This window comes from Tiliqua scincoides, chromosome 1 (genome assembly GCF_035046505.1).
Source record: "Tiliqua scincoides isolate rTilSci1 chromosome 1, rTilSci1.hap2, whole genome shotgun sequence".
NCBI lineage: Eukaryota > Metazoa > Chordata > Lepidosauria > Squamata > Scincidae > Tiliqua > Tiliqua scincoides.
In genome coordinates this window covers 2,024,562-2,312,919 of record NC_089821.1, presented here as the reverse complement: position 1 = coordinate 2,312,919, position 288,358 = coordinate 2,024,562, and the positions used below count along the sequence as shown (strand labels likewise).

Below are 288,358 nucleotides of genomic sequence, written 5' to 3'. Positions count from 1 at the left end.
TGTTTATTGAAACATTTGCACTTTGGTGCAAAGTTGAAATGAAAATTCAGAACAGAAAAAGGCCCAGTTTGGTTCAGGAAAAGTAATGTGGGAAAAGAATGTTGCGGAACATGGAATGGTGGAAGTGCAAGTAGGCTCCAGGGGGACAACTTGGGTGATGGTGACAGTGCAGTGAAAAGTGCAGAAGGACCTATGCAGACCAATGGGGGTTCACCAGCCCCAACACTAACTACAGCCAGCCTGCCACATGCACAGCCTTGTGCAACCTTTGGCAATGGCACTGACTGACTGTTTAATGGTGTGTGGCCTTGATGATTCAGTGGAGCTTTTCAATTATTTTAAAATTTATTTTTCTTTTGGAAAAACAATAAGGGGAAGAACATACTATTACTTGGTTGAATGTATATGGTGTGCTTTAAAAAAGAAAAAGGAAGGCAGGCATGATGGAGGGGCAAGAGATGCAGCTGGCTCGGACCGAAATCCTGTGCTTACTTATGTAGGAATGGGCCTCATTAAACACAACTTCTGTGTTTACTTTAATTTAATTTACTTCTGAATAGACAAGCACAGGATTGTGCTGACAGTGTTTGACTGGCTAAGGACCCAATCCTATCCAATTTTCCAGTGCCGGTGCAGCTGTGCCAATGGGGCATGCGCTGCATCCTGTGGTGGGGAGGCGGTCACAGGGGTCTCCGCAAGGTGGGGGAACATTTGTTCCCTTATCTCAGGGCTGCACTGCAGTTGCACCGGTGCTGGGAAATTGGATAAAACTGGATTGGGCCCTCAGTCTATCTGCCATTTGCAGGTAACGTGGGTGGAAACAGGAATAGCCCTGGGTGGGAAAAATGCACTACCTGCCCATCTTCATGGTCAGTTTCTGTGTGTCCTGATTTGTATTCAAATTTGTGACCTTAGAAACAACACATCCTGTATCTTCAGGTACTGGGGAAATGCTGGGCATGTCACCAGATAGCACTGCAGGACTCTGCGCGGCAAGTCAAGTGCAGGATCACTGAGCAACATTCTTCTCTTGGTGACAGTGAACAGTGAACTGGCAAGGAGGGGGCCTCATTTGCCTGTCTGAGGGTCATGTGTCTCCAGAACCAGCCCGTTTTGCTGCTTTCCCCTCCTGAAAGCCACAGAGTGAGAAAGAAGCAGAACTGAGAGTTTCTCACCCTTGGAGGAAACAGTTTGCCCTGCGAACTGGGCAGGGTCAGCCCAGGACCTCCTGACACCTGAGGCTGCCTGCCAAACGCTGCCCCCCTTACCTGATGAAGTGCCACCCTCTCTGCCTCCTGTTCTCCAGTGTCCTAGCTCAGCACTCTCCTTCCCCCCTCCACATTTTCTCTTCCATTTCCAATCCAGGGAGTGAGAGGAGGAGGTGCTGTGGAGGCAAGTAGGTGGACAGAGATGGGTGCCCCTCCACTAATCTGCTGCCTAAGTGTCGTATACTTCGCGTACACTCCCAGGGTTTTGGGTGCTCAGAGTTCTTGGTTCTTGAACCCTAGAGCCTCAAGGACCCCTGTTGGGTAGAACTGCCACCACCCTGTATGTGCCAGTGTCTCAGTCCAGGGACACTGAGACCCTCTTGGCTTAACTGTATCCCTTGTAGGCACTGAGCACTTTCTTTACTTAAAGTCTCAGTCCTCAAGTTACTAGTTCACAATGAGGATTTGGTAGCTTGCTGAACGGCTAGGCAGGATTCTGAACCTTTGTCTCCAACAGAAAATGAACCAACAGGGTAAAAGGATTTTTACTTGATTAAGTACATAGGGTTACAAAAAGTTACAAAAGGCAGCAAATGCTAGAGGCATGAAAACTTCTAGGAAATATCTCAGCATTAAAATAATAAAGCTAACTGGCTATCTCTATTATTTCCTAACTCTCACCTGGTCAGCTTCTTTTGTAGATCTTCAGCCCCAGTTATCTATGGGGCCACATGGTCCTGGCGGCGCAGGATGTGCACCCACCACCTTTTCCACCAAGAGACAAAGACCCAAGACAGCCAAGACCCCCCCTTTGGGCTTTGTTCTTATACTTCTCATGCTACAGGATGAGGTGACTCTGTACTTATTTGAACTGACCAATCAGAACTCTTGGGGACAGAATCTTCTCGAAGTGGGGCTGGATGCTAGTCCTCTTAGGTCTTCCCCTCCCCATGGGGATTCATGGCGCCTCTCTGTCTGCTGAGGTGCTACATCATCACCTTCCATTGAGTTGTAAATTCCTTGCAGCTAGGATTCAAGCCACTTCTATGTTACTGGGTTACTTTGGTTCAGGCTTTGCAATGCTACTAGGCCTAAACTGCACATATTCATGACACTGAAGCAATTATCTCAGTTGGCCTGATGAATGGGCCGGCCCTGTGACTGAGCAAAGGGGCACTTTTGCAAGTGGGACTCTTGCATGGGGAGAGCAGCTGTCACTCTTCATTCCTTCACAGCATTTTTTCTAGTTGCTGTTTGCTGGCGTTTCTCCTGCATCTTTTTGGGTTGTGAGTCTTCATTCCTTTTACTATGCAAACCACTTTATGAACATTTTAAAAGTAACAAGTAAGTAGCAATAGGGAACAAGCACCAGGATGGTTCAGTGGTTTGGAGTTGGACTTAGACCTGAAAGATCCAGTTTAAAACCCTATTCAGCAGTTATGCTTCCTGGGTGACCTTGGCTCAGCTGTAAACTCTCAGCCTCACCTACTTCACAGGGTTGATGTGAGGGCAAAAGGAGGGAAGGAAGGAAGGATGTACACCTTCCTGAGCTACTTGGAGGAAGAGCAGCATAAAAATGTGGAAAGTACTATAATAGTAATAAATATTTTCCCAAATGCACTTCACATTGCAATTGAAATTATATAAACTCTCCTTCTCTGAACTTCACCTTGCAACTGAGATCTTCAGAACTGCTTTTGTCAAGACACTTTGACCTTTTAGCAGTCAAGTAGCCATGAGCTGCACACTTTAAATGACTGCATAGAGAGCCAAGTCATTGGCTCAGCTAGCCCAGCATAGACCACAGTGACTGACAGTGCCTCTCTGGGTTTCGGGTGGGAATCTTTCTAAGCCTGGCTTGGAGCTGGCAGGGAATGAGCATTCCACAGCCCCTTCCCTGTGCATGAGTCATGGAGTTAGTGTCATGGAGTCAGAATAAATGAATCACTGGCATGGTCCTAGGTCTGAGATTAGGGTTGCATCATTTTCCTCTTGGGCCATATCTGATTTTGGAAGTTGGATCTGCTGGTTCACGTACTTCTCATCCCTGTGATCTAGAATAGCTGCTGGCATTTCTTCTGGCCTTGAACCCTCATTGACACACGTGAGAATCCATACGAACAGGGCAGTTTCTCTCTTCTCAGGAATAGTTCCAATGGTGTCTAGAATAAGGGCACATGAAACTCCTGTCTGGGCACAGCCGAAATTATAGGATGCCTACTTTGTGGGGCTGCAGTGGAATGACACCCAGCTGGGGAAAGTAAGGCACAAAATGACCAGTCTGATCTGCCGTGGGACCTCTCTGCAATGCTGCTGAATTCAAACAGACTCAGAGAAGCACCCCAAGACAATTACTCTCCTAGCAGCATGTCTCTCAGCAACCTCTTTTAGGATTAGTTCAGGCATCCCAGAAGCCTCTGGAGAAGCACCCAAAAATGGGGAGAAAATATGAAAAAAAAATCAGGGATTCTCGCCACTTGTGTGCTTAACTTTCTTCTGTAGGAATAGATGGGGCTTCATTGTGCTTAGTATTGGCTGAAACATGTTTTTGCTCCAGTCCCTCTCTTGCTGCCATTGCTTGACAGTCAAACAGTGTGTGGCGACTGAAGAGTCTGGCTTTGCCATTTCATTTACTTCTTGCTGTGCTGATTGGATCCGCTCATGTCCATAAAAGGATAAGGCGTAGGCAAGATGCAAAAGACAAAAGCAAAGGGATCATTATATAACAGTGGTAATGTTGGCTTTTGTTCACTAATGATATGCTGTAGCCCTTGACAATGGGAGAACAACAAATGTGTGTATTGACAAGTTCAATCTGTGTTGCTGTGTTGCAGTCACACCCCGGCAGCCTGCACTGGGAAGTATGTTTAGCATGCCTGAGTGGGGAAATCCCAGCCTTCTTCCCCTTGTTCACTGGAAAGTCCTATTTCAAAACACACAACATTGGAGAAATAGGACTGTCGGGGCTAGAAGGGGAAGGGATTTCAGAGAGCAAATCATGAAAAAGGGACTTTCTGATGCCGCTTCAACTCCTAAGTGTTGTTGGTCTTATAGTGGGTTCCAAAAGTATTTTAATAGGACCATTCAGATACCAAAAACTTCACATTGATGAATGCCTCAGTGGAAAATTCTTGACATGCCCTTACTTGAATAAATCTCAGAGGACCTCCAGAACATCTGGATTTAAAAGTTGGTGGCTGCAACAGCAAGAACAATATGACAGAGATAGGAAGTCCTGCCTAAAATGAGTAGGTTGGGTTTTAATAAACTAATTTATTATAATTTACTATTAAAACTTTAAAATGCAAATTTTAATAAACTAATCAGAGCAATTTGTATTCAGAAATAAGCCCCACTGAGTTTGCTGGGACAAAGTTTCTAGGACATGCATTGAGTGTTGCAATCTAAAGCTTTATGCACCCATGAAAATTTGCCTTGCATTGAATTAGTGGGGAGGGGATTTTGGGTGGGGGTGGGGATCTGTCCCTATGTAATCTCCACAGCAATATCAGCTCCTTTCTCCCTGCATCAGGTCTGTTGGGAAAGACATGCACAGGTGGATTCCCTTGTTTCAAATTGTATGCTGAGCAGGCGCATATTTCTCCTTTGGGGGCACAATCACAACAACTTCTAATGATAACCACAACTGGTAACTAGAGAAAATTTTGCTCAGTTGAATGACTATCCACACCAGTGAACCTACCTCACAGGGTTGTTGGAAGGACCAAAGTTTCAGACTTCCAGAAGGACAGCGAAGGTAAGACTTGTGACACTGTAAAGATCAACACATGTATTGCCACACAGGCTTTCATGGACTAGTTGGAAGCTCATTGGGAACTAATTGGAAATATAATTGAGAATGTTTCATAACTGCAAATGCAGTTATGGCACTGAGTCCTTTTAAATGGGCCTTTCCTCCTAACCACCGAATCTTTCCTATAGTGTTCATTCCGCCATAAGTTGTCTTCTCTGGAAGAGTAACTGTCCTTGTCAGAATCCCTCTACAGGGCACCAAGGGGTTCATGAACCGCTGCCTGCCACTGTGAGCAAATGAAGAGGGAGGAGAATGGCCTTCCTTACCGGGAGCCTTGGGCCGTGGCAGGTGTTGAGATAAGCCTCAGTCAGCTTGATGACTGGCAAGTGGTCTTCAGCACAAGCAGGCGCTGCCACGTCAGCCAGCATAGTCCTACCTGAGATGCTCCCTGCCTCAGCTGCTGCCCCCTGAAGGATTAATCAGCCACTATTGCAGGCCACTTTCACTGAAGTTTGGCACATGCGAGCACCAGCTCACCTGGTGAGACCTCTGGTTGGTATATTTTGCCCCTGCTATGTTCGGATCCATTCCAGGCCTGCCCCCTTAACTAGAAAAGTGCAACTTTCTTGTGACTTCCAAAGTCATTCTCCAACTTTTGCTCCTATCGCTCACTCTTTCCAGTCACTTCCCCAGGCTCCTCATAAGAACATAAGAACATAAGAACAGCCCCACTGGATCAGGCCATAGGCCCATCTAGTCCAGCTTCCTGTATCTTACAGTGGCCCACCAAATGCCCCAGGGAGCACACCAGATAACAAGAGACCTACAAGGCCTCCTGGGAATTGTAGTTTAAGAACATAAGAACAGCCCCACTGGATCAGGCCATAGGCCCATCTAGTCCAGCTTCCAGTATCTCACAGCGGCCCACCAAATGCTCCAAGGAGCACACCAGATAACAAGAGACCTCATCCTGGTGCCCTCCCTTGCATCTGGCATTCTGACATCACCCATTTCTAAAATCAGGAGGTTGCGCATACACATCATGGCTTGTACCCCGTAATGGATTTTTCCTCCAGAAACTTGTCCAATCCCCTTTTAAAGGCATCCAGGCTAGACGCCATCACCACATCCTGTGGCAAGGAGTTCCACAGACCAACCACACGCTGAGTAAAGAAATATTTTCTTTTGTCTGTTCTAACTCTCCCAACACTCAATTTTAGTGGATGTCCCCTGGTTCTGGTGTTATGTGAGAGTGTAAAGAGCATCTCCCTATCCACTCTGTCCATCCCCTGCATAATTTTGTATGTCTCAATCATGTCCCCCCTCAGGCGTCTCTTTTCTAGGCTGAAGAGGCCCAAACGCCGTAGCCTTTCCTCCTAAGGAAGGTGCCCCAGCCCCGTAATCATCTTAGTCGCTCTCTTTTGCATTTCCACTTTTCCATTTGCACTATGTCTTTTTTGAGATGCGGCGACCAGAACTGGACACAATACTCCAGTGTGACCATCATATCATATCATATCATATCATAAAAACCTCGTATCATTGTTCCTGGTTTTTAATTTTATTGTTATTATTTTTATAGGTTTTTAGTTGTGTGATATGCTTCATGTTTTGTTAATTGCACACCACTTGGAGCTTTGGAAAAGTGACTTATAAGTCTTTTCAACAAACAAAATGAATATACCTAAAATAGGTTTGCACCAGAATTTTACCAACAAAAACTGGGAGGGTGGCAAAGGCTGGGGAGAGGGACTTCTACCCTTTTCTCGTGTACTGTTTTCTGCCTGCCTAAAGTTGCTGCTTCTCTCATCAGCCTTCAGCTCTGGCCCCATTTCTGCTTCCCAGCAGCAGCTACTCATGGGGTGCAACTCTAGTGAGTCCTCTGATCGGGGTGGGGGGGGATGATGGCTGCTGCTGGCATGGAGAACCAGAAAGCTCCATTGCACAGGTGAAACGCTGCACACAGCACTCTGAACAGCACAGTGCTCAGCTCTGTCTGCATACGTATAGCTGGAGGTGGGAGAAAATTGTTCCTTTTTTGTTGTTGTTGCAGATTTTGGTGTTTTCCAAAGGTAGAAGTGCAGAAAGTGGTATTAGGTGTTTTTATTCTAAATTTACATTATAATGATAAATTGTAATTGTTTTAAAAGTGTACTAGGTAAATGGTATGGGGCTAAAGTGTCAGTAGATGCAGCCAGTTATTACCCAGACACCCTCCTTCGTTAAATAATAAATGAAAACTGAATAATTTTTGGGGGCAGATTTTGGGTTTTGTTTTTGTTACCAAAAAGAGAAGTGCAGGAAGTGGTGTGATGTGTTTTTATTTCGTTACCGCTGTTTCCCCCCACCTATATGTACAGCCCACTGGAGAGACAGTTAAGCAGAACTGCCTTCATTTTGAGACATGGCGGTCTGGGTGGGTGCAGAGGCACACGTGTGCCAGTGATTGTTTTGGCCAGATGAGCCCATGCACTCCAACAATCCACCCTGTCATGCATTTGCGTAGGTCCCTTTTTAGAGGAGGCTTCCTACTCTGAGCTCACAGCAGGAGTCTGAGGGGATTTCCCTGCTTCCTGGGAAAGTGGATTTTTTCCTCGACTTGGTTCCTGTTTGACTTTCCATGCCAGGAATACATTTTCGCTCATTTGAGGAGCTGTGACTGTAAATCACTCGTTTTCCAGCTTCCTGGGTGAATGGTGGAACCCCTTGCCTCCTCTCAGAGCCTCCACTCCCCAGGAAAACAAGGATTTGACAGGGTGCTTCTTTACTGTGACAGGATCAATCAGCACTAAATGCTCATTAACATTTAAAAAATTCCACTGAATTTCCCCAAAACTTCCAAAAGCAAAAGTCCCTGCACTCTTCCTGAGAAGAACTCATGACCAGGAACCCTCCTTTGATCCGGCCAGCACTCATTTCTGCTTCCCATCCTGCTCACGTCACAGCTTTCTGAATCTTCCATGACCTGGGCTGTTTTCTTGGAATGCTGCTGCTGTCGGCAGGGGTGGCACCTGGGAGAGCTAAACTTGGCTCCTGGTTCCCAGTTCCTGGACTCAGTGGCAGTTTCTGGTGTCAAACTGCAAGAAAGTCATCCCCTGACAAATGCTGGCCTTGCTGCCAAAGAGCCGGCAGTTTGAAGACACCACCTCAGTCCAAAGACACCAGCTCAGCCCCTTCTTTCCAGGGCTTAGTGCACAGCAGGGAGAACTGATCCTCAACCTTGTAAGACCCACCATGCAAACCAGATTTGTGAAGCCTTTACCAATGGCCCAGAACAGCTGTTTTCTACCACTGTAAATGGAAGGAGGTGTGTATTTCAGCAGCCCCACTTTGAAAGCCAATCCCAAAGGGGTGCATTTTTCTAGACAAATTTGTTTCAATGCTTTCAAATAATGCCAGGCAGAAATGTATAAGGCAAATGTATTCGGCACAAATAAGGCTCTCAGGATGCTTGTGGTTTACATATCCAGGTTTCTGATCTTGCCTGAATGCCATTTTGAGACAAAGAGACTTCACGAAAGAGACAAACATTACTTTGAACCTGATAAATGTCAGATATTTTAGGGGCACCGTTTTCCACTTAGTATTGTTCACACAGCGTTCATGAAACTATAGCCAAATTCCAGGCATATCTCAATGTCATTTCCTAAGTACTGTATCAGGGCATTTCTCAGAATTGATGCTTGAATTAAATGAAGTCTTGCAAGAGATGATTAATAAATAATAATAATAAAACTTTATTTTTATCCCGCCCTTCTCCCTAACGGGACCCAGGGGATTAGTCATTGGCAGTGATGTGCAGTGGGTGGGGAGGCAGGTGAGGCAGAGCCCCCCCACTGGAGTCCTTCAAAAAGCGCCTCACATGGCAGCGGCACTTTTCAAAGGACTCCAGGGGGAGGCTCTGCCTCACCTGCCTCCTCACCTACCACACATCCCTGGTCCTTGGAACTGAATTTGAATAATTGATTGCTTTCGCATTATGTGTGGTCAAACATGTGCACATATATGTGCATGAGCATGTTGTAAAGCAAGTTTCTAGCCCCTGTAGATGTAGCTAGACATTTCATTGAAATGACGCAGGCAAAGTCTGCGAAAGAGGTTCAGTGCAAATGTTAGGAGGGTCAAACCAGAGGCATCGTGGTGCATAATTTGAAGATCCCAGGTCCTAGAAGTCTAGGCCAGGCTGGGGGAAACCTGTCCATCAGCTATCAGTGGGCCCACCAGAGGCTGTGTCGCTGAACACTCTGTATTGGTGGCCGAGGAAATGCCTAGTGTGCTATTGGGGTGTGGGTGGGGATGTCCTAGAAGCTCCATGTAGGGTTTTGCCTCCCACAACCTGGCATCTGGGCATGAGAATTGGGTGGGTGGCCTTAAGTGGGCAGAAACTGATCAGTGTGGCTCACATCTGCAGGGAGATAGTGGCAGCAGATGGGCACCCCAAACTGAAGACCCTGTCGCCCCCCCCTCCCACAATCAGCTGCTATTGGAATGTACATCACCTTGCCTAGAGGATGAGTACATCACCTTGCCTTGCCCCTGTGTGTTGTCCAGCTGTTCTCTGAATGGATGTTTGTCTCTCCTTCCCTCCGTCTCTGCTCCTGCGTTTTTTTTACTCATGCAGCCCTTCTTTGTCTCTTGCTGCCACACTAGTTCTTGCAATCAATCAGTTCAAACGCCCTATTTTGCAGAATATCAGAACCACATTCAAAATACACTGAATTCACTGTGGGTGAACTGAGTTCATTTGTTTTTATTTATGTTATTTTAACATTTTTATTCAACCAGAAAGGCTTTACATTGAAAACATGGCAGCACACACCATCAAAATGATGCATAACACCTCAGGCTCATAAAACAGCACAATAATATTCTAAACAACAATACGGACACTCAATTTAACCATTAAAAGACACAGCAGGGGAAAATCAAATATCTCAGAGGACATCACGACTTGAGCCAGCAAAGCCAAAGGCAGACTGGAACAGCAGCTTCTTCAGATGATGGCCAAACAGCACCAAAGCCACTTCCATGTGTGTTACAACACTGCTCGTCAACTTGCGAAGAGCCTGACCGACCTGGAGGAGCCCATCCATTCATAGGCAGAGTCCAGCAGTAAGCCCCTGCATCCACGTAGAGACCCAGAAAATGCTCCAGTCGGGGTCCTGAGTCACCAGAAGAGATTGTGAGGAGCTCCAGAAGGGTTTCTCCAAACTGGAAGAATATATTAACTTATTATTATTAACTTTATTTTTACCCCGCCTTTCTCCCCAGAGGGACCCAAGGCGGCTTACAACAAAGGTTAAAAACATAATTTAAAAAACAAGATAGAACATATTTGCAACACGTCTTAAAAACAGTAGTCAGATAAAAGTGTAAAAGAGCACAGAGCAGCAGTTTATAAAAGGCTCCAGGCCTGTAACCAGGTGTTAAAAGGTATTTAAAAGACGTTACAAATGATGTTGGAAAGGCCAGGAACTCAAAAGTCTTGTCTAAACAGAAGAGTCTTCAGACCTTGCTGGAAAGTTCCAAGAGAGGGAGCAGTTCGTAAGTCAAGGGGAGGGAATTCCATAGCGTTGGTGCCACTACTGAGTTGGCCCTATTTCTTGCCACCACCCCATGTACTTCCCTGGGTGGTGGCACTTGTAAAAAGTCCTTCTCTGATGACCTAAGAGGACGAGCCGGATTGTATGGGAGTAGCCAGTCTCTAAGATATCCTGGCCCAGAGCAGTACAGGGTTTTAAAGGTCAAAACCAGCACCTTGAATTGGACCCGGAAACGAATGAGCAGCCAGTGCAGCTGCTGGAGAAGCTGTCCAACAGAGTCAAACCACCTACCTCCAGTAACTACACGGGCCGCCGCATTCTGCACTAATTGCAGTTTCCAAACCGTCTTCAAGGGCAGCCCCACATAGAGCGCATTACAATAGTCTAACCTCGATGTCACCGTGGCACGGATCACTGTGGCCAGGTCTGCACAATCCAAGTACGGCTGCAGCTGGCGCACCAGCCAAAGCTGAGCAAAGGTCCCCCTAGCCACAGCCGTCACCTGGGAATCCAGGAGCAGCTGTGAGTCCAGGTGGACCCCCAAGCTGCGGACCTACTCCTTCAGGGGGAGTGCAACCCCATTCAGTGCAAGCTAATACTCCAGCACCTGCATCGAGGATTTCCGAACCAGGAGAGCCTCTGTCTTATCCGGATTTAATTTCAGCTTAGCCCTCATCCAGATCCTCACTGCCTCCAGACAGCGCTCCAGGCCCTCAACTGCCACCCTGGAGTCTGGAGGAAAGGAGAGATAGAGCTGGGTGTCATCAGCATATTGATGGCACCCCACTCCAAATCCCCGGATGACCTCTCCCAGTGGTCGCCCATAGGCAGCTTCAAGGTAAATAAGTGTAAAGTAATGCACATTGGGGCAAAAAAATCAAAACTTCACAAACAGGCTAATGCAGTGGTTCTCACACATTTAGCACCGGGACCCACTTTTTAGAATGAGAATCTGTCAGGACCTACCGGAAGTGATGTCATGACCGGAAGTGACATCATCAAGTAGGAACATTTTTAGCAATCTTAGGCTACAGTTCTACCTACACTTACCCAGGAGTAAGTTCCATTTACTATCATTGTTAAAAGCATATACATAGCAGTCTGTTAAAAGTACAGATCTGTAACATTTCCCCAAATGCAGTCACATCCCATGGTAGAATCAAGTTTAATATATTAAGAATAAAATATTGAAATGAATGGGGACCCACCTGAAATTGGCTTGCAACCCACCTAGTGGGTCCCGACCCACAGTTTGAGACACACTGGGCTAATGGGTTCTGATCTGTCTATGACAGATCAGGAGAGAGATCTTGGGGTGGTGGTGGGCAGCTCAATGAAAGTGTCGACCCAATGTGTGGCGGCAGTGAAGAAGGCCAATTCTATGCTTGGGATCATTAGGAAGGGTATTGAGAACAAAACGGCTAATATTCTTATGCCGTTGTACAAATCGATGATAAGGCCACACCTGGAGTATTGCGTCCAGTTCTGGTTGCCACATCTCAAAAAGGATGTAATGGAAACGGAAAAGGTACAAACGAGAGCAACCAAAATGGTTACAGGACTGGGGCACCCCCTTATGAGGAAAGGCTACAGTGTTTTGGACTCTTTCGTCTAGAAAAGAAGTGCCTAAGGAGGGATATGACTGAGGCATGCAAAATTATGCATGGGAAGGATAGAGTGGACACAGAGATTCTCTTTACACTCTCATACAACACCAGAACCAGGGCACATCCACTAAAATTGAGTGTTGGGAGAGTTAGGATAGACGAAAGAAAATATTTCTTTACCTAGTGCTTAGCTGGTCTGTGGAACTTGCCACAGGATGTGGTGATGGCATCTGGCCTAGATGCCTTTAAGAGGGAATTGGACAAATTTCTAGAGGAAAAGTCCATCACAGGTTACAAGCCATGGTATGTAATGTGCAACCTCCTGATTTTAGGTGGGTTACCTCAGAATGCCAGATGCAAAGGAGGGCACTATGGTGCAGGTCTCTTGTGGTCTTGTGGCTCCTGAAGCATCTGATAGACTACTGTGAGAGACAGGAAGCTGGACTAGCTGGGCCTATGACCTGATCCAGCGGGGCTCTTCTTATGTTCTTATATGGAGTCAGTGGGTACCTCAGACCGCTTAGAAGGGATGGCAGGCGGCACCACAGAACCACAGGTCTCTGGGGGTGGGGCACATGAGATCTCACACACCAACACACACTCCTTTCACTTATACCCCCACTTGCACACACACCCAGTCCTTCCAGCCATCTGCACTTTCCTTCCATCCACCCTGCCAGCCCCTGCCATCCGCCTTGCTGCAGCTCTCACCCCTTTGCCCTTCATGAAATCCAAACAATTCACGATGCCAGGTCAACCCAGAGCACCTTGACACGATCCACAGAGCACCTTGTGTCACAGGGTGGATGGTGCCGTGGTTCAGGGGTTGGACTTAGACCTGGAAGATCCAGATTCCAATCTTCACTCAACCACAGGTCCACCTGGGTGATCTTGAGCCTGCCATTGTCTCTCAGCCTCACTTACCTAACAGGGTTGTTGTGAGGGGAAAAGGAAGGAACGACCATGTATCCTACCGAGTTCCTTGGAATGCAAAAAATATGTGGGAATAATATGTGAAAAATAAATAAGTACTAAAGCACTTATAATTCAACTTGGTGCAGTTTATGCATTAAGTCACATGTATAAACACACATATGCATCATAGTATTAAGGAATTAACATGGAGACATTCTGGAAAACACACAGTCATACCTCCGCCTTGCAGCTTGTGCTGATTCATTACAGCACTCTTTGTTCTGGTGTGATTGACAGCCATTCCAGCCTATGGGAACAGAACATTCTGGGTCATATGGCACCTGTTTCCTGCCCATTAGATTACTGTAATGTGTATCCTATAGTGCTGTTTCATGCAGTGCTCAACTTTTGAGAATATGTCGCCTGCAGTATCGCTGTATTTGTCAGTTCTACCAATGAGAAACTCTGAGGACAGGAGTCTCTAGTCCAGAGGACAAGCAAAATGTGTTGCAGAAACTTGAAACCAGTAGCATAACTAGAGAGGGGGCAAAGCACTAAGTTTTGCAAATGCCTGAATGTGTTGTGCAAAGGCCCCCTCTCTCTTGGAGCTATTCCCTGCGGCGAGAGTAAGAAGCATTTGCTTCTGTTTTGCTCTCGCTGCAAGGAATAGCTCTGAAAGGGAGTGGGACGAACCCCTTGCATGGCACGTTCAGGCACCTACAAAACTTTGTTCTTTGCACCCCCTGTAGCTATGCTACTGCTTGAAACCCATGTAAGCCCCACATGAAAGGACATGAGCCAATCCAAAAACACAAAAAAATAAACACCAAAAAATCCATGGAAAGCGGATCAGTCCAACTCTCACATAGCTATGACCTGTCTTTTGTCGTTTTCTCCCCATCCCACATCTTTTTGGCCTCAGTCTTGTGAATACTTATATGAGAATAAGTTCCAATAAAAGATTATGGGACACATTTCTGGTAAACATGCGCATAACTGCAACATCTCTTTCCCTCCACCCCCAGCCAAACACAACCACCCTGACATCACCCTTTCCCTTCATGTGGGCTGCTGGGTAACTACTCTGCTGTGTCATCCTCACCTTCCTCACCAGGTGTGGTGCATACAAGATCTGTGCTGCATCCTTTGCCATGGGGCAATAGGAAGCACATGTTGCACCACAGTGCAATGTGGGCAGGCCTAATGGCCAGCCAACCAGTGCGCAAGAGAGTGGCCATGATGCCATGCATGCTGCCCTTCTCTTGCTTTCCTGCCTAGTGAGGACCAATCAGTTGTTCTGCGCTTTTCTTCCAGGCTAGGAAGAAGGACAGGAGGAATCACAGAAATTTTTCTCTGCCTTACCTGGAGATGCTGGGAATAGAAACTTTGGCAAGCAAATCATGCACTTTGCAACCAAACCACAGTCCTTTCCCTAATGGACAGCAAGTGACAGGGAAACAACCAGTGGCATAGCTAGAGAGGGTGCAAAGCACTAAGTTTTGCAGGGAGCCTCACCACAGCATGCAAAGGGCCCCTCCCCCTTGAAGCCAAGTGTATGCCTCTGTTTTGCTCCCCCCACCTGGAACAGCTCCAAAGGAGAAGGGCCATTTGCTGGGATGCTCCCTGAAAAACGTAGTGCTTTGCACCCCCTCTAGCTACATCACTGGAAGTAACCTGTACTGTACTCAACTCTGAAAGGTGAAGAGAGAGGTAGAGAAAGTGGGGCAGTGCATGACAGAGCAGGGGTGGGTTGTAGGGGGGGAGAAGCAGGTAGGTGAATGGGAGATTCAGAGGGCCTGACACAGATTGACATGCTTGGCTAAATCAACCCCTCGGAAAATGTCCAGCAGGCATTTCCTCATCTTAGACTGCAACCCTATACACACTTTCCTGGGAGTAACCCCCATTTAACACAATGGGACTTACTTCTGAGTAGACATGCCCAGATCCTCAGCCTGTCTAGACCTGACTGTCAGAACAGGCTTAAAATGGTGGTTGCAGCAGTGCTATGAGCCCCCCATGCAGGATGGGTTGGGCCCCACTTTTGGTTCTGACTCAGTTTTTAAAATAGTGTGGAATTTGGATCTTTAAAAGAAGACTGAGGGTTGAACAGCCCAGCATGTAACACCCTCTTTTTCCACCAGGAAGTTTCAAGGCATGACCTTTGATCGTGCTAACAGAAAGAAGGAAAGCTTGGGAATAACCCTGACTCAGAATGACCAAGTCTAGAATCATTTCCCTGCTGCCCAGATCCCATGCAAAGCAGCAGGAACTGACACCTCCTCTCAGGTCCACATTCCTCATGGTGATCCCAGTGACAGGTTCAAGGGCATTGCTTAACCCGTTCCTGCCCAGCCCACAGGTGTATGCATTTGATCCCTGTTGCATATATGCAATGTTGGGCAGAAATGGCTTAAAGCTGTTAAAGCCTATCACGGAACTGGCTGTACAAACCTTTGGCCCCACACTGTAAGTAGGTAAGGGGTTTGGGTGATGTTTTCACCAGAGAAAAGCCTCTCTGGTTGGTGTTGTCTTTTACAGACTGTGTGGACACAATGCGACTGAGCCAGAGCAAGAGGTTGAAGAGTTAACTCTGCTTAATCCTCTGTGTAATGGTTCTGGTACAGCAAACTGAGAAGGTCTTACAAAACCCCTTAAAGTCAAATTATTATTTAATGGCCAGATTAGGGAGGACATGACATGGAGCTCTCTGGAGTGCCAGGAGGAGAATTTGAGGCAAGAAGAGAAAGCAACTCTCTTTCCTCTCAAGCCTGAGGCCCTATTGTGGGGAAAAGGGGGGGGGATTTACAAGGATCTATTCTAAATCCAGCCTCCCACAGCCTCACACTTACAGCATGCTTACCAAAATCCTGATTAACAAGGATGAAAGACCCTAGGGAGTCTCAAAGATTCACCATCATGGAAATAAACTTTAAAAACACACACTCCAGCTACTAGAAAACTAAGGGTAGGACAAGAAACCATGGGAAAAATGCTTAGAGAACATACATTGTCCTGTAAAAGCCCAAGCCTATATTCACAAAGATGATGGGTTTCTTGTTCCCATTTACAGTATATCCCTTGGCCACATAACCCCCTGCCATCTACCAGGTACACTGGTGTCAGGATGGTACCATCCAAAGGTTTTTAAGCACCCATATGCTTTATGGAGCTCTGGACCATGTAATTAGGCTCTCAATTACAAACTGGGGCTCAACAGACTTGACTGAAAGAAACCCATAGAGTTTGTAATCATCATGATAGATACAGCAATGATACAGATTTTCTATATCCTATTCACATCTCACGGTACTTGCATGTCATTGTTAAAAAAACCCCATACAGGAGCATCATGTTTGGGCTCTAAAGATTTGAAGGTCAAACACTGTCCTGGGTGCATCTCATGAGATGTAGGACATGAGGAAGAGGGACAAAGAGGTCTTGCTTATCTTGAAGGACTGTATGTAGGAAAACTATCAAGCATCCAGGCTTAGAGCCCGGTAACTAGAACTATAGTGTGAAACAACAATCAGAGATTTCTACTATTTAATTTTGGCTTCCTCCATTGTAATCAATGGGGCCTCAGTATATATGAAGATGTAGATAAATAATTTTCCAGAGCACAGTGTAGAGTGAGGCAAACTTAACCATCTGAAAATGTTTCCTAAACTGGTGTGGTTCTTTGGGCATCTTGGGAAGAGAAAGAACAATAAGATGACGTGCACCATCTCCCATCCAACCCCTGGACCATTAGTGCAGGGCATTTGCCAATTTCTTCCATGAAAATATGTTGGAGAATGACTTTGGTGGTGCTGGAGCTGCTTCCACTTGACACCACAGAGGAGGAAATAGCTGGAGATTCTTCTGCAGATGAACAATTTCAGCCATCCCATGCACATTTCGTTTTTTTAATAAATACATCTTGTAAGTACCAAAAAATATTCACAAAATGTACAATATATACACACATTATATACATATTGCAAAGCACTGAGCTTGCAATACACAGTCTGTTATTGTGACCCTTCCTGTGGGTGGACAAAGTGGTCAATCTTTGGGCTGCAGTATCTCTAACTGCCACGCTGCACAAAGAACACCTGAGCTCAGTCTCTGGGATGCACCATCATCAGCCCGATAGAAACACATGGAATGTCTTCCAGAAGGACACAAATAGCTTGGTGAATCTGGCCAGCCCTTTAGGCAGGGCACACACTGAACCCGTAGATGGAGCCGGTCATTCTTATTCTGCTCATTTATTTGGACAAGCAACTCTGGCACAAATGTGCACAGATTTCTTCAGGTGACTGACAACCAAAATGCATGCTCGGACAGCACAGCAAACCATAGCATCGGTGGTTATAACATGTGCTGTGCTGTGTAGAGTAGTCCTGTAATTATTCACAGTCTGATCACATGTTCTCTGCAATCTTCTTCTTTAACAAGGCCTTCCTCCAATAAAACAATCATCATACAGAAGCTAGATAAGGGAAAGAAAAAAAGTCAAGTTAAAAGAAAGTTCTACAAAGAACATCATATGTAAAGGAATGCTGAATATTTTTGTGCTATTTTTGTGCTAGTGGTCAATAATGGCACCTAGCTTCATATGCGTTCACATGAGAACTTCAATGCCGGATGCTCAGTTTCTAAAAAGGGAGCATGAGGGAGTCCTATCATTAGCCCTGGGAGTCCTTACCCCCAATTTAAGATGTTTTAGGGCTGGTAGCAACCAGTCAGGGAAAGGTACGCTACCCATGCTCAAAGGCACTCTTAGTATGTCTGACCCTTGGCACTGAAAATGACCTCATGGAATGCAGTTTCTAAACAACTCAAAAATCCTATGAGACTCATCTACAGGTATTTTTACCTCTTGCTAATCTAAGGATTTAAGGTATAAGTAGGACCAGCAGGAGAAAGGCAGTTGCAATTCTTTTAACTAGTCTTTTTTTAAAATTATGTTTATCTACATGTATTTGTACAATTTGTTAGAAAATATTAGAAAACCTACAGAGTGTCAAACGTTCGGCCAAGCCAATAACTTCTTTGAAAGAAATGCAAGAGTTTGTGTGACCCCCTCTGGCCCTCCAAAGGGAGGCAGCGGACAGGACTGGGGGGGGCAGCAGTTTGTGGTGGGTGGCACCGGGGCCAAGACTGCCACTGCTAAAGGACACACATCTGCAAAGGAGGCTAGAAATCAGCCCTTCATTACAATGAGTAAGGAACCAACCACTTACTTCATCCTCCGTAAAGTCGGATTCCGATTCGCAGCTCTCCTCATCCTCACTTTCTGGAAGCATCTGCAAGTCCAACATTGTGAACTGCCTCAGCTGCTCCTGTATAATGGAGTTGCTCCTCCCCCAGGTGAGGTGATAGGGAGAGTAGCCCTGGTAGGTGACTTTGTTGACATCCGCTCCATGTCTCAACAGCAGGGACACCAGCTCTGGATTCTGCAGATCTACAGCCAAATGCAAGGCAGTCCTGCCATTGCATGGCTCCTGTTTAACGAAAAACAAGAAAAAGAGTGCATTTAGTCAGGATATATTTAACATTTGCCAGTACTTTCTCAAAACATGTAATCAGCTCAGCTTATTTCCAACTCCAGATACCCACCTGAGCATTGACGTCTGCTCCTAATCTCAGGAGGCATTCAACTATGGCCAGATACCCTTGAATGGCTGCCAAATGGAGACAGGTATGGCCTGTGAAACAAACACAAAGGGGGCAAATTCACAACAATGCACATCTCCATTTGAATACCACAAATCATATTCTCTGTGGCTGCCCCACCCACAATAATGGGGACTCTTTTGGAGGAAGTGGGGCAATAACTTCAGCAGTTATAAATGTAGCTTTCTGAATGCTGTTTTCCAAGGAGGAAGCTTTAAATGCAACTGCGGGCAAGGAAAACTAGCTTTTTCTTGGATGACTCTTATAGTATGTGTGACCATCGAGCCTGTGCCTGGCCTGGCCTTACCGTTGTAGTTAGATGACTGAAGAAGAGACTGGAGATGGCGCTGCTGGCAGTACTGTGTGAGGACCCCGACACCTCGGAGAGACCCCTGCTCACAAGAAATGTGCAGTGGGGTGTTTCCTCGGAAGTCTCTGATCTCTGGGTCGCATCCGGCTTTCAGCAGCATCTCGGCAATTTCCGGCTGATCTGTGATCACCGCTAAGTGGAGTGGAGTCTACAGATTGAAAGTGAGAAAAGTACTGTAGCACAACTGAAAAGCAAGGAAATCCCCTAGATACACATCAGACCGCAAAGTCCTCCAGTTACTGGAAGGTCCCGATTCTGAGCACACTTCCTCATGAATAAAAACCTGCCACTTTTTAGACAGGCCCTTTGTGAGAAAATGTGTGTTTAGGATCAACTGTTCTAACACACCCCTTACAAAAATGACAAGCCAATGGTTTTGCTTTGTACTTCATTATAAGACTTTGTTAGCCGCCTTGGGCATTAGCTCTGGCATGGGAAAGGCGGGATGTAGATTTCTTAAATAAGTGAAATAAAATAAATAAAAGACACCCAAGTGCAACCATTTGGGAACCGGGGGCCTGGCTGTGGCCGAGATCTGTGGTGGTCTTGGGCAATGGCCAATCTCACATCCTTTGGAGCCAGCCATGGAGTCACTCTTGAGTATGGCACTGTGGAATTTTAATGCCCACCAGACTGAGCCACTCAGGTTTTCCTGGGCATCAAACCCAAACGTTTCCAGCAGCCAAAGAGGTCCCTGGCAAAGTGGCAGAAGTGGGGTGAGTGCCCCAGGGACAACTGGCTGGAGTGTGGTCCCTTTAGAGACAGCTCTCAGGGGTCATGCTGGAGAGTGGTGCCCGGGGCCTGCCCAGAGCAGGTGAGGTGGTCAAGGTGGGAAGAGCAGTACCTGGCGGAGGCCGTTCTGGGCGTCCAGGAAGGCCGGGTCGCGTCCCGCCTGGCGGATGATCTCCAGGCTCAGGGCCTTCTCTTCGTGAATGATGGCCAGGTGGAGGAACCTGCAGAGACACGAGTGGGGGAAGCCCGTGAGGCTGACGATCCGCAACTCAGCCCGTGGGCGCCGCCCGGGAGGAGGCCGGCCAGGCGATGTCGACAGGCCGGGCTTTCCTGGGCCGCGCTGCCCTCGGGGCTTTCCAGCTGCCGCCGCCGCCGCTGCGCTGAGCGTTCCTGGCAGCGCGCCCGGGACTTTCCAGCTGCGCCGCGCCCCGCCCGCCCGCCCGCGGCAGGAACAGCCTGTGCCGGCCTCCTTCCGCGGGCGGGCGCCGGGCCAGCGCCGGGCAGGGAAAGCCCCGCGCCTGATGCAACCCGCCGCCGGCCAGCAGCGCTGCAGAAGGGGCGCGTGGGGGAGTCCCCAGCACGGCTCCCAGCCGAGGCCACCATCCCAGGCACTTTCCTGGGAGCAAGCCCCACTGAACATCATGGGGTTTACTTCCGAGCAGACGTGCATAGGATGGGGCTCTCCAGCTCCAATCCAGTCCACACTTTCCTGGGAGCAAGCCCCACTGAACAGCATGGGACTGACTTCCCAGCAGACATGCATGGCTCTCAGGCTACAATCCAATCCACACTTTCCTGGGAGTAAGCCCCATTGACTCTAGTGGGACTTAGTTCTGAGTAGACCTGCCTAGCAGTGGGACTTCCTTTCTGCAGAGCCGGGCTTCTCCCCAGGCCAGGCCAGGCCCGCTGCCTGCACGCGTCGCTGCCCCTCCGCGCACGTCCGAGCCCGGGGGGCAGCAGCCCGCCCTCCCCCCACCCGCTTGGGAATGTCCCTGAAGGGGCGGAAGCGGGAACGTGGAAGGTCGCGGTGCAAGGCGGGCGAGGATCCGTCTCCTCGACGGCTCGGCCCGTCGGACGCTGCCGATCTGGCTACAATCCTACGCGCGCTTTCCTGGGAGCAAGCCCGGCTGACTAGCACGGGGCTTGCCTCCGAGCAGACCCGCAGGGCTCGGGCTCCGGAACTGCCACCTGCCCCGCGGGCTGCCAGGGAGGGGACCCGCTCCTGGCGCACTTACGTGTCTCCGTCCTCGGACAGCTGCAGCTTCCAGGCGGGCTCGGGGCCGCCCTGCGTGCGCGCGCCGGCGGGGGCGTCCAGGCGGATGTCCTGCAGCTCGCGCACCAGCCTCTGGTAGTCCTCCTCCTTCAGCGAGTCCAGGCCGCTGTCGTGGCGCTCGTCGGGGCCCAGGCTCAGCTGCCGCTCGCTCTTCAGCGGCGGGCAGGCCGCGGGGCCGTCTGCGGGGCGGGCGGGGAGCATCGTGCGGGGCTGGGGCGCAGGACACGGATCCGGGGCTGCTGCTGCCGTCGAGCTGGGCGGGCTGTGGAGTCCGGCGGGGGCGCGGCGCGCTCGGCTATACGGCCCGGCCCGGGGATTTCTGCGCGGGGCGGGGCCTGCAGCTGGGAATTTCCCAGCCAGAGGAGGGCAGGGCGAGCCTGGTCCTGTCCCAGCGCAGCAGCCGCAGCAGGAAGCCCCGCCCCTCCCAAGGGGGCCTCCCCACTCGAGTCCTGGGGAAAGCGCCTCCGCCGCGGGAGGGGCGCAAGCACGCGTTGCGCGTGGACTCCAGTGGGGAGGCAGAGCCTCCCCTGCCCCTCCCTGGCTGGCTGGCTGGCTGGAAACTTTCCACCTCTTCCCCAGAAGGGAAAGTCCTTTGGCATCAGAATGCCCACGAGTGACTCAGGCAGTGCCCCCCCCGCCCCGTCCCCACTCCTGCAGGGACTTCCTTGCTGCCTTGCTAGAAGTTCTCACTCCCCCCCCCCCGCAGCCCTTCTCGGGATTTCCCTGCCTCTTCCCCACTCAAATAACCCCAGGCTGTTCCTGGGCCTCTCCAAAGGAAGGAGAACAAGGATCAAACCCGCACCCCCTCCCAGCTGCCCTGATGTGCACTCTCAACTCAAGACCTGCGGAGGGGAAGTCTGCAATACTTGCAAGGGTGCCAAGGAAGCAGTGGGAGATAGGAAAGATGGCCCCCCCCCCAAACAGAGAGTGCTGGGGGGGAATATCAGCACCTCTCAGAATGAGGCTGCAGCATCCTGGTGGCACATGCTTCAGATTGCCAGGTTTTTCCCCCAGGAGTTCCCCTCCACCTCTGGTCTTCAGCAGGAAAAATACTTCCCTTGAATGCCAGGCTGCTGTTCAAAGTGCAAGAGCCCTGCGTGGACCCTTGCACCAAAGTGCAAGGCTGACCCCAACAGCCCTCCTGCACAGACCTCCTGCATGGTGTGAGGCCAATGCTTCCAGGGCTCCCAATCCTATTCAGCTTTCCAGCGCTGATGTCGCTGTAACACAGCCCCAAAGTTCACAGAATCATAGAGTTGTTAGGGAACTACAAAGTCATCTAGTCCAGCCCCCTGCCTGTAGCAAGAAATTCTCCTACAGCAGTGGTTCCCAACCTGGGTTACATGTACCCCCTGGGGTACTTATCAGGACCTGTGGGGTACTTGAAAAAGGATTGAATAATGGCAGGAAAAGGCAGGTCTGTATTAGAATGTCTTTCGGAGCTGGCATTAGAATGCCTTGCAGGGCTAATTTGTGGGATACAGTTTATGGAAATAGGCTGCCAAGGAGTATGCAAGTGAGAAAACCTTGGAACCATGGTCCTAGAGCATCTCCAGCAAGTGCTTGTTGCCCCACCTTGAGGAGGCCTCTGTATCCATCCCACACCATAGGATGCAGTGCATGCCCCATTGGCACACTGGAATGTTGGATAGGGCCCTAAGTGTCCAAATCCACCAAAGTCAGTATTTCATTGGTGGGCCAGTGTGAGATACAGGAAGCTGAACTAGGTGGGCTTTTGGCCTGATCCAGTGGGGCTCTTATGTTCTTATGTAATGAATACAATGCAGTCACGAGGACCTCTTGGTTTATTCCAGCATTTCTCAAACTGTGGGCTGGGACCCAGTGGCAGGCTTGCTATTCAGTGAAAGGGGCAAATGCCCTGGACACAGAACCTCGCGCCTCTAGGACCACATGGAATCCTCACTGAGGCCTACTGACATGGTTGGAAACTGTGCCTCCGGTTTGCCGGAAGCATAGTTTAAAAGCCCCTTCAGTAGGCTGCAGTAGGCTACCCCGGTGCGTTCTGGAGGTTCTTCACTGCATGAGGTGGATCTCCTTCTTCTTGTTGGCAACCTTCAGTCTCGAAAGACTATGGTATCGCGCTCTGAAAGGTGGTTCTGGAACAGCGTCTAGTGTGGCTGAAAAGGCCAATCCGGGAGTGACAATCCCTTCCACACCGGGAGCAAGTGCAGTCTGTCCCTGGTCTGTCTCCCTGGCTGTGGGCCTTCCTTCTTTGCCTCTTAGCCTCAGACTGTTGGCCAAGTGTCTCTTCAAACTGGGAAAGGCCATGCTGCACAGCCTGCCTCCAAGCGGGCCGCTCAGAGGCCAGGGTTTCCCACCTGTTGAGGTCCACTCCTAAGGCCTTCAGATCCCTCTTGCAGATGTCCTTGTATCGCAGCTGTGGTCTGCCTGTAGGGCGCTTTCCTTGCACGAGTTCTCCATAGAGGAGATCCTTTGGGATCCGGCCATCATCCATTCTCACGACATGACCGAGCCAACGCAGGCGTCTCTGTTTCAGCAGTGCATACGTGCTAGGGATTCCAGCACGTTCCAGGACTGTGTTGTTAGGAACTTTGTCCTGCCAGGTGATGCCAAGGATGCGTTGGAGGCAGCGCATGTGAAAAGCCTTCAGTTTCCTTAAGGCAGTGCTATTCAAACTGGGGTGTCACGACGCCCCAGCCTGAGGGCCCTGGTCTCTGCCCCCTTAAGGGGCCAGGGTAGCGCAGAGGCGGGGGAGGCAGCGGTACGATCCCCAGGATTGTGCCGCTCAGGGGGCTGCAGGGGCTTGGGTGCACTTACCCAAGCCTCCTGCAGCCTCCCTGGGGTGCGGGAGCCCGGTGCGACTTCTGGCAGGGGTTCCTGCAGCAGGGAAAGTGGATGCGGAGCGGGGCTGCCTTCCCACTGTGCTCCCCCCCACCCCTGCAAAGACTTACTGGCTCTCAAACTCTCCCAGAGAGTTTGAGAACCACTGCCTTAAGGAGTTGAAATCAATAGCTAAGAGCCCAACCCTATGCAGGTCTACATAGAAGCAAGTCCCATTATAGTCAATGGGCTTACTCCCAGGTAAGTGTGGATAGGATTGCAGCCTAAGCGAAGAACTAAGTGAAATGGATCACTTTTATCTTCTGTTTGCTGTGTATGTTTTGCCTGACCTGTTTGGGAGGCAGAGTCCTGGTGTCTTGAGGTCCAGCACAGCTACAATGCAGCCCTGAGGTTAGGGAACAAACATTCCCTTACCTTGAGGAAACCTCTGTGACTGCCTCTCCACCGCAGGACACATTGCACACTCCACTGGCAAAACTGCATCAGCACTGGAAACGTGGATAGGATTGGGCCCTTAGCCTCTTGCTAGGATGTTGTTGCTCACAGCCATCAAGGTGTGTAGTGCTTTCCATAGTAACAACAGGAAGGTCTGATCCCCGCCCTGAGGAGCTTACATTTGGGTGCCTGTTTTGTTTTCTGTGCTGGAAATGCCCATTTGATGCATCCTGGGGTGCCTTCTGTCTTTGAAAACAAACCAACCAGCCTGACAGGTCATGAACTGAGGCTTCCTGGCTTTTCAGTACTAAGTACAGTACCTAGTGCCAAAAGAATACAGTTTTAGTGGTCAGACAGGTAAAATACTAGCTGGTTGTTAACTTTCAGGGTGAATGCCTTTCTTGTCTTCCCAGGGGTCATCATGGCTCTCAGGGCCCAATCCCGTCCAATTTTCCAGAACTGATGCAGCCACAATGCAGTCCCAAGGTAAGGGAACAAACGTTCCTTACGTTGAGGAAGCCTCTGTAACCACCCTCCACTACAGGATGCAGTGCATGTCCCACTTGCATCAGTGCTGGAAAATTGGACTGGATAGGGCCCTCAATCTCAGCTACACCCTCCAGCATCACCAGGTGGGAGAGTGGAAAGCTGTAATCTGACCAAGGTATTGCCCCAAAGGGTGGAGGTTTTTTCCTCATTTATGATCCCCGCATTTACTTTCTTTAGATTGTGTTTTTCTCTCCTCCTCTGAAAACAAAGTGTAATTGCAGGCACATCGTGTTTTGTACTGGACCTGTGACCTTGCAGCCTGGCTGCTAGAAGCTTCCAGGCACTGCTGAAGGTGCAAGTCTGTTCAGCTGATAAAACCAGGTCTGCTTTCAAATCAGGGCAGTCTGTAGCGACACCTAGTGGAATTTCGTAGAGTATATAATAATATACAGTAAAATGGTTTCCACCCCCCTCCTGAAATCAGCCTGTAAGGCAAATGAAAAACTGACATGTGGAAAAATATTCTTCTGCAGTCTATCCTGTAATAACAACATTCACACACAGCACTTGTCATATTGCTTGTGAAAATAGACTTTGAATTTATGTGGCATTTTCCCCAATCACTCAGATACCATCACATATTTATTTATTGAAATGATATCACCCACCTTCTAAGGTGCTCTAGGCAATGAACACATAGTTTTCCCCCTTTTATCCTCACAACAACCCTGTGAGGTAGGCTAGGCCCAACTCACCCTGTGAGATTCAAGACTGATTCAGGAATTCAACCCTGAGGCTAGTCCAATATGCTAGCTACTACAATCGTACTGGCTCTCTGTATCGTTTTCTCAGTACTCCCGACAACTTTGTAACACAGGGTCTGTATTGTGCACACTTGAGGCAGGTCCTGAGGGTGCAGCAGTACCAGAAATTGACTTCCATTGGAGGAAAGATAATTGGAGACTCAGGGCCCAATCCTATCCAATTTTCCAATACCGGTGCTGCTGTGCCAATGGGGTATGCACTGCTTCCTGTGCAGGGGAGGCAGTCGCAGAGGCCTCTTCAAGGTATGGGAACATTTGTTCCCTTACCTCGGGGCTACATTGTGGCTGCACCGGGGCTGGAAAGTTGGATAGGATTGGACCTTCAGGGTGTCAGGTTAGTCTTTGTAAAACTTGGTTTTGTCAAGTGGAACTAAATAGCACTGCACTCCTGTGAGCCAACAATAGATCTATCTCATCCCCCAGGGCCCTCCCTGCACCCTAAAGGTGTCTCCAACCAGCTCTCCCCCCCCTTCCATTTAGCCTCTTTTCACAGTTGCAAACTGCAGTTCTGTGCTCTTAAAAACATAAGAAGAGCCCTGCTGGATCAGGCCAAAGGCCCATCAAGTCCAGCTTCCTGTATCTCACAGTGGCCCACCAAATGCCCCAGGGAGCACACAAGACAACAGACACAACCTGCATCCTGGTGCCCTTCCCTGCATCTGGCAATCAGAGGCAATCTGCCTCTAAAACCAAGAGCTTGCACATACCTACTAGGACTTGTAACCCATAATGAACTTTTCCTCCAGAAATTTGTCCAATCCCCTCTTAAAGGCATCCAGGCAAGATGCCATCACTACTTCCTGTGGCAGAGTTCCACAAACTAATTACACGCTGGGTAAAGAAATATTTTCTTCTGTCTGTCCTAACTCTCCTAACACAACTTTTGTGGATATTCCCACGAAAGCCCCACGAGCTCTTAGTCACGCATCAGCCCTTCTTATCATGTGAGTAGGATGTGCCACCAGCCTGGATGACTTTCCACCTTCCAGCCACTGGCTCACATTCAGGAACATGAGCAAGTCTTCCTCCTGCTCCTCTTCCTTGGCCATTAAGAAATATTTCTCTGCTCTTGTCAGATCCCAGGAACTGCCTGAGGGCAAAAGCATCGCAAGAGGCCAGCCATAATCAGATTCCCAAACTCATAACAGTGTTATATAGGTAAGTTCGATCAATCAATACATAGGCAGCATTTGTAAGGCACTCTCTGAGGGCACAAAGCACCTCACATGTAGTCTCTGGATGCAATCTTTGCAACAGCTCCGTCAAGTTTCATCATCATCATCCCTGTATGGCCTCTGAGGAATGGAGGCCAAGTGGGAGAGGCTGACCCGAGGTCACCTCAGGAACCAAGATCCAGGCCTGAGAAGTCCAGATTTGCTGCTCAGGCTCTCAGACTCTCCTTAGTGACTCAGAATCCTAAATAAATCACTGTGCTGCTTGTTCTGTTGGTGCTCTAATGATTGTGTAGTTGTATGATTGTGTTTTGGCCTTCGTGCCATGGGCAATTTTTATTGGACAGTTAATGAATGTCAGAAGAAGGAGGGGCATTTTCCCCCTTCCACCTCTGTTCTTGTAAAAGTGTGAATTCTCTCCCCCCTTTCCTTCTTCAATGTTAACTAATGTTAAAGAAATAAAATTAATTATCCCCATACTATATGTGGGAGAGAACTGAGGTTATGAGAGAGTGTGGGATTTCCTGATGGTGTACAGTGAATTTGTGGCTACAGACAATTTGGAAACATGCATCTTCTAGCTCAGTGGTTCTCACTCCTTTAGCACTGGGACCCACTTTTTAGAATGAGAATCTGTCAGGACTCATCAGAAGTGATGTCATGACCGGAAGTGACATCATCAAGCAAATTCTTAACAATCCTAGGCTGCAATCCTACCCATATTTACCCAGGAGTAAGTCCCATTTACTATCATTGTTAAAAGCATCTTCCTAGTAGCCTGTTAAAAGTACAGATCTGTGACACTTCCTCAAATGCAGTCACACACCTTGGTGGCATTAAGTCTAATATATTAAAAATAAAATATTGAAATGAATGGGGACCCACCTGAAATTGGCTCATGACCAACCTAGTGGGTCCCAACCCACAGTTTGACAAACACTGCTCTAGCTCATAGCTCATGCCCTTAATCACAGCACCACGCACAACCCCAGATATAACTAGTCACAAAGTGTAGCATTTCTGAAAAATACCTGTGTGATGATGATACTGAACTCCTGGACTGGTTTGGCTGCTTCCATTTTTAAAAGTACTAGCGTTCATCTGGACAGCCTGGGAAGCTTGCTAAACGATTGATATATGCCAGCATTTAATTTCTGTATCCTGTCTATCACTGTGGATGTGGTACAGTCTACCTTTGCTCTTTAGGATTCTCAGTTGAAATGGTACAGTAATCTTCCAGAGATGCAGTTCTCTGCCTCTGGTGCATGCTGATGATCTTCATGACTTGTCCATCTATGACTGTTCCAGGCATGATGGAGATTTGATCTGATTTTGGAGGTCTTCAATTTTTTAAAGAAAGGGTCAGATCTTTTGGGACCTCTGTTGTCTTTGACTTCTCTGTGATGCCTGTGGAAGAGACACTTGGCTTGGCGGGAGTTGCTTCAGATCAGGTCATAGCTTAGAGGACACCATGAGGTCAGGGCCCCTTTGGCCACTTCAGTATACCTTGAATCATGGGACCTGTTAGCTGTAAACTTTGGTAACTTATACCCACAGCAAGCTGAGAAGAAGTGCACCAGCCAACATAAATCTTTTGTTTCTGTGTCACTTAAAACAAAGCTTCTTGATTGTAACATGCTCTTTGCATTAAAAGTCTGAGCTGCTGCTTTGCAGATTGCACTGGTGTTTTTTGCAAGAGGCTGCCCACCTAGATTGCTGATTTATAGACATTCTTATAGACAATTCTGTCTTATAGACAATGTCTTATAGACATTCTGCGCATGAACTGGAGGTTGTCCATGACTTTGTGTACCTTGGCTCAACGATCTCCGACACTCTTTCTCTCGATACCAAACTAAAGAAGCGCATCGGTAAAGCAGCTACCACGTTTTCCAGACTCACAAAGAGAGTCTGGTCCAACAAGAAGCTGATGGAACATACCACGATCCAGGTCTACAGAGCTTGCATCCCGAGCACACTTCTGTACTGCAGCGAGTCATGGACTCTTCGCTCACAACAGGAGAGGAAACTGAACGCTTTCCACATGCGCTGCCTCCGACGCATCCTCGGCATCACCTGGCAGGACAAAGTTCCAAACAACACAGTCCTGGAACGTGCTGGAATCCCTAGCATGTATGCACTGCTGAAACAGAGACGCCTGCGTTGGCTCGGTCATGTTGTGAGAATGGATGATGGCCGGATCCCAAAGGATCTCCTCTATGGAGAACTTGTGCAAGGAAAGCGCCCTACAGGTAGACCACAGCTGTGATACAAGGACATCTGCAAGAGGAATCTGAAGGCCTTAGGAGTGGACCTCAACAGGTGGGAAACTCTGGCCACTGAGCAGCCCGCTTGGAGGCAGGCTGTGCAGCATGGCCTTTCCCAGTTTGAAGAGACACTTGGCCAACAGACTGAGGCTAAGAGGCAAAGAAGGAAGGCCCATAGCCAGGGAGACAGAGCAGGGACAGACTGCACTTGCTCCCAGTGTGGAAGGGATTGTCACTCCCGAATCAGCCTTTTCAGCCACACTAGATGCTGTTCCCGAACCACCATTCAGACCGCGATACCAGAGTCTTTCGAGACTGAAGGTTGCCAACAACAAGACATTCTTAGAAAAGGGCCTTACATTCACATTGGTCCTGGGAAAACTGGAATTTGCTCCCTGACCCCCTGACTCGGGCACTTTGTTTTCAGGCACTAGTCAAGCACTCGTGGTCACAGCACCTTGTGAGTCCTTGTTAACAGATTCAAATTGTTGACTGGACTGAAACGGAATGTTTTACTCCTGTTCAAATGCACCCAGGACTTTGAAAGCAGTAGAAAGTAGAGAAAGCCCCTTGCAAGATGCTTTTGTATCTGCAGCGTAGCTACAGGGGGCAGCGTAGTAAGTCTTGCAGGTGCCGCAACACACCATGTAAGTGGCTCCTCCCACTTGCCATTGGAGCCATTCTGGGAAGCGACTGGCATCTGCAATACTTACCACGCTGCTCCCTTGTATCTTCACTGCTGCATAACATACTACAATACAATAAAATACACACACGGCACAATAAAACAAAGTGTGTTTTTTTGCACATCTGGTAAACTGTCGTTTTCATTTCTGATGTTCATGCTGCTTCTTCTTGCTGGGAAGTCCTTGTTGGTCCAGCAGCTGATGTGAGTAGACCAGTGGTTCTCACACATTTAGCACTGGGACCCACTTTTTAGAATGAGAATCTGTCAGGACCCACCGGAAGTAATGTCATGACCAGAAGTGACATCATCAAGCAAACATCAGGAAAATGTTTAACAATCCTAGGCTGCAATCCTACCCACACTTATCCAGGAGTAAGTCCCATTTACTACCATTGTTAAAAGAATATACATAGTAGCTTGTTAAGGGGGATTCTGCTCATGCACCAACGAGGCTAGACACCTTTCACGCAGCCCTCCAGGAAACAATTTAATTAAAACTTATTTACAACTGAGACAACTGGAAGATAAGCTTGAAAGGAATGAATTTAGGGAGGATAAAGCTTGAAGAAGCAGCTGTTAAGATTTGGTGAGTGTTCTAAGATATTTAAAGCTTCTTTCTCAAGAATACAAAATAAGGAAGCAAAATAACCAAGCAAAATGGTGACAAAGCATGAGATCAAAGAATTGACTGAACTGATAACTAATATGAAAAAAAAATTAGGCAAGACCTCAAGGAGTTACAAAACGAATTCGAACAATTATTAGAAGACATAAAAATAGCTAGGACAGCTGCAGATAATGCTGTAAAAAAAGTGAAAATAATGAAAAAGAAATACAACTATTAAAAAAAGTGTTGCTTTATTATCAGACTGTCAATGACTAAGAAATTTGGGACTATCAGGAGTAACGGAGGATATTAAGCTTAAAGATCTGGAAAAAACTTTAATTGAATTTTTTAGAAAATTAGGAATAACTATAAAAGAAGAAGATCTTGAACAAGCTCATTGGAGCTTGAAACCAAAACCAAATCCTGGTGATAGCCCAAGAGATATTAAAATAGCTTTTTCAAGGGAGAAAATACAGAGCTGTGTCTGGAGAAGACTCAGGAAAGACAAAGATTTACAATTTCAGGGTCAGAGAGTAACTATTCGTCTTGACTTATCACCAGAAACTCTTCAAGAAAGAAGACTTATGAGACCATTTGCTCAGAAATTACATGAGAATGGTATTCTATTTTCCAGGGGATATCCAGCTGTTATTTTGATTTTTAAAGATAGTAAACTCTTGAAAGCTAGGAATCCATCTGAAGCTGAGAAGTTACTTCATAGACTTAAAATAGATAATACTCTTCAAGAAGCTGAAGAAGAGGAAGAAGGTGAAGAGGACTGAGGGTTATTATATAAATTTGAATAAGGAATAGGAATAAGAAAGAAACTATCTTCCGTATAATGTTTTAAAATATTTTTTTTTTAAATCTCTGTGTTGGTTGAAAGAATTGAAATATAGAGGGCGGGGGGTGAGAAGGGCGAAGGCAGAATCTCTTTTCAAGGAACAAAAAGAGGGGGGGATTTTGAATCCCTACCCAACTCCTCAAGAAGGGGTTTTTTTGGGTTATGGGGGGAAGAACGACCAGCAAAAAATAGTAAATGATAGACCAGAAAGCACACCAGGGGGTTGGTTACAAACAAAAAATGGAGAGGGTGATTAAATTACTCTCCTTAAATGTAAATGGTTTGACCTCAGACCTTAAACGTTATAGAATAAATAAGATGACAAAGGATTTGGGGATTGATATGCTGTGTATTCAGGAAACTCATAAAAGTAAAAGAGATTTAAGACCATTGGTGAATAATCCAGTCTGGAGTTTGCAAATAGAATTAAGGGGAACAAAGACAGCAAGGGGTGTGGCTATCCTTATACATTCTAGAATGAATATAACTATGTTGGATATGTAAAGGTAGAGAGGAAAGATTTATTTTTTTGAAATTTAGTATGAATGGTAAGACGTATACCTTGGCAAATATTTATTCACCTAATAAAGGTCAAACTTCTTTTTTGAATCAAGCTTTCCAAAGGTTACAATCATTTTATGAAGGTGATTTGATGGTTGTAGGTGATTTTAATAATAATATTACGAAGAATAGGAAGCTGAAGTTAGATAAATGGAGACTGAAGGAGGTATTTAGTCTCTTGTAGGAAGAAAAGCAGCCCACTTTTTTTTGAAAAGGTATAAAAAATTTTCTTGTATTAACCATATTTTAGTAAAAGAAACTAATGATATGGAAGTTAACAGAGTGGAATCAGGGCCTATATGGATTTCTGATCATGCACCAATTATAGAGTTTGGTTTGGAGGAAGAACGAAAGGCTAGAAGATGGAGGTTTAACCCTAAAATACTTTTGCAAATGAAGGACAGGGAGGATTTAATAACAGGGGTACAACATTATTTTAAGGAAAATAAAGGGTCTGCAGAGGAAGATATAGTATGGGATGCTGCAAAAACAGTAGTTAGGGAAAATATGTATTACTAAAGAAATATATTTTAGGAAGAAAATGAATATTAAAAGAGAACAAAAATTAGAGGAGATAACAGAATTACAGAGCAGATTACAAAGGAAGATGGAGAGGCAAACTCAAGATAAGTTGAATAAGTTGAAAGATGAATTGCAGGTATTAGACAATTTGCCCTCTGGATAAAGGATCTACTAGTGAAGAACGAGTATCAGAGAATAAATATAAGCTTGATGAAGACTTTGGCAAATTATTTGAAGAAAAGAAAGGAAAGACAAAAGATAGCGTGCATGAAAAATGAAATGGGAAAGAAGGTTTATAAGGATAGTCAGATAAGAGAGACTTTTGAACAATTCTATAGTAATTTATTTACAGCTGAGGAAGGGAAACAATTTGATGAAGTTATAGTCAATAAAATTAAGGAAGAGGATTTGTTAGTATTAAATGACGATATTACACAACAAGAAATTTTGAGTGTTATACAGAAGTTAAAAAATAGGAAGTCACCTTGACAGCAGAATTTTATAAAATGGTTGGAAATTTAATAGCCCTGGAACTACAGAGTCTGTTTAATAAGATATTGAGGGGAGGGAAAGCCCCAGATTCTTGGAGGAATACTGAAATTATGGTAATTTTGAAACAAATGAGGGGCCTGGTGGATCCTAATTCTTATAGACCTATTAGCCTGGCAAATCAGGACTATAAAATTTTTGCAAAAATCTTAGCAAATAGACTGGAGAGACTGCTCTCAAGGTTAATAGGAGAGGATCAATATGGTTTTGTAAAGGGAAGATACATTGGACACCCTATAAGGAATGTTATTAATACTTTATATCATGGAAGTATTGATGGAAGGTTTGCCTTCTTGAAATTAGATGTATATAAGGCATTTTATATGTCAGATCATGGGTATTTATTTCAAGTATTAAGTAAAGTTGGTTTTGACGGATTTTTTTTGAATGCTTTAAAAGAAATCTATAAGGAAGGCAAAGCCATGATTAAAGTTAATGATGGTCATACTAAGGAAATACAAATTCAGAGAGGAGTAAGACAGAGATGCCCTTTATCCCCAATGCTGTTTGTTTTAGCGATGGAGCCCTTAGCTGATAGAATCAGGAATAGTATTAGAATACAAGGATATAGGGTAGGGAAGGAGGAAATTAAATTAAATTTATATGCAGATGATATAATTTTGGTTCTTGGGAATCCTCTGGAAGCGTTGAGAGAATTAATGATAATTTTAGAGGATTTTAAATAATATTCTGGGTTAGGGTTAAATATTGAGAAATCAGAAATAATGTTTAGGAAGATAGAGTTAAAGGAACAAGAAGAAATAGCAAGGTTAACAGGCATGAAATTAGGAGTTAAGAGAATTAAATATTTAGGAATAATAATAACAAAGAACTCCAAAAACTTGGTTGAGGCAAATTATAAAACAACATGGAGAAAGGTGCAAAAAAAAATTAAATCAATGGAATAATAGATATTTAAGCATTTTGGGGAAGATAAGGGCAATTAAAATATTTATTTTATCGAAGATGTTATATCTATTTCAGGTGCTTCCAGAGTGGATTCCTAGGAACCAATTAGTTATATGGGATCAAGAAATAAAAAATTGGTTGTTTAGGAAGAAGAAAGTTAGAATTTTAAGGACGGTTATATATTCACCACAGGAAGATTTAGGATGGGGAATGCCACATTTGGAAAGTTACTATGAAGCTTTCCAAATAAAGATGTTGATGGAAATAGATGTGAAAAATTTGGATAGATGGGTGATATGGGAGGATACAATAAAAAGAGGAGGAGGTAATTTTGGAATATTTACACAGAAAGTGAAAAAGGAAATTAAAATTACAATAGGCCCAAGACAGTCAGCATTAAAAGTTTGGGTGAAAATGCAACCCAACTGGATGCCAAAATTTTCTAAATGGACAGCACTTGAATTTTTAAGTGAGGAGTTTAAAAACATTGAAAAATTTTTTTGGGAGAAGTTAAAGGAAAAGGGTTATTTTAGAGTAAAGGATTTATATAACCCTCAGGGGATATTGACTCCTATACAAGAACTATTGGAGAAAGTGGGAGGAAAATACTGGTTAAGGATTTTGACTTTATATAATATTTTAAAACAAAGATATTGCTGAGTTTTAAATGAAGAGGATACTCAATTTGAAAAAATATTTAGTCTTAAAGAGGATAATAAAAAGGGTATGGCAAAAAAGCTATACAATGTAATGAATAAAGATAAAGACTATATGATTAGGTTAATTCAAATTAAAAGGGAAAGAGGTGGGAATGTCAGTACAGGAGATAGACAGATTAATGAAAGGAATATTGGAGATTAGAATGGAAAAGTTTAGAGAATTGGAGATGAAATTAATATTGAAATGGTACAGGACACCTGCCCAACTGGCTTATATGATTATGGGAAGGAATTCAAATTGTTGGCACTGTAGGAGGGTAAAGGGTTATTATGTCCATCTTTGGTGGGAATGTTCTAAGGTTTGGCAATTGATTTTTGGCAATTGATTTTTGGCAATTGATATTTGAAAAAGGTGGAGGAATTATGTAACCTTAAGTTGGAGCTCACTGGGAAAATGTTATTTATGGGAGGTTTGGGAAATTATAAAGAAAAAAAACATAATCAGGATTTATTCAAAGCTATGATTCTAGCTATCCATGCAGTTATAGCATATGGGCGGAAAGATGCATCAAAATGGACTGTGGAAGAATAGAATTGGTATCTATATGAATGGATACAATCAGACATAGTATCAATATTGAAACAGGATAAGACATGGGAAGATAAGAAATCCGAGATAAAAAAGAAATGGTTGAGATATATAAGATGGGTAAGGGAAGGGGGGGCAATACTGTTATCATGGATAAAATCCAAAAGGTGTGCTTATGGCTGCAGATATAAATACTTAATATTAGTGGTCGCTCTTCAAGGGGGGGGGAAGGAAAAAAAGTTTGTTGATGTATGATTATGTAAATATGTGGCATGTATACGTTAATATTATACGTCAATCAATAAATAAATGAAAAAAAACAAAAAAAAATAGTAGCTTGTTAAAAGTACAGACCTGTAACATTTCCCCAAATGCAGTCACATACCATGGTAGCATCAAGTCCAATATATTAAAATAAAATATTGAAATGAATGGGGATCTACCTGAAATTGGCTCATGACCCACCTAGTGGGTCCTGACTCATGGTTTGAGAAACACTGGTGTAGTCTATTTGGCTGTGACAAGTCACGTTGCCCAGGGTGCACCACGAGGAGGCCAGTCTACATTATGCTCTTAAACATTACATTACCATTATCTGGTAAACTGTGTGGTAATCACTACTTTGGTCAAAGACAGACATTTGTATGTTATTCTTTCTCCAAGCGAATCAGAGTTTGCCTTGGTTAGTGGCATAGCTAACGATTGTGTAGCCCAGTGCCAAGTTCAAAATGTTGCCCCGGAAGTGATGTCATAGCTGGAAGTGACATCACGCCCGGGCTTTTTAAAAAGTGAAGATTGGGAGGAGGCCACCTCCTCCCCCCAGCAGCTCACCACCCACTTGCACCCACCACTCTAGCTATGCCAGTCGGTGGCATAGCTAAGGCATCTATCTGCTACCCGGGGTCAAGGAAGATTTTGTAGCTCCCCCCACATGATAAAATCAAATTTAATTAACTAAATAAATAAAAAGTTATTGGTTCCACGCTATGCCATAATAGCATCTCACTGGCACTCAGAACAATCAGTCTTATAGGTCAGATTGGAGTTAAGCAAATTCACTTTTTGTTCCACAAGGCAGTTGTGTTTTTATTTTCTGGTTAATTGGTCATAACTTTTGATAGAATACAGATATTCCAGTGTGGTTTGTTTCATTGCACTCTGCATTAAATTATCTTTCCAATGATACTCGTATATAACATGATGGTATTATTCATACATACCAAGATTTTTACGATTTTGGTCACTTGTGTCAAGCTCAGCTTGTTGCCCCCCTAAAGCTTGATTCCTGGTGCAACTGCTACCCCCTGCACCCCCTTAGCTATGCCACTGGCCTTGGTTATCATTGGAGATAAACAATGTGTAGTTTGAAGCACTGCTTTGCTCAACCAGTAGCAAGACATGGGCTTTGTTTGATTTCCTGCAGGCCATTCTTTTCAGAAATATGAAGTGCTTCAGCAGCTTTCCAACTCTCTTGTATCCACTGATATGTATAAGGACAAGCACCAGGCTTCGCCTGTCAGTTCTCAAAGTTGAGTAGGAAATAGAACTTTTTCCTGAGCTGTTGGCTTCTGTTAAAAAACCCAAAGTCGTAACAAGCCCCCGAGCAGCCTGAGATCTCAATTTTCAGCGCTGCTGATCTGCAGACAGCATCTCTCTCTATTGACTTTGACTAGCTTATGGGCAGCTGAGAGAGAATTTGAAACCAGGCTGGGTCCTGGAGCACTGAAAAGAGGCTGCCTGGGAAGATGAAATGTCCTCGTGCCGCTTCTATGAGCAAAAGCATTAGAGGGCGAATTTCTTGATTTCCACTCTAATAGAAAGAGCTGTCCAGTGATGTGACTGTGGTGCGTCTAATTTACCAGAGGGGTCCCCCAGCTGTTACCGCCTGAGATCCACCTAATTATCCCTGTGGAGATCTGTTAACTCTGTCCTCCCAGTTAATCTCCAGAGCTGTGCAGGTCAACAAACAGAGGAACAGGAAGAAGCAGCTGAGTCTGCCCCATCACTGTCCCTTCACGGTCCCCATCGCATTCTGTGGGGGTGCCAGGAATGGGCTCCAACGAGAGAGCGAAGCAAGCTGAAATGTCACCAGGTAAGGAACAGCTTTTAGGCTGAGCAAACTGTGGAGCCAGGGCAGCTCATCATGGAATGGAAAGCAGAAAAATTACTTTGAAAAATGTTTCAGGAACATCTCCCCTCCCCCCCACCGAAGCTTTTATTCTACTTGCAAAGAACAAATGCCAGCAAAACAATGTTGCTTTGCAATTTATTTTTGGCAGGCAACAATTTTTATTTTGGAGGCAGGAGTTGCCCAGTGGGACTCCCCAGCTCCTCCCTGCCCAACCAATTCTGAAGCTATGGTTTCAGAGGGTAGAAACCACAGCCTTTGCATTGGACCATTTCAGCAACATGGAGAAGGGGGATTTGCTGCATGGGTAACAGTCTATCCTCCATATCTACTTAACCCAGGCTTCGCGCACTGGAGAGGACACTGTTCCAGAACCACCATTCAGAGCGCGATACCATCGTCTTCCGAGACTGAAGGATGCCAACATGGTTTCAGAGGGAAGGCGCACTCACATGCACCAGCAAAAGAGGGGGAGGATGGATTTGGGGCCCCACTTTGGCTGATTGCACCAGCAAGCAAATGGAAGCGCTGGGTTGCATTTTCTCACTGATGCCCATTTCGGAAGTAATGATTATGGTCAAACGTGCTCTTCATATTCACACACAAAAAAGTCCAAAGTACTGTAACTTCTTGCTCGCTCTCTTGGATATTTTTCCTCTACCTGAAAACACTTGGAAGCATATCTTCTATTAATATTAGTAAAGCCTTTTCCCCTCAGTATAACACAAGCACATAAACAATACAACAGGAGGCAGGGAGAAGGATTGTGCACTTTTAAATTGTAGAGCACGTTTCTGGTCAATATGAGTTTCTGTTCTGGATTGTGACTCATGAATCATCTGAATACGTGACCAGAATTACTCTGGGCATCTTGGAGAGGCACTCCTCCTCAAATGGAGGATGCGCTCTGGGGAGCAGTGGCAGCGCCACCTTGTGGTGGAATGTGGCTCTGGGAGCACTCCATGGACCTTGCATCATCCCATCATCCCTGTCCATTGCCCCGCAGCTTGAGGACTGAGAAATTGACTCAGGCACTGGCCAGAAAACCAGCAGTTGCTGGGAAATTTGGCCTCAGCCTGGCCTTGGCCACGAGCTAGGTAGAATTGCCAGAAGCAGGAGGGAAGCAGGAGGTGTTCCTCCAAGCAATAGTGCAGCGATGGCAGCGGCAGCGGTGTAGTAAGTATTGCAGGCACCGCAAAACACCATGAAACCAGCTCCTCCTACTCACCATTGGAGCCATTCTGGGCACTGTTGGCAACACAGTACCTGCAATACTGGCCTTTCCCAGTGCAGCATGGCCTTTCCCAGTTTGAAGAGACACTTGGCCAACAGTCTGAGGCAAAGAGGCAAAGAGGGAAGGCCCACAGCCAGGGAGACAGACCAGGGACAGACTGCACTTGCTCCTGGTGTGGAAGGGACTGTCACTCCCGAATCAGCCTTTTCAGCCACACTAGACGCTGTTCCAGAACCACCATTCAGAGCGCGATACCATAGTCTTTCGAGACTGAAGGTTGCCAACATGCTTTTATTTAACACATTTTATGGCATCAGTAGGGAATCCTAGAATCAAACCCCTGTGAATGTCAAGACACGACCTTATTAGGCGCAATGGAGGGGCAAGAAACCTGGAAGAGGGTCTTTAAATATATTTTTCCAGTGTTTTTTTATCTGCTGATTTTTTTTATCCACTAGAGGTTCTGGAACAGAAGCCAAGTGGATAACGAGACATGACCTGTAATAGAGAAGTGAGGCTGGGAGATAGTGGTTTGTATTAGGTCACCCTTTATGTTGCTTGCTATAAAGAGATTTGAACCAGACATTTCCCAATGTACTTATTTAACCACTACATTACATAACTATTTTGTCTCAGGCCAAGAACTGAATGAGATGACCAATGGAGTCTAGTTAATTTCTGTGTTTTTCATACAAATTCAATTAAAAATCTAATGCTGGCTGTACCAGAGTTACATGGCTGTGAATGGATTGCAACACAGAAACTTTCAACAGCTTACTGAAAATTACTCACTTAAAGAAAAACTGTTAATTCAAGAATGCCACTATAACAGTTCAAATGTCCATTGTTGTTGGCATCCTTCAGTCTCGGAAGACTATGGCGTAACGCTCTGAATGGTGGCCCTGGAACAGAATGTCCTCTCCAGTGTGCGAAGCCTGGGTAAAGTAGGTATGGAGGATAGGCTGTTACCCATGCAGCAAATCCCCCCTCTCCACGTCGCTGAAATGGTCCAATGGAAAGGCAGAGGCCAATATGGTTGGTTCCAGCGGCGTCGCAGGAGTTGCCAGAACATGACTGTGTTCAGCCATGAACTGCCTCAGGGACTCCGGCTCCGGATTTTGCCTCAAGGTTGACTCCTGAAGCCTTTTCCATAACTGGATGTAGCCACAAGGCAGTGGAGGTTTGGGATCAGAGTTTTCCTTCTCTCAGATGAGCTGCCTTCCCAGGCTGACGAGTCCCATCTACCTGGTGGCTGTTTAGTCGCCTCTTACGACAAGTACAGCCAAACTGAGCCAAATGTCCATTAAACATTTTAAATTCCTACCTTTTTATAATCCATTGTATATGTGCCAATTACACTATAATAATCTTTATGTTCATAGGCTGCATATTCTTCTTGTTGGCAACCTTCAGTCTCGAAAGACTCTGGTATCGTGCTCTGAAAGGTGGTTCTGGAACAGCGTCTAGTGTGGCTGAAAAGGCCAATTTGGGAGTGACATCCCTTCCACACTGGGAGCAAGTGCATGTGCCTGATCTTGTCTGATCTCGGAAGCTAATCAGGGCCAGGCCTGGTTAGTACTTGGATGGGAGACCGCCTCAGAATACCGGGTGCTGTAGGCTTATACCATAGTCTTTCAAGACTGAAGGTTGCCAACCAGCTGCATATAAAAGTATCATAAAGTCCAGTACTGAAACACACCATTATTGACCCAGCGATCTCTCAGGTATTAGAAAGTAGCACCTGCTGTAGTGAAGTCTATCTCCTCGTGTATCCCAGAAGGCCTTGGCAGATGACAAAATCCTGTGGGTTTTATTACCAGTGGCCGATATCCTGTTCTTGTGGAATGACAGATTTTCTGCTTCTGAAAACGACGACACCAGGGGAGATGTGTGCTCCTGCAATGGCGAGGGGGAGAGGAGTCTCAAAAGAACAAATGTTTCAAGCTGTTTCAAATGGGAGGTTCTTGTCTGAAATCTACACAAAGTCCACAATAGCTCATGGCTGTGATGGTCATTGACTCACCAATGACACTGCCTTTATGAGGTTCCAATTGTCAGAGTTAAGAGTGTCGCAATTTACTGGCCTTTATTTATCTGAAAGAAAGCCTTGCCTGAAAGGGTTGTATTGTTGTAGTTCCATCATAGCACAGCAGGTGTCACTAATACATACACTCCAACAGTCACCTATATAAAGCCACTTTGGTTGCATAGGCTGCACTGTATAACCCTCTCATTGCTGAAATAAAGTCTTCCCCCCCATGTCACAATTCATTTTCTTTCTGATCAAAAATTTTTTGGAAAAAACAAAATCAGCTATTTGCTGCAATCTAATTGTGAGCGAGTGGAATTCTCGCATCTAATCAAATGAAGCAAAATGTTATTCGCTAGATTGCAATTAGCATTCACCAACAAATTTAATTGTGAAATTTATCCCCTCACATGGTTAATGGGAAAGCATTTAGATAATTACAAGTGTCTAATGCCTTTCCACTGCTAATTGCTTTTACTGAATGATTCATTTCAAGGGCTGCAAGTGAAACTTTTATTAGGGATGCGATGGAAAGACTGTCTTCTCATGAACACATGGAAGATGGGCCTTCAGTTCTTGAAGCTTCTCGGAGACATCCTGGGTGACACGGACTCTCCAGTACTCAGACAACGTATGTGTTACATTTATACCCCACCCTTCCTCCGAAGAGCTCAGTGCAGCAATCATGAGTCTTCCACTCAACATTTATCCTCATAACAACCCTGCAATATAGGCTAGACAGAGGTAGTGACTAGCCAAGGCCACCCAATGAGCTTCAATGCTGGGCATGGAAACATCTGGCTGACTGTATGTCCATGGCAGGACCCTGCCCCACCCCAGGTGGGTGGTGAACCTGAAGTGCAGGATGCTTACCATGTCAAGGCAAAGACCACAGGGTTCAATGGCTAGCTTTGTAGAGCTGATTTATTCTAGTAACGCTTTTAACATTCATCAGGTCCATTTTAAGTCACCTGGGCCTGGAGCTGTGTGCATTGAGCTAAGCAGTCAAAGTTCATGCCAGCACTAAGTACAGAGTCCCAGCATGGTAGAGGTAAGTTGGTACCACAGTCCGGCAGGAGGTGGTCCCTCAACTGGGGCACCTGAGTTGCTGGAAGATGAGGACGGAGTCTCCTGGTGGGGCAGAGCTGAGCCTGCCTACTGTCAGCTGGAAGGACCCCTGGTAGGTTGTGCACCAGTTGGGTTTTAGAGGCAGCCCTCTTGAGGTTTCGGGTTGTCTTGTCCCTTGGGTGGGAAGTGACCCCCCCAGGGTGGTAATCCCCACTTGGTTTGGGGAAAAAGCAAGAGGTTACTGACCCGAAGCCTTGCCACTTTCCTCTGCCCCGGCTTCCAGCAGGGCCCCTCTCTCTTCTTCCAGCCCTCCAGGGCTTCCCTTGGCTGGTAGAGCTGCTGTCAAGCCTTTTCTCCTGTGGTGAAGCAGGCCTGTGTTGGAGGGTTTGCTAGTGCAATCCCTCCCTCTTCCTGTGGAGCCCCAACCCCAGGAAGAGTGACCACCTCCTTCAGGTGACACTGACCAATGTCAGAAACAGGATATTGGACTGGTCTGGTCTATGGTCTTTCTATGACCCTCGGATAAGTCAGGGGTTAAACTTAGGGGGGTGTCTGACTATAGTTTTGTCTGATTTTACCCCAGGCCAGATCCTGAAAAATAACCTACCACTAATTGTTACCTAAGAACTGTAGTCTCGAATTTATTAAAAACATAGTAAAAGATCATAAGATACATTTTTATTCTTTTTAAATTCTGGTCTTCACCGTTTTGTAAACACTATCAGAGTAAGTGCACTGTAAACTACATACCAGTAAAACAGTGGTTCCCAACCTGGTATTCATGTACTCCCAGGGACACTCAGTTCAGTTCAGTTCAGTTCAGTAAGACCTTTATTGGCATAAAATACAGAGAAAGAACAAAACAAAACAGAAATATACAAAGACAACATAAGCATAAACATCAGTCACTGCCCAGAGTCCCAGGGCTCTGCCTGGCTATTACCCCAGATAAAAAGGAAGTGACATTATCCAGCGTCTCAGAATCAGGTGTAGAAAGGAGAGACTGAAGCATGATTGAGTCCTCCCAGCCCTGCATCCTAGCTAACAATGGGCCTAGATATTTCTTGCGTGACGCATCATGTAGCGGGCAGTAAAAAAAGGTATGCATTAAAGTCTCAACGCAATCCCTACCACACTTGCATTTCCTCTCTGAGTAGGGGATACCGCTGAACCTGCCAGTTAATAAGGCAGATGGAAGAGCGTTACACCTTGCCAGTGTGAAAGCTCTCCGGGCTTGTGGGCACACCAGGTGGTAAAAAAAGGAGGCCGGTTTCCCAAAACTGACTGGAATATGGAGATGGAGTGGAGGACATGTGGTTCTGGCGGCACTAAACAGCTCTTTTTCGATATCAAGAATTCTTCCTTTAACGATTCTGTAAGCTGCATCACAACCAATCATACCTAACTCTGCAGTGTCCAGCCCTATTGACTTAATGTAAACTACATACCAGTAAGACAGTGGTTCCCAACCTGGTATTCACGTACTCCCAGGGACACTCAACAGGACCTTTAGGGGTACTTGAAAAAGAATGGCAGAAAAAGGCAGGCCGTGCTCCAGAATGCCTTGCAAGGCAGGAATGAAAGGCCTTGAAAGCCCCACTAGTTTTTGGTCATCAATTCATGTATGAACCAGTGATTGAAAACCAGCCCAGTAAAAAAGCTGAAACATAATATGGAAAGTGATCAATCACCCAGAATTTCTCAGCACACTTCTGGTGCAAAACAGTGCAAAGGCAGAGTCTTCTGTTCCTCAAACGGATAAAAAGAGAAAACACTGTGATATAAGAACATAAGAACAGCCCCACTGGATCAGGCCATAGGCCCATCTAGTCCAGCTTCCTGTATCTCACAGCGGCCCACCAAATGCCCCAGGGAGCACACCAGATAACAAGAGACCTCATCCTGGTGCCCTCCCCTACATCTGGCATTCTGACTTAACCCATTCCTAAAATCAGGAGGTTGCGCATACACATCATGGCTTGTACCCCATAATGGATTTTTCCTCCAGAAACTTGTCCAATCCCCTTTTAAAGGCGTCTAGGCTAGACGCCAGCACCACATCCTGTGGCAAGGAGTTCCACAGACCGACCACACGCTGAGTAAAGAAATATTTTCTTTTGTCTGTCCTAACCCGCCCAACACTCAATTTTAGTGGATGTCCCCTGGTTCTGGTATTATGTGAGAGTGTAAAGAGCATCTTCCTATCCACTCTGTCCATCCCCTGCATAATTTTGTATGTCTCAATCATGTCCCCCCTCAAGCGTCTCTTTTCTAGGCTGAAGAGGCCCAAATGCCGCAGCCTTTCCTCATAAGGAAGGTGCCCCAGCCCCGTAATCATCTTAGTCGCTCTCTTTTGCACCTTTTCCATTTCCACTATGTCTTTTTTGAGATGCGGCGACCAGAACTGGACACAATACTCCAGGTGTGGCCTTACCATTGATTTGTACAACGGCATTATAATACTAGCCGTTTTGTTCTCAATACCCTTCCTAATGATCCCAAGCATAGAATTGGCCTTCTTCACTGCCGCCGCACATTGGGTCGACACTTTCATCGACCTGTCCACCACCACCCCAAGATCTCTCTCCTGATCTGTCACAGACAGCTCAGAACCCATCAGCCTATATCTAAAGTTTTGATTTTTTGCCCCAATGTGCATGACTTTACACTTACTGACATTGAAGCGCATCTGCCATTTTGCTGCCCATTCTGCCAGTCTGGAGAGATCCTTCTGGAGCTCCTCACAATCACTTCTGGTCTTTACCACTCGGAAAAGTTTGGTGTCGTCTGCAAACTTAGCCACTTCACTGCTCAACCCTGTCTCCAGGTCATTTATGAAGAGGTTGAAAAGCACCGGTCCCAGGACAGATCCTTGGGGCACACCGCTTTTCACCTCTCTCCATTGTGAAAATTGCCCATTGACACCCACTCTCTGCTTCCTGGCCTCCAACCAGTTCTCAATCCACGAGAGGACCTGTCCTCTAATTCCCTGATTGTGGAGTTTTTTCAGTAGCCTTTGGTGAGGGACCGTGTCAAACGCCTTCTGAAAGTCCAGATATATAATGTCCACGGGTTCTCCTGCATCCACATGCCTGTTGACCTTTTCAAAGAATTCTAAAAGGTTCGTGAGGCAAGACTTACCCTTACAGAAGCCATGCTGACTCTCCCTCAGCAAGGCCTGTTCGTCTATGTGTTTTGAGATCCTCTCTTTGATTAGGCATTCCACCATCTTACCCGGTATGGATGTTAGGCTAACCGGCCTATAGTTTCCCGGGTCCCCCCTCTTTCCCTTTTTAAAAATAGGCGTGACATTTGCTATCCTCCAATCATCTGGTACCGTGGCCATTTTGAGGGACAAGTTGCATACCTTAGTCAAGAGATCTGCAACTTCATTCTTCAATTCCTTAATAACCCTTGGGTGTATGCCATCAGGGCCCGGTGACTTATTGATCTTTAATTTATCAATGAGGTCTGAAACATCTTCTCTTTTAACCTCTATCTGACTTAACTCCTCGGTTAGGAGGGGCCGTTCGGGCAGCGGTATCTGCCCGAGGTCTTCTGCCGTGAAGACAGATGCAAAGAACTCATTTAATTTCTCTGCCATCTCTAAGTCTCCTTTTATCTCCCCTTTCCCTCCCTCACCATCCAGAGGGCCAACCGCTTCTCTGGCGGGTTTCCTGCTTCTAACATATTTGAAGAAGCTTTTATTATTCCCCTTAATGTTGCTGGCCATGTGTTCCTCATAGTCTCGCTTGGCCTCCCCTATCACCTTCTTACATTTCTTTTGCCACAGTTTATGTTCCTTTTTATTCTCCTCATTAGGGTAAGACTTCCATTTACGGAAGGAAGCTTCCTTGCCCTTCACAGCCTCTCTAACTTGGCTGGTTAGTCATGCGGGCACCCTCCTGGATTTAGTGGAACCCTTCTTTCTTTGCGGTATACACCTCTGCTGGGCCTCTATTACTGTTGTTTTAAGCAGCCTCCATGCACTCTGGAGAGACTGGACTCTTTTTACCCTCCCTTTCAACCTCCTTCTAACCAGCCTCCTCATTTGAGGGAAGTCCGCCCGTCGGAAGTCAAGGGTTTTTGTTAGAGATTTGCCTGGTATTCTTCCCCCAACGTGCACGTCAAAACGGATCGCAGCATGATCACTGTTCCCCAATGGCTCAGTAACATTTACATCTCTAACCAGGTCCTGCGTACCGCACAAAATTAAATCCAGAGTCACCTGTCCTCTGGTGGGCTCCGTGACTAGCTGATCTAAGCCACAGTCATTTAGCACGTCAAGAAATCCGGTTTCCTTATCATGACCAGAACACAAATTGACCCAGTCAATATGAGGATAATTGAAGTCCCCCATGATTACAACCCTGTCCCTCCTTGTCACCTCCCTGATCTGTTTCCTCATTTCAAGGTCCCCATCAGATTTCTGGTCTGGAGGACGATAACACGCCCCCAGTATTACATCCCTGCACAAGCCTGGTAATTTAACCCACAGAGATTCTACGGTGGAGTCGGACCCACCTTCAATCTCTACTTTGCTGGATTCTATCCCTTCCTTAACATAAAGGGCCACCCCACCTCCAACACGCCCCTGCCTGTCCCTCCTGTAGAGTTTATAGCCCGGGATTGCGGCATCCCACTGATTCTCCGCATTCCACCAGGTTTCCGTTATGCCCACTATGTCAATATTTTCCCTTGTCACCAGACATTCCAGTTCTCCCACCTTTGCTCGTAGACTTCGGGCATTCACATAAAAGCATTTATACACGGAATGCCCCAGGATGGGCTGCTTATTCGCTCCTTTGTCCCCGCATCCTCTCATTGTGCCAAACCGTCTATCACATCCCATCACCCTACCTTTCCCAATTTCTTCTCCTACCCTGCCTTTGTCTTGTTGTTCTCTAACCTCCCCATCCTCATCCCATAGGGATGAGGAGTCCCGAACCGGATGCCCCTCGGCTCCTGTCGGCCTTCCCCTAGGGATCAGTTTAAAAGCTGCTCTGCCACCTTTTTAATGTTATGCTGTGATGTTATGCTGTTTAATGTTTTAATGTGATGAATACAGGAAGTCTGGGTTTTCATAGAGAGGAGAGGAGGGCTTGTATTATTACAAACATTTTGCTAATATGAAGGGTACAATTTATTATTGCCAAGGGATATGCAAGTGAAAAAGGTTGGGAACCACTGCAGGAGATCCATGAATCAAATCCACCTTTAAGGTGTCTGGCGTGTTAAACCAGAAGCTCTACATACAACCCATAACACATAACTGAGAGTGTGCAATTCAATTCACAGCAGAGAGATACAGCTGCATATACTTGCAACCCTTTTTACTCAGAAGTAGACCCACTGCTTTCCATGGGAGTAATTCTTAAATAGTGGTGCACTGAATTGTAGCCTGTAGCTTTATTTCAAATGGAAAGGAAGATCCCATCCTAGTGTTGGAAAAAAAAAGACCTCTGCCAAATGCATTTGCAAAAAGGAACCAGGTTGCAGCAGCAAAAGTAGAATAAAAGGTTAACTTTGGCTGGAATTTCCCAGCAAAGTTACTATGGAAACTAAGATCTCTGTATGGCTTCTGATGGGCAAGAGGTGCCTGTCTGAGCTGAGAAACAAAACCTTTCAGAGTTGAAAGGCTCTGCCCTCTGATTGACCGGGAGATAAGGCAAAGTGAGAATTGGAGCTTGATTACTTGGCAAAAATTTCTACACCTGAGTATCTAAGGTAAGTTATGATCAGCCATACCTCATTGGCAGAACACACATTTTCTATACAAGAAGTTCTGTTGTCAGGATTGGAAGAGATCACTGTCTGTAATCCTGCAGAGACATTGCCAGTAACCACAGATAGACCATCTCTGACAAGAAGGTTTAATTTTCAGCTTTCATGGATAACAGCAATCAATAAACAGATTTTGGATTAATTTGTCTAAGCCTCTTAGAATTCCTCCTGTGCACACTGCTGTCTTTCAATATCCTATGCCACTGAATTGTGTGAATGAATTATTTGTTGCACAAAGTACTACATTTTGTTCATCCTGAATCTGTTGCTAATTAGCCTCAAATTCTTGGTGGTGGTAGTGATGTGTGGTTGTGAGTGTGAGAGAATATTTTCCTCCATTTTCTCTGTTCACAATAAAATAAATAAATAAATAAATAAATTTCATTGAATTCTAAAATGTTAAGGGAGGGAAAGATCACCCAGTGGCGTAGCTAATGATCGTGCAGCCCAGTGCCAAGCTCAAAATGTTGCCCCGGAAGTGATGTCACAACCAGAAGTGATGTCACACCCAGGCTTTTTAAAAAGTGAAAATTGGGAGGAACCCACCCCCTCCCCCCAGCAGCTCACCACCCACTTGCTGTGCTGCCTCCCCCCAGTCAGTGGCATAGCTAAGGCATCTATCTGCTACCCGGGGTCAAGGAAGATTTTGTAGTCCCCACTGCATGACAAAATCAAATTTAATTAAGTAAATAAATAAAAAGTTATTGGTTCCACGCTGTATCATAATAACATCTCATTGGCACTCAGAACAATCAGTCTCATAGGTCGTTTTGGAGTTAAGCAAATCCACTTTTCATTCCATAAGGCAGTTTCATTTTCTGGTTAACTGGCCATAATTTTTGATAGAATAAAGATATTCCAATGCAGTTTGCTTCATTGCATTCTGCATTAAATTACCTTTCCAGTGATATATAACATGATTGTATCATTCATACATGCCAAGATTTTCACAATTTTGGTCACAAGTGTCAAGCTCAACTTGCCCCCCTAAAGCTTGATGCCCAGTGCAACTGCTACTCCCTGCATCCCCTTAGCTACGCCACTGAGGTCACCTAGTCCAATCCCCTGCTCTATCATGTCCCATGGGCAGCCTAATCCTACCTAAAGGCCCCCCCCCAGCAATGTAGTCATGCCACCAGGACATGCACTACAATCTACATGGAAGGCAGTCCTTTGGGTAAGGGAACATTTTTTCTCTTGTTAGAGGGTAAGCCTTCCCTGCCCCACTGGGTCTATATGGCTCTTTGTCAGCAGCTTTGCTGGCACAAGTCTGAGTGGACCCAGGAAGCTGAGTCGATGCTGGGAAAGGGGATAGGATATTGGCAGCACCGCTGCTGCTGCTACCACAGCCTCAATCCCCCTGCCCTGTTCTGCTCACCTCCCCAGCCCACATGTCGCTGGACTTACCTTCCTGGGTCTGGCTGCAGGCCTCCCACATGTTTGCAGCAGAACTCCTAAAATGGCTGAAGGCGACAAAACTATGCTCCACTGTCATAAATCTCTCCAGGTGCTGGCCCAATCCCGGATACGTATGGGCCATTAGTCATCTTTTTCTAAGTTAAACAGCTTCAACGTTCTTTCTAAGAACTCACAATTGAAGCTAAGGAATATTAACAAGGTAACATCCTATCCCTTATGAAGAAATACACTTCTGTCAGACTTGATGTGCATTTAGAGCAACAGCTTTAAAATGCCTACTGAGCACAATTTCTTTCATTTGAAGGCATTTTATGAGTATCTTAACTGTACCTGTTTGCAGGGACTTATTTAAGCTTGGAAGGCTTGGAGCTGCTTTCCATTCATATGGCAGTTGTGCTGACTGTGGCAACACTGGTGCTTCCTGCACCTTACACGTAGATGTGCATTCCTAGATATGTGCTGTGGACATGTGCTGTGAAGTCCTGACTGGCCACAGCAGCTTGGTGCATACCTCCTGTGTGTTTGGGAATACGTTTTTGCCCTTTGTGCTGGTTCACGCCTGTCAGATTGTGCTGTTAGTCACTGATTTGTCTTTCCGGCACCTTCATGCAAGTGTGTGATCCCATCCTAAGCACACACTATGCTTGGAAGGGTCATTCATTACAATCAGTGAGACGGACTTCCAAGCAAGTGATTTTAGCAACGGCAGAGGTGGGTGGTGAAGTCATGTGGCATTCAGCTATGATGTCACCATCCCAAAGATATGGCTGGCAGCAATTTGCAGAAGCTACTCAGAGTAATTAATTCCTTCTGACCTGCACCATTCATCTCAATGCCTCTTTCTGCTTTTGTATTCCTGGAAGATCTGAGTCTCAGGGCATGGGGGAAGTTGGGAAGGGAACATGCTATAACTATGGCCAGTAATGGGTGCTGTGATGCAGGATGCTGTTGTTTTCCTTTTTCTGCAGCTACTGTCTCTCTATAGCAGTGGTTCCCAACCTTTAGGATCCTGTGGACCACTGAGGCAAAAATTGGAATCATCATGGACCACATGCAACCCCTCACCCCCCTACACAAAAAATATACAATTTGTAATAGAGAAGAATTATTAGAGATGCATTAGATTTATTATTTATTGAGATTTATGGGTTGCTGCTTTTGTTGCTAGCTGCAGCTATGGGTGGACCTCTCTCCACCCTCTCTGGTGGTCCATGGGGGAGCACGTACTCAGCAAGACACTGGAAGTGATCAAAGGCAATCTCTCCCCCCCCCCCCGAAATCCCACAGGAAACTTCTCACGGTCTCCTGGACCACAGGATGAGAACCAGTGTTCTACTGCAGTGGTCTTCAACCTTTTGTCATACCATGACTTCAGCTTAGTAAATTCTAGTGGAAATTCCAGGCTCCTGTGGCGACAGATTCAGAAGTACTGATAGGGAATTAGAATTGTAGCTTTTAGGGTGCAATCCTAACCAACTTTCCAGCACTGGCATAACTGTGCCAGTGGGGCATGCGCTGCATCCTGCAGTTGAGGGGCAGTCAAGGAGGCCTCCTCAAGGTAGGGCAATGTTTGTTCCCTTACCTCAGAGTTGCATTGCCTTTATGTCAGTGCTGGAAAGTGGGTTAGGATTGTGGCCTTAGATGATTAATAGATAAGAAACCTTGAGGTTCACAAGAAGATGCCCCCTATTTTCAGTACCAGCACTTGCAAAACAGGCAGAATCTTGGGAGGAAAATTCTTCTTCCATCCTTCATATAGAAAGTTTCTGCTAAGGTGACCCCTGCTATGAAATGTGTATGTACATAATTGAAAAACAAATAATTTTTAAAAATTTTGTTATTTTTATTTTATATATGCAAATGTATGCAGATTTAATTGACGAATTTACACCTAAATTGATTAAAACTCCTATAACTTGAGAGACTTGAGATTTCTTTAATTAGATAACAGCCCTCTCAGGAGTAGAGGTAAAACAACAGGAACTAGAGAGCTATAGCAGGCATCATAAAACAAGTTAAAAAGGGAATATTGTTTTATTAATTGAAATAATGTTAAGGATATTAAGAAATATTATCATTTATTTTTCTATATAAACCACATTCAGAACTTTTGTTATTGTTGGAAAACAGGACATAAATATAATATGCGCACTGGGGGAAGGCTCCTTGCAAGACTTACAGCGCAATCGTAACTTGGCTGGAACGGGAGGTCAGCAGGCCTGCCCTGTATCCAGTGTGAGTTTGGGGCTAAAAGTGGCTCAGCCCGGGGCAAGGGGAATTGCTTCCTCTTGCCCCAGGGAGAACCACAGCAGCCCCAGTGGGTCTCCTTCGATCTGCGCCACCTGGATTGCGGTCTTAGTGCTTTGTACCCCCTCTAGCTATGTCACTGGTCCATGGCCAGCCCACAGTGTGCAGAGGAGGCTGTATCAGCACCACCAAGCTGCTCAGACCAGCTGAGGGTTGGGTTGTCCTGCTCTTGTCTGACACACTCTGCCTCCTAGTAGGGTTGCTGTGAGCTGTGCAGATGACCGAGGGTCATAAGCATTTCTCTAAGGGCGCAATCCTAACCCCTTATGCCAGTGCTTTCCAGCACTGACTTAAGGGCAATGCAGCTCTGAGGTAAGGGAACAAACACTCCCTTACATTGAGGAGGCCTCCATGAGTGACACCCAACTGCAGGACGCAGCACACGTCCCATCGGCACCTGCTGCTGCTGGAAAGTATTGACATCAGGGGTTAGGACTGCGCCCTTAGTCATCTCTAGATGATTGTGGGCTGAGTTTTTGCTTTCCCCAACCACAGTCTCATTAATTTCTGCTTCTCTGTCAGACTTTGCTATATGTAGAACAAGAACCCAGAAAAGTTGTGAGATTCTTGAGCGCCTGAGAAGCCTCCTCACAGTGTGAGGGAAATGTTAGTACATGTTAAGTCAGACACTTAGGAAACGGCATCGGGGCGAGTGGTCTGAGGTGAACTGCTAACGTTAGTTCCCTCCACACTTTCCTCCTTCTGAATTGCAAGATAGCCTCAGGAGACTCTCAGCTGAGGGTTTGCTCAACTGAGAGTGGCAGGAGGGCATTTTGGAAGCAGGGAAGGGCATTTATGGCTGGGGGAAGGGTGGAATGGGGGGCAGGATCAGGTCCAGGAGGTTGGTGGGTTCAGTGGCAGAAAAGCATGCCATATCCTAACTCCCGCTCTCAGACCGGGCAGCCCTGCATGGTCTTCTCAGATGTGCGCCACCGAAGTAGCTGGTGCAGATTTGAGTAGCCCCATAGGGCAGACCAGGATGCTATTTGGGGTAAGGGAAAAAAAATATCCTCTTACCCCCAGGTGACCTCCAGCCTGCTCCTAACCTGTGTTGGATACAGTGCAGGTCAACCATTGACAGTGCAGGCTTGTCAATCATTTATCCAGACACTTGTCTTTGTTTGCCTACTCAAACTTCAGACATATAAGATGTCAGGTAGAATATTATTCCTTTTTTGTCTTGGGTCTCTTACATAACTGCTTAATGGCCAGGAAGTTATTACAGCCGTTTGACATCTGGTTCCAAAGAATCTTGCAGACAAGATGCATTGCAAGGACTTCTTTGTCAGTGAATCTGTTGCCTCACAGTTCTGGCCACCACACTTTGCTTGTCTTTCAGTAAGCATTACGATAAGTACATTACATTAATGGTTTATTACATGAACTTGGGCAAGTCAGGCAAAAATTGTTTTCAGAGTTCTTTGTCAATAGCCTGACATCCTTCTGGGTGTGATAAAAGTGGCAGGGATAAAAGGAACCAAGCATTAATTGCAAAGGCATTTGAATTCGGCGTTGCTAACAATTAGCCAGGCTGATGGGAAGAGAGTCTTCATTTCAAGCTTGGAAAGATTTTGTTCTCAACTGCTGCATGCAGTGTTAAAAGAGCCCTGCTGGATCAGGCCAAAGGCCCATCTAGTCCAGCTTCCTGTATTTCACAGTGCTTCAGAAAGCACACAGGACAACAAAAGACCTGCATCCTGGTGTCTTCCCTTGCACCGGGCATTCTGGTCTTGAATGTGTGTGTATGGGGGTGGGGTGGGGACGACAAACACTGCTTGTCTTCCAGAAGCAATGTAGACAACACTGTCCTGGACCAGGGATTCTTAACCTGGGCTTCAGGGAGTCTGTGAACTAGGTGCAAACAAATTTGTGTTTGTGTTTATGTGCATTTTTCTGGGGAGGGGGTGGGCCCCTAGCTTCCGTCAGATTCTGACAAAGCGCCATGATACAAGAAAGTTTCAGGACCACTGAGCCAATGCTTTGACACAGTCTAAGGCAGGTTCATGTATTTGCAGTTTGAATACCAAGGCATTAAACAGCTACAACCAACTAGCCTGAAAATAAGTGACCTGCAAAGATGATAAACTTACAGCCTGATTCAAGCTTGAACTTGAGCTGGTGCAGACGCCTGTGTTGCCTCCTGAGTGGTGCAAATGTGCTGTAAGGCATGTTTGTGCTGACTCAGGAGTCAGCTGGGTCAGTGCGGAGGCCCACACAGGCTCTCCCAGGCCAACACTGGCCAGATGGGGTAGGTTTGTACCAGGTGGGCAGGAGGGTGGGAAAGGGTGGGAGAGCATTCTGGGGGTAGGGAGGGGTGTTTTGGGAGAGGGAGGGTGTTGGGAGAGTTAGAACAGACAAAAGAAAATATTTCTTTACTCAGCATGTGGTGATGGTGTCTGGCCTGGACGCATTTAAAAGGGGATTGGACAAGTTTCTGGAGGAAAAATCCATTATGGGTTACAAGCCATGATGTGTATGCGCAACCTCCTGATTTTAGAAATGGGTTATGTCAGAATGCCAGTGCAAGGGAGGGCACCAGGATGAGGTTTCTTGTTGTCAGGTGTGCTCCCTGGGGCATTTGGTGGGCCGCTGTGAGATACAGGAAGCTGGACTAGATGGGCCTATGGCCTGATCCAGTGGGGCTGTTCTTATGTTCTTAACTACAATTCCCAGGAAGCCTTGCAGGTCTCTTGTTATCTGGTGTGCTCCCTGGGGCATTTGGTGGGCCGCTGTGAGATACAGGAAGCTGGACTAGATGGGCCTATGGCCTGATCCAGTGGGGCTGTTCTTATGTTCTTAACTACAATTCCCAGGAAGCCTTGCAGGTCCCTTGTTATCTGGTGTGCTCCCTGGGGCATTTGGTGGGCCGCTGTGAGATACAGGAAGCTGGACTAGATGGGCCTATGGCCTGATCCAGTGGGGCTGTTCTTATGTTCTTAACAATAGGCAGATTGGGCCCAGGAAGGGGTGGGATCAATGATGCTGGCACAGGCCTCATCTTAACTCCCACTCTCAGGCACTAGCATAGCAACGGGAGGGCAGAGGGGGCCTGTGGCCTCAGGTGTCAGGATGGGGGGGGTGACACACTGCCCCTGGCCCCCTGTGCCCCCCAATATGGTGGCCGCGCTGCTGCGGGCACCCGCTGCAGTCACACAGCTTGGAGAGCCGGCTGCAGCTGAGCTCTCAGACTCTGCAGTGGTGTCCACCCTCTTCCCAGTAGGGGGGGCTGGACGTGCGGGGACAGAGCCATGTGGAGGCCATCACAGAACCCAGTTCTGGCAGTAGCAGTAGCGCACCTGCTGCAGGGTACAGTGTGTGTTGGGTGGTAAACAGTGTGGGGGAGGGGGCTTGGAAGCAACCTGGGTGGGTGTAAGGACAGAGGTGGGTGAAGGAAAGAGGGGGAGTGGCGGCTGCCTCTGAGAGGGAGGGAGGGAGGGAGGGAGTGCGGGCAAACCAGCCAGCCAGCCAACCAGCCAGCCAGCAGCCCAGAGATGAAGGCAGAGGCGGAGCAAGAGCAACATGGATGGGTGGGGTCTCAGAAGCAGCAAGGGTGAGTGGGCGGGCAAATGAGGCTGCAGTCCTACTCTCACTTTCCTGGGAGTAAGCCCCTTTGACTATTATGGGGCTTACTTCTGAGTAGACATGCAGAGGATTGAGCACTCAACCAGCGGTGGCCCTGATCAAAAAGGGGGGAGCCAGCCAGCCGGCAGCCAGACTGCAGAAGTGAGGGAGGATGTGGGCCAATACAGATGGCGACCCTGACTAGCGCCAGCAGCATTATTGGCTCAGCCAGAGGGGAAGGGGTTGGGGAGCTGTAAGAGCCTCTCCCCTCACAGCACATCCTCTCGCAGCATCCCCCAATTGGCTGATGTTGTGGGATGCTCTGATCTGTTGGAGCTATCTCTGAGCATGTGCAGAGTGCAGCTTCCTTCAGTGACTGTGGTCCGCTTTGGGCATATGGGTGATACAGTGTTCTTGTGCTTAAAGATGCTCAGGCTGCCTGCCTGTGCTCGCTTTAGTGAATGTGAAACTGAGATGGGGGGGGTGTTTGGGGAGCTTGGAACAGAAGCTGCTGGATATGTGTTTGGGGGGTTGCTGTATGGAGGATGCTGTTTTGTGCAGGGGGAGGTGTGTTGGGGGATGCTCTGATATGCTGGGGAATGGCGAATGCAATAATAAATAATAATTGTAACAATCATTATGATTTTATTATTTATTATTATTAAATTTTGTTATGGGGCGACATATGCCCCAAGTGCCAATGGTCTTTGTTCATCGCTGCTGCCAGGCCTTGCAGCCTTGCATGGGCTGCTTGCATTTGCACCAGCTAAATAGCTGGTGCCGATCCAAATAGCCCTATAGGGCAGGCTGGGGCTTGACATGGAGTATGGAGAAAAATATCCCCTTACCCCAAGGTGACCTCCAACCTGCCCCTAACCTGTGATGGATACAGTGCTGGCCACTGTGGCCCAGCTGTGCCAGTGCAGGTTTGGATTGCGCCTTTAATAGTACACAGGTGATGGCTTACAAGTTCTTAAAATCATACACTGCATGGGATCATCACATGTTAAATGCCACGGAGAAGTGAGGAAGAGGGAAGATGCCCTACACTCGTTTTTTCTGTTTGCTGTTGTCAAGCGTGATAATCCAAGTGGCGAAGGCAGGAGGGGTTGTCGGCTTGAACAACACGTCAGATGATTTAGGTGCTGACACATTTTCTCACTGAGATTAGAGGGTTAGCACAAGGGAAAAGATGGTTATCAAGTGTGAATTAACATGCATTTGGGCTCACTTGAAGTTCGGGAAGGTGATACAAGTATTAGGAACACACATCGAGGAAAGATATGGTTGTCATTAGAAATGGAGGCTGGATAACCTGTATTGATTCTGGACATTTAATTTGATTTGATGGATTTTACTGTAATTAACACAGGGATTGGTACCAGCAGGCTCTTAACATTATTAACTGGGAAGACAAATTATGAAATTAAATCTGCATTTGGCATGCAATTTAAATGTTGTAAATGTTTTCTGGAGCTAACGAATTTTGTTAATTTCCTCAATGCTAATGTGACCTCATTCTCGTCTCATTTTGTTCCTACTCCATTGATCAGAGCGAATATTCTATCTGCACTCATTGACATTTAGGTGCAAGCTATATGAATGGAACAGATGCTAAAGGATTAATTCTTAACTGACAAATCGCAGATACATTTTGGAAACATGAAGCATCTTTATTAGCCCCATGACACCTGTTCAGTATTGAAAGTAACCTGGACAGGTTATAATACTTTGAATTATTGCTAATTTTTTCTCACCCATCAAGCTTCTGCTGACTGATTTCGAAATGTACAGACAAGAGATCACATTCTAGTCACATGTGGATCCCTTTGATGACTAATAGGGTTGTTTCCTAGTTCCTGACATGGGTCATGCACCCAGCAGCATAGCTAGAGGGGGTGCAAAACACTTTTTCAGGGAGCCTCCCCATAGAGTGCAAGTAGCCCCTCCTATTTAGAGCCATTCCAGGCAGGGGGAGCAAAATGGAGGCGTATGCAGGGGAGGGGGAAGCAGAGGGGCAACTTGCACACCACGGGGAGGCTCCCTGCAAAACTTAGTGCTTTGCACCCCTTCTAGCTACGCTACTGCATGCACCTACCTTAATAGTCTTACAACAGACAGCAGTTCAGCTGCCTTTCTATGGTGAGGAAAAGTGGTACTCGATGCAGTTCTGTTCATCATGCAGTTGAGCACAGACTTCAAAGGAATCAAAGTGACACCTCTGAACAGTGCTTTGTACTTGTGTAGCTAAGGGGGTGGGGGTGCAGGGCCCCAGACACCACACCTGGGGGGGGTGTCTAGTAATCAGTGGCTAACCTGGGGCACAATCCAGCCCCATCTGTGTGCCCGTTCCCAAAGGTTATTCATCTGATGAGCGTGAATGACTTGCGATCTCTGCACTGTTTGGGATCCACGCGTGGGTGGTGTGTATAGAAATCTTCCAGTGTGCATGATAAAGGGAAGTGTGGATAGTGCCGCCCCTTTGTTCCGTTCATAGGTTTTCAAGATTTGGATCCCAAGCAGTGCATGGTGCAGATTAATGCTCTGCATATCTGACCTTCCTCTTCACCTTCTTAATTAAGTACCTTAGAGGGATTTACAAATTTATCCTCACAGCACCCTGTGGATCAAGGCAAAAGGAATAGCAGCATATGGAGACCAACTGACTCCTGCAACATCACAACAAAGGCCAAGGCAGCGCTGGAAACAGAAGGGATTTTTGATGCAGAAATCTTGTTTTCTGAATTAAGCAGAGTCTGCAGATGGTACCAGGGAGTGTCCTGGAGGCACAGGATGCAGCCCCCTTGCTGAAAAGAAGCAGGTCTAAGGCATGGAAGGCTGCCTGAGAGCTCTGTGTGCGCCATCTTGAGAGGCACATTGGAAGGAAGGTGAAATGTAAATCCATAAGAAACTGAACCAAGATGGGTTCTCATTGCTGTTTAGTAAGTCCACTCAGAACCCGTGGCCCCAACATTCATGGGATCAGGTTCTTCACTTAGCAGATGTAGGCGCCTGCAATTCTTTCCTCTGTTATTGGACCATGGCTGAGGATGCAATCCTACACACACATTCCTGGCAACAAGTTCCCGTTAATACGATGGAACTTACATCTCAGAAGACATACATAGTGTTGCACTAGGAATTGGCTCTGGCAGGGCCCAAGCGTGTAGCCAAGGAGATGCTTAAGACTGACATTGCCTTGCCTGCTTCCTCACAGGTACAGGTCTATATTTGCCTTCTAGTAGTGATGGCCACTATTTTAGAATATTTTGAAAGGGGATTGGGCAAATGTATGGGCAAGTCTTTTGATGACTACTAGCTGGTTGGCAACCTTCAGTCTCAAAAGACTATGGTATAAGCCTACAGCACCTGGTATTCTGAGGTGGTCTCCCATCCAAGTACTAACCAGGCCTGGCCCTGCTTAGCTTCCAAGATCAGACAAGATCAAGCATGTGCAGGGTAACTACTAGCAGTCATGGTAACTACACACTTCCTCCAGACTCAGAGGCTGCCTGCTTCAGAATGCCAGTTGTGGGGGAGAAGTGGTGGAAGGGAATGGTTGTTGCCTTCATGCCCCACCTGTGGGCTTCCCAGAGGCATCTAGTTGACCTCTGTCAGAATTGGTTACTGGACTGAATAGACTGTGGACCCAATCCAATACTGTGCATGCTGGCTCACCGCCAGCGCGCACTGTTGTGAACATGCCATGAGACACATTTGTGGGCTCTAGTGCTGGTGGAGTGCCAGTGGGTGGGCTAGCCCAGTGCTGGCCGGTGCTGGGTAAGCACCAGAGCTCCACTGCTCAGCAGTTGTGTGGACCGCTGGACAGCAGAGATGTAGATGGGGCATGGGGGGATGCAGGAAGCAGGCATTCTGGGGTAGGGGGAGGTGGGCGGAGGGCAGGAAGAGGGTGGAGAGAGGTGTGCCTGTCTTCAACCTTTCTTCATTCCTGCCCTGACCCCACAAGTGGGGCTCCACAACCCTACTGGGGTCCCAACCCCAAGGCTGAAGAATGCGGCTGAAAGAGGCACACTTGTACATGTATATGCTTTGTGCCATCAAACCTTCCTTATCTGGTGTGCTCCCTGGGGCATTTGGTGGGCCGCTGTGAGATACAGGAAGCTGGACTAGATGGGCCTGTGGCCTGATCCAGTGGGGCTGTTCTTATGTTCTTAACTACAATTCCCAGGAAGCCTTGCAGGTCTCTTGTTATCTGGTGTGCTCCCTGGGGCATTTGGTGGGCCGCTGTGAGATACAGGAAGCTGGACTAGATGGGCCTGTGGGGCTGTTCTGATGTTCACCCTTCTAAATGGTGGAAGTAGCCTGAGAACCGGAGCCTTTGTGTTTGGAGGTATTATGCGCCAACAGCAGGATCACATGTTGCACCACAGGTTTGTTTGTGTCCCCGTGTCATGTGTCGGGTCTGCTGCCTCACTCCACTCACTGAAACACATCATCTGGTGGTGCTTCTGCAATTCTCTCCTGAAAAGGTGATGTAATTTTTTTAAGACATTCGTGTATAGCCTGCCTTTCAATCAAAGCGCTTCTCAGGGAGGAAACCACTGCTGGGTTTCATCAACTCAAGTGGTGCAGTGAGTGCGCTGGGGGGACCGATCCTGTTGTGAAACTCTCCTGTAGACCGTGAAGCGGCCTGAAGACCGTGAAGCGGGATCCCCACAAGCGCTGGGCTGCTGGCGTGGCCTCCTGCAGTTCTGGGCCCGCAACAGAGGGCAAGAGGAGGCCTCGGGTGTCTTAGTAGCAGGGGGGTGGGGGGTGGGGAGGCAGGTGAGGCAGAGCCTCCGCACTGGAGTCCAGGTGTGCAGCGCTCACCACACCCACACGCAGCTCGCACACCTGCCAGGGTGACAGCGCTCTTGGAAGGACTCCAGTGGGGAGGCTCTGCCTCACTGCCCCTCCACCCCCCGCAGCTCCCTGCTCAGCACCGGAGCCCGGGCTTGGCGAACTGCCCTGAAGCTGCGCCGGGGTGGAGGTGAAGTCAGGGGGCCGAAGCAGGCTGCCTGCCCCTCGCTGCAACCAGCCTCTGGCGGAGAGCGGCGCAGCAGCGCCCTGCTTCCCCCCACCGGGCTGCTAATTAGCAGTAATTAACTTTTAATTAAGAGGCGCGCTGCAATCCCCTTTCCCTGCCCCGCCCGCCCGCCCGCCCGCCTGCGGGAGCTGTCCTGGCCCCGCGGTGCTGAACGGCCGCCTGATCGCCAGCCTCGGCTGGCGGCTAATCCCGCACTCCGGCCGCGCTAATCACCGCAGCCCTCCGGGGGAGAGGCAGGCGGGCAGCCCCCCGGGAAGCCCGGCCAATTAGTCCTCTTAAGCACGCGAGGGGGGGGGGGCGGATGGCAGGCCTGATTGGCTGATGGCAGCAAAGAAAGAGAGAGAGAGAGAGAGAACTTTTGTGCAGGGAAAGATATATATATGCCAAGGGTGGCCAGACTTGCTTAAGGGCCACAGATGTTGGAGAGCCTCAATATTTAAGAAGTATTTAAAGTCCTAAATGTGTCCACTCACCATGAACATCAGTCTTATGTTTGAATGCAGTGGACTCTAAGCTGATACTGGGCAAATAATTACAAAGCTTGGAAAATTCTCATTTCCCTTTTCTATTAATTGTGATGCAAAAAGGAGCTCAGCCAAAATGTTTCCGAGAGAGCTGCACATTATACATCAGAGAGCGGTCTGTGGCTCCTGAGTCATGCTTTGCCCACCCCTGATGTATGTAAGACTAGAGTAGTTTTTCCCCCGTTAGGTGCACTGGCTTCCCAAGCTGTCCTGTGAGAGAAACACTCTCATAGCACTTAGAATTTATTTTTTTTAAAAAAAGGTATGGTGGCATTTAGTTCAACACCTGAGCCATAAAATGATTGAATATTAATAATTATTTGTGCCTTGTAGGATCACTCGAAAATTATACTGATTACAGTTGTGATTTTCTAGACCCAAAATGATGCACAAATTGGATATAAATCTACATTTCCTAATTCACAGCTAAATTCGCACGCTGAACTTCCAAAATGCTCAGTCTGGCACGCTCAGGCTACATGCTTCAAAAATTCATATTAGTTTTATAAATGATAGTTCCGTTGTAAAGAAATTCCTTGAAATCACCATTTATCGTCTTAAAAATACCTCTGTTTTGAAATAATACAAGCATTGATTATAATGACAACAATAATAGCATCTTCTTTTCTGCTCGACAAAGTAGTAACAATAATGTTACTATGACATTCACCAATAATTAATAATGAAACTCTGAGAAAATAGCATACAGGTTTTTGTTTTTTTTAAACTAACTGTCCAAGAAGTATAAATCACCCTGATAACAGGTAATTGTTAAAGGGAGGTCCCCATTATCTTAATTATGTTTCTGGAGCAAACATTATTCCAGTATGATAAAAGGTGACATGACACTAAAGGTAAAGATACAGCAGATGTTACATGAGTAACAAGCCAATATGCCCACATTTTGGTAATTTCTCCCCCACTAGACATGTTCTCATTAATCTCTGATTAATAGGATTTGAGTATAGTAAATGATGATCATCTTATTGTCTGTCTTTGTGCAACACCATGGAGAGAGCAATTTGTCAGCTCGGCTTTTGTGTGACTATTTAATGGAAATGGGGGGGGGGGAGTAAAGACGCTAATCTTCTAATTGGCATCTATAGAGAAAGGTCTAGGAACAGTGCCTGCCTGGAAAGAGCTTCTGTGCAATTCCTATGCCGGTGCCACTGGGACAGAGAGAGATGCCGAACTCAATGCATCTTTTTCATAATCTTTCTATCAAAAAACACATGGCATAGAAACGAACAGCCACCGAACAAAGCACAATTGCACAAGTCTGTTATGCTCCAGCCCTTTCCATGTCAAAGAAGCACTTATTGGCTGGTGTGACTTTCACAAAGGCAGGAAGGTGCCTCTTGTATGGAGATGAGAAAAGAAAAAGAAAAAACCACACAGAAGGAAGAATATTGAAAAAAACAACACACCACTCGGCAATGTAAAATAGGACAGAGTGCGCTAATAAGAGCCCCAGAGAACACGGCCTGACTCAAAAGTAAATCCCACTATGTTCAGTGGGACTTACCTTCCAAGGTCCCTTTGGGCACATAGGGAGAAATGCAACCAGACGTGTTTCTCTCTCCCATTGGACTTAAAAGGGTTTTGCCTTTGCTGGTTTGTGCCTGTTTCCAAACTCCTTGACTCCAAGAAAAGATCATATATGTGACATCATGCAAGTGGATAATATAGAAGTGCTTTGCTATTAGGAGGTCTATAAAAGGCCATTGAAAATAATATGTAACATTCATCTGGAGAGAGAAGGGTTCATTCTGGTGACTGATTCTTGGTGTAGCTAGCAGTATATCCAAATCAAACTGGTTTTTTGTTTTTGTTTTTATTGCACTTGCAAGTTACTCCTTGTCAAAAAATCTTAATGAAAGAAACATCTCACGTCACCATTTATGATGCTGGATAGTCATGAGCTGGATAGTCATGAACTGGGTATGCTACAGATTAGATTTGCAATATTGATTGGAGAAAAGCAATACTATGGACAAATAGATTAAAACACACCATGGAGTCTACTGTAAAACTAGATAAAGGGGTGAAGGATCGAATATGCAGTAAATCAAAGCACACAGCAAATCAACACCCTATGCAGCTGCAGGTACGAGTTTAAAAATATGAGAATTGGACAAACAGAAAATGTCTGGAGAAGAGTCATAGATTAGTATGATCCAGTGGCATAGCTAGAAGGGGTGCAAAGCACTACACTTTGCAGGGAGTCTCACCACAGCGTGCAAGCGTCCACTCCTCCATTCCAAGTGTCCATTCCTTGGACAAAATGGAGCAAAATGGAGGCAAACGCAGACTATCATCCAGTCACTGCACTAAGTGTATGCCTCCGTTTTGCTCCCAGGGCCCTGAATGACTCTGAGGAGGGGCTGCTTGCACACTGCGGTGAGGCTCCCTGCAAAACTTAGTGCTTTGCACCCCCTCTAGCTATGGTGTTATCAAAAGAAGTGGAAAAGCAAGATGAGCATAGTATTTTCTTTTCAGCTTTAGTTGGTTTGGAGGTACAGTACCTTAATATGTAAATATCTGTGAGCATCCATTACATAAACATGTGTAGAGTTTTTAGAATGTGAGTCAGTCTGTAGCTTAACCAGGGTTAGAAGTATGTTCTCATACTGAAGTCGGCAAGACTTTCCCCCAAGGAAATGTGATTTTGACTGAGAAATAGGTGTCAACTATGATAACTGGCAGATCCTGTGTGTACAAAAGGCAAAATGGTTTGTGAGTATGTGGCCAACTGAGCATAAGGACTGAGACTGATTTCAGACATTGGAGATGAGCAATTTTTTAAATCCTATGATTACCTGTTTTTTTTAATCATATTTTTCAATGATAATCTTATTTTGTGGTAAACCTCTTCTTGTATCATGGCAGATAATCTCAAATAGTTATTTCACAATAAGGAAAAAACCTATAATGTGGACCTTTGCTTATATGACATAGGATAGTGTAAGCCACTAGGACAAGGCTAGGCCCTTGGAGACAAGAGCCCAAATTCTTACTCCATCAAACAACCCATTACCTTAAGTTGGTCATTCTCTTATCAGTGTTCCCATCTATGAAATGGGAATATTAATAATTGCATTTTCAAGTTCTTTTTTGGGGGTGGGTGTGGGGGAACTGAATGATTATTATACATCCTGAGAAATACTGTGACTCCTTGAATGCGCTCTCTAATTGTAGTTGTAGTATTTACGGAAGAAAAATCACTGGTGTCCCAAAGGGCTTCCTGTGAATTCATATGCGTATAAATATTATGTAGGCAGAAAACACAGATGTTCTTAATATTTAATGTTTGTGTTTCATTGAATTTCAGACCATAAACTGAAGGATCAGGGCATGTCCCACCCAAAGTTAAGGATTTAAGAGTCCATTGATCTCAATGGAATGATGAGGAGTCTGCTGACATCTCTCCCAAAAGAACTTTTAAAAAATGATTGAATTTTTTCTTGATTATGCCTGGTGAACAAGCTGTTAATGTAGCTGTTAGTGAAGCACCAGAAGCATTATATTAAGAGAGGACCCTGGAAGAATTTTTTTTAAAACACATTATTATGATAACAAGGATACCGATGCTGTAGATTTTTTTTCCTGAAACACAGGATTTATCTGCATGCTTTTGTTATAAATTTAAATTAAATATAAATTACACTGTAAATGAATTAAACCCAAATTCACTGAAGGAATAATAATCCCTGGCATTCCCACAGGTTACAAGAGGAGCTGCCAGATGGTGTCCATGATGGGAATCTGCCTGAGAAGCTTGCTTGTGTGGTCTGGAATTCACCAAGGAGCTTCCCTCAGCCTCAACACATGAATACACCCGCAGCTGTCCATCATTGATGTGAAGTTGTCACACATTTTCCAGCTGATTACTTCCTATCTAGTAGTATCTGCTTGTGCTGTCTGTTGTTCGCTGTTTTGTTCTCTCATTCCATTTCAGAGCTTTTTTATACTTGGGGTTGTATTTGACCTTGTAGGAAATAATATTGCTGGTCTGTTGGCCATTGCAGTGCTAAGCTAGGACATTACCTATAAGGGATGGTACCTATAAGGGAGGTAACCTATAATTACCTACCAGATGCAAGGGAGGGCACCAGGATGCAGGTCTCTTGTTATCTGGTGTGCTCCTTGGGGCATTTGGTGGGCCACTGTGAGATACAGGAAGCTGGACTAGATGGGCCCATGGCCTGATCCAGTGGGGCTGTTCTTATGTTCTTAACTACAATTCCCAGGAAACCTTGCAGGTCTTCTTGTTATCTGGTGTGCTCCCTGGGGCATTTGGTGGGCCGCTGTGAGATACAGGAAGCTGGACTAGATGGGCCCATGGCCTGATCCAGTGGGGCTGTTCTTATGTTCTTAAACTACAATTCCCAGGAGGCTTTGCAGGTCTCTTGTTATCTGGTGTGCTCCCTGGGGCATTTGGTGGGCCGCTGTGAGATACAGGAAGCTGGACTAGATGGGCCTGTGGCCTGGACCAGTGGGGCTGTTCTTATGTTCTTAAACTACAATTCCCAGGAGGCTTTGCAGGTCTCTTGTTATCTGGTGTGCTCCCTGGGGCATTTGGTGGGCCGCTGTGAGATACAGGAAGCTGGACTAGATGGGCCTGTGGCCTGGACCAGTGGGGCTGTTCTTATGTTCTTAAACTACAATTCCCAGGAGGCTTTGCAGGTCTCTTGTTATCTGGTGTGCTCCCTGGGGCATTTGGTGGGCCGCTGTGAGATACAGGAAGCTGGACTAGATGGGCCATGGCCTGATCCAGTGGGGCTGTTCTTATGTTCTTATGTTGGTTAGTCAGCAGCGGTAATGTAGCTAGGGGCGGTGGCATGGTAAGTATTGCAGGTGCCGCAATGCGCCATGTAAGCGGCCCCTCCCACTCGCCATCGGAGCCATTCTGGGCAGTTGCCATCCCTGTCCAGAATGGCTCTGACAGCGAGTGGGAGGGGCTGCTTACATGGCACGTTGTGGCGCCTTCAATACTTACCACGCCACCCCTCCTGGAGCTACGAAGCAAGGCTTAACGTGTCCTTGCACTTCAACATTATTTGATTTCAGTCGCCAGCACAGAACACTTGAAACAGTCACTTTCACTGGCAGGTAATAATAGTCTGGTACTGAACATATATGAAAATGCACACACCAATGTCAGCCTCAGCTGGAATATGAAACTCTGACGATTCAGCATAAGGCAGGGGCTTTAAATTCTAATCTAAACATTGACTTGTCAATAACTTATGGTCCATCTTGTTTTAAGTTAACTATGCGATTAGCAAGATTGGATATTGCAAAACAATGAACATATTACAAAACCCATTATACAATCTGGAGAACAAGGAGCACATGTATTGAAATATGGAAGAAGAAAGCTAAACTTCAAAAGCTGTCTTAATCCCCCCCACACACCCCCCCCCCCCGGAAATTAGAGGCCCACATTCTGGTACTTCTGTCAAAGTCAAATACAGAAGCAATTGTTAAGTGTTGATAAGCAGCAGTTAGGAGGTGTAATCTACTGGGAAGGTTTTTCATCCAAAATGAAACAGCTTTCTACCCCCGCTAGTCAGGCAGAAATCTAATTACTCTCTTCTGATCTACTATGGAGAGTTAAACCAAAGAGATGGGGGTTATGGACAGTTGCATTGATTTTTATGTCAGAAATCGAGAAGTGCAGACTTTACACATAGTTGCTTAACTGGTGTTAGGAATCAAATACTTCAAACTGGCTTTCCCTGCTATCAAGTCAATAAGCATTTTTTTGTTGTTGTTGCTTTGTTCATGTTGTGTTGTCAGTGTCATCACTGCAGAAAATTTTCTACTAGGAAGTGGGGGAGAAACCACCCAGTTTGGAAATAACAGCATCAGATATTTTGGTGCTCTTTTGCTTTTTAAATGCAGTATCTCAGATCTAGGAAAAAGAGAACAATGAACAAGTGCCTACATTAGCAAGACTACAATCCATGCATATTTACCTTGGAGCCAGCCCTATTAAAAGTAGTGGAACTTACGTCTGAGTAAACATGTATCAGTTTAGTTGTCAGAGACACTGATAAGAGGGTTCTTATACCCTTAGCAGCCAGGAAGGACAAACAATATAGTGAGCCACCTTGAACTATAGGAGAGAGAAGGTTTAATTTTTAATTTCAAATCACCAAAAGACATGGAAAGTTGTGGACTTTAGCGTGATTTTCCCTCAACAGCAAAGCTTCCATACAAGTCCAGCATCTCAGGGAGAAGAAGGCTGCACTGGAACTCTTCTCATTGAGACAGACCTTGGGTCCCTTTAGGGAGAAGGGAGGGATATAAATAGTTTTATTATTTATTTATTTTATTATTATTATTATTATTATTATTATTATTATTATTATTATTATTATATGCAAGGAAAGTGTTTATGTGGATGAGCCCTCTGTCATTTCACCCCTTACTTGCTGTCCAAATGGGGCTCTTTGCCTCAACAAGGACTGCAAATGTTCACTCTGGAGAGGATGGTTTGATCTCAGGAGAATTGTTGTCACAGAGGCGGTTGATGATTGTAGCTTCCGGCCCCCAATCCGCAGATTCCTGCACGTAGAACTGATCACCTGATGGAGAAGGTAGGGAAACTTGGAACTGGCTGGCAGCATTGTGTATTTGCAGAGCCTGCAGACCCAAAATGGGTCCCTCCTTTCACCCTGTTGCACATGAGAACCTGAGAGTAGTCTGTGCATGGAGGTGGAGTTTAGTTAACTGAGAGGCTGCCGGGAGGGCAGGCATCCTGAGTGATGGGGGAGGAAGACGGATTAGGGTCAGTGAAGTCAGAGTACATTAGAGTGCCTATTTCATGGCAGTGATGGCAGCAAAGAGATCTTCTTCCTCTGCTACCATTGCATCCTGCAGAATCATTTCATGTAGTATGGGGCCTGCTGCATCTTGCCCCACAGGATGACCTAGAGTGGTGGTTCCCAAACTGGTGAATTGTGACTCACCAGGGGAACCAGAAATGGGCCATTCCCCCCTTAAGGAATGTGGCCCAGGAATGGGTGCCCCAACAGCGCCACAGCAATCAAAGCACTGCAAGGACACTGGGGCTTTTAACCTTACCTGGGGTGGGGTGGGGTCACACTGGCTTCTGGCAGGGTCCAGGAGGCTCGCAGCCCCCTCTGCAAGCCTCCCCATGGCTGCACAGAGTTCCGATCAGAAACTGGAAGCGGGTTCTAATTGGTGACTGGAGCTCTGAGCAGACACGGGGAGGCTTGCAGAGGGGGCTGTGAGCCTCCTGGACCCTGTCAGAGACCAGCGCGACCCCCCAGGTAAGGTTAAATGTCCCTGCAGAGCTTTGATTTCCATGGCGCTGTTGGGGCCTCCCCCCACCACCATTATGCCCCTGTGGACACAACATTCCCAAAGTTCAAGTAGCAAGGTTCATGCAGGACTTCGGGAACTGCTGGCCTAGAAGATTGCTCTGAGACCCCCTGTGATGAACTTGCGAGATGTTTTGCGGAAAAAATCACTTGCCTCCCCCTTGACTTGGATTCTGGGTTGACAGAGTCTAGGGAGGTACCCGGGTAACTGCTTTTCAGTTTATATGGCCTGAGAATTTGAACAGGATTCTTTGGAATGTGAGACCAGCCACCTGCCCTCTTGTTAACTGTCCTACATGGTTCATCAAATCAGCCGTGGGTGGAGAGGGTTGTGAAGATGGCAGCAATTTACCCCCTCTTTAAAAAGCCCTCTCTGGATATCACTATTTTAGACAACTATAGGCCAGTATCTAATCTCACCTTTTAGGGCAAAGTGATTGAGACGGTGATGTTGTCGCAGCTCCAGGGAGTCTTGGATTTTAATCTGGAGCCCAGTCAATCCAGTTTCAGACCAGACTTTAGCACCAAAGCAACCTTGGCAACTTACAGCGGAGGCTAGACAGAGGAGTGTGTGCCTATTGGTCCTGCTGGACCTCTCAGTGGCTTTTGATACCATTGACCATGGTATCCTCTTGGGCCGACAGGTTGAATTGGGGCTTGAAGAGGATCCAGAAATTGCAGCTAGTTCAGAATAGAGCAGCCCATGTGCTCACAGGGACTCAGTGGCTTGACTCAGTTGAGCTGCTGCTCTTGTGGCTACACTGGTTGCCCCTTCATTTCCAGGTTCTATTCAAGGTGCTAGGCCTTTAAATCCCTATATGGCCTTGGACCACAGTATGTGAGGGATCATCTGCTTCCATATAATCCTGCCCATTCTCATATGTCATTGAGAGTTCTCCTGCTGGGAGACATGACGAGTGCAGTAGCAAGGAATAGGGTCTTCTCAGTGGTGGCACCACTTTTATGGAACTCACTGCCAGAAAATCTAAAATCTGCCCCTTTGGTAATTACCAGCAAGGCCTAAAAACATTTTTATTTACATTAGCTTTTGGGGGTGGCATATTCCCGGCTGTTTTATCTGGCCTGTTGCTTTTGTTGTGTACTGTTATGTTTGCCGCCATAGTATTTTTAGCTGGTTGTGTACTGCCTTTTTACCTACCGCCACCTAGGGGTTTTAGAAAGGTTGTGATCTTTTGCAGCACCAGCTTTTAAAATTATATTTTAGATTTTAAATGTTTAGTTCTTTGAATTTTATTTTGCGTTTTCTCTCTTCATCAAGCATTGTAAGCCACCTGGAGCTTTTGGAAAGGCAGGGTAGAACTGTTTTAAATGCACACATACATACATTTTAGCACTGCTGCATACTGAACGAACGTCACGCACACAATGCCAGGTCCAGTTCCTCACATCTACAGCTCAGTTATCAGGCCTGCAGACGCAGCCGTGCCAGCTGGAAGGATGCAGCCTTGAGATTATTTCGGTGGCTTTTCTTCCTGGGGTCCTGGGAGATCAGGCTACTTCTCCCACTGTCACATTTCTCCTGAGTGACTGACGGCGCCTTCAGAGTCTCTCGACCCCCTTTCAGTGCCCTTTCAGTCACTCGGAGGTTATCAACTAAAACTGCACTCAGCGCTCAATCACATCTTTCCCCTGTGGCAGAAACTCCTGTTAACACAATTAACCTTCTGGTGGGGCTGGGAACGTGAAATGAACCGGGGCGGCTGGGGAGGTGCGGGAAAGAGGTAGAAATGCACTGAGATGCATTCCCGCGTTCCGGATGAAAGACCCACGATTCTAGTTGTTGGAGATTTTCACCTCCCCCAACCCCGCACCAGAAGATTGTATAGAATTTGGCACTGTTAACAGGACCCTGGTGGTGGCTCCCTCTATTCTTGAAATGCCTCCAGCCTTCATTGCCTTTCTTAGGGTGCAATTCTAACCCCAGATGTCAGTGCTTTCCAGCACTGGCATAGCGGTGCCAATGGGACGTGTGCTGCATCCTGCAGTTGGATGTCACTCACAGAGGCCTCCTCAAAGGAAGGGAATGTTTGTTCCCTTACCTCAGAGCTGCATTGCCCTTATGTCAGTGCTGGAAAGCACTGACATAAGGGGTTAGGATTGTGCCCTTAGTTATTCAAGGAAAGTGTCTGCACAGGCAGTGGGATTTGACTGGCTGACTCGATAGTAAAACGTCACTGATCCAGTTGTCCCGTTGAGAGTGGCTTGGTTACAGAAGTCTTCTGCCTAGGTTGATTGGCATGTCCAGTTCTGGTCGCCACATCTCAAAAAGGATGTAGTGGAAATGGAAAAGGTGCAAAAGAGAGCGACTAAGATGATTACTGGGCTGGGGCACCTTCGTTATGAGGAAAGGCTGCGGTGTTTGGGCCTCTTCAGCCTAGAAAAGAGGCGTCTGAGGGGGGACATGATTGAGACATACAAAATTATGCATGGGAATAATTTTCCCAGATGCAAGGGAGGGCACCAGGATGAGGTCTCTTGTTATCTGGTGTGCTCCCTGGGGCATTTGGTGGGCCGCTGTGAGATACAGGAAGCTGGACTGGATGGGCCTATGGCCTGATCCAGTGGGGCTGTTTTTATGTTCTTATGGGAAGGATAAAGTGAATAGAGAGATGTTCTTTACACTCACAAATAACACCAGAACTGGGGGACATTCACTAAAATTGAGTTTTTGGAGGGTTAGGACAGACAAAAGAAAATATTTCTTTACTCAGCGTGTGGTTGGTCTGTGGAACTCCTTGCCACAGGATGTGGTGACAGCATCTGGCCTGGATGCCTTTAAAAGGGGATTGGACAAGTTTCTGGAGGAAAAGTCCATTATGGGTTACAAGCCATGTTGTGTATGTGCAACCTCCTGATTTTAGAAATGGGCTATGTCAGAATGCCAGATGCAAGGGAGGGCACCAGGATGAGGTCTCTTGTTATCTGGTGTGCTCCCTGGGGCACTTGGTGAACCGCTATGAGATACAGGAAGCTGGATTAGATGGGCATGTGGCCTGATCCAGCGGGGCTGTTCTTATGTTCTTATGACAGCCACAGTAGCAAATGGGAGCAATGCATTCTAGGTAGGGCAGGGCCACCAGCTCCTATTGCCTCCAAAGGCATCCACTTTAGCACTGCTTCACTCAGTGCTTGGCTTTGGAGACCCCCTCACCGCATTTCAACAGAGGTCTTATTGTGTACTGTGCATGTCCGAATCACTTTGTATGTGGCAACTTGTGTAGCGAGATCCTAAACATGCTCACTTACAGCCCAATCCTGTCCCCTGCCATGCGCTCCAGCATGCAGCTACCCCCAAAAGGCACACACTGCGTGCTGTTGGGGGGGGGGGGTGACCTGAAGGTGAATGGGAGGTAAGTAAAAATGTTTTCTTTACTTCTGTGTAAACCTACAGGCTATGGATTTTCTTGGACCCACACTAGCCATTTACTGGTGTTAGCCTGAGGAGAGCCAGGTGGCATTCTGAGGTGGGGTTTGGGAGACAGGATCCTGGCCCAAGTCCCTCTGTGCCCAAAGCTGCCTTCCACCTTGTTGCCTTTGTAGTTGCTTTATCCTTGTGAGAATCTAGTTGTCTCCATTTTATTCTCCTTTCGTCATTTCATGTAGTTTAAATCCTTTTAAATGAATTTCATTTGTTTTACTGCCTGGTCTCCATTCATGAAGGAAGGAGCTGGTCGAACCTGATCCACTGGCATGGAGTAATTTGGACTTGTGCCAGCAGTTTCACTGGTGCAGGTCCAAGCTGACTCAGTGACTGCTGGGGCTTACCCTGGGCAAGGGGGAAAATGTCACTTTATGCCAAGAAGGGGCCCAATCCTATCCAACTTTCCAACACTGGTGCAACCACAATGCAGCTCCGAGATAAGGGAACAAATGTCCCCTGTTCCCACAGACCAGGCCTCTGTGACTGCCTCCCCACCACTGGATGCAGTGCATACCCCATTGGTACAGCAGCACCGGCACTGAAAAAATTGGATAGGATTGGGCCCGAGATCTCCAGTGGCCAAAACTGCCCTGCAGTAGTCAGCAGACGCTATGCTGGTGCGTCGTGCAGGGAGTCAGTGAGGACCGGGCTGTGTGTCTTGTTCTCCACATGGGAAGGTGCATCTGCTTATTGAGTTGGTGGCTTCCACCAAGAGTGGTCTGATGCTTCCAGGCCTTGCAGGAATATCTGTTGAAGCCATTTTCTAACAGCTTTGCCCAGGCTGGGGGCACAGTGAGATGCTAGCACAGGCTGGACTCAGCCCATCCACCTCTCTCTGGAAATATTTCAAACAAAGATGCTTCAGAATCTGGAACCTCATTTTTCTAGATTTGGGGAGGAGCGGAAGAAGCATATTCTACATATATATCTTGACAGGCAGTGATCTTTCTTGCACAAAAGGTCATGTAAACATTCTTGCAAATTGCGGGCAGGACTCAAGTAGTCCTTGCTCTCCCCAGAGCTGTACACATTAAATTGTGACACAAATCCTAAGCACACACAATTCTCAGCTCATCCCATTGTTGAAAGATTACCTCCTGAAAGCTCAGGGCATTGGGGGATTATGGACCAGCAGCCAGAGGGGTCTGCACCCTGGTGTGATTTATGGTGTTTAAGGTCTTTGTGCCGGATAATAGTGCAATTCACATAGCACTTAGTGCTCCCGAGATTTCCCTTACATGGGCTGGAGTTATGGTGGATAATGTAGTCTTTAACTCTCTCAGGCTCTATTAACTCTTGAGAGGCAGAAAGGACTGATCTGTTATTTTTCTCCTCCCATTCTGGAGGTGAGGCACCTGGAGGTGTTGCGTTCAAGGAGGAGAACAGCTAACCCTCCCTAAGGGATTAGGCAGCAGGCTCAAAAGACCCAGTGTTGGCTTGAGGCCGGGGAGATCTAGCACATGGAATTCTCAAATGCAAATTCCATAATAAGTGAATAAAAATCTGACTCAGCTGGCTGTTGGGGTTTGGGCTTGTTTGCAGGCAGGCATCGTAATTTTGTAAGGAGCTGCAACAAGGACAGTGTCAAGGACTGAGGGAGCTTCCTGTTTGGAGCAAATGGGACTCCAGTAGCCTGCTGCATCAAGTGTCAGGTGGGTCTCACTGGCTGCCATATCTACGATTAGCGTTTGCACTACGAAGAGCTAAGAGAACATGTAGGTGAGCTGTCCTTTGTACTACCCTTTATCATGACCCTCCTTCAGTAGCTTCAGTAACACCTTTGTTCTATACTGTTATGTAGCGTGTAATGGAACTGACTGTTGTCTACTCTGTAACCTGTAGAACTCCTTGCCACAGGATATGGTGATGGCAACTGTCCTAGTGTTGGAGTGTTGGCAACCTTCAGTCTCGAAAGACTATGATATCGCGCTCTGAAAGGTGGTTCTGGAACAGCGTCTAGTGTGGCTGAAAAGGCCAATTCAGGAGTGACAGTCCCTTCCGCACTGGGAGCAAGTGCAGTCTGTCCCTGGTCTGCCTCCCTGGCTATGGGCCTTCCTTCTTTGCCTCTTTGCCTCAGACTGCTGGCAAAGTGTCTCTTCAAACTGGGAAAGGCCATGCTGCACAGCCTGCCTCCAAGCGGGCCGCTCAGAGGCCAGGGTTTCCCACTTGTTGAGGTCCATCCCTAAGGCCTTCAGATCCCTCTTGCAGATGTCCTTGTATCGCAGCTGTGGTCTACCTGTAGGGCGCTTTCCTTGCACGAGTTCTCCATAGAGGAGATCCTTTGGGATCCAGCCATCATCCATTCTCTCTCAGTTTAGGCAACTGTCCTAAAAGCATTTGAAATGGGATTGGACAAATTTATGGAGGAAAACAGGTTACAAGTCATGATGACTATATGCAACCTCTGGGTTTTAGAAGTATTTTCTCCTTTCCTCTGTGTAGGTTGACTAGTGATCTGTGGGTCTCTTTGGGCCTACACCAGCTGTAAGGGTCTAAATAACTGGCGAATGTCAGAGGAGAGTAGAGAGATGGGCTAGGTTGGACAGAAGGGGTTAGAATCCTGGCACACAATGGTGCCACGAAGATCTAACTCCTTCCTCCCTTAATCTACAATAACATTCTTCCTGAACTGGCTGGAGAACGGAGCAGACACTGACAACACAGAAGTTGGCGTTTTCTGACCTAGATGTACTTTGGGGCCAACAACTGTGTTGCCACATAAATACGAGTGTTTGAAGTTGGTCTTTGTATTTTTCAACCTAGTTTAAACTATGGGAACTAATGGAGCTGGGTGTTAAATGTGTCAAGGCAAACCTGGATTTTCATTTTTTCATTGCAGATGTGATTGAGAGATTTAAAAAAAAAAAGAACAGTGAGGAAAGCTCACATGAATAAGCAGTCCATCAATTTTTACAGCTAACAGAAATTGAAATAATTTCCCTGGAATAGCCACACAGGAAGAGATTTCAGGCCTGGGATAGTCAGCCATCCTTGCCTCCTGCTTGGTTCTTTTAGAGACAGCTAATGGAAACGCACAATGGGCCACATTTTCAAAGTTGCCTTTCAAATTTCATTTGTAGTGCTACAGTGTTATGTATTCCTTCATATTCTGTGGGTACAGGCGGAGGGACTGCGAAGCAACAGCCAAGCACATAGCAGGGTTCTAAAATATTGGGTTCGTTCAATCAAAAGCCTTGCACTGAACAATAGCTTTCTGCTCCAAGTGAATTTTGACTGTAATCTCCTAGTTTTATAGGTTATTATTATCTGACATCACTCATTTCCATTTGCTGCTACAGCATAATCTGTTTTCTTCCAGAGCGCCAAAAACATTGATCCCTCCTGAAGTTCCTTTTAAGTGACCTGCTGTCTTTGGATCACTGATTAAACTTGTCTTTTGACCTGTTTGTTTTGTAAATTACTGCATCAGGTTTCCACGTTCAGGCTGTCACTCATTTATAGCTTTTCTTTTTTGCATTTCTATCTTGAATAACTTTAATATTTCTTTTCAGGCATCCACTCAAGACTTTATTCTTTCTTATTTGCAGATCCAGAGCCTTAAAAAAAAACTTTCTACATGTTTTCTGTATACTGCACAGCGGTCCCAGTAGCCTACACTAACAATAATAGCAACTTATAATAATAATAACAGGTATTTATATACCGCCTTTCTTGGTCTTTATTCAAGACTTTATTCAAGGCGGTTTACATAGGCAGGCTTTATTTAAATCCCTTATTAAATAGGGATTTTTACAATTGAAAGAAGGTTCTTTCTTTCAAGAACCACTACATTCAGGTGTTTCATTCCGATCTGGCTTCACATTCTGGCCTCCATCCTCCCATGCTCAGAGCAGATGGAATTGCTCGGCTTCAGCTTGTCAGCTGCTCCAAGGTCGCACGGTGCCGGTGGCCTCGAACTGGCGACCTTCGGATGTTATCTTCAGGCAGACGGAGGCTCTACCCTCTAGACCAGACCTCCTGCAACTTATAATTGCAATCTTTTTATCATGAAGGCACCGTGACATCCATGGCAGTGCCTGGCTCCTCCCCCTGGGGGATGCCCGTCGGGGGTTGCTTACCACAGTCAGGGTCGCCGGAGAGACTGAGGACGGACAGCTTCGCCAGATCAATTTACTCCCGTGAAAGCCTTCGCACTCATGGGGCCCCTGTTCCGTCACAGGGTGCCCCTAGTATGAGCACCTCCTCTTCCTCCTCACCAGAGGGCCAGTTGCTCCCACCTGCCACCAAGAGTTTGGTTTGTTGAGGCCTGGGCCAGGGCCAGTCAGTCCAAAAGGGGTCCCCAGTAGTTCACGGGTCAGAGTTCGTGACCCCAGGTCATGTGCCAGTGAGCTGATCCAGGGCACCCTCCCAGATGTCCCTGCTGCCTGAGTGCTAGCACTTGGCACCCATGGGGCATTCGAGCTGGCCTCAGGCAGGTGGGGCTTCATCCCCTCTTGGGCTGGTTTTGCCCATTTTGAACCCTGGAGGGTTCCGTCCCCAGGAGCTCCCAAGTTTGGTTCCCGGTGCCCAGGGCCAGGACCTCAAGGACCCCTTTCAGGTCAGGGACGGGCGAGGTATCCCCCTCGCATGGCCCCCTCCCTGTGAGGAGACACAAGGAGAGGAGTGACCGCTCCCCAGCCCATCCGGCCCCACTCCTTCTGGCCTTGTGACTGGCTTGGCCTTAGGCTCTACTCCCGAGGAGGTTCTCAGCAGAGGGGCCTGGTCCAAGCAGACTTGCTTCTTGCTCCTGAGGAGGCCACTACTCCCAAGAAGGCCCCTACTTCCAAGGAGGCCCCTGCTGCGGGAGCCGGGCAAGGGTGACAGACACATTGGAGGTGTGCGGTAGGTCCATGGTTCAGAAGACATGCTATATTACACAGCAGTGGCATATCTCGAGGGGGTGCAAAGCATTAAGTTTTACAGGGAACCTAACCATGGTGTGCAAGCAACTGGCCCAGAATGGCTCCAAAGGGGAGGGGGAGGGTCCACTTTAGCTACACCACTGTTACCATCACAACCATCCTGTGAAGTAGCTCAGCAGATAGATCAGGGGCGCCAAACATAGATGCAGCCCACAGAAGCTTTTCATATGGCCCTCAGGCTTTCAGAGGCTGAGTAGTGCTGAGGTGACACTGCTGAAAGGGCGGCCCACATGAAAATTGGGCTTTTTTAAACAAAACAAAAAGAGAATATTACATCGATACATGCATATGAATTTTTTTTAAAAGGGAAAAAAATATTTATACATATACACAACCAGAGTATCTACATATCAGCACTTCGTGCAGCTTATGTTATTATGCCAAGGAATGGCCTCCAGATATCCTCAAACAAATCCATAAACAGTTGACACCGATAGGCCATTCGCTCAAAAACCGATAAATACAAAATAGAGGAAATTAGAGGAAATGCAAAATAGAGGATTAGAGGAAAGAGTGGACAACCCTGCCTGGTTCCTTTACCCAAATATATTTTGGGAGATATACAACCATTTGTTATTATTTGTGATGTGGGCCGAGAGTATCTGTGCGATACAAGGACATCTGCAAGAGGGATCTGAAGGCCTTAGGAGTGGACCTCAACAGGTGGGAAACCCTGGCCTCTGAGCAGCCCGCTTGGAGGCAGGCTGTGCAGCATGGCCTTTCCCAGTTTGAAGAGACACTTGGCCAACAGTCTGAGGCAAAGAGGCAAAGAAGGAAGGCCCATAGCCAGGGAGACAGACCAGGGACAGACTGCACTTGCTCCCGGTGTGGAAGGGATTGTCACTCCCGAATTGGCCTTTTCAGCCACACTAGACGCTGTTCCAGAACCACCTTTCAGAGCGCGATACCAGAGTCTTTTGAGACTGAAGGTTGCCAATATAGAAGGGCCGAGAGTATAAAATATGAACCCATTGCAAAAACTCTTGAGGTATTCCAAATTTTGTGAGACTATATAAAATAAATCGCCATTGAACCTGGTCAAAAGCCTTCTCAGCGTCCAATGAGATAATAGCAGACTGATGGTTTTTTTTTATTCCAAAGTAATCAGATCTACTACTAATTTTAGGTTATCAGCCCCTTGTCAACCATGTATAAATCCAACCTGATCAGGATGTACAAGTGTTTTGATAACTTGCTGCAATCTACTCGCCAGCACCATGGATAGAATTTTGGCGTCCACATTCATTAATGATATAGGATGATAATTAGCACAGTCAGTGTGATCCTTATCTGGTTTTGGAATGAGTGTAATGTAGGCTTCTGCACTAGAAGGGGGTAATATACCTGATACAAAAATCTCATTGTAAAATAAAAATAACTGCGGGACTAAAACATCAAAAAACATCCTGTACCATTCCATGGGGAATCCATCAGGCCCTGGTGTTTTTCCTAATGACAACTTAAAAATCGCACTTTTAATTTCCTCCAACATAATTGGTTCAGCCAAGATTTGCTGTTGGTCCACACTTTACCCAGGCAGCTTCATGTTTAGAAAGAAGGATTCTATATCCTCATTCAAAGGTTCCTTGTCACATCCCTATAACTTGGAATAGAATTTGAAAAATTGTTCATTTATTCCTTTAAGATTAGCACAAAGATTACCATCCTCATCCTTTATAATAGGAATATGTTTGTTAAGACCTTGCTGCTTTAGTCAATGAGATGAAATCTTGCCAGATCTCTCACCTCTCTCCCAATATGTCTGACGTAAACAAATCATTGCATGTTCCACCTTCTTGGAAATTATCTCCTCCAATTCAATTTTCACTTTTTGTAATTGAGCATAAGTATCAGGTGAAGGCAGTGCAGCCAACTGGTGAGTTAGATATTGCAATTTGCTTTTTAATGTCTCCTCTTGCATTGCCTTAAGTTTTTTCTTATAGGAAGAATAAGAAATAATTTTACCTCTCAATGTTATCTTATATGCCTCCCACAAAGAAACTTGTGATGAAACACTTCCTGCATTAAATTCAAAAAATTCTTTAGTTTCATTATTTATCATTATTTATCTCAGTAGTGGCACCAACATTATGGAACTCCCTTCCCCTTGACTTGAGAATGGCTCCCTCTCTTGAGAGCTTTCGGCGAGGCCTGAAAACACTGTTGTTTAAACAAGCCTTCTGATTTCTGGCCTTCTTAACTTTTTTATACATCTTTTAGTTTTACAGGCTTGATTCCTCGGTGATCTGCTCTTTTACTCTTTTAATCTGACTACTGTTTTTATGGCCCTGTAGTGTGTTTTTAAATGTTTTTATCTGCTTGTATTAATGTTTTTAAAATCTTTTTTTTTTAATATGTTGTTAGCCAGCCTGGGTCCCGTTAGGGAGAAGGGCGGGATAAAAATAAAGTTTTTTTATTATTATTATTATTATTATTATTATTATTATTATTATTATTATTATTATTATTATTATATGTTTGAAGCTTTCATCACTTAAGGAGGATATATCTAAACGCCATGGTTTAAATACCTTAGTTTCACCCGAAAGTGTGAAGGATATTGAAACTGGAGAGTGGTCTGATAAGACAGCAAGGTCAATATCAGTTTGTGTAATCTTAGATAAGAAGGACTTGGACACCAAAAAATAATCTATTCTAGAACAAGTATGGTGGACTGGGGAAACAAATGTATATTCTCTATCTAAAGGATGCAATGCACGCCATGGGTCAATCAGACCTAAATCTTCCATATATATTTTAAGTGTTGATCTAACTTTAGTATTTATTCTATAAAAGGCAGAGCTTCTGTCAAGATAAGGATCTATAACTTCATTGAAATCTCCAGCACATATCACATACTGATAATCTATAATGATAAGGTGACTAAGACAATTATGAAACACCTGTGGATTATCTTGATTAAAACCATATACATTGATAATAGTAAATGTTACACCTTGTCACTTGACCACTACTATTATGTATATACGTTCTGCATCTGCTATGACCTGAGAGACTTGAAGTGTTACACATTGATGAATCAAAATAGCCACACCTCTTGAGCTTGTAGAGTCACCTGCAAGATAAACCTCACCCACCCACTTGTGAGTTAAGAGTTTTTCCTCTCCAGGCAAAAGATGTGTCTCTTGGAGTAACACAATTCCTGGTTTCATTTCCCCAAACCTGGAAAGTACTTTCCGACATTTATGTGTATCTCTAATGCCCTTCACATTCCATGAGATCATTTTTAAACATTCCTAAGTATTACAATATCATTGATATAATCTATCTTGGAGTTGCCCCTAGTATTTTTGTATAATAATAATTTTTAAAAATTGCCCTCATTTATTTTGGTACAAACTAAGTTAATATCTAGGCCTGCATGAAAATATACTATTCCAAGAAAACAGAACCTGCAAATTACTCTGATCACTATAATAAACTTCATATTAAAAATATAACAATAAGGAAAAACCCGTGTGTATAAAAAAATGAAAAAAAACCCAAAATAAAACCCAATAAAAAATAAAAACTGCTAATAATATAATCTGAAAAAAACAAAATAGGTTGTTACGTGCTGCGTGTTTTGTTGTGCTGTAAACCAACTACCTTAAATGGTCATCTACCTGCAAAAAAAAACAACTTTAAAAGCTAAAATGAATACGGGGGGGGGGGGGGGAGGAAAATAAAATATGTGGCCTTCAGGATTCCTGAAGTGTCTTCCTGGCAAAATGCCCAAAATATTATTGACACCGCATAATAAAAACAAAACAAAACTAACACAACAGCAGTACTATGACAATAGTGCTAAGTTTCAAATAATGGGGAAAAAAAGGAGAAAAAAAATTATCCAGTGGCTCATCATGGAAGAGACTCAGTTATCTTTTTGCATATCCTGACGTAAACCAGCAAGGAAGGATTCAGCTGATTCTGGGATTCTAAACTGTTTGATGCCTTCTTCAGTTTCAGTGCAGAGAGTTGCAGGGTATTTTGTGAAATATTTTATCTTGAGGTCTCTCGCCATGAGACGGGCTTTCCTGAATTTGTATCTTTGCAGCGCAACTTCAGGCGGCAGACCAGGGAAGAGCATAATACGACTTTGTTGACATTCCAAGTTGCCCATTTGCCTTGCAACAGATAGAATATGGTTGTGCATGGATGGTTGCAGAAATTGCACAATCCATATCTTAGTAGAAGACTGAGTTGCCACAGCCTTGGTTGCCGGATGTGGAATTGAATAGACTCTCTCTATGAAGAGCTCAAGGTCATCTGGTATTTTCAACAATAGACAAAGGAATTTCTCCATTGAGACTCTAGCCTCCCCAGGCCCTCCGGCAGAGATCGGAGAGTCTGGAATGACCAGTAAACAATGTTGCCTGCCCTAGCATTAGTTTCCAGCAGGGATGCATGGGCATTTATGAGAGAGTGAGAAACATGCATAGCAGTTCCCTGATGATTAACTTGATCCTCTAAAGCAGGGGTGTCCAAAGTTTTTGGCAGGAGGGCCACATCGTCTCTCTGACACTGTGTCGGGAGCCAGGAAAAAAAAAGAATTACATTTAAATTTGAATAAATTTACATCAGTTTACATAAATGAATATATTAAAATGAACTTATATGAATGAATGAAGGTGTTGCAACAGCTCAAGGCCTACAAAAGGCCTTGCACAAAGTAAGGCTGGCCTTTCCTTTGCTGCCACTACTGCATCACAGATGTGAAACAACAAGTAGTGGAGGGAGCCCTCATCCCACAGCTCACGCAAGAGGTCGAACAGTCGCCCTCACGCTGAGAGCAGTTGCATCTGGCCAATATGTGCTCCAACAAATCACTGGAGGGCCAGAGCTCATTTTAGACTAGGGGCTCCCTGAGGGCCGCATGGAGAGTCCTCAAGGGCCGCAAGTGGCCCCCGGGCCGGGGTTTGGGCACCCCTGCTCTAAAGCATTAATTTTAGTTTCCATTGTATTTACCTTAGTCTGAAGAGCAGAAAGATTGTCCCGCACCTCCTGAACAGCTCCAGTGAATTTTTTCAGCTCCTGCATTTGCAAATTAAGCTGATTCAATATCTGATCTTGATAGTTCTGAGTTTGCTCCTGGGAGTTTTCCAAAAGTTTATCTAACTTGTTGACATCCTCAGCCGGTGCTATTGCTGAAAGTGAAACTGCAGAAGCAGCAGCAGTCGTCTGTCTGGTAGTGGGCAGAGAAGAAGCTGAGGAAATGGAGGCGAGCTTATCTTTTTCAAAGGCATTTCCAAGGGCAACCTTGGCAGGAAAGTCAGGAAAATGAGTAAGAAATGAACCAAATAGTCATTAAAAGTCACTATCTCGCTATCACTTAGCGAGATAGTGAGACCAAACAAGAAGTCCTCTTCAGTACATATTAGCAATTCCAACAGGAGATACACACTAAGTGCACCGGTCAGTCTGCCATCACACTCGAAGTCACCCCCAGCAGTCTTTTACATAAGCATATAAGAACAGTGGACCTGTGGTTCTCTGGTGCTGCCTGAGCCCCTTCTCAGAGGTCTGAGGTGCCCGCAGATTCCATATAAGAACATAAAAAGAGCCCCGCTGGATCAGGCCATAGGCCCATCTAGTCCAGCTTCCTGTTTCTCACAGTGGCCTATCAGCTGCCTCAGGGAGCACACAAGACCACAAGAGACCTGCATCATAGTGCCCTCCTTCGCATCTGGCATTCTGAGGTAGCTTGGTTCTAAAATCAGGAGGTTGCACATTGCACATCACGGCTTGGAGCTCATGATAAACTTTTCCTCTAGAAGTGAAGCATGTAGGCCAGATGCCATCACTACATCCTGTGGCAAGGAGTTCCACAGAACAACTACACACTGGGTACAGAAATATTTTCTTTTGTCTGCCCTAACTCACTTTTAGTGGATGTTCTGGTTCTGGTTGTTGTGTGAGAGGGAAAAGAGCATCTCTCTAGCCACTCTATCCTTCTCATGCATAATTTTGTACATCCCAGTCATGTCCCCCCTCAGGCACCTTTTTCCAGACTGAAGACCCCCAAATGCTGTAGCCTTTCCTCATAAGGAGGTGCCTCAGACCAGTAATCATTTTGTATCTGCCTCAGCCACATTACCCCAAGTGATGTCCCCTCGGACTGATGCGGAAAGGATTTGATGCAAAGAAATTTCCCATGGGGATGAGTGGACTCTAGGGAATCCCTCTGCCCTCTACAAAGTACATGCCTCGGCAGCCTTCAGGCAGTAGTTGCTCAGCTGGGCTGCAATTCAGCGAACACGTAATAGGGAGCAGCTCTCACTGAAGGCAGCAGAACTTACTTCTGAGGAGGCATGCAGAGGCTGGTGCTCCACATCTCAGGCACTCAGTGCAGTGGCAGAAAGAAGTCATAGAGGGATAGCTACCAACCAACAATTACACAGGCATTTTATTTGGAAACTAGTCATGGACTCTTCGCTCAAAACAGGAGAGGAAACTGAACACTTTCCACATGCGCTGCCTCCAACGCATCCTCGGCATCACCTGGCAGGACAAAGTTCCTAACAACACAGTCCTGGAATGAGCTGGAATCCCTAGCATGTATGCACTGCTGAAACAGAGACGCCTGCGTTGGCTCGGTCATGTCGTGAGAATGGATGATGGCCGGATCCCAAAGGATCTCCTCTATGGAGAACTCGTGCAAGGAAAGCACCCTACAGGTAGACCACAGCTGCGATACAAGGACATTTGCAAGAGGGATCTGAAGGCCTTAGGAGTGGACCTCAACAAGTGGGAAACCCTGGCCTCTGAGCGGCCCGCTTGGAGGCAGGCTGTGCAGCATGGCCTTTCCCAGTTTGAAGAGACACTTGGCCAACAGTCTGAGGCTAAGAGGCAAAGAAGGAAGGCCCATAGCCAGGGAGACAGACCAGGGACAGACTGCACTTGCTCCCAGTGTGGAAGGGATTGTCACTCCCGAATCGGCCTTTTCAGCCACACTAGACGCTGTTCCAGAACCACCTTTCAGAGCGCGATACCAGAGTCTTTCGAGACTGAAGGTTGCCAACAAAGTCCACAAGAATAATTTCCGATTACAACTTGTTTTGTGCTGTCTCTTAAGTGGCAAAACTGACAGAGGTGTGTGTTACTCAAACTTTTCAAAGGAACCCACATGCTGGGACAGTTTTCAGGCACTGAAGTCCCAGAGGACTGCAGAGGACCAAAGGGCCTCCCAGAGGCAAATGTCTTACAGTCACATGATTGTCTGGATATAGGCCTTCCATGCAACTGTGTGAAGCCACAGCCTGGTCTACTACAGCATTTGGCTACCTGGTGCTCTCACACACCGACCTTTTTCTTTCTGACTGCCTCTCAAGTGCATTCCAGCTGGTGTGTCATGTTGTAGAACACACCATGCTTCTGTTTAGCTGTCTATTTATAGTCATAAGAGGCATAAACATAAAATAAATGCATCTTGATGCATTGCTGTGCAGGACTACAGATGTTTTATTAATGAAAATGAATCCAGCTTTTTGTAAGTCATGGCCGTAATATAACATATCATTGTTTAGTTCTGTGCTAGACGGTCCCTGCTGTTTTTACATAGAAATTCCTGTAAAACTTAATGGACATCTGGAAGAATTCAGCCAATTAATTGAATTCATGCAGGAGCTCAGCTAATGGCTGTCTGAAAGGCAGTTTACATTAAATCAAACTTGCAATATGAATGAAAGTGCTTAATCATACATGCAACATTCATTAGATGCAGCACAGCAAGTGTTTTGATGACTTTAATGAAAGATCAGGTAAAGTGCATCAGCTGAACAGATTGAAGAGACAGCCTGCTTACAAATGTCTGATTATGCCGACTATCAACAGACACAGAGCCAGTAATTTCCAGCAAACCATATCTGTAGGCGGAGGACGGTCAACACAGGAGTGTTGGAGTGACACCGGAGTGAAATCTGGGCTGTGCCTCCTGACGCTGCAGTGGGCAGACAGCACCTGAAAAGCAAAGCGTGCAGCCTCAGGAAAGAAGCCAACCTGCAGTCCAAGCCTGCTGGGCACATAGGAATGCATGTTCTGGCGACACAGCACACTTTGGGCCATTGTAAATTACAGTATACCATAGAGTGTGGCCGAGCCACCATCTGAAGAGTGAGCCTGATGGTGGCCACTAAGGGAGCCCCAGCAAGTTGGCATGGGGGTGGGTGATAGGCAGTCAGAACAGGAAGGGGAGGAATGGGAGCAGATTTATTTATTGGATTTGTATTCCACCTTTCTCACCCAAGGCGGAAGATGGGTGGAGAAGGGGGCATTGAGGCCTGGAAGGGGGTAGTCTGGGTGGCAACAGCGCCGCTGATATGCCCCCTTCCCAACCTCGATCCTCCTAGACACGGCCACTCAGGTTTGTGTCAGGAAAGTAGCTGGTGCAGGTCTGAGTAGACCCATGTGGACAGCAGAGGCTTGTTCCAGAGGAAGGGAACAAATGTTCCCTTGCCTTCTCTGCGAATCAAGTCTCCCCTGTGGGATGCAGTACATGTATATTGCTGACACAGCTGTATCTGTGGGGGGAGAACTACGTTGGATTGGGCTGTTCAAGATGCTTGCATGGAACCTATTCTGTTCTGAGTAGGCAGTGTGAATTATTATGAGGGTCACACTTTCCAAATCTATGTATCATTGCATATTTTGACCAGAACTCAAGCCTCCCATAGCAAGTAGAGAGACGTCTTGCTCCTTTTTTGTGCCGTAAGTTTCAATGTCTACTTTGAGGAGATGGAACTTCTACCCCAACTGGGAAAGGTCCCCTAAAGACCCCCAGGGTGCAGCCCATGCCATTGCCAAGGGTCCCTGACCCCTCAGGAACAGCTGGAGAAAGAATGCTGCAATAGGGAAAAGGGGGCAGAGAGAATGGCTTGCACACAGTGAAATACTACCCATTGGGTGTACATTCCCCCAACCATGGCCACTCCTTTTCCAACCATCTAGGTTCAACAGACTAGCTGAGTTGGGATGTCAGGGCATGTGTGTGAAATATAATAACCAAAGCTTTTGGACTCCATAAGTATGTCCAGGGCTGAGAACATCCCTATATCAACATTCAGTAAAATCAAGGAATAGCCTCCAACCGCTCAAGTATACCAAGACTCTATAGCATAGCTAGAGGGGGTGCAAAGCACTAAGTTTTGCAGGGAGCCTCACTACAGCATGCAAGCGGCCCCTCCCCTCCCCTTTGGAGCCATTCTGGGTAGGGGAGCATTTGCCTTCCCATGGTCTCCATCCTGCATTAGCCTCTATTTTCATCCCCCCCCCCACTGCCAATGGCTCTAAAGGGGAGGGAGGGGGGCCACTTGCACGTTGCAGGGAGGCTCCCTACAAAACTTAGTGCTTTGCACCCCGTTTAGCTGTGCCACTGCCAAGGCTAGTTTTAAATAACTTGCTCACTAGAATTCCCTTCCCTACCAAGAAAAATCCAGACCCAAGACTCTGCATTAATATGCTATTAGCAGGAACCTGAAAACTGCAGTGTGTCCCCTCCCCTGAAGCTTTTGGTTTGCTGTTACTTTGCTATGGGCCTTTGTTGGAAAAGATGCATCAGCTGTAAGTCGGATTGATGGGGTTGTCCCTTGTACTTGTGTTCTTGTGCACTCAAGATGAATTGAGCCATTCCCTCACCTGTAGTTCTCATCTGATTCATTTAGTTCATCCTCCAGTATTTTTCAGCCTACATGTACCCACCACCTGCGGTCGATCCTGATAAAGTAGCTGGGTGCCTGCAAAAACTCGTGTCAGGTGAATTAGTTGGTCTCCAAGGTGTCATTCTGGTTTTCATCTCCGTTATGTCTTTACATCACATCATCCTAGTCCTTTCCCCCAGTAGTGTATCCATAAAGTAAATCATTTATACCCCAGACTTCCTGAAAGCTTCAAAGTTGTGTTTCTTTCTTTGCTTCTTTATATGGTCCCCAATCTTCTTGCTGTGTCTTTGTTGCAAAGCTACAATATCCAGCACAGCCCTTCCTGCTTCCTTCTTTTCTCTTCTTCACTCCCAATATTTTCTGAGCCAAAAATTACAGGCAGCGACGTAGGCCCATTAGAAAACAATCCACAGCTCCTTTCTTAGAACTCACTAAAGAAAACCACAAATTAGTGAGCTACATTTTGAGTTTCTTTCCCCTCCCCCCCTCTGTCTCTTTCACACACACACTGGCAGGAGAGAACACTGTTGCTGGGTACAAGGTACATGGAAGCTCTGTCAACAATATATTACAATCTTTAGATGGTGATCTTAGGAACAAGCCTGACGAGGGAAGGCTGGGGAATTCAGTTTGTTTGGCCAGGAGAAGAGAAAGCTGAGAGGGGATATGATAGCACTCTTCAGGTACCTAAGGGATGTCATATGGAAGAAGGAACACATTTGTTCTAAATTGCCTCTGAAAGTAGAACTAAATTCAATGGATTCAAACTGCAAGAGAGGAGATTCTGGTTGGACATCAGGAAGAAATTCCTGATGGTAAAGACGGTTTGGCAGTGGAACGCTTTGCCAAAGGAGATGGTGAATTCTTCCTCACTGGAGATCTTCAAGCAGGCACCTGCTTGAAGGCACCTGCTGCAGATGCTCTAGAACAGGGGTGCCCAAACCCCTGCCCTGGGGCCACTTGTGGCCCTCGAGGCCTCTCAATGCGGCCCTCAGGGAGCCCCCCCCATCTCCAATGAGCCTCTGGCCCTCTGGAGATTTGTTGGAGCCCACACTGGCCCGACGCAACTGCTCTCAGCGTGAGGGTGACTGTTTGACCTCTCGCGTGAGCTGTGGGATGAGGGCTCCCTCCACTGCTTGCTGTTTCACATCTGTGATGCAGTAGCAGCAGCAAAGGAAAGGCCAGCCTTGCTTTGTGCAAAGCCTTTTATAGGCCCTGAGCTATTGCAAGACCTTCATTCATTCATATAAGTTCATCTTTAATATATTCATTTATGTAAACTGAAGTAAATTTATTCAAATTTAAATGTAAATTAAGTCTTCCCCCCCTGCCCCTAACACAGTGTGAGAGAGAGAGTGAGAGTGTGGCCCTCCTGCCAAAAACTTTGGACACCCCTACTCTAGAAGGACTTCCTGCCATAGGCAGGGGTTTGAACTGGATGACCCTGCAGTTCCCTTTCAACTCCATGATTCTATGATTCTCAGGTGGCGGCTCTTTGCAGTCTGACAGCCCAATCCTATGCATGTCTACTCAGAAGTAAGTCCCATTAGTGACAATGGGGCTTACTCCCAGGAAACTGTGGATAGATGTAATTCTGATATAATTTGTGCTCACAGCAAAGGATCTCAGTGGACGAAGAAATAAGGATCCCACAACCTTTAAAAAATATATATATAAAAAAACACCAGTTGTTATTTGGATGCATTTCTAATACTGGCCAGAACACCAAGCCCCTTATAAGACAGAGAACAGAATTAAAGAAAATGTGGTAGTCCTTATATTAGAAACACTGGAGATTAATTTGCAATGATGCAGTTGGTGTAGCGTTAATAGAAGTCAAATTGGGTAGCATTACCTAGTAGTTGGAGGGCTTGCTGTTCCTGCATTTGAAGGAAGATGACCTTCTACAACCTAATTTAGTGCTTTGCAGATCACAAGAGACATAGTCACAGGTAAGATCTAAGGGAGGTTGTGGTGAACAGCCTTGTGCTAGGCCTGCTCCCTCCAAATGTGATGAAGAAAATAATTGCTGCTAACTCATTTTGATGCTTTCCAAACTGCCCCATCCTTCCAAGTCTCCATCCTGGGACAAGCAAAGGAGACTGTTGCTGGCAGCGCCTGGGGAAACAAAGCTGCTGCTGGTACTGAAAAGCTTTACAAGAAATCAAAGGCAAGCAGCTGGAGGAGCTCCCCAAATGCAGAGAATAACTGCTAATGATCCCATTCAGATTACAGGGGAACAACTCAATAAGAACTCAATAAAGGGCATATCGAGGAAGGAAGGTGCGTGCACACCCACATGCGTGTGTGTAATGAAAGCGGCACCACCGGTCACTGTATAGTGAGAGAAAATTGACCTGGATCTCTCCTGAAACCTCCCAGAGGAAGCATCTCGGATGGAACCGCCTGCCAATTTCCCTTCCCTTGTCAGCTAGGACACTATATTTAAAAGTGGAGTTTCATATTATTGGCAGGGAAAAGATGCCCCACCTGCCTCAGCAGATCCAGTGTGCTCCTCCAGCAAGTGTGGGAAGGTCCTGGTTGATGCTCCAGCAGGGTGCTACTTTGTAGGCTGCCAGAGTGCCTTTTACAGCAGCCATAAAGGTAATATCTGTATTGGCAACCTTCAGTCTCGAAAGACTATGGTATCGCGCTCTGAAAGGTGGTTCTGGCACAGCGTCTAGTGTGGCTGAAAAGGCCAATTCGGGAGTGACAATCCCTTCCACACCGGGAGCAAGTGCAGTCTGTCCCTGGTCTGTCTCCCTGGCTATGGGCCTTCCTTCTTTGCCTCTTAGCCTCAGACTGTTGGCAAAGTGTCTCTTCAAACTGGGAAAGGCCATGCTGCACAGCCTGCCTCCAAGCAGGCCGCTCAGAGGCCAGGGTTTCCCACTTGTTGAGGTCCATCCCTAAGGCCTTCAGATCCCTCTTGCAGATGTCCTTGTATCGCAGCTGTGGTCTACCTGTAGGGCGCTTTCCTTGCACGAGTTCTCCATAGAGGAGATCCTTTGGGATCCGGCCATCATCCATTCTCACGACATGACCAAGCCAACGCAGGCGTCTCTGTTTCAGCAGTGAATACATGCTAGGGATTCCAGCACGTTCCAGGACTGTGTTGTTTGGAACTTTGTCCTGCCAGGTGATGCCGAGGATGCGTCGGAGGCAGCGCATGTGGAAAGCGCTCAGTTTCCTCTCCTGTTGTGAGCGAAGAGTCCATGACTCGCTGCAGTACAGAAGTGTACTCAGGACGCAAGCTCTGTAGACCTGGATCTTGGTATGTTCCGTCAGCTTCTTGTTGGACCAGACTCTCTTTGTGAGTCTGGAAAACGTGGTAGCTGCTTTACTGATGCGCTTGTTTAGCTCGGTATCGAGAGAATGAGTGTCGGAGATCGTTGAGCCAAGGTACACAAAGTCATGGACAACCTCCAGTTCATGCTCAGAGATTGTAATGCAGGGAGGTGAGTCCACATCCTGAACCATGACCTGTGTTTTCTTCAGGCTGATTGTCAGTCCAAAATCTTGGCAGGCCTTGCTAAAATGATCCATGAGCTGCTGGAGATCTTTGGCAGAGTGGGTAGTGACAGCTGCATCGTCGGCAAAGAGGAAGTCACGCAGACATTTCAGCTGGACTTTGGATTTTGCTCTCAGTCTGGAGAGGTTGAAGAGCTTTCCATCTGATCTGGTCCGGAGATAGATGCCTTCTGTTGCAGTTCCAAAGGCCTGCTTCAGCAGGACAGCGAAGAAAATCCCAAACAAGGTTGGTGCAAGAACACAGCCCTGCTTCACTCCGCTTCGGATGTCAAAAGGGTCTGATGTGGAACCATTGAAGACAACAGTGCCCTTCATGTCCTTGTGGAAAGATCTGACGATGCTGAGGAGCCTGGGTGGACATCCAATCTTGGGGAGAATCTTGAAGAGGCCGTCTCTGCTGACCAGGTCGAAAGCCTTTGTGAGATCTATGAAGGCTATAAAGAGTGGCTGTCGTTGTTCCCTGCATTTCTCCTGCAGTTGTCTAAGGGAGAATACCATATCAGTGGTGGACCTGTTGGCTCGGAATCCACACTGCGATTCTGGATAGACGCTCTCTGCAAGTACCTGGAGCCTCTTTGGTACAACTTGGGCAAACAGCTTTCCTACAACGCTAAGGAGAGAGATGCCGCGGTAGTTGTTGCAGTCACCCCTGTCACCTTTGTTCTTGTACAGTGTGATGATGTTTGCATCCCTCATGTCTTGAGGTACTCCACCTTCTCTCCAGCAGAGACAGATGATTTCATGCAGCTCAGTGACGATGATCTCTTTGCAGCATTTTAGGACTTCAGCAGGGATGCTGTCTTTTCCAGGTGCCTTGCCAAAGGCAAGGGAGTCCAGGGCCACGTGAAGTTCTTCTAGGGTTGGTTCACTGTCAAGCTCTTCCAGCACAGGCAGGCACTCAATGTTGTTCAGTGCTTCTTCGGTGACTACATTTTCTCTGGAATATAGCTCAGAGTAGTGCTGCACCCAGCGTTCCATCTGCTGCGCCCGATCCTGGATGACCTCGCCTGTGGCAGACTTCAGAGGGGTAAAGGTAAGGTAATAAAGGTAATAAGATAATAAAGGTAATAGCACTGATGGAAAGCTAGTTCTGCCAGCACTAGAAGCCCATAGAATTGGACTGGGAGAAGCAGAAGGCTTCATAAGAACCAGAGGACATCAGAGCCCAACAGTGAAGGACCAAACAGGGAAAGTTCAAGTGTCTCCCTGACTACAGAAGCAGGCTCCACAGGTTGAGCCCCAGCTGCAGCCCTTTCCAAGGAAAACATTCACGACCATTACCAGGATGTTTAACTCCAAAATAGAATGATTCTGACTTCAGAGAGATGGCGCAGGAGAGATGGCTTCAGGCAGAGTTCCACAGGAAAGGCTGCAGAGAGCTAGAGGACGGGAAAGCAAAGTGAAAAATGAAATGATATGCAATATAATGTCACATTATATTGCATACATGTAAAAATACAATGCCAAGGAGTTTATAAGACAAGGAGACCCACCCTGAGGGAAGCGAAGGAAGGGAGGTGTTTGTGTGTTTGTTTATCCCACCTTTCCACCCTGCTTAAGGACTCAAGGTGGCTTACAAGATAATAAATTTACACCTTTCAGTGGCAGTCTAGTCAAAAGTTAACAGATGTCAAGAGATCCAGGAGCACAGAATGTACAAGGGAGGCCGTCCAATCACTAGGAATTCAGTTCATTCAAGGTTATCAGAGATCCATAAGCACAGGAGGAGAATGGCAGGCTGCTGAGATCCATCTCTTCAAACAGCAAAGGAAGGAGAGAGTGGAAATTATTCCCAAGAGCATAAGGCAAGAGGAGGAGAAGAGGTAGAGCCCCTCCTTCCTTCGAACCGGCTGTGACAGGAGGAATAAAGGATCACCGGTCCTTGCTATCTACTGTACAACAACTCATCCCTTTTCTTCCCAATCCCAATCACCACAGCATCTCTTAGGACAGTCATCACTCTGGCAACTAATAAGAGCAGCCGGGTTGCCAGCAGGCAGAGCTGGTGCAGAACGCGTTGACAATAAATGATTCCTGCCGCTCCTTAACACATGTGACTATGAGACATAGCATCTGTCAGAAAATTCCTGTGGACACTGAGAGATGATGTAGACAGTGGCCTTGTCTCCATTGTTTCAGACAAGGGTCTTTTTCAGTACAGTACTTCCCAAAGAGCACAAGGATTGCACCTAGAATCTTCCGCATGCACGGCATGTGCTCTGTGACTGAGCTGTGGCCCCTCACCCGGCAAGCCAGAATTGGTTTCTTCAACCAGGAAAAATAGCACATGATTCCAAGTTCTCCAAACAGAAGTCAGCATCTTATAAAACTGGGCAGCAGTCTGATGATTGGAGCCTTTCCTCCTGGTAGCAAAAAGTATTCTCTGTTTTGGCTTCCCTGAAAATATTTTCTTCTTTATTTATTTAAACATGTCTAGTTCATTCCCCTTACAGAATGTCCAAAACAGATGACAACAATAAAAATTAAGCGAACGACAACATAAAATGCAATACCTACAGCAGGGACAACCATATATATCCCAAGAGATGACACCCTAATTAGAGCAATACCTACACACTATAGAGGCACCTGGATGGGACACTCTGGTTCTAGGGGTGTCAGTTCTTATAGTAAGCACTTCTGAATCACTCTCCCAGTGATGACAAATTCCTGGAGTTCACAAAGCTGCCTGTAAATAAAAAATGTATTGAGCTGCAACAGGTGTGAAATCCTTCCGAAGCAGCAGGGAAATTTCAGAGGAGAAAATATCCCATTCTTCTCCACAGCTTCATTCCCGTTTCCAATCCAATAACTGCAGTTCTCTTAGATGACTGAGGTGGGTTATTGATGGAGACGTTATAGACTTGGGGGTGAGGATGGGGAGGAACATTTCCAGCAAATGCACTTAATATATACTGTACGTATAGACTTGCCAACTGGTGTTTGCTTCTTTCTTGCATATTTATGGGGAATCGTTTTGCTGTTTTTTCCCAGAATAAAATGATCCTCATTTTGCCTGCAGTACAATCTGGATACAAGCAAATTAATGTAATGTAAGTAAGTGTAAAGTAATGCACATTGGGTCAAGAAACCAAAACTCCACATATACATTAATGGGTTCTGAGCTGGCAGACAGCTCAGTCTGAAAGTGTTGACCCAAGGCATGGTGGCAGTGAAGAAGGCCAATTCTATGCTTCAAATCATTAAAATGGGGATTGAGAATAAAATGATCAATATTATTGTGCCATTGTACAAATCAATGATAAAGCCACACCTGGAGTATTGTGACTAGTTCTGATGGCCACATCTCAAAAAGGACATAGTGGAACTGGTGCAGAAGAGAGCAACCAAAATGATTAGTGGGTGGGTCACCACCCTTAAGAGGAAATATTGCATTTGTCACCTGAGGGGGGGCATGACTGAGACATACAAAATTATGCAGAGGATGGGTGGAACAGATAGAGGGATATTCTTTTCCCTCTCATAAAACACCAGAACCAGGGGACATCCACTAAAATTGAGAGTTGAAAGAATTAGAACAGATCAAATAAAGTATTTCTTTATCCATTGTGTAATTAGTCTGTGGAACTCCTTGCCACAGGATGTGGTGACAGCATCTGGTTGAGATGTCTTTAAAAGAGGATTGGACTGATTTCTGGAGGAAGAGTCCATCACAGGTTACAAGCCGTGATGGGTATATGCAACCTTTCAGAAGTGGGTTTGTGCACAATTATTTTTAAGAAAACCAACAACCTGAAAAAAGCAGAAACTTTGTTAAAAGTGGACAAAATGAGAAATAAACACAGCGCCCGATTTCTTGTTTAAAGGCACTGCGGTTACCCTTTAGGACTGGTGCCTCTTGCAATGTCCCCAAGTGAAGGGTTAGACCAGGGGTGTCCAAAGATTTTGGCAGGAGGGCCACATTATCTCTCTGACACTGTGTTGGGGGCCGGGGGGGGGGAAGAATTAATTTACATTTCAAATTTGAATAAATTTACATACATTTACATAAATGAATACATTAAAGATGAACTTATATGAATGAAGGAAGGTCTTGCAATAGCTCAAGGCCTATAAAAGGCCTTGCACAAAGCAAGGCTGGCCTTTCCTTTGCTGCCTCTGCTGCATCACAGACATGAAACAGCAAGCAGTGGAGGGAGCCCTCATCCCACAGCTCACTCAAGAGGTCAAACAGTCGCCCTTACGCTGAGAGCAGTTGTGTCAGGCCAGTGTGGGCTCCAGTAAATCTCCGGTGGGCAAGAGGCTCATTTTAGACTTGGGACTCCATGAGGGCCGCATTGAGAAGCCTCAAGGGCCGCATGTGGCCCCAGGGCAGGGGTTTGGGCACCCCTGGGTTAGACCAAAGGCCCTGCTTTCAGTTTCCACCCCCAGACACGCTCTGTGGTTTCTTTGCAGGGATGTGTGGTGGGTGGGGAGGCAGGTGAGAGAGCCCCCCAGTCCTTCAAAAGTGCCACTGTGTGAGGTGCTGGAGCACACTCAAGCCACGTGCAAAGCTCTGCCCCTCCACCCACTGCATGCCCCTATTCCTTGGTACCTTTCTCAGACCCCCCTGAGGGTCAGTCCAGCTCTCCCTTCATTTTCGCCCGCAGGATGACACCAGCCTCTCCTGCTCTGCTTGCTGGTTATGGGCAAGGAACCTTTTCACCTGCAGGCTCGCTGGCCCCCCCAGCCCCCCCTCAAGAGTAGCCTGCGGGGCACCCTCCAGTGCTCCAGAGCGGGCCGAACTGTACTCTCATCCTGCCAGTGCTCTGCTCGGCGCTTGGGGGGCACAAGGGGAGGTCCCTGCCCCGAGGAGCCTGCAGTCAGGACTGTGAAGACGGGAGGCAGAGACAGGGGGAGAGACCTCGCGAGGGTCGCGGGCAGCGGCCGCAGACGGGCTCGGCTTCCCTCCTGTCGGGGCTCCGCTTGGGCCAAGAGTGAGGGGAGCCGGTGGGTCTGGGGCAGGATGGCGGGCGTTTGGGGAGGGAGGGGGAGCGGACCTTGGGGCGGCAGTCGAGGGTGGGGGGCCGGAGCGCGCAGAAGGTCCGGATCGAGGGCGGCTGGTCCGGGAACACTCCGGGCACCGGAGCTGCTGCGGAGCCGCGAGAGGCGCCAGGTCGGCGGCAGAGTTTCGAGGAAGCGGGGGGGGGGGCGGACGCCGGCCGTGCGGGGGCTCCTGGGGCGCTCCGCTCCCAGCCCCGCGGGCAGAGTCGGGGGGAGCCCGGCTGCGGCTGCCGGCGGGGGCGCGGAGCGGCGCTCGCTGGGGCTCCGTCCGGCTGGTGCTGCTGGACAGCTCCCGGGCGCGGCCGCCCCGTCCAGGCTCCCCGGAGGAGGGCCGGGCGGGACGGGGGGCTCTGCGAGGCGGGGTCCTCTGCCAGGATCTCGCCCGCCCGCCCGCAGGACCCCCGGGCTGCCCGCTGCCGCTCCGTGCTCAGCCCGACGGGGCCGGGCGGGGGGCCGCGCGGGCGAGCAGCACCTGGGGCGGGACCCGTGCGCAGGTGAGGAGGCGACCCTCCCCTCCCCTCCCCGCTCCTGATTGGCGGCCCCGGGCGAGGGGCGGGATGACGCCCCCCCCCCGCGGGCCGGGGCTATAAAGGGCGCGGGCAGCAGCGCGGCCACTCAGCGCAGCCCGACGGCAGCGGAGATGCCGCGGGGCTTCCTGGTGAAGCGCAGGAGCCGCCGGCCGGCCGCCGCCTTCCGCCTGCGCCCCCCGGGCGGGCCGTCCGCAGCCGGCCTGGAGGAGGCGCCCCGCGCGCCGCAGCCGCCGCCGCCGCCCCGCTCCCCGCCGGCCGCCGCCTGGGGCGCGGGCCCCGCGGACGGGGCGGCCCCGGCCGAGCCTCCGCCGCCGCCGCCCGCCCCGCCGGCCCCGCCGCCCGCCGCCCCGCGCCCGGCCGCGCCGTCGAAGAGGCCGAAGGCGGCGCGCAGGCTGAGCTTCGCGGACGAGGTGACCACGTCGCCCGTGCTGGGGCTGCGCATCCGGGCGGCGGCGGAGGGGGCGGCGGGGGCGGCGGGCGCCGTCGGGGGGCCGCGGCGGGGCGCCTTCGTCTGCCAGCTGTGCCGGGAGCCCTTCGCCGACCCGCCGGCGCTGGCGCAGCACCGCTGCTCGCGGATCGTGCGCGTGGAGTACCGCTGCCCCGAGTGCCAGAAGAGCTTCAGCTGCCCCGCCAACCTGGCCTCGCACCGCCGCTGGCACAAGCCGCGCCCGCCCGCGCCCGGCGCCCCGCCGCCGCCCCCCGAGGGCGCGCCGCCCGCCCCGCCGCCCGCCCAGGAGCCCGCCGCGCCGCCGGGCGCGCCCTTCCTCTGCCCGCACTGCCGGCGCGGCTTCCGGCGCCAGGCCTACCTGCGCAAGCACCTGGGCACGCACCGGCCCCCCGACGGCGCCTTCGCGGCCGCGCTGCGCGGGCCCTTCCCCGCCGACGCCCGCGCGCCGCGCCCGCCCTGGGCGCCGCGCGCCGAGCTGCTGCTGCCGCGCGCGCCCCCCGACGGCCCCGCCGCCGCCGCCGCCCCGGAGCCCGACGGCCGCCTGGCCTGCAAGCGCTGCCCCGCCGCCTTCCTGGGCCCGCCCGGCCTGGCCTGCCACGCGCCCAAGTGCCCGCCCGCCGCGCCCGCCGCCGACGGCAGGCCGCTGCTCCTGCTCCAGCTGCCGCTCCGGCCCGCCTGCTAGGAGAGCCGCAGCCAGAGCCGCGCCCGCGCCCGCCGAGGGAGACTCCGCGCCCAGGCCTTCCAAGAGCAGCGCCACGGCGAGACCGCGCGCTCCGCGCTCCCCACGTGCTGTCCAGGTGCCTCTCGGGCCAGACCTTCTTCAGTCGCACCCCCTGGAAGGCAGCAGGTGAAGGGAGTCCAACTCTGAGCAGCCAGAGCAACGTGGGAGCCGGCCCAGCTTTCAGTCTCAGCCTGGCAGGCAGGCTTCCCTTTCCCCTTCCATTTGCTTTCCCCAGAACTCCAGCGCTGCCCTATACGGGGTGATTTTTAAACATGTCCAGTATGGAGCCAGCCCTCAATTCTTGAGACACCCAAGAGAAGCCCCGAAGGGCAAAAGCCTGCTCCCTTCTGACACTTTCCCTCCTTGCCAGGATGAATTTCCTCAGCGTTGCCACCCTGACCCTTCAAAGATGGCACCCAATGCTAGCGAGGGAAATAATCTATAGGAACAAAGTTAGGCAGAAATGTTTTATATATATTGAAAAGCTTCCTTTCCAAGGCACCAGTTTTTTTTCTTGTAAGCCAATCAACAATTGTTTTGACTGCAAGCTCCTATTTTAATGTCACCGTTCCTCAGCTAAACAAATGAGAACCGCAGCTGCCACCATCCTCCCCCATTCTCTTAACTTCAACAGGGTACCTGGTTGACTTTTCATGTATTTGCATAAGTAGGGCTGTGACAGTGTCTTATGTGATGACAGAGCCGGCAATTACACAATGTAAACAGCAGGCAATTCTCTGATTGTGAGAACAGACTTGGCCAACCACACTTGGCAGTGCAGCTCTACTTGCTGTAGAAGACCTTGTGCACGTGTTAAACATTTTAGGCAAAATGAACCAAAATTGCCTGAGGCACAAGCCAAGTTTTGAGGACAGATCACATCTGGAATTATTAAATGAGACTAAGGGGAGCATCTGTAAACCCAACTGTAAGAACTCAGCCCACCTGGCCAGTCCACGGCAGCTCTCCACTCTCCTCATGAAGTCGGTCAAATTGCTACTGATTTAGGTGAAAACCTTTCCAATCTTTGCAGTGCAAAACAGAGTAGACAGAAGGTGGTAAGAATAATTTTATTGTATTATTAAATAGCATGTCTCTTCTTCAACCATTACAAATTTGTATATACTACACGGCGAACAAATACATCAATATATATTTCTATAGTTGCCCGGGTGAGGGACAGATATTTACACATGCAGTTAATACCGGTGCCATGCTATACGTTGTTAGAGCAGAAGATGGCAAATGACACACGCGGTGGTTGTTCTTCGGAAGGAAAATGCCTCTGGGACCGGCAGGAGTGTGGGGTGGAATGTGGTTGCAGATACCTCTGCCCATACACGGGCACCCTAACCCTTTTCTTTTTATGTTCAGAATGGTATACAGCTCAGAGCGAAGGACTGACATGGCAAAGTGCTTGAAAATCTGTGTGTTGAGCAAGGAGCAGCCTCACTTCTGGAGGAAGAGAAGGATTTTCTGACTGGGGTCATAGCTTCCAGTGGGAAAGCCAACACTAGCAAGAGAGAGCAGGCAGCTGTTTGTACTTGGACACTGTGATCCTGCTGTTGGGTCTATCCGGCAGTGAATGACTGCAAAAGAGGCAGCGCTGGGCCTCTGCTTACCGGGAAGGGCTGATTCTTATCACCTAGATGTGCATAATTCTGTATATTTTAGCATCACTATGAAGAGGGCTTGAGAAAAGCCTCTTCATTTGAGAAGTAGTACATTCACGTGCACCTGTTACATTATTGAAAGGGCTGCGCAATGAACAGAGCAGAACATGCCTGCAGCCTCCAGCTCCAGGGACGGCTCGCAAGCAACCCCAGAAGATAAAAGAGAGCAGCTGCTTTGATTGCGGAACGTCTCACAAAGACAGATAAAAAGGTGCAGAAAGGCCACTGCACGGCAGGCGATGGCAGCAGCAAGTCGGATAAAATGTTCTAACAAAAGCTAAAATATTTTCACTTGGAAATAAAATTTCAATATGGTTTGCTAAAATAAATGTAAGAATGGAGGAGCAAGGAAAAGTATTGTCCTTAGGCACAAGGGAGAAGCTGACTTCTGGGGGGGGGGAAGAGGCTTCACCCCTTCTTAGGTCTTGTTGGCTGAGCCAGAGGAGCGCCGCAGCTTCATTGACATGCGGCTCTTGCTAGTCCGGGGAGAGATGGGGAAGGTTAGATTGGGCCCGTCCATCTGCGCTGTGGCTGGAGCTTCGGACGCCTGAGTCTCTGGGTAGGAGCCTGCAGGAAACAAGGACAACCACACAGATCAGGACAATTTGTGACAGCAGAAAATTAGGAAAGAGCAAGTCCCCAGCATACGGCTTTGCTTGGTGTAGAAGGAGCAGCACTGGAGAACCAGCTGCCAGAACCAGCAAACCAAGCCCATTCCCCACCCCTGTGTGAAAGGCCCAATGGGAACTGCAAGCCCCGAAGGAGGCAGTTCATGACAACAAGGCAGGGAGTGCTAGGCTGGAGGAAAGACTAAAAAGAGTTCAGGCTGGCACCTGTTTTCAGCTCCACACTCTTGACATATCAGTCCCTACAGAAGTACAGGGCAGAAACATTAACAGATTATGCTAGTTGGATACACTACAAGGTTTGTTATCTTTGTAAAAGGAACAAGATGAATTTGAGAGACAGCCTGGTACAGATTCCAAAGCAGAGCAATTTCTCCTGGGTAGGCCAAAAAGGGGAGAGGCAGGAACAGCAGCAGAAGAGTTAGATTGAACAGAGGTATTGCAGTGGTCAGACTTCTGTAAGAGATACAAAACCAGTCTTTTTAGGAGACCAGATCTGATTAATCAAGCAAGTGTAAACTTTTGAGGTCCGCAACTGATGGGATGAAAAAGTAATTCTTTTTTCAGTTGCTTACTCAAAGAATCTGAAGAAGATAAACACTTGCACATTCTTGTAAAGGTATCACCCTATCTGTGTTTTTTAGGAACAGCAGGGAATGCACCAACTGAAGATAGCCAAGATTTATAAACAGATACCGATTGCCTAAAACACACACACTGCCAATTCCATCCCTAAGTTCGGACAGTCTTAGCAACTCATACGGTGCTGGTGACATTGCAGACACCCAACTCCTCTGGAACATCAACTGAATCTTACTTACAGATATAGAATTCACAACTGTGCCCAATATTTGCTGGGTGTCTATTTTCAATGAGGATGAAACCAGGGAAACCAAAGTGATGCTGCAGCTTGGCAAATACTCAGGTCTTATGAAACAAACCAGCCTTCCCCTCCAAAAACACCCTATATCTCTATTTTGACCAGAAGCGCACACACCTGGAAACACTGTCCATTGCTTCTAGTGGACCTCACACACTCTGCTATGTGCCGAGAGTTTAACAGGCAAAAGCAGCAGAAAAAGCTGAAATCAGGAGGCCTCAGAGATTGAGCTGCTTTGCCTTCACAGGGATTTCAACCACATTCCTCATGGGCCCAATCCTAACCAACCTGCACAGGTGCAGTCATAATGCAGTCCCACGGTAAGGGAATGTTCATTCTCATACCTTTCAGTGGCTTCCGTGCCTGTACCCTCACCGCAGAATGCAGCGCATGCCCTGTTGGCACAACTGCATCAGTGCTGGAAAGTTGGATAGGACTCAGTATATTTTTGCCCTCAAACTGTTTAGCAGAGTTTATTCACAGTCGGGGGTCCAAAGAGCCCCAGGTGTGCACAGGATGCACTTCCCAGAGGCCAAGGTTGTTGCCTACCGTCTCTTGTGGCTCCTCCCCTCCCTGGGCACTGCATCACGAACCTGCTCTGAAAGATCCTCCTGACTTCCAGAATTTGGGGGAGGGGGCTGTGAGGGGCTGCAGTGGGAAGAGGATGCACATGGCTCATGAGAGGTACTCCATGTTTAGCCATTTGAATTCCAGAACTGTGTGAATGTACGTATTATTATATAGGCTTATGGGAAAATGTTTCTGAAACACGTTAGGGTGCAACATGCATTTTTGGGCACACACTCCACTTAAGAGCAACTTGAATCTTCAGTATCACTACCACTTTGTGGAAAAAGGTTTCCACCCCAAATCACTCAAAGGAAACATTGTCACTAATGCCATCATAAAAACAAGAACACCCACGACTGAGTTCCTGCTGAAGGCAGATAAATCTCTGGACACATCTCTTGCTTTCCTTCTGGTGGATTTCTTAAAGTGGTTACCGCCAGCCGTGATGGCCGGGTCAGAAGTCTAACACTGCTTTTAAAAGCACACTGCCATGAGGCTGATCTAATCACTCCAATGCTATTGTGTCTGCTTGGACCAAGCACTTTCTTACGAAGGGCAAAACCCCTCCCATTGCCTCCCAAATGGGGACGTTTCATTTTATCACCAGGCACTGTAGCGCCAAACAATCTACAAGGGGATGACAGCATAAAATTTACTGTGCGGGGGGTGGGGGTGGGGCAGAATCATGCACAAAGGGAAAAATTAAAAAAGCCGCCCCCCCCCGCACCAATGCCCAGAAATTCTCTCTTGTTCTTGTTTTACAAAGACTCAACATGTGACAAGTGGTGGGGGAGAGTAGAGTAAGTCACCGGTGGGTGCGCTGCACAGCATACCATTCACAGCTAGCGTGAAAGACCTTCCGTGTCAAGCCTTTGCCCTTTACCTTGAAGTGGCCCATGCTTTCTAGTGGAGGCTTGGGAAGGAGGAGAAATATCACACCATTTCTTTCTTTGTTGAGAATGAAGAAGTGATGAAGGAAAGGTGGACAGAGGTGAGAACAGGGAAGAGAGATAAAAAGATAACAGGTGAGAGACATGAGACACACACAGCAGAGGTCGGAGGGCATTTACAGATGAGGACAGAAAGGAGAAAGTTAGAATTCGTTGTCATGTGGCTACCGTGCATGCTGGAGTCAAAGAGGGATGCGTTAGTGTGCAAAATGAACCCACAGCTCAAGAATCAGGAGAAATACTCACCAACTACAGGTTACAAGGAAAAAAAAACCGGAAAAGAGAGAAAGAAAGTGTTCTATAAAAATAGTCTCATTGCTGCAAATATGATACAATCTTTATGTCAGAAGTATGTTTTAACATTCCTAAAACAGCTGACACTGTTCTATGAAAAAAATTACCTAGGATAAAACCTGCACATGACAATAATTGGTTTCTGCAAACCAGCAGTTTCCCTTTACACATGAGAAACAAAGGAGGCTCTTTCCCAAATTCTAGCTCCAAGGGATAGTTCCATGACAGCAGCTACGCTTAAAATTCACCAACTTGCAAAAGAAATACAAAGCTCCAGAAACTTTTGGTATGGTTTCTGTATACAAAATATTCTCTTTGTATTGGTAAAGAACAGGAAATTAAAGAAAAGATATTTAGCTTTGGTGAAAGTAGGAGTAAGCAAAGCCAATAGTATATTAAATGTCAGAGAGCAGTAAAGAGTTTTGTCTGATAACAATGGATGGGTAGACTAATACTGCCTATAGCACCTCACTGGTTTGTCTTTTCCCTTCAGGATTTTATTTCTTCTGTTTGGGTTTGTTAGGTATGTCCATGTAACAAAGAACTCACTGAAATCCAATAGTAATAATATATTTTATTTTAATACTGCAAACCCTAAATACAAAATGAAGTCTTTACTGACAAATAGGTGAACCCTAAAAACTGCACCAGCTGAACTTGCATATGCACTTCCCTGGGAGTAAGTCCCATTGAATTTACTAGGCCTTACTTCTGAGTAGACATGTATAGGACTGTATTATAATATTGATTCTCTTGAAAGGCCACAAATTGCTCTGTCTTCATGTCAGGTGGTTCTGGGTTCTTAGTTTTAGGCAATTTGGGGAATAAGGTGGCTTATAGAGGAGAGCTAAATGCCACAAATGTCTTAGATGATTACAATCATTTGTATTCAGAAACATGTGCTTAGAGAAGGAAAACACTGAATTTTTGGGACATCATAAAAACTTGGAATGCTATTGGTGTTAGAAGAATATTTCTTTGCTGATTTCAATCCAGTATATAAACATGTGTACAACTTTGTATATAACTTAGGAAAATATGACTTTTTAATAAAAAAGCTTGTTCATATTTTAAGACCATCTGATATTTTAGTTACATATTTTAAAAATATTTTAAAAACTTAAGGAAAGCCTTAACAAGCTTAAACGAGCCAGAAAGAAGAACTGTTACATCTACATTTTATAAGCAACTCAAGAAGTTGTACCCATGAGTGCTCTGAGACACATGCATTAACAACACGTGTTCCCCAAAACACACACTAAAGGACCTTTGAATTTGGCAAACCCCACCTCTCAGGGAAAAGGGAATCAGAGCCCACTTTGTATGGAAATGCACACATGGTTTATGGAGATTATTTACAATAGGAAGAAAAAAACACGTAAAGCAACACTGACTGACAAACTGGTGCCCCTCGGCAAGTGAGAAGGAGAGAGAGCGCAGAGGCAGCAGGGCAATCAACGAGCGAAGTAACAGCAGATACGCAGAGTGCTGGCATACAAGAGGCTCAAGAGCCAGTGGATGAAGGGTAGTCTCGGAGAAACAGGCAAGTCTCTCACAGAACGACAGCATGGCAGCACTATTCCCCCACCCTCAAGATGTGCGGCCATGCAGTTCAGCACTTGGTTACCCAGAACTTCAGCGATGACCTATGGCATCATCACCACATGCCCAGAGACCCTGTCCCACTGCAGCCACACAGCAGTGAGGACTCTTACGGGGAACACTAGTTAGCAGCAGTGGAGAAGGAAGTGAGGGGCCTGTGTCGGTGGGAGCTGGATTAGCCCAGTCTGCTAAGGAGGCAATAAGCATGAAGGAGTTCCACAGCAGTACTCCTTGGTAGTGCATTTTTTTTTACCTCACGTGGCAATGGGACCTGGAGCAGGTTTCAGATGTTAGTGGAGTGTGTGAGGAGGCACATGTGACTGAAGGCGACTCCAAGACATTTAGGCTCAAGCCCGCCCACCCAGCTGAAGTGAGACACTGTTCTTTCCTCTGAAGTGCACACACACTCCTGTTGCTGCTAATGGACTACTACTACTTTCTCCACACACCCACACACACTTCCACTTTCATCTTTCTGCTCCTGAAGAAGCTAGCAGGAAGAGGATAATTTCTGTCCCTCAGGAAAAACAGGCATTTGGTCTGCTATGGAGATAGTATACAGGTATTTCCCCTGAGATGTACTAATCAGTCTGTAGGCGCATGCCATGGTTCACCACAGACTGGGTTCTTGTGGCAGGACATAGACTTGGACTGCTTCTGCCACATACAATCTATGTCAGGAAACTGACACTACATTAATCTGCATGTTGATTAATGTATTTCAGCATGCTCAAACTGGGCACCTTGACAAAGAAATCTCTCTCAGACTGTGTAAATTAACCACTGCCAGAGGATGTTGCAACAACCAGTAGCATAAATTACTTAGAACGATCCAAGGATGTACTATTGGTGGGTTATTCTGTACATTTAAGAGACAAAGAACTAACAGCATCATCCCCTTTCAAATGAACATCCTGTGGCATTTAAGGACCCAATCCTATTGGACTTACTGCCAGAGCTCCAGCCCTGCCAATGGTACTGGGCACTGTAGAAGTGCTGTAAGGCACTCCAGCACTAGTAAGGCACACAAAGTGCTGTAAGGCACACAAAGCCAGTGGCCGCATCAGTCAGTGCTGGACCTCAGCGCTGGGAGGACACATCGCTGGAAGGCTGGGCGGTAAATGTCCCCACTGGGCAGTGGGGAAGCTTACAAGGGTGAGGAGGGGGTGGAGCTGGGCTGGTTGGAGGATCAGGCTTGGGGAAGGGGAGGGACAGAGGTTGCCACTCTAACCTATAGGTTGTAATTCTAAGGTCTGGCATGCTGTTCATGGAAAACCCCCATTTGCACAAGATGGAAGGGATGACTTTCACTAATTCTGCCTTCTCTTTGCAGCTTCCCCCAAACTCTATCTAACCCTTATCTAACATTTAAGAATATTTTTATTGTTTTGCTTTTAATATTTATGATTGCCTGATGTTGTTTTAAGACACTTTGAGATATTTTGTTACTGTAACACAAGATATAAAGACTGTAAATAAATATACAGAACACATTAATTTTGGCAGCAACTGTTACCCTGCACATGCCTAATCTCGTCTGATCTCAGAAGCTAAGCAGGGTCAGGTCTGGTTAGTACTTGGATGGGAGACTGCCCGGGAATACTGGGTGCTGTAGGCTTATACCATAGTCTTTCGAGACTGAAGGTTGCCAACCATTAATTTTATTTAGCCAATTTATATACTGCTGTTCATCAAAAACATATCAGGTGGCATATAAGAGACCAAGATGGTGATTTGTGGACATGAACAACTACATACTTGCTTTTATTCAAACACACTTTTTGACACCAAGACACACAGCAAATGTGATGTCTGGTGCGCCAATGTTTGTAACAGGTTACTGCTTATATCTTTAAAGTATCTCAATCAACAATTTATTGTTTAATCATATGGATCATCCCAAAATATACAAAAACAGGTCACATAAGACCACAATCAAATTTTTCAAAAAGGGAATTTGGTTCAATTACTAAAAGGCCCTTTTCGAAAGACCTGATGGTGGTTTATGCACTCTGTGGCCAATTTTAGATAATCTAATTTACAGCCCACAGCACAAACCTCTTATACTGTGCTGCCACTGCAAATTGAGGTACCCTGGAGGTGGCAGATTTGTCCAAACGACATAGAAAGTTTCAACTTAAACTGATCATCTTCATTTGAATAGGTTTCAACAGCCCAAGAAAATAATTCTTCCTTGTATCATTGGATACTGTTCAAAAAAATGATCTAACCTTAGAGATGTGAAGGCCCGGAAAACAACCAGAAAAATTCAGAAAAAAACGTTTTTTTCCCCGAAGCTTTTTTTGTTTTTTTCCAAAAAAATGGAAAAATTGAAAAAATAAAAAATTGATTATGGAATGTTTTATTTTAACATGATGAATAAAATATTTTAAGACAAGGTGTTCAAATATCTTCCAAATCATTTCTAAAAAATATGTAATGTATCAGATTATTCCAGTGTTTCTTAAACAGTGGGTTGGGACCCACCACGTGGGTTGCGAGCCTATTTCAGGTGGGTCCCCATTCATTTCAATATTTTATTTTTAATATATTAGACTTGATGCTACCATAGTATGAGACTGAATCTGGGGAAATGTTACAGCTCTGTACTTTTAACAGGCTATGCATATGCTTTTAACAATGATAGTAAATGGGACTTAGTCCTGAACATAAGAACAGCCCCACTGGATCAGGCCATAGGCCCATCTAGTCCAGCTTCCTGTATCTCACAGCGGCCCACCAAATGCCCCAGGGAGCACACCAGATAACAAGAGACCTCATCCTGGTGCCCTCCCCTACATCTGGCATTCTGACTTAACCCATTCCTAAAATCAGGAGGTTGCGCATACACATCATGGCTTGTACCCCATTATGGATTTTTCCTCCAGAAACTTGTCCAATCCCCTTTTAAAGGCGTCTAGGCTAGATGCCAGCACCACATCCTGTGGCAAGGAGTTCCACAGACCGACCACACGCTGAGTAAAGAAATATTTTCTTTTGTCTGTCCTAACCCGCCCAACACTCAATTTTAGTGGATGTCCCCTGGTTCTGGTATTATGTGAGAGTGTAAAGAGCATCTCCCTATCCACTCTGTCCATCCCCTGCATAATTTTGTATGTCTCAATCATGTCCCCCCTCAAGCGTCTCTTTTCTAGGCTGAAGAGGCCCAAACGCCATAGCCTTTCCTCATAAGGAAGGTGCCCCAGCCCCGTAATCATCTTAGTCGCTCTCTTTTGCACCTTTTCCATTTCCACTATGTCTTTTTTGAGATGCGGCGACCAGAACTGGACACAATACTCCAGGTGTGGCCTTACCATCGATTTGTACAACAGCATTATAATACTAGCCATTTTGTTCTCAATACCCTTCCTAATGATCCCAAGCATAGAATTGGCCTTCTTCACTGCCGCCGCACATTGGGTCGACACTTTCATCGACCTGTCCACCACCACCCCAAGATCTCTCTCCTGATCTGTCACAGACAGCTCAGAACCCATCAGCCTATATCTAAAGTTTTGATTTTTTGCCCCAATGTGCATGACTTTACACTTACTGACATTGAAGCGCATCTGCCATTTTGCTGCCCATTCTGCCAGTCTGGAGAGATCCTTCTGGAGCTCCTCACAATCACTTCTGGTCTTTACCACTCGGAAAAGTTTGGTGTCGTCTGCAAACTTAGCCACTTCACTGCTCAACCCTGTCTCCAGGTCATTTATGAAGAGGTTGAAAAGCACCGGTCCCAGGACAGATCCTTGGGGCACACCGCTTTTCACCTCTCTCCATTGTGAAAATTGCCCATTGACACCCACTCTCTGCTTCCTGGCCTCCAACCTGGCCTTGCTGAGGGAGAGTCAGCATGGCTTCTGTAAGGGTAAGTCTTGCCTCACAAACCTTATAGAATTCTTTGAAAAGGTCAACAGGCATGTGGATGCGGGAGAACCCGTGGACATTATATATCTGGACTTTCAGAAGGCGTTTGACACGGTCCCTCACCAAAGGCTACTGAAAAAACTCCACAGTCAGGGAATTAGAGGACAGGTCCTCTCGTGGATTGAGAACTGGTTGGAGGCCAGGAAGCAGAGAGTGGGTGTCAATGGGCAATTTTCACAATGGAGAGAGGTGAAAAGCGGTGTGCCCCAAGGATCTGTCCTGGGACCGGTGCTTTTCAACCTCTTCATAAATGACCTGGAGACAGGGTTGAGCAGTGAAGTGGCTAAGTTTGCAGACGACACCAAACTTTTCCGAGTGGTAAAGACCAGAAGTGATTGTGAGGAGCTCCAGAAGGATCTCTCCAGACTGGCAGAATGGGCAGCAAAATGGCAGATGCGCTTCAATGTCAGTAAGTGTAAAGTCATGCACATTGGGGCAAAAAATCAAAACTTTAGATATAGGCTGATGGGTTCTGAGCTGTCTGTGACAGATCAGGAGAGAGATCTTGGGGTGGTGGTGGACAGGTCGATGAAAGTGTCGACCCAATGTGCGGCGGCAGTGAAGAAGGCCAATTCTATGCTTGGGATCATTAGGAAGGGTATTGAGAACAAAACGGTTAGTATTATAATGCCGTTGTACAAATCTATGGTAAGGCCACACCTGGAGTATTGTGTCCAGTTCTGGTCGCCGCATCTCAAAAAAGACATAGTGGAAATGGAAAAGGTGCAAAAGAGAGCGACTAAGATGATTACGGGGCTGGGGCACCTTCCTTATGAGGAAAGGCTACAGCGTTTGGGCCTCTTCAGCCTAGAGAAGAGACGCTTGAGGGGGGACATGATTGAGACATACAAAATTATGCAGGGGATGGACAGAGTGGATAGGGAGATGCTCTTTACACTCTCACATAATACCAGAACCAGGGGACATCCACTAAAATTGAGTGTTGGGCGGGTTAGGACAGACAAAAGAAAATATTTCTTTACTCAGCGCGTGGTCGGTCTGTGGAACTCCTTGCCACAGGATGTGGTGCTGGCGTCTAGCCTAGACGCCTTTAAAAGGGGATTGGACGAGTTTCTGGAGGAAAAATCCATTATGGGGTACAAGCCATGATGTGTATGCGCAACCTCCTGATTTTAGAAATGGGTTAAGTCAGAATGCCAGATGTAGGGGAGAGCACCAGGATGAGGTCTCTTGTTATCTGGTGTGCTCCCTGGGGCATTTGGTGGGCCGCTGTGAGATACAGGAAGCTGGACTAGATGGGCCTATGGCCTGATCCAGTGGGGCTGTTCTTATGTTCTTATGTTCTTATAAGGTTTGTGAGGCAAGACTTTTGTATTGTATTGTATTGGCAACCTTCAGTCTCGAAAGACTATGGTATCGTGCTCTGAAAGGTGGTTCTGGCACAGCGTCCAATGTGGCTGAAAAGGCCAATCCGGGAGTGACAATCCCTTCCACACCGGGAGCAAGTGCAGTCTGTCCCTGGTCTGTCTCCCTGGCTATGGGCCTTCCTTCTTTGCCTCTTAGCCTCAGACTGTTGGCAAAGTGTCTCTTCAAACTGGGAAAGGCCATGCTGCACAGCCTGCCTCCAAGCAGGCCGCTCAGAGGCCAGGGTTTCCCACTTGTTGAGGTCCATCCCTAAGGCCTTCAGATCCCTCTTGCAGATGTCCTTGTATCGCAGCTGTGGTCTACCTGTAGGGCGCTTTCCTTGCACGAGTTCTCCATAGAGGAGATCCTTTGGGATCCGGCCATCATCCATTCTCACGACATGACCAAGCCAATGCAGGCGTCTCTGTTTCAGCAGTGAATACATGCTAGGGATTCCAGCACGTTCCTTACCCTTACAGAAGCCATGCTGACTCTCCCTCAGCATGAAGAAGTATGGGTACCACTGAAGCCTAGGATTGTTAAAAATTTTCCTGTTTGATGATCTCACTTCCAGTCATAAGAACATTTCTGGTGGGTCCTGACAGATTCTCATTCTAAAAAAGTGGGTCCCAGTGCTAAACATCTGAGAACCAGTGGATTATTCTAATTTCTGTGCACTGAGGACAAGCAAGTCCTAGGTTACAAACTGAACTCTCCAATGCAAGAACAAGATGGATTTCTTCCTTTAGGAAGTGCTGCTATTGTCATAAAAAAAGAAAAAGGTTTCAGTTTTGTTTTTGCATGTGGGTGGGTATGTTTGGTTCTGTTCTGTCCTCTTCACCAGGCCTCAAAGCATTGGAAGAAAATACAGCGCAACAAAAAGGACATGGAAGTATATACTTAATTTTAAAAGGCAAGAGTTTACATTTATCTGATTCTAGAAAACGTAGGGCCCAATCCTATCCAACTTTCCAGCACCGGTGCAGCCACAATGCAGCCCCAAGGTATGGAAACAAAGGTTCCCATACCTTAAGGGGGACTCTGTGACTCTTGTGCCCCACCACAAGATGCAGTGCATGGCCCCATTGGCACAGCTGCACTGGCACTGGCAAATTGGATAGGATTGGGCCCTGAATCATTTAGCTACATTAGTTTATCTTTATAACCTTTGTGTAAATAATAATTTAATTACTACTAATCTACTAATCTGGTTCTTTACTTCCCACAACCATAGATTAGTATCTTCTTGCAAACTAGCCATTAAATTATTTTTCTTTCCTAATCCCCTCAGGAAAATGGTGAGACCAACATCTAGCATATGGAGACATTTTCACATTACAAGTTCTTCTGAGAAGAAAAATGTGATTTGCAAATATTGTCAGATGAAATATGCATTTCTAAATGCTACCAGGATGACAAAACACATTCTTGTATGTAACAAGTGTTCTGCAGATATTAAAAAATCCTTCATGGATCTAAGTGAAGAGGACCACAATGATGAAAATGCACATAGTTTTTCTCAACGTTCTCATTCAAGAAGTCCTCTTTCTACTCCATCTGCAACATCAGCAGCAACACAAAGTGTTGTCCCATCAGCAGCATCTTCAAGTAAACAGATACTGAAGACAGCTGCATCCAAAAATTATTCAATAACTTCATTTGTAGACAAGATGACACCTAGAGATCAGGAAAAAATTGATCAAGTTCTTGCAAGAGCAATATATTCTTCTGGAACACTATTTTCAATAACTGAAAATGCATACTGGCAGGAAGCTTTGAAATTACTAAGACCATCATACCATTTGCCCAGCAGACATTCTTTGAGCAAGACTCTTTTGGAGTCGGAATATGAACGTGTCATGGAATCTGTGCAAGGAAAAATTAATGAAGCACTGTGTCTTGCACTACTTACAGATGGATGTACAAATTTTGTTATAACAACACTTCAACCAGTTTTTTACAAAAGTATTGAAACAGGAGAAAACAGACATACTGCAGAGTATATCAGATGTAAAATATGTGAAGTCCTACAGAAAATGGGGAGTGGTAAAGTATTTGCTTTGCTGACTGACAATGCCAGCAATATGAAAGCAGCATGGGAGATCGTAACGTATCCACATATGGAGAAGTATCCACATATTATTGCAATAGGATGTGCATCTCATGGGCTCAGCTTGCTTCTTAATGATATTATGAAACTGGACACCCTTCAAATGATCTATAGATGAGCAAAAGAAGTTATAAAACATGTAAAAGGTACTCATATTGTAGCTGCAGTTTTCAAGAAGCAGCAAGCAGAAAAAATGCAAAGAATAAAATAGTGACACTGAAGCTCTGTAGTAAAACTTGGTGGGCTGGAGTGGTGATCTCCTTTGAAAGTTTACTAAAAAACAAAGAAGCTCTTCAAGAAGCAGTAACAGTGGAAGATCTTAAAGTACCCAGGAGTGTGAGAAACACTGTTCTTGATCAGGATGTCTTCTGGGTTCAGTTGTAAAATTCCCTGAAGATTCTAAAGCAAATTGCTGCAGCAATCACTGCATCTGAATCATAGTGTACTTTTGTCAGAAATTCCTTATGACCAAGATAAAAACAACTGTTTTTGAAAATCTCAGTATATCTCCACTTACAACTATAGAGGAAAGTAAAGATTTTATTTTAAAAAGGGAAGAATTTTGCTGCCATCCAATTCATGCTGCTGCAGATCTGCTGGATCCAAGATTCAAAGGTGGAAATATAAGTGATGATAGCACTGTTACTGCATTTGACTGGATTACAAAACAAGCATCACATTTAGGACTTGAGGTTGGGAAGGTACTTTCAAATGTTGCAGAATACAGAACATCTTCAGGGATTTGGTCCAGGAATGCAATCTGGGATTCTGCCAGACATATTCCTCCTGCAACATGGTGGTGAGGTCTTTGCACAACACCTCTGACCCCTTTTGCTCCTTGCCTTCTTCAGATTCCTCCATCTTCTGCAGCATGTGAAGGAACCTGGTCTCTGTTTGGAAACGCTCACACTAAATCAAGAAATAAACTGACATGTGAAAGGACAGAGAAGCTTCAGTTTTTAGAAGTCCATAATAACTGTGATAATGACAGACACAACAGAGGAGCTGCAGAAGCAGAGACTGAAACTGATACTGATCATTACAGCTCAGAAAATGATTCTGATTAAATTTCATGCCCGTTCATTGAAACTTAGTCCCACTCCCTTCTATACACTTCCCCCTCTTCAATTCTTTTTATGGGTTTTTTTTATTTTTATTTAATACTGTGGAGAGGAAATATGAATAATTATTACTTCTGGACTTTTAAAAATGGTTTTGTGGAGGTTTTTTGTCTGTTCCACATAAACTAGTAAACAGTTCAAGAGATGTCCTATTTGTTGCAATTACAAATAAATATAAAAAAGTAAAATCTGTTCGTAATAATTGTTTGGATACACTATATTTTTAATATGCTAGTTGTGATATTGACTTGCATATCTTGACTTGGATACACTTGGATACACTATATTTTTAATATGCTAGTTGTGACTTGGATACACTATATTTTTAATATGCTAGTTGAGATATAGACTTGCAGAGAGCATCTATCCAGAATCGCAGTGCGGATTCCGAGCCAACAGGTCCACCACTGATATGGTATTCTCCCTTAGACAACTGCAGGAGAAATGCAGGGAACAACGACAGCCACTCTTTATAGCCTTCATAGATCTCACAAAGGCTTTCGACCTGGTCAGCAGGGACGGCCTCTTCAAGATCCTCCCCAAGATTGGATGTCCACCCAGGCTCCTCAGCATCATCAGATCTTTCCACAACATGAAAGGCACTGTTGTCTTCGATGGCTCCACATCAGACCCCTTTGACATCCGAAGCGGAGTGAAGCAGGGCTGTGTTCTTGCGCCAACCTTGTTTGGGATTTTCTTCGCTGTCCTGCTGAAGCATGCCTTTGGAACTGCAACAGAAGGCATCTATCTCCGGACCAGATCAGATGGAAAGCTCTTCAACCTCTCCAGACTGAGAGCAAAGTCCAAAGTTCAGCTGAAATGTCTGCGTGACTTCCTCTTTGCCGACGATGCAGCTGTCACTACCCACTCTGCCAAAGATCTCCAACAGCTCATGGATCGTTTTAGCAAGGCCTGCCAAGACTTTGGACTGACAATCAGCCTGAAGAAAACACAGGTCATGGTTCAGGATGTGGACTCACCTCCCTGCATTACAATCTCTGCGCATGAACTGGAGGTTGTCCATGACTTTGTGTACCTTGGCTCAACGATCTCCGACACTCTTTCTCTCGATACCGAGCTAAACAAGCGCATCGGTAAAGCAGCTACCACGTTTTCCAGACTCACAAAGAGAGTCTGGTCCAACAAGAAGCTGACGGAACATACCAAGATCCAGGTCTACAGAGCTTGCGTCCTGAGTACACTTCTGTACTGCAGCGAGTCATGGACTCTTCGCTCACAACAGGAGAGGAAACTGAGCGCTTTCCACATGCGCTGCCTCCGACGCATCCTCGGCATCACCTGGCAGGACAAAGTTCCAAACAACACAGTCCTGGAACATGCTGGAATCCCCAGCATGTATGCACTGCTGAAACAGAGACACCTGCGTTGGCTTGGTCATGTTGTGAGAATGGATGATGGGCGGATCCCAAAGGATCTCCTCTATGGAGAACTCGTGCAAGGAAAGCGCCCTACAGGTAGACCACAGCTGCAATACAAGGACATCTGCAAGAGGGATCTGAAGGCCTTAGGGGTGGACCTCAACAGGTGGGAAACCCTGGCCTCTGAGCGGCCCGCTTGGAGGCAGGCTGTGCAGCATGGCCTTTCCCAGTTTGAAGAGACACTTGGCCAACAGTCTGAGGCAAAGAGGCAAAGAAGGAAGGCCCATAGCCAGGGAGACAGACCAGGGACACACTAAACTTGCTCCCAGTGTGGAAGGGATTGTCACTCCCGAATTGGCCTTTTCAGCCACACTAGACGCTGTGCCAGAACCACCATCCAGAGCGCGATACCATAGTCTTCCGAGACTGAAGGTTGCCAACAATAAGTTGTGATAATGTAACCCCTGGGGGCTGGGGATAAGAATAGGCCCTCAGTTTCGTTGTACTTGTCGTAAGAGGTGACTAAACAGCCACGGGGTAGATGGGACTCGTTAGCCTGGGAAGGCAGCTCATCTGAGAGAAGAAAAACTCTGATCCCAAACCTCCACTGCCTTGTGGCTACATCCAGTTGTGGAAGAGGCTTCAGGAGTCAACCTTGAGGCAAAATCTGGAGCCGGAGTCCCTGAGGCAGTTCCTGGTTGAACACAGTCATGTTCTGGCAACTCCTGCGACGCCGCTGGAACCAAACGTATTGGCTTCTGCCTTTCCACTGGACCATTTCAGTGACATGGAGAGGGGGGATTTGCTGCATGGGAAACAGTCTATCCTCCACATCTACTTTACCCAGGCTTCGCGCACTGGAGAGGACACTCTGTTCGAGAACCACCATTCAGAGCGCGATACCATAGTCTTCTGAGACTGAAGGATGCCAACAAGGATGTGATAATTTTATGCCAAGTCAAATTGTCCATAGTCATATCTTATGTTCCTAAAGTAACAGAATATGGAAATATGGAATATGGAATATATTTTTTCCTTTTCAATATGGAAAAGGAAAAAAGTGCTAATGTAGCATTTTTTTCATTTTTTCCAAAACTTTCTGTTTTTTCCAAAAAGAATTGGAAAAAACTGGGTTTTTTTTCCATACTTCAAAATTTCCAGAAATTTGACATTTCTATCTAATCTTTCTACAAAATGTGTACCACACATGCAAAATCATGAGGCTGCATCCCCCACCCCTGGATACTCTGCCAACATGGTTTGTAATTCAAGGACCAAATGCAAAACACCAGAATGTAAGGAATGTAAATACAAGTCCAGAACATGAATTGTTCTCATTAAGAACTATAAGTGGGGAAACCCCAAGGAAAACCCATAAGGTTTTGTAAAGCTTCTTTTTATACACGCCTCCAGATCTGGCAAGAGGAACATGCTGACAACAGGCGTCAAGTTCATGTGTGTGACTGTAAAAGTAGCTGGGGCTTCACGCCCCATATTTCACCTGCATTTAAAAGGCCTCGGGGGGGGGGGGCTGTAGCGCAGGGGTGGTAAAGCACCTGTTTTGTATGTAGAGGGCCTCTAGCTCAATCCCTGGCACTCCCAGGTGGTGCTGGGACAGACCCCCCTTGTGAAACTGGAGAAAGTGCCGAGCTAGATGGACCATGAGTCTCCAACCCCAGACAAGGTGGCTTCATGTGTTACTATAATCACTTTTGGTAATATCATTTCCTCATCCAAATGCAATTAGGACCTCATACAGCCCGTAAATATTGTCCTTTTAACAGGTATCATTCAGATTTCTGTCCTAACATACACTGTGGGTGTGGAGGTTTTGGTATAAAGAACATTAAATCCAAAGTCAGAGCTTTCTGATGTGTTGGTACTCCACAGTTTATGCTAATATCAGCCACAATTAATTGTATCAAAAGTTTCAATACAATCTACACGTGAATGTCTCTTTGGACCCTGCACATGTTCGTCAATATGATTTAAGCTTTGATGAACTGTGGTCTTTTTCTACTAAAGCTTTGCTCCACTGGATTCTGAGCCTCTGCCTGACACGGAGGCTCTTCATTCTACTCTGACCTTTGGGTCACTGTAGAATCAAGTAGCCCCATTGTAGAGCTACTCACTTTACTCGGGGAAGGGGACGAAAGTTCCCTTCTCCCGAGGAGGTGGTGGCAGCTGCTTGGGGCAGCCATTTTTGGTGCTGCTGCAGTCCTGTGTGCCAGGTAGCTCAGGATTGGGCTGACAATCTCCATGTGAAACAGCCCTTCTCATGTCAGGATTTTTTACCACCTTTTAAAGAGAGGAGGAACTCTAATCATCTCTTTCTGTTGCTTCATCTAGTTTTGCTCTTCTCTCCCACCCTCTGGGCAATCTTAGTAAAATTTGTATACATACATTTTCTGTAAGGGGGGGGGCGTGCCATGTTTTATCTGGCAGCTTTATCACACTGGATAGATATAATTAATCATCTAACTTCCAGGAGATGAAACCTACAGGCCATTGTACACATTTCTTTGAGTAAACTTGTTCCAGTGGCTGATGAGCCACTCAATGAAAAATCTGCCCAAAGTGATTTAACACTTGTACCTTCCATTGCCCCTGTTAACCGGGTAAAGAGGTACCTTTTAAATGGTGGCTCTCTTGTATTTAGCAGGGGAAGAGTAATCACCCTTATTTAATCCAGCATAGCATCTTTTATAGTGGCTGTTTGCTATGTCTCTCTTTCTCTTTTAAAGACAGAGAACTCTTTCCTGACTGCACTCTTCTTCTTAGGGACAGTGAAACTTTTTTTTCCATTGATTTTGTTATGTAGACTGCATTGTGAACATTTTTCCCCAATGAAAAACAGTATATTAATATCTGAAACCATCACCCACTAGTGTCTCTCAATCAATTTTAGTTCCTTTTGATTTCTGAGCTGCCAGGTGCCAGCATTTACCTATGTCTTTCCCACTGCCAATAAGATACGATAGAGCAGCTCTTGAACATTCTCTTTTGTCTCTTGTTATCTTGTCTTTAAGAGATATTCAATAGTTATGTAGTTACCTTGGACTGAAATACATCCACTGCTATGACCAGTTCTTGTTCTTCATCATAAAAGCACCTCAATATACCGTTATAATTTTTAAAACTATGAATAAATTTTGGACACCTATACATTTGTCTGGAAGAGTACAGACATGGCACTCCTCTTCCAGGAAACTGGCACACCTATTATTAAAACTACTTTATGTAACTAAAGAGAATTATCAGAAATATTGCATAGCAGAAAACGCTGGAAAAAATATAGTTACAAAATCAAAAGTCTAATTCCAATCACTGTACCCTTCAATATCTGCGCAATAATATCCACAAAGAACCTGGTCTATATCACAGATAAGTCTCTCAGATTTCCCTCTTCTACCTGAGTTTTCCAGGCTGGGCAAGTCAGCTATGGTTTTCTGCAAGTTTTCTGCTCAAAATGCAAAGAAAAAGCCTGAACAATTTGTCACATCTAACATGCAGGCCCTGATCTCCCAAACTGCACAATCATGGTGCATTTAAGTCTGACATTCTTAACTTGTGTTAAGAATTTTAAACACAAGTTAGAATAAAACTGGGCACTGTACTCTGTCTTGCACTGTAAACGTTTTACATACAAATGCACACATTCTTGTCATGGAAAATATAGGCTGGATTGCTGGTATTTCTAGTTGAATAGATAGTAGAACTGGAAGCACCTCTGTCAGCCCAATCCTATCTACAGTTTCCTGGGAGTAAGCCCCATTGACTCTAATGGGACTTACTTCTGAGTAGACATGCATTGAATTGGGCTGTGAGACTCTGAGAAGCAGCTGTCAGACAGCACTGGGCACAATGGCTACTGATCTGACTCCGCATAAGGCATAAATAATTCTATGAATATCAATACTTTGATTGCCTGACTTCAGCTTCCAATTCCTTCCTCCCCACAGTCTACTGAGTAAAGATAAAGAACAATGTTTTATACCTGGAGATAACTTTTATTTTTAATGTAACTTAAATGAGGATAGCTTTTACCAATGAAAACAGGTATCATAATTGCTGACCATCCAGTATTAAATGTACTTTCAAACCATTTTTAAAAGGTACCTGGTGAATGGGAAGGGAGAATAGCCAGCCTAGGGCCCAGTCCTATCCAACTTTCCAGCACCTGTGCAACCACAATGCAGCCCCAAGGTAATGGAACAAACTTTCCCTTACCTTGAGGAGGCCTCTGTGACTGCCTCCCCACCACAGGAAGCAGTGCGTGTCTCATCCGCATGGCTGCACCAGCACTGGAAAATTAGAAAGGATTAGGCCCCTATTCATCTAACTTAGCACTTCATCGCTGAACGCAAAAGCTGATGAAAACACATTTCTACCCCTTATATCAGTGGTACTCAAACTTTTCCGGCCAGTGGCTCCCTTGACTCCCGTGGCTGTTGGCCATGACTCCCCATCATGTTCCTGAGGGCTGGAAGTGACATCATTAAACAGGAAGTGGCCAGAAATATTAACTATATTAATACTAATTATATTAATCATATCATTAATTAAATGCAGATCTTAAAAATATATTATTAGCACACAGCAATATACATGCTCTATAAATGATCAGCTACTGATCACTGTTGGAGACAGGATGCTGGAGTAGGTAGATTTTGTCTGGTCCAGGAAGACTCTTTTTTTTTTTTTTAACTTTGTAAGCATACCAATAGAATTGTTTTATCAAACAATTGTTTGATAATTGTTTTATCAAATGAACTTTGTGAACAACCAGTCTGACCAACATTACACCCACCCACCCCTGTTCTCCCATTCTCCTTGGATAGGATTGAACCCTTTATTAATTTAATTAAATTTAATTTTTTCAGCAGCTCGTGGGGAAAACAAAAATAGACCATGAAAATATATCAGTGCTGATAAGGGTTTGGTTAGGAGGCTGATTTGTCTCCTATACTTACTCAGAAGTAAGTCTCATTAGAGTCAATGGGGCTTACTCCCAGGAAAGTGTGGATAGGATTGGGCTGGCAATCACTTCATTAATGGCTGATAAGTATTCCCTTCAAATAGCAAGATTCATCACTTTAAAAATACAGCCTCTTCACTTCAGTCAAACAACAAGATTAATAAATCACTTTAAAAACAGTACCCTTTTTCTGCTCCTGGCCAAGTAAAGTGTGTGCTTGTCTCTCCCCTCCCCCCCTTTGCCAACTGCATGGAAACAACTTTGAGACCCCTGGTGACTGGTAAAATAGGAAGCATTTCATTTGGGGAGGGGGAGGAAAGTAGGAAGGCTTGGAGATCGAAAGGGGGGAGTGGAAGAGGGAGGGGGTTGAAAAGAGAGATTTCACTTTGATGAGAAGCGATCCCAGGCTGGGAACTGGGAACCAACCAGACAAGGATCAGCGAGGGTTAAGGACTGCAAGCCAAGTATACTCGGAAGAGGGCGGGGCGGCAGCAGCCACTCTCGCAGCTGAGCAACTCCTGTTTCTTCTGCTTTAAAAGAAGCGCAGAAGACGGGCAGGAGGCAGGCTCGTATTCTGCCCAGGGTTGTGACTGTATCGCTGCGAGAGGACATCCCGCGCCTCCCCTTTGAGTTCCTGGCACCTCCCTAAGGAGCCTCGCCTCACAGTTTGAATAACACTGCCTTATATGAACAGAAGCAGGTACTACAAAAATGAGCAAAATTGGCCCTGAGATATAAGTACCAGATACACGTCCTTTGCTAGCCATATGTTCGCTATATGTATTTTCACTTATGCATACTTTAACTATTAATACCATATTTATTTATCTGTATTAAAAGTTTCAGTTCTACAGTCTGAGAATAACACCCTCAGCCCTCTTCTTCCATTACGCATTTAGGGTGATTTTGGGGGTGAACTTGGAATGGCTTTAGAATGAGTTAGAATTTTTCCCATTTACATTAATGTAATAACTGTACATGCAGATGTTTGCTATAAGGATTGTTTTCAGCAACTAATTAGGTGTAGATAATGAGGGATGCATGCTTTTCTAAGTATTGATGCCTTGCCTTTCAGCCCTAAACAGGGCTCCACTTAAATGAAGCACAAGTATGGAAACCCTATGAAACAGTATAAATCAAGATTTAACTGACTGAATTAACTGAGCAAGACAACGTTATCAGGGTTTTAAGTGCCATTTTAAAATTATATTTTAGTGACTTTATTCTGCTCTAATTTTAACTTCATTCTCAAATGATGTTATTGCTTCCACTCAGGTATTCATTATACTGAATTCTAATTCTATTAATTACATTTTATTCTTATTTACTGTTTATTTTCAAGTAAGAAACAATCAGCAATGGAAGAGAACAAAAGGAAATGCCTTTTTGTGGTCTGCTGGGTTTCATGCACACTTTCAATTTATTTCCTAAACAATATGTACAAATTCAACTATAGTTTCATAAATCCTGTTTCTTTTATGTCATCAATCTGCATCTATTGTTGTCAGAAAAAAAACTGCTCTTTCTCTCTATTGCAAGAAGGTGAGAAATATCAGTCTGTATTTTAAAGTATTTTATGTCAAGACAATACAAAAGTTGACCAGTAACAAAAACGTAATTTTTTCCTTTCCCTTCTATCTTATATTGAATTCATAAAGTATTTCCAAACATTAAAGAAAGACAGTACAGGGTACAAAGCGCACCACTGCCATCCAGTACTACTAGTTCATGCTGAGAAATAAAAGGTCAAACACAATCAAGTACTAGCTGAACAGATGTCTCTCCCATTAGTAACCTTAATCCCAGAACCACAACGTTAGTGTTTCATGCAAACTTGGGGTTAGTATAGACTAAAACTTGAAGAAAATTTAGTGTAGTTTTGTGAATTTGTCTTTTTTAGTATAAATAAGGGGGATCAGAACAGTTTGCATACAACATGGTTATAAGCTTAGTGGTCTAGTAATAGATTAATAAGAACAGAGGGATCTTTTTGGACACTTTGTCTTACCTTCTGATAAACAGAACTGATATTTAATGATCTAAAAGAGGGGAAATAAATGAAATAATCATCAGGAGTTCAAGAAATTATTTGTACAGGTAGGCCTTTGTCATTCACATTCTTGTGATTGTTGCAGTAATAATCAAAAATGCAGTATCACATACAATAGATTTTGACAATATAATCTATAGGGGCAAATCACCATGAAATCAATCGCACATTAGATGAGAGTAAATTTGATGAGAAGAGTAAAGCTTTCACTGTTTCCAAACCAAACCTAAAATCAAACTTTCTTGAAGGTCAGGTATATCAACTATATCAATGGGCATTCAGAAATAAGGTGATGAAGCCTTAGTGCAGACCAACAGCCAAGCAGCAGTATGAGACAGCTTTGATTTGGAACACAAAGGATCAAATTACACACAGCTTCCTTAACATGAAAATCTAAAATCTTATCTTTAAAAAATCCATGAGACGTATGCAGGGCAACACTACCATGAATGGAAGTGCACTCTGGACGCGAACTCACACTGAGCGTGGAAGGTGCATTCCCATTGGAAAAAGGGCCCCTTCTATTTGCACAAATGGAACACTCCTTCCATTCTTGGAGGGAGCCTGCATTATTCTGGGTGTGACCCTATAAGAATATTTCTGAAAGTAGAAATACTGCATTTTAAGTGTAATTAAATAGAAGATAAGTATTCTTACCAGTTTCAGAGGGCAAATGATGGCAGGGAGCTGGACAGAAAACCTGAGCTGCAAAATCCTCAAAAGTTGAAGGATCTAGATGGTGCTGAACAATTGTTTGCAGATATCGAGCTCTTTCCTCATAGCTAGTTTTACTCAAAAGTTAAGGTTCAACTTTAAAAAGTTAGAATAGAACAGGCTTTCAAATTTGACAAACGATACAGCAAGGTTGTTTATTTGCCCATTTGTATGCCACATTTCCACCTTCTTAAAGACACTTCCCGCAGCCCACATTCCCTTGATAATCATCAAAATTTGATAATCATCTAAACATTACAAAACAACCAAGAATGTGCTGAGAGCTATTAAAAACCCACAGGCAACAGAACGTTTGTGCTTTTTAATAAAAATATACAGTACTGTACACATATTTGTCCTATAGACATTTGTCCCTCCCTCTTTTGAAGGCGCTACAACATAAAGGCAAAACCTCAATACAGATACCAATAGCATTATTTTAAAATTCTGCATTCCAAGCAGAACTAACTTCCACCTAAGAGTGCACGTCTTGCCAAATGGAGAGAAAATAGCATTCAACCATCCTGTACTGAACCCCCGCCACCCCCAACATCCTCCTGAACCAGGTTAAAACTTTCCTTTGGAATTTTATATTCAAAATCCCCAAACGGGCGGGAAGATCCCCAGGAGTTTCATCACCCTTCTGAAGCTGTCCAAAAGGGGCCAGGCTCTCTAGAAGGGCTAAACCAGAACCATTGTCAATGGAGATGTCACAGTTATAGTAAGAAGCATATTTTCAGGCTTTGGGTCTAAATAGGTATTGTTTCCCTTCCTTTTAGCCATACTGAGCAGTTTGCCAAAAATGCAGGAAAATCTGGACTAGTTTCAAAGGAAACCACTGCCTTAGAAAACATGGCATTTAGTTTTAAATATTCACAGACTTTAACACTAGAATAGTCATCCCATAGTATGAAAGTGAGGCATTTCACATCAATTTGAGATGAACCAAGCCTAATTCTGTGGCTTGAACCTACGAGCACAAATAACGTCATTCATTCATTCATTCATTCAGTATCTCATCTTTCTCCATGAAAGGCACTCAAGGTGGCTTACAAATACATCAGAATACATATACAAACTACAAAATGCACAAACATAAAATATAGAAATAGCACAACATTAAAAACCAACCAGTGACAAGCAGAAACTATAAAAAACCGCTGGTCTTAAAAGAGTAAGTAATTAATAAAAAACCACCCAGCACCAATCTGCAACCAGCAGATGTACTCATGAAAATGATGGGTTCAGAAGGCTGTTTTAAAGGTGGGACTGCCATCCCCTAACCTCTTTCAATCCAGAAGGCCACATCCAGAAGAAATGAAGAAAACGAACTAGATTTCACAGGAGGAGATGCCTCAAGTATGCTGGTCCCAAGTCAAATTATGAGATGTTTTTCTATGTATGCATTTCTATGTTATATTATATTACTATGTTCTGCTGAGGCAGTTTCTAAAAACATTTATTTATTTAAAGGATTTTTATCTCGCTTTTCTGATACCCAATTTGATCTGATACATCAATTTGAATTGATCTTGCTTTTCTCCTTTTGTATGATTTGTATGATTTTCTCCATTTTGTATGATTTTCTCCATTTGTATGGAGAGTTAAAACAGACAAAAGAAAATATTTCTTTACTCAGCTTGCGGTTGGTCTGTGGAACTCCTTGCCACAGGATGTGGTGATGGCATCTGACCTAAATGCCTTTAAAAGGGGATTGGACAAGTTTCTGGAGGAAAGATCCATTACGGGGTACAAGCCATGATGTGTATGCGGTAAAACTTGTCCCTCAAAACGGCCATGGTGCCAGAAGATTGGAGGATAGCAAATGTCACGCCTATTTTTAAAAAGGGAAAGAGGGGGGACCCGGGAAACTATAGGCCGGTCAGCCTAACATCCATACTGGGTAAGATGGTGGAATGCCTCATCAAAGATAGGATCTCAAAACACATAGACGAACAGGCCTTGCTGAGGGAGAGTCAGCATGGCTTCTGTAAGGGTAAGTCTTGCTTCACCAACCTTATAGAATTCTTTGAAAAGGTCAACAGGCATGTGGATGCGGGAGAACCCGTGGACATTATATATCTGGACTTTCAGAAGGCGTTTGACCTGGTCCCTCACCAAAGGCTACTGAAAAAACTACACAGTCAGGGAATTAGAGGACAGGTCCTCTCGTGGATTGAGAACTGGTTGGAGGCCAGGAAGCAGAGAGTGGGTGTCAATGGGCAATTTTCACAATGGAGAGAAGTGAAAAGTGGTGTGCCCCAAGGATCTGTCCTGGGACCGGTGCTTTTCAACCTCTTCATAAATGACCTGGAGACAGGGTTGAGCAGTGAAGTGGCTAAGTTTGCAGACGACACCAAACTTTTCCGAGTGGTAAAGACCAGAAGTGATTGTGAGGAGCTCCAGAAGGATCTCTCCAGATTGGCAGAATGGGCAGCAAAATGGCAGATGCGCTTCAATGTCAGTAAGTGTAAAGTCATGCACATTGGGGCAAAAAATCAAAACTTTAGATATAGGCTGATGGGTTCTGAGCTGTCTGTGACAGATCAGGAGAGAGATCTTGGGGTGGTGGTGGACAGGTCGATGAAAGTGTCGACCAAATGTGCGGCGGCAGTGAAGAAGGCCAATTCTATGCTTGGGATCATTAGGAAGGGTATTGAGAACAAAACGGCTAGTATTATAATGCCGTTGTACAAATCTATAGTAAGGCCACACCTGGAGTATTGTGTCCAGTTCTGGTCGCTGCATCTCAAAAAAGACATAGTGGAAATGGAAAAGGTGCAAAAGAGAGCGACTAGGATGATTGCGGGGCTGGGGCACCTTCCTTATGAGGAAAGGCTACGGCGTTTGGGCCTCTTCAGCCTAGAAAAGAGACGCTTGAGGGGGGACATGATTGAGACATACAAAATTATGCAGGGGATGGACAGAGTGGATAGGGAGATGCTCTTTACACTCTCACATAATACCAGAACCAGGGGACATCCACTAAAATTGAGTGTTGGGTAGCTTAGGACAGACAAAAGAAAATATTTCTTTACTCAGCGTGTGGTTGGTCTGTGGAACTCCTTGCCACAGGATGTGGTGATGGCGTCTACCCTAGATGCCTTTAAAAGGGGATTGGACAAGTTTCTGGAGGAAAAATCCATTACGGGGTACAAGCCATGATGTGTATGCGCAACCACCTGATTTTAGAAATGGGTTATGTCAGAATGCCAGATGCAAGGGAGGGCACCAGGATGAGGTCTCTTGTTATCTGGTGTGCTCCCTGGGGCATTTGGTGGGCCGCTGTGAGATACAGGAAGCTGGACTAGATGGGCCTATGGCCTGATCCAGTGGGGCTGTTCTTATGTTCTTAACTACAATTCCCAGGAAGCCTTGCAGGTCTCTTGTGATCTGGTGTGCTCCCTGGGGCATTTGGTGGGCCGCTGTGAGATACAGGAAGCTGAACTAGATGGGCCTGTGGCCTGATCCAGTGCGGCTGTTCTTATGTTCTTAACTACAATTCCCAGGAAGCCTTGCAGGTCTCTTGTTATCTGGTGTGCTCCCTGGGGCATTTGGTGGGCCGCTGTGAGATACAGGAAGCTGAACTAGATGGGCCTGTGGCCTGATCCAGTGGGGCTGTTCTTATGTTCTTAACTACAATTCCCAGGAAGCCTTGCAGGTCTCTTGTTATCTGGTGTGCTCCCTGGGGCATTTGGTGGGCCGCTGTGAGATACAGGAAGCTGGACTAGATGGGCCTGTGGCCTGAGCCAGTGGGGCTGTTCTTATGTTCTTAACTACAATTCCCAGGAGGCCTTGCAGGTCTCTTGTTATCTGGTGTGCTCCCTGGGGCATTTGGTGGGCCGCTGTGAGATACAGGAAGCTGGACTAGATGGGCCTGTGGCCTGATCCAGTGAGGCTGTTCTTATGTTCTTAACTACAATTCCCAGAATGCCTTGCAGGTCTCTTGTTATCTGGTGTGCTCCCTGGGCATTTGGTGGGCCGCTGTGAGATACAGGAAGCTGGACTAGATGGGCCTGTGGCCTGATCCAGTGAGGCTGTTCTTATGTTCTTAACTACAATTCCCAGGAAGCCTTGCAGGTCTCTTGTTATCTGGTGTGCTCCCTGGGGCATTTGGTGGGCCGCTGTGAGATACAGGAAGCTGGACTAGATGGGCCTGTGGCCTGAGCCAGTGGGGCTGTTCTTATGTTCTTAACTACAATTCCCAGGAGGCCTTGCAGGTCTCTTGTTATCTGGTGTGCTCCCTGGGGCATTTGGTGGGCCGCTGTGAGATACAGGAAGCTGGACTAGATGGGCCTGTGGCCTGATCCAGTGAGGCTGTTCTTATGTTCTTAACTACAATTCCCAGAATGCCTTGCAGGTCTCTTGTTATCTGGTGTGCTCCCTGGGCATTTGGTGGGCCGCTGTGAGATACAGGAAGCTGGACTAGATGGGCCTATGGCCTGATCCAGTGGGGCTGTTCTTATGTTCTTATAATATAAACTATAAATATAACTAACTATTTATAAATATAAATATAAACTATAAGTATAACTATCTGTAGCTCAGATAACCATGTAGCTAACTCCACAGAAGAAAAACTAAGCAATCAGATAAGTGAGTCATTGAAGCAAGTAGCCACATTTGCCAAGTACCAGCTAAGAAAGTTCCTGCAGGATACCAGTAGCAAAACAAGGTGCTTCTTCCCCCTCCCCCCTCCTTCTCTTGCTGCAGATATTATTGACAGGAGAGGCATATCTTGAAGTGTTGTTGCTTTTGAAGAACCCTCCAGGATTCTTGTTCCAGCGGCCTGACTGCAGTGTTAGCACAGGGAGAGTGAGAAGGAGAGAGAATATTTCCAGTGTTCATGAAAGCAACTATGGAAATGGCTGTCAAGACAGAGAACAGCAGGCAGCGACATACAATTATCAAGAAGAAACGCCACGCTGACTTGGTGTCAGAGGCTGATTTGCAGAGCTTCACAATCAAGTTATCTTCCTTGCAGAACTTTTAAAAGTTGCTCTCCTGTCCTACTTGGTTGACAAGGCTGCAATCCAATGGGAGTAAACCCCACTGAAAAATGGACTTACTTCTAAGTAGACTTGTCTGAGATTGTACTGTAATGTAGCCTAGATAGTAAACAGGAAAGCTCTGCAAGCCACTTCTACTTGTCCCTTATTTTTGTACACAAAGTCTTCCAATTTCATCTCAAGTTCTTTTTTTTTTAATAAAAAGAACCACTTCACTGAAGGGTTTTTTAAAACTCTTTGCTGCTGAAATGCAGGTTTGAGGTTGGGGTCCAAAAGCCAGAGGACCACCCCTTTTCTCTTAGGATCAGTCTGGCAGAGCTGCTGCCAAACGTGCTTGGTAGCAGCACCAGCAACAATGTGGCAAGTGAGCTCTTAGGATGTGTCCCAATCCTGTGATGGCAGCGAGCAGCTTCCTCTGGACACCAAAAGGATTTCAGGTGAAGGCAAAGAAATTGGCTACAAAAACATGTGCCCTTTTTCCTCAGAGCACGACTCTCCCACTCCCTCCAGGCCGCTCCGGTGGCGTAGTGGTTGAAGGCCATTAGCGTCAAGTTGCCCGCAGTTGCTGGGGTAGTATAAGGGAGGCGTGCCTGCACAACCCTTACCTGCTTTGGCCTTGGGAAGTAGCAGGAAGTCATTATGGCTCCCCTTATTTTTGGCTTTTTGGCAGAGGTAGAGTATCTCTAACATTGACAATGATGTTTCTTCCATTTCCCATCATCAGTGTCCACACATATACTTTCACTGTGAAGACTGATATAGAGATACATCATCAATCATTTTAGGATTTCTGCCTTCTTGGCTTAAACCACCCAGCCTTCAATATTGTACGGCATGCTCCATATTTCATCCTTTTCTAATGCCTCTTACAAACATCTCTTCTTTAGGAACATTTGCGACCAAATACACCTCCTGACACTGTCCTGCCCTTTGAACTCATCCATTCTCATGACAGTCCTCTAACTCATGCATTGTCTCCTTTTTCTAACCTCTGTCTCATTCAATTAGTAAGGTCTAAGCCAGTGGTACAGGTACCATCAGTGGTTCTTGAAGTGGTGTCTGGTGGTGCCTGCAGGACCCCTGGACACCTGCCACCTGGTAGTGAGACCAGAAACATAATGCAACAAACAGCAGTAGGAGGCTTAACTCGGTGGGCAGAACTCCAAAGCATGTTTTTCCACACTCAAAAAGCCCTCCCAACCACCCTGAGTCTCTTACTGGTGTTTATTGCATCACATCTGGCCTCCCAACCTAGAAGTAACTAGTGATGAGGTCATCATTAGTTACTTCTGGTGGTACTTTGAATAGGTGGACAATGTGAATTGGCACTGAGGAAGACAACGCTTGCGAAACACTGATCTAAAGTTCTAAACCATCAGACTTGCCAACGGGACCAGGTAAAGCAATACTGTTATCTATTTTCCCTCAGTTCTCCTTTGGGAATATATTGACCCACCCATCACTAACATCCATGCTGTAACAAGTGCTAAAAATTTTAGGGACTCACAGAAGTGCTCTGTATTAGTGTTAAACTGAGACTTTTGCACGGTGATGTGAGAAAAGCCAGAATGCACATTCTCCACTGCATTTTCCAAGAAATAAAACAGAAATTGCAGCGATGATAATTTCACCACATAGGAAGTGTGCATGCATGGAAGTGCTCTGAAAAGGTGGCCAAAGCCGAGCCCTTCTTATGGCAGATCCTCATCAGATTCATTGCTTATGCTACAGCCATGTCTCCTGAACGTGGGGTTGCAAGCTAGAAATTGCTTCTGAACACACCATAAATAGCAACATTAGGACAAGAAGGAATTGAAAACTCCTTTGTTGTGGAGGTTCTTAGGTTGTGGGACATACACAAGATTGAGCCTTAACACAGGAGAGTAATATAGTACAGTTTTAAAGAGGCTGCATATAAGTGGTAGAGGATGAAACTGATGGTTGAAGTCTAAACAATACTACACATCTCGCAACTTGTTGAAAAGCACTTTTTTCCATTGGGGGAGATTCACAGCTGCTGAATTTTCTGCAGTTAATAGAGTCCTTTGATTCACAGCAGTGCCCCTTGCACAAAAAATACTGGCCTTTGTGTATTACCAGAAACTAATTTTCTATTTGGCTGAAAAGGGAAAAATTGGGTTATTGCTTCTCCCTCCTACAGAGCTTTTCATTATGCCTGATGCACTCAACTTCTAAGCTCTTCTGAGGAAAAAAAATAACTGAAGAGGCAAGAGGTAGAAAAATGAGCTTGTTAGCACATTAGAAGTGAAGTATCTTGGTGGGCCCCAGAAATTCCCAGTGGTGTGTTAACTTATCACTCTATGCATGCTGGCACTGATAGTCTCCCAATTGAGCACTCTCCTTTCGCACCAAAGGTGCTGCCAGGAAGCAGAGGCTGAAGGCCCACAGGAGAACAACCTGCTATCAAAACAAGCTGTTTTTAAAAGTCTGCCTGAAAGGGGAAAATGCTGGATGAAAAGCAGGGTGGAGGCACCTACCTGCTTCCAAAATGCTCCTGTTTCAGAGGTCTCTAAACGAAACCTTTTAGGTTTATGTTGTTATATTTGGTGCTTACACACAAATAGGACAGGAGTGAAGCAAAGCTTTTGATGCGATTATGTTTGCACTTTGGGTACATAACTTCCAAAGAAAAAATATATACCTCCCTTAAGAGTGGTTGATTCTGAAAGATAGGATAAGATTTTCTTACAAAAAGGTAGAATTCCCAGGAAGGCTCATCTAAAACAGGACAGAACATACATCTTCCTTTTCCAAATAGGCAGAAGTTTAGAGATTTAGATGTACAAGGTCTTGTGCATTCTGCCCTGATCCAACAAAACTCTGCAATGCATTCTGGGAAGAAAAAAATTTCAGCTGAAACCAAATAGCAGCACTGCATTTAAACAGACTCTGTGCATCTCTATCTTTTCTAGCATTTGCTGCAAGCCACAACCTTGGTTAAAAACACAGTATTAACAATACCAAACATGCTTCAAATGTTTGAAGGCACTGACAAGCTCTCCACAACCAGCAGTGTATTCTTAGGCTTGTCTACTCAGAAGTACCACAGTGTTCAATGGGGCTTATTCCTAGGAGAGTGTGCATAGGATTGCACCCTAAGGCACCCTAAGTGATTCTCCCAATCTACAGAATTTCCCTTTCCCCACTCCCACACCTCAGCAATTTGTCAAAGCCTGAGTATCTCCAAGAATCTTCATAAGAGGTTTTGTGGCCAGGAATAAGCTGTTATTTATTTTAGCACTCTACTGGTGTTCTCTCTCCTCCAGCTTACAAACTTTTCATATAAGCAGTCTTTTGTCTTCCCCATACAATCCAGCTAAGGAAAAGATATGTTACCTATAGAGGCCAGGAATTTCAAGGTGTATTTTTCCAAGGATACCCTGCTATCACAGTAACCACAAAAAGGGGGATTTGTTTACTTTTTTTTATGAGGCTGTATAATAGTTAAAATCTTCAGCATAGCTTGTTATAATCCCAGAAGGGCTGTGATTTAAGAGAACAGACAAGGCTGGCTTTTAATCCATTTCTACAATCTTATTGTCTATATTGTTTACATTGAGTCTCAATTAAGAAACAAGCCTGGCACCTGGTACTTTATCTTAGTTTCAGGGGCTGCCAGATGATTCCAAATCCATAACAGGTGCTATGACAGTGCAAGTGAAGACCCATTAATAGAAGCTGGAGTGGGATAAACTATAGACTACATTATGGACCTCATCTCTTTAAAAAAAGGAGAGAAAATGTTCCAGTACATTTTTAATCAAAATGTTTACTGCTACCGTTCTTAGAACCACAGAACTAACTGCAGATTATCACCATTTATGAAACAATCCAGGCTGTAATCTGAAAGTGCAACTAGCAGTGCTATGCTAATTAGAGAGACTTCAGTATGCAAAATTCGGACTGCATCCTGAGAACACACACATCATTTTTTACAAGGCTACAAATAGCATGCCAGCACTTCTAATACAGCAAAAATGATTTTATAAAGAGAATAATTGCCTGATTATGGTACTGGTTTTTGTGAGCAACAGTCTCCTATATCACTTGTACAAAATACACTTTTGAAATGATTTCAGCCACTTTTAAGGTTGGTTTCCAAAGATAAATTTTGGAACTAAAATGGCAGGCTACTTAATTCCCAGTCGTTCCAGTAATGCTGTTGTGCTTAGTTTAAATGGCTTTAGGATTTTAGGAATGGATTTCAACCACAGCGTTTTCAGAGGTGAAAACTGCACTATCAGATCATAGATTAACAAATACGCACATAGCAGTATGGCATAGCACACAGCAGTATGGTATGATCCAGCTAAAAATCAGAACGCACATGTCCTTTGGATTCAAGAAAATGAAAAAGCACAATCCAATGAGAGGATGGGAGTGGGGGAGCTGTATTGGTCTTCACTAAGAGCTCTCTGGATTGGGACCTCTTTGGAGAAGATGCAACCCCAGGGCAAACCTCTGCTCCCAGTGAGAGACCAGTTTAGGGATTAAGTACCTGCTGCCTTCTAGAGGTTGTGCACATCTGAACTCTTGCAGAGGAGGTAGATACCAGTTTCCTTGGGCAGACACTCTTTCTCCTCTTTGAGAGCCCCATCAGAGCATGTGAAGAGCTGAAGGCTGCTATAAGCAGAGGCAGCTTTGGTAGCTCTCCTCTAAACTGTAACCTCACGCAAGCATCCCAGGTAAGGCTGGGAAAGACCCCTACCTGAAACCTAGGAGGACCACTGACAGCTAAAGAGACAGGTCTGAGCTAAATGGACCAATATCTTGGCAGTCTATTGCTCATAAGAACATAAGAACATAAGAACAGCCCCACTGGATCAGGCCATAGGCCCATCTAGTCCAGCTTCCTGTATCTCATAGCGGCCCACCAAATGCCCCAGGGAGCACACCAGATAACAAGAGACCTCATCCTGGTGCTCTCCCCTACATCTGGCATTCTGACTTAACCCATTCCTAAGCCTAGAGGCTGGTATTACCACCTGTTGACAGGTAGAGTCCTCCCCTCTTGAATGACAGCCCTCTTCCTCCCACCCTGTTTACTAAGTTGTCATGTGCTGTTCTCATGTGCCACTGCCCAAGAGGTGGAGGGAGAGGACGACATGGCTGTTAAAAGTTAACAGGTTTCAACTTGACCCAAGACTTCGACTAAGAACCAAAGTTAAAAAAAACACAAACAAAACAAAGAAGACATTTTGCTTTAACTAATCAACGCAAAGAAAGCATCCTGTATTGAACTGGCACACCGACAGAAGACCTTATTTTATGAGAAGGGCAAAAAAAAAGTCAGAAATTTTACAGCAGGCAATTACTTAAGAGCTATCTGTATCTAAATGTGCAATAATTTGATTACATTTCTATTTAATATTGTAATGATCAAGAACACAAAATAGTGATTTTATTACCAGGGAAAGCAGTAACAATGCACAGCAAACCGTCATTTAAGACTGTGTCATAGTATCTACAATAAGCTGCATATTGGTTTAAACTAATGCACTATATGCCTCTAGGGAATGACAGGTTCAGAGACTGGATTTTAACATCAAAATCTATCCATTAATCTTGACATAAATATAATCTACCCGGCTGTAAGAGGAGAACGGGCATTCAATGAATTACCATTATGAAGTACTGCATTCATGAATTCTCTCAATAATTTAAGCAGAAATTCTACCTGGACCACTGTTACTCTTCCTAATGCTGTAAAACAAACCCGTGAGGGGCTCATTCACATGAGATATTAAAACCTGTGACTAAAGTGTATGCTGAACATGTGAGTAGCATCACAAGTCTATGCCTTGCAACTCTCTTCCCTGAGGAAAACAAGTCCTCTCCTCTTTGAGTGTCAGCCCTCTACATCCCACCCCGTTTACCAAGTTCTCATGTGCTATTCCCATGTGCCACTCAACTTGAATTGATCTTGAATATGTGCTTGTCTTGCCTCAAAACCCCTGCTCTGAGTGTCATGTTCTATTATTAGAATCCACTAGAACTCACACTATAATAATTATCTTGTACATACTTTGGGGCTATAGATTACAACATGCCTATTCAAAAAAAAAGAAAAGAAATCATCAACAACTGAAAAGAAAAATATTCATCAATACGAAAATTACCATATTTGTCATTATAATAATTAATGATTTATCTAAACATGATTTATATCTTCTTACTCTACCTAAATCTCTCTCTTTCAAGCATGTTAACATTTCATGTTAACATTTCAATGATCTGCTTCAATAGTCAGGTTGTTCTGGCAAGTGGAGCTTTACTGGTCTGGGAGAAAGGACTTTGTCTCTCTCTTCTCCCCATTCATGCTGGGGCAGCAGACCCTAGGGACAGCATACTAAGATGGACTAAGCAGGGATGGAGAGATAGGTTGGAACTGAAGTGGGGGAGTTTGGTTAGGGTAGAATGCTAGGTGAAGCTATGGACATTTCTGAAGTCAGTCTGTGTATGTGTAGACTGCCACTACATGAAATGGCATAGAAATCATGAAAAAGCACAGGTTAATTAGTAAAGAAAAAGTACACTAGGACTGTATATAAATGTAGCAGTATTACTGCTTAGAAACCAAGATGCAAAATTTGTCTCCGACATTAACAAATTTTAATCTTAATAAGTGTTTTTAACTTGCCAAACAGTAACAATTTCATCAGTGAAACAACACAAACAGCCTGGGTGCCAGTGTTAGGCTCAAGAGTTTAAAACTGTGACTCTGCCTCATAATTTGAAAACACAATAAATCTCGCAATTTTATTTGTTCCAGAAACCAGAAGATGAATAACATTTTTATGTAGATCTCTTTAAAAGGTCAGCACAATATGATGCCTACAACATATCAACATTTTATTGCTCGCCAGGTGCTTGACAGCCTGCAGTGACAGCCCACCTAGGCATTAAAAAAAAGGCAAGCCCCTTGCATGCTACAATATGTGGCTGCAGTGTCAACACAGCTTGGGACTGTGTGTCATGCAGGGCTATTGTACAACAATTACAGCTAGGAACTTCTCCTAAACAACAAGTAAGCAGAGAGGAAATTTACAAGAACACAGATTGCACAGAGGTGGTAGTTGCAGATGAGGAAACTTACAGGGCTGCCCCTAAGGGTGGGGTCTGAGAAAATTTATCGGACTGACTGAAGTATTGCCTAAGTTTTGGACCATCTTTTTTAAACCAGACACTCTAGTGTGTGCTTGCCTCAATGCCCCTCACCACCACTGACTCCTTTCTTCTCCATTGCTCCAGTCGCTTCTTTAAGAAGGTCAGAAGCAGAAGAATTTTCTGTCCAGTGATCCCTGTAAGGGGTCTGTGCTAGTGCTCTGTAATCCTGCGACTGTGTCATGATGCTGCCTTCAGATATTTGGCGGAGTCATCGCCAAACTTCTACATTATCAAGCTCTGTACTATGTGGCCGCTTGGCTGTGAACCTCAGAGGGAAGAGTACATAAGAACATAAGAATAGCCCCACTGGATCAGGCCAAGGGCCCATCTAGTCCAGTTCCTGTATCTCACAGCGGCCCACCAAATGCCCCTGGGAGCACACCAGATAACAAGAGACCTGCATCCTGGTGCCCTCCCTTGCATTTGACACAGCCCAGTTGCACATACACATCATAGCTTGTAACCCATAATGGATTTTTCCTCCAGAAACTTGTCCAATCCCCTTTTAAAGGCATCCAGGCCAGATGCCATCACCACATCCTGTGGCAAGGAGTTCCACAGACCAACCACACGCTGAGTAAAGAAATATTTTCTTTTGTCTGTCCTAACTCTCAACACTCAATTTTAGTGGATGCCCCTGGTTCTGGTGTTATGTGAGTGTAACACCAGAACCAGGTGACATCCACTAAAATTAAGTATTCCTGTCCCAGCTGATTTAAAGAAGTAGCCAGGCAGTTGAAGAGGAAAGAGGCAGTGGCAGCAGAAGTGTGAGTGCGATTACTCTAAAGACCGATCTGAACTGGAACTCAATATATGCCTGTTGCCACTCCAACCCTCTTTCGGAAGTGTGGGCCCCTCAGGTGGCCATCTTACCAAGGGATGGCTGGGGGCCCTCTGACTCAAAACAAGTAATCGCAACTCAGCCTGAAGCACAGACGTCCTCAGCAGCTAAGGCTGAGTGCCTATGGCTAAAACTGTGTGGAAAATATTTTCATAATCTAAGGTGCACTCACAGATAAAGACTTTGCAATAGAGCTCTATTTAAGTGTATTATACAGGAAACACAGTATGAATTCTCCTTTGAGTTCTATAAATATAAAAGCAGATTGTAAACATAAATTTAAATGATTCTGTGAGTAAGTCTATAAGTAGAATTTTATTCTCGGTATAGATCCCTTAGCCATATAACCTTTCACACTGCCATGCCTACATGTGACAATTTTAAAAAGAATTGGTAGGCAACTATTCAAGTAGTTCATTTCTGTTTATTACCAAGAGATGGTAGCCTTCATTTAAGCATAGGACAAACACAAAACTCAGATATGTTTCCCATCCTTCTTTTGAACGTCAATTAGCAAAGCAGTCTGTCTCCCTCCTTCTCCTCCCCAGAGCTGTCAAGCTGTTCAGTACAGTTTGTAACACTACAATGGTGCTATTGTGAACAGTGCCTGGTCTTCCTTCCCACAGAGAGTTAAAATGGACAGTTCCTGTTGTCCATGATTGGTGTCCAGTGAAACAATATGCAGCCGGGTATTATCAGCTCCGCACCAAAAAAGTGAAGCCAGGGAACCCAAGCCTTCCTATCATGCTGGACCAGATGTCAGGCCTGCTGGCCCCCAAGGCTTATCACTGAGAATCAGGATCCATCTTTTCCCCTGTGAAATTTCACCTCACATGCCTTCTGTGAAATGCATGGCTTTGCGGAAAATTGAACCTTTCCACAATTGGCAAGAACAGATGGGTGGAAACTGTGACTTGACAACAGGAATCAAGAGATTTTAAAAAGCCTCATACTGGTAGTCAAAGAAGTGTTCCAAGCAAAATGGATACATTTGTGACCTTTAAAATTGAAAAAACTCCAATTCCAATAACAACATTAAGAGAAAAATCATACTATTAAAACTTCTTGTATGTTGCTGGAGTTTCCATGCAAAAGTTGACCCAAGACACATTTTAAATTATCAGACTACTATTTAAACATTGTATGGTATGCACAGAATGCGTCACATTATTTGTTTTTTATTCACATTAAAACAGATTTAGCAATGTCTCATGCAAACAATCTTTCAAAATTATTGTGCATTTCTTCCCAATAAAAATTTAAACATTGATCTCGCCTTTACAGATTTCACTTGAAAAAAGCTTCTTGGTAACAGTAGGGGTATTTCGTATGATGTTAAATAAAGAAACATCATAAGATGTTCAAACATGTTTTTAAAAATAAGCAGTGATCAGCAATGCACCAGAACTGTAGCTGCCACAAGAATTTAGGAATGGTAAGTCAGATTAGTACAACAAAATCAATTTTTCTTTGTTTATTCTTGGCTTTTTAAAATGTCTTTTCAACAAGTTTGATTTCCCAGACAGAAATTAGTAAAAATTTCTGTTTGCACAGTGGAGAGAACTCTGTGATAACTTTATTTTTACCTATCTAAAATGTTCCATTCTTTAAAAAAGCAGCAGGGGATTGAAAAGGCATAATATATTTACATTGTTCTTACTCAACAGCGAAGCAAGCACCCACATACATACAAATAATCAATGTACAAATCCCTAAATAACTATAGTAAGGTGTATATGGAAAATGTTAAGTCAAGAGTTTAAAAATCACTCACAAATGAGTACTCCATCAGGGGTCTCTAGGAGCTAAAATCAAAGGTATTTAAAGTGATGCTTCAGAATGAGTCATTATTTCTCTCTCTCTCTCTCACACACACACACACACGCGTGTGCACACCCAGGGTGTACGCACCCTATTCCAACAGGTAACTAATATGTGACTCAAGCGCAAGCCTACACTGCACCCAAGGTCCAACTGTTAGGCACAGTAGTGCTTAGCCATGCTCCCCAGGGCTGTATTCTGCCTCTAAATGCACGATCAAGCCAATAACTTGAGGGACAAAAAGGGACGACAAAATGCCGACCATGACAAAAGTGGAGGTTGCAAGAAAATGCACTTCAGAACCACGTAAGTCAAGACAAGACAAATGAAGGAGAGGTCTCAAAGCCTGAAAGACGGTCATCAATACTGACAGATTACTGTAATTCTGGCTGTCAGGCCATCGATTTAGGCAGCATATGCCAATCAATACGCTTGTAATTTACTGAACGGTATTAGATACATAGTTAGCCAAGATGTGCTCAAAATCAGGCCTAGACTACTTTTAATGAGCATAAATCACGCAATTTATGCTTTGGAATCTCAGCACTGTTTAGTGAGTGTAAAATAACTGATACAGCTATACAATTATTGGTTCAAAATTAGTTTAAATCCTTTTATTATTTTATAATTTAGAGACGTATTGTGCATCGAGGTATATTTTTTGAAATTACTTCTTGCTAGCTCAGTCTCCACTAAAAGCCTTCCTTAGATACCATTGTCCAATTACTTACACACACAGTATATTTAGTAAGCTCTTTCCTTCTCCCCCTTCCTTTCTTCAGGATATTTAACCACTTGGAGGTGTAAACAGCCAATTCTTTTCTTAGTTTTACAGCTAAGGACCCATCTTCATGGATGTTTCAACACTTATTTTTTAATCAAATGGCTAAATTATAGGTTCTTTTATAACCTAAATGCCTCTTGCCCAAACAAAAGACTGGGGTGTTGTGAGTTTTGCCAATCTTCCTTTATCCTGCAGCCCTCCACAGCTCATACAATCTTATTATGGAGCATACCCCAAAGCTTAAGACTGGATAAGGTGGAATATGAAGCTTCTGTGCTGAGTATGGAGCACAGAAATTCACTTAAGCGAGTTTCTTTTCATTTGCACTCCTTGAGAAGCAAAGATCTCTCAACAAGAGTTGCTAATAAAAACATTTACATGCTAAAAATGTTCCATTTTCTCACGTGCATAATGTTTATCTTTATCTATAGTTATTATACTAGGCTTAGCACACTGCAACAGACCAATTCAGTCAAATACTTTGAGTCTGTATTACGTAATAATTCAGACATCTGTGTAAATACTGGGTGTCTGTTACTTACCACTATTGAACACCATGCCAAGGTTACTAACGCTATTGCCACAGCAGTTGTATATGGAGTAGGAGTAGATAGGATGAAACACAGGGCAAACAAACGGACAGTGAAGTCCCCTTTTTGAAAAATTAGTTTATATTGTGCTATGATTCAACAGGGTGGGGACTAACTATACCTCTTTGTGTCTTCTAGAAACTCTTATTTGTGCTCTGTCTCCTTAGTTGAAAAGTGTTCCATTCCATTTGGGTACGGAATAAAATTCAGGTGAGTTTCTCTAGCTGAACTAGAATTGGTATCCATTAGAAAAATTAGCTTTTACCAGTGTTAACAAAATTGCAAGAGATAAATGCAGTTGGAGTAATGAATGGACTAGATTTGCTGAACTGTTTTGCGAGGTATTAAAGCCTGAAGGCCTAGAAGGGGGTCTCCCTAAGTAACACCTGCAGTAAGAATCACACACCACCACACAGAAGCTGATGCATACAGATATATTTTGTAACACATGGTGGTTATTTCCAAGCAAACTCCTTTTCAGTTTCTACTCAGCAAGGGGATTTACATAGCCTGAGCTCCTTTCAACCACAATTCTTCAGTGTGATGACAGAGGGTGTCCCCCACCCTGTTCTACTGGGACAACAACACACAGGATAGAAAGAAATTACGCACTTTGATACATGTTCCCTTGACATAGTAACCAAAGCATATGGCGGTAGTTTTAAATGAAATTACTTACCTTAAGCTTTACCTTACCTTAAGCTTTAACTTAAGCGTATCTTGATTTTACTGCGTTGCATGTTTTCTAAAGAAAACTGTGCCACTCTTTCCAGACATCTCTACAATGCCAGTGTTATAACAGTTTAGTACCCCACATGTGTCCCAAGTGCACACAACACACTTGGTCAACACAATAATAAATATAAAGTTCTTTTCTCTTTGTGAAAATCTGCAAATACTCTGATAATTGAAATGGCAATAAGTGCTACTAGCAAACTGCTATTATAGAAAAAGATGTTACCAATATGCTTATTAAAACTTTCCTTTAAACTTTAAAATTAATATTTACATACTGAATCAGGAATTTTTCCCATTCTTTTAAATAATTTCATTAATTGGAATTTTAACATTATATAATCAATAAAGTTGCAGTATAATCCTGCAGCATCAAAATGCTGAGAAAATTTCTTTTTTTTAATTAAAAGGATACAAGTTTTGGTATAATGGAATGAGTGATTTCAATGCTCTGCTTGCATTTATAGCTGTTGCACGAACCATAATGGGAAGAATTTTTCCATTCACAATAGCACCATCAAACAATGGACCAAAGAACGGGACCTGAATCAGGAAATTGAGAAATTCAATCATTAAAATCAATCTCTTCTGTAACAATTAGCAATCAACATTAACAAAGGATCACTCATACAAATTGCTCTTCTTACCTCTAGTTAATCAATCACACTAGTTATTCAAAATACTCTAGGAGGTGGTACTACCTTACAAAAGTACACAGATATAATCACAATATCTTAAACATATGATTCTTCCCCTTGTTTTGCTTTTAAGAGACATTTGAAAGATTTATCTCAGTTTAAGGCTAAAACCTAAAAATAAACCTAGTAATGGTCATACATGTCCTATTCCTGAAGGTCAAAGCAGGAGTGAAACCACTGAACGGACAAATTTTCTGAAGGGAAATGATTAGCTTTGAAGAAAATCATTAATCGTTTATAATCACATATTCAGTAGAGCAATCTCAAAATACAGTTAATGAACAAGTAATCACAATTACCATTGGAGCACAGCCACGAGAACTAAAAAAAGTCATGGATTAGCTTAAAAGGCGAAAATGAGGTGCCATTGCTATTTACTGAGTTTTGATCCAACATTCACACAGTCACAATGCTGCGCTTGAGTTTATTGATCCCAATTCCCCAGTATGGGTATCCAGTCAAAGTATACATGCATGCAGCTCCCTGTTGCACATGATGGTCGTGATGTAGTAAGGAGATGTGCTCGAGGAACTCTATCCTCTGCTGCAAAACTGGCAGCACATCTGAGGACGGGTGATGGAACAGAATGGGCCCAGCAATCATCACAGTTTTTTAACATTCTTTCCAGGATTCCTTCCTGATAACTTGACGCACATATATGCTGTTTTTAGTAGTCCCAAAATTAGTTCTGAATAATTCTTTGCTGAATCAATATGCCAATGCTGACCTCTGGAAAATATGTTCCTTTCTTACTCATCGTGCTCTCCATAAATACTGATAAACATCTGTTACATTAACAGAGCATCCAAACAGAGTAAACCAAAGGAAGTCTGAGATATTATACAATAAGAATAACCTTCCATTTAGTAAACTAATGGGGAAAAGAGGTGTCCAATAATTCCAAAAATCTGTTACATCCAAATGCATTAATGTCAATTGAAAAATGCATGAGCAAAACATTTATAACTAGCTTTTAAAGAAGCAGTAAATGTCCATCGTTTCTTATGTCTGTTAACTTGAAGGTTCACTGTACAACTATTATTTGTAACAGTACGTTTAATGTGAATTTTGTTGCACGAATGAACAGGAAAAAAATCTCTTGCATTAGAATGTTTATCTTCCCTCTTCCTTTCCTCAGCTCCAGGACAAGATATAATCTTGTTTTATTTGGGATAGGAGAATGGTCACCAGTAAAGCAGAAATCACATTCAGGTGGCTGAGAGAAGTCAACTGAAGTTAATTTCCCTTCCAACATCACTTTGCCTTCATTAGTGTTTAAGTGTTAAAATGTCATTCAGGTGAAAAGAGGGCAGGCGCACCTCAAGAGAGAGGAAGGCAGCAGCACTGCAGTGCTGTGTGGTGTTCTCATCCACATACCTACTCCCAACCAGTTTTTTCAACAACAAGCAGAACCCAGGGAGGGACATTTTGTGCACTGCCAATGAGTAAACCTCAAGATCTACTGAAAATTTCCATGTTCTGCTTAGAAACAAACAAAGCAGGCTGGGAGCCCAGTGATTTTCTTTAGAAGTCTCTTCAGGTGACATAGAAAGTGGGACAGGTTCACATGGTTCTGTTTCTCTTCACATGAAAACAGCACACAAAGGAAGGAAGCCAAATCATCTCCCCTGCCTTCACTTTGCTCACTGTGCTCTGCTGTTCCAGGCAACTTTTTCCCTAGACCAGATCCCTCCTGGCACTGGGGCTGGGTTGGGAGAAAAAGGCATCAAGCAACACTGCACAGGATGGTACGAGAGAATGGCTTCGCTCCCCATGGCTGAGCACACCATTTCATGTGAAAAACACCACCCCGCTTTGCATATGATTGGATATGAGTGGCATAGCTATGGGGGGGGTGGAGCAGTAAGCATTGCAGGTGCCACAACATGCCATGTAAGTGGCTCTTCCCACTTGCCATTGGAGCCGTTCTGGGCAACGACGGCAATTTGCCTGTAGCTATGCTACAGCTTGGAGCAGGCACAGGACTGAATGCCAGTACCCCGCTACATCCAGCTTGCTTCTCAAAGTTCAGATGATTTCAGCATCAAGAGGATTGCCTCTGAAAAACTAATTTTTTCATTAGTTTTTTGCAAGGCTAGGAATAAGAGAAGATTCTAATTTTGATTAATTATTACTTAAATAACAATGTATTAATTTGTTAATTATTAATTAATTAAGAAAACATTTCTTGCACAATTCAGAACCTAGCCATCACAATGAGAGAGAAAAAGCTGTACCTCGGGTTTTTTCATAATCTGGATACTGAACATGTAATTCTTCATTGGATAGATAACTATGAGCACATCTCCAAACTCTGTCGGAATGATTCCTCTCCGGTAGTCTCGAGTGTGTTCGGACCAGACAATATGAACTTCATCATTTCCTAAATGTCGGAGCTGAAGAAAGGGACGAAAGACCTTTGTAAATTTATGCCCTTGAGCTGGGGATTAAGTTATATTCAGGAATTGTCTTACAAAGGGTCACTGCTGTGGAAAGGAACTGCACAAAGCTCCAGTACAAGACCAATTTTAGATTTAAATAGGCCTCTTTTAAAGACAGTTCCAATGATCACATTTCAAGATTAGCAGACACCTTTAAAACAAGACTTGTGCCAGCACTAAATCTTTCTTTCATGCTAAGGCCACAACTGCCCCTGTTAAAAGAGCTATTGATTCAGCATTGGCTCTTCAGTTTAATTTGTTTGCTTTCAGTGTTTACATATTATGAACTAATGGAGAACATACACTTCTGAAAGTCAGAACCTTTCAACAATAAGTAATTTGAACAAATATATTTGAGAGTGTTGCTATTTAATTGTCTTGAACATGCTTGATTGTCACCCTTTTAAAAAGTCACCTGAACATACACAATTGGATTTCCCAAGGTCTCCAGATGACTGAAGCAAAATGAACTTTTTTCCTTTGACAGCAACATAGCCTTGGAAGGTTCAATAGGCTTGTGATCAGCATTTCAATGACTCTTTCCAGTCCTTAACAAGTCTGCTTTTAACCAACAGACTCTAATTTATCTAAAGGATACTCATGTTTAAGACACCAGTAAAAATTTTATTAAACATATTATTCTCTCTCTTCCCATCACATTCATATCCAAGGTATCTGCTGTAAATTTAAAAGCCAACACAAAAATAAAATGAAGCTAAATAGAGGGACAAACACAGTTCTGAAAACCAGTCTGAAAACCGATTTTAAAGAAACACTCCAAAGGAAGAGCCATCATAATTAAAACTTACCAAAAGCTTTACTAAGTAAAGCAGCTTTCACTTGGCACCTAAAGGATATTAAGATGGGTGCCTGGTAGATCTGCTAAGGGAACTATTCTGCAGCTGGGGTACCACAAAAGAAATGGCCCCTGATAACCATGCAATGAACTGGTAATCACGCAATGAACATCAGAAGTGGGGGCACCAGGAGCAGGGTCTTTGCTAATGATCTCAACAAATGAGCACGCTTGTATGGGAGGAAATGGTGGTCCACATATCCCTCGTTCCAGGATGCTCAGGGCCTTTGAATTGCACCCAAGGGAAACTGTAAGTTAACGCAGGACTCTCAACAAGGCAAAACAGGATTAACGTACCAGCCTGACCACTGAGATACGAGCCAGTTTCAGGTTCTGAAAGGTTTGTGCATGCAGTCCTATGTATAATACCTTGCAGTACACTAATCTTGACATTCCCATGGCATGGATAACAGTGACAAGATCACGTTTTCCCATTACTAGCTGCTGCTGTCATATCAACCAAAGTGGATCACGGGGCATTGAGCCAGCCACAGAACCTCTTGGGTTCACATGAGCAAGTTGGATCTAAAAGTGCCACCAAGTTTCAAAACTCACCTTAAAGGAGGGCTGCAATCCCTTCCAGATGTGTCTCCGTCTTAACTATGACACTTATCAACACCATTGCAGGTCTTGTTGAGTTTAGTGACCTCACTTTCTGAGGTATGGTGGATAGTTCTAAGATTTGAGGTTCAATCCTATCCAACTTTCCAGCACTGATGCAGCTGCAATGTAAAGGAACAAACATCCCCTTGCCCTGAGGACTCCGTGACTGTCCCACCCCTGACAGCAGAAATGGCTGCATCAGTGCTGGAAAGTTGGATAGGATCAGGCCCTTAGAATCTTTTAGGTAATAGTGCTCCAGCGTGGAGTTCTCTGACCCCAAAGGTCTGCCTTTCATCTTTTTTATTTTATTTTATTATTTTATGGCAAGTTAAGACAATTATTTCAATGCCATTTCATATAAAAGGACAGATGTTTCAATCTGCAACTGTTTGGTTTCCTTTAGTCTTGCTTCAGTTTTTACTATGCTTTCTGACTTTGATTCTATATTGCAAAATGCTCAAGACAGCACTGTTAAAGAGAACTATCACTATGGGGGGGGGGAACAATTACCACAAATACACAAATATTTTCAAGATGTACAAGAAGCTCCAACTTCTGTATATATGCCAAGGTAGTCTTATTAGGCTACTAGAAACAACCTGGAAAAAGCAAAGATATCTGAAATTTCACTTCAAAAAATCAAAAATACTTTAAAACATTCTTACTTTATAGCCATCAGCATGTGTCAGCTTTCCTAATAGGTTTATGTTAACTGAATACAAAAGAAATGTGAAATAAATATAACCAGAAGGGAAGATCAAATCTAATTTTGATACATTAATGTCATATGCTGTACATGTTACAATACCAGCCAGAGTTAATACTAAGCTGCAGGCTACACTGAGATTTCCAAATGGCAGATTGTTCTAAGTGATACCAAGTATAATTGAAGTAATAAACGATAGTAGAAGCAAAGCTCACTGGCAGGAAGAATTCAAGTATTTACTTTTTAAAAATTAAATAAGTTAGTTTTGGAAAGGCAAGACAACTGAAATAATGCAGGTCTCAATTCACAGAAAGTTCTTTTTATTTATCTGTTGCATTAACCCTTGAACTCTTGCCAGAACGATCAGTAATGTGTAGAGTCTACTGATTTAAAGAACCCTGAGCAAAGACATCAATGCTTCCTGAAGGCCAAGCTCCAGTTGAGGGTTTTGTCTTTGTCATTCAGTCCTCACTTCAGCAACTTCATTCCCTGCTGAAATCATTAGATGGCATTTTGAAGGTGGTAAAAAAAGGTGATTATTTAGCAGGGGGGAGGAGAGAAAGGAAGACTGGATGTCAGAAAAACAACACTGGCTGCACTTTTGTGAATCTGAGGACTAGAATTTTCGTGTCTACAGGAAAGTCTTCAAGAGAGAAAGTAAAAGAATACGAGCAGACAAAATATATGGGCAGGATCCGCCTTCCCCCAAAAAACGAGTCTTGCCTGCATCAGAGACTTTATGCTTGTGTTTGAGAAACCGAGCATCAGCGCATACCTCCCATTGAGTGAACTGAAGTGCAATTCACAAAACAGTTTGTGATGTTTTGTGATGTCAAAGGCAGAATGAAGAAAAGGTCTGCTCAAGGATTCATTTTAAGGATTTAACAATGTTAGAATGAAAATTTTAATATTTTCACAGAACACAATCGCAAGCAAGACTTCCAAAATTAATGTGAGCTTTTAGAATACTTTCATTGTTAACGGAGAAAGTATTTTAAATACACGCTGAAATTTTTTTGGGGGGTGGGCTATGAGAGTTTATCACTAGATGGCAGTATCTACACTTGAGGATTCCAGGTGAGGGGACACTTATTTCCAGATAGATAAAGAAGATTCTGGCTAGTTTTTATGGAGGTTCTACACACAACTCCTTTCTCAAAATGAAGTTGATAGGAGAATCCAATGCTGCTCTTTGGCTTTTGAGAAAATAGGGTTAGGTGCCATTTGATGACCTTTTTTAGTTTGTCTAAGTGCAATCCTTTGTATTGGATTGTACTCAGAAGCAGACTATATTTCCACGTAGAATTGTGTACTCAACTGCAGCACCTGAAGCTTAAGTAGAAACTGTGATCCAGGCCAAAGTGGGAGCTCTCAGCCTCTAGACAGAATTGTGAAACCATTAACTCCCTTGAAAAACCCTGAGGCAAAATTGCCGAACTTGCTGACCCAGTTGTGGGGTGGCAGTAATTTCTAAAGTGAAAGAAACCTGTTCGGGTGACATGAAACCATGTGCTTTGACCGGATAACCTCCATCTCTTATCCCAGCTCAGTACTATAGTACAAGCTTTGCATGCAGAAAGTCCCAGATTCAATTCCTGGAATCTCCAAGGAAAGACTGGTCAGAAACCTGGAGAGCTCCAGTCAGGTCTGCACAGATGTTACTGAGCAACGCAGACCAATAGTCTGACTCCATCTAAGGCAACTTCATACATTTAGATGCCTCCTGACCACTGGGGACTGGTTGCAGATATTTAGTAGCGGGGGAAGCAAGTCTCCCCATGTATCCTTTATTCTTTTTTCATTTGCCACACAGTAGTTCCCTGATATTCAAAACTGATTCCAGGGCAAAGTCCTTCTGATTCATGGTTCACATCAATACCTCCAGTCAATCCAACAGGAGGCTTAGAACTTTCTCGTCTGCACCAAACTGAGACACTTTCCTCCAAACCCTGAGATTCACACTCAGTTACTCCTTCTCCACACTCAGAATCCTCCATTAACTGATCAAGAAGACCTATCAATGCAGTTTGGAAACTGGGTATGGCTTGCACTACCTCACTGGCACACTAGTCAAGTGAGCAAGGTGAACCCTGAACTCTGTGCATGGAATGTGGAGGAGGCACTGATGGGGGGGGGGAAGAGTTGCTGATATGACTAGGTTCTGAAAAACAAAATGAATTCTCCCCTACTCACTCTCAGGACTGAATCACACATGCAAGTTGCATGTGAGCTCCTATTTAAGAATATTTATATGCAGCTTGTCCACAAAAAGTTCAGTGTAGTTTACAAGCAAAAGACACTAGCATAGCGTAACATGTGTCATTATTTATTGTACTAAATGTATGAACTATTTTAACCAAAAAGTTACAGGCTTGTGGAAAGGAGGTAAGAAAGATACGAAAGCCCTGCCTGCGCTGTTAGATCTGAGATGGCTGGCACTGTTCCACCACTTGATGCTGAATCACCACTTGATCAACTGAATCCAGACATTACAATCAACCATGGCTGACTGTTATCAGAATGCGCTGTGGCAGATGAGCTGCAGAATAAGCTCATGTTGGCTTGGGGGGATTAGATGCTTCTGCTCATAATTTGCTGCAAACCACAGCCTGTAGTTGCATTAAAACTGCAGTTAAGTACAATATGTAGAAACAAGTTTTGAAACCAAAATCAAACTGCAATTTCAGCTCCTGATTTGAGAACAAGCGATTGTTTGTTCAAGCAGCTGACAACACTCAGATGCAAAAGCTGTGGTTTGCAGCAAAGTAGAAGTTCCCACCCTCTTTCCTTGCCTGTGAAAGGTGGGGAGGGAAGGGGAGGAGAGACAGTTTGTTACAACTCATTCTCGCACCAGCAAACCATGGCTTGTTGTCAACTTTTAGTGATTACTGAAGAGCACAGAGAACTAAAGAGAAAACCTACATCCTTTCTCAATCCAACAAGTTCATGTCCCTATATCATTATTTTTTATCATTTTTAAATAAACACAAGATCCCAACTTCAAAGACTACAACAGAACTGGAAAAGAGAATGACACTAAATCTATTAAAAATGTGTAGGACTGATTTAGCTGGTAGAAAACCAAAGAGGTTAATTGAGAGTTAGGTACTGAAATCAATGCCCCACTGAAATCAATGGAACTTAATGTCTAAACTCTCTGTGCTTAAGTCCTATTTACTGCAAAGAGAAATAAGCACACCCTGTGTCTTAATTATACCACTTTTTCAGTTCAGGTTTGCCAACGATAAGCAGAAGTTGCGATGCAGAAAGTGCTATTCACACTAGGATATTGCTCTGGTTCAGAGGCAATGCTAACCTATGAATTTGTGCATAACAAAAGCTAAGTGAGAGAGTTGCTTCACTTTAAAACAAACCTAGTTTCTTTAAAACACACAACCCTGGGGAACAGCAATTTGTTAATTAATGAGAGTTAGGACAAGCCAGGGTATGAAACCAGGCTTGATAAGTGAGCTTGGAAGTTTTTGCTCATTTCCTTTTGCACATGACAAGAGAAGCGGGGAAGTACATGAAAGCCGTGGCTCTCTTAGGACCCAAAAATGTTTAGTGTTACATTTGAAAATTGCGTCAAACTGCTATGCATAGATCAGCTGTGACAAGTATCAAAGAACCTACAAAAGTCTAGACGAAAAGACAAGCCAAATCTGGAAGATTGGTCACTCTCATGCTAGTCAACGGACAAGATGTTTTCAAGATGCCAACAAGAAATGTTACAGCACAAGGTCTATTAAATAATACAGAAAATCATCTACAGGTTGAACACAGAACAAAAAGTTATCAATAATTGAAGGTTGCCAGAGGCATAGCTATTTCTCTGTACTAACCGTCGACGAGCTAATTCAATTACAAGTATTAAACTCCGTGCTGAGGTCAACTGGCCTCACTTCCTTCAATATTACCCTTCAACCAGCGCTCATTAATGTGTCTGTTGAATGGATTAGCACATCTGAAGATATATGTACAGAACAGAAAGGGGACTGTCTAATGATAGCCAATTGTTCATTCGTAACAGGGCAAATGTTCCAGGCCTCAACTTGTTATCACTAATGTGGAATTTATTAAATTTTAAAGAGGAAAAAAAATACCAATGGTGTATGGTTTATTGTTAAGGTGCTTAAAAAAGATATGTGATGGCTGAAAATACATGTAATTGGTAAATACTAATATGATTAAATATTTCATATTACACCGGAGACATGACTATTAAATGCAAAAAGTGCTTCCCTGGGCTACTCAGTGGGAAGCTCAGATGTGTGCCAGCTTCTTCTATTTATAAAAATGTGGAGATGGATAGGGTCAGTTGAGAAATAGGTCCATGAAGTGTGTAGATGTCTTGGGCTGCACCTGTGTTACACTGACTAGCTCACTACATGCCCCCTGTATATTGTGGAATGTAGATAATGACAGAGACCAGGGATTGCACTTATAGCTCAAGACCAAGGAATTCAAGGTAAATGTGTGTCATAACTGCATTGACCAAGATCCTGTACGTACTGCCTATGACTGCTACAGACAGAATGGTTTGCTAAGGCTCTTGGATGGACCCTCTCAAGTGATGAGAAGATGGTGGAACTTCTTGACCTGAAAGATGGTAAAGAAGGCAGGGAACAGTATTCTTGCTTCCTTCTCTCACCTGCCAATAGCTTGGACGGAGTGTGCATAACTAAGTGCAAAGCTGTAGCTGTAGAAAGGGATGCATATGAAATAGGAAGAGAACAAGCCAGCATAGAGGAAGGAGGGCTAGGCAACCAAGTCTTATTCCCTCTCCTGCTTCTTTGTCTTCCCAACATGCCCCATGTGGCCATGGCGGTATTCTTCCAGTTTGGAGGTGTGGTCAACAGTAAGACATGAATCACAGAGATCTGCTTGGACAAAACAGGCAGTGTTAACCTCTCCCAGCTTTCTCCAGCAAGTTTCCTTGTACAGGCAAAAACCATTTCCTTGTACAGGTGAGAGCTGGAGGTTGGAGTTTTAGGGCTCTATCATGCCAACATCTTCCATTGAGAGATGCTGTCCAATTTTCAGTCCAGCAGTTGCCTAATTTTGAGTGCATGCACTCAGTGATGGGTGACCAGGACAGACCGGGAGACCAGTGGTGGATGGTCACAACAGATTCTGTTGGTGTACCTGTTTCCCTGTCTGAGCTGATGGAGGACCCTGGATGCACTGTTGGGTTCCCCTTTTATTGCCTTGGGGACCACAACATCCATCATCAAGTCTCCTTAGCTATTATGTCCACCATGAGAATCATGGGACAGTCTCAATTTATATCTAGACTCACACACACTGAAGGGAACATCTTGGATTTGGTATTTGCTGCTGGGCAGGATGTTGATTCACGGGTTGGGGAATTTCAAATAGTTTTCTTATCATGAACGGATCATTACCTGAGAGGGTTTAAACTTATCTGGCATCTAGGCCAGATATAAAATGAGCTTTTGTAGAGTTGGGTGGTCTTACAAGAATGGCCTGCCCTCCAAAAATGATAAATCTGGATGAATTCCTGACTGCTCTGAGGAATTTTCCTGCTGTCATAACTAGCAGTCCTGTTGATACCATTAGATCCCTGGAATGGAAAAATGGCCCAGGTGACAGACACAAATGTTCTTAAGCGTTCTGTTCCTCTGATGTGAGCCCAAGTCTTCTGGTTTCCCAAAGAGTTTTAGGCAATGAAGCAGTTGGGAAGTTGACTACAGTGAAGGTGGAAGGAACACCACAACAAACATGGAGGAACACGGAGAAGGAACCTACTTCATGGTGCTGGGAGTAAATTATCTGATTTCTCCATCACTACCATGTCAGTGCAAAGTCATCCAGGAGAACTTTCTGGGTCGTGAGGAGACGAATACATCTTAGCCCCCATGGCTAATGACATGAACAAGAGATATGGAAGTTTACCACTTGTCTGATGACGGAACTCCCTTCTCCAAGAAGCCTGGCTCACCTCTGCACTGCCCACCTTCAAGCGAGCAATCAAGACTTTTCTTTGTTTCAACTGACTTTCTTTGCATTTTCTTGGTTTTAGTACATTTCTTTGACTATTCTGCATTAGTGTGCTTGCTTCTGTTTTTTGTGTTTTATTATCTGGAGGTCTTGTTTAAATTGTTTCAGTACTGTGGACTATAAACCACCTGCGTGGATTCATGCATGTACATAAAGGGCAGGGAGAAAAAAAGAGGTCAGCCAAGGGACTCGTTCAGTGCATTTATTTAAGTGCACTACAAGGGGTTCTCATAAAAAGTGGACACCACAAAGACATTTAGAATCTTTGTAATGAAGTTCCTTCTTGTTATGAAACTTCCTTTTAATGTATTATCAGACTATTATGCTTCCTTATTTTCTTAGGCAGAAGCATCAAGAAGTTTAGTGTGATGGAAACTTCACTCTGTCTCAAAGAGTTGACTTACCAATAGTATGATGTTGCTTGAACCCTTAACATCTCAGGCCTCTGAAGAAGTTTTTTGCTTTTTATTTCTTGGATGTATTTCCATCTGAATGACAGCATTGTTTCAAAAGTGCCTACCTTTTTTGTTAAGGAGTCATCTGAATCAGAAGGCATTCTGGTTGATACATGAAACATGACTTCCACAGTAGAGGTAGCAAAATATGGAGTGGTCAGTCCAGTGCTTTTATTTTTCTGCAGTCCTCCCATAAAACCACAGTGGTTGGTGAGATTTACCTAAGATAGAAGCCAATACCGCATTAGAAGAAAGAAATATCACATCTTCCAGTACATATGCCTCTGAGAAATTTTGCTATTACTCAGGTAATAGCAAAACCATATAAACTAGTTACCACTTTGTTGAATAAAGTACTGAAGGATTCTAATTAAAAGGAAATAACTAGAAAGTCAAATGACTCTATGAACTACAGAGTATCTCATTAATACCTGACTTCCAAATAATTTTTTTTAGGTATTAAAAGATGCATAAAGGCAAATAAAATTGGGCTTATTGCGTATCTGATTATGTTCAGTGGCAGGAGGACAGTCGGATGGGTTAATTCTTCCCATTTGACCAGAATGAAAGACCAAAGAGGACAATGGAGAAAGGGACTGGCAACAACTGACCACCACAGACCATGCTGAAAGCTCACCCCTTCCCACAAAAATCAAGCTCGCTTATTGTATCAGATAGTTACAAGACTATCACATAACACATAACAGAGCAAACATGTTCCAACAGCTGCCTCGGTCACCAGCTTTTACCTGAGCTCTGGGCAGAGGCGTAGCCAGTTCATTTGACACCCAGGGCCCATACATTTTTGTCACCCCGTATGACTTTATTAATAATAATAATTAATTATTAACTATATTGTTTAATTAATTAATCCACTTTTTATACCACCCTTCCTCTAAGCAGCTCAGGGTGGTGCACATGGTTCCTCCCCTTTTTTTGTCCTCACAACAACCCTGTGAGGTAGGTGAGACAGAGATAGTAATAGACATGACATGGAATGAATAATAATAATGGCCAGAAAAATAAATGCAGTGAATATTTTCCCACAAGCAATGAATGAAATTCTGCATTTTCAACCTCTTCATAAATGACCTGGAGACTGGGTTGAGCAGTGAGGTGGCCAAGTTTGCAGATGACACCAAACTTTTCCAAGTTTTGAAGACCAGAAGTGATTGTGAGAAGCTCCAGAAGGATCTCTCCAAACTGGCAGAATGGGCAGTAAAATGGCAGATGCATTTCAATGCAACCCAAAAATCAAAACTTCACATATAGGCTAATGGGTTCTGAGCTGTCTGTGACAGATCAGGAGAGAGATCTTGGGGGGGTGGTGGACAGGTTGATGAAAGTGTCGACCCAATGTGCGGCGGCAGTAAAGAAGGCCAATTCTATGCTAGGAATCATTAGAAAAGGTATTGAGAACAAAATGGCTAATATTTTAATGCCGTTGTACAAATCGATGGTAAGGCCACACCTGGAGTATTGTGTCCAGGTCTGGTCGCCACATCTCAAAAAGGACATAATGAAAATGGAAAAGGAGCAAAAGAGAGTGACTAAGATGATTACTGGGCTGGGGCACCTTTCTTATGAGGAAAGGCTTCAGCATTTGGGCCCCTTCAGCCTAGAAAAAGAGACGCTTGAGGGGGGACATGATTGAGACATACAAAATTATGCATGGGAAGGATAAAGTGGATAGAGAGATGCTCTTTACACTCTCATAAAACACCAGAACCAGGGGACATCCACTAAAATTGAGCGTTGGGAGGGTTAGGACAGACAAAAGAAAATATTTCTTTATTTAGCATGTGGTTGGTCTGTGGAACTCCTTGCCACAGGATGCGGTGATGGCATCTGGCCTGGATGACTTTAAAAGGGGATTGGACAAGTTTCTGGAGGAAAAATCCATGTGCAATCTCCTAATTTTAGAAATGGGCTATGTCAAAATGTCAGATGCAAGGGAGGGCACCAGGATGCAGGTCTCTTGTTACCCGGTGTGCTCTCTGGGGCATTTGGTGGGCTGCTGTGAGATACAGGAAGCTGGACTTGATGCGCCTATGGCCTGATCCAGTGGGGCTGTTCTTATGTTTCTTATGCGTCAAATGGTATATAACATGATGGTATTATTCCTAAATGCCACGATTTCCAGAATTTTCACTGGAAATCACGAGGTCACTAGGGTATCACCCTCCCCTCCCCGGATGTCTCATTGGCCTGTTTTGAGTTAAGGCAGTGGTTCTTAAACTTAACTCTCAAACTGGGACCCACTTTTTAGAATGAAAATCTGTCCAGGACCCAACGGAAGTGATGTCATGACTGGAAATGACATCAACAAGCAAAGTAGAATAATTATAAATAATTAAAGAAAAACAGATAAATAAGGGGAAGACAGTCCTGTTTCACCAAGTCAATTTTCTCTGTAGCCTGCCTCCCCTCCGACACACACACAGATAAAGCAGTGAGATTTTCAGCCCTCCCCAGTGTCCACCTTACCAGCTCAAGCCTCTGTTTTATTCTTTTGGGGGGGTTGCTGCCTGCAATAAACCCCCCCCTCACAAATAAATCAGTGAGATTTTCAGCCCTCCCCAGTGCCCACCTTACCAGTTCAAGCCTCTGGTTTATTCTTTGGTGGTGGTGGGGGGTTGCTGCCTGCAATAACACCCTCCCCACAAATAAATCAGTGAGATTTTCAGCCCTCCCCAGTGCCCACCTTACCAGCACAACCCTCTGGTTTATTCTTGGGGGGGGGGCTGCCTTTTGGAGCATTTGTTGAGCTCCACTTTCATTAGATGGGGACCATGCAGCTAGCTTTGCATTCCAATTTTCCTGACTTGACCAGGAGCCAAGGCACATTTGCTTACTCATGAGTAAACCCGACTGTGTGGCTTACTTTCGCTTTCCATAGGGCTCAATACAATTGTCTGCTTGGAGGGAGGAACTTCCTTGGGTGTTTTTGGGGGCTGCTTTCATTGGATAGGAACCATTCTGGTGTCATTGGATTCCTCTCAGCCTGCCCTTTCAGATGAACTATGGCAAGTTTGCCTACTCGAGAGTAAACGTGTGATATGGTTCAGTTTCATTTTCCATACGGTTCGATGCATTTCTTTGTTTCCGGTTTTTGGCCATAAATTTTGATGGAAAGGAGATATTTCAATCCGGTTTTTTTGCATTACATTCCACTGGAAATTCCACATCCAATGGTACATAACATGTTGGGGTTACTCGTAACATCTGCAATGTTAGGGCATTTGTGGTGTTACACCCTCCCAAGGATGGTAGTCGGGGCGGTTCGCCCCCACCTCCCGCTAGCTACTCCACTGGCTTCGGGAGGACTGGTCTCTCCAGCTTTCTTTTCGCTATTTTTGAGTGCTTTGTTGCTTCTGCAGAGTCTAGGTAAGGCCTGAAAGAACTGATATCAGGATCACAGCTGGGGGAGAGCAGTATCCTGCTTGCCTCTCTAGCTCAATGGTTCAGGCCCTGGGGATCACGACCCTCCAGGGAAAGCATCCGCATTTGCTTTTGGGACACTAACCCCTTAAGAAACATAGCAACCCAGCCAGGAATTCATAGGTGCTGTTAACATAACATAAGAACAGCCCCGCTGGATCAGACCATAGGCCCATCTAGCCCAGCTTCCTGTATCTCACAGCTGCCCACCAAATGCCCCAGGGAGCACACCAGATAACAAGAGACCTGCATCCTGGTGCCCTCCCTTAGAACAGCACTTCCAGGCTTTGCTACTTCTACCATCCAACATGAGTAAGTAAAAAAAAAAAAATTTCTCTTTTACTTACTTGCATTTGGTGGTAGCTGTGGCAAAAGTGCTGTACATGGAAGTGCTTTACTAATGGCCCCTACGGGTCCCTGGTCGGGTTGCTACCCTCCTTAAGGGGATAGTGCCAGACCAAAGTTAGGAACTGCTGCTTTTGCTAGTTTTGCATGCAAGAAAACTGCAGGATTTGATTAGTCAGTTGAGGAAAAAAAAACAATTCTTGTCATAGATTCTGAACAAGTGGGAGCAATCTCCAACAAGGGACTGCCATCCTGGTGCCAGACAGGATATGGCAGAATTCACACATACAGTACAATAATATTTACTAGAAATTACAGCATGTTTCTCGGTGGTTGTAAAAAATTGGTTGTGAAAGAATCTTCCCATCATCTCCCTCCTCCCTCCCTCCAAACAGAATTAGAACCTTTAAGAGTTCTAAACCTTTAAAACCTTTAATTAGAATTAGAACCTTTAAAAGTATTCCCTGGGTCATGATACCGACTGGCCACACATTCCTTTATTTATATCTCTTTATCTGCTAGTGGGGAGGGGGAAGCCCACTTCAGGCAAGTGTCTGGAAACTCATATACCTATTTCCCTTCAAGTTCTACAGACAACTTGTGAAACAAGTCCCAGACAGAGACTTCTCATATATCCTGTAGGACACACACATATCAGATTTTAGTATAAATTTCTTAGGAAGTGCAACTATTATGGAAATATACAGTGAACCTGACTTTACGAGCAAGCACAATCTAAAAAGATACCTCCCAGCCAAGGCCTGCTACAAAATCCTCATAGGCTTGGCTTCCTCCAGTGTTAGTCAGGATGGAGTGTTTGTCCTCTTGTCCTTCAGCAACATAAAATACTGCAATTTTGTGCGTCTCTCGGCTGTAAGACACAGGACTGCAATTACATAAGAACGTACTCTGAAGGCACTGAAGACTGACCATATAAACAGAAAAGGGGCTATAATGTTGGAAAATCACCACAAATGCGACTCAAAAAGACCTCCCCCCTTCTAATATTTTAATCCTTTTACTACCTTTTTCTTGGTACCCCATCAACCTTTCTTTTTCATCAGGGATTATTTTCCATAAATGCCTGTCTACCTATTTGCTAAAATGTGTGTTAAAATTTTAACACACTAGATGCTTATGTGTCTGTGGGTAAATTCTTTAACAAAAGCAGGAGCTTGCTCTATAAAGAAACAAGTTACCACTTGATCTGAAATAGAGCCTTCCAAGGAAACCTTCTTTTAGTTGGTTTTTCACTTGTGAGGGAAATAGCTTCATTTCTTTCAAAGCACGGATGGCTTAAGCAATGACTTGGAGCCACAGTTAAGAAATTAACTACTATTAACTCTTATGGCTTATGGCTTAGACAACCAATAAACTGAATTAAATCAAAACTAAACCAAGAGCAATGGTCACTAGCACCTCAGTCCTAAAGAAAGTCCTTAGAGGTAAATCCTACTGATTTCAACAGAAATTGCAAGGATTTGCACTGTGATCATGAACACCTTTGTAATAAAAGTACAAACCATTAGACAAATGCATTTTCAAAAATAAAAAGGTAAGATCTAAAATGTTGCTGATAACTTGCCATTGTCTTGAGTCCAAATTTCTAAGTTCTCTAAGTAGTTTTTCATTTTTTTTCAGGAGATGAAAGCTCCTCCTAATAAAGAAAATTTAACAAATGTTTTCATCACCTGTGCAATGACAGATATAGGACAACACAACAACACATTTTCAATTCCATTCATGCAATTTCCTATGGCTTTCTTGCCTTTTGTAAGACCCTTTTGTATATCAAAGACGAATAGCTCTTTCTAAAATAATATATACATGTAGTTATTCTTTATCCCAGGTGGTCTTCTGCATCCTTGATAGTGCCTTAAACATAATCCCCACTTCATTCCACTTCTTCCCATTTAATCTGGTGGGCTGAGCAGGACTCACTTTGGAGCACATAAAACTGGCTCTTTAGTAGGCCAGCCAATAAATGCTTAGTGATAAAAAAGGTACTTCCTTGCCAGCCAAAAGAGTAAAACAAACAAACAAAAAAACACAAAACAAAAAACAACAACTGTGGGCTGTAGTATAACAGTCAGGTAAAATCTACAGGTTCCTTTAAATTACAGAATTTTAAACCTAATTAAAGAAATGGAAAATGCCATGTTCCACTTATTAATGTTTGGCATTGCTCATAAAACAAAGGGAACACTTCTAAGAATGGGAAGAACACAGAAGAACAGGCTGCTTTGGTGAAAAATAAAATTTCAGGAAAAAGAATGAACACTCGCTACAAGACATCGAAACCCCCTTGCATTCTTTCATACAAACCCCCTTGCATTTTATGAACAGAGATTTGTAGGCACTTTTCTACTGATACTTCCTCCAGTGATACTGGTTCCACTTTTCTACTGATGCTTCTTCCTCTTATCACTATAAGAGATTGGTTCAAAAAGATTCATTTTTAAAAAGGGAAAGAGGGGGGACCTGGGAAACTATAGGCCGGTCAGCCTAACATCCATACCGGGTAAGATGGTGGAATGCCTCATCAAAGATAGGATCTCAAAACACATAGACGAACAGGCCTTGCTGAGGGAGAGTCAGCATGGCTTCTGTAAGGGTAAGTCTTGCCTCACAAACCTTATAGAATTCTTTGAAAAGGTCAACAGGCATGTGGATGCGGGAGAACCCATGGACATTATATATCTGGACTTTCAGAAGGCGTTTGACACGGTCCCTCACCAAAGGCTACTGAAAAAATTCCATAATCAGGGAATTAGAGGACAGGTCCTCTCGTGGATTGAGAACTGGTTGGAGGCCAGGAAGCAGAGAGTGGGTGTCAATGGGCAATTTTCATAATGGAGAGAGGTGAAAAGCGGTGTGCCCCAAGGATCTGTCCTGGGACAGGTGCTTTTCAACCTCTTCATAAATGACCTGGAGACAGGGTTGAGCAGTGAAGTGGCTAAGTTTGCAGACGACACCAAACTTTTCCGAGTGGTAAAGACCAGAAGTGATTGTGAGGAGCTCCAGAAGGATCTCTCCAGACTGGCAGAATGGGCAGCAAAATGGCAGATGTGCTTCAATGTCAGTAAGTGTAAAGTCATGCACATTGGGGCAAAAAATCAAAACTTTAGACATAGGCTGATGGGTTCTGAGCTGCCTGTGACAGATCAGGAGAGAGATCTTGGGGTGGTGGTGGACAGGTCGATGAAAGTGTCGACCCAATGTGCGGCGGCAGTGAAGAAGGCTAATTCTATGCTTGGGATCATTAGGAAGGGTATTGAGAACAAAACGGCTAGTATTATAATGCCGTTGTACAAATCTATGGTAAGGCCACACCTGGAGTACTGTGTCCAGTTCTGGTCGCCGCATCTCAAAAAAGACATAGTGGAAATGGAAAAGGTGCAAAAGAGAGCGACTAAGATGATTACGGGGCTGGGGCACCTTCCTTATGCGGAAAGGCTACGGCGTTTGGGCCTCTTCAGCCTAGAAAAGAGACGCTTGAGGGGGGACATGATTGAGACATACAAAATTATGCAGGGAATGGACAGAGTGGATAGGGAGATGCTCTTTACACTCTCACATAATACCAGAACCAGGGGACATCCACTAAAATTGAGTGTTGGGCGGGTTAGGACAGACAAAAGAAAATATTTCTTTACTCAGCGTGTGGTCGGTCTGTGGAACTCCTTGCCACAGGATGTGGTGCTGGCGTCTAGCCTAGACGCCTTTAAAAGGGGATTGGACGAGTTTCTGGAGGAAAAATCCATTATGGGGTACAAGCCATGATGTGTATGCGCAACCTCCTGATTTTAGAAATGGGTTAAGTCAGAATGCCAGATGTAGGGGAGGGCACCAGGATGAGGTCTCTTGTTATCTGGTGTGCTCCCTGGGGCATTTGGTGGGCCGCTGTGAGATACAGGAAGCTGGACTAGATGGGCCTATGGCCTGATCCAGTGGGGCTGTTCTTATGTTCTTATGATTCACACATGATAAATAAGAAATAAAATGGCTTTTTTGGTTTGCTTGTTCTGTGAAATGGTAACGTATAGAGGACAGTCTGCTTTTCTTGATTTTGAACACAGTTCTAGGAAAGCTTATGCACATCAGAACCCAACAAAAATAGACTCTGTAGAAAACCTGTTAATGTTTATGGCATTTCAGAATATAGGGAATTAGGAGACAAATGGTGCATTCATACTGGGGGATCGCACTAAGAACAAAGAGGAAAGAAGAGTATCTACCTAAGCTCAAAGCAGGATCTAAGAAGTACAGTAGTTCAGTGAAATACAGAACACACAGGATGTCTCCATCCTGTGTCTCCAGGATGGGAGGAAAGTGACAGAAATGCTCTCTTTCTATTTCTGTGGCATGTATACCCTGCTTAAAGATGAAAGATTCTGATCAAAAGACCTAATTTGATGTTAAATTTAACTACTGTAGTAACAGTTCGGTTCTAAATAGGAGCTCGAACAAAACATGGTGGGAGATGCATGGCTGTTGCCAAAACTAGCAGCCCCCTAACTCCCCCTCCTTGCTCCCAATTACATCTCATAATGCAAGATATGCAATGTGTTGACAATAGGAGGTAAGAAAAGATGAACACATGTCAGGGCTGCTGCTTTTGTGGCAACCATGTGCCTGCCACAACATTTAGGCAGTTCTGTCCTCAGTGACAAAGACCAAACAGTAGCTTGCATTTAATAGCAATCCTTTTACCTTTTATCCCAAGAATTCATTCCCAGAATACTGAGAAGCAATCTACAATAGTAAAATGCGGAAAAGGGCTTTTGTGGGGTTGGTTCCTCCTGCTCCATAGCTTTCATATTTAAGTCACTGAAGTGCTTTTCAACAAAATCTCTCTCTTCCGTGTGTTGTTTAAGGATTGCATTGATTACATCATTTTCCTGCTTCTCTGAGACACAGATAGGTTGAGGAGCAGGAACATTGAGTGATACTCCTGTCCTCTGCAAGCACTCAGGACTAGTGATGCCTATGTACTGCAAGATCTCATCAAGGGCATCTTCTTCATCCCGAATTGTGTCCCAGGTTGGCACAGTCTCTCTAAATCTTCTTTTTACTTGGAGTGCAATTCCATCCTTTACACACACATCCTCTAGAGATGCAGTAGGTTCTGAGACATCATCTGGTTTCTCTTCATGGGTTAATGAAAGGATGAAAGAGGTTGGTTTAGACAAGCCACAGAGAGGTGGAGGTCCATATAGAATTGCAGAATCCCATGAATATTTGCCAGATAAATCACGCACTATAATTCTAACATTGGAATTAGCTGATGCAAGTCCAGCAGATAAACCCCCTCCAGGCATGTTCTCTTCTGCTCGGATCTGTATACATGAAACTAACGTTGTATTGTTCAACACAAAGAATTGGAGGTTGGGGTTCTCAAAGAGCTCAGGAGAAAGCTCTGGGCTTTCACTGTAAGGATTGTCATTATTTTCCCACACTTGGCTTGTCAGCATAGCAGGTCCGCCGCTCATTGGATAATGGCCCAAATGGTTCACCAGGTGTGTGATCACAGTACGAGCTGCCACAGAGATCAACCCTTGTTGCATATGAGATTTTACTGTAAAACAAAAGTGGAGTCGCTTCAGTTAAACAGGTAATTTAAAAAACACTATAGTCACCCACAAAGCCAAACATTTTGATAAGAGGAATTTTGAAGGGAGAAAGCATGCATCACACACAATCGCAGCATACCTAATAGCTACAGTGAAAAAGATTGCTTTCCTAAAGATGACAGGCTTTCTCATAAGCAACAAAAATTAAATACTCTATTTAACAAGAGATAACTTCCTGCAGTAGCCCATTATAAGCTTGAAACACTGAATAATAAATGTGGAGGACAAGGCATTCAAACCAATGGACCATGTATCATAAAAAAAGCTGCATGAGCAGTGTTGCAACTATATTTTTGAGGCATAAAAAGCAAAAATGCCACCACTGTTTACAGCCAGGGTGCCACTGCTAGAATTCAAAGGATTTGCACAATAGCCTAGTTCAGATATTCTGTGAAACCATCATTTCATCCCAGTTTCATATGGCATTCATGATTCAATAGCCCCTTCCTATTCACACATGAGGGAATTTTTTTTTTTAAACATTCACTCCTGGTTTGGAATAAACTAGGATTTGCTGTCAAGCATGAATCCAGCCAATTCCAGCTGTTGTAACCAGCCTTTATGAATAGCTCAGAATCTGAAAGAGGAATTTTATTCCGGATGAAATTATGAACACCTCAGAAGGCTTCTGAAGGCCTCTGGGATGGCCTTAGAGGTGCACTTCCTGTTTTCTGAAAAACCGGGTCTTAGACCACCTGAAAAAAGGCCTTCTGGGGGGCCTCAGACCACCTCCCAGTGTGACTGGAGGACTCTTCCGGTTGCGTCCAGGAGGTACAGATAGGCCTCCTGGTCGGGACCCGCATTGGGTGAAATCTGTTGGAGTTGATGCAACTCTGTCTGCTGTCCAGAGGGGGCAGGATGCTGTCCAGAAGGGGTCAAGCTATGGCCCAGTGACTCTGACCTTTCTACCTGTTCTCTCTGTGATCCTTGTGGGGTGTGGCCCTAACCCTTTATCCTTCCCTTCTCCTCTGAGCACTTCCTCTTGTCCTCTGACCACCGACGTGTTAAGATGTGCACACCAGGGCTCTGATGCCCAGGCCATCTTGAGTACAAGGCATGCAGGGTGAGGCAGCTCCAGGGCCTTGCCATCTCTAAGTAATAGCTGAACCTCTGACCCTTTTTTCATATTTATTTATTTTTAATTAACACACACAGACATACAAACATATAACATACATTTAGGAGTGCTTAATACCATATACCATTACTCATTAACCATACTATATCCCCTAATCTACTACTCAACTACTTCTGCCTTTTATTAGTTTATCCATTTATTTATATAATATATAAATTTTCCCTAATGCCCTATACTATATTTTCTAAATTTTTACTTTCTATCAAACATAAACTTACTTCAATTACTCATTAATATTAAAACAAAATAATCTAATTACCAAAATATAACAACATATAAAACAACTTTTCCATCTACTTCTAACTCTTCTACTCATTTATATATTTCTTATATCAAATATAATAGATTTTTCCTAATTCCCAATAATATATTTTCTAAATATTCACTTTTTATCATTTAACATAATAACCTATAAAACAATTCATAAATAAAATCCTCCAATTTTCTTTAACCCTCAGGTTAACCCTCAGGTTTCTTTTTCTTTCTTTCCATTTTTTTCTCCTGTAATATCTTTAATATTTATCTCCATAAAAGAATCCAATAAGCCCACACTTTCTTGTATAAGGTATGTTCATTCTTCCAGTTATCTGGGATAAGTTTTCTTGTTCCAACAAATTTTGTATTTTGTGCACCCATGTTACTCTCTCCATCTTCTCTATTTCAATCTCCATTAGCATCCCCTCTAGATCCTGTTGATTTTCCACTCTTCTAATTTCTGTATCCATTGTTCTGATGATGATTTCATCCCTCACCATCATCTTTTCCGCTTTCTCCTTCTGTGTATCTTCTACTTGTTTCTTCACATCTTCCAGCTGTTCCTTGCACATATCTATCTGTTGAGAGAGAGTCTTTAAACTGGCCTGAATCTGCAAGGACCAACTCAACTGCTGTCTTCTCATTGTGAGCAATTTTTCCAAATTTTTAAGGAGCATTTGAGTCCAAATATCTGGAACAGGCTCCATCTTGCAATTTCTCTCTAATCCACAAGATGTCCACAGCGTATTATTCTCCTTACTTCCACCACATGTTTTTTCAATCAGGCATGCTTCAAATTTTTCTTACAGATAACAGTGTGGTTAATGGAGAAAAACAAAACGAAAGAAACAGTCTCAAGAAGACAAAACGTTTTCACGTCTAATGAAAATTATGTCCACAAGCAACTCTGGATTTTAGTCCACACACCAAATTATATTTATAGTTATATTCCACAACCGATTCAGTCCACTACAAAGATACAGAGCACTTTCAACATCCTTAAAAAGTTTCTCATTAACGCCTTCAGTGTATCCAGGGCTTTTAGCCAAATCAGTCAATCAAAGCTGGGGACAATATTCACATATACTTATCATAAGTTTCCAACTTAAACTTTACGCTTCATGCTTTTTCTTCCATATCGTATCTTAGCACGGAGCCAGCAGCTTGATTGCAGACACTGCACCTTCCCCAGTACTGTCCCTGACGATTAGGTTTCCGAGAAGAAAGCCCGTCCCCCCCAGTCGGGCTTTCAAAATCTCAGATACCTGCACAGTGGAAAGATCTTATCTCTCCTGATAAAGATCTTCAAATCCACTTCAGACCTGCAGTTTTTTTGGGGAAAACAGACTGTCTCTCAGGTGCCCCTGGAGACATGTCTGTTCATCCACTGTTGGCTCCTCCTCCTGAATTCCCTGAACCTCTGATCCTAATCAGATGCTGTAAAAATACACTCAATGGAACTGTAAGTAAATAACTTCTTTTTGCAACTTTAACAAGCCTCTTTGTCTTTTTATTGATCAGCAGTCAGCCAGGTGAGGGAGGTTCCCTGGGGTGATACCCAAAAGGGTATCAGGTCTCCTGCTTAAGCTACTCTGCTTCCCCCCAAAGAGGAAACTATTTTTAATTTCCTCTAACAAAATCTGTGGGTCCTGAATCAGTGGGCAAGGAGACATGACCTGTAAAACGCTTTTGTTAAAATTATGAGTTCTAGCACACAAATGTTAAGTCTTGATTTATTAGCAGCAAGGATATATTAGAATCAGAGCCAGATGTGAAGCGCTTACGTATTGTTAGCCATTCGTATAGTGCTTTTGTGTGTTCAAAGTATTTCACATTATTTATCTTGATGTAATCCTTGCCTGTAAGGTATGTATTATTATTCCATACTGCAACAGAGGTGAGCCTGAGAGAGCGATACAACTAAGGTCATCTAATCAGTTCACAGGAGAGGCAAGATTCAAACCAGAAAAGTTCTGATCTGCAGCTCAGACTTAGTGACTACACTACAGCAGTTCCCATAAAGCAACAAGGGCTCTAAAGCAGATGTGGACACCTCTTTATAAAGAAGCTTTGTACACATGCCAGAAGCTACAAGACTTCAATGGCCTGTACTGATGAGAAAATGGAATTTTACTACTTGGGATTGGTGCTCAGGAGGCAGACAATCCGAATGATGCCTCTCCCCAGGATAATTTAGAAAGCAGATCTGTAAATTAAGTAACTGACAATTTGCTGCCCTTTAATGGCAGTTGAAGTCTGTTGCCCAAGTGAGTGCCAGTCTCATGGTGAGGCCAGTTCTGTTGCTTTGGATCCCTTTTTTCTATAGATATTAACTCTGCAAGATTCGCACATGGGATTATTAAATATTCTTGGTTCGAGGAGCACCAGACTAGAAGAAGCAACATGAAGTTTGAAATAAGCTTCATGTAGTTCTTGTACCAAAGCTGTTTCTGACACCATGCTCAGCTGCCAGTTTTGCAGAAAAACCACAGGGTAGCTGAATTCTCAAAGCAGTGCATCTGCAATCACTCTGTTCTGCTAAGCTGCAAAATCTCCATGGTACTCTGCACTACAAATAATCAGGAATACCTCCCTTCCTGGAAATCCCTAAATCAAGTTAGAGAGAAAGAGGATGGAAGACAACCAGAGAGAAGACGAAGAGATGCAACTTCAGATGACAGACCCACAATGAAATGGTCACTGTAGTGAGTTCCCATCTTAGATACCCTATGATCAATTTTGGTTTATTTGAAGTGCACTGAACTACTTTTCCCATATACCTGAAAGTCCTATTTGAAGCCCTCTCTCCTAGATGCAAAAACACATTATCCTGTGAAGTGGCCTAAGATGCCATCTTCCTTTGGTGAAGAATTCTGCTTCTGAATACAAAGACTTGAAAAGCCTGGTGGACTTGCATCAACTTAGACTCTCTGGGTAGTACCCAAAGCAAACCACCATCTTCACCCCCCTTGCCTCTTTAAAGTCACTGACCCTCTTTAAAAAAATCACAGCTGAGAGTCAAAAGACTCTTGGCAGCAGGAATGGGCTGCAGAGGGAGGAGTTGATACCCACAAGAAAGGAGATGGAACCTCTAGCCAACAATGTGTGTGCTTGAGATTATTGTGCTCAGTTTCTGGGTATTTCCCCTTTCTCTACATCCCCATTCCCATGCTGAATCCTCTGTTAGGTCCCCTGAACCTCAGTAGTGACTTTTGGAGGGAAGGCTTTGGTAAGGAAGAAGGGGTGGAAATGCTCTGGATTCTATGCTATAGAGAGGACATTAATGCTAATGAAACATCTGCTGTGGATATCAGGAGGGTGCTGAACTGATGAAATCCACTGAATGTAATCATTCTTGTGATAGCTCCAAAGATCAACTAAGAGATGGCTGAGACTCAACTATTTCAGTGGTTCAGTAGTAGTAACAATATTGGTGCCTTGAACCAATATAGTAGCCAGACAGCTATATTCGGCAATGTAAAAGGAGGCTGACAAAGGCAAGAGAAAATATTTCTTTACTCAGCGTGTCGTTGGTCTGTGGAACTCCTTGCCACAGGATGTGGTGACGGCATCTGGCCTGGATGCCTTTAAAAGGGGATTGGACAAGTTTCTGGAGGAAAAATCCATTACGGGGTACAAGCCATGATGTGTATGCGCAACCTCCTGATTTTAGAAATGGGCTATGTCAGAATGCCGGGTGCAGGTCTCTTGTTATCTGGTGTGCTCCCTGGGGCATTTGGTGGGCTGCTGTGAGATACAGGAAGCTGGACTAGATGGGCCTCTGGCCTGATCCAGTGGGGCTGTTCTTATGTTCTTAACTACAATTCCCAGAAGGCCTTGCAGGTCTCTTGTTATCTGGTGTGCTCCCTGGGGCATTTGGTGGGCCACTGTGAGATACAGGAAGCTGGACTAGATGGGCCTATGGCCTGATCCAGTGGGGCTGTTCTTATGTTCTTATTCCAATGGGAGTGTGGAACAACGACTCTACTGTGTGTGTCCCAATGCCAAGGAGCAGGCCTGGTTTTCTGAGAAGCTCTCATCCCTGACTATCTAAGCAATAATTTCATCCCTTCAATACCTCTTTATAATGCCAACAATTATGGCAGAATAGTAAGAAATACTTGATGTTCTTTGTTTTATAGTGCCATAAATTCTAAGCTGGCATTACCACTCATGGAACACATTATTCATTACACTGTATCATATACTCTACTGAGGGATCTTCACTGAAAATAATTTTAAGGGGAAAAATCAGGTTAGTTTTACTTATCTAAGACAACATAATATACACACAGAAGTGAAAATTTTTATTTAGGACCTTAGCAAGAAACCACGAAAGGCTGTACTCTGGAGAACAACACAAATGAAGGATGGCAATGCTTGGGTTTTGTGCAACCTACATTCATTTGGGGAGGGGGAGGAGAGACCGTATTCAAGGTTTTCTTTTCAAATAGTCAGATTCAACAAAACACCCAACATTTGCTGCAAACCCATAATTACATATTATTATAGCATACAAAAGCCGCAAGGCACCAACAGTACTACAGTTCTCTACACTTGCAATGGAACATGTAGGGGAAGTTAATTTTGGCAAATACTTTAACTATTAGCTTTGCATAATATGTATAGGTGAAACTGTAATTAGAGCAGAATGAACCCTTTGATGCTTCTTTCATTCTGACCCTGCAGATGATTACTCCTGGCTAATAACACCGCCATTTGACAAAAAGCCAACTACAGTACCTGGCTTCATTCTTCAGCAAATTTAATAATTACTGCTCCTCCTGCCAATCGTTCTCAAATCAGATTCGTTCAATCCAATACTGAGCTTATTAGAGGATAGCTCTATGTTCAGAATTCTTTGGCCAAAAAAGTACTTGAAGATGATGAAGCATGCCTTAGACAAGGGCACAACGATTAGCCATTTTCTCCACATAAAAAAAACAGCACGGAGTCACTACAGACCACAGAATCACCTGCTGTTAGCACACAGCTGCTACAAAAAGGTTCTGCATTTATCTAGTCTTTAATACCTTAAAGGAAGCCTAAAGGGAACAGCTTAATATAGGAGGAGAATGACACTACACAGAATATCTGATATCAGTATTAAAGTCCATTTTTTCCAAATTTCCTTCCACCCGGGCCATTTGATATTTGCTAGCGAAAAATGCAGCTTAAGGTTTATTGCAACCTTTACTTCACAGGGCTTTATGTTCAGAGGAAAATCATCCCCTACATGGATAGCTCTTCAACAAACAATGTCATATGAGGCTCACAGAAAAATTTCTGTGTGAAATGAGAATGAAGCAAAATTAGGACGATTAAAGAAATCTATCAGAGTACATAAATTCAAAAACTGTCTTGTGTGATAATTCAACTATTCTTTATGCAGCTGCTTGCAGTTAATGTACCTGCAAAAAGATTTCTTTGCAGTATTGACAGAGGTAAGATAATTTAGCTAAACACAAAATGGTACAACGTGTTTACTGATGTACCAAAGGGCAGAAGGATCCATATTAAATTGATTTCCATGTTGTTCAGATGTACTTATTTTAGTAAACTGAATTGTAATTGCTCAAAATTACAATGATTTATTCCATATTGATTAGCACTATTTATAGTGGCATCAGATATAATTTAAAATTCACACTAGTTTAGACCAACACTTCAGTACTGAAAATAGTCACATTGTTTGATCTTAAGGAGGATCATCAAAGCAAACTGACCTTCTGTGACTGGCTGGAGTTTTGAAGATCGTTCTGAATCAGGTGAATGTAATGGTTCCGGCTCTTTCAAACTCTCCAGGTGTATAAAAGGATCATAATCTGAAGATGCCAGATCAGACAGGCTTATAGGAAAATATTTTGGGTTGCTAAAGCACTGAGATCCATATACACATCCATGAAGAACCTAAGAATAGATACAAAATTGACTACAGTCAATTCACTTGTTAACATGTACTGCATGGTTCCCAAACTGTGAGCTGTGGCTCCCCAGAGGGCTGTGGAAACCAGCCAGGGGAGCTGCACAATCCTTGTGAAAAACCCACCACCCTATCATTATTAACAGTATTTATATACCGCTTTTCAACAAAAGTTCACAAAGCTGTTTAAAGAGAAAAATCAAATAACTAATGGCTCCCTGTCCCAAAACTGTCCCTAAAAAAGATGCAAAACACCAGCAGACAGCCACTAGAAAAGACACTGCTGGGGCCAGTTACTCTCCTCTTGCTAAATAAAAGAGGAGCACCCACTTGAAAAAGTGCCTCTTACCCAATTAGCAAGGGATTATGTACGGATTGCAGTCCTAATGGAGAGCTGTCGCCAGTGGTACAGCAAAAGTAAAATGAATTCAGAAAGCCTCCTCTCCTGAGTGTGTTGTAACACGGACACAGAACGTTTGAACACAACACCACACTCTTCTAAGCCCCCCAAAAGTGCCATGTAGATTGTATTGGCAACCTTCAGTCTCGAAAGACTATGGTATCGCGCTCTGAAAGGTGGTTCTGGAACAGCGTCTAGTGTGGCTGAAAAGGCCAATCCGGGAGTGACAATCCCTTCCACACCGGGATGTTAAACCCACATGAAGAATCTGATGTGCAGTGTTCCTATCCATGGGTTTTTCCATTACAAGTACAAAAAAGTATACATGTGCATGAGATGCTGTCATCAATTAACACCTCCCAATGTGTGTACAGAGAGGGAGAAAAAAAAATTGGTACATATAAATAATAAATAAATAAATACAGGTATTTCTATACCGTCTTTCTTGGTCCTCAGATTTCTCCTTAGACTTTATTCAAGGCGGTTTACATAGGCAGGCAAATTAAATCCCAGTAGGGATTTTTACAATGACAGTTGTATGACAGTTACATGTGCCTTCTAGGAAAAAATTATGCGACTGGTCCCTGAAACAGAACATGCAGCTTAAAAGGCACCTGGGTCACAAATTTTCAGTGTAGAAGCTGAAGGTCAACTGTGGGTTAAGTAAGTTTTGGGACAACAGTGACTTGCAGCAAACTAAGAAAATAACAAAGTTTAGAAATATGATTATGCCTATTTGTAATAAATATATTTCACCTCACAGATGGTGAGGGGAAGAAGCTCTCTCTCTTTTTAATTGAATCTTTTCGATTTGCAGGATTTAAGATGGTTTATCCAACACCAGTTTTCAAGTTTAGATTCAGGTGACCCTCAACCAGGAGCACTGGCAAAGAAAATATTCCTCTCAGATGCAAGCACTACAGATATTATTCTTCAAAAACAGAGGTTCTCAAACTTTCCCCCAGTGTTACCCAACTGTTCTGTGGCAGAGTGGCACTGCAACCCACTTTCTCCTCTGGTTTGAGGCCTCTGCAGGCCTCTGGAAGCAACTGGAAGTCACTTTCATGAACTCAGAAGTAAACTGGAAGTCACTTTCCAGTTGCTTCTGGAGGCCTTCGGAGGCCCGGTGTCATCTCCAATTGAATCTGGAGGGTTCCAATTTGGAGCCAACCGGAAGTAGGGGCAGGCAGGAGGGCCCATGTGGGTTACGACCCACAGTTCGAGAAGCGCTATTCTAAAAGATTTTCTAAATGAAGACATGTAGTCTAAGGCCAGGAATTTCTAGTTCAGAATTTTCCAGAAACCTCTAGAGACAAAAGGGGGAGGGGAGTATACAGAAAGATTCCCTTCATTTTCTTTCTTCATTTGAGGGAGGAGGAGCTAGGTAGGAGTAAAAAGCTAGTGCCTGCCACCTTCTGCAGAGTTTCTCTGCAGAAGCAGGCATGGCCTCTGGGAAACCCAGTGCCTTGGGAACAAAGTGCCAGGTAAGGCACGGCGAGTTTAGCATCTGTGAGTTCAGCAGCAGGGCGAGGAAGCCAGGGCCCCAGATACCGCCCTTTCTCTTCCCTTGAGAAGAGGGCTGCTAACCAGTGTAGGGTTTTTAAGTACCCCTAAACAAAAACAAACCATATAAAAAAAAGCTATGCAGTCAGACAGCCAGCAGCAGGGTGGGGGCTATCCAGTGTTCTGCATCGAGTGCCACATGTATGATTATATGCCTCTGGGGCATAAGTCATGGGTGTGTCCTCCAGGGACTCAGGGAACATGTCTGCTCCCTTGAAGCCTTGGTGGCTTCAAGTCGCTCTCTTCTGGTGGCCGACCTGGAGAAGCAGAGGCAGGCAGAGAAGGACCGTGGGGAGACTTCCAGGGACGATCAGGCTGGAGGACGTCATCCTGGAGAGGAGGGAAAAGATCCCCTAGGGGGGACTCCTTCTCCAGGGGATAGACCTGTATCCGAATGCACTCAGGATATTCCTCAGCGGGAGGGGGGTCGGGGGCTTCTTGTAATGGGGGATTCGATTATTAGAAACATAGAGAGGGGGGTTTGCGACGGATGTGAGGACCGCATGGCGACTTGCCTGCCTGGTGCGAAGGTTGCGGACATCACTTCTCATCTAGACAGGCTGGTAGATAGTGCTGGGGAGGAGGTAGTGGTTGTGGTGCATATCGGCACCAACGACATAGGCAAGTGTAGTCAAGAGGTCCTGGAGGCCAAATTTAGGCTTTTAGGCAGGAAGCTGAAAGCCAGGACCTCAAAGGTAGCGTTCTCTGAAGTGCTACCTGTTCCAAGCGCAGGGCCAGCTAGGCAGGCGGAGATCAGGGGTCTCAATACGTGGATGAGACGGTGGTGTATGGGTTTAGATTCGTTGGGCACTGGGGGATGTTTTGGGACAAGCGGGGCCTGTACAAGGGGAATGGGCTTCACTTGAACCAGAATGGAACCAGACTGCTGGCGCATAACATTAAAAAGGTGGCAGAGCAGCTTTTAAACTGATCCCTGGGGATCAGGGAGCCGAGGGGCATCCAGTTCGGGACTCCTCATCCCTATGGGACGAGGATGGAGAGGTTAGAGAACAACAAGACAAAGGCAGAGTAGGAGAAGAAATTGGGAAAGGTAGCGTGATGGGATGTGATCGACGGTTTGGCACAATGAGAGGATGCAGGGACAAAGGAGCGAATAAGCAGCCCATCCTGGGGCATTCCTTGTACAAATGCTTTTATGCAAATGCCCGAAGTCTCCGAGCAAAGATGGGAGAACTGGAATGTCTGGTGACAAGGGAAAACATTGACATAGTGGGCATAACGGAAACCTGATGGAATGCGGAGAATCAGTGGGATATGGCAATCCTGGGCTATAAACACTACAGGAGGGACAGGGAGGGGTGTGCTGGAGGTGCGGTGGCCATCCAGCAAAGTAGAGATTGAAGGTGGGTCCGACTCCATAGAATCTCTATGGGTTAAATTACCAGGCCTGAGGAGTGATATAATACTGGGGGTGTACTATCGTCCTCCAGAACAGAAACTGGAAGGGGACCTTGAAATGAGGAAACAGATCAGGGAGGTGACAAGGAGGGACAGGGTTATAATCATGGGGGACTTCAATTATCCTCATATTGACTGGGTCAATTTGTGTTCTGGTCACGAAAAGGAGACCGGATTCCTTGATATGCTACATGACTGTGCCTTAGAACAGCTAGTCATGGAGATCACCAGAGGACAGATGACTCTGGATTTAATATTGTGCTGTACTCAGGACCTGGTTAGAGATGTCAATGTTACTGAGCCATTGGGGAACAGTGATCATGCTGTGATCCGTTTTGACATGCACGTCAGGGGAAGAATACCGGGCAAATCTCTAACAAAAACCCTTGACTTCCAATGAGCAGACTTCCCTCAAATGAGGAGGCAGATTAGAAGGAGGTTGAAAGGGAAGGTAAAAAGATTCCAGGCTCTACAGAGAGCATAGAGGTTGCTCAAAACAGTAATAGAGGCCCAGCGGAAGTGTATACCACAAAGGAAGAAGGGCTCCACTAAGTCCAGGAGGGTGCCCACATGGCTAACCAGCCAAGTTAGAGAGGCCGTAAAGGGCAAGGAAGCTTGCTTCTGTAAATGGAAGTCTTGCCCTAATGAGGAGAATAAAAAGGAACATAAACTGTGGCAAAAGAAATGTAAGAAGGTGATATGGGAGGCCAAGCGAGAGTATGAGGAACACATGGCCAGCAGCATTAAGGGAAATAATAAAAGCTTCTTCAATTATGTTAGAAGCAGGAAACCTGCCAGAGAAGCAGTTGGCCCTCTGGATGGTGAGGGAGGGAAAGGGGAGATAAAAGGAGACTTAGAGATGGCAGAGAAATTGAATGAGTTCTTTGCATCTGTCTTCACGGCAGAAGACCTCAGGCAAATACTGCTGCCCGAACGGCCCCTCCTGACCAAGGAATTAAGTAAGATAGAGGTTAAAAGAGAAGATGTTTCAGACCTCATTGAAACTGATCTTTAATTAAATTAAATATCAATAAGTCACTGGGCCCTGATGGCATCCACCCAAGAGTTATTAAGGAATTGAAGAATGAAGTTGCTGATCTCTTGACTAAAATATGCAACTTGTCCCTCAGAACGGATGTCATGCCAATCTTTAAAAAGGGAAAGAGGGCAGACCCAGGAAACTATAGGCCAGTCAGCCTAACATCTATACCGGGTAAGATGGTGGAATGTCTCACCAAAGATAGAATCTCAAAGCACATAGACGAACAAGGAAGGGAGAATCAGCATGGCTTCTGTAAGGGTAAGTCTTGCCTCACAAACCTTTCAGAATTCTTTGAAAAGGTCAACAGGCATGTGGATGTGGGAGAACCTGTGGACATTATATATCTGGACTTTCAGAAGGCGTTCGACACGGTCCCTCACCAAAGGCTACTGAAAAAACTCCACAGTCAGGGAATTAGAGGGCAGGTCCTCTCCAGGATTGAGACCTGGTTGAAGACCAGGAAACAGAGAGTGGATGTCAATGGGCAATTTTCACAATGGAGAGAAGTGAAAAGCGGTGTGCCCCAAGGATCTGTCCTGGGACTGGTGCTCTTCAACCTCTTCATAAATGACCTGGAGACAAGGCTAAGCAGCAAAGTGGCTAAGTTTGCAGATGACACCAAACTTTTCCAAGTGGTAAAGATTAGAAGTGATTGTGAGGAGCTCCAGAAGGATCTCTCCAGACTGGCAGAATGGGCAGCAAAATGGCAGATGCGTTTCAATGTAAGTAAGTGTAAAGTCATGCACGTTGGGGCAAAAAATCAAAGCTTCATATATAGGCTGATGGGTTCTGAGCTGTCTGTGACAGATCAGGAGAGAGATCTTGGGGTGGTGGTGGACAGGTCGATGAAAGTGTCGACTCAATGTGCGGCGGCAGTGAAGAAGGCCAATTCTATGCTTGGGATCATCAGAAAAGGTATTGAGAACAAAACGGCTAATATTATAATGCCGTTGTACAAATCGATGGTTAGGCCACACCTGGAGTATTGTGTCCATGTCTGATCGCCACATCTCAAAAAAGACATAGCGGAAATGGAAAAGGTGCAAAAGAGAGGGACTAAGATGATTGCTGGGCTGGGGCACCTTCCTTATGAGGAAAGGCTACAGCATTTGGGCCTCTTCATCCTAGAAAAGAGACGCCTGAGGGGGGACATGATTGAGACATACAAAATTATGCATGGGAAGGAAAGTGGATAGAGAGATGCTCTTTACACTCTCACATAACACCAGAACCAGGGGACATCCACTAAAATTGAGTGTTGGGAGGGTTAGGACAGACAAAAGAAAATATTTCTTTACTCAGCGTGTGGTTGGTCTGTGGAACTCCTTGCCACAAGATGTGGTGACGGCATCTGGCCTGGATGCCTTTAAAAGGGGATTGGACAATTTTCTGGAGGAAAAATCCATTACGGGTTACAAGCCATGATGTGTATGTGCAACCTCCTGATTTTAGAAATGGGCTATGTCAGAATGCCGGGTGCAGGTCTCTTGTTATCTGGTGTGCTCCCTGGGGTATTTGGTGGGGCCGCTGTGAGATACAGGAAGCTGGACTAGATGGGCCTATGGCCTGATCCAGTAGGGCTGTTCTTATGTTCCTGTTGGGAACAGCAAGAGAAAACCGACCCTTGTTTGGAGATTAAGGGAACTAGTAGGGGAGGGAGAGGATGAGAAGATTATGGATCTACAAGAGGGAAAGATTATGGGGGTAGGAGAAGGAGGTCCCTTGCCCATCTGATATATATTTTTAGGGTTAACGTAACTTCTTTTCAGATGAGAAAAACACTCGAAAATTAGGAACCAAAATTGTGACTGGTTTTCTGTTAAAAGCAGGATAGGAAAGTCATTATGTCAAGATGACCTGCAGAGAGGGAAAAACATGTGCATCATAGCTTTCCCAAAAGGAACATTCCAGGGTCTTGTGAAATCAAATTTGCAAGCCAGAACTTCTCCATACATGGATAACAGACTTCCCAGTTAGGGCTAGAACCATGCACCAGTATGCCAAATAAGGAGAGGGAAGTGACATGAATATCACATGGGTCACTTGTTTTTCATAGAGTATAAGTAAAGGAGTTTTGGGTGTGGTTCGAGGAGAAATCAAAGATCCACCATGGGGTAACTTAGAACCTGTATCCATCCTAATCTATTCTTAATCTGTAAATAGCATGTAAATAAATTTTTCTATATGCTTTTAAAGGAGTCTATGTCTGCTTAGCATTTTGACCCAGAGACCAAGTCCCAGAAATCTCTCTATCACATCTTTCATGGGGCAAATTTGAGATCATAGAAGGAGGGAGACTGGAGGTGGGGACGAATGGACTTTGTGCACTGTGAGGCAGCACCAAGCTTCTGACTCGGGGTCAAATCCTATTCAACTTTCCAGTGCTGATGCAAGCTGCGCCAATAGACATGCAATGTATCCTGCTGTGGGGAGGAGCAGTCATGGAGGCTCCTCAAAGTAAGGGAATGTTTGTTCCCTTCCCCTGGGGTTTGAACTGTAGCTGCAAAGGTGATGGAAACCTGGATAGGGTTGGGCCCTCAGGAACTGGAGATTCCCTATAGGCTGCCACCTAACCCAAATATGTTGAGCTACATAGTGCATATGTAAGGCTTTGACCTGCAGCTCATTTTTTTATATTTTAGAGTTCTGAATATGTTTAGGCCATCAAACTTAAACTTTGTCAGTGACTACCACAGACTGTGAAATTGATTATAGCTCATATAGTGATCAATCATTGGAAAGAGGCAGAATAATTTAGAGAAAAGCTGAGATTAAAAATATCATTAAATGTGGGAAAAGCTTGTACTAAAGTAACTTTTTTCTTCTTAATGAAAGAGTTTTATTCCTTCAGTTGCCATAATACCAACTTCCATCTTTTAAGAACTCCTATTCTAAAACCCAAAAGGAGAAGAAAGTAAAAATCAACTACCTTATAGACACAGTTGAGAACAGATTTTTCAGTTTTATCATTTTCAGATCCTGCAGTGTGAACAGGCTGCAACAGAGTTTTTAAAGGCAAGGCCATTATCCAATCCAAGAGACACAGAAGCAGAGATACCACCAGCTGTAAGAGAAGGATTTCTAAGTGACTAAAATAGCTACAAAGAATAGACTGCTATATTTTTCCTCCTTCAGTTATTAATGTAGTCTCAATAGTAACTCATCTCAAGCATTGACAGAAGCATGTTCTTTCTTATCTTATGTCCAACATTTTTGGTTATGGGAATACAGAGTGCAAACACACAGTGCAAGAGCCCACTTAAAGTTAAGCACATCTGAGCACCTGATGGAGAGTTCAGTACCATGAGTTTTCAACATTATTAACTTTGGATAGTTTGTACCTGTAGCAATAGCAGGGTGATTAAGGAATGATTCATTCCTTAATTAATAAAATTTGTTACATGTACATACACTGAAATAGGTATCTCTGCAGCGCGATATGGCAATATGTACCTGTTTCATGGATACGAAGTTCTCATGTGCAGAGTGGCTCGAAGTCTTATGACTTTGCGTGAAGCTAATGGAAAGCAAATGACTGCAATAATCCAACAATTTAACATATATTTATTTGACTGAGAAGTCCATGGCCATGTCAAAGAATTAGAATTCATTCTGGTAAAGAAGTCCAACATTTTGTTCTGTTTTTTTTCCAGAACTGCTGTTTCTGGCTGGCTCTCTAGCAACATGTCTTGTCTAGGCACGCTTTCCCTGATGAAGTTCTGAAAAAACACTGCACTTTTTTAACAACATGGATTCTAATCCTCTGACAAAACCATGGTCTTCTCACCCAAATAAATATATGTTAAATTGTTGGATTATTGCTGGCCATGAAAACCTACAAACATAAATAACTCATCATTGGCATCCTTCAGTCTTGGGAGACTATGGTATCGCGCTCTGAATAGTGGTTCTGGAACAGCATCTAGTCTGGCTAAAAAGGCCAATCCGGGAGTGACAATCCCTTCCACACTGGGAGCAAATGTAGTCTGTCCCTAGTGTGTCTCCCTGGCAGTGGACTTTCCTTCTTTGCCTCAGTCTGTTGGGCAAGTGCCTCTTCAAACTGAGAGAGGCCATGCCTGTAGTGTAAATAACTGTAGTGTTCCAATTAAGGTAGGAAAGCCTCTGATCTTTTGGCTTTTTAGAATTACAATACATTGGGACTCTCCAGAAGTGATTGTCATTAACCTGGAAGTGATGCCATGGCTAGAAGTGACATCATCAAGCAGGAAAATTTTTGACACCCCCAAACGACAAAATCAACTCCAATTAATTAAGTAAACTAAAAGTTTGCAAAGTTCAAAAGTTTATTTAAATAGAGAACCACCCTCCTAATGCTCCCAAGTAGTTGCTGATCCGTTTTTTAAAAATTTCCCAGACATCCCAAAGGCGGCAATTCTATCCACACTGTTGTTGGCATCCTTCTGTCTCGGAAGACTATGGTGTCACGCTCTGAATGGTGGTTCTGGAACAGAGTGTCCTCTCCAGTGCGCGAAACCTGGGTAAAGTAGGTATGGAGGATAGGCTGTTACCCATGCAGCAAATCCCCCCTCTCCACGTCGCTGAAATGGTCCAATGGAAAGGCAGAAGCCAATACGGTTGGTTCCAGCGGCGTCGCAGGAGCTGCCAGAACACGACTGTGTTCAGCCATGAACTGCCTCAGGGATTGCCTCAGGCTCTGGATTTTGCCTCGAGGTTGACTCCTGAAGCCTTTTCCATAACTGGATGTAGCCACAAGGCAGTGGAGGTTTGGGATCAGAGTTTTCCTTCTCTCAGATGAGCTGCCTTCCCAGGCTGACGAGTCCCATCTCGATTTTTCTCGATACTAATTAGATAGATACTCTCAATGGATAGTATCGATACTATCGACTAGATCTAATACTATCGATCGAGATACTAATCTCGATACTAATTAGATAGATTTCTCTTGATACTGAGCTAAACAAATGCATCGGTAAAGCAGCTACCACGTTTTCCAGACTCACAAGAAGCTGACGGAACATACCAAGATCCAGGTCTACAGAGCTTGCGTTCTGAGTACACTTCTGTACTGCAGCGAGTCATGGACTCTTTGCTCACAACAGGAGAGGAAACGGAACGCTTTCCACATGCGCTGTCTCTGATGCATCCTCAGCATCACCTGGCAGGACAAAGTTCCAAACAACACAGTCCTGGAACAAGCTGGAATCCCTAGCACATATGCACTGCTGAAACAGAGACCCATGCGTTGGTTTGGTCATGTCGTGAGAATGGATGATTTCTGGATCCCAAAGGATCTCCTCCATGGAGAACTCGTGCAAGGAAAGCGCCCTACAGGTAGACCACAGCTGCGATACAAGGACATCTGCAAGAGGGATCTGAAGGCCTTAGGAGTGGACCTCAACAAGTGGGAAACCTTGGCCTCTGAGCATCCCGCTTGAAAGTAGGCTGTGCAGTATGGCCTCTGCTGGTTTGAAGAGACATTTGGCCAAAAGACTGAGGCAAAGAGGCAAAGAAGGAAGGCCTACAGCCAGGGAGACTATGTGCGTGTGGTTGGTCTGTAGAACTCCTTGCCACAGGATGTGGTGATGGCGTCTGGCCTGGATGCCTTAAGACAAGTTTCTGGAGGAAAAATCCATTACAGGTTACAAGCCATGATGTGCATGTGCAACCTCCTGATTTTAGAAATGGGCTATGTCAGAATGCCAGATGCAAGGGAGGGCACCAAAATGAGGTCTCTTGTTATCTGGTGTGCTCCCTGGGGCATTTGGTGGGCCGCTGTGAGATACAGGAAGCTGGACTAGATAGGCCTATGGCCTGATCCAGTGGGGCTGTTCTTATGAGACAGACCAGGGACAGACTACACTTGCTCTCAGTGTGGAAGGGATTGTCACTCCCGAATCGGCCTTTTCAGCCATACTAGACGCTGTTCCAGAACCACCAATCAGAGCGCGATACCATAGTCTTTCGAGACTGAAGGTTGCCAACTAACTGTTAGCTGTGCTGACACCCTCCTGGACTTAGTTGAGTCCTTCTTCCTCTGCAGTATACACTTCCAGTGGGACTCTATTACTGTTGTTTTAAACAGCCTTACTCTGGAGAGACTGTTTTTACCTTCCCTTTCAGCTTCTTTCTAATTAGTCTCCTCATTTGAGGTCAGTCTACCCTTCAGAAGTCCAGGGCTTTTGTGTCAGATTTCCTTGGTGCTCTTCCCCCGACATGCATGGCGAAACAGATTGCAGCATGGTCACTGTTCCCCAATGGCTCAGTAACATTTACATCCCTAACCAGGTCCTGAGTACCTCACAATATTAAATCCAGATTCACTTGTCCTCTGGTGGCCTCCATGACTAGCTGTTCTAAGGCACAGCTGTGCCTTTGCATTTAGCATGTGAAGAAATCTGGTTTCTCTGACTTGATCAGAGCATGAATTGAACCAGTCAATAATGAAGAAAATTGAAATCCCCAACGATTACAATCCCGTCTCTCCTTGACATCTCTCTGATTTGTTTCCTCATTTCAAGGTCACCTTCACGTTTTTGATCTGAATAATAATAGAATGTCCCTACTGTTACATTGCTTCTTGGGCCAGGTAATTTAACTCACAGTGGTTCTATGGAGTTGGACATACGAGACATAGATGACATATGACATGATAGATGACATATGACATCTATGACGTATGACAGATGAGACACAGATGACAGATGAGACATAGATAGATGATAGATGACAACATAGATGACATATGACAGAGAGATCCCTTCTCTGACACAGATGGCCACCGCACCTCCAACACACCCCTCCCTATCCCTCCTATAGAGTTTATAGCCTGGGATTGCACTATACCACTGGATCTCAGCATTCTACCAGGTTTCCATTATGCCCACAATATCATTGTTTTCCCAGGCCACCAAACAAACTTAAATGCTATGTGCTTTCATTACAATGTCAACACCCTGTTGTGCAACTTTGCATCACTATTATAAGTACACATGGGAAGCACAGAGAAAAAAATGTTTTCTTACCCTCTTGTCCTGTTCATAAGAAGATGCTTCTGTACTTGGCAAGAGATGAGTAATGGTTGCAATCAGTATCTGTGAATAAATATTTTATTTAAAGCAATGGCCAGTTTTTAAAAACTGGTTTAAAGCATGTCCAGATATTTAAAAACTTTATTGATACTGTGAAATCATTTTAGTAATCATTTAATTACTACATTGGGTCATTATTTACATACATTTCCATGTTGTTTGTTATGTTCTCCAGCGTGTCCTTACTTTCCATTTGCTGGGGGTGAACAAAATTCCTATTCATATGGGGATTTATTATGGCCACCACTGTAATTCTTTCATTTCTCTGTTTCTAAAAGGTAGCACTGTTGCTTCAGACAAAACATTCCCATCCCATTCAATGTGTTTAATATTCTAGCATGACTTCATTTGAAAATGCTGAGCTATTTGAAGCATGCAATTAAAGCGGTTTAGGACTCTGAATAATATGAGGACTTTATTCTTTAAATAACTGCTAAAATTAAAAAGCAGTGATATCAGTTTAGGATCACATTTTGCTGATATCAAGGATCAAGGATGTTAGATCCTTGATATCAGCACAAGCCATTTCAGGCAGGAGGTCTGGTCTAGAGGGTAGAGCCTCCGTCTGCCTGAAGATAACATCCACAAGGTCGCCAGTTCGAGGCCACCGGCACCGTGCGACCTTGGAGCAGCTGACAAGCTGAAGCCGAGCAATTCCATCTGCTCTGAGCGTGGGAGGATGGAGGCCAGAATGTGAAGCCAGATCGGAATGAAACACCTTGAATGTAGTCGTTCTTGAAAGAAAGAACCTTCTTTGAAATTGTAAAAATCCCTATTTAATAGGGATTTAAATAAGCCTGCCTATGTAAACCGCCTTGAATAAAGTCTTGAATAAAGACCAAGAAAGACGGTATATAAATACCTGTTATTATTATTGTTATTATTATTGTTATTATTATTATTATTTCAAAATAGTCAGATTGGTGCACCTTATTGCAGTTGCTTGCACAGCCTGTAGCAAAAGTTTGTAAGGATCTTCACTGTAAGATCTTCATGTTGTACCCATATGACCATATACAGTATTTTGTGGGGGGTGGGGTTGGTGGAATATAACAGTTGGAAGCAGGGAGAATATTTATTTATTTATTTATTTGCAGGATCTATTTCCCGCCTTTCCACTCCAGAAAAGAGCACTCAAGGCAGCTCTTTAGGGTTAAGAAGCTCCTCTCCACTTGGACTGGCTCAGGAAATCAGTACAACTCCTAAAAGACATCATCCATTCCTCAACCCTCTTCCCACTCAGCCTCCTTGCTTTCTAGCTACCTGATCCCCTAAAGCCTTCTTATTTTCTTTAAAAAGTCTCACTCACCTGCTAAAGGGATGAGGGGAATGCGGGTTAAGTGAGTGAATCCAAAAGTTCTTCTCTGGTTTGGACTTTAATTGAAGCCAGAGAAGAAGTCAGGGATTCCTAAAAGCTTGAAGAGAACTTTATGAGTTCCCAAAACTAGTATCCGGGTGTGAGTTTGCTAAGTTTTGCTAGCATCTCTAATATTTATCATCAGAACCAGTATCTGCAGTACAAGTGAACAATTACAATCAAAACATACCACATACTTTGGAAAGTCTTGAATTATCCCTGCTAATTGGGTAAGAGGCACTTTTTCAAGTTGGTGCTCCTTTTTTTAGCAGGGAGAGAGTAATTGGCCCACCTCACTCCAGCAGTGTCTGTTCTAGTGGCTGTCTGCTGGTATTCATTTGCATCTTTTTAGATTGTGAGCCCTTTTGGGACAGGGAGCCATTTAGTTATTTGATTTTTCTCTGTAAACCGCTTTGTGAACTTCTAGTTGAAAAGTGGTATATAAATACTGTTAATAATTAATAATGTTAATCTTAGTACTACAGCTCAAACTCTGAACAGCACATACTTCTGACTGAATTTTGGAGCCTTTTTTACATCATAGTTTTAAAGCTTATTATGTTAATATGCTTTATGTTTTCACTTACTTGAATAATTTTTAAGGGTGAATCAGCTTGGTACATTTGTAGTATGTATACATAATGAATCAGCATGTTAAGCATGTTGCAAGCAACATGTGCCACTGTTTTATTAGGAAACTGCACAAAAACAGAGAAAAGATATTAAAGTTATATGTATGTCAATTTCAACATTGCGACTGATTAGCATCTCATTTGTTTTACACATTCAGAGGAAAATTAGACAGTCAAAATGAAAAGGAAGTTTCCTTTTGTTTTTAAATCAAGGCAGGAACCAGCCCTACGGTCCAATTCTTGAACAGCTTTAAACCTGCAATGGATTACTTCATGTGCATCAAGTCTTAAATAGAAACATACAGGAGTAGAGCCACTGATTATGAGCTGCAAACACACAGGAAAGATCTGGAGGTTGATTCTGATCAAAGATAAATACATACATTTATTTGGCTATACAGATCTACATTCAAACCAACAACAGAGGGATAGAGCTGAAGCTCATAAGAACATAAGAACAGCCCCACTGGATCAGGCCATAGGCCCATCTAGTCCAGCTTCCTGTATCTCACAGCGGCCCAATGCCCCAGGGAGCACCAAATGCCACAGCGGCACCAAATGCCCCAGGGAGCACACCAGATAACAAGAGACCTCATTCTGGTGCCCTCCCTTGCATCTGGCATTCTGACATAACCCATTTCTAAAATCAGGAGGTTGCGCATACACATCATGGCTTGTACCCCATAATGGATTTTTCCTCCAGAAACTTGTCCAATCCCCTTTTAAATGCGTCCAGGCCAGACGCCAGCACCACATCCTGTGGCAAGGAGCTTTACAGACTGACCACACGCTGAGTAAAGAAATATTTTCTTTTGTCTGTCCTAACCCGCCCAACACTCAATTTTAGTGGATGTCCCCTGGTTCTGGTATTATGTGAGTGTGTAAAGAGCATCTCCCTATCCACTCTGTCCATCCCCTGCATAATTTTGTATGTCTCAATCATGTCCCCCCTCAGGCATCTCTTTTCTAGGCTGAAGAGGCCCAAACGCCATAGCCTTTCCTCATAAGGAAGCTCAGTGGTAGAGTGGGCAGGGGCAACTCCCTTACGAAGAAAGACTACATTCAGGGGTATGCAGTCTAGAAGGAAGGCACCCAAGGGGGGGACAGGACATGATTGAGACATACAAGATTATGCATGAGATGGATAGAGGGGATAGAGGGAAACTCTTTTCCCTCTTGCACAATACCAGAAACTGGGGGTCAACCACCAAAATTGACTGGTGGGAGAGTCAGAATAGACAAAAGGAAGTATTTCTTTACCCAGTGCATAATTAATATGTGGAACTCCTTGCCACAGGGCATTGAAATGGCACCTGACCTAGATGCCTTTAAAAGGGGATTAGACAGATTTATGGAGGAAATGTCCATTACATGATGACCACATGCAACCTTTGGGTTTTAGAGGTAGCCTCACACTGAATGCCAGATACAAGGGAGCAGCAACATGATACAGGACTCTTGTTGTCTTGTGTTCTTCTACAGCAGTGGTTCTCACACATTTAGCACCGGGACCCACTTTTTAGAATGAGAATCTGTCAGGATCTGTCAGGATTTCCACAGGAAGTGATGTCATGACCAGAAGTGACTTCATGAAGCAGGAACATTTTTAACAATCCTAGGCTGCAATCCTACCCACACTTACCCAGGAGTAAGTCCCATTGACTATCATTGTTAAAAGAATATACATAGTAGCTTGTTAAAAGTACAGGCCTGTAACATTTCTCCAAATGCAGTCACATACCATGGTAGCATCAAGTCTAATATATTAAAAATAAAATGCACATTGAAATGAATGGGGACCCACCTGAAATTGGCTCGCAACCCACCTGCTGGGTCCCAACCTCACAGTTTGAGAAACACTTTTAGAGCAAGGGTGCCCAAACCCCAGCCTGGGGGCCACTTGTGGCCTTTGAGGACTCCCAATCCAGCCTCTGGCCCTCCAGAGATTTGTTGGCTTGACGCAACTGCTCTCAACATGAGGGCAACTGTTCGACCTGACGCATAAGCTGTGGGACGAGGGCTCCCTCCACTGCTTGCTGCTTCACATCTGTGATTCAGCAGCGCCAGCGAAGGAAAGGCCAACCTTGCTTTGTGCAAGGCCTTTTATAGGCCTTGAGCTATTGCCAGACCTTCATTCATTCATATAAGTTCCACCTCTAATAAATTCATTTATATAAATATATTTAAATTTATTCAAATTTGAAACGTAAATTAATTCTTTTTTCCCAGCCTCTGACAAAGTGTCAGAGAAATGATGTAGCCCTCCTGCCAAAAAGTTTGGACACCCCTAGAGGAATGAGATTGGCCACCAAGAGATGCAGGTAGCTGGACTAGATGGGCCCTGGGCCTGATCCAGCATGGATGTTCTTGCTTTGCATGAACAAGGTCCCAAGATCAATCCTTGGCATCTCCAAAGACCCCTGCCTTAAACCCTGAAAAATCACTGCCAGTTATCATTGACCTAGGTCAGTGGTTCTCAAACTTTTCCGGCCTGCAGCTCCCCTGATCCTTGTGGCCATTGGCCACGGCTCATATCACCTCACCTCAGTTACCCCCAAAATGGGGATGAAGGTGTTTATAATTATACACTAGAAACAAAAACAAAAAACAAGAGAAGCCAAATCTTCAGCAGAGCTGCCAGCACTCTGAGGCTGCAATCCTAACCACACTTACCTGAGAGTAAGCCCCACAGAACAAAATAGGACTTACTTCTGAGTAGACCTGGTTAGGATTGTGCCCTGAGTTTGTCAGCAGCACACCTGGAGGGTTCTGGAAAGGGTCATTAGAAAAGGTATTTAGAACATAACGGCTAATATTATAATGTCGTTGTACAAATCGATGGTAAGGTCACATCCGGAGTATTGCGTCCAGTTCTGGTTGCCATATCTCAAAAAGAACATAGTGGAAATGGAAAAGGTGCAAAAGAGCGACTAAGATGATTACTGGGTTGGGGCAACTTCCTTATGAGGAAAGGCTACAGCGTTTGGGCCTCTTCAGCCTAGAAAAGAGGTGCCTGAGGGGGGAACATGACTTGAGACATACAAAATTATGCATGGGAAGGATACAGAGAGATGCTCTTTACACTCTCACACCAGAAGCAGGGGACATCCACTAAAATTGAGTGTTGGGAGAGTTAGGATAGACAAAAGAAAATATTTCTTTACTCAGCGTGTAGTTGGTCTGTTGAACTCCTTGCCACAGGATGTGGAGATGGCATCTGGCCTGGATGCCTTTAAAAGGGGATTGGACAAGTTTCTGGAGGAAAAATCCATTATGGGTTACAAGCTATGATGTGTATGTGCAACTGGGCTGTGTCAAATGCAAGGGAGGGCACCAGGATGCAGGTCTCTTGTTATCTGGTGTGCTCCGTGGGGCATTTGGTGGGCCGCTGTGAGATACAGGAAGCTGGACTAGATGGGCCTATGGCCTGATCCAGTGGGGCTCTTCTTATGTTCTTAACTCATCCCCAAAGTAGATGGGGGCATGCTCACACACATACACCCCAACATGCAGATGCCACCCCTATTCCCCCCAAGCCAGGCGGAAGAATGCAGGCTGTGGCATTTGGACACCCCCCCCCCCCCACTAAGAGCAGGTTGGGCTCTCCTTCCCAAGCAGATGCAAGTGCTGCGCTGCCTGCACTTACTGGTGGAGCTCTCTCCAGGTCAGGCTTCCCTCCCAGTTTGAAGCCTGCCAGGAGCATGCTCTGTGCTGATGAGATGCAGCATCTCCGTGGCTGGCCAGCCAGCATCCTCTAGGTTTGTTTTCCCTGCACTCCAGGGAGGACGCAGTCAGCACGAATGCTCAGCGCGAGGCAGTAAGGAGCCCCGTGCTTGCTGGTGGATCCTCTCTGGAGCACGAGAGAAGCCCGAACCTAGAGAAGGCTAACGAGATTCAGTGGCACTGTGTGCTTTCCAGTCAAGCCTTCTCTAGCACCAGAGGACGCTTGGCTGGAAAGCACATGCAGCACCGCCTGGCCAGCTTCTCCAGACTGAGAGAAAAGCCCGGGACAACAGTCACACTCTGCCTGGCGCTCAGTGCAATCGATGACAAGCCTTCCCCAGATGGGGAGGGAAGCCCAAGCGCACGAAGTACAGGAAGCTGCAATGGCTGGGCTGGCGACCTCTCTCATTGGAGGTAAGCCCGATGCAGATGCCAGGGAGGCCCTACCACCTTCCCCCACCATGTTTCACATGCCCTCCCCACCTCACACTGCCCCACGCACCTCATTCACAGCAGAAGAAAAGTAGCAGGTAGGGAGACAGCACGTGCAGCTGAGCTGAGCAGAGCAGCTATGGCCACCTCTCTCCCCAAGATGCCTCACAAGACTCAGAGACTTGCCCTGCCTCCCAGATTGAATACCTCAGACCTAGGTGGATTCAGGCTGTAAGCAGTTTCACAAGTTTATTTGCTCAATAATAGTACTGTATTAGCACCTAACAATTTAATGTTAGCATTAGCACTGAAAAACACCAAGTTCTACCAACACCTAGATAAAAACATAAAAACAGCCCCCCCCCCCCCGCTGGATCAGGCCATCGGCCCATCTCGTCCAGCTTCCTGTATCTCATAGCAGCCCACCAAATGCCCAGGGAGCACACCAGATAACAAGAGATCTCATCCTGGTGCCCTCCCTTGCATCTGGCATTCTGACGTAGCCCATTTCTAAAATCAGGAGGTTGCACATACACATCATGGCTTGTAACCCGTAATGGATTTTTCCACCAGAAACTTGTCCAATCCCCTTTTAAAGGCGTCCAGGTCAGATGCCGTCACCACATCTTGTGGCAAGGAGTTCCACAGATCAACCACACGCTGAGTAAAGAAATACTTTCTTTTGTCTGTCCTAACTCTCCCAATACTCAATTTTGATGCACATAACACATAAAAGATGCACATAACAAAGACTCTGTGATATGATCTCTAACTTGCTCAGTCAGAACACGATGTTAGTACAGGAAATGTTCCCTTTGTTCATTCTCATAGATATCTCTTGTGTCCTCAGAAAACATCTCCTGGGGTTGGGGACATTTAGAAAATGGAGTGGGATAGAGAAGGCCCCTTGCTCAAGCTTAATTCTGCTTCCCTAAAATTAGCCTAAAAGAGTTTGAATGGTAATGTATTGAAGATAGAACATGTCTGGGACTGAAACAATAGGTGTCAGGCTATTTTTTTTTAACTAAATATGTAATAAAACATAAAAACACAACAGCTTTAGGGGCTGATTCATATAATACAGTATCTATTGTACATGCAGAGCCACTTTTTCCAGTCTTGCAATCAGGGGAAAAGCTGATTAACATTCACATACCACATTTCACTTCAGTGGTCAATATATACTGTCTGGAACAGCCTTAATTTTTTCATGGTTTAATTGAAAACCGAAGGCAACATTACAAGTGGTTCCTTGGTATTCACAAATTTGGTATCCACTGATATGACTCACCACTGATACCGGGGGGTTTACATTTAAATGCCTTGCAACAACGGAAAAAAGCACCAAAATCCCCATTTCCTATTTCGTGCTGTTAAATTGCACCACTTGCAAGCTTCTTCGGGTTAAAGATAGCTTTAAAGACCCACTTCCAGTACATTCTTGCCTCCTCCATTCTTGCCCCAGAATGCATCAGTATAGATGCTATACCGCATCCAGCCAGAGGCATTGCTAGGGGGGGGCGGTGCACTAAGTTTTGCGGAGAGCCTCCCTGCAGCGTGCAAGCGGCTCTTCCCCCTTCTCTTGGGAGCTCTGAATTGGCTCTGAATTGTTGTAAACCAGGATGTGGCAGGAGGGGCCTTGATGTCCAGGCCTGGTATGAAATGCAAATAAAAGAACAGCAGCACTGTATATGTATGCTGACGCAGTAGGAGCCATGTGACGTGGGAAGATGTGTGCAGAGCCACCTAGGCTATGGTGGAGTGGTGCAATGCACCACTGGGCAGCCAATCAGAAAGGGTCACAAGACAGTCTTGTGACTATGAGGTAGCCATATTCTGATTGGCTGGCCCTGGTACAGATGGCGGCAAGAACGGACACCAAAGGTGGGTTGTTGTGGCGGAGTTTCTGCGTGTCGTGCTGCTGGTTTGTGTACTGACTTGGACTGCCTTCTCGTGACTGTGCCTCTCTGTATCCCTGACTCCTGGACCGTTTGACTGACTACTCTTCTGCCTGCTCCTTTACCAATACCTGCTTCTGCAAGAAACAAGCCTGTGCCTGCTTGTTTGGCTCTGTTTGGGATCGCCTGCTTCTTGTGCTGTCTCCCTACGCTCCCGTGCCACTCTGCTACTGGGAAAGCAAGGGCTATCCTCCCCTGCTGCCCTGACAGGGCATTTATTTGCTTTGAATTTAATAGCTACTCCTTTGCACAAAATTAGTGAGGGAATGTTTGATGAAATGCTATACATTTCATGAAATGGCTGTAAACTTCTCACAGAGACGGTGGTCCTTTCCAGAAAACAGTCATTCACACACAGGCTCTTCTGTGCATATGCTAGAAGGGAAGCCTCTATTGTGCAGACAGGAAGTTTTACTTGCATGTGTATCTTCTCTTGGGGGGCGGGGTCCAAACTGCAGTGAAAGACAAGGGCGGAGGAGGTTTCTTTGCTGCAGACCTGTTTTTAGGCAAGCCATGCCCTCTCACTTAAGAAAATAAGAAGAGCCCTGCTGGATCAGGCCACAGGCCCATCTAGTCCAGCTTCCTGTATCTTACAGCAGCCCACCAGATGCCACAGGAAGCACACACAACACCACAAGATACTTGCAATTGGCTGCCACTTCCCTGCATCTAGCATTCTATTTACACTCACGCTGTATTTACTCCCAGCAAAGACACCAGACTGAAATTGGGTTGAACTTGTGCTACTTTCTTAAACACGGTGACCAATTTTTAATGCATGAGACCTACTGAATATACCTTCCTTCCCTTGCCAGTCTGGGGTGGGCAAAAAGCTGCCATCCACGGCCAATTCAAATAACAGAAAAAATTCCTACCTGGCCCTCATAATGAGCAACCAGCTAATCTCAGACTTTACATACCCATTATGGCTTATAACCTGCAACGGAATTTTCCTCCAGAAATCTCTCCACTTCCCTTTTAAAGGCATCTAGGCTGGATGCCATCACCTCATCCTGTGGCAAGGAGCTCCACAGACTAATTACACACTGGGTAAAGAAACATTTCCTTTTGTCTGTTCCAATTCTTCTGACACTCAATTTTAGTGGATGTCCCCTGGTTCTGGTGTTGTGTGAGAGGGAAAAGAGCATTCCTCTACCCACTCTATCCATCCCCTACATAATTTTGTATGTCTCAATCATGTCCCACCTCAGATGCCTCTTTTCTAGACCAGGGGTGCCCAAACCCTGGCCTGGGGGCCAATCCAGCCTGCTGGGAGCCCCCAGTGAGCCTCTGGTCCCTGATTTTTTTTCATTTCAAGGTCCCCTTCAGGTTTTTGATCTGGAGGACAATAGCACGTCCCCACTATTAGATTGCTCCTTGGGTCTGGTAGTTTAAGAGATTCTATGGTGGAGGCAGTCCCATCTTCAAGCTCAATTCTGCTTGATTCTGCCCCTTCTTTGACATAAATATCCACCCCTCCTCCAACACTTCCTGCTTTGGTTTCTTTTCCATATGTTGACATTGCTTTAAATCTGTCCTCTTCTTTTTGGCACTCACTTCTTTTCTCTTAGGTCAGATTTAAACATGATGCGGGGACAGGAGATGGAAGTATCCACGAGACACTACATATGTACAACACCACCTCTAGTGATGCGTGAGGCTGCCAAAGGTGCAAGCCAGCAACCCAGGCTATGGACTCCCAACATGCCAATATTACACAAGCAGGCTAAGTGATGTGGTTCAAATGAGACACTGTGCAATGAGTACAATGGCCTCTCATCATTTGGCAACACATTTAAATGGATGGGTGCAAAGGTGGCATCACTGGCTGGTCAGGTCAAGCTCTGGCCAAGGGCCATCATTCACCAGAGCACTCACCTGGTGAGGCCAACCCCGAAACTGACGCATGCACCACCAGCAGGCAAACGTGAGGGAGTCATGGATAGTCCAGTGTAGGGCACTGTGTCAGGGCCCCCACAACCTTACTCCAGCACTGAACATCATGTACAGCTGTGCTTATTTCTTAGTATTAGGATATGGGCTTGCACTGAAGTCAGGCAGGCTCAATTCACTGCAGGATTGATGTCTAGTTGTCAAGTGTCTGGAGAGGAAATGTGTTAATCTCTAAGTTAACTCTCTACCTATCTCTTTGATGGGATATTTCTGAAAGTCCTAAATAAGCTGCCTTGAACCTCTAGTACCACAATGGTTCATCCTCTGCCCTGATAAATTTGCTAATAGTATTGTGGGCTCACATTAAATTTGTTGGAAGGACGTGTATGTACATCCATAGGCATAACATGCTCCTTTCTGCTTCTGCATTTGTAGGTATCTGTATTTTCCCCAGTTCAGTGGCAAGAAGTTTAAGAACTCCCTTTGCTGGTTATTATGACCCTCAGCATTAATACTTTTTGTCAACTGCTTCATAAAAAAAGAAGCCTGAGGGCTTAAAGTCAAAATCTCTTCAGTTATAAGGTTTTCTTTTATCAGACTGCAATTCAGGCTCCAGGGTGGTTCACTGAAGTCAATTCATGCGGTCAATGTCTCTCTCTCTCTCTGTCTGGTATAAACTCAACAGTGGTTTGGCATCACCCGTTGCTTAAAAAAGGGTTTTTGAGCAATAGAGATTTTCTGCAGTAGGACCAGGTTTTGTAGTCATTTCAAACCCAAGCTATTTTGGAGTGGCTTGTAACCTGGCCTCTAACTGCAGGGGTTGCAAGGAGTGATTAGGATCTTTGTGCAGAGGCTTTCAATGTGGTTAAGAGACAAAAGTTGTGACTTCACATTACCTAGAGGAAATAAACACTGCCTCTCCTTTGACAGAGCGGCTTGGTTGGAGTTCAGAAAGTGTTGCTGCATCTGTGCTATAAGCCTGCAATTTGCTTTTGTCAGTTGCTGTTCTAGTTCAATACTGTGTGCACTGTACTTGTCGATAAGAATGACAAGGAACATAGTATCTAGTATCTATACTCATTCATGCCTCTCCACAAGAAAAAAAGGAGCCTCCTCAAAGAGTCTTTAAATAAGATGTGCTCCAGCTGCCAGAGAAGTCTCTAGATTTGTCTTTTTTGTATTTGTGAACTTTAAAACTCTGTATTTAAAAAAAATCAAGAAAAAAGTACATGCCTGAATTATTTTCTTTGAAATCACTGAAGAAAAGGTTGGGATATTAAGTGCCCATGTGTATCCACTAAACATTATAATTATGAGGAATTTGAGATTCAGTTAAAAGTTCATAGCATTTTATGTTTTTAAAGTTGATTTTATTAGCTGCTTTGGAACAATATGTGAACAGCAATGAAAGCAATATTTCTGCTACAACTCTTTTTATGCATGTACCACCAGGCTGTTGCACTATTAGTATTTTGTTTGCTCAGTTTACCTTATCAGTTTTGAGGCTTAAGGACACTCCATTTCTTAATTAACAATAAAGGGCTAATTTATACCTCAATTTCAAACTCTGAGTTCTCACAACAGCTGAGTTTAGCCCCAATTCTTTGCTTCCTTCACACCCTCATCACCCAATTCTTATAATAATAATCATGGCAACCAATACATCTGAAAGAGAGAGAAAAATTGCTTTTCCGGTGAATTTTCTTCCCACATGTGTGATAGGTAGCAAATTTAGTTATTGGCTATTTCCCTTTCCAGCCAATAATGAGACAGGCTTCACATGAAAAAGCTGGTCTTGTTTGAACAAGGCAATGCAACATACTGCTCAACTCCTTCCTCTTAGACTAACTATACCTACCATACCTGAACCAACAAGAACTATACCCAGTCATGGTGTAGATCAGTGTTTCGCAACGTTGGTCCTCCACCATACTACTTCACATGGTCGACTTACTTTCAGAGGTACTTTGAATAACTGGTGATGATACAATTGTTAATTACTTCTGGGCTGGGAGGCCAGATGTGACACAACACAAACAAGTAAGAGGCTCAAGGTGGACAGGAAGGCTTTTTCCAGTGTGGACAAACATGCTTTAGTCTCCTACTGCTCTTTGTTGTGCCGTGTTCCTGGTTTCACTGCCAAGTGACAGGTTCAGGGGTTCTGTGAGTACCACCAGACACCACCTCAAGTATCACTGGTGGCACCCAAACCACTGGTTGAGAAACACTGGTGTAGATGACCCCTACACGGGGCGAACTCTGGATTACTGCACAAACAGATAGAACTTTCATATACAAGTCAACATTTTTCCTATCTGTGGCTTGCTTAAAAAAGGCTATGTTACAAGAGAGAAAATATATAATTAAATGTATTTGTTTAATGAATTTATACTCTACTTTCATTAAAAGTCAAAGTGGCTTACAAATAAACAAAATGAGCAACAAAGTCAATAAAAACCAGAAATTAGCATCTAAACATATGGATACCTAAAGACATAACTTGACATACAAGTACTGCAAAATAAAATAATTTTTTTTAAAAAAACAGCCATTTGGATCTCCCAAGATAGGAAATTTCATAACTGTGGACCTACGTCCGAGAAGAACCTGTTCCTGGCATCTGCCAAATGGAGTTCTGATAATGGAACTGTTAGTCACCTTGAGTGCTCCCTTCTAGAGTGGAAAGGCGGGATATAAATTCTACTAATACATAAATAGATAATGGTGGGTCAGAGAGCAAAGAGGGCCTCCAAACAATGCTCAGAACTCAATTAACTCTAGCCAGTGCCAGACGCAATGTCCATGTTGCAAGTATGTACCACTACAGGGGCCAGTACTAAAGTTACTTTCAAAGGACTGTCTCATGTGGGGCCAGAAACCATCCATTCCCTACAGCAGCGGTTTTCAACTGGTGTGCCGCGAGGCAGCCTCAGGTGTGCCGCGGGGCCAGAGGAGACAGGCAGCAGGCAGCAGCTGCAAGCGTGGAGGGGGAGAAGCGGCTGCTTTGACCCTCACATGGCAGCTGGCGAAAAAGTAGCAGCCGTGGCTGCTTTGCATCTCCTGCTGCTGAGTGAGAGGAAGGCTGCAACCCATCCTCATTTACCTGGGAGTAAGCCCCACTGACTATTATGGGGCTTACTTCTGAGTAGACACGCCTAGGATTGGGTATCAAGTCTGCTCCACATGCTGATTGGGCAGCTAGAGAAGCCCGCGGAGTGAGTGAGAAGGAGGGAGACAGGAGTAGGTAAGCAGGTCGGAAGGGAGCGAGTCTGCTGAGGCCACCAGCCCAAGAACTGGCTGGCCTGGTGAAGGGTCCACAAAAGTTCCTTTTCCTGCCATAGTTGCCTGCAACTCCCCAAAGCGACCCTCCCTGCCTTGTCTTTTGCCTTTCAGGGGAAGGGCATTGGGCCACAATCCTATCCACACTTACCTGGGAGTAAGCCCCATTGACTATAGTGGGGCTTACTTCTGAGTAGACATGCCTAAGCTAGGGCTTGTGGTTGCACTCTTTTTTCTTAAGTACAGGAGCAGGCAGTTGGCACTTCTCCCCACCCCACTCCCCCCAAATCTCATAATCGCAGTTAGCACCTCTCGTAGTGTCCCTCCCTTCACTCTTCTGCACCTTTCAAAGGTCCACAGTCACTTTCCTCACATTCAGCCCCCCACTCCAGCTGAATCCTGCACTTCTTTCAGATGTGTCTTCTTTGCCCCTCCCTCCACTGTGTGCTCAGTCTGACCTCTCTTTGCCAGCACTTTCTGGCATTACACTTTAACAACATTTTTCCTCCTTTCCAGAATCACATATACTCCAAACTTCATGCTCCCCAAACTTCTTGTGAGTCTTTGTCTTGTGCTCCTAACCACACTTTCCTGAGAGTAAGCCCCACTGAACAAAACAGGACTTACTTCTGAGTAGACCTGGTTAGGATTGTGCCCTTCGTCATGTAATGATTTAATTGTATTAATTATATTAATTGAAATTAATTGTAATGTAGTAATTTAATGTAAGTAAAAAACTGGGAGTGTGCCTTGATAATTTTAGTGCCTTGTCAGTGTGCCCTGAGCTGAAAAAGGTTGAAAATGGCTGCCTACAGCCTAGCACACGGCTGATGACCACAGTCTGACTAGAGCGGAGATTTTTGTTCATCCCTAAAAAAAAAGCTCTGAGGAACTCCTGAGACACTGCCCTGCCTTTCTTGCAGCAGTGCAAAAAAGCATGCCAAATGCCGTCCCAGCAGACCCTGTTAAGAGACTTGCTGCCATAGCCATAAATAAGTTGCCAAGGGCTTTCCCTGTATAGCCCCAGATATTTTAGCCTCCATACCAAGGGTTTGAGCTAGGCAAGGCACCTTGTGACAATACTAGGGGGCTGTGACTTGGTCATCTTGCCAGAAGAGGCAGCAAATATGTTGATAATAGTTACAATCTTGTTAAATAAGCCCTTTTTCCAGTCTCTAAAGAATTCGGGAAGTTGGAGCAGCAACAGAGATCGTCTTCGCAACTACTGCTATGTACTCCATGGCTCTTGTTACAACTACCACTCTACTCAGAACTAGCACTGAGAGGGGAAAAAGAGAAGCAACCACCTGTAAGTATAACTTAAAGTGAAAAATACTTTAAATACTTTAAAAAAAATACTATCTTTTTTAAAAAATTAATCGATACTGCAAGACAGTTAGGACTGAAGCACCATTACTTCCAAAATTAAGCAAGTAGAAAATGAATGCATATTGACAGACCAATTGCAGCAGATAACAAGTTAGAAACTAACGATCAGGAAAAAAAATCAGTTTTGCTTTTGAAGAATTGCCTTAAAAATGCAAGGTCATGGCTGCTGAAATTGCTTGTTACATTTTCTGTGGCAGTGTTTCTCAAACTGGATTGGGACTCAATAGGAGGGTCGCGACCTGATTTCAGGTGGGTCCATTTCAATATTTAATTTTTAATATATTAAACTTGATGTTACCATGGCATGTGATTGCATTGGGGAAATGTTACAGATTTGTACTTTTAACAGGCTACTCTGTATATGCTTTTAACACTGCTAGTAAGTGGGACTTACTCCTGGCAAAGTGTGGGTAGGACTGCAGCCTAGGATTGTTAAAAAATTTCCTGCCTGATGATGTCACTTCTGGTCATGACATCTCTTCTGGTGGGTCCTGACAGATTCTCATTCTAAAAAGTGGGTCCCGGTGCTAAAAGTGTGAGAATCACTGTTCTATGGCATTTGAGGATGTGTGGTAACATCCAAAGTCCAATGTGCACCACAGCTGGGATCCAAAGACCACCATGAATGAGCAAAAAGCACTTCCTGATGCACTGGGGGGGGGGGGCTGGTGGAAGTCACAAACTGTCTCATTTTTGCAACCCCACACACCAGTATGAAGCGACACTCAAGAGTGTCCATCCAGGATGGCAGTAATGTGGGGAGTTCCAACAAGACCCAATGTGGTAGGAACACTGTATATAGCCTTTCAGTCTTAGCCCTAATGATTTTGTACTTACTTTTAATGATGCACAGATCACATTCAAGGCCTCCTTGATCTGAGGATGGTGGGATTCATGCACTAACTCCTCACAGATCCATATGCCAAGGCTACAAAGAGCAACACACCTGCAAAACAATGTTGGAAACAATTTTAGAGATTGACTCTAACCTGCTAAAACTGAGAATGCCAAAAAAGAAGACAACTTATGGTATATTGATTTTGCTTAGGTAGAGAAGCACTCTCTTAATGATGGAACCCACCCACCTAACCCACCCACCACCCAGAAGAGCAACATTTTTAAAGAATGTGCGCTACTACTTTTTAGTACTTTGCTTCAAATGTATGCTACTGCTATCTACTGTGTTAAAAATTTGATGTCTTTAACAGAATTTTAGGGGCCCTTATATTAAAAAAAACAAACTGTTTCAAACAATTAACTGAACACATGAAGTGAAACAATTTGAAGCGCACTTCAATGAACTTCTTATCTCTTACCTTGCAGGTCCAGAAGGTTCCTCTCTTGCAGAATTTAATATTGTTTTGATGATCAATTCCTGAAGAAAAAATGTTCAAAATCACTTACCTAAAACCACCATTGCTTAATACAGTATTTTACTGTATTAGAAACGAAGTTCACAGAAATGGATGGAGGAGAAGCAAATGTTTGGGGTTTTTTCCTATTATTAGTCAGAACTATTCCTTTAAGGACATTATTCAGGAGAATAAGGAATGTCAAAGTGTTTCAGGGACAAACCTCACTCTGGGTATGAGCCAGAGTTGCTTGCTTCAAAGGAAACAACTCTTACCCCAAGGGAATGGTAATTCTGACTGCTACCTTTAACATCAAAGCACACCCTTGGACCTTGTGTGCTTGTCACCGAAATAAGAATGCAGAAATATTCTTCTGACGGAGATTAAAACTGAAATGTGTTGGGAACACATTTCTTAAAACAACAGTAAGAGGCCCAGAAGAAGTGTATACCGCAAAGGAAGAAGGGCTCGACTAAGCCCAGGAGGTGCCCGCATGGCTAATGAGCCAAGTAAGAGTGGCCGTAAAGGGCAAGGAAGCTTCCTTCCATAAATGGAAGTCTTGTCCTAATGAGGAAAATAAAAAGGAACATAAACTGTGGCAAAAGAAATGTAAGAAGATGATACAGGAGGCCAAGAGAGACTATGAGGAACGCATGGCCAGCAACATTAAGGGGAATAATAAAAGTTTCTTCAAATATGATAGAAGCAGGAAACCTGCCAGTGAAGCGGTTGGCCCTCTGGATGGTGAGGAAGGGAAAGGGGAGATAAAAGGAGACTTAGAGATGGCAGAGAAATTGAATGAGTTCTTTGCATCTGTTTTCACGGTAGAAGACCTTGGGCAGATACCGCTGCTGGCACGGCAAGGAATCTGACCAAGGAATTAAGTCAGATAGAAGTTAAAAGAGAAGATGTTTCAGACCTCATTGATAAATTAAAGATCAATAAGTCACCGGGCCCTGATGGCATCCACCCAAGAGTTATTAAGGAATTGAAGAATGAAGTTGCTGATCTCTTGACTAAAATATGCAACTTGTCCCTCAAAACAGCCACAGTGCCAGAGGATTGGAGGAGAGCAAATATCACACCAATCTTTAAAAAGGGAAGGAGGGGGGACCCGGGAAACTATAGGCCGGTCAGCCTAACATCTATTCCGGGTAAGATGGTGGAATGCCTCATCAAAGATAGGATCTCAAAACACATAGATGAACAGGCCTTGCTGAGGGAGAATCAGCATGGCTTCTGTAAGGGTAAGAATTGCCTCATGAATCTTTTAGAATTCTCTGAAAAGGTCAACAGGCATGTGGATGTGGGAGAACCCGTGGACATTATATATCTGGACTTTCAGAAGGCATTCAACATGGTCCCTCACCAAAGGCTACTGAAAAAACTCCACAGTCAGGGAATTAGAGGGCAGGTCCTCTCATGGACTGAGACCTTGTTGAAGACCAGGAAACAGAGTGGGTGTCAGTGGGCAATTTTCACAATGGAGAGAAGTGAAAAGCAGTGTGCCCCAAGGATCTGTCCTGGGACAGGTGCTCTTCTACCTGTTCATGAATGACGTGTAGACAGTACTAAGCAGCGAAGTGGCTAAGTTCGCAGACAACACCAAACTTTTCCAAGTGGTGAAGACCAGAAGTGATTGTGAGGAGCTCCAGAAGGATCTCTCCAGACTGGCAGAATGGGCAGCAAAATGGCAGATACATTTCAACGTAAGTAAGTGTAAAGTCATGCATGTTGGGGCAAAAAAATCAAAGCTTCACATATAGGCTGCTGGGTTCTGAGCTGTCTGTGACAGATCAGGAGAGAGATCTTGGGGTGGTGAAAGTGTCGACCCAATGTTCGGCGGCAGTAAAGAAGGCCAATTCTATGCTTGGGATCATTAGAAAAGGTATGAGAACAAAACGGCTAACATTATCATGCCGTTGTACAAATCGATGGTAAGGCCACACCTGGAGTATTGCACCCAGTTCTGGTTACCACATCTCAAAAAGGACACAGTGGAAATGGAAAAGGTGCAAAAGAGAGCAAGTAAGATGATTACTGGGTTGGGGCACCTTCTTTATGAAGAAAGGCTAAGGCGGTGCAAAAGAGAGCGACTAAGGTGATGTCCTGTTCATGCTGTCCTGTTCATGCATGATTTCAAATCACAGCTGCAAGTTGCAGGAATGCAGATAGAGTGGAGGCTTTTGCCCTTTACCCTGTTGACCCCCCCACCCATGCCTGCTATTTGCTCTGGGAGGAAAGCTGCATTGGCCTGTGGTATGCTTGGCATATTATGCCGTTTGGCCTTCAGTCACCTACTCCTGCTGATTATTCTGGGCCCTCTAGCTTTTCATGCCACACCATTGCCTGCAAGCATAAACATCCCTTCTTTCACAGTGAAGAGACTCCAACTGGAGCTAAGTCCTCACCCAGGAAACCCCATAAGCACCTTTCTTAGCTGACCTGGACAAGAAGAATATTAGTGGTCAATACATTGCATGCAATATTCTGCTGAGAAGGGGCAATAACTTAGAAGGAGCTGTTACTCAGGTGGAGCACATCATCCAACTGGGGATGATGTGTATGTAGAATGCAGGACTTCAACACCCACCTTAATGTCAGTGAAATGAGACACAACGATATCTGGTATGTTTGGATGTAGAGCTGGAAGTTCACAGTACAAATTGGGAAAGCAAACCAGAGAACCTAAGAGAACTTGTGCTTCTACTCTTGGTGCCTGAATGAAAGTAAAGAGATCAGACAATAAGTAAGATTTTATCTTCATGCCCAAGGGAAACAATACTGATCAATTCATCTTGCATTCGCCCTTCTTACTGCTCTGCCCTCTCTTTTTTTATACCCTTATTTCTCACTCATCTATCTCCTTGCGTTGCTGAAATTGAGACTGCAAACTTCTTGGGCCAAGGGTCTATCTTTTTTGCTTACATTGGGCGGACCTTGGTATCCACTGGGGTCCTGTTCCTGGAACCCCTGAAAATGAATGAATCCGCTGTGCTCCGGTCACATGTGGAGGACCTTCCAAGGGGCAGGGATGCCTCTGTGTCCCTCAGAAGGACTCCAGAAGGCATCCCCGGACCTCCCGAGGTTACAGGTTGGATCCATCTGCAGGTTCAGAACTTGTGGATGATCAAATCCGCAAGTTCCGAATCTGCAGGTAACATGGGAGCTCTGTATTGGACCTTATGATTATGTGCTTATATCATTAAATAAAATGAAATCAGTGACAACATAGACTGTATCTATCAAAGGCAAAGTTTTCTAATAACGCTATTGTATACTTAACATGCACTGCGTTAGATTGTTTATAGAACACAGACATCACACTCTCCATTACAATTGATTTCAACTTGTATTGTGCAGTCCTATTAACATATTTGATACCTACATACATTCACTTTGTTGTATATAAACCAACAGCAGCAACATCACTTACATTGAGAAATGAGGACGCTGCCACTCTACCAGCTGCAACAATGAAGTCCATGATGAGCATAGTAGCACCAGGCAAACCAAGTGAAAAAAATTGGGGAGAACAGTGCTTGATGATCGTATTGACAATGTCCTTGAATGAAAAGAAGCACATGGTTATTTAGAAGACAGGGTGTTTATAATCTCCATAGTATACACGCCACTAAGAAAATGCTATATCAAAACAATAAAAGTGAGCTGAAGGAGAACAAATATTTTAATGTTTCTGCTACACCATAACAGAAGCAGCACCAATTTTTTTAAAATAATTTCACTAGTTTCAGAAAAAAGTCTCACCCCTTGCCATCCCCCGCAACAAAACAAAAGGTATATTGGCAAACTCACTGGCCCTAACCAAGGTCAATCATGAACACATAAACCCAACTGCCTCATCACATTTTCATGTTATTTTTATCTCTAGAAGACTAGGAAGCAGCAGGCAGGAAAAAAAAAAAAAGACTGTCTTCTTCTTTAGGGTTATAATTCACTGCAGTAGCAGATGATTTTTTTTTTAAAGGAACGTATACCTTGCCTTTTAACCTTTCAGTTTGTTCTCAGACGTGCAAAGGAGACCTGGGAAGGAGGTAGGGTGGAACACAGAGTTCCATATGTAGAGTGAGTGACAAATTTGATGATTGTGCACTACTGTGGTTAGGTCAAATGTGTGGTATCCTGAGGAGTGAGAAGGACAATGATTCCTGGGAATGAAAAACCAACTCTTGCCTGATGAAGGTGGGGCCCCTTCAGTTTCTGAAGGGGCTCCACCGCTTCACCAGTTTTGAATGTCACGCCGATCTTTAAAAAGGGAAAGAGGGGGGACCCGGGAAACTATAGGCTGGTCAGCCTAACATCTGTACCGGGTAAGATGGTGGAATGCCTCATCAAAGATAGGATCTCAAAACACATAGACGAACAGGCCTTGCTGAGGGAGAGTCAGCATGGCTTCTGTAAGGGTAAGTCTTGCCTCATGAATCTTTTAGAATTCTTTGAAAAGGTCAGCAGGCATGTGGATGTGGGAGAACCCGTGGATATTATATATCTGGACTTTCAGAAGGCGTTCGACACGGTCCCTCACCAAAGGCTACTGAAAAAACTCCACAGTCAGGGAATTAGAGGGCAGGTCCTCTCATGGATTGAGAACTGGTTGAAGGCCAGGAAACAGAGAGTGGGTGTCAATGGGCAATTTTCACAATGGAGAGAAGTGAAAAGCGGTGTGCCCCAAGGATCTGTCCTGGGACAGGTGCTTTTCAACCTCTTCATAAACGACCTGGAGACAGGGTTGAGCAGTGAGGTTGCAAAGTTTGCAAATGACACCAAACTTTTCCAAGTGGTGAAGATTAGAAGTGATTGTGAGGAGCTCCAGAAGGATCTCTCCAGACTGGCAGAATGGGCAGCAAAATGGCAGATGCGCTTCAATGTCAGTAAGTGTAAAGTCATGCACATTGGGGCAAAAAATCAAAACTTTAGATATAGGCTGATGGATTCTGAGCTGTCTGGGACAGATCAGGAGAAAGATCTTGGCGTGGTGGTGGACAGGTCGATGAAAGTGTCGACCCAATGTGCGGCGGCAGTGAAGAAGGCCAATTCTATGCTTGGGATCATTAGGAAGGGTATTGAGAACAAAACGGCTAATATTATAATGCCGTTGTACAAATCTATGGTAAGGCCACACCTGGAGTATTGTGTCCAGTTCTGGTCGCCGCATCTCAAAAAAGACATAGTGGAAATGGAAAAGGTGCAAAAGAGAGCGACTAAGATGATTACGGGGCTGGGGCACCTTCCTTATGAGGAAAGGCTACGGCGTTTGGGCTTCTTCAGCCTAGAAAAGAGGCTTGAGGGGGGACATGATTGATACATACAAAATTATGCAGGGGATGGACAGAGTGGATAGGGAGATGCTCTTTACACTCTCACATAACACCAGAACCAGGGGACATCCACTAAAATTGAGTGTTGGGAGAGTTAGAACAGACAAAAGAAAATATTTCTTTACTCAGCGTGTGGTTGGTCTGTGGAACTCCTTGCCACAGGATGTGGTGATGGCGTCTAGCCTGGACGCCTTTAAAAGGGGATTGGACAAGTTTCTGGAGGAAAATTCCATTACGGGGTACAAGCCATGATGTGTATGCGCAACCTCCTGATATTAGAAATGGGTTATGTCAGAATGCCAGATACAAGGGAGGGCACCAGGATGAGGTCTCTTGTTATCTGGTGTGCTCCCTGGGGCATTTGGTGGGCCACTGTGAGATACAGGAAGCTGGACTAGATGGGCCTATGGCCTGATCCAGTGGGGCTGTTCTTATGTTCTTATGAATGTGCAAGGACCATGCAGAAGCACAACCTAGTTCTTCCCATTCAGTTAGTGAGCTTGGGGGAAAAAACATGAAAAAAAAACAAGCCACAGTTGACTTATGGATGTAGGCAACCTTCAGTCTCGAAAGACTATGGTATTGCGCTCTGAATGGTGGTTCTGGAACAGCGTCTAGTGTGGCTGAAAAGGCCAATTCGGGAGTGACAATCCCTTCCACACTGGGAGCAAGTGCAGTCTGTCCCTGGTCTGTCTCCCTGGCTATGGGCCTTCCTTCTTTGCCTCTTTGCCTCAGACTGTTGGCCAAGTGTCTCTTCGAACCGGGAAAGGCCATGCTGCACAGCCTGCCTCCAAGCGGGCCGCTCAGAGGCCAGGGCTTCCCACTTGTTGAGATCCACTCCTAAGGCCTTCAGATCCCTCTTGCAGATGTCCTTGTATCGCAGCTGTGGTCTACCTGTAGGGCGCTTTCCCTGCACGAGTTCTCCATAGAGGAGATCCTTTGGGATCCGGCCATCATCCATTCTCACAACATGACCGAGCTAACGCAGGCGTCTGTTTCAGCAGTGCATACATGCTAGGGATTCCAGCACGTTCCAGGACTGTGTTGTTTGAAACTTTGTCCTGCCAGGTGATGCTGAGGATGCGTCGGAGGCAGCGCATGTGGAAAGCGTTCAGTTTCCTCTCCTGTTGTGAGCAGAGTCCATGACTCGCTGCAGTACAGAAGTGTACTCAGGATGCAAGCTCTGTAGACCTGGATCTTGGTATGTTCCGTCAGCTTTTTGTTGGACCAGACTCTCTTTGTGAGTCTGGAAAACGTGGTAGCTGCTTTACCGATGCGTTTGTTTAGCTCGGTATCGAGAGAAAGAGTGTCGGAGATCGTTGAGCCAAGGTACACAAAGTCATGGACAACCTCCAGTTCATGCGCAGAGATTGTAATGCAGGGAGGTGAGTCCACATCCTGAACCATGACCTGTGTTTTCTTAAGGCTGATCGTCAGTCCAAAATCTTGGCAGGCCTTGCTAAAACGATCCGTGAGCTGCTGGAGATCTTTGGCAGAGTGGGTAGTGACAGCTGCATCGTCGGCAAAGAGGAAGTCACACAGACATTTCAGCTGGACTTTGGACTTTGCTCTCAGTCTGGAGAGGTTGAAGAGCTTTCCATCTGATCTGGTCCGGAGATAGATGCCTTCTGTTGCAGTTCCAAAGGCATGCTTCAGTAGGACAGCGAAGAAAATCCCAAACAAGGTTGGTGCAAGAACACAGCCCTGCTTCACGCCGCTTCGGATGTCAAAGTGGTCTGATCAGAGCACTTCAGTTGACTTATATTGGAAAAATTTAGAGGTATATTCAGAAGAATGCATTCATCATGTTTGTTAAACCCGATCACTTGAAATGCATTTTGATTACATGCATTTAACAGAGGAGCAATTGCTACAAATTCCAGCATTTTCTAAATAAACTTAAGGTTGTCCATAAAAAAAAAAAATTAATTTTCTTCATGTGAAAATGTAATCACAAATGTTCTGCCATGGTATTCCGTATGCTAATGTATTGATCTGAAGTTCAGCAAGATAAACCAGAAATATTCCATTACTTAAATATGCGTTTTCTTCTAATGGATTCTAATGGCAGTACCTCTACAGCTCTTTGGTCAAAAACAAAAAAAACAACAAACCTGTCACATGGCAACTGAAGTTTTCCAATTTACTCACCCTCTATAAAACATGGAGAGAGGACAATAAAATATACCTGTGTTCTAAATGCAATCATGTTATGTATATCCTTGCTTTCTTCAGCCAATAATTCAGTTAGACCTCACCATAGTTGCCCATGATTTAGTAACTACCACAATGTCTGGACTACCATAATGTGTTCCACATGGTGCTGCCCTTGAAGAGCATTTCAATTCATGCAGAATGCCTTTGCTGACCAGGAAGAGGCATGGCTAACATATCAAGCTTATGTTATTCCATCTGGTTGCCGGTGCATTTCCAGGAGCAATTCAAGGTGCTGGCTTTAACCTTTAAAAAAGCTCTAAATGATGGGATGTAATTATCTTAAGAACTTCCACCTTCCACATGAAAATGTCTGTTCCCTAGATAGTCAGAAAGGGTGCTTCTACACATTATGCTTCTACATTATGTAGCAGCACCCAGATTGTGGCCCTCAAAAGATGAGATCAATACCTTTTGTTGCTTTTGTTCTAATGCCAGCTGAAAATTTTGTCCCAGGGGACTCTTCCTTGTTGATAATACTTGGCTTTCTGTTTTTTTACCCCCTTGATTATGTTTTGAGTTTGCTGCTGCTTCTGTTTCTGGTTTTAGAAAGACTTATCATATGCTATTATGATTGTAAGGGTGCCGGGGAAGTGCAAGATAGAAATTTTTAATAAATGCACAACAAAATCACCTCAGGATATGCACATATTTTTCTATGAATTACAGTGTGAGAGACCCTGGCTCAGAGCTGGGCTATTTAGTGGCAGGCACCAGCTTATAGATCCAAAGAAAGTTCGTCATGACTAAGTAGTGTAATGCACTCAGGCAGGCATGATAACCACAGGGAAGATCTCTGGCTTCCTCTTCAGCTCCACACTGAAATGAAGACTGAAGACTGCCATTTTGGGGCTCAGAGTGCCTCACAACCCAGCATCAAAATGACTGCCTTCTCCTCCTCCAATCTCTCCCTCAACTTCAAGTTTGAATCTTGGGAAGCCCAGCAACACTATAGGAACAATATCTGACCTATTCTCTGGCTCCAGGCTTAGAGCTGGAGGTCAGGGGACAGGGTCATGGGCACTACACTTTTTGGCTTGGCTACCATGCCAACCAAAAACTATTTAGAAGTATTCCCTTGTTCAGATGTGGATACATTATCTCAGAGTATTTCATACATCAAACCTGTTAAAAAAAATAGTAACTAAGAGAAGTTTAAGGTCCTGTTCATGTGCCCTCTTGATGGAGATGATACATTCATCTCCTTTTCACATGTGCAGATGATGGGAATAAATCCAGAAATGATCTGTAGATGTAAAAGGTTTAGATGGAAATGTGTCCAAATTAGAACTACAGTACAGTGGGAGAGTGAGAGATGACAGTATGGTGACAAAATGGTGACAGTGAGAGGCAGTAAAAACAGCACAATATATTAAAAATGGAAGTAGAGTTTCCTTATAGAATGTAAATACATAAGAACATAAGAACAGCCCCATTGGATCAGGCCATAGGCCCATCTAGTCCAGCTTCCTGTATCTCACAGCGGCCCACCAAATGCCCCAGTGGGCACACCAGATAACAAGAGACCTGCGTCCTGGTGCCCTCCCTAAGCTTAAGTTACTGTAAACGTATTAGTCCTTAAGGTGCTTCTAGATATGAATCTTCATTGTTTTGCTGCAGTGCAGTATCAGGGCTACTACTCTGGAACTTCTAAAATGTAAACTCTTGGCTAACTCATTAAGAGAAGATGAAATCTGAATAGGATTACTGGAACCAACATCTCCTTATTTGCCAGGGAACCTCAGATTTCTGGGAAGAAATCTTATTCTGCAGTATGACAGGTTCTTGGCAATTATGCTGAAAAGGCACTGCCTTACCAGAACTGTTACAAATGAGCAATTAGATTGTTTTTCAAAGAGTAGAATCAGTGTGTATGAGATAAAAAGTAACAGTGCACCAGAATTAATTACTCTTCACTCAGTTTTTTTCTAGTTTCTCTAGAAAGCTTATACAACAATTACAGAGACTCTGGGCTAGTTCTCATAAATAGCAAATGAGTAGTTTGCTAAACCTGTACCTCAATTCCTCTAGACATACACAGTCACACATTCTATTTACACAGAAAAGGAGATGACAGTGAGAAGATTAGTCAAGAATCTTTCTTCCAGACATCTATTATTATTAATGTATATAGCCCCATCTAGATACGTGACACTTTACAGAAAGTGAATTTGCATGGAAGTTTATTTCACTTTTGTAGGAAATGAACACTCAGTCATGTGAGCCCAACCTGTGATCTGCAATTATATAGCCCAGACACAAGGGTACCTCCTCAACTTCTGACTAGATTTCTGTTTTCTAAGTTTAAGATCACTTGTTTTCAAAATGCATTCTGAAGAACCCTGTGATGCCTCAGAAGCCTGTCGGGGCTTCTAAAGATGAATGATAGCAAAAGTTCCATGACAGACAGCGGACACATGACTATTTATATTCTCCTGAAACATGTAACTGCAAGAATCTGTAGCATGTGTTCTAGGATGCACTTCCAAGTTTACTCAGAACAACAGTGGCATCTAGCTAGCTCTCTATGAGAACCACGGACCCTAAAACATTTCCCAGATTTTTCTATAATACACAAAGGTTCCTTGGAAGACCAGCCCAGGTGGAAACAACTTCCTAAAGACTTTGAAAACCAGCCTAAACCAACTCTTAAATGAAGATGAATAAATCTGTCAGGATTATATGTGCTGATCTTGAAGAGGATAATTCATCAGGCCTTTAAAGGTGCTAAATTCTTTTGGTTCACCCTTCCACAACTATCTTAAAATAGCTTTAGTTGGAATTCTTGTGGTAGGGAAGCAGAAAAAATCTCTTACCTGATCAACGTGAAGTAGTCCACAGTGCATTATGTCGTAGAAATGAGTTAAAAAGTCTCTGTTTGGAGAAACATCTTGTCTTCGCTTCATTGTGTTACAAATGAGTTTATAAGCATGTAACTTGCCTTGTTTGTACTTATCACTCAACATGGTTGCCTAACATTAAAAGAGAAAGAATTAAAGACAATTAATCACTTTACTCAATTTTCACTGGCATTCTCACAGAATGATCTGCTGTATTTACCTTGAAAAGCCATGGAGTTAGAATTCTCAGTGGAGGAATTAAAATTGGTGGAGAAGGTGACGTCATGTTATCAGTTGAAATGCCGAGATTATCTCTAATCTGGAATTATAGAAACACAATGGAAACACACATGATAAAAATCTATGGTTTCAATGCTACCTCAAAATCACAGTCTTTTCAAGATGAATGAAACTACAAGTGGCATTAAACCCATCTTTCTTTGAGGAGCTTAATGCAGAAGTAGACTGTAAGTGGTCCTTTTATCTCTGAAAAAGAACTGTCCATGAGGGGTGGACCAAACAGAAGCAATTCAGTTCATGACTGTGTCACATTGTGAACTGTAGATCTGTCCTGGGACCGGTGCTTTTCAACCAGTTCATAAATGACCTGGAGACAAGAATAAGCAGTAGGGTGGCCAAGTATGCAGATGACACTAAATGTTTTCAAGTGGTGAAGAACAGAAGAGATTGTGAGGAGCTCCAGAAAGATCTCTTCAGATTCGGAGAATGGCAGCAAAATGGCAGATGCGCTTCAAGGTAAGTAAGTGTAAAGTCATGCACGTTGGGGCAAAAAATCAAAACTTCACATATAGGCTAATGGGTTCTGAGCTGCCTGTGCTTTATCAGGAGTGGGATCTTGGGTGCTGGTAGACAGCTCGATGAAAGTGTCAACCCAATGTGCAGTGGTGGTGAAAAAGGTGAATTTATGCTTGGGATCATTAGAAAAGGTATTGAGAACAAAACGCCTAATATTATAATGCCGCTGTACCAATCAATGGTAAGGCCACACCTGGAGTACTGCATCCAGTTCTGGTCTCCACATATCAAAAAGGACACAGTGGAAATAGAAAAGTTGCAAAAAAGAGCAACTAAAATGATTACTGGGCTGGGGCACCTCCCTTTTGAGGAAAGGTGATAGTGGTTGGGGCTCTTCAGTCTAGAAAAGAGGCGCCTGAGGAGGACATGATTGAGACACACAAAATTATGCAGGGGATGGATAGAGAGATGCTCTTTTCCTTCTCACATAACACCAGAACCAGGGGACATCCGCTAAAATTGAGTGTTGGGAGAGTTAGGACAGACAAAAGAAAATATTTCTTTACTCAGCATGTAGTTAGTCTTTGGAACTCCTTGCCACATAATGTGGTGATGGCATCTCACCTAGATGCCTTTAAAAGTGGATTGGATAAATTTCTGGAGGAAAAGTTCATCGGGGTTACAAGTCATGATGGGTACATGCAACCTCCTGATTTTAGAAGTGCCAGATTTTCAGAAAGCAATCCAATCAGGATTCAGGTCTCTCGTTGTCTTGTGTGCTCCTGAAGTATTTGGTGGGCCACTGTGAGTTACAGGAAGCTACACTAGATGGGCCTATGGCCTGATCCAGTGGAGCTCTTCTTATGTTCTTAAGAATTAACACTTTCCACCTCTGCAATTCACAGGCTGAAAATCACCCTCCACAGAGGCAACTCATCTCCAAGCAGGTGCTTTGGGGGGTGATTTCTGATGTGGGAACAAGGTGGGGGAAAGTGATCTCACTGCACAAAACATTCCTAAGCCAAATCACTCCCTCCTGCTAATTTTTAGGGACAAAAGAATAACTTCTGGTCAGCTTCTGCATTAAGTGCAGCTACTAAAGACAGATTTAATGCCCTGTGTAGTTTCACCCAAGGAAAACTTTCAAGTCTTCAAAATACCTTAGCAAGATTCTGCCAGAGTTCACAAAGGTAATCAAAAACTTGAGCATGTATTTCTGGGTCCAGAATGGAATTGACGTCTCCTAAAATTCCAAGCATCCGTCTCCACATCACAGTAGCCACATCTGCATGCCATCCTGTCAGCGTTCCTCCTGCCATCACACTACAACACTCAGATGGAAAATCACTAGTTTCTGTAACAGGACAAAAACAGACAATAAGGATCATAGTTCCTTAAGGGAACAAATCAGTACAAAATAGAACTGATGTGTTTGAGAAATAACTTCTTGCAGTCACATTTGCACAACACTGACCCCAACAGAGCAAACCACCATAAACTTTGGAAAAAACTTTTCTGACCCTCAATTTTGTAGGCCTGTGTTATCAGTACAGCAGACCCAACCCCTGAACAGGCACTGATGGGTTCCCACTTGCCCATTATATAGTTTGGTGGTGTCAAAAGCATGTCTGTTGGTGAGTTTACTCAAATTTACTGTAAGCCCCTCTTTACAGCTTGCACACTCTCCTGCATTCTGTATGTGAGATAAGGAGTGTGAAACCTTCTGTTTTCACTTTAAAACCAAGCCTTAATCCTGCATTGCATAATACTGTTGAGAATGGGAGTTTGTTTACTTTCTAGTTTGTTTAATCACCACTGGATATCCTTATGAGCTCTAACAAACTGCAGTCGTCTGAGTCTGTATGTATCATACAACTATAGTTTGTTCTTATGTGAATACAGAATCTTTTGGATTCATCATGCAGGAGGAGGAAAGGGAAATGGGTGAGTTTTGGTTCACTCATGTAAGGCTAATCTATAGTTTAGCCTTATAACTGAACTGGGCAACTAGATGACTATGCTCAATATCTCCTGAGTTTAAGAAGGACTATACATTATTGCGTGTAAGCATATATGCACTATTGAGATGTTACATCAAACAGGATATGGACAGACAAGGGCAAGCTGGCTATACACAACCTGATCTGTAATGCTGAGTTTACTCAAGTTTACTGAATACATGAACAGGCCTCTGTTTCAATCATTCTTGAGCTTAAAGTGAGACATAACACAATTTAAAAGCATAGGCAGCAATGCACAAGTTTTTAAAGAAGGTGTAAGGAATGCAAGAGACTGCCTGATGCTAAAAGTAGTGAACATTATGTTGGAAATTCAAGGAAGACCAATCTGAAGTGTAAGGCATTGCCTAGGTCATCTGGAGTCTGCAAAACGGAGTGGTGGAGCTTCTCATCCAGTTGCAGATCTTTCTGCTCATTGTGATCTGCACTCAGAGTGGCGGGTGATGGTGTTTGGGACCGTGATCCAAGAGCAGACTGGATTGGTGAAGCACTTTCAGAACCTGCAAACAACATTTGAACTGTCAGAATAAAAAAATTATCCAATCTTTATTCTGATATGCAAGCCACATTAATGTTGGCGCTAAACATCAAAAATAAATGTTTTTTTAAAAGAACAACATTTGCAAACATATCTGAAAATGGGATTCTGTCTGAAGCTGCTGGTATGGAACAACATAATTTTATTTACAGAAATTACTTCCCAAGTTCTTGTTTTCGTGTACCATGCCAAATGTTTATTTTCAGGAATTCATGTTAACTGTAACAAAAATCCTTCTCCAACTTATCTATTTCCAAGTATAAAACAGCAGCAAAAGCTTTTCATAAAGTCCTCAAAAGTTCTTAAGGAATGATAGCAATCATGAGATATGGGGAAAATCTTATGGACTGGCAACTGGTACAATAAGAAAGAGTGAAGCCAAGAGGAGGAATAACTGGACAGTTTTCACAACAGAGGAAAATGAGCAGTAGCATCACGCAAGGTTATGTAATTCATAAATAGGAGAATGGTGAGGTAGCCAAAGTTGTGGAAGACACCAGCATTGCAAAAAAATTGAAAAACATACAAAAATTGCACCCCTTTGTGTAGCAGCATTGGTGGAATTTACTGAGAGTCTGTTTTCACTGTTCAGCCTTACCAGTAATAGTTGCTACTTCAGCAGATGGATGTTGATTAAGACTGCTGGTCTCGGAATCAATGTGGAGTGTAGTGAGACTAGCAACTTCCTGCTCTTCAGCACTTTGCTGATGTCCTGACCCTGCATCAGACTCTGCTGAAGCTGTTGTGCCACCTTCAGGATCAAAGTTGAAATCTACAGCCAAAGAAAGAAAAGAAAAGGTCCACTGTTCAGATCCCCACTAAAAACACAGAGATTATCCATTTCAAAAACACAGAAAGAACGTTTGTCACTATTTTCCTTGCATTTATAGCTTCAAGTAAGTCCCATGCAAATTCCTACAATCCAAACAACATAATCCAGTGTTTCAGATATAATTCTTTGTAACTATAAAGAGAACTATTTACAAGGTGGCAGAAATGGCTGCAAAAGATGTCGAAAGGGAAACTTTCTGCCACTTAGAAATTCCTTCCTGTTCTCTGATTTGACAACAGCAGAGGCAGAAGTTATTTTTTAAAAAATTCATTATCTAAGGTGAGACGAAATCTAGGGTTTCCCCCCCCCCCCTGCTTTGAAAGAAAAAACTTCTCACACCCTGTCTGATGCTGGGCAGCCCAATCCTACGCTCCCAGCACCCAGAGCTGCAGTGACACCAAAAATGGCTACCACTGCATCCTGCTTGCTCCTCAGGCAGCACCGGTGGCTCCTTGGGAGAAGGGGACTTTTGTCCCCTTCCCTCCATAAGCCGAGCAGCCCTGTAATGGGACTACTCAATTTTATGTCGACTCAAGGGTAGGCATAGAATTTTCAGCCTCCGTGTTCGGCCGGCATCCCGAAACAGAGGCTTAGGATCCAGTGGAGTGAAGCTCCACTGATTCCGCCACCCTCCCACCCTGCTCCTTCCCCACAGCACATCTCCTCCTCTCCCTCTGCCCCGGAATGCCTCCTCCCCACCTCCACCTACCTCTTTGCTGCCCAGCAGTCTGCACGACCACCAAGCAGTGGAGCTCTGGTGCTTGCCTGGGGCTAGCCCAGCACCGGGCTAGCACTGGCACTCCACCAGCGCTAGGGCCCTCAAATGTTTGCAGCAGTGCACACTGGTGGTGAGCCACTGCGCACTGTATAGGATTGGGCCCCTAGTGTCCTGAAAAGGAACATGTCACAGAGGTTGGTCCCAACCCCCTTGGAGGTTAAAATGCTGCCTTTAAAAATGTATATATTTGACTCACTGATTGGAATCCTGACCTATGTGCCAAAGGAGAAAGGCAGCATAGCTCCAAAAACCCAGTAAGTCCTAAGCAGGTACTAAATGAGAACCTCCAAAGCTACCCAGCTGCAAGTTCCTTTCAATCTCACTCCTGAATATCATCATAGGCAGAGAAGTAGCTCATTCTTTCCTATTATCAATCTTTTCTCCTCCTTGGTCAGAAAAACTGAGAAAAGTTCACATCTTCAATTGCTCCTCCTGGGGGAAGGAGAATCCAATTTCTTTTGTCACTTTACGAGGATGTAGGTTTGGAATGTTGTTGGAGACTCTAGACTTAGGCCCTATATACACAGAGCAAACAAGGCGGTTCCTTTTTGTACAAACATTGTCTGGTCTCTTGCTGGAAGATGAAATGACAGTCAGGTGCTTCCCAAATGGGTAGTGAAAATGCTGAACAAACTTCTGAAACAATTGTTTGAAGGTACTCTGACAGTGCTAGATCTCAGTTCCACCGACCTTACAACCAAAAAGAAATGTGGGCCAGATATGCTCATGTCACAGGCTTTAGTCAAGAGCTTGGGGTTGAAATTGGGATACTGTTCAAGAACCTGGGGTTGATACTAGTCAATACAAGGCACAGCCTTCGTTGACAGCAGTATTTGTACTGCAATAGCTAACACACCGAGTTGCAATCAGGAAAGACTTGGTTTGAATCTTGCCTCTGCCACAAACTGACCAGGTAGCCTTAGGCAAGCCACTCACTCCTCACTCAGGCCCAGCTCCCTAGTTACAATATAGGGATAATAATACTCATTTTATATAGTTGTTATAAGGACTGCGTTGGCTTGGTCATGTCGTGAGAATGGATGATGGCTAGATCCCAAAGGATCTCCTCTATGGAGAACTCATGCAGGGAAAGTGCCCTACAGGTAGACAACAGCTGCGATACAAGGAAACTGGAGGCCTGAATGTGATACCAGATCAGAAAGATCCATTTGAAAAGTTGTGGTTCTTGAAAGACAGAACCTTTCTTCAATTGTAAAAATCCCTACGGGGATTTAGAACAGCCTGCCTATGTAAACCGCCTTGAATTAAAGTCTGAGGAAAAATCTGACGACCAAGAAAGGTGGTATATAAATACCTGTATTATTATTATCTGCAAGGGGGATCTGAAGGCCTTAGGATTGGACCTCAACAGATGGGAAACCTTGGCATCTGAGCATCCTGCTTGGAGGTAGACTGTGCAGCATGGCCTTTCCCAGTTTGAAGAGACACTTGACCAACAGACTGAGGCAAAGAGGCAAAGAAGGAAGGCCCATAGCCAGGGAGACAGACCAGGGACAGACTACACTTGCTCCCAGTGTGGAAGGGATTGTCACTCCTGAATCGGCCTTTTCAGCCACACTAGACGCTGTTCCAGAACCACCATTCAGAGTGCAATGCCATAGTCTTCCAAGACTGAAGGTTGCCAACAGGATAAGGACTACATCAAGGACTACACATACAAAGCACTTTGCACCTTTTGGAATGCTATACAAATGTTAACATAATATTTTCTATCTTGGTTACAAAATAAAGCAGGTAAACAGGTCACAAACATTGTATGTTATTAGTTTCAAGCTTGTGGTCAGAGCAAAAATTATGCACAGAAGTCTTTGCTTCTAATGTTACATCCACATGCCATTTGAATGGGACATAAGCAGAAAACTTTCCTAGTGGATTTCTGTCCAGATTACTTTGTGAAGTAGCTGATGTATGGCATCAGCTTACAGTAAATCCTCAGTGGAATTTACTACATTGTTTATTACAAAAAATTAACCTGTGGTAGATATTATCATAAGGCAGGATAAATGTGTGTGTGGGGGAGAAAATACTTGCTTTCAAATTTGTGGCCCTCATACTGGAATGCGCTGAAGGAATCAGAATGGCTGTCAGAACTGACGAGGTCACTACTGCCTGCGCTGGCAGGAGATGTCCACTCAGAAGGAACTCCGGGATCATCTGCAGGACGCATCTGACTCTGCTTATTCAGGATATCAGGAAGGTCTTTTGGAACTTCTAAGCTTCCTGGACTACTTCCCCGTCTAGTCACATTCTAGATGAAGAAATATTTGAAAAAATTAAGGGACTATTTTTACATCAGAAAAGACATTCGTGTTTATATTTCTGACACACGTCCACAAGAAACTAAACCAAATAATGTAGCAATAACCAATTTTAAGTCAAGTTCCATTTTTTAAAAAAATGAAATTCTTTCAAAACATTTTTTTCTTTCTAGTTCATGTACTGTGCAATAATGGCAGCTATTTTAATTTGACGTTATTTTGGATATTGAAATGTGCTTTAAAAGGACAATCCCTTAAAACAACTATTCAAAAAACCAAAACAAAACAAAATTCTTTTCTCAAAAACCTCTATTGGAATGAATTACTTTTTGCCAACAACCAAGAGGAATCTAAGGTGCCCAATTTGTAGCAGAAAATATATCAACAGGACATTTGTAGCATTTTCAGAAGGACCCCATATAATGGTGGGTCATGAGTGTTTTTGAGTCTCCCTCTTGATGATGTTGCATTCTTTTCTCTTGATTTTTCTTCTTCTTTTTGCCCCTCTCCCCTTTTTTAATGATAGTGGCAGATCTGTTCCAATTTCACAATGCGCCCATATTGCTGGGGAAGTTACAGTCCTTCTGGCTACTGCTGCTTTGAAATCACAGAGGAACTGACATCAGGTGGACAAAAACTCCTTCATTCATGTTGTCCCTGTAAACAAAACTGGGAGTTCCATCTGGGTCTGAGAAAACCACGTAAGGAGACAGACGATCTGGGTGCCACCCTGGATTCCCAGGTAGCGGCGGCGGCCAAGGGAGCCTTTGCTCAGCTTCGGCTGATTCGCCAGCTGTGACCGTACCTGGGTCGCTCAGACCTGGCCACGGTGACCCATGCCCTAGTGACATTCAGATTAGATTACTGCAACGCTCTCTATGTGGGGCTGCCTCTGAAGACGGTCCGGAAACTGCAACTAGTGCAGAACGCGGCAGCCCTTGAGGGCTGGTTGCTGGGGCTCATCAGTTTGACTCAGCTGGGCCACTGCTTCAGTGGCTATACTGGCTGCCAGTTTGTTTCTGGGTTGAATTCAAAGTGCTAGTTTTGACTTTTAAAGCCCTATACAGCTCGGGTCCAAGGTATTTGAGGGAATGCCTCCTTCCATACAATCTGACCCATCCTCTCAGGTCATCAGAGGGGGGCTTTCTAACTGTGCTGCCACTAGCGGAGGTGAGGGGGATGTTGGCAAGAAAAAGGGCCTTCTCGATGGTGGCTCCCCATCTGTGGAACACCCTCCCCCTGGAACTGAGAACAGCTTCCTCTTTAGAGTCCTTTCGGCAGGGGCTCAAGACCTTTTTATTTAGGGAGGCCTTTTATGCTGACACCAGAGGGAATGGTGCTCTCTGAATATAATTTAATTTGGGAACCAGGTTTTTATTGTGTTTTATTGTTTTTAATGTCTTTTATATATGTATAGCATGGCCTTTCCCAGTTTGAAGAGACACTTTGCCAATAGTCTGAGGCTAAGAGGCAAAGAAGGAAGGCCCATAGCCAGGGAGACAGACCAGGGACAGACTGCACTTGCTCCCAGTGTGGAAGGGATTGTCACTCCCGGATTGGCCTTTCCAGCCACACTAGACGCTGTGCCAGAACCACCTTTCAGAGCGCGATACCAGAGTCTTTCGAGACTGAAGGTTGCCAATATACTATGTTTTTAATATGTTTTTAATTAGGAGCCGCCTTGAGTGTCCTTCATTGGATAGAAAGGTGGGACATAAATCTCTAAAATAAATAAAAACATGATGCCAGGAGCCTCCCTAATACCAACCTCTCCTGCAAGCCCAACCTTACCAAGTCAAGAGAGAAGTGCAGGATTCAGGTCTAGATGTTGCCAGAAGGATATACAGGTGGGCTTCTGTATTTGGGGTTTCAATTATCCATGGATCTGTTACCCACCCCCGTACCCATTAACATGCTTTAAAAGCTTATCGGTGTTTCTTGCTTTAAGCAGGGTCGTATAAGCATTCAAGCTTATAGTGTGAAGAGAGCAGGCTGCTGGCAGATCAAATACCTGACTAAAATAGACCTAATGCTAAACAGGAAGCAGTTAACTTCCACTTCCTGTTTAGTGTTAAGTGCATTTTTGTCAGGCATTCAGGCTGCCTGCAGCCTGCTCTCTTTGCGCTATAAGCTTGAATGTTTATAGCACCCTGTTTAAAGCAAGAAACACTGGTAAGCCTTTAAAGAACGTTAATCGGCATGGGGGACACTTTTAATACAGGCATCTTCCATATCTGCATTTTCTGTATCTGTGTGTGTGTGTGGGAGGGGGGGGGGTCCCTGGAGCAGACTCCCCATGGATAAGGGGTCACGCATATACAACAGGGTCCACGGATAGCTGGAAGCAACAACATTCCCCATGCTTCCTGATGTTGCTCCTGGTCTTGCCAAGCAGGCTCATAGCTCCTTTCAAGCTGGGATCCTGAGGTCTACAATAGGAACAAGCCCTTCACCACCTTCCATCTGGCCTGAGTATATTTCAGAATGGGGATAGGAGGGATGGCCTACACAAAGGAATGGAAGAAGAGTTCATGTTTCATTTGGTCTGAACTTTGGAAGACTCAAAATGGGTTGGCAGAGGAAGGAACCTGTGAAACTTTGTGTCTGAACTCTCCCATCAGGAATTTCACTGCATAACTAGCCATTACCTTTAGCACAGTCAAATTAATTGGCAATCCTGTAATTCAATTAGCATTAACACTATATATTTGCTGTTTTACTAGAAAAGAAAACTGCAAAAGCTTACCAAAGCGCTGCCACTGCGCAGTCTTTCTGCTATAAATTCATCCATGAGGTCAGGAATATTTGTATTACTACTGCCATTATCACTACCCAGAGGGTTCTGCTTTTGGCTCATATCCTCTCTATTGGCTAAAAGCAAATGAATGACTGTATATAGTAAAGAGCAATTTCAAATGAAAGACATATTTTAAAAGCATTGAATAAATTTACAAAATTCAGAAATTATGGTGTCAAACATGCAGTTAAAATACATATTCATTGTCTCTTAAACAGATTTAGTTTTAGAAATTAGTAAATCTACCCTTCATTCCAGCCTATCCCACCATCACCACTGAGCAAATGTTAGTCAATTTCCAGTGTGACCTTGAAAAGAGTCAGAAAGCTTACAGATAAGCACTACTTAAAGTTGTTAATGCTTGCTTCAAGCATACATTCCTCATTCCTCTATATCACCAAAATAATGTCTTCCCATTTCATCAGTGCAGGCTAATAAGGAAAATGTAAGCAGCAAATACCATTGAACTGTATGTTTCAATGCAGTACTGTATACACAGAGTACACCAAAATAAAACTGTAACACAACGAACAATGACATGGTGCAAAAATGAATAAATGACTTATAATGGTTAATGGCTTATGATCAATTCTACACAGAATTACACTAATGATAATGTGAATTCTGTTGTTTTTTGGTATTTTAACCTTGAAGGTTTCAATTTTTTTCCTAGTTTTTTTTGTCTACAACAAAATGTTATCCCCTCAAGAGAGAACAAAGCAACCACGAGGTTAATTTGGGTGTAGAAAATTTTGAAAATTTTAATCCTGGGACATTAAATTTAAACATTGAGTGATTAAAATACTCCTAGAATCCAGACTGCACATTTTTCCTATAATAAAATTGACTTAAATAGCATATTAAAATCTGGAAGAATCTATGCTGCTGCCCAGTATGTTGCGATATATGCTTACAAAGACTGCCCGCAGATGGCATTAACATTTCAATGCAGGATGCATTACAGAACATTCAGTTAAACATGCTAGCACACAATGTAAAAAGAAAAAAAAGCAAATAACCTACCTCACTGCTGAAAGTTAATTTAGTTTTTCTTTTATGGTTACCTAATGTGAACTACGGTGGTGATATCAGAGTGACAGCCAGCCTCACCCATTTTGGTTAGCACATAGAGGCCTCATAGTTAGCTCAGGAGAACCATGATGGTACCTTTATGCACTTCCATGATCCCAGGAAAATAAAAGCAGTGATAGATGTTGCTAGGAAAACAGTGCATCCACCCCAGTGAATGCACACAAGCACTAAAGCATGTTTTGAAGTAGCTCAAACAAAATGGTAAATCCACACTGGACTGTTATGATAAAAATAATCCAAACACAAAATTTTGACATCTGCTTCAATTTTCATTTGTTCTTACTTTCAGGAGGAGGAAGAAAAACTAACTGAGCCTGCAACTGGCTCAACAGAAAGTGAGTAGTACTCAAGAGTAAGTAAGAAACAAGAAATTTCACAACTATTTTTTTTCCTATTGGAAAGCATATATGTACATGCCAATTTTATATAAAAAGGTTGGATTTCAAGGGCTGCCAGGAAAAGTCTTATTCTGGACAGGATCCCTTGATAGATCACTCATAGTCTCTTCCTCTTCCGTTTCTTAAGTGTTCAGCAGCAAAGAGGCTTAATTAAATGTTTCTAAAAAGATAATTAGTAATTTAAAGTTTGTAATGTAACTTATGCTTTGGAAAAAAATTCAGCTGGCCATATGCGCATGCAAAACCAAACAGGGAAAGCACTGATCATCCCAAAGCCTGTCGATTGCTTTATAAGAGCTTGCTTCAGGTGCATCAAGCCAAACTGGTGCTGCCTCTCTCCTTTTGTGCTCTGCACACTGTCAGTGCTCACCTGCAGCTTTCTTTCCAAAATAGCCCATTACATGACTGCACAGATCCCTCAGTGGAGCCTCTGCTGGCACTCTGCTCTGCCTCTGTGGGGAAACATTTGCCTTCGGCTTCGAAAGAGCATGTACAACAGATTTATAAACACCACCCAAGGAGCCCTGCTGTGGCCCCGACTCCTGAATGGAGGACTTAGGTGGACTACGATTAGGCATCTGATTGACTCCAACACTGTCCTTCTGTAACGTGACTGCTGGAAGGTCTCCTGATTCTTTAATCTGTTTACTATTGGCAGAATTTGTACTGACTGTATCTAAAGGTCTATACATTCCAGGTTTGACCAGTGCAGCCACATTGGATGAGCTGGTGCTCATGTTGTTGCTGCTGCTGCTGGCACTACTGAAACCACTCAGTTTACGAAGTCTGGCTTTCCAAGGGGCCTCTTTGTTTTCTAGAGGGTTGTAAAACTGAACTGACTCAGTGGACGGCCTAAACGTCACATGGACACTGTTTCGCTTCCTAGCTGCTATTTTCATGATTTTAGCCTTATGGGTGACTGTTTCAGATATGCTTCTCTTAGTTGGTGACACTTTGCTCATGCTTGCAACCTGAAGCATGTCAGGGTTATCTAAGGCTTTAGGTGGCATTTTCTTTGCATGTGCAACACTGGTGTGGGTTATTTTGTCACTAAGAAGGGCACTTCTATGCCTTTCAGTTAACACTGCTTCCAGAGAGGTATCTACATCAGTGGCAATCTGCCTGCACAAATATCTCTTCCTTTCTTTGTCACTAGGACTACTGAACCCATGCTCAGGCAGCTGTTGGGTATGTTTATCAATATTTAACTGCTTAGCTTTATCGGCTTGGCTTCTTGTAGAATGGTCTACTTGCGCAGGTGCAATGTTACTTATAAAGCCACTTTGGTTTTGCTCCAATTGCAGCTCAGCATTATCGGCACTTTCTGCAACAGTGGTGCTACTTGTACATGTAACAGTCTGGTCTGTACAATCTACTCCGTCCAATGGCAATTTATCACTCCTACTTATTCCTGCATCAACTTCAGGAGAAGAAGGCTCTTGCTTATCTATCTCAATGCTATAGCAAAGTTCTTCTTTTTCCTTAAGATATTCTCTCAGAGAGGAAAGAAGATCATCTTCACCTTCAAGGTCAACATACTGGTTTTGCTCAAAGGCTGTATCTGCAAGTTCTACTGGCCCTACCAAATGACAGAGATGGTCATAAATACTATCCCCAACTTCCAGAGAGGACTCTCTGCTATTTGTATCAGTAAGGTGACTTTCAGTGGATATACATATTGAAGAGGCCTCAGTGGAACTCTGTAAGCTTGGCACGTGATGGGATGAACCGTCAGTGACAGGAACTGCACCTTTGACTCGTTCAACTGTGAATGGTTCCAGGATGTCAGATGTGCTGCTACTTCGTGGAAGTGGTTGTTCCTCATTCAGCGCATCAAAAACTTCACTGGGAGTTTCCTCACTCTGTGAAAAGTGTCTGATGCGAGGTGGACGTGGAAGAATTTGAGCATCATCCATGTCTGTAGAAAAAGTAAGTGCTTAGTACACATAACAGCAACATATCAGAATTCCTAAAATGCAGCAATAAACCTTAAAAGAAGTCCAAAGCACTTCCTTAAGTGCAAATGAAATACTTTCTACAAAACTAAAATGCTGTTAAGCACATACACACTCACAACACACATGCACCATCTAGTACAAAGTGAGAAATAAATGAGTTAGACCATCAGAAAGTTTTAAAATGTTAGCATGCATGGAACGAGACAGCAAGATCATGGGAGATTTGGAAATGTTATTAAAGCTAGGGCTGTGCCAATAAGCTATTAAAAACTAATTTGATTTCACGATTCTTGTATGGTTATTTTGGAAAACACAGGGGTCAAGAGCTGACCCCAAACATTTCTAATCACAATTAAGTTGATTCAGTGTGCAAAGGTTGCTAGAACATCTACCATTAATCAGTAGACTGTTACCACACAAACCTACATTGGTAGAAATACAATGTATGGATATTAAAATGAAGGTCTGGGTTCTTACCTGTGAATGCTTTTCTATATTTGCTCTAAATGCCAGTCCATTAAGGGTGATCCATCACTCAACCAATAGGAGACAGACTTATCCCCAAATTCTAAGAGGCCAGAGGAGGAAGGTGCACACTCTTCAGTCTCCAGATGAAATGCTCCAAAATAGCTAACATGGCTTACAGTGCAATCCTACGCATATCTACTCAGAAGTAAGCTCCAGTGAGTTTAATGGTGCTTCCTCCAAGGTAAGTGTGCACAAGATTAAAGCCTAAAAAGCAGAACTTCACTTCTTATAAGAGCCACCAGAAAAAGACCTGATACAATATTCCAGAAATCAAGCAAATATTGAATTACATGACAATTTTACATTTCCTAAATGGCCAGAATTAAATCTAATCAGAGTAGTGTATCCATGGGTCCCTCCTAGTGGGCTGGACGAGCACCTGGACCAGCAGAAGGAGGGACGCTCACCACTATGTGGTGTAATTTCTCATCAAAGACAAAATAAAACACATAGATGAACAAGCCTTGCTGAGGAAGAACCAGCATGGCTTCTGTAAGGGTAAGTCATGCCTCACGAACTACAGAACAGATTATCAACGTTACCTCAACCGACACTATCAACACTGCAATATCGAACATAGGAGTTAACTGAAGTTATAAAAGTTCATGGTGTTATAAAATTGGATTAATCTTTTAGCCATCTCCTCTGGAACTTGCGCGCATGGAAGGTGGCTCTTATCCCTAAAGACTCAAATTTCTCATCCAACTCCACAAAAGGATTCCCTTTTTTGGCCCTGTATTACTCCTTCTCCCCCCAACTTAGAAAATTTGCTACCTCCTGTATGTGATAAATGGCATCATTCAAGTTCTTTGTGATAGAGTCCTGATAAGTTGTCAGAAAGCAGAGACAGTTTTGGAGGGAAAGGTAGGTAGGACAGGAGCTGCTTGGTCACAACACTGCAATCTAGTGATTTCACAACTAACTAAAAAGATCATTTATCACAACAGGCAATGCCCATACTACCCTCATTTCAGACCTGTGTGGAGACACATTTAGGACACTGCCTCAGCTTTTTCTTTCTATTCAGCAAGTCAGCAATCAGGTCTCACATATTCTCCTGTGAGAGTTTTAAAAGGAGGGAAATCAGCCAAGTATCTTAAAAAGGCAACAACTTGCAAAGTAATGTCTTTGCCAAAAATTAAGCAAGGTTCAAATGCTGTATATTAAGAGGCTGAGAGTATAATCCTAAGCACTGTCTAGGCTGGCACAGACCCCCTGCGCCAGCCTACAAGTGTCGCGAGTATGTGCAAGGATATCTGCCAGCCTACCAGCATCAGATCCAGCGGTGGGGGTGCTAAATGTGCACCGGCCTGGGTAGGCCAGTGCAAACGGGTGGAAGAGAATGGTGGAAGGGCGGAACGGGGGTGGGAAGGGGGTGTTTTGGGGCAGAAGCAGTATGGGAGGCGGATCATGCCTGGGTGGTGGGTGGGACTGGCTGTAGCAGTGCAGGTCACATACTAACCCCCATCCCTGGTCCAAGCAGCCTTACATGGGCTGCTTGGATTTACACCAGCAATTTTGCTGGCACAGATTTGAATAGCCCCATGGGGTGGCTAGAGTGTTACACAGATACCATCTTATCCTGAGTTAACATAAGAACATAAAAACAGCCCCAGTGAATCAGGCCACAGGCCCATTTAGTCCAGCTTCCAGTATCTCACAGCAGCCCACCAAATGCCCCAAGGAGCACGCCAGACAAGAAGAAATCTGCATTGGGGTGCAATCCCTTGCATCTGGCATTCTGAGGTAACCGACTTCTAAAATCAGGAGGTTGCACATGGCTTGTAACACCTGATGGACTTTTCCTCCAGAAATTTGTCCAATCCCCTTTTAAAGGTATCTAGGCCAGATGCCATCATCACATCCTGCGGTAAGGAGTTCCACAGACCAACCACATGCTGAGTAAAGAAATATTTTCTTTTGTCTGTCCTAACCCTCCCAACACTCAATTTTAGTGGATGTCCCCTGGTTCTGGTGTTATGTAAGAGTGTAAAGAACATCTCTCTATCCACTCTATCCTTCCCGTGCATAATTTTGCTTGTCTCAATCATGTCCCCCCTCAGGCGTCTCTTTTCTAGGCTGAAGAGGCCCAAACGCCGTAGCATTTCCTTATAAGGAAGGTGCCCCAGCCCAGTAATCATCTTAGTTGCTCTCTTTTGCACCTATTCCAATGTGCATTACTTTACACTTACTTCCCTTGAAGCACATTTGCCATTTTGCTGCCCATTCTCCCAGTTTGGATAGATCCTTCTGAAGCTCCTCACAATCTCTTCTGGTTGTCACAACTCGAAAAAGTTTGATGTCGTCCACAAACCTAGCCACCTCGCAGCTTAACCCTGTCTCCAGGTCATTTATCAGCCGGTTGAAAAGCACCAGTTCCAGGACAGATCCTTGGGGCATGAGGCTTTTCACCTCCCTCCACTGTGAAAACTGCCCATTGATATCCACTCTCTGTTTCCTGGACCTCAACCAGTTCCCAAACCATGAGAGGACCTGTCCTCTAATTCCCTGGCTATGGAGTTTCCTCAGCAGCCTTTGGTGAGAGACCATGTCAAATGCTTTCTGAAAATCCAGATATATAATACCCACAGGTTCTCCTGCATCCACATGCCTACTGACCTTTTCAAAAAAATCTAAAAGGTTCATGAGGCAAGACTTACCCTTATAGAAGCTATGCTGATTATCCCTCAGCAAGGCTTGTTTGCCAACGTGTTTTAAGATTCTATCTTTGATGAGGCATTCCACCATCTTACCTGGAACAGACGTTAGGTTGACCGGCCTATAGTTTCCCAGGTTCCCTCTCCTCCCTTTTTAAAGATTGGTGTGACATTTGCTATCCTCCAATCCTCTGGTTCTGTGGTTGTTTTAAGGAGCAAGTTGCATATTTTAGTCAAGAGATTGGCTACTTCAGTTCCTTAATAACTCTTGGGTGGATGCCATCTGGGCCTGGTGACTTATTGATCTTTAATTTGTCAATTAGGTCTTTTAACTTAATTTCTTGGTCAGGAGGGGCCATTCAGGCAGTGGTATCTGTCCAAGATCTTCTGCTGTGAAGCCAGATGCAAAGAACTTATTTAATTGTTAACTCCAAGTCTCCTTTTATCTCCCCTTTCCCTCCCTTCCATCCAGAGGGTCATCCACTTCTCTGGTGGGTTTCCTGCTTCTAACATGTTTGAAGAATAGGTTAGGATTGTGTTGTCCATTTGCAGGACATTTGACAAGCATTAAAAAAATGCAGACACTCAAATACCAAACAACAGTGCGAACACACTGGTGAGGCCTCTCTTCTCAGTAGGTACCAATGTGTGTGTTTCTGAGTGAGACATAGTCAAGTCGAAATTGGGCAGTAAAGGCCAATAATGAATTCTGGGGATCAGTAAATGTAAAACAGGTTTTTTTAGGCCTAAAATCGTAATATAGTTATAGTCCAGAAAGATGAAGAAATGTTCTGGAATCACTGCATCACTGATGATTTGCAATATGGTCTTTTCATTAGGAGTCATCTATTACAAAATTACTATTACTTAATTTTAGTAATTTTTTCTTGTTTTATTAAGTTTAGTAGGGGCGTATGTGTTTTAAAGATAGCCACTCGGAATGCCTCTACAGAGGAAAAGCGGATTACAAATATTTAAGACAAACAAGAAAGTGGCAAAAATGGTAGCCATGTGATTGGAGACCTCCAGCAGAAAAGTAGGAGGACTGATATTCTGGGAACAATGGTCACGTTCCCTTACCAAGCTTCAGTACACTTGGGAAGTCTGCCTCCTACTTACTTGACAAGAGATCACCCCATTGTGGAGTAGCATCTGAAATAGCAAAAAGAAAGCAGTGAGGGAAGAAGTCAGGCTACTAGAACATGATCTAGACATAAACGCACAATTCAATAGGATTCATTCTTAAAATCTGAAATGATGCTGAAAACAGCATCATTTTAATTAAGAAATTTCGTGCTCAAAGAATTTGAAAACAAAAACAAATGTTTTATATTTTATAGAAGAATTAATGCCAAAAAAACCTATTCTTTCTAAAGAACATTTCTGCAAGCCCATCTCTGCGCATAAGGAAAGAGCATTTCTATGTAGACTTTTGACTGTCTTTTTAATGTAGATTTTATTTATTTTCTTTGACTGCTAGTAAGAATGCCTTGCCTAGCAAATTCCACAGAAAATGGGTGCCACTTCTAATCATTCAGTAGTGGTTATAAAATAATGTCTTCTCTGAATATGCCTCAAAAAGGAAGTCATATATTACTTACCCTGAAATATTTGTTTGTATATCATGACATTATGGGTATTTTATTAAGCTACATCTCATTTTTAAAGAAAGAACCCTGATTAAATCAAATCTGCATTCACCATAGCTGCAAGATAGTTAAGGTTGTTATGTGAAAATCCCCTTTTTTCCTTTTAGTTGTGATTTTATATCTGGTTATGTTACTATGGACTAAAATATGCAGGCTTAAACTTCTCAAGCAGGCCAAATTCAGGTCAAGTCACAAGCTACACAACCTCCACCTTTCTAGGCTGGCATAGTAAATCATTATTTAAGTGTCTCCTGCATCACTGTATTCATTGTATTGTTTTAACTCAATCACTGCTTAAGTACTCTATGCAAATTTGAACTGTTTTCCTGGGTTACTGTATTGTGTAAGTTCCCCCAGCTAGAAAGACAGTAATTTGACCCTATTGAATGTTGCTGATAATCCTTTCAAGTTTTACATATTCCAAGTACCCCACTGTGTGGTAGTAAGCAAGCTGCCTGAGCTGTCGGGCTCACACAGCCAGCAAACCCCTTTTTAAAAGAGGGCTTCTGCCACATGCTCTCTCTCTGGCTCTGTATATCTAAGGAGAGAGTCTCCCAGGACTCTTCCCCCCCCCCATCCAACTGCTCTACAAGACAGGTAACTATCTTGCGTCTGGAACTTTTTCCTTCTCCCCCCCTTTTCTCCCCTTCTCTCCCCATCTTTAGTTAGCAACTAGGACTGGAAGACCAGGGACCCCTAAAATCCTTCCCTAGAAACCTTCCCTTTTCCTAATTTCCTCGGATGCACCAAATACACTCCACACACAACCACCATGAAAGCTAGGTACACTGGATCCAAGTACTAGGATTCAAGTAGACATATACTTACCATTTTTCCATGTGCATTATGTTTACCTTTGTGCTTCTGTAATAAAACTATAATCTTTTATTAAAAGTTATCTTTCTCCCAGTCTCCTCTTTAAGCTAAAGGGAATTTCTCTGCATTACACCGTCTTGTTATCCAGCCTGCTATCCTGAGGTTCCAAAAAGGGTAGTGTAATAATTCCCCCTAAACAAAACAGCCCTTTTTGGTAACAAGGTGAGCAGGGAATTATGAATTTAGTGAGATTTCAGATATGTTTGTGCAACAGATCATCACCAAGATGAACATTCATGAGCTTCTGGGGGTTATTCTTTTAATATACAAGGTGAGTTGCTTAAAAATTTCATAAAATAAAATAAAAGAATATGGCTCAAATCTCTACTAGAAGTATCATAGTTACAGAGCAATTTTTATAATGTTTGAGTCGATAATGAACAAGAGCCCTGCTGGAAGGCCAGAGGCCCATCTAGTCCAGCTTCCTGTATCTCACAGCAGCCCACCAAATGCCCCAGGGAGCACACAAGACAACAAGGGACCTGCAAGGCTTCCTGGGAATTGTAGTTAAGAACATAAGAACAGCCCCACTGGATCAGGCCATAGGCCCATCTAGTCCAGCTTCCTGTATCTCACAGCGGCCCACCAAATGCCCCAGGGAGCACACCAGATAACAAGAGAGCTGCAAGGCATTCTGGGAATTGTAGTTAAGAACATAAGAACAGCCCCACTGGATCAGGCCATAGGCCCATCTAGTCCAGCTTCCTGTATCTCACAGCGGCCCACCAAATGCCCCAGGGAGCACACCAGATAACAAGAGACCTGCAAGGCTTCCTGGGAATTGTAGTTAAGAACATAACAGCCCCACTGGATCAGGCCATAGGCCCATCTAGTCCAGCTTCCTGCATCTCACAGCGGCCCACCAAATGCCCCAGGGAGCACACCAGATAACAAGAGACCTGCAAGGCCTCCTGGGAATTGTAGTTAAGAACATAAGAACAGCCCCACTGGATCAGGCCATAGGCCCATCTAGTCCAGCTTCCTGTATCTCACAGCGGCCCACCAAATGCCCCAGGGAGCACACCAGATAACAAGAGACCTGCAAAGCCTCCTGGGAATTGTAGTTTAAGAACATAAGAACAGCCCCACTGGATCAGGCCATAGGCCCATCTAGTCCAGCTTCCTGTATCTCACAGCGGCCCACCAAATGCCCCAGGGAGCACACCAGATAACAAGAGACCTGCAAAGCCTCCTGGGAATTGTAGTTTAAGAACATAAGAACAGCCCCACTGGATCAGGCCAGAGGCCCATCTAGTTCAGCTTCCTGTATCTCACAGCGGCCCACCAAATGCCCCAGGGAGCACACCAGATAACAAGAGACCTGCAAAGCCTCCTGGGAATTGTAGTTTAAGAACATAAGAACAGCCCCACTGGATCAGGCCAGAGGCCCATCTAGTCCAGCTTCCTGTAGCTCACAGTGGCCCACCAAATACTTCAGGGGCACACAAGACAAGACACAACCTGGGCCCAGTGCCCTCCCCTGCATCTGGTAATCAGAAGCAGCCTGCCTCTAAAACATCTTTCTTTAAAAATGTTCCCGAAGTCTGAAATGTGTTCTGCTTGCTACCTTTGCTCTTGGGAGCAAAATAGGTCCTATAATAAAACTCTGAGGCTGCCCCTATACCAATATTGGGGTATTTTGCATTCTGGAATCCAGATCAAGAAGACCCTGCTGTTCCCTCATTGCAAGCACTTTGCTGTACACTGGGTCATTAATGAGAATAGGTGTCATCTGCATGTCATTCATATTCCCATCCAGTGCTCTCTTTTCTAGGTGCAAGTTATTTGAACAATGAACTCAAATATCAGGTGAGGAGAAGAGCTGCAAGAGGTGCACTTGGACTTCTTTTTCAATAAAAGCACAGCATTTTATGGTACTTGCTTGTGGGAGAGGCAACAACAAGGATCTGTGGAATCATCTGTCAATTTCTTCATGTGCACTTGGGCTGTGCCTGCAGGGGGATGAACTGTGCCCTTGGTTTCCATATTTTTGCACTTTTTTGTAACTGATGAAAAGGTTTGAATAAAATTAAAAGTTACTTTGAAAACTCTTATTGAAAGATCTAAAAGCTTGCTCTGATTACTATCCCAGACCTTGAATCCTGAGAGTCTATGAATTGTTTCTCAAGTTTTGTTTAAAGAGCAAGCCAAGCAAGCATGCAGCAATATCAATTTCCATAATTAAAAACTGATTAGATGAAATGCACACTGAAAAATATCCACATTCAGTTCAGTATACAATCCAACATTAGCCATGTAGGAAAAAAGGCTTCCCAAGCCTTCCTAATGCCTTTTAAAGACATAAAAACATCACTTCCAGTTTTCATTTGAAAACCTGAAGTCATACTTTTTTGCCTCTAGGAGGCATTCTGGAGGCTGTGGCAGATGTGTGTAGCCTTTGTGGGTTTCAGAACGCCCTCCAGAGGCAATCGGAGCAGAGCTCCAGTTGCCTTCAGAGGGTTTATAGGGTCCAAAACAGTAGAGTTCAATACCTGCAGTTTTCAGTATCCATGGGGAATCTGAGAACAGATCTCTTGTGGATACTGAGGCCCCACTTGTATTTCATATACTACCATGGAGAATACTTTTACAGGCCAATATAATTTCTTTTGCAACTGTAATAGTATCTTGCATATTACCACTTCAATTCAAATTATTCATTGTTGATGGGTTCTTTTTGTGTTTGGTACAGTCCAAAAGTTCTTTTATTTTGTTAATGTTTATGTATTCTCAAAGAGACTTTTTAATTGTTAATCAGCAGCTGATTGATTTTAGAAAAACACAAAGGCACAGATATAATTTTTCCAAGACAAATTTTGAGGAGGATATTGCTCTTAGAATAAACTGTTTTAATTAAAGGGGAAAAGGAGATAGAATTAGGAATCTCAGTGAAGCCTATCTGATGACCTTCTCCTGACTGCTGAAAGGAACAAAAAGAAAAGGGACAATAAGCTAAACAGTAGCTTGGTAGGCCATAAGATGAACTGTGTTAAGGCCAAGGTTAACTGGAGAAGCCAAAGAGACCTCAAAATGTGAAGAAGGTAATTTATTGGCCAACACACAGCTCATTATAACCTTTCTGCAGGGAGACTCCATTCTCTCCAAGCCCAGAACCAGCTTCCACATTGTCTCACACAGATTTTGGCTTTGGAGAAGTGAAGCCACAGAACACTGACTGAATTTTCAGAGCGAGTACCCATTTGTTAAAAGGGCACAACTATTAAGCCCAGGAACTTGGAATATGTAGCTAAGCAAGTACACCAGAATGATGAAGACACAACAAGTCAGACTGAAAAAATGGTGTTGTGCTTGGTTCATAGAGCCTTTAGATATTGCCAGCCCAGGCAGAGCTGAACCTACATTTTTACCACATTGTCAAATCAATTAGTTTCATCATATATTTCCTATCACAAAAACCACTTTGGGTTCTTCACTTGTAGTAGAGCATAAGGCACCCAACTAGGGCTCTTTTCTCCCCTCCTGGAGAAGAACTTCATAGCAACCAATTTCCAGATGCAGGTCAGCAGGACTGCCAGGTATACAGACCAGCATCCTTCTCTAGTGCATTGGGCAAGGTTACCCCTTATAACTCAACTGTGAAGATGCTGTGGCCATTTTCTGTCTTCAAGCTGATAGTAGTAATTCCATGAAAGATCAATCCAAAATGTAGAGTGACTATTAGTTAGAACAGAATTTGCACTGTAAGAAAGGAGACCCAAAGAGTGCTATAGAATTGGCTTCCAAAGCTTCATTTACTAATCAACCAGGGAGGGTAAAAGTTACTATTTTTATACATGGAAAATATCAAAATGTATATACTTATGCAGGTAAAATACGTGTTGGTAAAATAAGCAAATACTATCAAGAGAACAGTTAGAAGCTACTACTACTTGTGCATGGTGTATATGCCACCGATTCCCAATACCCTTGATTTGCTACAGCAGTGTTTCAGAGGGCTGGGTGGGAAGGCTACAGTTGAAGGGGGAAGTCTGAAAACCCCATGGTGCAAGCAGAAGTACCGATAATTTAATATTGCTGTTACAGCAGGTTACATAATGTCATGTGTACTTCATAGGCAAATGTATGAAAGAAATAAAACTTTGAGCCTCTCATAGCCTCCCAAAATTTTTCAAGAACAGGATTTTAATACTCATGTTTAGGATAATACAATTAACATTTAGGGGCCTACCAACATATTGGTTCTACAGAAGGTTCTGTAAGGTTTTTCACATTGTTTAATTTCCATTTTGTAAAAAAAAAAAAAAAAAAAAAGTTGTATGATTCCAGCTTTGTCTTCCAATATCTGATAACATACATACTAAAATATACTTAAGACAAAATAATCATATGGTCTTACACTAACACTTCAAACTGAAGCCAGCTATTTATATGAAGAACTGCTCAGATAACTGGCTAGAGATGCCAGCTCCCCTGATAAGCATTGCAAAGGAAAATGACTTTCTAAGCACAGTAATGTACAATAGAAACTTGTCATAGCCAAGACACTCTGATATAAAACAGAGATTACTTTCCTTGTAGCCTTGACTCTGCAACCTATGAAACAGTCTGTGAGATGAGGGGAGTTGATCTTAAATATGGGATGAAGTTGATGAAGACAATTAAGCATGACAATGAAAAATGGCTAGTTTCACCAGTGTCTTCACTGAATGCAACCAATGTGACAAACAATTAAGTCCAAATGATCAATACTTAGGGCTTGATTACCAGTTAGATTTAGACAATTGCAGATTATAGATGTCAATGAAGATGCCTCCCTGAGGATCTTGAACAACATTATTTTCTTAAGTTTAGAATAACTTAAACATATCTTTTTCCTTCTACACCAAACAGGAACAATGGAATATTCCTGCTAGAGTAACACACCAGGACAACCTCAAAAAGTTGTGCAAGCATTATGTTACAGTAATTTAAAAAGATATCAAATAAATTTTACTTGGACAAGACTTCCTCAACTGCCTGAGATTTTTGCTATTAGAAAGATAGCAAGATCAATAATTCTGTTCAGAGAGTCAAAGTACATAGATAAAAATTAGATGAAAAATTCAAACTGATTCAGACATCCAGCTTTTTCCCCCCAAGTTGGAAACTAACCTTTTTCATTTAAAGGAGCTTGGACACTAAACTATGGCATGCTTTGGCATGCTACTGCAGTTATGTGAGGTGGATCACACATCATTATGCTGATACTGTTTGTGCAAACATGGTGTAGTTGTTGGATTTAGACCTGGAAGATCCAGGTTCAAATTCCCGCTCAGCCATGAACCTTTCTGGTTACCTTGGATGAGTCACTATCTCTCAACCTCACCTACCTCACAGGGATGTTGTGAAGACAAAAGGCGGGAAAGAACCATGTATACCACCCTGAGCTCCTTGGAAGAAGAGTGGCATAAAAATATGGGTAAAAATATTATTTATAATTTTCTAAGTAGAGAAGAATGCTTCTGAAAGATCACAAGACAAATGCCAAATAATTATTCAAATTACTAATGTATTAAGTAATTATTACAGATAGTCTATTAATGGAGTCTTTGAATCTGTTGGAATTACAGAATCTCAGCATACAATTTATGACGTGGAGCATTTGAATTGTGAATGAAAAATACATAAATATCTTAAAATTCAAAGGCACAAGACTTACACCAAAACCATTTGCTTCAAAAGAAAATCCACCACAGCTAAGGAGCACTGCCCCTTGCCATCCAACACTGAGATGGTATATATAGGAGTTAAGTTAAAATTAATGTTACAACATGGTCCACTGAAGGCTTCAAAGACTACATTATTCAGGGTGTCATTTGCAATACTTCTTTCGGTGTATTGTCTGCTATTTTGTGGTTACATGGTATTTTATTAGGATAACCTATTTAATTAATTGGCATGTCAAAAACCTGTGATTATAAAAAGCAGTCAAGAAGGCCATAAGACTGGCAAATTAAAAACCGAGCAAACACAGCAATGATGTGAACCATAAAGAGTGTGGAAAATATCTTCAACACCTCTGTGTTGAATACTTGTGATGACAGTAAATCATTTCTTCTTTCTTTCTTTCCTGCCCTTGCAGCAAATCAACTTTTTTCATTCAGCTGCAAAAAGCAGAAAGTGGCATCATTTTCCTATTGATTGGCACAGCACTAGCTTCTCACAGTCCCAGAATGAGCTGCAAATATAGCATGTCACACAACTCAGAGGATTCCTTCTTCATCCCCCATTTCCTCCCCACCCCAAAATTAGTTTACTTTGAAATGTGTATTGATTATGCAGACTTTTGAAAGCAGAGGAGTAAAAAAGTGAAAAGGGGGTGCAGAAATTAGCAGAGGTGGCACTACCTGAAAGCTCATCAGAAAGGGGAGTGAGAACAATATCAGGCAAGAAGGGTTTGGAAGGATGGATCAGGACAGGAGCACTTTTAGCACTGCGAATATAGGCCGATGGCAGAGCACATTCACCAATGGATCGGCTTCTCATGGCTTCAAAAAGGAAAAGAAAGAAGTGGGGAAGGAAAAAAAGAAGAGTGACTGTAATGAAAGGCTCATGTCACAGAAAAAGCAGCAACAGAGAAAACAAAGATACAAAGGAAGAAAATCCAAATTAAAACATTTCAGCACAGCAGATATTGGCAGAGCTGTAAGGAAAAAATCAGAGGGCACATCAAACATTCTGAATTCAAACCTTTACTAACGCAAGACAGTAGAAATGCCTGCATGCTTCACAATTACAATTATCTCGTATTCAAAATTCAAACCATATAATTCTATTCAGGTCTACTCAGAAGTATGTCCCACTACGTTCAGTGGGGTTTTTCCCCCAGGTAAGCATGCTTAAGACTGCAGCCTAAGGTTACAATCCTCAACACTTACTGAGGAGTAAGTGACACTGAACTCAATAGGACTTCTGAGTAGATGTGAATAGGACTGTGTGGTAAAATGTGTGGTTTTGCCACTGTACCGGGGTTGATAGAAATCAGCAAAGTCAAAGCCATGACAGAAACACTGAGAATGTATGTATGTGATTCTGGTCTCCTACATCTTACCTAAACGAATTCTAATTCTACCACTGAGCACATTCTGCACGTGCGCCACCATGCCCCTCCCCACCACTAGGGACAGCACCTGAGCAAAAAGATGAAGGAGTCGGAATTCTTAATTTAGCAACATGGGCAAAGATAACTTGTAGCTGGATGTGATACAATCATGTATTTTTTCTGGCTATTTCAGTGTTTTAGAAAAGAAAAAAATAAATCACTGAGATACGTTGTATCCAAACACGCCTTGCCCGTATGGAAAGGCACTTCTGCTTGTGCAAGGCACCTCCCAATTTCTGCAGATTCCCCTCTCCTTCAGGTCCTACAGTCCAGTGTACATTTCTGAAGGATGCCAAACCTTCAAAGTAGATTTTCAGTGGCAGGGGTGCTGTAGTGGGAAAGAGAGGGCAGGAAGCTCCACTGTGCAAGCAGAATTATGCTGGCACTACTTTTGGATAGCTGATATTTGGAAATTCATGTCACTGTTGATCTGCAGCGGTTCACTTTAATGCAGGACTCAATCTGCCACAGTATCTGTGAACTGCTTAAAGTGCTGCATGAAAACTGAGAGTATAAATAAAAACAGCCTTGCAAGAACAGACATATCATTCCCTTTGACGTCTTGTCAATGCAGCTACTGCTAGAATCAACAGATATAGAAAAGGTTGTTTAAATGTTATATGAAGTTCTTCCACAGGCACAAATTTATGCTTAAAATAGAGCCTGAGATCCTGGGTCGACTTATACCCGGGTCAATGAAGTCAATGGAGCAGAGTCCTCTGGGAGCTTCTGGAGACTCAGCAGCTGTCTGGTGAAGTGGGGGGTGGGTGGGTGGAAATGGGCTGAGAAGCAGGAAGCAGGTGGAGAAAAAGGATAATTTTTACCAATAATTACAGTATTCAGAGGCAGCCATTTCAGCCTCTTCTTCAGACAGGAAGAGAAGTGAAGGCGCTTCTGGGAATTGTAGTCTGTATGGGCTGCTGCTATGAAATGCTAACAGCCATTAGTTTGATTTTTCTCTGTAAACTGCTTTGTGAACTTTTTGTTGAAAAGCGGTATATAAATACTGTTATTAATAATAATAATAATACTCCCACAAAGCCTCCCCACAACTCCCAGAAGCCCCTTTGTCTCCCAGTTTGGAGAAGAAGACAAATGCCTTCTTTTCTTTTGCTGCTGCTCAGAACATTCCTGGCAAGTCATTTGCAAAGAATTCCCCCCCCCCTCCCCAAGTTTAGGGTTTTGGTTTTTAAAACCCCAAGATGGGATCCTCATTTCCATCTGAAGCGAAGTCCCAGGCTGCAATGCAGCATTACTTAAGAGTAACACCCATGGAAAACACTGGGTCTGCTTCTGAGTAAAGAGGGCTGCAACTGTGCGCTGCTCAGTCCTTGTTGCTTGTCTCCCTGTTGTGAACTGAACTTCACACTCTCAATTGCATGTTTTATGTTGCATCCCTCCCCTGGGGGCTGGGGATAAGAATATGCCCTCAGTTTGGCTGTACTTGTCATTGTATTGGCAACCTTCAGTCTCGAAAGACTATGGTATCGCGCTCTGAAAGGTGGTTCTGGCACAGCGTCTAGTGTGGCTGAAAAGGCCAATCCGGGAGTGACAATCCCTTCCACACCGGGAGCAAGTGCAGTCTGTCCCTGGTCTGTCTCCCTGGCTATGGGCCTTCCTTCTTTGCCTCTTAGCCTCAGACTGTTGGCAAAGTGTCTCTTCAAACTGGGAAAGGCCATGCTGCACAGCCTGCCTCCAAGCGGGCCGCTCAGAGGCCAGGGTTTCCCACTTGTTGAGGTCCATCCCTAAGGCCTTCAGATCCCTCTTGCAGATGTCCTTGTATCGCAGCTGTGGTCTACCTGTAGGGCGCTTTCCTTGCACGAGTTCTCCATAGAGGAGATCCTTTGGGATCCGGCCATCATCCATTCTCACGACATGACCAAGCCAACGCAGGTGTCTCTGTTTCAGCAGTGAATACATGCTAGTGAATACATGTACTTGTCATAAGAGACGACTAAACAGCCACTGGGTAGATGGGGCTCCTAAGGCAGCTCATCTGAAAGAAGGAAAACTCTGATCCCAAACCTCCACTGCCTTGTGGCTACATCCAGTTATGGAAAAGGCTTCAGGAGTCAACCTCGAGGCAAAATCCGGAGCCGGAGCCCCTGAGGCAGTTCGTGGCTGAACACAGTCACGTTCTGGCAACTCCTGCGACGCCGCTGGAACCAAACATATTGGCCTCTGCCTTTCCATTGGACCATTTCAGCGACGTGGAGAGGGGATTTGCTGCATGGGAAACAGTCTATCCTCCATATCTACTGTACCCAGGCTTCATGCACTGGAGAGGACACTGTTCCGGAACCACCATTCAGAGCGCGATACCATAGTCTTCCGAGACTGAAGGATGCCAACAACAACAATGTTGCATGCTATACGTAGAGCCTGTGGCTTAACATACCAGGCACCTTAATGAAGGATTTGCTTAATGGTTCTACTGGTATGCTATTTACAGGCACTTACTCTGACAGTGTTTACACAAATGTTGGGAAGACCAGAATTTTAAAAGTTAATGAACAAAAATGCATCTTATGATCTTTTATTGTATTTTTAATTAATTATAAACTGTACAGTTTTTAGGTAACAATTACTGGAATGTTATTTTTCAGGATCTGGTTTCAGGTAAAATCAGACAAAATTATAGTCAGACCCCTCCAAGTTTAACCCCCGACTTATCCGAGGGTCATAGAAAATTCCATGATTTGGGGCTCAAAACCTGCCCTCAACTTATCTGTGAGATCGACTTAAGAGGCGAGTGAGTATCTATGGTGATGTTTAGCAGGCGCTGACAAACACTTCAAAAATTGCATATTTGGTGATATGCCAAACAGAGACTTTTGCCTGTAGGTCTACCTTGCGATAGATTCCTCCTCCTAAAACTTATTTAAAGTTATCTAAGTAACTGGAAGTATGATGCCTGCTTTAAGGACTTGCATACTGAGAACAAAGTGTTACTCATTCTAACCATAAGTTAACCTCTTGAGCTGCAATCCTATACATACTATACACACTAACCTGGGAGAAAGCCCCACTGAACACCATGGACTTTACTTCTGAGTAGACATGTCTAGGACTGCACTGTTGGAGAATGGGCATTGATAAATGGTAAACTAGAGTCATTTGAAAATGGGGTTATTTATTTTAGTTAAAAGTCCACTATGTTCAGTAAGACTTAGGCTGTTATTCTACAGTATCTTATTCACCAGAAACAAATACCTCCAGAAATAAAGTTTCTAAAGTTGCATTCCTATATGCCTTTACCTAGGAATAAGTCTTACTGAACTCAATGGGGTTCACTTTTGAGTAGACTCACATAGAATTGAACAAATTAACAAATAAAAAACTGGATAAGCTTACCCAATTGGCAGGTGCCACATTCACACAATAAGAAAGTCTTCTCCAAAATAGTTGTTTTATACAGCAGGTAATACAGCAGGGGGGAGCGGAGCACAGGGTAGCAAGACAGGGCAGGGAAGCTGCAGGTGGGGTGGATCCAGCAGCAATGGGCATGTGCCGGATCCTATCTCCCTTTTCTACAGCTTCGCCATCCCATTTTCTCTCCTTGAACTTGCTTCAGTGATTTCACCGGCAAAGATCCTAGGAGACCCATTGTAAAGTGGAAGGTGGAGGGGTTTAAAATCCCCCTTTGCCTCTGAAGTCCCCTGATCTGCCCCCCCTGCTGGATTCAGTGCACCCATTTTTGGGGTGGCTTCACTAGTGGAGGGGGGAGGATAGGACCGGGCTCTCAGTTTCACATAGACTCAATGTGCAATTCACGACTGGGCATGCCAGGTCACTCACTGAAGTTTCACAAACACAGAAGTGGAAATGTCTTTTCTTCCCTAAAATATGCTGGGTTGAATACGTACTCTAGCATTTCTGAACTCACATTTAAATCCATTCAGAAAGTAGAATATAACTTGATGGGTTCAAACAGCCTTGATATTCACATTTAGTCACTGACCTTGTTTAAAAATTTAAAAACTGAGTATATCTGAACCATATACTAATGGGTGGCATCCAGATGACCACATATGAAGTTCTGCAGTTGCACTAAGGCTTCTACAGCTCCTGCCCTCATTGTATTTTCTTGTGCATTCTGGAAAACCATCCTGCAAGCCTACAGTAGTGAACTCTGCCAAAGGAGTTTCAGTCACAAGTACAAAATGCAATGTGTTTTTTAACATAAGCGAGGAAATGGTTTAGAATTAGACAAAGGTGATCATGTGCTGCTTTGCATTTTTAAAAGTGCTCACAACCCTTTGGGCTAGAAGAAACACCACACACAGCCTAAAGCACAAAGCTCTTATCTACACTTTTCCTTCCGTAGCTGCACCATGGAATGTATTGACTGATCCATATCAAAAATTGATTTTCATATAAAAATCTGCTTATTCAGAATACAGACTTAAAAATAAAACAGGAACACATGAAACAATATAACTGTGGTTCACTGTGGCATTATGGTTCTAGATTTATATCTAATGTCACCAGCAAACAATGCATAACCATTCTGCATGCCAAACAGGAAGATAAAACAATGCACTGCACAAGATATCAAAACACCAACCTTTCCCTTTCCATTATGGAACTGTGATCAGAGGAAGAAGTGAAACGCAACACTGCGATGGGCTAGCAATCCTACCATGGCTTTAGTGTGTGCATTTGGTGGGCCACTGTGAGATACAGGAAGCTGGCCTAGAAGAGCCTATGGTCTTATCCAGCTGAACTGTTCTTATGAGTGTAGTATATTTAGCACAGAACAGCTACAAGTTAAGAACATAAGAAGAGCCCAGCTGGATCAGGCCAAAGGCCCGTATAGTTCAGCTTCTTGTATCTCACAGTGGCCCACCAAATGCTTCAGAGATCACACAAGACAAAAGACACAACCTGTGTCCTGGTGCCCTCCCCTGCATCTGGCAATCAGAGGCAGCCTGCCTCTAAAACCAAGAGCCTGCACATACCTACTATGACTTGTAACCCGTAATGAACTTTTCTTCCAGAAATTTGTCCAATCCCCTATTAAAGGCATCTAGGCAAGATGCCATCACTACTTCCTGTGGCAAAGAGTTCCACAGACTAATCGCGCGCTCGGTAAAGAAATATGTTGTTCTGTCTGTTCTAACTCTCCCAACACTCAACTTCAGAGGATGTCCCCTGGTACTGGTGTTGTGTGAAGTTGCTATAAAAGTGGAATTTGTCCCTTACTGACGAAAAGGCAGCTTAGAAATGGAATAAATATAAACTTGTGGTGTCCCTAATGATCAACCCTAACATCCTAAAACTGTCTAGGCCCCACAAATGCCTCTTCAAATTTTTAAAGATTTGTATGGCTAAGGTGCAGGTTTCTGAAGAGAAAAAAACACCCACCAACAATGCTTAATGGGCTAACTGGGCAAAGAGGCATCCTTTACAGTGGTGGTGTTTCCTTCTATTTAGTAAAGGGAGAGCAAAAGTTCCTCTTCATCCCAGCAGGGTGTCTTTTCCAGTGGCTGTTGCTGGTGTCTCTTCAGTATTTTTTGTTTCCATTGTGAGCCCTCTGGGGACCGGGAACCATTTCTTGACCTAGCTTACTATGTAGACTGCTTTGTGAGTTATATATAAATATCAATAATAATAACTATTGACTACAGTAGATAAAAATATTAAGAGGTTGCAGACAGTAGCTTGCAGTTCCTTTAATTTGTATTCTAAATAAGAGATGGTGACAGCTCTTGAAGATACTAGAATTTAATCTTGTGCTATTAGAGACTAGGGAAAGGAGAGAGCTACAGGATCAACCACAACTACAAGCAGCCTCTTGAACACTGTTGGGGCCTGAGTAAATCCTGTTATGAGCTTGGGCTCCCATAAAATGTTTTGGGCCAGGTCTGTACCTTGGTCTGATCAGCAAGACAACCCAGATGGCTACTAACCTCAATGCCACTCAGGTACTGTGCACATAACTATGCTTCTCGCCTAGGCCTTTGTAGCTAAGGGAGAAGGATGCTGCAGGTACACTGCTTTGCATTCCTCCTCTAGCTCTGAAGGTGCTAATAATCTATTAAGGCTTAAGAACATAAGAAGAGCCCTGCTGGATCAGGCCAAAGGCCCATCTAGGCCAGATTCCTGTATCTCACAGTGGCCCACCAAATGCTTCAGGGAGCACACAAAATAGAAGGACACAATCTGCATCCTGGTGCCCTCCCTTCCACCTGGCATTCCGAGGTAGCCTCCTTCTAAAATCAAGGGCTTGCACTTACTATCATGATTTGTAACCCATGGATTTTTCCTCCAGAAATTTGTTCAATCCCCTCTTAAAGGCATCTAGGTCAGATACCACCACCACTTCCTGTGGCAAGGAGTTCACAGACTAATTACATGCTGGGTAAAGAAATATTTTCTTTTGTCTGTCCTAACCCTCCCAATACTCAATTTTAGTGGATGTCCCCTGGTTCTGGTGTTATGTGAGAGTGTAAAGAGCATCTGTCTATCAACTCTATCCTTCCTGTGCATAATTTTGTTTGTCTCAATCATGTCTCCTCCTCAGGTGCCTCTTTTCTAGACTGAAGAGCCCCAAACACTGTAGCCTTTCCTTGTAACGGAAGTGCTCCAGCCCAGTAATCATTCTGGTTGCTCTCTACTGTACTTTTTCCATTTCAACAATATCCTTTTAGAGATGTGGCGACCACAACTGGATGCAATACTTCAGGTGTGGCTTTACCATCGATTTGTACAACGGCATCATATTAGCTGTCTTATTCTCAATTCTTTTCTAATAACCCCAAGCACAGAATTAGCCTTCTTCATTGGCACCGCACATTGGCTGACACTTTCATTGAGTTGTCCACCAGCACCCCAAGATCTCTCTCCTCCAGAAAACTCACCATGCACATATCCATAGACCTAACACAATTCCAAAAGCTGAACATGATTGGTATGAGGCACATCGGTTTGTGACTGGGGTATTCACCTGAAAACAGCACTGAGCAAGCAAGTGCCAAATATCAAGTGGTATCAAAATCACTCAACTTACGGCCCAATTCTCTAAGGGCCTTACACTGCCAGAATCAGCATTCTGGCATTGTGAGACCCTTTATGTATTGCTGTATTGCAGAGCTGGGTCACTGCTTCATATCCCCTTGCACAAGAGGTGGAAGGGAGGTGAGGGCAGAAGGAATCAGCAGCAGCACCCCCGATATCCTATCCTCCTTCCAAGCCTTGATTCGCCTTTCTTGGTCCACTTGGACATGCGCCAGCTATACTGCTGGAACAGTAGACCTGTTCTGATACTAGAGGCTTTCCCCCAGGTAAGGTAACAAATGTTTTCTTACCTGGAGGAGACTTCTGAGACTACCTGCGCTGCTGGCTGCGTAGGCGATGCCGGGGTGGGGAGAGTGTTAAGACTGGGCTGTTAGTTTAATAAACCAGCCCTGTATACAAGCTTCACAGGCCTAAGTTTCAGTTATTTTAAAATCTCAAAGAAATGATATATTCATTCTTCAAATATAAACCAGCAAAACATTAATTTCTTGTAATCCAAATAGCATTTCTATAAATTCAATCTTATATTTACTACATCAGTGTTTATGAGAAACAAAACTGAACTAGCATATGACCAGTAAGGCCTCATAACTTCTAACAGAACAACTATGCTAAACGTGTGCAAGATTATAAACATAGAGCCCAACAAGACAATAACTAAGGGCCCAATCCTGTCCAACTTTCCAGCATCAATGCAGCTGTGCCAATGGGGTGTGTGCTGCTTCCTGTGATAGGGCTGCAGTCATGTAGGTCTCCTCAAAGTAAGTGAATGTTTGTTCCCTTACTTTGGGGCTGCATTGCGGCTACAGCTGCACTGGAAAGTTGGACAGGATTGGGCCCTTAGCCAAGGGCACAAGCTACTTAGCAGATGTTTTGAAGTTTTCAAAATCTATATCTAATTGCGTTAGTAACATGTTTCTGTAACATGACCGACCAGTGGTGTTCCTAGGGCTTGTGCCAACCTGGGGCCATCCTTTGAATTGTTGCCCCCCCCCCGACTCAGAAGTAACTGCGGTGACGCAATGACATCACTGCAATTACTTCCTACGCACTCCAAGTGAAAAAAGCAAGTGGCCTGGCCACTCTGTGTTGAGTGTAAGGAGGGCAGGACAGCCACTCAGAGCAGTTGTGTGCCACCTGGAAAGAAGCAGGTGGTTGCTCTGAGCAGCTTCTGGGGACAATGACGACAACCATGCCACCCAGGGTCACTTGTCCCTGCTGACCCTCTTAGCTACAATAGAGTGACTCAAAGTCTTTATTGTAAGATGAAATACAAAATGAAATAAAATTACTGTGGGGAAAAAAGGACAAGAATTGATGGAGACCTTCCTGAGGAAGGCACCTTGAAGAGCCCTATCCTGCGTATCTGCTATAGCTGCTAAAACAGAAACTGTTAAGCTTACAAAGAATGTCAAACCAGTTAATTCTAGTTTCTGTCAGAGGAAGTCCCACAGGGACGCTCTTGCTACTAGGAAAGCTTGACACAGTTTTTCTAATACCTTAGGATGCCATGCCACAGACCAGCCGGAGAAAAGGTGCCCTTACGTAGCGTCACATCAAAAACAGGAATAGTAACACGTGTAGCAGCAACTGTGGGTGCTGTGTCTGCACTGGACCATGATGCATTGAGTCGCAATGTTCTGACATGACACCTGCGCAAGCTACTGGTTATGCTACTATCCCTCACGACAAATCCTTATATGTCGCCTACACAATGGTTTACAGATCAGTTCATGACAGACACATGTTTGGATAAACAGTAAAAATACATCTATCTGAAAGTCAATTGCTTGATCACCTAAAACACTACACAAGATTGCCTAGAACACACCCATGCATAGAAACACACATTGCTAATCATGATTCATAGAAAGCACATTATGAAGCTCTCTGTGCCCCGACAGAATCTGACTATTAGTTTTCCTTCTAGACTACCTTTACACAACTTCTAGGGTTTCTGGTACATACCAACTGTTTTCTGTCGCACTCTGCTCCTTGCCTTTTCTGTCCCTGGAGATCCAGTCGTTGTTGCACTGCGCTGCCTCATTGGGGCCTGTCCAGGCTGATCACGGCTCCAGCCTCGTGAAAATGACTTATCAACAGATGCCTTTTGAAACTCATGTCCAACGCCTGGAGAGGAAAACCCCAAAACAATGGTATAAGAATACGATAAAACTAGTTCCTGACTGTATGGTTCCAGGACACGGTCTGAGGGCATGTGGTAGAGCTTAAGCTAAACAGGTCTAAGCCTGGCAGGTATCTGGTGGTGACCACCTGTGAATTCTATGTATGCCACCTCGAATCCCATGATAGAAGAAAGGCAGAACATAAACAGAGTAAACAAGTAGTGTGTATGAAGCCTTCCATATAATCGCACAGAACTATGACGGAATTTTCCAATTTAACCCAACAAGATGTCTAGTTTTATTTTCTTTAATAACACTATATCAGGGTTCAGTCCTATCAGACTGCTATGCCATCAGAACTCGGGTTCCGGCAGGCAGTGCAATAACCTTCCTGGTGTCACAAATCATGATATGCCTTCACATGAAACTGGGCGACTGCTGGAAATGGCAAGCAGCTGCAGCTAATGGACAGTGCTCCACGGAGATGCCCTGGTGCCAGTAAACTGGCTCTCAGGGTGGGTGGAACAGTGTGGGGAAGTAGAAGAACAGGACAGGGATGGGGTGTATTAAGGGCAGGAAGGAGTAGTTAATTGCAGCAGTTACCCCGCCAATATGCTATCCTGCTTCCCAGCCTTGATGTGCCTTCCTGAGTCCACGTGAAGATGCACAAGCAAAAGAGCTGGCAAAGGTCCAAGGAGACCAAGTGGGGAAGCAGAGGCTTACCCTGGGGTCCTTAAGGTGGCAGCCAAGACCTCTAAGAAGAGCCCTGCTGAATTAGGCCATAGGCCCATCTAGTCCAGCTTCCTGTATCTCACAGTGGCCTACCACATGCCTAAAGGAGCCCACAAGACACCTGCAGGCCCACAAGACACCTGGTGCCACTCCCCGGCATCTGGCATTCTGAGGTAGCCTACTTCTCAAATCAGGCAATTCCACATACCCATCACATCTTGTATCCTGTGATGGACTTTTCCTCCAGTAATTTGTCCAGGATACAAGCTATGATGGGTATGTGCAACCTCCTGATTTTAGAAGTAGAGAACTACCTGAGAATGCCAGATGCAAGGGAGGGCACCAGGATACAGCATGCACCCCATTGGTGCAGCTGCATCAGCGCACGCAGGGTGGGGTGTTAGGTTGGATTGGGCTGCTCATCCTTTACCTATGGGCATGTTTGCATAAACCAAATTCTGTTCCAGGTAAGAGGTAGTGGTTTCCCTCCTCAATCTGTCTTCCTGTTAGCATTCCAGCTGCTTCTCTTGGTGAGTATGCAGTTTGCACTTGCAAAAAGCAACAGAAGAATCAATTAACTGTAGGGAAACATCCCAGTCAGGCATGTGGAATAGCAGGAAGGGTGCTTATTCGTGAATAGATCTACTGGTTGGGAAGATTCAAGCCTATCCCCCGACATAGATCCCTTTCCAGGCAGCAGATCTATTCTAACCTCTCATCAGGAGGTGATCTGCTGCCTAAGAAGGGCTCTTTGTCAAGTGGAAGGCTGAAGCCCTTCTCATGCTACTAATGAATCTATAAACCTGCTCCTTCATGCAGGAAATGAGAGTGTTGGTTCAATAACATTTCCAGTGTTTCTCATAATATCTGTACAAGCACTGTGGGTGAGTTCCTATGTAATAGACACGCCACCTGCCCTATGCAGGGAGGAGGTGGGCCTTGCCCGCCTCCAACCTCGGACTATATACCACCTGAGCAACTCTGCACCCGCACATGCTGTCAGAAGGACTGACATACTTCCTACTTTATTCTCTTTCCCTTTGCCTTTAGCTAATTGCTTATTACTCTGTATGTCACCTTATGCTGATTTGTGTCCCACTACTGTAATGCACGAACAAACTCATCCAGAAGCCAGATGCTGGTGACAACCGCAGAGACCACCCACGGAGGACCCCCTGGACCCAGGATTGGAGGCTGCCATCGGCGGAAGAAGCCTGGCCTGGCACAGCTGGCCACGTGCAAGGCGAGAGTGAGCACGTCTCGCCCTAGTCTTGAATCTAGTGACCTGTGGACTTCCAACATACCAACTGTAACCCCCTGGAATGGACTTACATACCAAACTCGAATGCTCTATTCTTGTGACTGACAATACTTTCTCAAAGTATGTAACTGTGTTTCAGGATCTTGTATTCTCTACCCAGTTGTTTTTCTGCTTGTAAAATTGAAACATTCTCTAATAAAAAGTTAATCTGTAATTCATTTTCGTGCAAGCAAACCCAGGCTTAGAGCACTAATCAGTGATTCTACCCAAGAAGTGAAGCAAGGTTTCCCAAGATTTCACAGGCTGGTTAGTCCCATTTTTGTTAAAATGGACAAGTAAACTAGCAGTCAAACATGAATGAATGTTAACATGGTCATCAGTTTAAATATGAAGCATTCTTAGAGACATAATGATGGCTTGGAGCTCTCTTGTTTAATTCAGCATCACATATTTTCAATGTAATTAGATCAGCCACTGAATACTGTGTGCTGTACCTTTGCCTTTGTGCTTCTTTTGTTTCTGCTCACTTAATTTATCCAATGGCAAGTCACCGAGATCCAGGCTATAGAGGTTTCGAGCCAATACTTTCGTGAGAGTCTCCATAGTCAGTGACCACTCTGTGGCCAGCTCTTCCCAATAAGTCAACGATGACAATACTGACAACAGGTCATCCCAAAGTTCTCGGGAGATGTACACATTGAGATTTGCTTTGATCCAAGCTACTATAAGAGTCTAAACAAACGTGTAAAAAGTGAAAATAGAAATATTTAACTCATGGTAATACAACAGAGGCATACAACTAAAATGTATTTTTTTAAAAAGAGGCCACATTTATTTTTATTCAAGAGGGTTGTACTGGGAACCACCTAGAGCACTAATCAGTAGAATAGAGACTATATTGTAGAATTCTACATTTTAACTCAGTTTTCTTCATATCTTTTTATGCTTACCCCTTTTTTCTCTGAATGGCATATCCTGTCACCCAATGTGTTTTGTTTTCTCTCTTGGATCTTTCGGAACCCTTCTCTGTAAAAAAAAACCACCCCTCATCTTTCTTCCTCTCCACACCCTACCAAGCTCTCTTTCCAACATTATCTCCTAAAATGCCCATTTTCTGGTTCCTTTTCCACAAGTCTCTCTGCAACCCCTTTCTTAGTTACTCCTTTTTCCCCACCATTGCAACTCACAGCATTTAGCATTTTCTACATCAGCATACCTAAAAGATCCATGTCCCCCCTTTTTTCTCAGTCTCCCCTACCCCACATCGCTCTGCCTCTTCATCCCTCAGCCACTCCCTCTTTTCTCAGCAAGATCTTTGCTCCATCATCTTAGATACTTTACCTCCCTCAAGTCTCCATTTGGCCCTATTCCTGTTCACCAACTTCACCTCTTCTCCTTGCTGAGTTTAGTGGTAACAGCACACAGGTAATACACATAAAAGGAGTCTCAAGGACAACTACATATTACATTAAATGGTTGTATGCAATCACAACTAAGACCATAGTACATGGGGATTTAACCCTTGCTTTTTAAACTAGGATTCCAACAAAAACTGCAACTTGTTTTGGGAGAAAAGCAGTCAGTGGGAGATTCCTTCCCAGGCCTGTAAGTAGGTCTGGGAACAAAGGGGATTTTTAAAATTAAAAGACTTATACTATACATTACTCTTAAATACAGCTGGACAGGCTGCTTCAAGAAAATTTCAAGGACCATTCAAATCTGGTTTCAAAAGAAAGTCATATTGGCCGAGCAGAACCTAATTAGACCCTCACTTAAAATTCTTATCATGTTAATATGTATCAATTTACTTGGAAAAGAGGTCCAGCAAGTCTTCCTGCTAAAGTTGAGTTCTTTCTTCCTTGATATTGCAGAAAAATCTGAGATGGAATTTTCAACACCGACTCGGTGACCCTGAGCAGCACAAGAAGCATCTGTTCCCTACAAAGCAACATTAAATCCTATTACTGTAGACTCCGTTTCATAGTTGGGCTCAGATATAATTTTCTTAAACAGTTTTTTTGCTCTCAATAAATATTTAGAACTATTCCAATGGTAAAGCATAGGCTTTTAAGAGGGCCATCTTAAGCTATGATCCTCACTACTGTTGCTACCTCTCCTCAGAGTTCATTTTCAAACAGGTGAAAAGAACATTGCTGGGCATTCTGAAGACAATTCCACCCCCAGCCTCATAATGCTGATCAGCAGAGAGAAAGGATGGACTTGCCTCATCTCACTTCTGACACAGAAAGGTTATATAAACCAGTAAGAGCAGTCTAGAAAACATAAGCACATCTTCAACATGGTCCAATATATCTGGAAGATTATGTTTAGGTTTTGTAAGTAAAACCTCTGCCACCATATAGCAGAATGCATTCTTCATTCCATGCAAACATTAGAAAGACCAATATTTTCTGTTCGTGTTTGCAATTAGCCTTTTCACCAATCAGTTCAAGCAAAGTGCTGATAGAGAAAACAAACTTTAAAAGCAAATTATTGAGCTTCCAATGGCTAGCTAATTTAACTGAATAACTTGTAGAGTAGGGGTGCCCAAACCCTGGCCCTGGGGCCACTTGCGGCCCTCGAGGCCTCTCAATGCAGCCCTCAGGGACGCCCCAGTCTCCAATTAGTCTCTGGCCCTCTGGAGATTTGTTGGAGCCACACTGGCCCGATGCAACTGCTATCAGTTTGATGGAGACAGTTCGACCTCTCAAATGAGCTGTGGGATGAGGGCTCCCTCCACTGCTTGTTGTTTCATGTCTGTGATGCAGTAGTGGCAGCAAAGGAAAGGCCAGCCTTGCTTTGTGCAAGGCCTTTTATAGGCCTTGAGCTATTGCAAGACTTTCATTCATTCATATAAGTTCATATTCATATTCATATAAGATAGCATAATCCAGATGTTATGTCATATTACCAAATGTTAGAGGGCATAATTTATCTCCAAGTTGATTTTCATTTTCCACACTGGCAACAGTTCCAGTCATCACATACTGCGTATTTTACATTCCAGGATTTTAGGAGGTATTATTTTTTGATTTTTTAATTCAACATATTATTCATCCAAGAAACTCAGGATGACATACACAGAACTATCAAATTTTAGATCCCCAACAGCCTGATGGGTTTTGTCAGGATGACAGGCTAGTGCAGGGCTTTTCAAACTGGGGCATCGCAACGCCCCAGCCTGCAGGCCCTGGCCCCTGCCCCCTTAAGTGGTGGGGGCAGCCTGGAGGCAGGGAGGATGCAGCGGCGCAATCCCCAGGATTGTGCCATTCAGGGGGGCTGCAGGGGCTTGGGTACACATACCCAAGTCCCTGCAGCCTCCCGGGGGTGCGGGGAGCCCGGCGTGACCTGCAGCAGGGCCCCCCGCAGCAGTGAAAGTAGATGTGGATCGTGCCCCGCCTCCGCTAAAGCGGAAGTGGAGCGCAATCACTCTGCATTTACTTTCACTGCTGCGGGGAGCCCCGCTGCAGGTTGCGTCGGGCTCCTCGCACCCCCAGGAGGCTGCAGGGGCTTGGGTACGTGCACCCAAGCCCCTGCAGCCCCTGAGCATCGCAATCCTGGGGATCGTGCCGCTGCCTTCCCCTGCCCCTGCTGCCTCCCCCCTCCCACCCACGCAAGAACTTAGTGGCTCTCAAACTCTCCCAGAGAGTTTGAGAACCACTGGCTAGTGCCTCAATGTTAGCTTCATGACTAAAGCATAGATAAGTATATATCAATCCAATTTCTTGGAGGTGTAACACATTATTAACACTTGAAATAAGTTACCAAGTCTTCTTGTCCATGGTCACTTGCACTACCATGTAACGATAGATATTTAGAATGCGTTTACACATATCAGTATGTTCATCCAAGAGAGCTTTAATCTCATTTGCTGGCTCAAGAAGAAATATATTTGAGGAATTTGTTATAAAAACCTGTGATTAAAATAAAACAAATAAACAACTTGAGATTCTTTAACAGCTTTTGTCAAACATTTCTATTGCAAAAGAACTGGCATAATCAAGATTCACTGTCTATGTCGTTTGACGCATTTTAATGAGCGAAAAATCCACACAAGCACAAATCACTTAATTTTTCAGATTTTAGAAAAAATAAGGACATTTTTATAACTCCAAATGTTTAGAGAGCTTTGACTAAGGCTGCAATCCTATATACCAGCAGTTCCCAAACTGGTTGGTTGTGACCGATCAGCAAGGGAAGCCCTGTGTCTGCCCCCTTAAGGGGTGGGGTGATCTACAAAGCAGTGACACAATCACCAGGATTGTGCCACTGCCAGGGACAAAAGGAAGGCTGGTGCTGCCCCAGTAAGTCCTAAAAACCTCCCTTGGTCCCTGGCAGTGGCACAACCCTGGCAATTACATCACTGCCTTCTCCCCTCTCCTGCAACAACTTACAGGGGTTCCCAAACTCCCAGACAGTTTGGGAACAACTGCCATACACACTTACCAAAAAGTAAGCCCTGCAGAACAATATGACTTACTTCTGAGTAAACAAAAATATGCGTGCACTGTAGTGTTCCCATTTAAGCAAGATCTGAACCTTTGGCTTGAAGAGCAGATTATGAGAGCCATAGGACTGAAAACTGTACAAAAGTACACTATGGTCACACGTCTGCTTCAGCCTTTGCATGGGAGAGCCTGGCGAACAGCAGATGCCTGTGCACTTTGCAAAATTCATTCTCTCTCCATTGATAGATGCATCAAGAAGATGGGGGACACACAAGAGTTTGTAGTTGCACAGAACAAAAACATGACTACAACTGGATTGAAACTGAGCTTTGGAGAGGCCTTACCCAATTAGCCCTTATACTTCAGTTACTGGATTAAAATACGTAACACCTACTTCTTCAATAAGCAAAGTTGTTATTTGGATTATGGTCTTTCTAGATTTTTTTGTAATTTTGTTTCATTCTATTCTTCAAGTGTATGTTATATTATTTACAGTTTTCTATGTCCTTTCCCCTGTCACCATCTATTAACTAATAATAATTGCAGTACAAAGAGATGGATAGCGCAAAGCACTTTCATGCACAACCAGAAATCTTCCCGTTTTCCCCTTCTGATTGCAGCCCCATGTACTCATAGCAAGCTGCTTGGGGGGAGGGTGGAGAGAAAGGTCCCCCAACCTTTAGGACTGACTTTCCAGATCAAGCAACAAGCTACTGTTAGGAGGGGTGGCTGAAAAGCCCCACACATGTAGATTGTATGCTTTGTACCCCAATCAATACTGAAATAAAGAATATAGCATAGATTTTTCAGACGAGTTTTAAACTTCTTTGGATTCCCAGAAAACACAATGCCATTGTAGAAAGTTACAAACAAGAGATTTTTAATGGAGAAAATTCAGAAGTGGTAAGTAATTTCAAACTCACCAAAATGAGAAAATACAGTATGTATATTGCAATATGGGGTCTATAATGGTATAGAAGATATAATACAAGGTCTGCAAAAAAATATTGAAACATAAATTTAAGAAAAAAACCTCAAAAATTAAGCAAAGCTGACGTATCAGCAAAAATAATTTTATTGACAAAATATTTCCTGCGAGACAAAATAAGCCTCTTACCTGCAGTACAGCTTGGGTTCCAGCACGTATTCCTTGTTCTAAAATATCCAAGTCAGACATGTTATGGGAAGCCTCCTGATAGCAGCCATTCCTTGTCCAACTTGAATTTCGAACAGGACCAGAGTTACTCAAAGTTTCCTAAAACGGCCAAAAGGGATTCTTTTAAGTTTTCATAGATGTGGTTTAGATGCAAAGCACATTTCATAAGTTGATACAGAATGATCAGTGTCAGTTAAGTGTAAGGTCATGCACATTGGGGCAAAAAATCAAAACTTTACATATAGGCTGATGGGTTCTGAGCTGTCTGCGACAGATCAGGAGAGAGATCTTGGGGTGGTGTTGGACAGGTCGATGCAAGTGTCAACCCAATGTGCGGCAGCAGCAAAGAAGGCCAATTCCATGCTTGGGATCATTAGGAAGGGTATTGAGAACAAAACGGCTAATATTATAATGCCGTTGTACAAATCGATGGTAAGGCCACACCTGGAGTATTGTGTCCAGTTCTGGTCGCCGCATCTCAAAAAAGACATAGTGGAAATGGAAAAGGTGCAAAAGAGAGCGACTAAGATGATTACGGGGCTGGGGCACCTTCCTTATGAGGAAAGACTACGGTGTTTGGGCCTCTTCAGCCTAGAAAAGAGGCGCCTGAGGGGGGACATGATTGAGACATACAAAATTATGCATGGGAAGGATAATGTGGATAGAGAGATGAAAAAAAGATTCTAATATTTTTACCTCTTCCCTTTCTTTTGCCTTGTCTGATGAATTGTTTTCCACAATGTTCTCATCGCAGTCCATATTTGATGACAACAAAATTTCTTCTGGATCTTTCATAAATAAGGGCTTCTCCTCTTGTTGGATCCACTCCTGGTATACTTTCACCACTTTCCTCATGGCTGCTGCTTCACAAATCGGCAGTAAAAATGCCTAGCAGGGGGGAAAAAAACCTCATAAAAACATTTCATAGGAAACAAACGCTCCCTTCTACAGATGAGGATGCAGGCATTTCATTTTTAAAGGATTAATTTAAAACTAACCAACCTGTTTTCAAGGAAGTACTGAAGACAAATTTTATTATGAAAACACTATAGGACCAGACATAAGTTACTTCTGAAGGGACAGCCAAGGGAAAGGAAGTGCAACACCACAAGTTGCAGACAGTTGGCCAGCAACTCAATTCGGCTTCGTTTTATAGGGTCTGTTGGAAATCAGGGAGAAGCGAAACAAAGCAGACAAGTTCATCTGGGGAGCTTAAGTGAACATTTGCAGGACTAAACCACGGAAGCCTGACACAGTTACCCCAATGTTATTATTTGACGACCAAGTTGCAAGTGAAACAAACAAGCAATTGCCTCACGGGGAGCATTTATGCAGGCCACTTCCCTACTTGCTCTCTCCCTAGGCCACTCCCTACTTGCCAGGGAAGTGGCATTTATGTAGCCACTTCCCTACTTGCCTCACTTACGAATGATTTTCAGATGATTCAAGAGAACATTTCATGGCAGTAGCTGCACATCCCAAGGTTGGCCATTTGGCCAGGCAACAACACTAGCCATTTCTTTGCCAAAGCGTTCACTGCTGATTGAAGAGTGTGAATATCGTACCTCTGTTAATGTGCTTGAGTGCATTCTACTTTGGGCTGCAAGTTGTAACATCTCAACATTTCTCTGCTTCAGTGCATCCAGTGAGAGAGGGGAAGATGCTATAGTGGTTCATGAGTTAGTCCTGGAAGATCCAGGTTCAAATCCCTGCTTAGCCACAAAGCTTCCTGGGTGACCTTAGGTCAGTCACTCTCTCTAGCCTCACCTACCACACAGGATTGTTGTGAGGACAAAAGGAAGGAACTATGTATAACATCCTGAGCTCGTTGGAGGAAGGGTGGGATAAAAATGTGGAATTTTTTAATTTATTTGACAAATATAGGAACCAGCACTGGTCATGGAGTTTTTAATTGGAGAACAATGGGGAGGTGGCACTTCCTGGTTTACAAACACATTCTAGAATGATTTTCTTTAATCCACTCCTTTATGATTTTATTTTAAAGTGTGCTGTATTTATACGTTTTCTTTTCTGGTTGGTACTCTTTTACCAAACAAAAGAAAGAGTACTGTAGATAACAAAAATATATATTCCCAGTACATATTCCTTTCCCAGTGGGAAGGGGGGGGGAGAGAGTGTGTGTGTGTGTGTGTGTGTGTCCCCACAAACACAGAAGAAGAAACTATTTTAGATAAGTTATATATTGAAAGCAGATTTTATCTCTGAATCTCTAGAACAGGGGTGTCCAAACATTTTGGCAGGAGGGCCACATCATCTCTCTGACGCTGTGTCAGGGGCTGGGGAAAAAATAATTAATTTACATTTCAAATTTGAATAAATATACGTAAATGGATATATTAGAGGTGGAACTTATATGAACGAACGAAGGTCTTGCAAGAGCTCAAGGCCTACAAAAGGCATTGAACAAAGCAAGGCCGGCCTTTCCATTGCTGCCACTGCTGCATCATGGATGCGAAACAGCAAACAGTGGAGGGAGCCTTGTCCCACAACTCATGCGAGAGTCGCCCTCATGCTGAGAGCCGTTGCATTGGGCCAGCACGGGCTCCAGCAAGTCTCCAGAGGGCCAGAGGCTCACTGGAGACTGGGGGCTCCCTGAGGGCCTGATTGGGAGCCCCCGAGGCCGCAAGTGGCACCTGGGCCAGGGTTTGGGCACCCCTGCTCTAGAGCGAAGGCTTGTTCCCCTCATCATCTACAAATACATGGTTGATGGCAGAACCAGCAGGTATAATCTGCTCCTCTGCTCTAAGCATTTATTGAATGCATGGGTGGAATATTAGAATGTTTATATCCAGGAAATTTTAATGTGCAGGCCTTTGTGTACATTAAAATTAGCATAAACAGCCTTCAGAGCTTTCATTGCTTTTCTTAAAATTTAAACAATGACAGGAAGTGCATGTGCTGAATGGTCACGCCTAAAAATAGTTACAAATATTCCTGTAAGTAAAGCCTGATTTGTTTGAATATTTAAAATGCGTTAAGTAGGCTTTATTAATTTTCCCCCTAATCAAATATTCCAAATCAAATACTCTTGGCTACTGGAGAAACCTCTGGCATCTTTATACAGCAAGGCTTCCTGAGCAGTCCTCTGTTTTTCAGTGCACAGCACCTCTGCCTATTGCATTTTGGCTCTCAGCTGGCCTCCACACCTGCCAAGCATTCCTGTCTTTCTGCTCCCCTGGCCTCAGAAGCATATAGCCTTAGATTTTTCCACAGTCACTCCCTTTCATTAGCCCTCCATTTCTTTTCACTCTCAACTACTTGTCTCTTGAAACTACTGTCTCATACCTCTCCCTTCCAATTACTCAGGGTTTTTATGCTTATTTGTCTTTGTAAAAAAATTTGAACATTTTTAAATTGTCTACTACTGGTTTTTTTTCTGTTTTTTATTGCTCTTGGTTTTTAATGAGATTCTCATGTTTATTAGATTTTAGGACTTTTTTAATCTATATTTTTTAAATTTTAAAATATTTTATTGTATAGTTTAATTGTATCTTGTACATCCAAGCTGTACAAGCGGGTGGTGGCATCTCAATTCCAGAGGGTCTTGGATGAAGCGGATTATCTGGATCCTTTTCAATCTGGTTTCAGGCTGGGCTTTGGGACGGAAACCGCCTTGGTGGATGACCTACGCCGGGGACTGGACAGGGGGAGTGCGTCCCTGTTGGTCCTGCTGGACCTCTCAGCGGCTTTCGATACCATCGACCATGGTATCCTTCTGGGTCGACTGGCCGAGTTGGAGACACTGTTTTGCGGTGGTTCCACTCCTACTTGGAGGATCGGTCCCAGATGGTGGTGCTGGGGAATACCTGTTCGACACCCTGGCCCTCGAGGTGCGGGGTGCCACAGGGTTCAATTCTGTCCCCCATGCAATTTAACATCTACATGAAACCGCTGGGAGAGGTCATCCGGGGGTTTGGGGTGCCATCAAAATGCCGATGACACCTAGCTCTCTCTCTCCTTTCCTCCAGACTCCAGGGTGGCGGTTGAGGGCCTGGAGCGCTGCCTGGAGGCAGTGAGGATCTCAACGAGGGCTAACAAGCTGAAATTAAATCCTGATAAGACAGAGGCTCTCCTGGTTCAGAAATCCTCGATGCAGGTGCTGGACTATCGGCAGGTGCTGGACTATCGGACTATTGACATTCAGCTTGTGCTGAATGGGGTTGGACTCCCCCTGAAGGAGCAGGTCCGCAGCTTGGGGGTCCACCTGGACTTGCAGCTGCTCCTGGATTCCCGGGTGGCGGCTGTGGCTAGGGGGGCCTTCACTCAGGTTCGGCTGCTGCGCCAGCTGCAGCTGTACTTGGATCGTGCAGACCTGGCCACGGTGATCCATGCCACGGTGACATCGAGGTTAGATTATTGTAACACGCTCTATGTGGGGCTGCCCTTGAAGACGGTTCGGAAACTGCAACTAGCGCAGAATGCGATGGCCCGTGTAGTTACTGGAGCTAGGCGGTTTGACTCTGTCACTCTGCTTCTCCAGCGGCTGCATTCGCTGCCCATTCGTTTCTGGGTCCAATTCAAGGTGCTGGTTTTGACCTTTAAAGCCCTATACAGCTCTGGGCCAGGGTATCTTAGAGATCACCTACTCCCGTACAATCCGGCTCGTCCGCTTAGGTCATGAGAGAAGGTCTTTTTACAAGTGCCGCCGCCTAGGGAGGTACGTGGAGCGGCGGCAAGAAATAGGGCCTTCTCAGTAGTGGCACCAACACTATGGAATTCCCTTCCCCTTGACTTAAGAATGGCTCCCTCTCTTGAGACTCTTCGGCAAGGCCTGAAGACCCTTCTGTTTAAACAAGCCTTCTGAGTTCTCGGCCTTTTAAACATTTTTTCAACATCTTTTAATATTTTTTAAATACTTGGTTACAGGCCTGATTCTTTTATGATTTGCTGCTCTATGCTCTTTTTACCTGACTACTGTTTTTATGTGTTATATGCTTTTATCTGTGTTTAAATTATGTTTTTAATTTGTTTTAACCTGTTGTAAGCCACCTTGAGTTCCTTCAGGGAGAAAGGCGGGGTAAAAATAAAGTTATTATTATTATTATCTGGGAGTTGCTTTGAATGCCCAGGAGGGAGATAAAGCAGGGCACAAATTTGTAAATAAATAAATAATAAATTATGGTGTCCAGGACCCTTCCTTCAGCCACTGTGACAACTCTCTGCTCCTCAGCAACCAACTCCCAGGATTTCCGCTCAGTAGACTTTCCAGTCTTTAGCCTCCTTGCAGAAAGCCTGTACAAGGGTTCTCTCCTCAGCTGCAGACCATTCACTTCAATCTACAAAGCTTGTAAGGCTGCAGACATTCTCAGACTTAAAGACGGCACATCCCTTGGAGCTAGAATGCCCATGGAAACCTCATAACATCACCAACCTTCAAACAACACGAAGAGGAAGTTCACTCTTGCAATAAGATTTTACAACAGCACAAACAATACAAGCCAAGCGCTTCATCTCTACTAGTCTGTCAGTCTTTTCAGACATTATGATCTGGATTATTAAATGCTCCATTTATTTATTGCATGGCATATTCACATTTCAATAAAAACATATAGATTAAAATACAAAATATAAAATGTAAAATCTAAGATTTTAATAAAAATCTTACAAACTTATATCTAAATTACAAATATAATTTTTAACTTCATTTGTCAGAGCCAGAAAATCAGCGAAATCTCCATTATGAGCTCTATTTTGGCACTCTGTCACAATACATTGGAAAGTTTGTTCTTCAACCCCACAGGCACAATTTGGAGAAGATATTGGGTCCCACTTACAGAGGGCATCTGCACATCTGCCATGTCCAGTGCAAATTTGATTTAATGCTATCCATATCACAAAAGGCTGGTCAAATCCAGGTGGTTTTTGGGAAATACAAGGCAGACTTCGACATTGTGGGGGACAATTTCTAACCAATGATGTTTCCTCATCTTATGAATATTAAAATCCTCCTCTAGGAGTGCTTTAGCAGTACCGATGGCAGAATGTATAAATCTCAACCTATTTCACTCCAGGCAGGCTACATCATTCAGTATTGGCAACTGCAAGTTACCAATAATCTTCAAATATTCTTGTAGGAGGGCATTTTTCTGTCTTGTTTCCAGAGGTGGTACAGGTTGAGTCTTGTTATTCAGGAGGGTTCTGCTCCCAAAACTGGAGGCTGGCAAAAATCACACTAAAGCGAATCCATTTAAAAAACAATGTCCTTTTGCTCAGATATTTAAAAACAGCCTTGCTGACCTTTTGTAATGCACACAGAGGCAATCAGTCTCTCTCCAGGTGCTTAGAAAGGCTTCACTCAGAGGCAGCGACCCCTCCCTTCCCCAGGAGCCCAGCACCTGGGAAAGAATGGAGGAAGAGATAGTGACTTGTAGTCTTTCACAAGCTCACAGGGAAGGGAGGGATCACTTGCCTGGGGGTGAAGCTGTTTTAAGTGCCTGGTGAGAGAATGATAGATGGATTGTCAGCCAGCTGCTCTGTCCCCCATTAATGAGGTTATTGTTAAACTTCTTTTTTTCTTTGATTCAAAGGGCTCTTCTCATAGAGTTGAGACAAAAATTTGTGGATAATTAGGTTATACCTGTATATGGCTCAAAACAGCCAGTAAATAGGAGTAGATGGAATTTGTCCCACTAACAATACATATCATCTCATGCAATTGTACATCTACCCTGCTTGTGTGTGGGTTATTAAGCCATACTGAGGCACAATACTCTGCTTCCAAGTAAACCAGGCTTAATGCAGATACTCGCAGTATGAGTGTTGTTGCACCCCAGTTAGTACTGTACAATTTATGTACAATTTGTGTACAATTTATGCAGGATATTATTTTTACTTTTCAGTTTGGGCGGTAGACTTCATCAACTGCTCTCTGTAAGAAAGTGTCCTGTCCAAAGTGACCCCAAGGTATTTAGGATACATGCTACGTTATGATTAAATTCTGATACTCCCCTTTGGTTTAAGTAGTAACTCTTAGTAATACAAAATGAATTTACATTCATGAATACCATGCATAATACAAAGAAAAGTTTAAAGGTATTCACCCAATATTTTTGTTCAGAAACAGGATTTACTTACCTGACGAAAGATTTCTGTAAGAAAGTTAACATGACTTCTCTTAGAGGAAAAAACTTTGCGGACTATTTCAATGTCGGTGAGATGTTCTTCATCAATACTGCAAAGGCTGGAAGAACTAGGCTCTCTCTCGGTCAGTGTGCTTGTATTAGAATGAGATTGTTCTGGTTCTGTATTTCTATCAGGCCTATCGCTACTGTCATTTTTGCTGTCTTCTCTAGAAGCCAGACTAGCAGCTGCTCTCTGAAATCAAAAAAGGGGGAAAAAAACAAATGCTGACCCTCTTCTGGTTGACTATGACATAGTTGCTGTAAGCAGTACCAACAGTAACGCTTAGAACACTGAAGAATTAAACGCGTGCTAAGGTTATCAGCATCACTGCCTCCATAACAGCATTCTGTATCTCCAGACGCTACCAGAACTGGGAGGCTCTTCCTGCCAACAAAACTCTCAAGCAGAAGGTTTATTGTAAGAAAAATCTATGCAATGATTTGCGGACACTTTACTTCTGCAGAGCTCCTCAAATGTTGGTAGTTCCAGGAGAGAAAGGCGCAATATGATTTAAACAGTTGAGATCTGCGACGAAATGTTGTGCTTCCCCAGATCTAATGCCCATCCTCCAAGGGAATCTGAGCTGTTACAAGCTCAAGCAGAACCATTCCCATCCCATGCTGTTGTTTTTCCCCTCAACTGACAGTCCCTTGTGCCACAGCCTCTGGGGAACCAGTGAGCACACAGTCCTCATCAAGCTGTCTTTTTAATGGGTCTCTTATGTTCTTGAAATTTACAAGTTTATGTACTTCAAGAATATAGGGAGTCTCCTGAAAACACAGAAATGACTAATTTGTGGGTTGTTGCTTTTTTCCATTGCCATTTTGCTTCCAACCAGACAGGCATTCAGTCACCTTAGTTCATTATTCTTGTACACAAAGTAGCCAAAATACATCCTGCTCCTGTTTGGAAGTCTGAATGTACATATACCTTAAAACAGCTGGCTCTTACCAGCCCAGCTCTTATCATGCCTGCACAAGAGCACTAACACGGGCACTAATTCGGATGTTCCAATCTGTGCTGTAACAGCATACAGAGATAAATTAATGAGGCACCAGAACTCTGCTGCTCTCTCAACTTGGGCAGAGTTCTCACCCCTGATGCCATCCTGAATTCAGAAGTGTCTGAACAGTCTTCAAGTATGAATAATGGATGGAGGCTCACCACGCTCTCTGGGGGAGGCAGGGCCCACCATCGTAAGTGGAGTTGTAGACCTCTAGTAGACTGTTAGGATACCCTAAAGTTTCATCATGGACTTTGACCAGGGAAATCTGGATTCCAATCCCTGATGATGATCTTGGGCCAGAACCTAGTCAAACTCAGGGTAGTTGTGAGAATAAAAGGGAGGGGAGCAGGCACATTGTAAGACGTTCTTGGAAGAAAGGGCAGGATAAAAATGAAACAAACAGCAGGATCTGCATCTTCCCAACCCATCCTCTATCACCTTCTTTGCTCTACCTGGATATTCTTTGGCACAACTTCACCCTCCATTCCAGGAATCTGAGGTCCTGTATGAGGTTTTGGCTCAAGCCAGAAAGACACCAACCATCGGATGACAATAACACGAGCCTTAATGAAAGGTTCTTTTGTGCAATATATCGCTTCATTGGTTTCAACATCTTTCTTTATCATTACATAATGTGGCTTTGGTCTCATTTGTGGTATCTCTGTAAGGAAACACATACTTGCTAAGTGAAAATAAAATAAAAAGATAACAGATTAAGTCCACGGACACATGCTAGATTGCTGGACACTTGAAATTACTAACATTGCATAACTCCAATTCGTCACTAAGGGTAGGGGCCCTGATAATAATAGTCAAATGCTATTCTCTGACTTAGCATATCAACGTCCAATATTTAATTACAAACGTTTAGCACTGAAAGGTTGTTATCAGATCTGCTTAAAAAATGTACAGGTAGAAGTTAGAAGTGTTCGAAAATAGTGTTTACTCCAAAGTAAGCCCATTGTGTTTAGTAAGACTTGGGCTTTAAACCTATCTTACTCACCAGAAACAAACACCTTTACTTATAGGATAGCAAAATGCTAGTAAGTAAAGTTTACACTAAATTGCACTTCTAATCCAGACAGTTTATTAAGGAGTTTACCACAACACAGGTACATGCGCATTACATGGGAGATTACTGAAATGCAATATTCATTGGGGAAAAATCCAATTCCAAAATAAACAGCAGCAAAAAGAGAGAGCGAATGTACAGGTTGCCGTAAAGGATCAACCAAGAAGATGCAAAGTGCAAAAGGAGAAGTGTATTATGAGCAAACCATTTTCCCCTTTGTCATTGCCTAAAGACTGGACAGTGCCTAATGAGTCTCACACTGCCAAGGCTTGTAGCAATGACTGTGACATCACTGCTGCACATGTCCAGAGTGGACTTAAGTGGGAGTTCCCTGGCTGCCTTCTCCCTGACTTTCAGGAAAAATGTTGAGGAGGCACAAGAGGCTGGAAGGAGGGGGAGGATACTGTAAAATCTTATTGCAAGTGTGGACTTCCACTTTGTGATGTTCTGAACTCAAATTAACAAAAGCAAAAGAAAACTACAGGTTTCCAATTCAAACTGAACTCTTCAATTCAAATCCAAATAAGAATGAAGATACACAGGTTGTAACTCGTTATGCACAGAGGTTTCGTTCCAAAAACCCTAGTGGATAAAAAAAATCCATGGATAAAAAAATTAGTGGAAAAAAAGACCCACTTCAGATTTCTTACCTCTCCATGAGAACAGTCCCACTGGATCAGGCCATAGGCCCATCTAGTCCACCTTCCTATATCTCACAATGGCCCACCAAATGCCCCAGGGAGCACACAAGACAAGAGACCTGCAACCTGGTGCCCTCCCTTGCATCTGGCATTATGATGTAGCCCATTTCTAAAATCAGGAGGTTATATCATGGCTTGTAACCCGTGATCCATTGCTACTATTGGAAAAAGGTCTTATCTCGACATCTGCAGGGGTTTGATTCTGGAACTCCCTGCTGATCCCATAAAATGTGTTAAATAAAAGCAGTTTAAAAAAACTAAAAAGTGTATCTCTTTACAATTGTGGTTTAAAAACAATTTTTCTAACTGTTGTAGAGAGGCAGTCAGTAATCAGAAATGCAAAGGATTCCCAGCCTATACCTAGCTCAGCTGAAGAATGGAATGATTGCTTGCATGACTGTCTCTCTAAAAAAAAAAAATGCTTTTCTTACTGTTGTAAACTGATTTTAAAGGGATGCATTTTTTCCCCTACTCCAGGGATCAGCACATTCCTTCTCATTTGCAGTGGACTTTCTTGTTGAGTCAAATCCTTGTATTAAAAAATCCATGTATAACATGGTTGGACCTGTAGGGAGGTTTTTCAAAGAAGTAGTTAAGTGCTTTTCTCTCTCTCTCTCCCCCTCAACTCAGCAAAATTTAGGGAAATATTCAAATAAATATTTCTTGTAGGAATTTGGTTAAAGGCTATATAGAAAATAAAATGCAGCTGAAAACTGGCAAGACAGTGTCTCGACCCACAAGTAATGGCTTTCTTTTAGACCTAGTTGATGAAAGTGGAAGGCAGAATGGGCAGCAAAATGGCAGATGCACTTCAATGTCAGTAAGTGTAAGGTCATGCACATTGGGGCAAAAAATCAAAACTTTACATAAAGGCTGATGGGTTCTGAGGTGTCTGTGACAGATCAGGAGAGAGATCTTGGGGTGGTGGTGCACAGGTCGATGAAAGTGTCGACTCAATGTGCAGCAGCAGTAAAGAAGGCCAATTCTATGCTTGGGATCATTAGAAAAGGTATTAAGGCCAAAACGGCTAATAATATAATAATAAAATTATTATAATTAATATTATAATAATGCCGTTGTACAAATCGATGGTAAGGCCACACCTGGAGTATTGTGTCCAGTTCTGGTCGCTGCATCTCAAGGAAGACATAGTGGAAATGGAAAAGGTGCAAAAGAGAGCAACTAAGATGATTAATGGGCTGGGGCACCTTCCTTATGAGGAAAGGCTATGGCGTTTGGGCCTCTTCAGCCTAGAAAAGAGATGCCTGAGGGGTGACATGACTGAGACATACAAAATTATGCAGGGGATGGACAGAGTGGATAGAGAGATGCTCTTTACACTCTCACACACCAGAACCAGGGGACATCCACTAAAACTGAGTGTTGGGAGAGTTAGAACAGACAAAATAAAATATTCCTTTACTCAGCGTGTGGTCGGTCTGTGGAACTCCTTGCCACAAAATGTGGTGATGGCGTCTGACCTGGGCACCTTTAAAAGGGGATTGGACAAATTTCTGGAGGAAAAATCCATTACGGGTTCCAAGCCATGATGTGCATGTGCAACCTCCTGATTTTAGAAATGGGCTATGTCAGAATGCCAGATGCAAGGGAGGACACCAGGATGAGGTCTCTTGTTATCTGGTGTGCTCCCTGGGGCATTTGGTGGGCCGCTGTGAGATACAGGAAGCTGGACTAGATGAGCCTATGGCCTGATCCATTGGGGCTCTTCTTATGTACCATAGAGTCCTGCTGAACCCACTAGATCAGGGGTGTCCAAACCCCGGCCCTGGGGCCACTTGCGCCCCTCAAGGGCTCCCAATGCAGTCCTCAGGGACACCCCAGTCCCCAATGAGCTTCTGGCCCTCCGGAAACTTGCTGGAGCCCACAATGGCCCGACGCAATTGCTCTCAGTGTGAGGGTGACTGTTTGCTTCTCGCGTTAGCTGTGGGATGAGGGCTCCCTTCACTGCTTGCTGTTTCACATCTGTAATGCAGTAGCGGCAGCAAAGAAAAGTCCAGCCTTGCTTTGTGCAAGGCCTTTTACAGGCCTTGAACTATTGCAAGATCTTCATTCATTCATATAAGTTCCACCTCTAGTATATTAATTTATGTAAGCTTATGTAAATTTATTCAAATTTTAAATGTAAATTAATTCTTTTTTTCCCTGGCCTCCAACACAGTTTCAGAGAGCCCTCCTGCCAAAAACTTTGGACACCCCTGCATTAGATGATAATATCTTCCTCCTTCCTGTCTCATCCAAGCATATGGTCTTGTATTGAATAGCAATTTACCATCATGCAAATGAGACTCCAAAAGGTGCTAGTAAATTGCAATTATTGGCCCCAGCAACTATAGTGTGTCTTCTTCTGTTCAGAAGGCCAATAGGAGGCTGTTTTGCCTTTTTTTTTTAATGGATGCTGTGCGCTTTTCAAGCTGTGTTTCTCCACAATTTAATTTTAAAGGCTACTTTCCCATCCCTAGCAAAGATGTCCTTTGACTGCAAGGCAATTCCATTCCCTTCAGAACAGAGGGAGAGGGCTACAAATAAGTAGGCCTAGTATAACCCTATCTGCAGCATTACCACTACCAGGTAGGACAAGATGCACCATGTAAAATCAACCAAGATAGCTAAGCACTACACCCCCAGCCTATAAATTACATTACAAAATGAAAAATGCTTCTGAGAGAGATTGAAAATGCTTACCAAGTACAGGATTATACAAGCTGCTGTCCTTACACATGTTTGGGAAAATATAAGGCAAGTAATATTTCTTAAAATGTGAAAATAAGAACGAAAATCCCTTTTCTTGGTTTTCTTTGTTCTTCCATTCCAAACTTTTGACCTACAAAATGAATTTTGGATTATTTACATTTATTTTAATTTCTCATGTACATACATATTCTCCACTTCCTTCTCAGTGCGTTTTTAACGTGTTTCCATTCTAAAGATACCAGAAATAATTACATTTTTGTCTAGATCAATGATTCTCAAACTGTTTAGCACCAGGGCCCAATTTTTAAAATGACATTCTGTGGGGACCCACCTAACTTTACAAGACCTTAAAAAAGATGATCTAGAAAGAAACTGTATGCATATATATTATATAGAATTAATATTTTTTATTTATTTGCAAAAAAACTGGATCCATTACTTGTAATGAGGCAGCCCTAATGAAGCCTTCGCCTGCCCTCTTTACCTGTCACTGACAGACTTGGACAAAAACATACTAGAAAAAAAGATACTTAAATATTTATCTCCCTATATTTACATAAGCTTGCAAACTGCAGGAGGTCAGCTCTTTCCAGGGCAGTTAGCAGCTATCTGATTTTTGAATAGCCTCAGGGCTTGAGGCAATTATCCAATATTTCCTTCACCTGTGTTTTCATAGGTACCTAACAGAAATAGGGTCAGGGTCCACTTGGTGGGTTGTGACCCACTGTTTGAGAAACACTGGTCTAGTGTTTGTATTGGTATTGGCAACCTTCAGTCTCAAAAGACTATGGTATCGCGCTCTGAAAGGTGGTTCTAGTGTTCGACACTATTGAATTTTCTATACAAGATGAACCAGAGGAATTCATATTCTGCAGCTTCCTATGTCTCCTAGAACAGAAGAGGGTGGAGAAGAGCAACTACTGGGGAGAAAGAGCTTAGAGGGAAGGGGATCCTGTGCCTCATATGCACACCTTTTTTTTTCTTGCCTGCAACCAGATATATAAAACTGACCTGAAAAAAGAAGGCAGAGTGAATTGCACCTTATAGTAGTTCCTGAACTTTTGTAGTTCCTGACCTTAGATAGAATAAGAGTAAGAACTGCGAGGAAGGGGGGATGGGGGAAACAGGAGGAGAGGGAACTGGTTCCAGTCCCACTCCATGCACAGGAATTCTCCAGGCTGGCTCGGTCTTTGCCCATTGGAGAGCTCCTCCTCTTAGCAGCAGGCAGGATCACATCCTCTGAAGAACACCAAGGGGCAGGGGTTCCCCCGTTTCCCAGAATGATGCCTTGCCTGGCTAGTTGGCTACACGGTCTCTCCTTGGCTCCAATGGCTGCCAACCTTCAGTCTCGAAAGACGATGGTATAAGCCTACAGCACCCGGTATTCCCAGGCAGTCTCCCATCCAAGTACTAACCAGGCCTGACCCTGCTTAGCTTCCCAGATCATGGTCTAAGCCTACAGCACCCGGTATTCCCAGGTGGTCTCCCATCCAAGTACTAACCAGGCCTGACCCTGCTTAGCTTCCGAGATCATGGTATAAGCCTACAGCACCTGGTATTCCCAGGCAGTCCCCCATCCCAATACTAACCAGGCCTGACCCTGCTTAGCTTCCAAGATCAGACGAGATCGGGCATGTGCAGGGTAACAGTTGGCTCCAAACAAGATGCGTTATTATTATGATGTGTATATACTGCTTTTTAAAACAAAAAAAGTTCAAATCAATAATTAAATGGCTCCCTGTCTCAAAAGGGCTCACAATATCAAAAAAGGCAGAACACCACTAACCCCTGCTAATTGGGTAAGAGGCACTTTTTCAAGTGGGTGCTCCTCTTTTTAGCAGGGGAAGAGTAACTGGCCCACCTCACCCCAGCACTGTCTGTTCTAGTGGCTGTCTGCTGGTATTCATTTGCATCTTTTTAGATTGTGAGCCCTTTTGGGACAGGGAGCCATTTGGTTATTTGATTTTTCTCTGTAAACCGCTTTGTGAACTTTTAGTTGAAAAGCGGTATATAAATACTGTTGATTGATTGATTGACCACTAGCAAACAGTTACTAGGAAAGTCACCATGCTAACATGAAGAGGAACAGTCCCAATGTAAGAGGAGCACCACTTGAAAAAGTACGTCTTTGCCCCATTAGCAGGGTAAATTATTTATAGCAGTTTAGCCTATTTAGTTGGCTCCCTCTCTTCTTTGTACAGAGCAGTGGTTTTCAAACTTTTTTGACTGGTGACTCCCCTGACCTATTGGACCATTGGCCATGAATCCCCATTAGGGCTATAGTCCTATACATTGCATAGGGTAATGCAGTTTTTGCGAGGATTGCAGGGCTCCCTTGGCTGGTTTCTGCAGCTCCCTGGGGAGCCATGGTTCGGTTTGAGAACCACTGGTATAAAGATTTGGGAGAGGAGCTGCTTTCTCTAGCTTCAGCAGTTAATCTCACAGAGCACTCCTAAGTCAGTCCAGCACCTTACCCAGGACAGATCATGGCAGGGAAGGTCATTTAAGCCGCATGGTATGGCCGAGGTTTGTAGGCCTCAAGCCGTTCCCTCCCTGCTCTCCTCCCCTTCCCCCCAGTGGGAAACAGGAAAGCTTTCTGCAACCTCAGCTGGAGAAGACAGCAGAAGTTGGTCTTTGGGTCACTGAAGAGCATCAGCTTCCTCCAGTTACAAGCCATATTCCAAGCACTTAGGTCCTTCCAGACCCAGATCAAACACTCGAGCACATGAACAATGTCTCAGCCAAGGCCGAAGTGGACAGACAGGAAGGGACCACATCCCTATCTCTTCGCAAGAAGAGGAGGCTCTTCTGCTAGGCAGAGAAGTATCCTCAGTCCATCAGAATACAGTATGTTAGGGAGGCATCTTGTCAGCTGACTGGCTCAAAAGGCAAACTAAACCAGTTGGAATGCAGTCTGAATCAAACTCCAGGTGGAAACTTGAGATACCCTTCAGGAGGAATCTGTCCTCCCACCCACAGGGGAATGCCCCTCCTGAACCCCCCACTGCAGTTCACTGCGTTCCCTTGTGGGTCCTTTATCTGGTCTTGAAGATCTTCACCTGACCTCTCTTCAAGCCCATAACCACTTACCTTTTAGGGATACTAACACACAAGTCAGGGGTTTTGGTAAGTATTTCCTCAGAGGGAGCTAGAGATTAACACTATCTCTGTAAATTAAGAGTCATGTAACTTCCATGAGGAGTGAGTAACAGCAAGAAGTCACTCGTCCTTTATCTTGAAACAGTTTAGAAAATCTGAAATGCTGGTTGCTCTTCAAGCAAAGAAACAATCTTCGCTGGTGGCAAAGGGTTCATCATCTATCATCTCTCAGTGGGTCTGGGAGGGCAACCGGGCAGCTTATAAAGCCCAAGGGACAGTGGTTCTGCCTGTATGTGGACACACCTGCTGAAAAGGGCAGCAGCCTCTGTGGCCTACAGGATCTGCTCTGGCCTCCAACCTGTTTGTAGGGTGGCAGCCTGAAGTTCAGAGCACTTTTACAAAGCACAACAGGTTGGTGCTTACACCTCAGCTGATGTCACCTTTGAGATGTGGGTGCTACAGAAGGGGTTGTAGTGCAATTCCCATCCTCATGCAAAGACTGAGCCACCCTGGAACCACTGCAGAATGGGGAAAACCTGTTCTTGACTGTGAATTCCCTTTCAGGGATCGCAGTGTGGCTAGTTTACCCCCCTCCCCCAGCAGAATCGAAGCATAGGGCCCTTGGGCACTGGAAGGGTCCACTACCTTGATTGTGGGCTTAGGCACTGCGAGTCTTTGAGATTTCCTCAGTTTATATATAGGTTTTGCAGGTTCTTCTGACTCTACTGTCTGTTTCTGAGATGGGGTTCCAGATGCTCCATTTAATCTGAGGAACAGAGCCCCTCCCCTTGATGTTCTTCAGATCTTGTGACTATGCCTGCTACCGAGAGAAGGAGCTTCCCACATGTAGACAATGAGACACTCTGGAACCACCAAGAAAGAACGTTCACAGGTAAGACCAAATATCCCCGTTCAGCTCCATTACGGAGGAGGATGTTGGGAGAGACGTTCCATTACTATCAGAAAGCCTGATGCCTGGGTCTACTGTATAATGCAACACACAGCATATGGTTTTAAGACAGGTACTTTTATTAAAGTTACTAATGACATTATGCAAAAGATGCAAACGCTTGCTTCCTCCCGATAGCAAAGATGTTCAGTATACATACGTTCTATGTTTAAGACAAGGGAGGAAAACAAAACTTGACCAATGTATACTTCATCTATAGGTGACAAATATGTGCTACTACTCCCAGATGAACACTTATCAGATAGCCACTAAACAGCACAATGTGGGGATCATATTCACTTAATAAGCCTGAGCACTGATTTGAAATCTCTAAATGCTCAAAATTATGGAACCTAAAAAGCAGATTTTCATATCATTTATATTTGAAGGGGTGTATAGATGCAACTTGATTGACAGGCTGCAAGAAGATTTTTCAAGTCTGCAAACACTGAGGTATTACTGAAGAATCTTCACTGTTTAAAAAAATCTAAATGCTAAAAAAAATTCCTTTCTCATGGGCAGAAGCAAGACAGTTAGTTTTTAACAAGAGTTACTAGCTACTATAAGGATATTTTCCATGTCAAGATTTGGATCTGTTGAGGTATACGAATTAAAAGCAAAATCATCTCTCTGCCAACATTGGTGCAACTATTCATGAAAAATGATGGTCATTTCCAGACAACAGAAAATAGTGGGGGTGGAAATCATGCCAACAATAAAATGATACATTAGCTAACAAATCAGTTATCCAGGAAACATGTAACCTTCACAACATACCTGAATTACAATGTATTTCAAAAGTGCTTCTAAAAAATAGCTTGTTAAATCATCCTGTCCTTTATCTCCTGATTGTGGAGGGACAAGTGGTGTAATTTCTTCTACAGTCACTTGTGCTGTTCGATTAAAAAACAACAAAAATCAAGATAGCAAGCTTCACTGTGAAAGTTAATCACTACTGTTCTCAGTTCATATGCATAACCACAAAGTTATCTTTACTTAAGTAAAGTTAAGAGTAACATCACTTCCGACAAAATAGGCCAACATTTTCTTATGTGTCAGTCCAAAAGTAATGACTGATACACTCGGGGCACAATTCACAAGCTTTCACAAGCATGCACAGGGAGGGATTACCACTGAGTCCAATGTTTGTTCTCTCCACCATCAATGCCCTTTTCTGGAATGGATGTGGATTGCCACACAACAGCCATTCGTTGAAGTGCTACATGCCCTCTAACAATCCAGCTCTCCCTCTCTTTCTCAGGGTTGCAGTTTTCAATTTACTCCTGCTCTGTGAAGGAGTAACTTGAAGACAAAGGTGTTGGGGAGGGGAGGAGAGTTGGGTCATCAACTCTTCTCATCAACTCTTCTCAGTTGATGATGGGTCATCAACTCCCATCATAGTGGGAACGTGCTGTTTAATCTGCCCTTTTACACAATGGCGGGCACACAACAAAGTGTGAACAGCACAAAGAGGGAAGGGGAGAGGGTGGGCTCCCTGTCAGTAGTCTCCCTGTCAATCCCTTTGATCAGCATAGCAGCACCTGCAAAACACCAGATTGTGTCATCTCAACTGGACTCTTAAAAAAAAAAAAAAAAAAAGAGTTCTACTAGCACTGTTCAGATGTTCACAGGGAGACAAACACATGAACCTACTGAGCAACTGCAGCAAACTGAGGGTGCCCACATTTGCCCCTCACCCACTAGCAATGACTATGAATGTTCCTGTGGGGTGTGTGCTGTAGAAGATGTCATAAGCCCATCACCCCATGGAGACAAACAGAACAGAGCTACAATTTCTAAAAACCTCCTGCCATGTAAATGATTATATTTTATTTTTACCCTGCCTTTCTCCCCGAAGGGACTCAAGGCAGTAAATGTGCTTCAGACTGTAGTCTTGCATTAGAGAGCAGGAACTTTGAATACCAGGCCTTGCATTGTCAGCAGAAATTGGGGGTGGGGGGTGGGGTGGGGGACTAAGCACACTTCATGCAATATTACAAACTTAGATGTGAATAGAGGTTTGTCAGGTGACACAAGAGGTTGTCCAATGACATGCTGTGTACATACACTGCTAGTAGTGCAGTTCTCTGAATTGTATCCCTAGTCTAAATTGGCAGATTTCTTGATTAACAGGGAAAAGTGCAAATTGTTTGGTCATTTACCACAGCAATTGGAAACTGCAAGTCTATCGGTAATCCTGAACAATATTCAGAACTAATAAACAAAGTATTTGTTCTTTAACAGATGCAAGCAGAACCAGAATGTACCATAGGATGCAATCCTACCCTGAGCTGGAACAGGCAAGCCAAAAGGCTTGTGCTGCATCCAGCACAGGATAGGGGGGAGGGGGGAAAGTTTTCTCCTTACCCCTGGGTAAGGCACCCTGGCCCCAATGGGTCTCCTCGGACTTGCGCCACCTCCGGAGGTGCTCTATTCCGATCTCCCCAGGAATAGCGTTGGATCCGGTATAACTGCCATATCCCAGCCCCGCCTCTGGCTCCCCACCCACCTGCCCCGGGGCCTCCCACTGCCTGTCCTTCCCCCACACTCCCCCAACAAGGAACGCTTCCCTTCCGCCCACCTCAGTGCCTTGCATCGGCCCAGCTGCACGGATGCAAGGTTCATGAGTAAGTTGCCATGGAGGTGGGATTCAGCCTCTCTGAGTCGGCACACCTCTGTGCACTGATGCGGCTTACACCCAAGGAGGCGCAAACGTGCTGTATGGTTTGCTTTACATGCTTTACAATTTGCGCCGGTCCAACTCATTCTCAGGATTGCACCCACAGCCTTCCAAATGCACATGTGCCAACATTAAACTATTTTAAAGGGGAAAAATAATTTGTTTTTCTCCCAGGAAGATACCGAGAATTGAACCTGAGACTTTCTGCACACAATGCAGGGACTTTATCAGTAAGCCACAGTCCTTCCCCAGGCTCACTCTTGAATAGCACTGTCAATGACTGAAACACATCGCAGGATGAGGATTTGTGCACTTACATTCCTGAATATTTAGCACAGGGTTGATGAGAGTATCTAGTGTTCGAGGTCCATGTTCAGACTGCGGTGATGGAAATCCAGGAATTAAACAAGAGAACATACACAGCTGCTCTTTACTGCAGTTATTTTGAAGTGCTTGCAACCACAAGAGGAAGAGACGAACACCTTCCCGCCGAATCTTCAAAGGAATGAGATAAGCATATGAGTCATTCCATTTTCACGTAAACTGTAATACTTCAGCAGATATACAAGTCCAATTCTGAAACAACTCTTCAGTTAATTCTATTAGTGCCATGAGACATCTGGAATAAGCTTTCTAAAGACTGGACCCAATATCGCAAAAACGATCCACTTTTGCATTCTATTAGAAATAATGAAAGCATAAATGTTCTCTACCATACCTTTAGAGAGTTCCCTGTGTGAAGCAATTTCTTTAAAATCAAGCCTGAAAAGAAAAACACACACTGAATATTTCTTGCTTTATGGCTAATGGAAGTGTGAGAGGCCTCGGTCAGACTTGATAAAGACCTCGCAGCAAGTCCTTGGCAATCTCTGCATTACTCTTGGTGACCCTGATGTCCTCTGGCAAAAGGCTCAGTGCCAGAAGTGAGACAAGGTCACCTTCTCAAGCCATTCAATCCAAGCAGACATGCACTTTTTCTATAGAAACAATTATTCCTAAATAGACATTTCCATATATCACATGCTGTTTAAGCTGCAGCTATGCTGCTGTAAAAAAAATATTCAATGGAAAAAGATATTGCAACATTAGATGGATTTTGTGGGAACTCAAAACTATGCAGAAATATATCAAATTCACATTACAATGGCATTCTAATTGCACTTAGTTTAAAAACTTCATCAATGTCACATAATTAAATCAGTTCATATAAGTACTGTAACATGCAAATTGAATTCTGTCCTTGTAAGTGGTCCATTTAACAATTCCATCATAGATGTGAAATGTAAGAGCTAAAACAAAGTAAGAACAGAATCAAATGAAATATGACATTAAAATGTGGGATGGCGCTTTTGCAAAAATTTATTTTCCTTGCAACTGAAACCATGATCCAACTTTTCATCATGCCTTATTTAAAAAGTAGTAGGATGGACAGAGTTGAGATAAAATCACTTTAGGGCCAGGCCCAGCCTCCTTTATTACCCCCCCTCCCCCAAAAAATTGTATATTAGAAAGAAGAGTTACTACCACCATAGTTCATAAAGCAGCTTTCCAGGTTACACTTTTGCTACTGTTTAAAAATACTGTTACCAATACTTACCAATACTGTGAAACTGCCATCTCTGATGAATTTTTTCTGGAAGAAGCTGTAAGATTTTCTAAAAAAGCAGAAGGCAACAAATGCACAGTGTAGTTAATTGGCTGCTCTCTATCAGGCAGCAACTAATCAAAGCCCTACTATCCCGAGAAATGAACACACATACTTATCTATGATGACAAGGAAGGTATGCAAAAGTCAGTACATCAGAATAGTTCCTAACACTGCTCAATTACAGCTAAAAGGGCCCAATTCTAACCAACCTTTCAGTACTGACATAGCTGTGTCAGTGTGGAGTGCGCTGCATCCTTCAGTGGGGAGGCAGTAAAGGAGGCCTCCTCAAAATAAGGGCATTCTTGTTCCCTTACCTTGGGGCTGCATTGCGGCTAGGTTAGTGCTGGAAAGTTGGTTAGGACTGAACCCTAAGTAGGTTTCACCATTTTATGATTTCACTTAATGCATGTATCTTGCCTCATCTTTTAAAATGCACGCACATGCACACCAGGATCAGGGGAGCTGGTATGTTCTCAAGCTGTCAGGGACGTGGTAGAATTGGAGGGGGGCAGCACTTCAGCTTTGGTTTTAAGCAGAAATTAACTTGGGACATGTACAAGTCATTAATTCTTCACTCCATCTCATAAGAAGAGCTGTGCTGGATCAAGCCAAAGGTCCAGCTTTCTGTATCTCACAGTGACCCATCAGATGCCTCAGGGAGCACACAAGAGACCTGCATCCTGGTGCCACTCCCTTGCATCTCCTAAACTACAATGACCTGCAACAGGATATTTCAGGTTGCTTAGAGACTGAATTTGCTCTTCAGCTTTCTATCCACTCCGTTTACTTTTGTAGAATTATAAAAACATACGTGACTTCATTTGTTGAACTCAAGGATGTAAATTAAAAGGTTTGGTGTTTTGTTTTTTTTTAATAGTTCACAGAAAATTATGAGACAATTCCACCAACACAGATCAAATTGCGTGCAAGGAAGAATTGTTCTTCAATTGTTTATCATGGCCATAAGGCGCTAAGAGCCTAGGCAAAGACCACAAACACAACCCAGACAACTCATAATTTTCCCACTTAGCTTTCAAAAGATATCACTTGACCTTCAACAAGAATGTGCAATACAATGTGATCAGAATAAAATATCTACACTAAATCAGAATAAAAGGTGTTCTACACTAGAGGAAGGAAACTTACCTCAAAAATAAAAAGTATAGCATCTAGTTCTTCTCTCTGAGACTTATGACCTATATTGAAAAAGGGGTAGTTTTCAACAACTAAAAATTGGATGGTGAAAGACTAATTATACATGCAAAATAACTACAATTCTGCAACAAGAAGAAAAAATCATTATACTTTAAAATATTAAGTTGTACTCTTAAATAATGCACTCATGTTCTATAAATTCACACTTTGCAATTAAATTTCATTATGAGCTTATCAGTTTGAAAAGCCTTGGTGACTGCAGGTGAGAACAGCAGCGAACTCAGTACACGTTTGCTGGAAAGTAACTCCTACTATGCTCAATGAGGCTGACTCCCAGGTGAGCATGCATAAGCTACAGCCTAAACTAACACTTAATGTGATATACTCTTATTTGTTTTTGTGACTTTTTGCCTGCTCACACCAGTCTGGGGGCAGTCTTTCTCTCATGACCAATCACTTTTTTGTACAAGTGGGATGACTAAAAAAGTCAATCCAGTTTGGGGAGGAGAAAAGGATCTGTGACTGCACCCAAACACAGTCACTGAACCATAAATAGCAGTCTCCAATTTTTCTTGATTCATGCTTGAATTCACAAAGTCTTATTGCAAGACTCAGAAGATAATTCATAAATTATCCTTTTGTTCACACATTAGCGATAGCATAGGACTGACAAGCACAGAAATCCGAATGGTATCCTAACTTGGTTTTCCGTGTGTGCAACCCTTTGCACAAGATGTTGCACATAAAACTGTCACTACCTCATTGTTGCACAATTCTCAGCGGTGGCACTTTGATTCACACGCCCCCCCCCCCCGGAATGAAGAACTGCTCCCTCTTTCCAGACCCTTCAGCAGGGCCCTATGACATTTTTGCTTAGTATGGCTTTCAATGACTGACATGCATTTTTCGATGACTGACTTGCATTTATTTGTTTACTATTAATTATCAATGCAATCCACTGGGTTTCTCTGTTTTCATTGTTTTTTTAATGATTACTATTGTTTTTAAATGTTGTAAGCTGCTTCAAGTGCCTCCACCTGGAAAATGGTAGGATAAAAAGTCATTAAATAAATTTCAGAAATACTCATGCAACCGCCATGCAGAATTACACAAAATGCCACTTCATTTCCAACTATGCTCCTTAGGCTACAACCCAAATTCAGAAGAGTTTTTAAAAACTGTTGGATATCTGTACATGGATGGGAGTTGCTGACAAAGAAGTACTCACAAAACTCCCAGTGAGCAAATTCATTACATTGCAGCAAGAGGTAATAACTTCACGCCGGGCAATTCTCTGTGTGTTTACTCAAAAGTAAGTCCTACTATGTTTAATGGAACCTATGGCCAGTTAAGCATACGTAAGATTGCAGCCTACAAAGAGGTACCAAGACCAAAGAGACAAACTGTAGCAGTAGTGTTTTGCAGAAAAAAAGCATTTTTCAAAATCTGGGCTATGCAGAAGGAGCCAAAGCACCAGGTAGCAATTCTAATGTTGCAATTCTAATAAAAGATAAATATTTAAACAACAGAATGACAAATTATGGGTACACAATTCATTTGTTTGTCTTACCTTTCTGTTTGAGACCTACTTCAATAGTCACAAAGTTTTCAAAGAACACATGATATATGTGGGAAAAGTGTAGATCGAAAAACTGCTTCAGATCTATAGATTCTGCATTCTCTGCAAAATTAAAAAAAAGATTTCAGCATTGTCAGGGAAAGGGACTCTTGGGAGTATGCAGAATGACTGGGGGAGTAGCACCAAGTGATTAATATGCAGATAACCCTTCCTGCTTCCCACTTCCCCTTTGCTAGACCAGCAGCTGAATGGGGAAAAAGCCTTGGTAGTTTGACACACAGATGATGTGCCAACTTCACACCTCTGACACACTGATGTCATGACAATGATATGTTGTAATCATGATGCTGCTCCATGAATGACAGGATGTGCTGGTGATTCCACAGACACCAGTGTTGCTCTGCCAGGACTAGCTTGGCAGCTGACCTTGTTGCACCAGTAACAGTGCACTGTCAGTGTGGTGCTGCCAGGACAAGTTTAAGGAAAGGATGACCATCACGCCTGCATTGGTGACATGGATGTGACATTTGAATAGCATTGCAAAGGTACATAGGAGGGCACATAGTAATGGGCTATGTCAGATGCACCAGGATGCAGGTCCCTTGTTATCAGGTATGCTCCCTGGGGCATTTGGTGGGGTCACTGTGAGATACAGGAAGCTGGACTAGATGGGCCTATGGCCTGATCCAGGGGGCTGTTCTTATGTTCTTAGAGCAGCCCAAGAATGGAAATCTCCACAAATGCGACCCTGCATTCTCTTGTTTGATGCACCCTAAGACCTACATGCTGGAGTTCCTGTGAGCCCTGGCCCCACTCCCAATGCTCAAGCAAGAACAGTGAGCCACTTACCACGGTATGTGACCATCTTCCCCCAAGCAAGAGAAAAGGGGGCAGAGTACTGGGAAAGACCCAGCTGCTGGCGCTCTTGTTGCTGAGGGGCTGGGTGGCTAATACCAACCAATAAGGGCACACTTGGGAGGGAGAGGATGGAAGAAGGAAAGACAGGGACAAGAATGGACAGAGAAGAACAGGAGAAGGAGAACTGGAATTTAGAAGGGAGACAAAAGAAGAGACAGTAAATGGACAAGAGAACGAGACAAAGAAGGGGGTTGCAAAAAGGAAGAAGGGAAGCTAGTACGGACCTGGAAAGAGGAACGCCCTGGGGAGACACTGGTTATAGTACTTCCACACCTGGGCCAGAGGCAAAAGGGAGGAACCCCTGAGGAACCCCCCCCCTCCCCAGCAGGAGCCAGGACAAGACTTTGGAAGCAAGAAGCAGAGCAATCTCTGCACTTTGCCCTCCAACTGGGTGGACCCAGTAATAGGGGCTCCTGTCCTACTTTTACAACAGGAAGTGAGCTGAACTCTGCAATATCTGAAATAACTCTATGGGGGGGGACTTCATGTAGGCAACAGTCACAAAGAAAGAAAGAAAGAAAGAAAGAAAGAAAGAAAGAAAGAAAGAAAGAAAGAAAGAAAGAAAGAAAGAAAGAAAGAAAGAAAGAAAGAAAGAAAGAGGCCAAAGGCAAAGTCACCTACTAAGGCCAGAGTATTGCCGTTTTCTGTTGGGATGACTGCTCCTTTCTATCCATTCCATCCTTACCAGCAATCATGACCAATCACAAGTTCTTTGAGGCAGACTTGACTCCATGGGGTGAGGAGGAAGAAACCCCCATGACTACAGTTCCCCAACCAAAAAAAAGCTGAAGCACTCTCACGGATTTGGTTTCTATGTTTACCCTCTGCACAAGATTAGTGCTATAGGGGGAAACCAAAATATACAACCAGCAAAGAAGATGCAAGGCTATGATTCTGGGAAGGAGACTACTGCAGGAATGGAAAATGAATACAGAAGGATGAAAAAATTGAATCAAAGGAGAACAAGAGAATGCAAATTACTGAAGGAAAAAGGAGTTTCAAACTAGCAAGCAAAAACATAATTGACAAACTGACGCAACACAGAAATCAAGCTGTACAAATGCTATTAAAATCAAATCAATATGAACATGTATGTTTACCAGATATGTTGACATATGTCGGGGAAAACAATTTAAGACTTTTTAAAAATATACAACAAGCTTCTTGCACAAAAAAACACAATGAAATGTTTAATTTAAAATAATAATGGTAAATATAATGCCAGTACATTTAATAACCTAAATGGTACAGAAGTACACATATGCTTATGGGAAGAACTGAGTGGAGCTTTCCTCATTCAATATGGCTTCCCCACCTCTCTCTTCCCACTACTGTCCCTTGAGCCTCATCTACAAAGGCACTATGAGAAGCAAGGTGACCCTCTGGAACAGAATGTGATTTGAGGGACTACAGCTGGGGACAGGAAATCAGCAGAAATCAGAGATCCCCTCTGGCATAAGCAGAAGTTTGTTTTCTTCCTCATTCATAGAAGTGCCTCTACAGATTCTGCCTTCAATTTGCAGTAGGCAACCTTCAGTCTCGAAAGGCTATGGTATCGCGCTCTGAATGGTGGTACTGGAACAGTGTCTAGTGTGGCTGAAAAGGCCAATTCGGGAGTGACAATCCCTTCCACACTGGGAGCAAGTGCAGTCTGTCCCTGGTCTGTCTCCCTGGCTATGGGCCTTCCTTCTTTGCCTCTTTGCCTCAGACTGGTGGCCAAGTGTCTCTTCAAACTGGGAAAGGCCATGCTGCACAGCCTGCCTCCAAGCGGGCCGCTCAGAGGCCAGGGTTTCCCACTTGTTGAGGTCCACTCCTAAGGCCTTCAGATCCCTCTTGCAGATGTCCTTGTATCGCAGCTATGGTCTACCTGTAGGGCGCTTTCCTTGCACGAGTTCTCCATAGAGGAGATCCTTGGGATCCTTCAATTTACTAACAGCTTAATCCTAAATGTGGCACCACTGCCAGGTGCAACAGTGCCAAAGCGGCTACCGCTGCTTCCTGTGGCTGCCGCCAGAGGTCTCCTTGTAAAAAGGGAATTTTCTTCCCCTTCCTCTGGGGAAAGTCCAAAGCCCCACAAAATGCACTGGATATTTTGCCGGTGTGAACTTGAAAGACTCCATGTGTTGGACCAGAAGGCCCAACACAGAGTTCAATATCCAGAAGAGTAGAGCTCCTCTGGTCCCACCACTTCCTTCCCTGGTTCCTCGCCTGCCCCACCTAGCCCCAGCACACCTCCTCCCAATCCCACAGCCCTCTCCACTGCCTGGAGCTCTTACCTGGCTCCAGGTGGTGTCTGGCTGGCACCGGTGCTGACTTGGCACAGGGTGTCACAGGCGTGCCTTATGGCACATTTGTGAAGCCAACCATCGACACTTGTGCACCTCAGGATTGGGCCCTAAATTAGGAGAGTTGGTTTTGGTTTTTGCTATGACAAACCTGTGCTTGTCACAGAAACCATGCCTCTGGAACTCTACATGCAGCCAGGATCTTTCTTCTTATGGAAAGTTCTATGGCCCTAAAGAAAGAAAGAGAACTGCAAACTGTTCCAAAATAAACCGTGGCAAAGTCGCAGTTGGGCCACACTGCTTGTTTTCTGATCAGCAGCTGACTTCTCTCACAAGGAAAAAAAGCTATGCTGAGCAACTATTTGCCAAAACTACTTAATAATATTATAAGACAATTTTAAATAAAAAGTTTGGATTGTGGAACAAAAAGTGATTTTTAAATTTCTCACTATCACGTTCATTAATATACATGAACATAACTGATAAAAATACAGGTCTGTCCAGAAAACATGGAATTTTTGCTCTAGTCTCCAACTCTTACCCAGAAAAAACAAACTATCATTCAATTAGCATTAGTGAATACAGAACCTGCAGACTATCATTTGATCCCAAAAGTCACTTTTTGTCACTAGATAATCACAAAGATCTTTTTCACACTTTTTCTTTTACAAAAGTTTCATACTCTCCTAGCTGTAAGGAGTTCAAAAATTGTGACTGTAGTTTAAGCTCAAATGACACAGAAAATGTAAGATAAATCCTCAAAGTTAGTATAATCAAGATTTACAATACAAGAACTATCACAGTATCTAACTTTGACACATCAGGTATTACAACTTGCTTCACACAACTGCGTATTTGTTTCCCTTCCTCCTCCAGTAACCTAGCTACTAAATAATATGTGCATCATCCATCTGCAACACTGTTCTATTTTAAATTCACCATTTTCTTTTAATATTGAACATGCGTGTTGACATTACGCAACGGTTTGCGTAAAGGAAAGGATGAGAGGAAGAGATCTCAGGCAACACAAACAATGGAAAGGATGGGCCCAGTCTGCAGCATTGGACAGCCTGGTGCATCAGGGAACTGTTAACAAGATCACACACTGAACTTGGCAAGACCTTCTGCTTGTGCTAACATTCTGGAGTCATACAGAGATATTAATATCCCTTTCTGAAAACTTGTGTTGTTGCCATGTTCTCGACGGCAGACTAAAACTACATTCCGCAATACCCACAAAATTAATTAGCCCATAAGACAGCGCTATTCAAACTGGGGCGTCGCAACGTCCCAGCCTGAGGGCCCTGGTCTCTGCCCCCTTAAGGGGTGGGGCAGCCTAGAGGCGGGGGGAAGGCAGCGGTGTGATCCCCAGGATTGCGCCGCTCAGGTGGCTGCAGGGGCTTGGGTGCACTCACCCAAGCCTCCTGCAGCCCCCTGGGGTATGGGGAGCCCGGCGTGACTTCTGGAAGGGCGCCCCGCAGCAGGGAAAGTGGATGCGGAGTGATTGCATTAATCGCGCTGTGAGGGGTGCAGTAGCGCTGCCTGCCTGGTGCGCTACCCGTTGGTGTTCCTGCTCCCCCCTCACACTCGCCCACCGCTGCAGAAAAGGGGTGGCCGCGCTGTCTGGGGGGTTACTGGTTCCACTGCTGCCATTACTGGAGGTCTGCGGGGGGCTGTGCCGATTGGGGGGACCCCGCCACCTGCCGCCTTGTCGCTGCCACTTGGGGGGGCGGCAACCGATGGGCGCTTCGCTGCCTCAGTGGGCCTCCTGCAGGGCACAGCGTCACTGGGGCCTGCAGAGCTGCCATTACTGGAGGTCCAACCACCACTAGGCTGCCACCGGCCTGAGTCCCTCCTGTGGGGAAGGGGGGGAGGGCTCAAGATGGCGCCCGCCACATGGCTCCGGTGCTCCTTGCTGCTGCTGCTGGCATGGGTCCGCCACTGGTTCCGCGCCGAAGAGGGGGTCAGAAGCCTCCCACGCTGCCTCATCCCGCCGTTCCTGCCCGCTCGCAGTGAGGGGGGAGGCAGCGCTGAGTCCCACTAGCAGACAGGCTCTGGCTGCTGTTCAGAGCCTGGGAGGCAGGGAGGGGGAGTTCAAACCCCCTGCTCCAAGGAAGAAGGCAGAAGAAAAAATAAAATGAAAAAGGAAAAAATACTGATGTCGTGCCAGAGCACGACAGAGGTCCGTCCTCATTCCTAGAAGGTAGAACCGGAACTGGGGAATACCATGGGACAGCCCCAACGTGGGAGGAGTATTCGTTCATAGAGGTTCCGATCCTACCTTCCAGGAGGAGGGGCATCCCAGCATTAGGAATGCCAGCCTTCCTTCCCAGAGAACATATGTCCAATTCAGCTCCATTCATTCTACAGAGCAGAGTACTGCAATGGCATCTGCTAAAAATAACATCCTAGGTTTTATTGCACATCAGGAGATTTCCTCAGGTGTATGTGGCTCCTTTCCTCAATTAAAATGCCAGTGTTAAGACAGACTAGACTCAGAACAAGTCAAGTTAAACTTAGAGCACATAATGAACAAACAAGGCAGCTTGTTTGACAGCATGTCAAAGCTCATTTCAAAAACGAATGTTCCTAATGGATTCAGGAGGTGGACCTATACCTGGAAAATCCAGGTTCAAATCCCTGCACAGCCAAAAAGATCTCTTGGTGACCCTAGGCCAGTCAGTCTCTCTTACCTACCTAACAGGGTGGTTGTGAGGACAAAAGGAGGGAAGAAACCGGTATAAAAATGTGAAAAAATAAAAATATACTTTTAAGTTTTCAGTTCATTCTGAAATAATTTTGGTATACATTCACATAAAAGCAACTCTGCTCCACTGTTGGCACAGGTTGGTTTATCAAAGTATGCCTTTTCCGAAACTCAGACTCAGTCTGTTCCAGGTCTTATGTTTGCAAATTAGCTTTCACCACACTGAGTAACCAGTCACACTACAAAAATTTACCTTTTGTTCATCTCCTCCTCTGGGATCAACAACCATGAAACAATCTCAGGCACAGAGCTGAGACAGACCTAGCAGCAAATAAACAGTAGAACTGCATTTATTTTTCTGATTTCTAGAACTGTTTCCACACTTTTATCAGTAAGTGAGGCCTTCCATCTGCTGTTTCACAAGCATCATGAAGCAGATTGTCTCTATTTGTTATAACTGAGAGCCTGTGGGATCTGCTGGGACAAGACACCTACAGAAGCAGCTTTTTCTAGGCAATGAGATAAAGCATACCTGAAATAAGATCGAGAAAATGCTTTTCCAGATACTGTGTGCCTGTGTGCCTGGCTTAGCTCCCATAGATTATATGGCAACAGACCCTCATCAAGCTCCGAGGTAGCAGCTTCAAAACCCCATAGACAGAAAAATGTACAACTAAATACATTCTAAAACACTCCTGAGCTCCACGGATGATGGCCGGATCCCAAAGGATCTCCTCTATGGAGAACTGGTGCAAGGAAAGCGCCCTACAGGTAGACCACAGCTGCGATACAAGGACATCTGCAAGAGGGATCTGAAGGCCTTAGGGATGGACCTCAACAAGTGGGAAACCCTGGCCTCTGAGCGGCCCGCTTGGAGGCAGGCTGTGCAGCATGGCCTTTCCCAGTTCGAAGAGACACTTTGCCAACAGTCTGAGGCTAAGAGGCAAAGAAGGAAGGCCCATAGCCAGGGAGACAGACCAGGGACAGACTGCACTTGCTCCCGGTGTGGAAGGGATTGTCACTCCCGGATTGGCCTTTTCAGCCACACTAGACGATGTTCCAAAACCACCTTTCAGAGCGCGATACCATAGTCTCTCGAGACTGAAGGTTGCCAATACCTGAGCTCCAGGCATAAGTGGCACCAATAGTTTCCCTCATGCATTTCAACGCATTAAATTATCTCCCACCACCAAATTTTACACAACACCATGCTGAAGTGTGGGAAATACTCTCTCCGCGCTTTATTGGCCGTTTCAGCTAAATGCAGTTGCCTGCTATGATGAATCCCTGTGTTCCCCTGATCTTTCCCACCCGAAACTGGAATATGCCTGATTACTGGTTCACATCTCTGTCTGCTTTGCTCCATTCCTCCAACCAGGGAGTGCCGCAGTGCCACTCCAGTAAATATAAAAACCCCCACCACATAGGAAGCGATGGTCATTCCTGGCAATTCCTTCAGATATACAGGTGGAGCCTATTTATCTGCATTTGTTCCGTTCCATGACTCAGCATGATTAACAAAGAACGCGTTGTGCTAAATTCCATAGAGTTGTGCTAAATTCCATACAGTTACGCAAATACACTGCAACCTGACACTTCCAGATGGAAGGAAACTAAGGCAGCTGTTATCAATCCGCTCCCCTCCGTACTCAGCCCTCCCGCTGAGCTTTTAAGAGTCCAGCCCTATGCATTTCTACTCAGAAGTAAGCCCCATTGTAGTCAATGGGACTTACTCCCAGGAAAGTGTGGATTGTAGGCTAAATCACATGCTTTGCTTACTGGGAAGGCTTGCTTGTGTCGGTGATAGCCTGCACCATCTCAGTGGTGGGGGGGTTGCTTGTGCTGGTAACTGCCTGCACCATGGGGGGGGGGAATTCGGCAAACACTCCCTGGGTTTTTTAAAGCAATCCCCTCTGTTGCTACCACATCTGCCCCTGTGTGTGTGTGAGTGAGAGAGAGAGAGCAAGAGCAAGACCAAGAGAGCGAGCTCCACCTGGCTACAGAGGTTTCCCCCCTTCCCCTCTTCACTGGCTCAGGGGCTCCAGAATGTTACTGTTCCTTGCAAGGGGACCTCTTCCAGGGCTCCAGGGCTATTTCCCTGCCTGGGCCAGGCGGAGCCTTTCTGCAGTGTTTTGGACTGCCTGGAAATGGAGCGAGATGCCAGCACAGGGCGAAGGAGGCAAAGGTGTGTGTGACTTTCAGTACCCCCACCCCATTCCTGTTGAGACAAATCTGCAGATAAAAAAATCCATGGATAAACAGGCTGTACCTGTAGTGATGTAGCTAGAATGAGGCAGATTTTCTGTTTCATTTCAGCCAATTCTGCAAAGTCATCGGCGATCAGCTTTGACCCACATTCTTTCTCCTATTTTTAAACCTAGGATAAAACTGTTCTATTTTAACCCCTGGTCTGCCTAGACCCTGGTTAGGGTCAGTGGATTATCTCCCTGCTCTGCAGATGTTCCTATGATGAATTCCAGTAGGAACTCCTAGGATTTAGCATTCTCCTGGGAGGGGTTTTTTGCCCACATAGCCTGCCTCTGTCAAGTCTCATAGCTTGGTTTGGTGGCAGCAGGTGCACTCTATCAAGGTTTTCCCCCATTCAGTTACTTGTCCAATAAAGGAAATTAGGGGAAAGGAAAGGAGCGAACATGCTAAATATTAGATACTGCTTCCCTGGATCACTCTTCATTCGCTTGAAAATCTCTTCAGGTCTGTGACACCTATGTATGCAGGTACATATCAGGAGTTAATGTAGAAAAAATAGTTATACATGGGTACCTTCTGATTGAAGGACTCTCACACATTCTCTTGCACAGAAAAGCACCTTAGTGAGGCACTTGTTTTTCTTTAAAGACACATGAGTGGGTGGGAGATCACACATTTGACTACACAGTTTGAATTCAAAATGGCAAAAAATATTTGCAGCAACTGCTATCAGAGGGCTCCAAGTGCAGGAACCCATTTCTATTATGGCAAGAGGTGTACAATGCTATCGTAGCACTGTTGTTTATTTTTACAGTTTTAATTTCAACTTCAAATGCCAGAGAAGCACTACATTTATGAAAGCTCCAATGAAAATTCAAGTTAGAGATAGTTAACAGATGCTACAATCATACAATAAAACCCTGTTTTGCAATGCAAAAGAGACAAAAATATTCAGAAGCAGAAATATTTTCTACAATCTAACCTTTACAAGTGTATAAACCCAATACTTTAACTGTAAAGTACCATGCATATTAATGGTATTAATGAATAATAGTCGCTAATCACTGAGGACTAAAATGAACCCAGTAATTATTCCAACTTTAATTTTGCAAAGGATGTTAAGATACTTGATTAACAGTCCAGGCAGAGAACTGTTGATGTATCTTACAATCTTGTGAGATAAAGCAAATATCTTTAAAAAAAATTATAATTCATATTTTTACTCTACATTTCTATAATGAAAACTATGCTGCTTAGTGCCAGCTTTGTTACTGAAAGGACCATTGCCATAGAGGATTTAACTGTGCATGAGCATGCTGGCCTGACATTCATAGCAGAAACCTGGTTGGATGACCTGGGGGGACCGAAACTCTCTCAGCATTGGCCTCAAGGTTTTCAGATGCTATATTATCATCATCTATTGGACAAGATCTCCTCAGGGGAGGTGCCATGTCCAGCAATTCCCTGAGTTTGAGTGTGTGTATCTGAAGTCAGGCCAACAAGATAGTGCTGGAATTCTGTTGATGTACTGCTGACTTCACTGTCGAGGTCTCTCTACCCAATTTGGTACATGAGACTTCAGATGTGATATTATACAACCCTCAGCTTCTTATCCTGGAGATTTCAACATCCACACCAGGGACCCTCATCCACTGCAGCTTAGGATTTCCAGTGGGTCACAACCTAATTTTTGGTGGGTCATGAAACTGACAAGCTGATAGCTGACAAGGAAAATGTATTGAGCCCTATGTAAACTGAAAATGAGCAGCATGTGTGTGTTTACTTGTGAGTAGTTCACTTTGAACACAAAGCAGCTAGAATCATCCCAGTCTGATGAACGTGGAGCTAAAAAACACTCCACAAGGTTCCTCTGACCACAGAGTTACATCCAGGTACTTATATTTTACATGGGCTTACAAATACAGGTCAGAACATTTAGGCCGTGCCACATTCAGACAGCAAATTTCTGGTACTTTGGGTCAAAATATCCTGATACTAACCCCATATCCAGCAGTGAATATCAAGTCCAGTGCGTGTCCCATAGCTTGTGCTGGGACTACGATCCAATGAAACAGGCACATGGTTGCCATGACCGCCATAGAATCCTGACCTGCCCTTGTCTCAGGAGCCTCCAAATGAACAATTTTATCCTGACTTGCCCTTATCTCAGAAGCCTTTGAATGAACAATTAAGTCCCCCAACACTAGCAGATGTGGAGACTCTAATGCTAAAGATGAGACCACCTGGGTCAGCTCAGGCAGGGAGACTGATGGGCAGCAAAGCAGGCAGCCTACCTGGAGCATCCCAGTTCTGTTTTGACCCTGTGCATGAAGGCACTCATGTGCATTGAATGAAAGCACTCACACCCAGCACACTGTGGGGCAGGATAATTGGAGAGGGATGCGTTTTCCAAATAGACCAATGCAACACTACCCCCCCCCCACTCCTGTAATCATGACTGCTGTATTGCCCTATAGCCTGATGGACGCACCACCAGCCTCATCCAACCAGGTCTCTGTAATATAAGCCAGTCAGCTCCTTCAAAAATAATTTCAAGGAATGTAGGACTACTCAAAATCTGTATATTATGGAAAAACTCTCTTGGAGACTGGGAATCATTTTTCAACCTATTCATCAGGACCAAGACCCATGAATGCCACCGCCCCATCACGCCTAGGGGCTCATCATTTTACAAGATGAGTTAGAAAGGTCTAATTTTTTACCAGTAAGTTTGCAGAGAGACAACTGTCCAAGCAGGCTATGGAAACACTTTGCACGGAGGTTTCTAAGAAAGAGTTGAGGAAGCTTTATGCACAGGACCACTTCAGAGCCTAAGACTCAAAGTACTGCCTCTTCCTCCTGTTATGTGGGTTTACTGGAAAAACCTGAATCAGAAATTTTTCCACAAACTTTTCTGTTGCCTTAAATGACTGAGATCCAGTTTAGCATATTTGATTTATACTTAACAAACAAAACATACAAAAAGCACACATGTTAGTTTTACATGCTGCATAAAGATTTGAAAAGCCCTCTCCCATAAGCTGAGAGTATTTGAGAATATTTCAGTATTTGAACTGAAATATTTGATGGGAAGAGGGAGAACCATCCATACACCTAATGTGGCTTAACTATCATTTTGAAACAAATTTAAAGCTTTCTTTGGAAATTATTTTTACTGGAATACTTGCAACTGTATGAAGACCTGACTGATCCTTAACACAGTTTCATATTTCAGGAAAAAAACAAAATTAGAAACTGAAGTTTTGAAAAGCAGAACTGAAAAAGTTAGTACAGAATACTACTTTTAGCATGCCCCCAAAATGTATTATACATGCAAACACGCTTCCTAGGGGTTTCAAAGGTACTTGAAAACAGTTATTGTATAGGGCAATTTCAGTGAGTGGTATTTAGCAGTGGGATTTTATCTACAGACATTTACTAGTGCACATCACAGTTCCTTTACATTGTACAGTTCTATTACTCTATGAGATGTAGTACACTATTTTTGCAGATGCCAAGCTAAGTTAGTAGACTAGACACGAACTTTCATCCAACTAAATCACAAGGGGAAAGCATCATTCAGCCTAAATGAATCTCAATGAACGGCTATCCAGCTGGCTGCTACTCTATGCCTCTGGCTGGGTGCTCAAACACACAACTGGAATGTCAGAAGTTTCTCAAAGCTAAATACTCAGAGGAAACACTCTTGAGTTCCACACAGGAATCCAAACTGCACAGCAAGTATGATCTGTGTCCTCCCCCCCCCCCAGAAAGCCAGTGAGCGAGCACCCCCTCCTGCAGCCACTGCAAGACAAGGAATGCTGCACCTGATCCCAGAGCTGGGGCCTCCTGGACAAGCCCCAACACACCACTAATGGCACAGGAATGCCACCGCCCCATCACGCCTAGGCAACCTTGCCCCACTTGGTCCAGGAATCGACCAGCCCTTGAGAGCTCTTGCAAGGCGCAGGAAGGCCACCCTCCCTCTCCTCCCATGCACACCCTTGGGAAACACAGATGGGGGGAGACGGGGTGTTGCAGCCAGTGGCGTAGCCAGAAGCAGGGAGACTCAGGGAGGCAGGCAGGCAGCTCGTTCCCTTCCTGCAAGACTTGGCACCAATCCTGTGCATGTCTACTCAGCAGCACATCCCATTCTGCTAAATGGGGCTTACTCCCAGGAAAGCGTGGCTTGTAGTCTCAGAGCCCAGAGTCACGGGGTTGCTCCCGTGTTACTGTGGATGCGGCTGTCGCGGGCTCCCTGCAAGACAGCGCTCGGGCCCCGCCGGCTACGCCACTGGCTGCAGCAGCACCTCCAAGGCACGCCCACCACGGGCCCCGCTGCCATGCCGACCAGCAGAGGGGAGGCCGGACGGGGCTCCCTCCCCTCAGGGCAGCCCCTTCGCCCGCCTGCCCGCCCGCCCCTCGGCCTGCAGCTCATCGGGGGGGAGGGGCGGCTCACCGATGACGACGCGCAGGTGCTTGAGGCGGGTGAGCAGGTCCTTGCGGGTGTCCAGCACCTTCTGCGTGGACTTGCGCACGTCTCCGTGCGGCTTCTTCGAGAACATGCTGCGCTACCCGGCCCGGCCCGGCCCGGCCCTGCCCGGGGGGCTTCCCCTCAGCGGCCGGGGGCCGCCCACATAGCCCGCGGCGGCGCCTCCGCTACCCCGGGCTACGAACGCGGCTGGCGCACTCCGGGCCTTCAGGCGCCGCGCGGGACTGAGGCGACGCCGGTCCCTGCCCGCGACACCCGGTTCTGCCGCCCGCCGCTCCCCGCTTCGCTTCGCGACAGCCGTCAGGCGAGGAGCTCGCCGTCCCCATGGCAACCGCGGCACTCTGACGTCATAGCCGTGGGACTGGGATCAGGGGGCGGGGCTTCGAGGCGTGCGAGAGAGACAGACCGCGCAGGCGCAAGGCCGCATCGGGGCAGGGCCTCGGGGCACTAGACCGATCGACTGCGCAGGCGCAAAATCGCAGAGGCGCGGGCTGGAGGGATGTGCTGCTCGCTCCGGGAGGGGGGCAATGAGGGGCTGAGCCAGCGGCCGGGGGGGGTCTCTCGCTGGTCATCTCGGAGCCAGGGCCGGTGGGTGAGGGTTTCAAAGGCAGAAGGGGGGGTCTGCCTGAGGGGGAACCTCGCCGGTCGGGCCCAAGCCAGTCCTGTCCACACTTTCCTGTGAGTAATCCCATTGACTCTGAGGGGACTTCTGAGTAGACAAGCACAGGGTAGGGCTCTGTCCTATCTACGATTACCTGGGAGTAAGCCCCCATTGATGCGAACATAAGAACAGCCCCACTGGATCAGGCCATAGGCCCATCTAGTCCAGCTTCCTGTATCTCACAGCGGCCCACCAAATGCCCCAGGGAGCACACCAGATAACAAGAGACCTGCAAGGCCTCCTGGGAATTGTAGTTTAAGAACATAAGAACAGCCCCACTGGATCAGGCCACAGGCCCATCTAGTCCAGCTTCCTGTATCTCACAGCGGCCCACCAAATGCCCCAGGGAGCACACCAGATAACAAGAGACCTCATCCTTGTGCCCTCCCCTACATCTGGCATTCTGAATTAACCCATTCCTAAAATCAGGAGGTTGCGCATACTCATCATGGCTTGTAACCCATAATGGATTTTTCCTCCAGAAACTCGTCCAATCCCCTTTTAAAGGCGTCTAGGCTAGACGCCAGCACCACATCCTGTGGCAAGGAGTTCCACAGACCGACCACGCGCTGAGTAAAGAAATCTTTTCTTTTGTCTGTCCTAACCCACCCAACACTCAATTTTAGTGGATGTCCCCTGGTTCTGGTATTATGTGAGAGTGTAAAGAGCATCTCCCTATCCACTCTGTCCATCCCCTGCATAATTTTGTATGTCTCAATCATGTTCCCCCTCAGGCGTCTCTTTTCTAGGCTGAAGAGGCCCAAACGCCGTAGCCTTTCCTCATAAGGAAGGTGCCCCAGCCCCGTAATCATCTTAGTCGCTTTCTTTTGCACCTTTTCCATTTCCACTATGTCTTTTTTGAGATGCGGCAACCAGAACTGGACACAATACTCCAGGTGTGGCCTTACCATCGATTTGTACAACGGCATTATAATACTAGCCGTTTTGTTCTCAATACCCTTCCTAATGATCCCAAGCATAGAATTGGCCTTCTTCACTGCCACCGCACATTGGGTCGACACTTTCATCGACCTGTCCACCACCACCCCAAGATCTCTCTCCTGATCTGTCACAGACAGCTCAGAACCCATCAGCCTATATCTAAAGTTTTGATTTTTTGCCCCAATGTGCATGACTTTACACTTACTAACATTGAAGCGCATCTGCCATTTTGCTGCCCATTCTGCCAGTCTGGAGAGATCCTTCTGGAGCTCCTCACAATCACTTCTGGTCTTTACCACTCGGAAAAGTTTGGTGTCGTCTGCAAACTTAGCCACTTCACTGCTCAACCCTGTCTCCAGGTCATTTATGAAGAGGTTGAAAAGCACCGGTCCCAGGACAGATCCTTGGGGCACACCGCTTTTCACCTCTCTCCATTGTGAAAATTGCCCATTGACACCCACTCTCTGCTTCCTGGCCTCCAACCAGTTCTCAATCCACGAGAGGACCTGTCCTCTAATTCCCTGACTGTGGAGTTTTTTCAGTAGCCTTTGGTGAGGGACCGTGTCAAACGCCTTCTGAAAGTCCAGATATATAATGTCCACGGGTTCTCCCGCATCCACATGCCTGTTGACCTTTTCAAAGAATTCTATAAGGTTCGTGAGGCAAGACTTACCCTTACAGAAGCCATGCTGACTCTCCCTCAGCAAGGCCTGTTCGTCTATGTGTTTTGAGATCCTATCTTTGATGAGGCATTCCACCATCTTACCCGGTATGGATGTTAGGCTGACCGGCCTATAGTTTCCCGGGTCCCCCCTCTTTCCCTTTTTAAAAATAGGCGTGACATTTGCTATCCTCCAATCTTCTGGCACCGTGGCCGTTTTGAGGGACAATTTGCATACCTTAGTGAAGAGATCTGCAACTTCATTCTTCAATTCCTTAATAACCCTTGGGTGGATGCCATCAGGGCCCGGTGACTTATTGATCTTTAATTTATCAATGAGGTCTGAAACATCTTCTCTTTTAACCTCTATCTGACTTAACTCCTCGGTTAGGAGGGGCCGTTCGGGCAGCGGTATCTGCCCGAGGTCTTCTGCCGTGAAGACAGATGCAAAGAACTCATTTAATTTCTCTGCCATCTCTAAGTCTCCTTTTATCTCCCCTTTCCCTCCCTCACCATCCAGAGGGCCAACCGCTTCTCTGGCGGGTTTCCTGCTTCTAACATATTTGAAGAAGCTTTTATTATTCCCCTTAATGTTGCTGGCCATGCGTTCCTCATAGTCTCGCTTGGCCTCCCATATCACCTTCTTACATTTCTTTTGCCACAGTTTATGTTCCTATTGCATACAAGGGGATTTACTTATGAGTAAGCACTGGAATTCCAGGTCTACAGAGCTTGCGTCCTGAGTACACTTCTGTACTGCAGCGAGTCATGGACTCTTCACTCACAACAGGAGAGGAAACCGAGCGCTTTCCACATGCGCTGCCTCCGACGCATTCTCGGCATCACCTGGCAGGACAAAGTTCCTAACAACACAGTCCTGGAACGTGCTGGAATCCCTAGCATGTATGCACTGCTGAAACGGAGACGCCTGTGTTGGCTCGGTCATGTCGTGAGAATGGATGATGGGCGGATCCCAAAGGATCTCCTCTATGGAGAACTTGTGCAAGGAAAGCGCCCTACAGGTAGACCACAGCTGCGATACAAGGACATCTGCAAGAGGAATCTGAAGGCCTTAGGAGTGGACCTCAACAGGTGGGAAACCCTGGCCTCTGAGCGGCCCGCTTGGAGGCAGGCTGTGCAGCATGGCCTTTCCCAGTTTGAAGAGACACTTGGCCAACAGTCTGAGGCAAAGAGGCAAAGAAGGAAGGCCCATAGCCAGGGAGACAGACCAGGGACAGACTGCACTTGCTCCCAGTGTGGAAGGGATTGTCACTCCCGGATTGGCCTTTTCAGCCACACTAGACGCTGTGCCAGAACCACCTTTCAGAGCGCGATACCATAGTCTTTCAAGACTGAAGGTTGCCAATACAAAAGCACTGGAGACTTGCACCTTATACGCCCTCCCCTTTTCTTGCTTTTGAGCAGTGGCATAGCTCGAGGGGGTGCAAAGCACTGAGTTTGCAGGGAGCCTCACTGTGCATGCAGGCGGCCCTCCCCTTCTGAGCCACTCCTGGTGGTGGGTGCAAAACAGTTGGTTTGGGGAGGGGCCAGCCGCCTGCACACCATGGCTTGGCTCCCTACAAAACTTAGTCCTTTGCACCCACCACTCAGAATGGCTCTGAAGGGAAGGGCCACTTGCATGCTGCAGTGAGGCTCCCTGCAGAATGTGGTGCTTTGCTCCCCCTCTAGCTATGCCACTGCTTTTGAGGTGACTTACAACCAAGCCAAAAGGCACAAAACCTTAAAGATGACTAGAAAAGAACACCACCGCCCAGAGACTTGCACTCACAAGGGCTTCAGTGCATGGCAGCTGCATCCTGAAGTATCATCCATCCTATCAAAAAGGGCCACAAGAATAAATTATGGATCTAGACTTTAAAAGGACAACTTCAAATGGCGACTGAAGAATTAAGCTGCAGAACTGCAATAACTACATTACTGTATTTTTTAAGAATAATGTGTAACTGGCATTTGACACAAATTAGCATCTTCCATTTCATTTTTTATTATTAATTGGCATGTATAAATCATTTAAGAGTGTTCTTCCAATGCTTCCAAGGGTACTTTAGTAATTAAGGGTTTGTTTTCCTAATAAGTTCTTCTAGATGTTGATTTATCTTCTGCCTCTTAGAAAAAGAAATACTGTATTGCAATAAACCTGATTGGCTCTTAAGTGCCATTGCACTTCTTGTGGTTACAGATTAACAAACCTGGAGTTTAGATTAGTAGATACCAATGGAAATATTTCTGATTTATACCACCCCTCCTTATGTGATTTTCCTCATCTTTGCCTGTTTTGTTTCACTATCCACTGTCCTCAGTCCCTCTATGGTTTTTTGACTCTTAGGCTGCAATCTTATGCAACACAGTGGGACTTAATTCTGAGTAAATTTGCATAGGATTCTGTTGTAAGCACCTCCTGCCAGCTATATTCTGCACCTGCTCTAAATGCTATGTAGACTGCTTCTAGCTTGAATCTTATGCCATAGAATTTATAACATAGAAGAGTGGTTCTCAAACTGTGGGTCCCAGACCCACAAGTGGATCGTGACCCAGTATTTGGTGATTTGTAACACTGACTGGGCAGATTAGGCTGTGTGCATCAAGAGTTAAACAAGCTGCTACTGGGGGGGGGGCACTCCTGCCCAGTAACCATTCTAGCCCCACCCTTGGGCATTTACAAGTCAGGCCACAACCTCTAGAGTAGTGGTTCCAAGCCTTTTTTGCACAAGGAGCCCCTTTTTAGGTACAACAACCTGTCAGAACCTCCCTAAGACCTAGGGCCAGAAGTGATTACATTATTTAATATGTATGAGATCACTTCCTGCTTAATATTAAGTGATCTCATTAAGAAGGTAACAGGGATGTCATTGTGCTGGCAGGGATGGAAGTGAAGTAATTTTTTAAATAAATCACACTTTTTTCAAATTCAAAAGACTCCAAATCCTTTTTAGAATATTCTGAAGCTTTTGCCTCTAAGTGACATTTGAGTTTTGAGTTTAGCGATTCCTGCTGAACTCAACCTGCTGGCTCCTGCTGGAACCAACCTTATTGGCTTTTGCCTTTCCATTGGACCATTCGAGCTACGTGGAGAGGGGAGATTTGCTACTTGGGTAACAGCCTATACCTACTTTACCCAGGCTTCGCACACTGGAGAGGAACCACCATTCAGAGTGCAATACCGTAGTCTTTGGAGACTGAAGGTTGCCACATCACCATATCATGATTGATTCACCATTGAGAACAACATTACACAGAACGCATTGTGGCTTCTCTATGCCATTGCTGATCAAGGCGGTAAAGCCACATTTTAGATAGCCATCAGAGTATTTATGTTCCTCTTCCCCCCCCCCCTTTCTTTTTAGTACAGAAAAGCATGCTTTGGAGCTCTACCCACTGAGCTG

At 44.4% G+C, this 288,358-nt stretch overlaps 3 protein-coding genes and 1 pseudogene across 11 annotated transcripts; 1 reads left to right on the top strand and 3 right to left on the bottom strand.

The window, feature by feature from the left end:
* Window positions 1-16,926: 16,926 nt before the first annotated feature.
* Window positions 16,927-21,306, bottom strand: NFKBIA (NFKB inhibitor alpha). Its single transcript, XM_066634717.1, has 6 exons — window positions 21,029-21,306; window positions 19,906-20,014; window positions 18,999-19,209; window positions 18,635-18,723; window positions 18,259-18,519; window positions 16,927-17,504 (listed from the first exon to the last, which is right to left on the bottom strand). The coding sequence occupies exons 1-6, from the start codon at window positions 21,265-21,267 to the stop codon at window positions 17,463-17,465; spliced, it is 951 nt and encodes a 316-aa protein (XP_066490814.1). The 5' UTR covers window positions 21,268-21,306; the 3' UTR covers window positions 16,927-17,462.
* Window positions 21,307-94,649: 73,343 nt separating this feature from the next.
* On the top strand, window positions 94,650-95,669 carry INSM2 (INSM transcriptional repressor 2). Its single transcript, XM_066612015.1, has one exon. The coding sequence runs from the start codon at window positions 94,650-94,652 to the stop codon at window positions 95,667-95,669; it is 1,020 nt and encodes a 339-aa protein (XP_066468112.1).
* A 1,093-nt stretch (window positions 95,670-96,762) lies between these two features.
* Window positions 96,763-282,974, bottom strand: RALGAPA1 (Ral GTPase activating protein catalytic subunit alpha 1). Of its 9 annotated transcripts, none has more exons than XM_066613750.1 (42): window positions 282,658-282,974; window positions 270,072-270,182; window positions 268,493-268,542; window positions 267,296-267,353; window positions 266,417-266,460; window positions 266,016-266,193; window positions 263,796-263,911; window positions 258,962-259,100; window positions 254,938-255,146; window positions 253,432-253,671; window positions 247,033-247,224; window positions 246,298-246,435; window positions 244,498-244,646; window positions 242,541-242,670; window positions 241,227-241,464; window positions 238,582-238,743; window positions 228,839-228,979; window positions 216,574-216,741; window positions 213,283-213,407; window positions 210,310-210,526; window positions 207,246-207,419; window positions 206,457-206,609; window positions 205,252-205,445; window positions 203,556-203,654; window positions 203,312-203,467; window positions 196,379-196,507; window positions 195,536-195,661; window positions 192,907-192,965; window positions 192,428-192,536; window positions 178,872-178,982; window positions 176,862-176,930; window positions 172,787-172,921; window positions 165,237-165,420; window positions 157,198-158,062; window positions 154,070-154,141; window positions 153,232-153,355; window positions 148,764-148,919; window positions 139,854-140,012; window positions 137,334-137,461; window positions 119,894-120,018; window positions 115,090-115,092; window positions 96,763-97,948 (listed from the first exon to the last, which is right to left on the bottom strand). In XM_066613750.1, exons 1-42 carry the CDS (start codon window positions 282,761-282,763, stop codon window positions 97,800-97,802), a joined length of 6,390 nt encoding a protein of 2,129 aa, XP_066469847.1. In that variant the 5' UTR covers window positions 282,764-282,974; the 3' UTR covers window positions 96,763-97,799. The 9 variants fall into 9 exon arrangements, with proteins under 9 accessions (XP_066469847.1, XP_066469839.1, XP_066469856.1 ...); XM_066613686.1 differs by lacking the exon at window positions 115,090-115,092 and adding an exon at window positions 119,195-119,225 and having other exon boundaries at window positions 97,891-97,948; window positions 215,194-216,741; XM_066613722.1 differs by lacking the exon at window positions 115,090-115,092 and adding an exon at window positions 119,195-119,225 and having other exon boundaries at window positions 97,891-97,948.
* Window positions 260,511-260,631, bottom strand: LOC136637076 (5S ribosomal RNA; annotated as a pseudogene).
* Window positions 282,975-288,358: the final 5,384 nt, after the last annotated feature.

What these genes read in the sequence shown, in the direction of transcription:
- NFKBIA (XM_066634717.1), bottom strand. Translation starts at nt 21,267, where the DNA reads ATGCTCCCCGCCCGCCCCGCAGACGGCCCCGCGGCCTGCCCGCCGCTG. An exon ending in CTGTCCGAGGACGGAGACAC is followed by an intron (nt 20,015 to 21,028) that starts GTAAGTGCGCCA and finishes GTGTCTCTGCAG; the next exon opens with GTTCCTCCACCTGGCCATCA. An exon ending in TCAGTCATCTAACTACAACG is followed by an intron (nt 18,724 to 18,998) that starts GTAAGGCCAGGC and finishes TTTGTTTCACAG; the next exon opens with GCCATACCTGTCTCCATTTG.
- INSM2 (XM_066612015.1), top strand. Translation starts at nt 94,650, where the DNA reads ATGCCGCGGGGCTTCCTGGTGAAGCGCAGGAGCCGCCGGCCGGCCGCC.
- RALGAPA1 (XM_066613742.1), bottom strand. Translation starts at nt 282,763, where the DNA reads ATGTTCTCGAAGAAGCCGCACGGAGACGTGCGCAAGTCCACGCAGAAG. An exon ending in TTGTGCCAAAGAATATCCAG is followed by an intron (nt 253,672 to 254,937) that starts GTAGAGCAAAGA and finishes TTTTGATTTCAG; the next exon opens with AGAGCAGCTGCTAGTCTGGC. An exon ending in CTTATGAACAGGACAAGAGG is followed by an intron (nt 172,922 to 176,861) that starts GTAAGAAAACAT and finishes CTTCTCTTACAG; the next exon opens with CTGGTGGTATCTCTGCTTCT.